The sequence below is a fragment of the Syngnathoides biaculeatus genome, chromosome 21 (genome assembly GCF_019802595.1).
Source record: "Syngnathoides biaculeatus isolate LvHL_M chromosome 21, ASM1980259v1, whole genome shotgun sequence".
NCBI lineage: Eukaryota > Metazoa > Chordata > Actinopteri > Syngnathiformes > Syngnathidae > Syngnathoides > Syngnathoides biaculeatus.
Genome location: NC_084660.1, coordinates 5,668,519 through 5,944,250, shown reverse-complemented (window position 1 = coordinate 5,944,250; position 275,732 = coordinate 5,668,519). Strand labels below are relative to the sequence as shown.

Here is a 275,732-nt window from a genome sequence, read left to right as displayed (position 1 = left end):
ACATTTCACGTTCAAAGTGTTGACGTTCGGGCTCCGCCTCCTAGCCTGGCGGCGGCGTTGATGAAGTTGGATCCCGAAGACGGCGAGAAGATGATGGAGTATTTCCAAACCCACGCGTTGCTCACCAGAGAGAAAGCCCGTAAGCCCCCCCCCGTCCCCTCCGCCCTTGCAGACTGAAAAAAAAAAAAAAGGATCGACGTTCGCACTTGTCGTCAGTCCTGCAGGCGTCGGTGCGCGAGCGGAAAAAGCTGCTGGTGGAAAACGGGAAACTGAAGAAGGACATCGAGCAGCTGAGGCGCGACCTCCGCGACAAACAGAGGAGACGCGTCGGTACGATCCCTGCCCGTCGTTGCCGCGGAAAGCCCCGTTCTCCTCTTCCTCTTTGTTTTGTCGCAGCTCCAGCCCTCCTCTCGTCCGGCAAACCTGCCGATGCGCCGCCTTCGCCCGCCCCCGCCGCGAGAAGAGCGGCCAAGAAAGGTGACGGCCGCCGCGACCGCCCGGTACCACGCGGTGGCTGACCGCGCTCCTTTCTTCGGTCCCGCAGCGCCCCCTCTCGAGGCGGCCCCCGCGGTCGACGTGTCGCGCCTCGACCTGAGAGTCGGCCGCGTCCTCGCCGTTCGGCGCCACCCCCTGGCGCCCGATCTGACCGTTCGAGACGTGGACGCCGGAGACAAGGCCCCCCGCGCGGTCGTCAGCAAGTGGCGGCCGGACGACGTAGTAACGCGTTCTTCTTCTTCTTCTTCTTTTTTTCCCCTCTTTCTTTCACCCCCGCTCACTCATTCTTTTCTGCCCACCAGCCGACGGGCTCGCTGGTCGTGTTGCTCTGCAGCGTCAAATCCTGCAAAGTGAAGGGCGTGGCTTCGCAGGCCCGCCTCTTGCGCTGCTTCCTGCCCGACGGTCCGGCCGAACTGCTGACCCCGCCGCCGGGCTCCGCCCCCGGAGACAGGGTCACCTTCCTCGACTACCCCGGTAAGCGCGGCGACGCTCCCGAACTTCCGTACCTTTAAAACTTAACACTTTGGCACTTTCCAATTTATTAAACACGTGTGTGTGTGTGTGTGTGTGTGTGTGCGTGCGCCCACCAGGGGAACCCCAACGGGAACTGCAGACCGAGCGGCGGGTCTGGGAGCACGTTCAACCGGGCCTGCGGGTGGACGCCCGCGGGGTGGCCAACTACGAGGGCTGCGGCTTCTGCGTGAAGGGGAAAGGCCTGTGCGGGGCGCCCACCCTCACCGACTGCTCCGTCGGATGCGCGTAGACCCCGAACCGCGTCCTTTATTTCTTTGTCGTCACTGTGAGACTCCGACAAAGACCGACGGCCGCCGAAAGAAAATGTCGGAGAGCTCCGCTCGTCGGCGTGATGCGTTTCATCCCGTTTCTTGTCAACGTAATATCCGCGTGAGCGTGACAATCGTTTCGTCGTCATGAAACGTTTCCAGCGAGTAAAAGACTCCAGTGACGATAAGTGTTAAATGTTTGTAAAGTTTGCCCTCACTTCCGAACAAAAGCTCGCAATCATATTTCTTATCCTCCTCATTGAAAACAAAAGTGTTTTCCTTTGACGCGTTCCTCGGTGAGCCCCGACCTTTGCACGGTTGCCGATTAGCCGCGTTCGCCGCAAACAAAGGACCGCTTACGTGTGAACGCGGTTTAACGGGGAACTTTGTTAGCCCGCCGATACTACCGGGCGCCCGCTCCCCCTCTGCCCGTGCCAAAGTCACCTCGTCCGATGCTCCATTTCCAGAGGTGGTTCAAACACACACGCAGATTAACTTGCCACACGAAGGCTTCTGGAAATTGCACCCAAGGATGAATCAGACTCCTGGAAGTCCTCAATTGTTTTCCGCTCACCTCCGTTGATTTCTCTTGACTTTCCCGTGCCCGATTACCTGCGCGTCAACGCGGATCGAAGGGATTAGCGTCGGCGTATCGTCGTAAATCACAATGTCGAGGCATTGCAAGCGTCTTTAACGTGACCAAAATATCAACAATAGTTGGAAAAACCATCATTTCGGATTTCAAAAGTCAGTCATAAATTTCACACGTCAATATAATGAGACCAAAAACCATTTTTAGCCTTTCGCAGTCAGAACGGCCCTCCGAGGGGAAACCGGAAGTACGACGTGGCCCGTGACGCAAACCAGTTTGACGGCCCCGATTTGGGGTTTCCGTGCGCTATCTCCAATTCCAGTTTCTTACTTTTACACGAGACGTCTACTTTGCACCACGCCGTTGTCCTTTTCCCCCGAGGGATGTGATGTGATCGCATTTCCTCACTTTTCAACCTGTTCACTCCCTCGACGGGACTTACTGTTGCTGCGACGGTTGCCGGGGCAACACGTGCCGTCTTCCTTCTCCTGCGGCTCCGCCGGCTGGACTGGGCGGGGCCTCTGTAAGGGGGGGGGGGGCAGCAGCTCCCCTCTCTGCACTCCAAGTCGCCCACGCCCCACGTGAGCTGCAAACGCGCACGCCCGCGGACGACCGTTCGAACCCTCGGGGCCGTCCGGATGGAGTTGAGCCGGACGCGCGCGTCCACGCCGCACGCCAGGGAGAGCACGCGCAGCTGGGCGTCCGCCTTGCCGTGCCAGACCGAACAAACCTCTTCAGGCTCGTGACCCCCGCCCCCCGCCTGTTCGCGGTCGCCGATACCACGTCGCCCCCCCCCCTCCCCCCCCAGGACCACCGATACGAGCGGGGCGAGTCTCATTTCCACATTGGGAGACAAGTTTCTGTCACATTGTTATTCTTGAACAGGAGACTCGAAAAGTTTCTCATCTCAAGTACCGCCTTCCAAAATTCGCTAAATACCGCAAACAAAATGTTATATCACACAGTTTGGACCTAATCTCCAATTAAAGTATGAATCCATTAAATATGCAATTCATCATTCTGCAAAGCGGGTTCCGAATAAGCCTGCATCGGGATATGCTGCTTCCAAATTGAGGAATTTTTTTTTTTGGACCAAAAATAGACATACACACGCAAATAAAATACAAAATGGACTCACAGCCGGTCATCATCACCGCTCGGGCCTTTAATGCCGTTGACTTCCGTGGCACTCGGAAACAAACGCGACGTTCGGAAAGAAGACGATGATGAGGATGAGGGTGATGCGGATCACGAGTTGAACCGGGTGACGGCGCTCCAGCCCGTGTGCAGGCGGATCCACTCAAAGTAGTGCGCCACCTGCAGACCGCAAAACGTCAGCCGGGAATCGGAGGCGGCGAGAGGATCGCGTGCCCGTAATCGGGAACGTCACGTCAAACTTGAGCAAAGGCCCCCCCCCCCCTTTTGTTGCGTATTTATGAAAAATGATCCTTTTGCCCGTTTCACCTCCCGCGGACGTCGTTTGGGATCACCTGAGTGTAAACGCCCGGGAAGCCCGGCTGGCCGCACTGGTCGCCCCAGCTGACGATGCCCCACAGGTAGGACACGCCCAGGTGGTCCTCGCACACCAGCGGGCCGCCGCTGTCCCCCTGGCACGAGTCCACGGCTCCCTCCAGGTCACCTTCGCGGGAGCGCAACTTTCAGAGGCGGGCGGGCGGGCGGACGCGACTGGCTGACACTGACCGGCGCACATCATCCCGGGTTTGAAGCGGTCTTTGTAGAACCGCCGGCAGTCGTCGATGAGGGACACTTTGGCCCACAGGAGAACTTGAGAAGCTTTTCCCACTGGAACGACAAAACGCGACTTCCCTCAGCGCAAATCTTCGACGTTTCTGCGGCCGTGTTTTGCCGTCGCGACCTTTTTTTTTTTTTTTTTTTTAAACTCCCACCGAAGCGCATCGACGGATTCCGGCCGACCTTTGACCGAGCCGCTCCAAAACCTTACATTTCTTCGCTTTAAGCCCGTGCGTTTCCCGTTATTCTTCTGCCGCGGCTTGAGGTCGCCCACAGATTCTCCGGTAAAAAACGAAATTCGTCGTCCGGGTCCTGAAGAGGTTAAACGCTTCTTTTTCCTCAAACGCTGCGTTCCGCTTACGTCCAATAGAACTCCAAAGTTCAACTTCTTTTCGTCGACGCGTACAATATTCGACATTCGTGTACGTGTAAAACCGAGACCAGCCTTTACGTTCGTTTCGGTGAACGGCGGCTCTGGCCTGCAAACTTTGCCGTGGGTGACGTTTGTCGTAAAACGCTAACCCGCGCGAGTCGCGGCCGCGCTCTTGGGGTCTGGGGTTTCACCTCACCGTGGTTCGATAGAGTCCTAAAGCTGCGTGACCGGATTCTGCTCTTCAATTTCTTTCATTCGTGTCATTCCGTTGCAACTTTTGAAACTCTTTCAGCCGACTTCATTCCGCCAGAAAGTTCCTGATTTGACGGTTCTGGAGCTCATTTACAATTTGGAACGCGCACTCACCCGCTGTCCGGCCCCAGCCCGAGATGCTGCAGGTGTGGTTGGCGTTGAAGAGTCGCTCGGACCAGGGGACGCAGGCGGGCTTCACGGCCGGGTTGTCCTCCATGCACTTTCCCCACTGCTCCGGGAGATCCTTGAGCCGCACCAGGGCGATGTCGTTCTCGTACGTGCGGCTGTCGAACCTGCGCCGCGACACCCGGGCTAGCGACGCTAGCTAGCTAGCGAGGCGGCGGCGGGGCCGGCGTTACCCGGGGTGGATGATGACTTCGCCGACTGGGATGATGTCGGTGGTGTCCTGAGGCCTCGACTTCTCCCAGATGGAAAACTTCACGCGGTACGCCGACGGGTGGGGCCTGACGCAGTGAGCCGCCGTGACGATCCAGCAGCCTCCGATGTAAGTCCCCCCGCAGTTCACCTTTCCGTTTTCCGACAGGCCCACCTGCCACTGGATCTGCGTCTGCGCGGGAACCGCCCGGCGTGTGACGCGCCGCCTCCTCCGCGCCCGACGCCGCGCCCACTCACCCGGTTGGCCGCCACGCCGCCGACCACTCTCCTGAAGCGCCTCGCTCGGTCCTTCACGCTGTCGTCGTAGGCGGCGGTCGCGTTGGGAACGCCGCACCGCAACCTGGACTCCAGATGGAGGCGGTCGGTGAGGATTTCTACGCGCGTCGGCGTCATCCGCGATCCGCCGTTCCCAAAAACACGAGGAAAATGTTGAGATTGGGTCCCTGCCGGCCGGGATCCAATCGGCTGCATTTACCGACCTTTCCTAGGAGAGACGTACTCTGGGAGCGGGAGAAGGGAACCGCGCAATCAGCGGTCAACGTGGCACAATCTTCTCAGCCGGATCTGCCTACCTGTGCTCTTTGACTCCGTCCCGGCCGCCTCTGCGCGACCGTACAAATTTTGGACTCAGAAACGGTCTCGTGGATTGTTTTATCGGTATCAAACGTCAAGACTCACTGCGCGTCGCCGCCTCGTCTTCTCCCGCCAAGCAGTCTATCTGTCCGTCCCCCTCCGCGTCGGGATGCAAGCACACGCCCGTGTCGCAGCGGAAAGCGCCGCCTCTGCAGCCTGGCGGCGAGGGCGCGGTGGAGAAAAATCACACGGCAGGATGCGCACGGGACGCTTACGTTTGCAGCACATCTCGTCGCTTTGGTCGCCGCAGTCGTCCGTCCCGTCGCAGGTCCGGTCGGCGGGCACGCGCTTGCCGCTGGCGCAGGCAAAGCCGCGCTCTGCCGGGTCCCGAGGGCGCGCCTCCGTCAGTCGCTGCGTCCCGGTAACTGGCGCGACGGCCCCTCGTACCTTCGGTCGCGTCGCTCTCGCGGTAGCAGGTCGCCGTGGCCACCTTCCCGTCGCCGACCCTCACGGCGTCGTGGATGACGCACTCGGCCGGCGACGTCTCGAAGCCCTGACAGCGGAGGCTGACGCAGCTGTCGGGAAAGCCCCGGCGTAGGGCCGTCGCTTCCAGCAGGCCGGCGGACGCGGCGCCGCTGCGGGGGTGGGGGGGTTGACACGAGGCCCGCGACACCGCCTTAGCCGTCGTACGCGAACAGTAGCCGTCGCGTTCTGAGGACGGGAATTGAGTCGTGTGTTTTCCGCTCACAGAGGGTGATGGAGACCCCTGCAGACCGCGTTGGCGCTCTCCATGTTCCACCGCTCGCCGCACACCAGCAGGTGCTTCCCGCCTTCGGGACTCGCGCCGTCCGGAACGAAGAGGGTGAGCGCGCCCGTGTCGGGATCCAGGGTGATGTTGAACTTGGGTCGCTGGTCTGCGGGAGGACAGGATTCGCCGACGGCGTGTTGAAAAACGCCACCTCCGCTCGACACGATTTTCAGAGCCGACCTGAGCAGGTTTCTCCGAAGTGGGACATGGTCGACCTCTGGAAGCGGCATGACATCGCCATGACCTGCGCGACCAGCACCGCTTGACCTTTGCGCCTTCGGCCCGAGCCGCCGAAAGAGAATTGCGCTCGGGAGGCGAGCTACCTGGCAGTAGGAACTGTAGCGGTAGCCGTCCTTCGCGCAAACGGGAGCCGAGCCCTCGGCGGGGCACAAATACGGCGGCTTGCAGGAGCAGCGTCCCTCGATGCATCGCTGCCACGGGGGGCAGAAGACCAGGTCGCAGGACGCGCGCGTGGGCCTGCCAGGCGCAAAAAAAAAAAAAAAAAAAAAAAAAAAAAGTCACCTGGGCGCACCTCCGAGGCGGACGGGAAGCGCCGCTTACTTTTTCAGGAGACACTCCTCCGGGCCCAGAAAGTCATCTGATCGACTCGGCGACGAGGCGATTTCCTGCAGAGACGTTGTCGCTCCGTTACAACAACGTCGCCCGACAATTTTTGTGGCGTTTTCAGCGAGTCGCGTCCTGTGAGATTCTTCAAAAACCACGTTCGCGTTAGCTGCTCTTCGTGGAGGATTAAAAAAAGAGACCTCACGACTGTTGTTCGCCTACGTGTCGTCGCTTAAAGGCCGCAAAGCTGCGACGTTGTTCTGTCGCGCGCGCGACCATTTCGTACCAAAGTCGAGGAAAAACGGAAACTCACCGTAACGGAGAAGAGGAGAAGCGGCAGGAGAAGACCCTCTTTCATCCTGACCCCAACGACAAACACTGACGGCCCCGCGCGATCCGCTGAACGAGCCTCTTGACGAGCTCACCCGTCAATGATTAGCTCGCCTGGACCCCGGCGCATCGATCCGGTCCGGAACGCAAATACTGCGCAACGCGACGAGGACGTCAAACAACGTACGAGAAATCTCGAGCGGATCGATACCTTGTTTTGCGTAGCTCCGCTTGGCTCGCGTCGGTCGAGCTTGCCGGTAAGGGTCGGAGGTCACGTTGAACAAACGAGTCGACGGTGCACTTTGAGTCCGTCTGCCGTGTTTGTGAATCCACGATAAGGGTTCCCGCTGGGGGCGCGAGTCACCCGGAAGGCCTCCGATTTCCGCGCGAGGTGGTTAAAAAAACGCCGCATACGTTTTAGCCGCAGTAACGATACGTACGACGGACTCGTCTCAACGTTGAATTCGGTCGTACTTTGGCATCCCGGCAGGGGGAGCCGACGAGCGGATCCAAAACTGCTCCCATGCAATCAACAACAACGACGACAAAAAAAAAAAAACCCAAAGAATCGTCTGAAATGCATTTATTTGTTTTTCAATTTCCCAAATGACAAAAGGACATGACTTGATGGAGTGCGTTTTGTACATTGACAAAATAACAACAAAAACAAAAGACCACTTGCCAAAACTAAAAAGCGTCGATCCGTATAAATAGAAAATTAAAGCCGCAAAACTTCGCATTGCGCAAACTCACACGTCACTTTGGATCACGTTGCAACATGCGATGGATACAAAAAAAAAAAAAAAAAAGACTTTACATTAGTGTTGGAGGCGACGAGCTTAGTTTGCTGACTCGTTTGGTTTAAAGCCGTTTGACTGCGGTGGGAGGGGGGGGGGGGGAGACACACAAAAAATAACAATTTCTATTCACAAAATCCCATGAAGGCAGTTTTGTGAAGAAAGAGGCACAAATAAGGAAAGTGACAGACCCGATTTTTTCACAATAATCAGCGTAATTCTCGTCTGGTCTAATATATATATGTAATCTCATCCATGAGGAAAAGTATTGTTTTCCCAAAGGGACAAAGTCCGCCCGTCACGTAAACATTCCGTTCGCCTGCCCGTGTTGCATCAGCCGTTGGCCGTTTGCCGTTTTGCCGAGTGTTTGTTTGTCTTTTTTGTTTTTCCTGCCGTGGTGACAAAAACGCGCGTCGGCGGGAGTGACGAACGTGCAAAGTCACTAAAGAGCGCGTTTGTTTCACGATAACAATAATACGAATATGAGTGTCGTGCGCAATCTTCAATTAAGAGGTAGGAAGGGGGGGGGGGCTTTCCTTACTTTCCCGTCACTCAAGCCGCAACCGCTGATTTTTCACGGCTAATCTTCACAAGAATCAAACTTAAGCAAAGGTAAACAAAAAAAAAAAAAATTACAAGAATAATAATCATAAAATAGCATCATAATCTGTTCAGGGATTTGTCAAAGCCGGTTCTTCCGGTTCCGTTTCAGGCACGGGTCAGGGCAGACGTGGCTGCTAAATTTCAAGTCACTTGGTTTCACCTTCATATCTTCAAACATTTCTCTTCGAGGCGCCGAAGAGGCAACTCGACCTCGGGCGCGGGAAAATATTATCGCCCGAATAAACCAAAGGCCGCACACCTCCGGCGGAGGCGGCGGCGGCCGTTAAGGGCTGGCGGCGGACCCGCTGCTTTTCAGGCTGTTGAGGGCGGCGTGAATGCGAAAGTGCAATCTGGACTCCATGGAGTAGTCCTTGTAGTTGCTCCTGGCGCGCGCGACAACGACATAACGTCAGACGCCCGGCCGAATACCCGCCCCGTTTGCGCGCGCCGGGGTACTCACTTGGCGTTTTCCATGTAGGCGGCGGCCTTGGCGTCGTCGCCCCGCTGACGGTAGAGGAGGCCCAGCTCGTAAAGCGTGAAGGGGACCAGGTAGTGATCGTAGCGGATGCGGTTTTCGCTGCGAGGGAGGGAAACACGGACGTTCGAATGTGAGGAGCGCGCGCGGGTCGCGGTCGGGCCGCTCGGCCGGCACCTGGACAGGACGTGCGTGAAGCAGAGCTCGGCTTGCAGCGGGCGCCCGGCGTGTTTCAGGCAAAGACCCTTCAGCATCTGCACCAGGCAGCCGTCGTCCACGTGGAACTCGGACGGCTCTGCGGCGCGCGCGGGAGGGGGGGTGGGTGTCAGCGTGAGGCGCGCCACCGCGAGGGGGCGCCGCGTCACTCACGGGAATCGCGGCGAAGTCGCTCCTCGGCCGCCTCGATGGTAACCAGCAGCGCTTCGGTGCAGTCGGCGCGCTTGCCCGCGATGGTGAAGCCGCTCCAGATGTACATCATTTCCTGGGTCGGACACGCAAAAGGCATGAACGCGGGCGGCGCCGCCTGACGTCGGAAGCCGCCGGCGTTAACTACCAGAGCGGGAAGCACCAGCGGCACGGGCGCGCGGGCCTTGTAGCGGCGAGATTTCCTGACCGCGAACTTCTCGGTGGGGATGGACTTTCCCGCCAGCCGCTGCTTGAGCCCCTCCACCTGCCTGCGCGCGCGTCCCGAAAACGCGCAACATTAATCGGACCCTCTAAAAATTGCCCGTAGGTGCGATTGCGAGTGCGGCTGTTTGTCTCCGCGTCGACCAGGAAAACGGACGGCCGGACGGATAACCGCGCTACTTTCCAGAGGTGCCGGCGCGCACCTGAAGAGCGCCACCACGTCTTCGCCCGTCTTCTTCACGTCCTCCGCCGACATCATACTGAGGATGGCGGCCTTCTGGTACACGTATATGGCCTGCGGGAAGACGGGACGGGTCAGCGCCGAGTGCCCGCGGGCGGCGGGGGGGGGGGGGGTCGCCGGACACCGCCGGGGATCACCTTGGACCAGCGGCTCTCGCGGCAAAGCAGCTCGGCGTAGCCGTACGCCTGCGGCCAATCCTGCCGGTACGAGTGGGTCCACATCAGCTCCCAGTAGCACAGGTGGTGGATCTGCTTCCACTCCTGCTGGCCGTTCACACACTCCCGGTAGCCCAAACACGCCTGCGACGCGGCAAACCCGACGACGCGCGTCAAAAGGGCCCCGCCAGCCCCCACCCCCCCCGCCCCCCGTCGCCGCGGCCCGGTCACCGACCTTCTCCAAGTTTCCGCGCAGCGCGGCCAGCCGGGCCGAGTAGAACTGGATGATGGCGCCCTGGAAGGAGCCCAGGCCGGATCAGCCGAAGGGGCGGGGGGGGGGGAGCGTACCGGCGGGAGGTCTTACTTTGGGGTACTTGTGAAGGTACGGCTCCAGCAGAGCTTCGGCTTCCGCCACGCTCCCCTCGCCGCTGCCTGGGGGCGCGTACGCGTCGGTTAATCCATTAGAGTTATTACACCTTTATTCACCCGGGACAAACGCACGCACCCAGCACCAGGGAGACGTATGTGTGGTAGAACAGCAGCGTCAGCGTGCACAAGATGGAGCGCAAACTGGAGCCGGTCGTTCCCTCTCGCAGCTGGGACAGGCCGAACTCCTGCGGGGGGAAAGTTTTAGCGTCGTCAACGCGCGCGCAAGCGCCAGCGTGCGCGCCGCCACCGCCGCGACCGCTTGCCCTGTTTCCGGAGAAGCCCATGAACTCCAGCAACCTCAGGATCCTCTGCGGGAGGAGGGACACCATCTGGCGGAAGGAATTCGCGTCGTCAAATGCGTCATTGTTTTTTTTTTTTTTTTTTTTTTTTTGGGGGGGGGGGGGGGGATTTTTCATCCAAATAAAGCTCCCGAAACCCACCAAGTTGAAGGAGCCGATGCCCAGCTTGACTCCGCCCTCGAACTGCCTGTGCGAGTCCGATTGGCTGCTCAGCTCGCGGGCGACATTTAGCACGTTGTGACAGTCCCTGAGGCGGGAAGTGACAGAAGAAGAAAAGGAAAAGTTTGAGTTTATAAAAAAAAATAAAATAAAGAATTTCTTCACAAATGAAAACGCCACACGAGCGCCGACTTGTAGATTTGGTAGCTGCTTCGGATTTTGATGCCTCCTTTGATGAAGCTGATCATGTTCTCGTCCTGCACGAAGGTCAGCGTGGCTTTCTGGAGCAGGCACTCGGCGTAGCACAGCTCGGCGTGCATCTCCTCTGGAAACGCAAACGGCGTCACCGGCTACGTCTCGGGTGTTTTTTGTTTTTTTTTTTGAGGCCGGTCGTACCTTCCTGGAGGTTGCGCTGCCTGCTGAGCAGACTGGACAGGGACCCCACCACCGAGTTCTTCTTGCGAAACCTGAGGGAAGGCGTGCAGACGCGAGCCTCACAAAGGGCGCCGAGCCCCCCCACCCCCCCTTACCTCTGACAGGTGCGCAGGGCCTCCTTGATGGTCGCCATGGCGATCTGGATGTCCCTGTGCTCGAAGGTCATGGCGGCCTGCATCACGAGGATGCTGCTGTAGCCCAACGCGTGGTACATGCTGTCCCGCCACCTGCGCGAACCCGCCGGGGAGTCACGACGGGGCGGAGGGCGGAGACGGCGGCGGACAAACGCTCACCAGGGCTTGAGGAGGTCCAGGGCCTCCGAGAACTTGTTGTTGAGGACCAGGTTGAGGGCGCACTGAGTCTCCTGGATGGCGGACCGCAGGTCCATCTGACAGGCGCTGCGGACGGGCACAAAAGCGGCAGGCGGTGAAAGAAGCGCACGCAAAAAAAAAAAAAACGAAAAAAAAACGTTGACGTGCCGCCAACTGCGCAAACTCACGCGGGAATGCGGTCGTAGGCATCCTCGAAGTGGTCCTGCCAAACACACACACACACACACACACACACACACACTTAAGACCCCGACCGCCCGAAGCAGAACCTCAAGGAACGCATTCAACGAGAGAACAAGACTCGGCCTTCACAATTTTGCCCGAGTCCGCCACATTCCCAAGATTCCGGACGCGGATGCCCAACCTGCAGCCTCGGCGCCATCCGCTTTTTCGCCGCACAAAACAACGGGACGTTTCTCACCAGACCGTGTCCGGTGTCTGGGACGGCATCACGTTACACAAGTGGAAAAATAACACCACGTCACCGCACGCGCCGAGACCGAGACCAGAAGCCGGCTGAAGGGAAAAAAAAAAACAAACAAAAAAAAAAACTCTTTCACACGATAGTTGGAGGAAGCTTTCGAACGACCTCAAAGTATTCGGCGGACGTGTCGCCGACACCTCCGGAAGTCGACCCCCTTCGGCACTACACCCGGGAAAGGCTGCGAACCAACACCCGAACACGCGTGTGGTGTTTTGTTTTGATGCGAGCTCGGCCGTCACCTCGTCTTCGGCGCAGGCCGCGTCCCCCATCGCGTCCGTCTCTCGCGTCGAGTCGCCGTTCGCCAGCTCGCCGCCTCCTTCGCTTCCGCGTACGTCACGCGCGAGGACGCGCCTCCCTCAGCCGCCGAAAAAAAAAAAATCGCTAAATTTAAAGTCTTCCGTCCGCGTTTGCCTTTGTTATGATTTTTTTTTTTTTTACTTCCAACTACATAACTGTCAAAGTACATATTTCCATGTCTATTAACTTGCAAGTGTTTTCCGGGAGGGGGGGGGGGGTGTCCGTCTCCGTAGCGACGCGCGTCCAGAGGTGAGAGGTCAAATGAGCGGGCCGGCTTCGCATCGGATAAAATGACAAAGACCGCATTGGAGCCTTTATTGATTTAACGGCACGTTGCGCGAGTCCACATTCGTTGCTCAAAACAAAACTAAAATAAAATAGAACAATAAGACCTTCCTGAACAAGATCGACGGGAATATATACACACACGGACACAAATCAAGACTTCAAAGTCTCCTTTCAGTTCAAGTTTCCGCGGGAATTGCGCGGACGCGGATCCAGTCGCGTCAGAGTCGCGCAGGTGACTTCCTCCTCCGAGTCGCCGGCTAGTCCGCTGCAAATAAAGACCGCGTCAGACGCGTCAGAGCTCATTTGGACGCAAAAGCCCATTCCCGAAGGCAAACCTGAAGGAGTGTCCCGTTTCCGGACTTGCTCTTCTCCGCCCGCCGCCGCCGCCACCTTCTTGCAGCGCTCCGCCTCCTCGCGCTCTTTCTCCTCGAGCAGCGAGCGCAAGAAGGCGGCGCTCACCACCTCTTCGCCTTCGCCGAGGAGGAAGGCGTTCTTGAAGCGGTTGTACAGCATGGCCGCCTTGTCCATGATGTCCTGGTTGGCGCGGTAGAAGCGCATCTGCGGGAAGACGCCTCAGCGTTTGTGCCGTTATTCAAACACCCGTGTCGACTATTCATTTTTTCCAAACTTGTCCCGATTGTGCTCGCGTCTGCCTCCGCCTACCTTCCTCAGAGTGGAGATGAGCTCGCTGTGCTTTTGGACGTGCTGCGACGTCACGTAGATGTCGCTGAGCTGATCCAAAGCCGCCAGGCACTTGGCAAAGTCCTGCCGCGACGAGACAAAAACCCAGACAACGCGTCAGGGCGCCCGCGCTCGTCCACCGGTCGACGTCGCCTTTGCTACTTCCGCGATGTTTACAGCCCCCCCCCAGTCACTACTCCGCACCCATTTCTAAACATTTATCTTCTTCTTTTCCTTTCGGCTTGTCCCGTTAGCCTATCTCCTGCATCTTCCTCTCTTAACACCCCAACTGCCCTCACGTCTTCCCTCACCACATCCATAAACCTTTTCTTTGGTCTTCCTCTCGCTCTTTTGCCTGGCACCTCCATCCTCAGCACCCTCCTACCGAAACCTCTCTCTCCGATCTCGTCTCCAGAACGTCCAACTTTGGCTGTCCCTCTAACGAGCTCATTTCTAATCCCATCCAACCCGCATCTTCAGTTCTGCCGCCTCCAGTTCCGCTTCCCGTCGTCTCTTCAGAGCCACCGTCTCTAATCCGTACGTCAACGGCCGGGCCTCACCCCTGTTTTGTAAACTTTGCCCTTCATCCTAGCGGAGACTCTTCTGTCACATAACACACCAGACACCTTCCGCCAGCCGTTTCTTCACTTCCTTACCGCACTCTCCGTTGCTCTGGATTGTTGACCCGAAATATTTCAAGTCGTCCACCCTCGCCATCTCTTCTCCCTGTAGCCTCGCTCTTCCCCCTCCGCTTTTCTCATTCACGCACATATATATTCTGTTTTACTTCGGCTAATCTTCGTTCCTCTCCTTTCCGGTGCGCGTCTCCATCTTTCTAATTGTTCCTCCGCCACGCTCCCTGCTTTCACCGCATGTCACAATAACATCTGCGAACATCGCGGTCCGAGGGGATTCCAGTCTAACCTCGTCTCGTCAGCCTAGCCGTTACCGCCGCGGACGGGAAGGGGCTCGGAGCTGATCCCCGGTGCACTCCCACTTCCACCTTAAATTCCTCTGTCCTCGCCGCTGTTCTGCTGCCCTCGTACGCGGCCTGTGCTATTTTAACGTACTTCTCTGCCGCGCCAGACTTACGCATGCAGTACCACAGTTCCTCTCTCGGTACTCTGTCCTAGGCCTTCTCTAGATCCACAAAGACGCAATGTAGCTCCTTCCGACCTTCTCTGTACTTTTCCACTAGCATCCTCGAGGCAAATAATGCATCCGTGGTACTCTTTCTAGGCGCGAAACCGTACTGTCGCTCGCAGATACTTACTTCTGTCCCGAGTCTAGCCTCCGCTACTCTTTCCCATAACTTCATTGTGCGGCTCGTCAACTTTATTCCTCTGTAGTTCCCGCAGCTCTGAACATCCCCTTTGTTCTTAAAAATGGGAACTACAACACTTTTCCTCCATTCTTCAGGCATCTTTTCGCCCGCTAGTATTCTGTCAAATAAGTTGTTCAAAAACTCCGCAGCCATCTCTCCAAATTGCTTCCATACCTCTCTACCGGTATGTCATCAGGACCGACTGCCTTTCCATTTTTCATCCTTTGTAGTGCCTTTCTGACTTCCCCCTTGGTAATCATTGCCACTTCCTGGTCCTTCACTCTTGCCTCTTCAACTCTTCCTTCTCTCTCATTTTCTTCATTCATCAAAGTATTCTTTCCATCTATTCAGCACACTACCGGCACCAGTCAACGCATTTCCATCTCTATCCTTAATCACCCTTACCTGCTGCGCATCCTTCCCGTCTCTATCCCTCTGTCGGGCCAACCTGTAGAGATCCTTTTCTCCTTCTTTCGTGTCCATGTCTTCATACGCCTCTTGTTTAGCCTTTGCCACCTCTACCTTTGCCCTACGTCGCATCTCGATGTACTCCTTTCGCCTTCTCCTCGGTCCTCCCGGTGTCCCGCTTCTTCTTCGCTAATCTCTTTCCTTGTATGACTCTTTGTATTTTGAGGTTGCCTGTCTCACCTCTTTCGAAAGGCCGCACAACATTCTTGCTTTCTCAGCTTCCACCACACGGTTCTCTGCTCTACCTTTGTCTCCTTAATCTTCCTAGCCACCACCAGAGTCATCCTACACACTACCATCCTATGCTGTCGAGCTACACTCTCCCCTACCGCTACTTTACAGTCAGGAACCTCCTTCAGATTACGTCGTCTGCACAAAATATAATCCATATGTTCCTCCCTCTTCTGGAAATAAGTGTTCACTACAGCCGTCTCCGTCCTTTTTGCAAAGTCCGCCACCACCTGTCCCCCAAACTTCCTTTCCTGGACGCCGTACTTACCCATCACTTCTCCGTCGCCCCCGTTTCCTTTACCGATATGCCCGTTACAATCTGCGCCCATCGCAACTCTCTCGCTGTCTGGGATGCTCAGAACTACTTCGTCGACTTCCTTCCGGAATTTCTCTTTCAACTCTAGCTCACATCCCACCTGTGGGGCGAAGCCGCTAACCACGTTCTACATAAACGCCGTCAATTTCAAATTTTAGTCTCGTCGCTCAATCTGATACTCTTTTTCACCTCCGAGACATTCTTCGCCAGCTCTTCCTTTAAAATAACCCCGACTCCGTTTCTCCGGGAACACAGCACCGCTGTGGTTCATATCGGTGGGGGTGGGGGTCTCGCCGTCATTGCCCTCGTGGGCATTGAAGTCGGCGGCCCCGGAGGGAGCGCTCCCTCGACGGACTGCAAAAAGGGTTCGGGGTACTCTGAACCCTTCTTCGGTGCGTAGACGCGACAGTCGGGACCCGTCCCCTCAGCCGAAGGCGGAGGGAGGCTACCCTCTCTCATCCGCCGGGATGAACCCCGACGTTACAGGCGCAGAGCTGGTGGGGGGGGGGGAATAAGTATACCCGCACCTGCTCGCCGAACAAAGTCCAACCCGTCTCCAGAGGATCGCCGGTCCCGACTTCTCAACCTCGCGCACCGGCTCGCGCTCCTTCCCGGCGTCCCCGCACCTCGCGTTGCGCTCGACCCCTACGGCCCCTCTCGCGAGGCGAGGGGGACCCGTGTTCCCCTCTCGGCCCGGGGCCGGCCGCTCCGGGCCGCGTAAACCGCCGAATCGATTTGCGACGCAAAGTCCGCGTCGACTCCGCTTTCGTGGCGGCTTACGATAACGCCGAGTCGCGCGCGCCCGTCTCAACCTCCTACCGGGTTGTCGCTCTTGAGCGAGATGCGGATGTCTCCGTGGATTCTGTGGAGGGTTGAATCGGTCACGGTAAGGTTCAAATTCTTCTTCTGCTGCTGCTGCTGGTTGTCGACCTCGCGAGGTTGTCTCCAGACGCAACCTTGCTTGTCCTCCGCGGCGGTCCTCCTCCCGCCGCTTTCCTTCTGCGCTTCATTTTCTTCCCGCTTCTCGCCCGTCGCGGTCTTGCCCGCCTTGGCGGGGTCCTTCTCCTTCAGCGTTTCGTCGCGGCGCTTTGTTGCAGCTTTCTCGTCGTCCGTCAAAACTCTCTCGGGCTTCCTCTCCTCCTCAGAGTTTCTGTCCGCGGTCCTCTGGATGCTCGTCGTCGTCGTCGCCGCCGCCGCCGCCCTCTTCTTCTCTACTTCCTCCTCCTCCTGCGGCGGTAGCGTGGCTCCGCCCATCATGGTCTTCACCTGAACCTTGGTGGTCGCTTTCACGATTTTTCCAATCAACTTCCTCGAGTCTTTCTTCTGAAGCTCCTCCAGACCGGCTTCCGCGCTCTCTCCCAATTTGCCGTCGCTTCGGTCGCCTGTCGCGGCGGTTGACGGGTTTTCTCCTCTGTCTTTCGCCACGGTTGCGCTTCCCGTCGCGTGCGGATTTTTATTCGCCGCGTTGGATTCTTTGACAATCTTTTGAACCCTGGTCCTCTTGGTCTTGGCCCTGACGGCGGACTTCCTGTCGGGACGAAAAGTATTTGCGTCACGCGCGGTCTTGGGGAGCGGGGGCGACTCGGGGCGTTCGTCTCACGTGATGCTCTTGTTCGCCGTTTCCCTCCGCTTGCCGCCCCTCGTCGACTTCAGGAGACCTCTCAGGGATTTCAGGACGCTCTCCTTCTTGGCCGCAAGCCGGAGCCGCCGCTGGGGAGAGATGCCGTTACCGGGTCGGAACGAGCGGGAAGAGCAAAATAACCACGACGAGCCTCACCTCCTCTTCCGCGTCTCTCCCTTCCTTGGCTCGGACGCCGTCTTTCGCCGCCTCATTGGCCGTCCTTCCTCCCGCGCTTGCGTCCTTCTCTTTCCTAGACCTCTTTTTCTCTCTCCTCTCCTCCGTCACCTCTTTTCCCTTTTCACCCTCATCCTTCCGGCTCTCTCTCCTCACCCTCTTCTTGGCGCCGGCTTGTCGAGCGTCCCCCGTAGTCGTCTTCGGTCCCTCCTCCTCGGCCGTCCGCCTTTTGCCCGGCGCTTTCCGTCCCTCTACTTTTCCCTCCTCCCCTCCTACCCGCTTGCTCTCCTCCTTTTCCTCTTCCCGTCGCTTCCTCTTCTCTCCGCGGCTCCGACTTGAATCCTCCCGCGTCGGCTCCGCCGTTCCTTCCTTGCTTACTTCCTGCTTGGTCTCCTCCCTTTCTTTCGTCATTTTGCCTCCTTGGCTAGATGCCGCCTCCGTCTTTTTGTTCTCAACTCCTTCCTGCTTGGCGGCTTCCTTTGTCTTACCCTTCCCTCCTCTGCTCGGCGCCGGCTCCCTCGTCGCGACCTCGGCCTTTCCTTCCGCCTCCGTTTCGCCTTTTTTCCTTTTCGCTCCTCGGCTTAGCGGCGACTCATCCGCCTTTCCTTCCTCGCCTCCTTTCTGCTCAGCGTCCTCCCTTTTGGATTCTTTTCCCTTCGTCCCGCCTCCTCCGCGAGACCGTTCCTCGCTCGTGACCTCGGTCTTTCCTTCCTCACGCTCTTCCGGCACAGTCTTCTCTCCTACCCCATCTTTTGTCTTCGTCTCAGCCGGCCCCGGTGCCGACTTCTCTCTTATCGCCTCCGTCACTCCTTCGTCCTCTCCCTTCTCCTCGGTCGTCTCTTTTCCCCCGAGGTTCCTCTTGCCCTTCCTTCCTTGAATAGGAGTCCAATCCCGCGTCACCGCCCCGCTCTTTCCTTCCTTGCTTCCAGCCTGCCCGGCCCCTTCCTTTTCACTTTCTTGTCCCTTCGTCTCGGCTCCTCCGCCGGACGTTGACTCGGTCGTTACCCCGGTCTTTCCTCCCTCACCTTCTCCCGCGTTCGCCTCCTCCTTTCTTCCTTTTGTTTTTAGTTTCTCTCCCCGTCTAGTTGTCGACTCCTCCGCCGGTACCGCCGCCTTTCCTTCCTCATTTTCCTTTTGCGCGGTCTTCTCTTTTTCCCCTTCCTTTCTCTCGCTATTCCTTCCTTGGATAAGAGTCGACTCCCGAGTCACCTCAGTCTTTCCTTCCCCGCCTCCCGACCGCTCCGTCTCTTCCTTTCCTGTACTCCGCGTCTTCTCTCTGTGAGGTAGTAACTCCGTCTTTCCTTCTCGCTTAGTCTCTTCCCTTTCCGGTTCCTTTCGCTTCCTCTTCCCTCCTCGGCCCGCCGTCTTTCCTTTCACCGTCGCATCCTCCTGTTTTGCTTCTCGTCTGTTCATTTCTTCTCCTCGCCTTGGCGTCGACTCCGCCTTTCTTTCCTCACCGCCTTCGTGCCGGGTCTCTTCCTTTTCGCCTTCTTTTCTCTTCGTCTCGCCTTTGCCGAGCGTCGACTCCGCGGTCGCCTTGCTCCTCCTTTCCGCCTCGGTCTCCTCCTTCTCTCCTCGGCTGGGTATCGACTCCGTCTTTCTTTCCTCGTCTCCTCCCCGACGGGTCTCTTCCTTCGCCCCTTCTTTCGTCTTCGTCTCGCCTCGACTAGGCGTCGACTCCGCCGTTACCTCGCGCCTTCCTTTCTCGCTTCCTTCCGCCTCGGTCTCCTCCTTTTCTCCTTTCGGCTCTGACCTCTCTCCTCGGCTGGGCGTCGACTCAATCTTTCGCTCCTCGCCTCCTTCCGGCCGCGTCTCCTCCTCTTTGCCCTCTTTTCTCTCCGTCTCGCCTTTGCCGAGCGTCGACTCCGCGGTCGCCTTGCTCCTTCTTTCCGCCTTGGTCTCCTCCTTTCCTCCTTCCGGCTTTGACTTCTCTCCTCGGCGGGGTATCCGCTCAGTCTTTCTTCCCTCGTCTCCTCCCCGACGGGTCTCTTCCTTCGCCCCTTCTTTCGTCTTCGTCTCGCCTTTACTAGGTGTCGACTCAGTCGTTGCCTCGCTCCTTCCTTTCTCGCTTCCTTCCGCCTCGACCTCCTCCTTTTCTCTTTTCGGCTTTGACCTCTCTCCTCGGCTGGGTGTCGACTCGATCCTTCGCTCCTCGCCTCCTTCCGGCCCCGTCTCCTCCTCTTTGCCTTCTTTTCTCTTCGCCTTGCCTTTCCCGAGTGTCGACTCCGCCGTTACTTTCCTCCTTCCTCCGTCGCTCCCTTCCGGCTCGGTCTCCTCCTTTACTCCTTGCGGCTTTGACCTCTCTCCTCGGCGGGGTATCGTCTCCGTCTTTCTAACCTCACCGCCTTCGCGCGGGGTCGCTTCCTTTTCTCCTTTTCTCTTCGTCTCCGCTTTATTCGCTGTCCATTGCGCCGTTACCTTCCTCCTTCCTTCCGGCTCGGTCTCCTCCTTTTCTCCTTTCGGCTCCGACCCCTCTCTTCGGGCGGATGTCGGCTCAATCCTTTGCTCGTCGCCTCCTTCCGGCCGCGTCTCCTCCCCTTTGCCTTCTTTTCTCTCCGTCTCGTCTTTGCCGAGCGTCGACCCCGCCGTGACCTTCCTCCTTCCTCCGTCGCCCCCTTCCGGCTCCGTCTCCTCCTTTTCTCCCCGGCTGGGTATCGACTCCGTCTTTCTATCCTCACCACCTTCCCGCGGGGTCCCTTCCTTTTCTGCTTTTCTCTTCGTCTCGGCTTCGCCGGGTGTCCGTTGCGCCGTTACCTTACGCCTTCCTTCCGGCTCGCTCTCCTCCTTTTCTGCTTTCCTCGTCGACTTCTCTCCTTGACCGGGTATCGGCTCCGTCCTCCTTTCTTCACTTCCGTCCCGCTGGGTCTCTTCCGTTTGGCCTTCTTTTCTCGTCGTCTTGCCTTTACTAGGCGTTGTCCCCGGCGTTACTTTACTCCTTCCTTCTAGGCTGGTCTCCTCCTTTTCTGCTTTCGCCTTCGACTTCTCTCCCGGGCTCGGTCTCGAGTCCGTGTTTCTTTCCTCGCCTCCTGCGTGCCGGGTCTCTTCCTTTTCTGCTTTTCTCTTCGCCTTGCCTTTACTAGGTGTTGACTCCGCCGTGATCCTACTCCTCCTTTGCTCACTTCCTTCCACTTTGGTCTCCCCCTTTTCGCCTTTTGCCTTTGACCTCCCTCTTTGGCTGGGTATTGACTCCTTCTTTCTTTCCTCGCCTCCTTCCTGACCGATCTCTTCCTTTTCGCCTTCTTTTCTCATCGTCTCGCCTTTGCCGAGTGTCGACTCCCCCGTTAACTTAATCCTTCCTCCCTCGTTTCCTTCCGGCTTCGCCTCCTCCTTTTCTCCTCTCGGCTTTGACTCCGTCTTTCTTTCCTCACCTCCTCCCTGCCGGGCCCCTTTCCTCTCCGTCTCGCCTTTGCCGAGCGTCGACTCCGCGGTCGCCTTGCTCCTCCTTTCCGCCTTGGTCTCCTCCTTTTCTCCTCCCCGCTTTGACTTCTCTCCTCGGCTGGGTATCGACTCCGTCTTTCTTTCCTCGTCTCCTTCCTGACGGGTCTCTTCCTTCGCCCCTTCTTTTGTGTCCGTCTCGCCTTCACTCGGTGTCGACTCCGTCGTTACCTCGCTCCTTCCTTCCGCCTCCGTCTCCTCCTTTTCTCCTTTCGGCTTTGACTTCACTCCTCGGCCGGGGATCGACTCCGTCTTTCTTTCCTCGCCTCCGTCCTGCCGGGCCTCCTCCTTTTCGCCTTCTTTTGTCTTCGTCTCGCCTTCACTAGGTGTTGACTCCGCCGTGACCTCGCGCCTTCCTTCCGCCTTGGTCTCCTCCGTCTGTCTTTCCTCGCCTCCGCCCTGCCGGGCCTCCTCCTTTTCGCCTTCTTTTGTCTTCGTCTCGCCTTTACTAGGTGTTGACTCCGCCGTGACCTTGCCCCTTCTTTCCGCCCTGGTCTCCTCAGTCTTTCTTTCCTCGCTTCCTTCCACCTTGGTCTCCTCCTTTTCTCCTTCCGGCTTGGACTTCTCTCCTTGGACAGCTGTCGACTCTGTCGGCACCTCGGTCGTTCCTTCCTCGCCTCCCGCCTTCCCGCTCTCCCCCTTTTCTCTCCCTTTTCTTTTCATCTTCGCTCCTCGGCTAGGCGTCCACTCCTCCGGCGTCACCTCCGTTGTTCCTTCCTGCTCGCTCTTCTCCTTTCCCCCGTCATCTCTCTTCCTCTTCCCTCCCCGTCTCGGTGTCGACTCGGCCGCCGCCTCTACCTTTCCTTCTTCGCCTCCCTTCTGTTTGGTCTCCTGCGTTTCTCCTTCATTTCTCTTCACTCTTCCGCTAGCTGTCGACGTCTTGGTCGTTGCCACCGCCTGCCGGTCCGCGTTTCTTCCGGGCCTTCGCGTAGGAGAAGGCCGGGCCTCCCGATCGGCTGTTTCGGAAGCGCCGGGTACGCCGCGAGATTCGGCAGACGAGTTTGCGGCGGCGGCAGCCGGGACGTCTTCCGCTTTCTTCAGCTTTCCGACTGGAATCTGCCACGGCGAAAAGAAACAGCCCGCTTTTATTCACGGCAGAATAGTCCCGTCGCTTGGAAGAAAAACGCTCGAAAACCTGGCGACGTAGAAATACACTCAATCTTTGGTTATTGGTGAATCGCCTACTCTCCAATCTCTCTTAACAACAACCCAACCGCACACCTTTCCCAGTACTTTTGAGCCCTTCCTCTCGGGATCAAAAACATCCCGATTCCCGTAAGAAATTTGGGCGTAAACCCACACGAAAACACTGACGTCTACAGTACCTCGCTCTCCTCTGCGCGCGCTTTCTTCGACCGCCCTCGTCTCTTCTTCGTCACCGGCATCGACGCGGGTGCGGAGACGCCGCCTTCTGGCGTGGAAGCTTCCTGTGAAGTTTGGAGGTCACCCGCCGGCGTCGGCGCAGACGGTCCGGACGGGAGCTCCGGCTTGCTCTGCGGCTCGCCCGCGGAGGCCGACTTGTCGGGGTGTGCGTCGCGAGGGGGACTGTCGGGGGCCTTGGCGGGGACGCATTTGACCACGCACGGCTTCAGCCGCAGCGTGCTCGCCGTCAGGTATGCGCCGCTTGCTGCCGTCTGCCCTTCTTCTGCCTGGCGGGAATAACGCGACGGAGACGGTTGAGAAGCCGTCGGGAATAACAGTCGACCCCTGCCGAATCGCCGTTCGCTCTCTGCAAACTCACCGAAATGCTAGGTTTTTTTTTTTTTTGTTGGTTTTCTAGCCTAACTCCGGCCTTTCCTGATAAGGAAAATTGGAACGCTCACCTGGAGTCTGGGGACCATTTTTAAAAGGTACGTTAAATTCATTACAACCATTTTTGAGTCGTTTTACATTTTTTTTTTTTTTACCCTCAGTTTGCTGTAACTCTACTTTTTTATACTTGCATTTATTTTACCTTGTTGCGTCTCGGTGGCTGAGAGTCAGGTCGGCGCTTTAAATGCAAAACTGTTCTAAACGGTGACAAAAATAAATTGCGGCTTGACAACCGCAACTATCGTTCCTATCTTAATTGGTCCCTTACCCCCGTGCGTAGCGAGGGTGGACTGTAAAACTATTCCCGTGTTCCTACCAACCTTTGGTGGGTCGCTCTTCTTTCGTGCCGCCGATTTACTCGGCCTCCCTCGTCTCCGTTTCGCCGGAGGCGCCCGATTCGCCGTCTGCGACGCCGAGCCGCCTTCGGCCGTGGAGACTTCCTGCGGAGTCTGGATTTTGACGTCGTTGTCCTCCGTTTGTATTTGAGCGGATGACCCGGACGAACATCTTCTCAGAGTTTTTGCGGCCTCCTCGCTCCTGGGCCGACCGTCAAATCCGCTCGACGCGCTCGCTGCCTGGCAGACATTCGCCGACTCGTTTGCGACGCTGACCGAACCGTGGGGCGTCTTGGCCGGGACGCATTTCACCACGCACGGCTTCAGGCGCAGCGTGCCGCCGGCGCACTTGGCTGCCACGGACGCATCTTTAACCTCGGAAGATGCTTTCACAAGCGCGGCGTTGGTGTCTGTGAATTTTCCTCTTGAGTTTTCAGGCAACGACGGCTTTGCGGGTATACTTTTGGCTTCGGCGGATGTTTTAGAAGCGTCGGTTGATTTCGCAAGTGTACTTTTGGCTGCAAACTGAGGAGACAAGTCAAAAAAAAAAAAAAAAAAAAAAAAAAAAAAGAATGAATACGAGTCACCGTGGAGGAAATGATTTCACATCCTGTTGAATTTTTAGGATCGCTCACGTACAAGGAAATTACCTTTTCTTCACGGTTAAATAGCATAAATGAAGACATCGGTGCTAAATCAATCCAAAAAAAAATTGGACCCTAGGATCTAACCCTACCCCTGCCTCCTGGAACGTGTTTGCTCACGACAGACTTATTCTATCTTTGGCCATCTGACGGAAGAACATTTATTTGTTTGGCCGTTATAACGTCGTGCAGACAGGAGAATGACTACGTTTTTAATCGCGACAACGTGGTCGGAATAGTGAGTCAGACGTCAATTTCCCTCAATTATGTATTTCTTGATCGTCTATCCATCCAAAGTCAAACTATTTGCCGTGACGTGTTTGACGTAGGCGTGACGACCGGGAGCGTGATAACGGGGAAAAAAAAAAAAAAATACACGTCATTTTCTATTTTGGCTGTCCCTCTAATGACTTCATTTCTAATCCTATCCGACCTGTTCACACCGAGCGACAACCTCAGCGTCTTCATTTCTGCTACCTCCGGTTCCGCTTCCTGTTGTTTCTTCAGTGCCGCCGTCTCTAATCCGTACACGACGGCCGGCCTCGCCGCCGTTTTATAAACTTTGCCCTTCGTCCTACCGGACACTCTTCTGTCACGTAGAACACCAGACACCTTCCGCCCAACCGTTCCACTACGCTTGGACCAGTTTCTTCACTTCCTTACCGCACTCTCCATTGCTCTGTATCGTTGACCCCAAGTATTTGAAGTCGTCCACCCACGATATATATATATATATATATATATACACACACACACACACACACACACACAAATAACACAACTAATGATAATAATACATAATCTGAAAGAATTATCATACGAGACGAGAGTACAGAAAGTACAGTCGACAGTGATGTAGAGTGACACTGACTTTGGATTTCTTTCCGACTCCGGGTGTATTCTGGATCTCCCACATGCCCTCGGTGAAGCCTTTGAAGCGTACGCTACCGCCGTACTTCATCTTGTTACCGGCGAAAGGGACGATGTTTTCCGGTGGGAGGTGACCTCTTAAGAAAAGTGGAGTCCGTCAGGTCGTTAGAAAAAAAAACAGACTGCGGCCGGTGCGGCGCGCGGGGAGGGATGTCGCCAGGCGACGTATACGTACATCTGATGGGTCCCGAAAAAGAAGACGGACACTCGTTTCTTTTGTGCCTCATCTGATTTACAGACCTGTGTAGAAAATGACGAGAAAAGAAATTAACACGAGATCGTGTCTCTCGGTGTGTGCCTAGGAGACCGAGTCCCAACCTCCTTTTAGGTGTAACAATGTCTTACGTAAGACAGAAATGCGAGATGTTTTTAGGGCATGCTTTGTCAAAGCTTTATTTTGGGGCTCGGGTTTGTTTTCTGATGAGTGCTCAACTTTTGTTCTTTTGTTTTTTTTTTCTCAAATGAGTGTGAGATAGGAATGGCATTTTTCACCTTGTTTATGTGTGTGTGTGTGTTTGTGTTACCCGAGCTGGCCAGTGAGGGAATCCCTTCATTTTGGCGAACACAAGGTCCCCTGCTTTGAACTGCTGACCCTGCTTGCCCGGCATCTTGCTGCGTCAATACTGCACAGTACAATTCCACATTATAGAAATTACTGAGGTGGTAAACGTCACGTTTATGCTTAGTACTAACATCCATATCATGTGTAACCAATATTTTCGTGCCACGCGCACGTGTATCTGTTTCGGTACCCCATATGATTACCCGTGCTCAACTTAAAAAAAATAAATAAAAATAAAATAAAGAAGACTTAAAGACGTTTAAGTACTATCTGACAATTGATTAAATTCAACGGAAGCGGAATTTAGAGAAAAGCATCATTAGCGGTAAGCTAGGACAACTGTTTTACCAGCATGCTAGCAAGGAAGCTAACCAGGAGCGACTCGCCTCTCTGCTATGATTTAAGAGTGTACTCGGAGTCGAATTGAGCCGTCCGACGCGTGGTAAGATAAATGAAATTTTAACTTACCGGCAACTATGATGGCTATCCGTATGACTAACTATTAATGCGGCAGGTTAAAAAAAAAAAATAATAACGCCTCCGCGACCCCGGAAGCTTATTGGTTACTATGTTACGTATCACGTGACACGGAGAGAGAGCGAGAAGCTCATTTCCTGTTTTATCTTCCCGCGTTCAGGGGTCAAAGTATAATACTTTGTAAAATGAGTATGATTACAAAATTATAAATTGAAATAACAAATTATAATACATTATGTGCATGATTGTTGAATCAAAATGTAGAAATATAATCATTATTAGCGTCATTATTATCGATCCGTGATAAAAGTCTGGTTTATTGTCAGAAAAGAAGAATATTATAACTTTATGACTCCAATGAGAATTTCATTTCGGAGAGAAGCGATATTAAATCCGTTTTGGTGAGTCTCTAGCGATATTTAAAGAAGAAAAAAATTATAACATCACCTTTCATTTGATTATGAAGCAACATTCAGGTTAATGTTGTAAATACAGTATAAATACGACACAAAAATGAAACGGTGACCAACTCCCTATCGTGCTATAATGTAATTTTTTTTACAGGTTCTCATCTACACCTGTCTGATTTTGAAAAAAAAAAAAAAAATTGGTCCATCTCTTCGGACGTTTTTTTTTTTTTTTTTACGGAAAAACCCGAGTTTGGCCGAGCTCAGGTGAGTCACGAAGGAGTCGGGGGAAAGGGCGGGGAAGGGGCGTGACCGGAAAAAGACGTCGCACCCACCGCAGTAGTGCGAAACCGCTGCGCCTTGAAGTCGAAACGGGACTCAAAGTTTGCCAAAGATCGAAAACATTCCCGTCCCGGGGAAGAATTCACTTTTTCTATCCCCATCCTCAGCGGTGAGTGTGTGTTTGTTCACTTTGGCTGTTTTTATGACGATCAAATGGCTTCGTTCCGTCCCAACAGGTGTACGTCTCATTTCCGGTCTGATCTTTCTCGAAGGACGCAAAATATTACATTTTCACGTTTTGACTATTTAAACCGCTCGTCGTGACCGCCGCCTTTATCGGGGCGAAAAGTCCAGTCAACACATTCGTGTCTGTTTCTTTCATTTCATGTTTTCTTTCATTGCAGTCTCCTACTTTGACATTTTTTGTTTTGCATATGTATATGTTGGGTTTTTTGTTTTTTTTTTTTTTAAATGGTCAAAATTGTGACGTGACACCCGTTGTTGCGGAATGGGGTTTAATTAGAGTCTCCTGACGTTGATTTTAGAGGCGTAAACAGGAAGCGACGCGGGACGTTGCGTTCAATGTCGGAACGGATTTTAATTTCAGTCTTTGTCATTTCAATTCTCAATTTTGCCGTTTAAAAAAAAAAATCCAATTCTCCCTCACCACGCACACACAAACGCTCCATAGTTGCGAGGAAAAAGTACGTGAACACACGGGAATTACCTTGATTTGTACATGAATTGGTTGTAAAATATGGACGGTTTGTCATTTAATTTAACGGTTTTCCAACCAGTGTCGAGCGAAAACGGCAAAAGATGTATTTCCCAAATATGTGCACATTTATTTTGGAGGACGGTGCAGGAAAATAAACGACTTCAATAGCACAAATCAGATCGCAAATAAAAGTTAAGAGACGGTTCTGAAAGATGAAATACAAATGTAGTGTTCTCGAAAAATTCAAAACAACTGAACAGTGCTGAAAATTTCATATACTGGATTTAAAAAACGAATAATTTTCAGATCGTCTAACACGTTTAATGCAGTATTTGTTTACCGCTAGAGGGAGCCCACGTATCACGACGCACACCAAGAATGAGCTCGCTCGTGACAAAATACAAAATACAGCCGTCTTAAACTAATATTACACAAACTTTGTTTATGTTTTCATTCGTAATGTGGTGTAAACAGACAGGAGGAATTTCGGAGCGTTCCTCTCGACCAAATCGTTTCAGTTCAGCGATATTTTTGAGATGTGACGTGAGGTGAAGATGACTTCTTAAGCGCAAGACGCGTCACCTGCTTGAGTTGAGGTCAGGACTCTGCTATTCTGTGGTTCATCTACTTCTGGGTCACGGTCCTGATGCGTCAGCCATCTTTTGTTGAGCTTCAATTGCAGATGGTCTTGTGTTCCGTCCATCCGCGATCTCCCGCTTTCCGGGTCGGGTCGCGGGGGAAGTAGCTTCGGCGGGGATACCGGGACTTCCCTTTCCCCGGCCACTTCTTCCTGGCGGGATCCCGAGCCAGCCGAGAGACGTAGTCTCTCCGGCGCGTATTGGGTCGTCCTCGGGGTCTCTTTCCGGTGGGACGTGCCCGGAACGTCTCACCGGGGATCTGAATCGGATGCCCCAGCCGCCTCATCCCCCTCCTCGAACCGTCACCTTATCGTGGTGGAGGTGTTTGTGTGTCTCGATCATCCTTGGAGCTAAGTTGTCTGGGGCTTCGTGCCCCTGGTAGGGTCGCCCGTGGCAAACAGGTCCTAGGTGAGGGACCGGACAAAGTACGACTCCAAAACCCCTACGGTGACTACAAAAAAAATGGATCTTGGTTTCCCTTGCCCGGACGCGGGTCACCGGGGGCCCGGAGGTGGGGCTCGAAGGCGACCGCCCGGTGGCCGGCCCTGCGCCCCTGGGGCTCGGCCGGGCGCACCCCGAAAGGGTAACGTGGGTCTCCCAAATGCGGGGACCTTGGCGATCCGTTCCCCGGCGACAGAAAGTAACTTGAGTTCTCCCGCAAAATGAGAATGAATTTTTCGTCCGTCATCTCGACGCGTCCGGTCCCCGAGGGAGCGAAGCGGCCCCCAACCGTGTGGTATTCTTCACCGTACTTCGCAGTTGAGGTGAGATTTCTCCACAGGTAGCATTGTGTGCTTTTTCCAAATGAGTCATGTTTAATTTTATCTGTGCACAGTGCCAGGAGTTACCCACTCACTGGCAGTGGAATCTTGTATGTATGAAAGTTTTTTTTGTTTTTAAATAAAAACAAATATTTGATTTTCAGGCACCGTCAAGGATCGCGGTGATTGGTTTTGGGACCGCGTTTTGAGCGCCATGGCGGCTTCGGGTCTGATCCCGGAAGACGACGACGGCGGCGTCCGCCCCCACGTGGAAGTCGGCGTGACTGCGGCCGCCCCCTCGTCGCCCGCTCGCCCCGACGGCGGCCCCGGTCGCCCGGCGTCCCCGCCCCCGGCCCACGCCCCCGACGGGAGGAGCAAGCGCGGCAAATTGAGCGGTCTTTTCCAGCAGAACCAGTTGGTCCAAACCCTGAGCGGAAGCCTCAAGCGCCACTGCGACTACGTCAAGATCTCGGTACCTGAGGAGCGCGCCGACCGCCTCCCCAAGGAGTGGTGGAAAACGGGCGTGGCCTTCCTTTACGCCGCTTTCAACTTGGTCTTCACCACCGTGGTCATCACCGTCGTGCACGAGAGGGTGCCCGACAAGTCGGTGAGCCCGCCGCTGCCCGACAAGTTCTTCGACTACGTGGGCCGCGTTCCCTGGGCCTTCACCGTGACCGAGGTCAACGGCCTGATCCTGGTGGGGCTCTGGCTTGTCCAGTGGCTCCTCCTCAAGCACAAGTAACCTCAAGAGTTGTTGTTTTGGGGTTTTTTGGTTTTTTTTTGTGGAAACCGTAAAGAACGTTACGCTTAGAAACGTGCCATCGGTTACAGTTAGAGGGGGGTCTAAAATGCTAAATGCTAAAAACGCAGTCCCGGGATGTCGGCCCAAGATCTAGGACACATCCGCTCGCGTCAGATTACGCAAATCAACAATTTTACGTGTTGGGCGTATTATCATTTGTTATCGTGTCGTTATATGTCTTCCTCAACAACGGTTTCTTTAGACCTTGTTTGTTCTTCCCGGATTATTAATCCACGCGTCTGTGTGCGAAGATGGCTCCCGTGACGTTTCAATTTGTCTCACGTCAGGGCCATCGTGGGGCGCCGCTGCTTCTTTCTCATCGGAACGCTCTACATGTACCGCTGCGTCACCATGTACGTCACCACCCTGCCCGTGCCGGGGAAACACATGGTGTGCGCGCCCAAGGTACGCAAACGCTCGCGCTCCCGGTCGGCGCGTTGTCGGCCCGTGTTGACGCGTGTTGTCGTGGAAACTTGCAGCTGTACGATGACTCGGCAGGGAAGATCTGGAGGATTGTGCGGCTCATCTCTGGAGGAGGTCTCGCACAACTACACGCGCACACACCTTTTCCTGTTTCTTCCGAACTGTGGTTAAGGGTGGGGGGGGGGGGTTACTGGTCGTAGAACTCGGAATAGTTTTCGCAGCGCTAGAAGAATAGAGAGGAAGAGCGATTGCCTACAGATGAATCGAAAACATGAAAATATCAGTGCTCCTAAAACAGACCCTTGCGGCACCCCTTTCGCGTAAATGATTTTCTAAATGTTTTTTTTTTTTTTTTTTAACCCATCAAATAATACCCATTACCGGTATGCCTTTAAATGACCCGTCATCTGGAGCCGCTTATCCTCACAAGGGTCACGGGCTTCCTAAAAAATCCACCAAAGTACAGTGCAGTCACAAAGTTATTTATTTATTTTTTTTGCGCATGCGCAGGCTTGTCTCTGACAGGCTCCCACATGATGTGCGGCGACTTCCTGTACAGCGGCCATACCGTTATGCTGACTCTGTCCTACCTCTTCATCAAAGAGTGTGAGTACCAGAATGGTGGCGTGGCTGGGTGTGTGTGTGTGGGTGAGGTGATCTAAACGTGACCCCCTCCCCACTCCCGGCGCTGGCAGATTCGCCTCGGTGGATGTGCTGGTACCAGTGGATCTGTTGGCTTCTCAGCGCCTCGGGCGTGCTCTGCATCCTGGTGGCGCACGAGCACTACAGCATCGACGTGCTGGTGGGCTACTTTGTCACCACCAGGCTCTTCTGGTGGTACCACACCATGGCCAACACGCACGTAAACGCAAACGCCCGCGTTGAAATATTTCCAAGTCGCCCGCGTGTCCCGTCTCACAAAAGTGTTCAACCGCGCTTCCCGCCAGGCTCTACGTCGGGCCCCCAACAACTTCCTGTCGCGTACCTGGTGGAACCCCGTGTTCAACTTCCTGGAGAGAAACGTCCAGACCACCGTACCCGTTGTCTTCTCGTGCCCGCTGCCGCTGCCGTCTTTGTGCCGGCAGCGATACCGGATTGTAGAGGGGGGGCGGGATGAGTGATTTTTGGGGGGGGGGCGTCGGACCGCAGCTTTGAATGCCGAAGCTCGCAAAGCTCACTGTGAACTCACATTTGGTCTTTTATGTATGTATGTATTTCTTTCGTCTTGTCCCGTCGTCTGTGCTTCATTAATTATTCTTATTATTTCTTCGTGCTATTTGTATTTTCTCACATGAGACTGCTGCCAAGTTGGCGTCATGAAGTCAAGTGTTGCGATTTTTCTACGCCGAAAACACTTTCCCGCATTCCCGGACCACATTGTAAATTGTCTTGCTATATATTTTGATTTGGTTGCTCAAGGGTACCAAACGTTTAAAAAAAAAAAAAAAAGCCCCAACCATACATAATCCAACATTGCAAAATATTATTATTTTGTGAAGAGAATGTGTACCGGGTGCTTCACGCGTAGTTTGACTCGAATAAAACAACAGAGATGTATGTCCTGTGGATCTTTTCTTCTAAAATTCCATCTTGTTTACAACGTCTTTCAATTTCTGAAGCTCCCCCCCCAAAAAAAATAGTTCAAGGCTATTCCCGGCAAACATTTTTTTTGGGGCACCGACAAGAACGGAATTGTTTGTAAAATAATCAAGGGTGAGAATTTTATGCGGATTTGCGGAAGTCAGATGAAATACTTTTCCACGAGCATCGTCGAAGCAAATGATAATCTTCTTGTGTACTTATTTCTCGAAATATAACTTGTAAGCGCAGTAGCCTATTTGATGGAAATTTCACATTTTTATGTCTGAAGTTTCGCAAAATTACTTATTTATATTTGAAGTTTTCAAAATATTATGATTGCCCTGTATTTACACTGTTGGAGGTAACCAGAGGTCACCATTTAACTTTTTTTTTTTTTTTTATAAAAAAAATTGTGCACCCCCCCCCCCAAGGGAGACATTTTCAGTATTTTTCAAAATTGGTCATTCTCATCCCTGAATAATAAATAGTCACAGTTGCGCTCATAGTCGTCCCTCCACAAGTGTTGCGTTTACGTCTGATTCAAAAACTGCTTTGACACACTCGCGCACTAAAAGGGACACCTGCCGTCAAAGCGTTGAGAGCCCCCCCCCCCCAAAAAAAAAAAAAAAAAACCACCCCCACCGCGGACTTTGTAGTCACGGAGCTAAACTTAGCCGCCATCATGGCCACGCAGATGCATCGCGGGCGGTTGTCAAACTGTTTGCTTTTTTTTTTGGGGGGGGGGGGGGGTTGTTTTGTTTGCGTCACTTTGTGAAGCGTCGTTTTGGGCGCTTGCGATTACGGTGGCCCAAGTGGCGAGCAGTTATGAAATATTCTTTTAAAAAAGGAGCTTCGAGCTGTTCGTTGCCACACTCGGCTGAAGTGAGAAAAAAAATGACGTGCCTGAAAAGTCCACTTGAGTACAGTAATAAAGTATTTGTACTTTATTCCTCCGCACAAGTGTGTGTGCGTGGGCGCCGTTGCGTTTACGGAAGGTAAACAACACGGTAAACAATCATCCTCGACGTGACAAATATTATTTTTTTTTTTTGCCAACTTGTGGTCGTCATGCCAATTGCGTTTGAGGGGGAGGAGTTACGTAACAGGTGTCAGGAGGTGAGCGTCGACGTGCAAATGAATGGAAGCGAAGTCCATCCGGAAAGCCAGGGAAGGAAAAGAACAACAGCAATCAAAAAAATAATAATGTGGTGCATATAAAGGGTCACTTTTTTTTTTTTTTTTTTTTTTTTCCAAGCTTCGTGGAAATAAACTCGTAGCCCCGTGGCCACTTTAACAAGCGCGTCGGTGTGTGTGCAAAGCGCGCAGCCTCGGCTTATCGGGGAAAAAAAAGGTGTTTCGCTGAGTGGGAATGCCTGGTAGAGCGTGTAGGCCAGGGTTGCCACGGCAACCATCTGCTGCTACGCTGGCGAGCGTTCGCCGGCGGCCCACACAGCGTGACATCCAGCAGCCCGCCGAGGCCGAGCCCGAGCCGAGCCTGAGCGGAGCGAGACCCTGAAAAGAAAAAAAAAAAAAAAAAAAAAAAACAACAACAACTGGCGGGGACGTTCTTCGCTCGTTCAAAGTCTTCGCCAATACCACGAGTACCTCGGACGCATGCAAGAACAGAATCGCGTCCGAAGAGCTTTTTCTTTCTTTCTGATGATTCCGCGAAGGGGTAAAACTGACGCAGTGTAGCGCCAACTACTGGCCAGGAGGAATGACTCACTTTTTTTTTCCTTTTCTCCTTGCTCCGAAATAAGGCCGATGTCGGTCAAACGAGATTCGAGCAAACAAAACATCCTCGTCAAGGTGAGACCTGGGTTGCGGTCTCGGTCCTCGCACCAGGGCCTTCAAACCTGCCTAATCTGGTTGACTAAAGAAATCTAAAAAGCGATCAAACCGCGCTACTGAATACCTACACTGAAAATATATTTGCTCCGAGGCTAAAATATGGGGCGGCGTGCGGCGCCCGAGCGACTCCGCTTCGCCGTCCCCGGGCCGAGTACTGCTCACTGGAAAAATCGGCGCGCTGGAACCGCCCGTTGAACGAGAGAGGCGGCCCCTTCCGAGCAGAACCAAAACCAAATAAATGATCTCCAAGTCAAAACGGCCCCGCGCGTAGGTCGCCCGGCCTTGCGGGGGCTTCTGGGAGATCGCGGGGCCGCTCGCCTTTCCTTCCTTTCCTTCCTGCGCTCGGCTTGATCTGCTTTTGCGTCGGTGGGAGCCATTTGCATTTTTTTTTTCTCCCTCTCACTCTCGTTTATCATAAAAAGATCTCACAGGCCCACGCACGCTTGGAGAGCGCACGATTCAAAGGGGTGCGGCGTCAGCGTTACAGTAGAAACATGGAGTCGCTCAACGTATTTGCGAGCGAGCAAGATGGCCGCGGGACATCTCCTTCAGCACAGGTGAGAGAGACAAGAAGAGAGAGAGAGAGAGAGAGAGAGAGAGAGAGAGAGAAGCACGCTGGGAAACCCACTGGTACAGTACTCGGTACCTGTTATTTTGCGATGACTTTTGACGTTTACTCCCCGGATTTTGGACGACGAGATCGCTACTCTGTACTCCTTACTTCCCACAGGAGGTTCCGACGGGGGATGTTGGCATTTTGAGAACTCCAAAAACTTTGCAGGAACTCAAATCTCGGCTGCCGATACGAAGCCAAAAATGCGACGACTTGGAACGTGAAAACAACGCGCTGCTGTACGTTCGGTGAAACCCGCTTGATCCGGTCAAGATGATGCGAAAATGTATTTTCCCGACTATGTTTAAGTTCCAAAACCTCAAACGCTAACTTTGAGTCCAACAGGTTTCGCGCCCCGACGGGGGTCGCGAACGCGGCCGGGCCCCCGGCTCGGTGGATAAGGCGGAACTCGTTCTGGGTCCCCATCGCTGCTTTTGCATCGGATCCAGATCCCGGACGGGGACCGGACCGGGCGGTGCTGGTCGGGATGCTGTGGAAACCCCCGCGCCAGACCCTCCACCCAATAGCATTCGGCACCGTTCAATATCCTGGGAGGGAAGAATTTTCTCAGTTCCTGGCGCCGGAGGTCCCGAAACTGGGATCTTGCACAATCCCGGGCGGCCCCCTTTTCAGCTTTCATCTTTCGTAAACATGCTTGAAATTCATTTGCAGGGATTACTTTTGAAAGGTAATCCTCTGATGTGGGCCAGGCGGAACACACGCGCACGCACACTTTCACCTGTTATGACACCGCTTGGCTTCGCATTGGTCCGAGCAGATGCGAGAGAGAGAGAGAGAGAGAGAGAGAGAGATAGTGGAGGGGGTGGGGGGGTGGGGGGCATTGTAAAGAACAACGTTCGCGTGCGGTCACGTGGCGCCTCCCAGGGCTTCAAATAGCCCGTCCAAGTGAGCCGGCAGCCAGATTCTGCTCCGACACAGGCGGGCGATCCGTGAGGCGAGTGCGATGACAAAGTGGGCGGTCAGATAACATGAAATTTATTGAGCTGCGTCTACGCATCCAAGCAGGCAAACGCAATATGCACGCGGACAGCGAGGAGCTCGGCGACTCTGTAAGTTTGGACCTGTTGACGTTGGTCGTCGTTGTGTGTGTGTCCGCTGCAATACAGTGAGGCCAAACCGGTTGATCTTTTGCCCTCGCGACGGTTTTGCACGGGGTTGTACCGGGATTTCAAGTCGCGCGTCTTGAGAGTAGTGCCGCGTTCTGCCGCTGCATGGCGGGCGGCGCTGAGGTCCGCCGGAGGCACGCGCGGCGGCGTTATCGAGACCCAGAAGAAGAGGCAGAGAAGGCCCCCCCCCCCCGGCTGAGCTTCGGTAGTCCTCATTGTCCGCCAAGATGGGGGGGTGTCGGTTAGCAAATGTGAGGGGAACGGGCGCTAATCGCTACTTTAAAAAGGCCCGGAAAGGCCGACGGTGTGGGTTCTGGGAAACGGGGTGCGGGGGGGGGGGGGGTCACTGCATGGTAAAAGGGAAGCCGACGAACGACTGGGTCGCTTCCTCCGTCTCGAAGTGCGGTTTCTGCTTCTCCCCGCAGAGGCACGTTCGGATACTGTTCCAGGACGGCGAGCGCAGCGCCGTAAGGACCCTGCAGTGGCGCGTGGGAGAGACGAGCCAGGCGCTGGCCCAGCTGTGCGCCGCCACCTTCGGCGTGTCCGACCCGCAGCAGTACGCCTTGTACTGGCGCAGCGGCGGCGAGATGCGGGCCCTGCCGCCTCAGGCCCGGCCCCAGGACCTGGCGGGCCACAGCGAGGGAGGCCCCTCCCTCTCCTACCTGAGGACCGACCACGACTTCAGCAAGATGCGGCGGCTCACCAGAGGTGGCGCCGTGGACCTCAGCGAGTCGGTGTGCGAGGAGTGAGGGGGAGCGGAGGAGGGAGAGGAGGCGGGAAGGAAGAGATGGATGTCCGCGGGGTGGGGGGGGGGGGGGAGAGACGTGGGTTGGAACTTGGCGCGCGAAACGGACCCGGAGCCGAACTGCGCCCGAGCGGAGGAGGCTTGCATTTGGGGACCCGCGACGTCATGGAAGACGCTCAAAGACCTTGATGCCAAAGTTTCCGCCGTTTGACTTTGGACCAGCGCGAGTCTGAAGTCGTCCGGTTGACGAAAAGCTCTTTGCTCAGTTTTACGAAATCCTCGGTGTCCCGCTTTAAGATCCGTGTACTATTATGCTCTCTGAGACAATTCGGCGCACTAGCGCAACGACTACACTGGTTACGGTTTTCCTTCCTTCAACTAGTGGAAACTAAATGATGTACTAGTACGCGCCAGTTTCACTACTGCCTTCCGCTACCGTGCGACATTCCTGCGCACATGCAAAAATGTTGGCATTCCCGGGCTCTGACATGTTGCTGGTGAGGCAAAACTCCTACTAGCGCGTGACACGCACCTAGCAGTCGGGGTCTAGTAATGGTAGTTCATTCGTCATTCAAAACATTACTAGTACTAATCGTGCACTGAATTTCTAGTGAAGCCAGAAGATACTAGTGCACGGCCCTCTCTAGGAAATGTGGCCCATCCATCTTTTTCTTTGTTTTTTTTGGTGTTTTTGCTGCTTTCCCAGCAATTGTGGTGACGTGTCTCTTTGCGCAACGCGACGAGGGAGGTTCTTCTTCTTCACTTTTGGATTCCAGAGACACACGACCCCCAAAGTCAGACAGCCACCCCCACGATGTTTACAATTCTCCATGGTAATAAGTTGAAACCCCGAGAAAACTTCACGTGATTTCTGAACCGGAAGGCCCTTTTGGAATCTTTTTAGTTTCTGCCTCAAAATCGGCATTCTTTGCGTCATCTTGAGAGGTTTACCTCCAATTAGAATATTCCGCGGCGAGCAGACGTCGGTTAGATTCCCCCCCCCCCCCCAAACAAATTTTAAAAATCACAAAGAGGTGAGTCGGCGAGTGGGGTGGGGGGGAAATGGCCGTTCGGTCCGGATCCGCAGTACCGCGCCAAAGACCGGATCCGTCCGACCGCCGTTTGAACCCCACGTCTTTGGTCGTCGGGCTTTCCGCGCCCACGACCATTACGTGTTTTGAATATAACTGCATGCTTTATTTATTTTTTTTAAAGGACATTTTAGTGAAAGGCTATTCGAATGTGGCGTGTGCATGTGTTTCCCGCGTGAGCTCGATATTCCTTTTCACTGTAAACGTGCCAGGTCAGTCGAGATAATTACGAGAATAAAAAAAAAAACAACTATTGTGTGGCTGTTTTTTTGTTGGGGGGGTGGGGGGGTTGAAGGTGGTGCCTATAGTCTGTTTATGATACGAGAGCAAGTAAAAATATTTGTTCGAATCTGTTCAGGCAGCGCGCGGTGGGGGCGTTTTTTGTTCCTCCTGCAGGTGACGTCACAACGACTGACAAAAACGGAATACGACGTCACCTTTTTTAATTTTAGCTATTAACTCAGACCCTTAATTTTTTTTTAAAAAGTGACTCATTTCAGTAAAATGACGATAGGTAAGTTAGTCAGTTGTTTTAGTTATTTAGTTATTTAAAATTACGAAATTCCAGCAGTATGCAACATTCTGTGCTTTTTTTGTTTTTGCCCCATCGATTGCAATTTTAAATAATATTTGTCAATACCTTATGAAATTGATGTCTTACAATTATTCTGCCGTGCGGGAAAATTGCAATAAAACAGTTATTTTGCATGCAATTAAATAGTTTATCCGCTAGATGGCACCAGAGACCGCGACATAATTTTAAACCATCGAGCGCTGCGGGAGGACTTTTTTTTTTAGTTCCGGTTAAAAACAAATATTTCTCCACAGTGCCTGCGAACTCTGAGTATGCAGATGATTACATTTTGTGAGTACATACTGTTATACTTTGTCTGAGTGGTCCTCATTGTTTTTTTGTGCGAAAAAACAACAACATTGCATGCATTTAAACTTTTTAAACACTAAACGGCGTCAGACGCCGCGACATAATTTTCAGGCCTCGGCTGCTGCAGGAGGGCTTCCGTTTTTCTTCCGGCTCCAAACTTTTATTTCACCGCAATACTTTAAAAGTCTTAGCACGCAGATAATTACATTATGTGAGCATCTATGGGTATATCTTGTGTGGGTTTTTATTTTCGAATTTTTTTCATTTTATTTTTTTTTGCCAAAAACGCATCCCAAGTTTTTTTTTTTTCATTTTTGGGAAAAAGCAGACGATAATGCGTTAAAAATGTTTTTTTTTTTTTTTTTTAAAAAAAAGCTTTTTCAGGTTTGCCCATTAGGAAAGCTAATTGAGAACAGTGTGGGGCCAAATGTTTACAGAAAACAGCTGCTTAAATAGGCACTTAGAAGGAATTAGGATAACATTTTTTGGGAGGTGTGGGGGGGGGGCGTGTGCAGGGGTTGGCAAGCGAGACAGGCGATCTCTTTGTTTTTGGAAGTGTTCGTTTAGTGTTCAACTTTGCGGCCCGCTCGAGGTTCTCTCGGGAGGCGTGGACCCGAGCGCCACGGTTAGTGTGGTCCCAGCAGCATTGGGCGGGGTAGGGGTGGGATGTACGAGCAAATCCACGAATTTATGAACAGTTTGTCAAGTTCCATGTTCCCGCAACAGCCCGGCAAGGAATTTTCAGGATAATCCGGATAGAAATGTGTGATTTGTGACCGTAGAGATATTTGCGACTTGTGACGAGACAACTTCCGATATTTTGACCCCCTCTTCAACATGATCAGATATTTTATCCTGCCGCATCCAAGACATTACGGTGCAATTTGATGACGATATTTTGTACAATGTCCATATTTCATGTTGGTGTTTTCATTTTTTTTTTTTTAATGTCAAAGGCATATTTTCATTTCCGTGTTAAAACAGACTTTCGTTGATTCTGTTCAAAGCGCCGTGTGGAACACTGGCGGCGAAAGTCGTCTTTTTGCAATCACGTCTCCGTTGGAAATAACAAACGAGCCCCCCCCCCCGCCTCCGAGGTGCCCCCTTCGCGGGGGCGCCGGGCGGCTGGCAAATTCCTGGCGCGCTCTTTCAACGCATGTGACAAGCAGCGCTTTTGACTCGTGGGCCGAACGGGACCGATCGAGCGGCTCTGTTTGGCCAAGGCCTCACGGCGAGACAACCAGGTTACTCACGTGGGGGGGGGGGGGGGGGGGTGTCTGACCTCTGAGGACCGTGTTTGGCTAGTAAAGCTACACACGCGCTCTACATACTGAAAATAAACTGCGGCACACGGGGAGAAGTAATCCACTTTTAAGCATTTCCAGTGGCTAAAAATAAAGCGGGCGACCCGGGAAAGGTGAAACTGATCCCACTTGGAACATGAGGATGTGGCTTAGCTCTCTCGCTGGCCTCAACTGGTCTCGATGTTTGGGGGCGTTGGAGGGTCAAAGTTCAAGACGGGAGCTTGGAAAAACAAGAACGGCGATTTGGGCCCGTTTTGAACGGCGGGGGGGGGGGGGGAGAATATACGAGCCCTTTGAGTTTTATCGCAAAGCTCGCGAATTATTAAAGCAGGTCGAGCTGACACACGACCACCTGCACGTGGGAGGGCCTCGTAAATTAAAAAAAAAAAAAAAAAACATTTCGCTTGAATTTCTGTGTGGAAAAAAAATGCCCTTATCGCCAACTGGACACAATATTAGGTACGTCTGGACCTTAACGCTTTTCTTTTAGCGATGCCAGAAAACGCAACAAGTTGACACAATCGTGTATTCTGGTAAAGTAGCGTGAGGGGAAAATTGGAAACCAAATTTCCCCTGACACAACTTTCATCCTTGGGTTCTCAGTTTTGGCATCTAGAAGCGGAAACTATCCTCGGTTATTTGCTGAAAAACTAGCCGAATCGCTCCTTATGTGCTCAGGTCAAAAATGGTGTCACCGCTTTGCCTCATGGGAGGGGGGGGGGGGAAGTAATTTGCTACCATCTTGTGACACACGTAAAACAAACTTTTCTTTGTGATCTTTTTTTAAAAAAAATATTATCTATTTTAACAACAAAATCAAAAACATCTCAAAGAAGTAGCCGTTTCTGTCGCTCATTTTGCCAGGAATAGGAGGCAGGTGGTGTGGCCGGAGGGGGGGGGGGGGGACGTGATTTGGACCTGTCAGTGCGGAAGTTCCGCAGCCCAGGAGCATGTTTCTTTAAGAGCCCCCCCCCCCGTTCCCCTTCCACCCTCCCCCCAGTTCTGGACGCACGACTGGCACCCAAGCGCAAATTTAGCGGCAACGTGTTCACAACCGGGAGCAACATATCTGGAAACGTGACATCACATGTCTCGCGACGCCGTTTCGGCTCCGAGCTGCGCTGAGTCACCCCACCCGGTCGCCACCCCCTCCCTCCCGCCTCCGCCCCTCTCCCACGCCCCCCCCCCCCGCCCTCCACGCTGTCCCACAAACACACGAGCGGAGCGAAAGGGAAGCGCTCGCTTGTCTCCGTTCGGTGCGCCAACGCCGAATTCGGGGAGAGATGACGGGGGGCCGCTGGGCCGCGACTGGACTGCTTCTGTTGGCTGTTTGGGTCAAGGTAAGGTTCGAGATACTTCCGCGGGTGCACGTCTGCAGTCGGTCGGGTCTTTCTCGTGACAAGTTGCTTTCAGCCTTGCAAAGTGGGGATCACCTCGATATAGACAGCGCACGCAATGGATAAAGCAAAAAAAAAAAATAAAATAAAATAAAAATAAAAAAAATAAAATCATAGTCACATTTGTAATTACGCTTAAAAGAAAAATTCGAGTTACGGCGCAAGAAGTGACCCAGAATATTCAGGAAAGTCGCAAGTTAAAGTATGAAAATACTGAAACATGATGATGGCTTTAGGTGCGCAATGGCGTGCCCCAGGGATAGTACCCTTTCAAAACGCGGGTGTCAAACTCAAGGCCGGGGGGCCAGCTTTGGCCCGCGGCGTGATTTTTTGTGGCCCGCGGAGGCGAGTCACGTGCGTCAAACTCCGTGATTCCTGGGCCGGAATTTCAAATTGTCATATCGTTTTTGATGACATTGAGATATTGTAAGCGTTTTTTTTTTTTGTCCGACCAAAGATCAGCAGTGCTTGAAAAACCATTCCAAAACCAATTCCAAAACCAGTTCATAGATTTGATGCGTAAATACAATAGTTGCAACTTCCCTCCGAGGGAACCCCGAACCACAATGTGGCCCGTGACAAAAAAATCAGTTTCTAAGGCCCAAAATAAATGGCCCGTGACAAAAAAATCAGTTTCTAAGGCCCAAAATAAACGGGTATATTTTGGGCCTTAGAACTGGTTCTGTAGATTGCACTTTGAGGGGACAGGAATGCTCCCCCACCCCATAATTCTCTTTTGTGACAGTGGCAGAGGGGGGGACAGCAAAAACATGACAAGCATGTGTGCGAGGGGAGCACGAGTCAGCGCAATCGCTGGGCACCGCGGCGACCCGTTCGCTTCACTTCAGACGGAGAGGATCGACAAGCTGTCCCGGGCCACGCTCGGGTCGGGGTCTCAGTGGGTCTATTCTGCCGAAGAAGAATGGCGCTCTATACTTGTGTGTTTGGGTCTTTGGAGGTCCTCCTCCGTGTGATTTGGGTGTGTGGGCCAAGTGGCCTGCGGCTCGGACCCGAAACGGAATAGACCTTCCTTTGTGGGGGGACGTAATGGCATACCTTAAGTCTCAGGGGTGTCGGACTCATTTTTGTCGCAGGCCAGATTGTCGTGACAGTCCCCCCCCCGACGACTGTGAAGGCATAGAAATCCTTAATGGCCTCATCGTATTTACACAGAACTAGTTTTGGAATCTGAAATCCAGGGTCGCGGGTTTTGTAACACAAAAATGCTTCAAATAGCTCAATGTTCTCATTTATAATATGTGACGCTTTGAAATTTTGGAACAGATTTTCACAAGAATCACGGACGTTGACGCGTGAGTTGCCTTGGCGGGCCACATAAAATCACGTGGCGGGCCGGACCTGGCCCCCGGGCCTCGTCTTTGACACCTGCGCCTGAAGTGATTCTCGGAGGGCTCTGGAGCCATTCCGGAAATCTACACGAAAAAAGAAATCGCCAACTGGCTTCTTCACGGCGACTGCGCAACATTTCAACAATTTCTCTTGGGTGTCCCGGTGCCGGCCGGGCCCGCCACAATTGCGTTTAATGATCCTGCTGGAATTTCACAAGGAAGCGAGTTCGCAAGCAGCAACAAATTGTTTTGTTGATTCAAGGAAATGGCCCCACTTAACGTTTGAACGCAGCCTCCCGCGGACAGACACGCAAAGTCGATGGCCGGGATCCAGTCGGGGGTGAAGTCTTGTAAATGGTCCCGAGTGAGCGGCAACATCTCGCGGTTGACCCAGCGCCCCCCTTCGCCCCCCCCCCCCCGCTCGATTGCGTGGTCACAAAAAACGCAGAGAATGTCCGTTTAGATTTTGACGGGGGGGGGGGGGGCTTTGTTGTGTGAAGGAGTGGGAAGCGAATTAATGCGGAGAACCACGGTCCCGGTCGGGCCATCTGGCCCCCGTGACGGACGGATGGATGGAGCAATATTTTGGAGTGCGTTAACAAGAACCGCTGTTTTCGGTTCCGCAACAAAAGCCTTCATTCTCATCTCATTGTTCCCATCTGGTCTTCATCTCTGGACCCGGCGGCTGCCGAGTGTGGCACCGCTGAAAAAAAAAAAAAAAAATGCGCGCGTGTGTAACGTCAAGCCGAATTCGAGCGGGACGGTACGGAACCTTTTTTTTTTTTTTGTTCCACAGTCTTGCCGAAGGTGCGCCAGGGGTGCCGCTGTTCCAAATCGGGATTGTATTGCGTCGTTATTACACGTTACAACATCTATCTTCATACGCTACAATGCTGCTTTTATTGATTTCAATTCGTTAAGACGGGGAGAGTCGATACACGAGTCGACGCAGTTATGAGCTCGCTAGCGGGAAAACAAATCAAACTTGATTTGGGACATTTGTGACATTTCATCTGGGAAAAGGGAGGTGTGCTGATTTTGGGGGGTAAAATAAAAAAAAAAAAATCAATACTCAAATGGTAAAAGTTGAGGAAGTTTCCTTTCATAGGGAGAATGCGTCCATCCATCCGTCGCCTGAGCCGCTTATCCTCGCAAGGGTTGCGGGATAAAACTCGCAAATGAAGATTTACTTAATACCGTGCATTGCCAAGGGGCCGCCAGTAGATGGCGACCTTACAGCAGAGGGGCCCGCATCCTGGTGTCCACGGTAGTGTGATTTGTGCAGGTGGTTGCCCCCCCTCCCCCCGCCCCCTCCATTCCCGTCATCTCTAGTTTCTCCTTCCTCTGGAGCCTCTTGTGAGCGTGCTTGGTTCTCACCATCCAGGCTCTGAAAAATGTTGCACTCCTCCATCTGCCTCCCGAGCGCTGTTGATTTATTCCCGTTTGTTTATCCCGCAGCGTCGTCATCTGCTCGGCATATTTTTCACGAGCGCATCGTCATCCCCTCGCACGTTGAGCTCCGCAAGGCCCGGCCGCGGGCTTGACCTCAGATCCCTTCGCGGGGCGGGACCTGCGGCGGGGGGAGTGCTTGGGATCGGCGCTAACGAGAGGGCAGGTCTCGACTCTGGCCCCGACTCCCCGTACCCAGCATCCCCCTGGGGTGACTTCTAATTAGAGGGGAGCGGAGGTAGGAGGTGTGTCTGCTCTTCAAGTGTTGAAAAGGTACTTGGGAGGGTTGTAAAAACTGGAGGAAGAGGCCCCGTTTGACACTTCAGAGGGCATGACGGGGGGAGGGGGGGATGATTGGATGAAAAGCTCAGTGTTGAAAGAGGCGCAAGATGAAGGGGAGGGTTTGTTTTCATTTCTGGGGGGGGGGGGGTAGCTCAATCTAGCGCTAGCAAGATTGTTTTCGCGTGACTGCTTGAGTAGCGCGTCGTGTCGCCAATAGAGGACGAATTTGTGACAGCGGCGGTGTCACAGGTGTTCTCCGATCTTTGTTCCTGATCCAGTTGTTCCCTAAACGGGTTGCCGCACGGATGGAGAAGCAACGGAAGGAAAGCAAGTTTGGCACCAGTTTGAACGGAGTGAGGAAGGGAAAGTTCGTCGTCTGACCCTTTTCGGTTTCCCAGATCCGACTCCGAAATGTGTCGGGAATGACAAAACCTGTTGGAGTGTGACGTCATCACCGGCCGACGATTTGGCCCTACCGTAGCCCTTTGACGCTAGCGCGCAGGTGTCAAAGCCAAGGCCCCCGGGGTCGGATCCGGCCTGCCGCGTGATTTTTTTGTTTTTGGGTGCCCCGAAAAGGCAAATCGTCTGTCAGCGTCCACGATTCTTGTGAAAGTCTGTCCCAACATGTTAATTTGTCACATATCATAAACGATAACTCTGCGATCTAAAAATCATAAACAACGTGACAAGTGACGGATAGCTTGAGCTGCTGTGGACGACGGTGTTAAATTCGATGTGCTACTCCGGGATCGCCTCCCTTCCTGTTGTTGACGAGAAGAAAAGAACACAAAACTGACCTATTTCATATTTTATTGACCTTAGTAATCTCTGCAAAGTCAAAAAATGTACGTGCCGTCCATGTTTTTCAGCATTTCGCCTAAATGTAACAACGCTCCATCCGGGGGCCAGTCTGTCATAACACAGAGTGGCAAACAATTGTTTAACGGTTATTTTGCCAGTGTAGGGAGGAAGGAATGTGTGATTTAATTCTGACTGACAAAGCAGGAATGTTTCCACTTGCAAAAAAAAAAAAAAAAAAAGTATTCGCAGCGCAATAGCTGCCCTGCGTGCGTCGTCCTGAACGTGTGTGTGTGTGCGCGTGCCAGTGTTTTTGATGAGTAGGAGTTGCGTTTCTGCAACAAGATGTAAATCGTTACATGATCGGCATTTTGCCAAGTTGTTGTAGTCAACGATATATGTATATTTTTATTATCTATCCATCAATCTTCTTCGGCTTATCTGAGGTCAGGAGATGGTGGCTGCGGGTGTGGGGTGGGACCCCCAGACTTCCCTTTCCCTATCCCGAGGCGTTCCCGCGCCGGCCGAGAGACGCGGGGCGTCCCCTGGGTCTCTTTTTGGTGGGACGTGCCCGGAACACCTCACCTGAGGTGGATCACCTCATCCGGCTCCTCTCGATGCGGAGGAGCAGCGACTCGACTCCCGGATGAACGGGCTTCTCGCCCGATCTGAAAAGGAGAAAGGAAACACATTTCTTGTGTCCGCGATCTTGTTCCTTCGGTCCTGACGCAAAGCTCTTGACCGTAGGTGAGGCGAACCTCGCCTTTCGACTGAAATTCTCCTTTATCACGACGGACCGTATCACTCCAGACGCTGCTCCTCACGAATAAGACCCCAAGATACTTGAAGTCCTCCGCTTCGGGCGGGATCTCATCCCCGACCCGGAGAGGGAACGCTACCGTTTTCGGACCGAGGACCACGGTCTCCGATTTGGAGGTGCCGATTTTCATCTCAGCGAACCGCTCCGGTGAGCGCTGGGCGATCGCAGCTCGGTGAAGCCAACAGAAGCGCGTCGTTCACAAAAGCAGAGATGCAATTCCGAGGTGACCGCACCTGACCCCCGCTAGGCGTCGGCTGTGCCGAGAAATTCTGTCCATAAATGTTATGAACACAATCAGACAGCCTCGGCAGAGTCGAACCATCGCTGGAACTTACGGCCGCCGACGCGAACCGAACTCGGACGCCGGATGTACTGGGACTAAAAAGCTCCTCGTAGCCCCGTCAGGGAGTCCTGCGCACCACGCCCCCGCAGTCCCCCGCACAAGACGCGGGCAAATTCCTTCTCCGAGTCCACAAAGCGGCCGATCTCCCGTGCAGCCTCGAGTCCTCTGCTGAGGGCGTTGGAGCTGGTCCGGTATTCCACGGCCAGACCGCTGTAGGCTAGGATCCTCCCGAATCGGAGATTTGACGTTCCGACTTGTCGTTGAACGTATCGTGATGGTATCGAGCTATATCGCCGCTATTTTATGTTCTTTATTTCCACGATATTAATGTGGTTTTGCACATAAAAAGCCAAAGAATTGTGTTTTCCTTGAGCTCGGCGCTAATATTCAACTGCCGTTACGTAATTGCAAGAAAAAGTGAGTGCAAAACATGTTAATTAGCAGCAAAATCCTGGCAGCCGGCAACGCGTAAATTTATCTGGCAGGCGGATTTTTGCACACACCAGTACCAGAATTTATGACTTTTTCCCCGACGCCAGCGAGTGCGCTACCTCGTTAATGAATAATGATTACCCGCTTGCTGTTAATATTGCGACACATGCTTGCAATTGCTGTGGCTAGTGCGCGGCGACTTTATTGCAGCGGGGTGGGGTGGGGGGGCGGGGGGTGTGTGAGTATTTTTCCGACAACCGCGCTTAAGCTTTCACGCGGCCCGTGCGGCTCGGCGATATACTGTACATGAAAGACCGCCTCTCACAAAATGTACAGTGAGGGTATGTTTTTTATTAAATCAAGGAAGGGATCACGTTTCTTGGTGGGTACGCGAGTTCTCCTTTGTTCGATGCCACCGCGCGTACTCGTGGCGCACCCGACAACCCGAGGACATTCTTACGTATTTTTCCATTTCTGGACGTTTTCAAGCGTGTGACACAAGCAGCGCGCAGATGTATTTATGTCCTATATCCTGGTTTCGTTTCATCATCCCGAGCCGCTCCCTTTTCCTGGAACTAATCGATTTCTGGTTTTCTGCGGCCCGCTGGTCGGACTCTCGGAACGGATGGCTGCCGCTTCTTTTGCGGGCACCGCGGAGTCGAAGAAAGGTCACAGAGAGCAAAATGATTTCCTCTTAGAGAGTGAAAAGGATAGGGATGTTATTTCCCCCCCCCCTCCCCCCCCCATTAACATTCCATGCCAGATTGTCAGGTTGAGGCGATATTGAAAGTCGTTGCTGTGCCCCCAGCGGCTTTGACTTGTGGACCCTCGGTGAACCTGCATGCCCAAATAACCTCGATGACGCAAGAGAATCAGAGCAGATCCAGCACTTGGGTCTCATCAGTTTCAGGCACACCCAGCTGCTGTCATCGTTCCCTCCATTTGTAAGGCCTTCTGTACTTCTGTCTTCGTGGAATGTGGACAAGGACAAGACTGATCTTTTCTTCGGTGGGATAGGTTCTGCCCTCGTCAAAAACTGTTGTCATAAACCGCGAGCGCGATGACCCGAAAAGCCAAAGTATGAACGCAAACACAGTGGCCGTTTCGGCACCCGCGATCGTCTTTCAATACGCCCTCCTAAACGTACTGCCGTGTCACGTCGACTCTATTGGAACTAAATCTAGACCGTTGTAGGGAGGGATTAGTCGGATCTTACCTCGTCAGAAACTTCAGCTTCCTTGATCGCGACTTCTTCATGTTGTCGGTCTATCGCCATTCTCAAACCTTTACCTGTACAGTTGCCAAACAAAGGACTCGGGGAAGTAGTCCCGTAAGACCACGGCCTTTTAAGTGGCGTCAGGTCAAGTTACAAGAGTCTGGCAACCACCATCGCTTCCTCCTTCCCACCTCGCGCGTCAAGATTAACGGTGTGCTCGGCACATCTGCACCTGCCCAAGGCATCACGTTTAAAGGGCGGGGAAGGGTCCTGCTGATTCTTGGTGAGAATTCGGGCGACGCGTCGAGGACATTCAATTTTATCTGTCATCCGAATCGCTTGGCACTTGGCACGTTTGTTCCAAACTCTGACCTTTTTTGAGTATTTTTCTCAAGCAGGACTTTCCCCGGATGTTTTCAGATATGACCGGTCGAGACCTTCACTCTGGTCCTCTAAGGTATTGTGTTTTTATAGTTTTGTTTTATAAATGTTGCTGTTTTTCTGGCGGGGAGTCACGTTTAAGCGGTTCTCCTTGTTCAAAACACCAACTGGCAGAAAGGATGTGGGCAAAAACTACACATCTGCTAGACAGAACTAGAGAGGATGGGGCAATGGACTCTCCGCCACCCAGTCTCTCGCAGACCCGCGGCTGTCGTGTCCTTGAGCAAGACACTAACACCCTGAAGTACTTTCCGGCTGCTTGAGTAGCCTCCTGGTCCAGTATGCGCTGCGATCAAGTCCACTGCTGTGATGAGTCAAATCCAGAGTGAGAAACCAACAAGAACAACGAGAAATCTTTGCAGATATGCGCGACAAATAATAATCATTATTTTTCTGTACATCTTAAGGGCGCCGCACTCCAACCGGTGAGCTCTTTCGTGAGTTTAACCCGTCTGTCTTTTTGACGGGGCGATGGCGGGGTTCGGACGGCCCGGGGATTCTTCAGCACGCTTGTTCTGTAGCTTCGCCAGACGTTGGCAAACCCTGCCAAACCATCGAGATGCGGTCCAGCTGTGCAAACACGGCCTTGTTGCTGAACACGCTCGCGTTTAAGAAATCCAATTATTTAGCTAGCCTGACGAGCATATATCGCACATATCCGGCCGCCGTGCTCAGAACACGAGCCGCTCGGCCGGCCGGAGCGAGCCCGACAAATACGCACCAGTGTTCTCGTCTACGTTTCTTGCGGTCGTTACGGCTTCCCCCCGACATGTTCGAGCTTGCCGCATTTTTTTGTCGTTGTTTTTACCCACTTTCCTTGAAAAGCAAAAGCTCAAAGTGACCGCGTCGAGTTGAGCGTGGCAGATTTTGCTGCCGGCTAAAGAAGTTTGGGAAAACTCGGCGGTAGAAATTTCTTGGCCCTGACGCGCTTTGAACAGATTGCATTTTCTCCTTCGTGGTCCTTGCTTGAAAGCGCCGCGATTTCATTTCCTGCGTTTGAGTGCGGTCGTGATCCGGGCCAAATGTTCTGTTCTTTGTCTAGTTCAAAGAAAACAACTGTCGCTGCATCGGTCTTCTGGGAGGTCTGGCATGGGCAGCTCGCACGTATTTGAAAAGGGAGTTCTGTGTTTGGGGAACCGCCGCGAAGACTTGCGTTGCGATGCCACGTTTCTTACGGCCTCAAAGGGATAAAATGAAATCGATCGATCGCAATTGAGCGTGTTCTCGACTGCGAGTAGTCGAGCGTGGTTCCTCGCTCAAGGTAACATTTTCAAAGTGGGACTTTATTAGCGTTATCTCTTAGGCCAGCATGAGTACCTCCTACTCGTGTGGTTCCCCATTTAAATGGAAACTTTTCACCTTCGAGTGTTGGACGTCACGAGCAAATTGTTGTCACAAGTCGCGGAACCTTGCGCCACCCGGCGGATCGATTGAAATCCCTCCAAAAATCTTTCATCGCCTCATCATATTTACATCCGGAATTTATGAAGTACGTTTGGAATCCCAAATCAAGGGTCATGTGTTTTTTTTTTTTTTTTTTTTTACAACCACCGTTCATGTTTGACAACCCAAAAATACAGTATATGTGACAATTTTCAATGTTGGTACAGATTTTCACAAGAATCGCAGAAGTTGACAGATGATTGGCCTTCGCGGGCCACACCAAAATCATTGAGTGGGCCGGATCTGTCCCCCGGGGCTCGAGTTTGACACCTGCGGTGTAGCGCGGTGCATTTTCGTGGTTACGGTAAGGAGGTTATCCGTGAAGCCTTGCTCATTTTTAATTTGGCGTTGGCGTTAGACACTAGAAAACGTGTGATTATTACATTTTGGCACTGAAGGAAAAAAAATGAAAACGCAATAATATTCCTCCAGCTTCTCAAACCTCCGAGAGCAGTTCAAAACATTACGTTTCGCTTAGGCAAACGCGTGCAACTCGGTGCTTTTATTTTTTAATTGAAATGATTTGCGGCAGTTGTTGCGCAATATCCGGGAACAGATGCCCTTGCAAGTTGTTGCATCATCACAGCGAATTGGCTCCACGGAATCGTCATTTGATTTGATCTTCATAGCTCAGATTTCCAAAGTCCTTCATCTCTGTCCTCTTATGTTCAAATGACTAACATTGAGAAATCCTGCTTGGCCAGAAGCGAAACGACGCATTCGCCAATCTGCTTTTGGACCCGAGGACAGATGGATCACTTGGGGAGGGGGAGGGGGACAAACCCGGGATTGTCAACCCTCGCTCGCTTGAGTTTCACATTCTTACGTAATCTCCCGGCTGCGTTACATGTTGCAATCGGCTAAATGCGGGCCCAAGGCCATCAATCACGGCTGGAGTCAGCAGTCGGGAAAACGAGTGGCTTTTTTTTTCTTCTTCTCTTTTTTCATCTTTAAGTGGGTGTGATGGAGGATGAATTCTGGGTGGACGTTCGCGCCGGAGTCCAAATGAAGCCTCCTGGCTGCGTCGTTGCGTCTCCCCGGTCTAAAGCGAGTAACCCGAAGAAATGTAATTAGCGTCCGTGAATCTATGACGCCTCTTTAATGACGAGGTAACGTTAGTCGCTCTAATTGTCGGTCCCATCTTTGAGCGGAAGCGCTCTCGGGAAATGACGATGCCTCCGCTGACATCACCGTGGGAACCTGTCAGGCTTCCCACTGCCGATGTGCACTTTGAGCACCGAAGGGGCCGGAGGTGTCAATTTCCTCTCCGAAAGCCCTTCCACCCAACCGTTTCTGGGACTCCGGCCGTTTTGGGTTTTCGATCGGGCGCTTATTAACTTTGCTGCCGTTTTGCGAGCTGTCGAAGCTCATTAAAAGCCTCCGCGTTAAATATTAAAGCGGGACAACCGCACCGCGTCTGGTGCGGAGATGAATGCGAGCGGTAAATCTATTTTGGTCATTTGACATTTTCCCTCAGTCCCTAATTTCTGTTTGCATTGTCCCGCCGTGTAATCGGCCCACGACCGCACAAGCGGTCGGCAGGTGGGCTCCGCCTCGGAGGAATTATGCAATTTGCTTACGTTACAACTCTCTTCTGGTCAAAATTTTCAGGTTGCAGTCAGTTTTTGCCGGGTCCGGCGCGATGAACCGTGATTTATAGGAAAGCAAGGGCACAGCCGCTATGAACATTAGAGCGTTCGCTCCCGGTCCCGAAAGACCAAGAGATAGTTGAAGAAAAAATGGCTGCCGACGGCTATTTATAAAAAAAAAAAAAAAAGATGGATGCTGTAACATTTGTAAGATGAGTTATCCAGGTCCATTTTTAACCCCTTGCCTGGATCTTCCCATCCGAGCTCCTCCCGAAGGTTTTTGATGAGTTTGAGGAATGGATCGTCACATTTGCTCTTGCAAAGTGGGATTCGTCGAAGGAAATTCTGGCATATGGATTTTGACGGATTTGAGGATTTGTAAGGCAATTAAAACAATCCATCAGGAAGCGGAGAACGTGATGAAAGCGCTGGTTCGGTTTCTTAGGAATCCTCTGCGAAACGGGGGAAATTGTAGCCAGGAGTGTTCGAGCCAAGACTCTGTCATGGCTTTTATGACTCCTCGCTGTCGCAAAATTTACAGAGTAGCTACAGGCGATTGTTAGCACGTAATAGTCCCGGCGTCGATGAGTCGAAAAATATCCTATTTGGACCGGGACCAGTCCTGGCAAAAGTCTTCAGATAAGAGAGAAAACGGTCCTTTTGTTTCCTCTGACTCGTCGAAGCTGGCACAATGTCAATGAAATAACATAAAACTGCCGTCGATTGACCCGGCGTGCTTCCCCGCACACCACTTTGAAAGAATCCTACCGGCCTCAGACGTTAATGACACGTTGACCCGGTTGTCGGCTTTACTTTCTTCACTTGCTCGATGTCACGCCGAAACAAATATTTTAGCCTGTGTCAATACCTGCTGGACGAGTGCCCGTTTTCTTAACCCCGTGTCAAGTTTTAGCCGATTCTCTTCCTCTCGACCGTTGCCACGTTCGTGACATCATGGGGCGGAGCTTCGGAACTGCGACGACGGTCTGTTCCGGGACTTGAGGGATTCCAGGGGTTGTTTATTTTCGATTGTCAGCTCGGGTGGAACGCTGGATCCTTCGGCCGAGGTTTCGTGTCGCACCAGTATTTTGATCAAGCGTTCTCATGTTGGTCATTTGCGTTCCCGCGCTACGGTCGGTCCATTAAATGCGCATTGATACGTTGTGCGGGGGTCTTTAAACTCTTGACACCAGTTGAGGAACTTGCAGTTGAGTCACGCTAGTCGCTTTTCTCACGTGTATAAAGTGGATTTTAGTGGTTTTCAAATCTGACTGGCATGCCTCCAACGGAGTCGTTTTGCCGGTGGCTAAGAGTCATCAGCATTCGGGGGTTTAATAGATTCGCCCCAAACATTCCTTACGCAAAATTCGATCCAGCCAAATAATTTTACCGCGGAACTTCTGAAATCCGGACTACTCGTGAGCCGACGGACGCAGACCAGACACCTGTGATGGTGTTTCAGGGGGTTTTGTTCATCAGGTGTCCCCGCGTCATTGATGGGTGTTTCTAATCCCCCGGAGAGCAGCTGCGGGCTCCCCGTTCTGGGGATCCTTGAGAATGCGGGTCCTACTGCGTTGCTAACGGGCCCTGTCCGACATTCCTCCCGCCTGTCCCCACCGCACGAGATTGGATACGAGCTTATGTTCGAATCCGTCACATCCTTCCCGCTTTTCGCCTGGCGAGAAGGACTGAAATGACTGCAAACGCGTGTGGAGATGCTCACGCCTGAACGGACTGTGCCAATGATTTTTGCCCGCGTGTGCATTTATCTTGTGGCGCCGTTGGCACACCGATGACGGAATCGCTTGTTTCCAGGTCGACTACGTGAGGGCCAACGACGGAGATGCAGTGTTCATCCGGGAGTTCGCCCTGATCCGACAGGAAAACCTCTCGGAGGACCTTGTCCACGAAACCAGCCAAAAACCCGAGGACCCGGTAAGCCATTTTTAATTCCACGTCGGGATGATTTGTGTACATTCCTTAATAATTCCTGCGGAAATGAAGCCGCGTCCCTTGGAAGCAAAAAACTGCCAATAAATCAAACGTGTTTACGCGTGGCAGGATTCTGCCTGCTAATTATGCGAATGGGACGCCTCGGTGCAGTCGCGGGCGGTTTGATATAAAACAGTGCGGCGGACGCAAATATGCGCTCGCAGTTCTGACTTCAACCGGCTGAATACGGTGAACCCGCGCTCGGACCGAGCCCCGCCGTGAATGGCGGAACTCTGCGAGCAACGGACGCCCGGGGTGTGCAGCGCAAGCCGGTCGGAACATTTTCTTTTCTGTACTTTATGGTGTCCTCTGTTTTTAAGTCAAACGAGTTAATTTTCTGTGAAAGACGCTGGTCGTGAGAAATTTTTGCGGGTTTGGATGGGCGAACAGATGAAAAGCAAATGAGACTTCTTAGGCCTCGTGTGTCACGCTAGCACGTCTTAAGACGAGGAGGCCCCAGACTCCCGGGAGCCATATTTGTGATTCCTTTCAGCACTCGCTTGGTCTGGGGCTCGGCGTTCCGTGTTGGATCTCGGTTCAATATTGAGCTTGATTTGCGGCCAAGATAAACGCGGCTTAATTAGCCGGCGCTCCAGGAGGCAGATCCCGGCCTCCGGTGAGTATTCGCTTTGACTTGAGTGAGTACGCCACCAGGGCTGTTTGGTGCGCGTTAAGGCCGACCTCGCCTCCACCCTTCACCTCGTCCCTCGAGAGGGGCGTGACACCTTTTCTCTCTCCTGTTTTTTTTCCCTCCCTCTCCGCATGCTGATCTACTCCCGCAGACTCGAGTAACCTCACAGGAGCGTAAAGAACGTCAACGTTCGGAGACAAATATCCAAAGTTCATCAAAGTGCGCAGGGATCTGGTGACTGAAATTTTGGTCGACTTGAATGAGGAAGCGTGAGGATTATGGGATAATTCCATCTTTTCCACTCTGGGGAAGTTTTCCCAGACAATTTGCTCCTGTTCTTCAAGCTCAAAACCTGTCACGTAAATGTCAGTTTAATTGAGCTCTTCCAAAGCCCACATTGGGAGTTCGGAGCGGGAGGAAACGCGTTGGTGATGGAACAAAAGAGGGGGGAAGGTGGTGACAGGACAAACCGTGTGGATTTCTCCTCAGCTGGCTACCGTCTCGACAATAAATACGTTCATCCTCTCGATAGGCGACTTTGAAGCGGCCCTCTGAAAGGCGATCCCTCGTTTAGGGTGGGCTTGTTTGGAGCTGTACTTGTTTGACGGATGAGCCTTGGCTCCCCACCAGCGCTGGCCTAGCTGTACGGAACCTTCAGCCTCCGTCATATTCCGTACGTGCGGCAACTCACAGGTTTGTGGAATAGTGACAGGTGCTCGCCTGGCAAAAATAACACCCAGAACCCTCCAGAAACATCTCTGGAAGCGACGCGAGGAGGCCCACTGATTGTTGTTCTTGGGCAACCAGGTTGTGGCAGTTCAGCGGTTGGAATACCAGTCGTTTGTCGTCAGTCTAGGGTGTAGGCGAAGGTGGTCGGGTCCTTGTACTGCCGCCTTTGATCCTGGTTTTACAAATTGCGACTTAGGTTCAGAAATAGTCGAGAAACAGCGAATTGGTCCGATGCAAGGTGTCGTGGTCAGGCAAGTGGTGAAAAAAGGGAGAGCAGTGAGTTCACTCACTCGGTGCCTTAGCGGCTGTGGTTAGCCTCTCTCAAACTTCTTCCAACCGTCCGTTTTCCGTACGGCTTATCCTCACCAGGGTCGGGGGCGAGCTGGAGCCGATCACAGCTGACTTGTGATGAGAAAAAAACTGTTGAAAGATTTGCACCAAAGGACAACAACTATCTCAAAAGACAGAAAACGACGCCATTAAAATGCCTCTCTGAGGACTGAGCTTGGATTTGCCTTTCTGCCATGTTTGCTTTGACCGACCCGTGTTTATTTACAAGATGCTGTTTGGACAGGAGGTGCCGAGCCTCGAATGCGCCGTCAAGCCACGCGGCGTTGGCTCTCTGGAGCGTTGTGTTTGTTCCGGCGACAGGAGCTCCCGGCAAACACGGCGCTCCGTACGACAGCCCCGAGCTCGATGCGGTCCCGCGCCATAGCGCTGTGGGTGCTGAGGTTGCCCTCCTGAGGTACGAGGCCTCAGCGCAGAACAAATGCGGGTCCGTGCGCAGCCGCGAGCAGGCCAGCTACTGCTGAACGGTGCCATACGAAATAGGTCAGCCGTCCTACTCCCCCCCCCGCTTCTTCACCACGTCAAGTCAAGCACACATTTGCCGGGTCAAGTGATTATTTCATGTCATTGTTTACATAGCAGGTCGCACCCGGTTCCGATGTTTATACTCCGCAATGTTCCGTGTGCATTTCCATAAACAGTTACGCTTGTACGAGCGGGGGAACAAAGAGGCCGATCCGAGGATTCTTGGATGTCCTTGGCTGTGCCTTGGCACTGCACACTCCAATGGACTCCGAAAGGAGGTGAATGTTACTTTAAGCCTCTCTTCATTCAACGTGTTGGGATGGTAACCGTGTTGTCTTTTTCACTTTTGCATTTTTTTCCCGTCCCGTTCAGCTGCTAGCTCGAGCGTAACGGAGAATCTGTTGCCCCCTTATGCCAGAACAGTTTTGTGGATCTGTTTTTTTTTTTTTTTTTTTTTTTTAAACTGCCAATGTAGTTCTGCTGGATATTTCTTGAAAATTACAGTTGGACAGAACCAGATTTGAAAGCGGAGTGAGTAAATAAGACAGGACAGGACCGTGGCAGTAAGCAAAACGAACAACACGAAGCAATATATGCAGACGACAATGACAAACGGGGATTGACTTTTATTTGCGGCGGCGGTGCTCCGCCCTGGGAGGGAAGAACAATACAATCCCGTCTTTTCCGGGAATTCCCCAAACACCTTGCCTGCTTTTGGACTTGAGTGGTTTTTTTTTCTTTATTTTTGGTTCCCTTCCAAGCCGACCTATTAGCTCTTCACCATCGATCACATCTGTCACTTTGAGAAACATTAAGAATCGCAGAAAGAGGGCAAGAGTGAGCTTCTGCACCAGTTGCTCCTCTTCGGCGCTCGGCTCAGACAGCTCGCCGTCACGGCCGGTGTACGCGACGGCGTTATCCCGGCTGTAATTTCCGGCCGCTGAAAGATTCCCCGCCACCCGCGGTGAGCGGAGATTAGGTTAATCGCTGGGCGACGCGCGTCCCCGAACGTGGGCTCCAACGGCTCGAGCGGTTGTGCACGGACCGACACGTAGTTGAGAATTCAGGGGTTTTCCAGTCCGCAAAGAAATCGTAGATACTCTAATCTTTAGTTTTGTTTGAACTGCAAGTGGCCGCAAGTCACGTGACCGGGAACATGTCATCGCACCCGTGAAGTAAGACCGAGGCCGTTTAGACGTCGGACCATGAACTGGATGTGAAAACGGTCTTGAAGCTGATCCGAGCGCGAATGAAGTGGATGGAAGGAACGTGGACCTGGAATTGAGGCTGGAGTTCAAACTACCTCACCGAGTGCACTTGAGTTCATCGAAGCGGATTGAGGGGGAACTGAGGCGAAGGGTCTCGCCTGAAAATGGATGTACGTTGTACGTTGACTGAACGCGTCAAGGGGTGGAAAATGATTTCTACTTGTGGGAATGTGCATCCTGTTGTGTTTTTCCCAACTTTCCAAATCACGATTCTCTCAATGTACGCGTGTTTGCGCGCAATGAGCGTTCCCCCCCACGAAAACACGAGCATTCTGTTGTGACGCCGCACGCGTCTGTGATTTACGATGTGAAATCCAAAAATATCTGACGGGATTCTCGGCCAAAGTCGGGCGAGCTATCCTTTTCGCAGTCTTTGCAATAATTGTGATAAGGAAGAGTTTGTTTGGACTGTAAAGTGTGGGGGGGGTCAATTATTTGCGGCGCCTGGGGTTTTCTCAGGTTGGACCACGAGCAAACCGTCAGCATTCCGCTGCAAATTCTCAGTGACCTCACTTGGGATAATGACAGGATGAAGGGCAACTCCTCAGAAAATGCTTCGTGCATGCTGTTCGACTTGAAAAGTGTCTGGCCTGTGGTCTTTTTTTTTAGGTTTCTCGTAGCTTTTAATCACTGCCACTAGGTGCCTCTGTTTAGCTGAAGGCTGCAGCATAAATGAGGCGTTGGGAGGCCTTTAAGAATCTTCTTGAAGTTAAAAATGAGACTTTCCTCGCCTTCTTTTGGTGTTTACTAGCCGAGCGGTCCGTTAGATCACGTCAGAATATTTAGACGGCGGTGAGGCTGAGGAACAGCAGTTTAAGGGGTCAGTTTTACACCGGGAGCGACTGGGATCGAGGCATTTTTTTCTGCCCCATTTTCATGTACAGAACTTTGTTGATATTTGAACTTTGCTGGAAGCTGCAGAGAGGTGGGGTAATTGTTTGCCTTGTTGAAAACTTCATTGCGCGTATATCAAAAGAATCTCGGTCAATTTATGGGTTTCACAAAGGAAATTTCGCACTTGAGGTTTCCAAAGATTCACCCCCCCCCTCCCCTTTAATCGTTGCCATATTTACAGGTCAGGTATAGGTCGCGACAAGGAACTGAACCGCCTTCTTGCGCTGCCTGTTATTGCGTCATTATCCAACCGAGGGACGCTCCAAAGGGTTCAAGCCTCACTTTGACCACTTTTATCACATTATTATCGCTTTCTGTGGATGTTCCAGAGCCAAAGACAACACACAATCCCTTCCCAACAATGAAGACCACATGTTACCAATGTGACGGAGTTTTCAGGTTGAAAACGGAAACCTTTCCGGCAGGTCACAGACGGCAAACCGGGGGCTTCGATGGTTGCTTTTGGATGCTTGCGGATCTGTTTCGTGTTCATGGATTCGTTCTCTGTATGCAGTCATTTTGTCCTGACTCTTATGCAATCGACACAAATTTGGGAACATACTTCCACCTTCTTGTCCGTGCAAATGGTGGCAAGGGTTCCACTGGAGTCCGGTATTTAACTGAATTTTGTTGCAGCGCGTATGCGCAACAGGCAGAGATCCAAAACGTGTCCCGCCACAGCGTGTTCATCACTTTATTCTTTTTACGCTTGTATTTTGATGTCCGTCGGGAACCCGCAACAACTGTTAGTCAAAGAAGAAAGTTTGCGGGAGGGTGTTGGATGTGAGCCCCTGCAAATGGAGTCGAGCGGTCTTCTGTCCTCTTGCAAAGTATTTTTGCGAATGCTGTCACAACGTTCATCGGTGTGAGGCACGGAAAGAGACCTTCGGCTTTATGGTACCACCTTGGAATTGAACCACGAGGGTCCAGTTTAACTGACACAGGAAAGTCCTCACCTTTGTTTCACGTTCCTACTTGGGTTCGAGGAGGTGGTCCGGGGGTTGTTGTGGCTGGACTAGGAACCTTGGACTGTTGTCCTGATAAATAAACTATAAACCGAGACCATGCTCTCTCTCACAAAGCTCTCCGACATGGTCTCAAGACGAGGCGGCCTGCCGTAAGGTTTTACCCCCCGGAAAACTTTCTACCTATGGCCTACATTCGAGAACTTTTCCCCACTTGAATAAACCAAAACCTGCAAAGAACCATCCCTTAACCTCAGTTGGCCATGCTCTATAATCTTCAAATATAAGCGCGGGAGCTACAAACCTGGTGGTTTCAAACGAGTCAAAAACAAAAACAAAACCGTCTTATGAGAAGCACTTCAAAGGTGTGTACAAATTTGCGGTTTTTGCTACTCACCTTCCATCTGTCCTAACTTGGGACTGGAGCTGAGGGAATTACATCTCTATTCCGGGTTTGGGCAAGCGTTGGGAAATGTGGTTGCAACTCAGCAGCGCGTCGTTAAAAAAACAAGAAAAAAAATCTATCCTGGTAAAACATTTGAAAGCAGTAGCCTGTTTTAACAATAATCGCAATATTCACGTTGTCCTGGTCGACCGCTGAAGTCGGCGATCTGGAGTTGTCATGGCAACAAGAGCCTCCTGGTCCAAAAGCCAGTGTAGGATTCAAATCATTTTCAACTTTTTTTTATTTGTTGGGCCAACGTTGTTGCAGTCTCGGTGTTACCCAAGTCCTGCGAATCCAGAGTTCTCATCTTCGGGACAATGTTGCGGTGGAGGATCGCTCCCAACGGGTTGTCAGTCGAACGCGTTCATTTCCTTCTTTGGCAGCGGCGGTTGTCAAGGCAAATGCCGAGGTTTATTTTCTGTACTTTCACACTTGCAAATATGAGAAGGCTTTCTTCCGAAAGCAAACATCGGGTTTAGAGCGCAAAAAGGGGTCAAGTGGATGTCCGTCGGTGGTGGAGTTGCTGTGTTTCAATTCTACAACCGTTTTGACTTGGAAGTGCGTGGAGAACCAAAGTGAATCGGATCACGTGCCGGCACGAGAGTTTTTCCCCATCATCCGTTAGTGGATTTATTTTTGTTGTTGTTGTCGCTTCGTGCCGAGTCTTAAACCGGAAAGCCGCTCAGTTTACGATCCGGTCGCCCCGCGCCAAGAGCTGTCCATCTAACGGGCGTTTTTTCCTCCGGAATCCTCCGTCCGCCTGGCCCGTTCCCCACCTCTTCATCCTCTGGTCCGAAAAGCGCCAGATGTTATGAAAGGCTCCATTCAAGTCGCTCGCAAGAATCACTCCTGACGGCTTTTGTGCGCAAACTTGTCACGTGATGTACGCGACGCTCACTGGCAGTCAAATATGCCTCTGCTTTATTTTTTTTTCCCCTTTCTAGTTGTAGTTTTTGGACATTCTTGACGCAAACTAGGTGGGCTTGTCCGGGGGGAAGCCCCCCCCCCCCCCAAAAAAAAGAAGGTGAAGCCAGGCACGAGCAAAGAGGAAGCAGACATTTGCGCGTTCCGAAGAATTAAGTCAGTCAGTTCGACATCATAATCCACGTAAACGTGTGAAGTTGCAACCGCTTTCCAACTCCTTGTTTGAGTTAGCACGCTTGACTGAAGCCCATTTATTGATTGGCTCCTGTGCCAGACTTGAGGACTACTCCCCCCCCCGCCCACCCCCCACCCCCCCAGCCCACTCCTCACATTGCACAGACAAATATACACTCCTCCCTCCCTCCCTTCTCTGAATATCCAACTTAGTCGTGAGGAGCACAGGCGCACAGAGAACGCTACAGTCGGACCGGACGCATAGATTGACCCGGAGAGGAGCACAAACTTCTTCTGCAGACCTGATGAAGTCATGGAGGGTTCAACAGCTTGCAAACTACTGCTGGTGACGGCTGTTCTTATCACGGTACCGTCGCATCTTTCTTCTCCTTCTCGTTTCCCGTTTGTTTTTCCGAGCCCAGGTCTGGATTCGTGCCGCGAAATGTCACATGACGTTGTTTGCCGCGTGGCGCGCGACTCCGGCGCGGCGCTCGCTTGCGCCGAGGTGTCCTTTCGGCTTTCCTGAAAAGTGGCCCTTCTTTCTCTTGAGGTCACGTCGCCCCCCACCCCCCTCCCCCCTCCCCGAGATGCGCAGGACAAGGGATTGAGCAGATGTGCAACGATCGAATGTCTCGCCAACCTGACAAGGCCATCCAGTGAGCGCGTTCAATAGGAGGTGTGCGAGTCGGTCGGGTTTCTCTTTCCCCGTCCAGGAAAATGTCCTCGCGCGCTGACAGGTGACTTGCATCGAATCTGTCCGTCAGTGAGCATCGGCGCTCTCGCTCATTTCCTCTTCTCTGCTTGATTGAGTACACGGGACGAGAGGCCACCTCTCTGTTTTTCTCATCGAGACGACGCGAATGTGCTCCGACGGATGAGACGGATTAGATGGCCGCCAAACGGACACGCGATCCGTTCGATTACGAGCTCCAAATCCCTGCGGGGCCTTGTATTATCCCGCTTGCGTTGAGAACAATAGCGGAGCCAGGAGCCAAAATGGCTTTGTCCTCCTCTCCCACCTCCGCCAGCCTCACTCGGCCTTCGGGTTGACTGCACAATACCCTGATTGCCTTTTAAAAGGAAGGACAATTAAGAGCCTGCCCGGCAAAGTCCGCTTAGTTACCGTAGATCCAAATATCGGAAGCACCGGCTCGCACGCAAAGTCACAAGTAACGGCGTCGCTTTGGCCGTCGGCAGAGTGTGCGGCCACTTCCAAAACTCTGTCCGCACTTTGAATAAGATGAACCTCGGTGCCTTCGCTTCGCCCATTTGAATTCTCTCGATCGGCAGAGCTCCCGGACGGCGCGCTCGGAAGAGGACGGGGACACCCTGTGGGACGCCTGGGGGCCGTGGAGCGAGTGTTCCCGGACCTGCGGGGGAGGAGCGTCGTATTCCCTCAGGCGGTGCCTCACTTCCAAGTAAGTCGCAAATGGAAAAAAAAAAAAACGAGATGCCGTGTTTAGAAAATGAAAGACCTTAATTGAGTTTTCGGTAAATGGAAACAACTCGTAAGCGCGTGTCGCCCGCAACACCTCTGAGGCAGAATTGTAGGCGTGTTCACATTTTTTACAGAAATGAATCATGTTGTCCTGATTAGTTCTGCTCTAGTGACAGACTTTGCTCACATCTGGGTCACGTACCACCAATGTACGGATCGGGTGTCGCGGCAAGGCTTAATCGAGTGCTGCTCCGTATGATTTATCGGATCGGCGGCTATTCCGATTCCAAATCAAGGACTACAAACATTTAACCGCGCGTTAGCTACCTAATCTCTGTCCATCCGGAGCAGGCTGAAATCAATCGGAAAAGAGGAATCGCTCGGATTCCGGATCACCACTCGAAACCGTAGCCTTACACACTTGTATTTCAAAGTTTGTTGTATTTCAATACCCGAGAGACAAATTTTACGTATTGGGACTACTATTTGGAGACCCAGTCAAATATTCAAAGAAACGGGGACCTTCTTTACGAGGCCGGTTGGGTAATTCCGAGGCCTCGTTTAGAATTCCTTACAAAACTCTTAATTAGACCGACGCCATTAAGCCCGATGTAGTTGTGGTCGTCCCTTTTTGGGGTAATCTTTTTTTTTTAATGCCTTGTGCTTGTGTCGAAGTAGTTTGGAGCCATTATCGCCTCATTTGAAAACCTGTCGCAACATGTTGCACGAAGCGGCTTCCGCAAGCTAGTCAGCTAACAATCGACCCCAAACCGAAGTATTATTTAGGAGTTGTAGGATTTTTCGCTGCTTCAGCTGTCCCATTATTGGCTCTGTCCCCCTTTTTCAAATAAGTTCTGAGACTTATCCCCTCCGACCACAGTGGCACAGTGTTGCCCTTGAAACGCGGTCACGTTATCCGGCCGCTTTTATGTTTTTGCGAGCTCGCCGCAGAATCCCGTGCTCTTGCGGCTCACCACGCGCGAGAAAAAGTGCCGAGCAAATGTCGAGCTAACCGCCCGCCGTCGAGTGCGCATGACTGGTGTGTATTGTGGTTCGCCTCATCGTTCACCGCCACCCAAAACCAGTTCACACAAGTGCTCCCACCTCTCTCCTCCTACAGGACTTGCGAAGGGCAGAATATCAAATATCGCACATGCAGTAATGTGGTAAGTTCAGCATCTTCATCCAGGACCGGTTCTTGAAGCGATCATGCATGCAAATAGCGTGAACCCCCTCTATAAGGATGGGAGCCCTGCCGTGATCAGCGAAAATCGACCAAGAATTGACGCCCTCTAAAGGGATTTGCAATTTGATACAATTTTCATTGAATTAAAATGGAGAGACCATCTAAAGAACACGCTAGCACAAGCTAGCACGATATTACCAATGGGCAAACACCCTCAAAAATGTCAATAATGCTGAACCATAACAATTGCGGGGGTTCACCGGAATGCAAAGCAACATGTAATTGCACTTGTACACCACGTTATCCTCAGGACTGCCCTCTGGACGCCGGAGACTTCCGGGCTCAACAGTGTTCGGCCCACGCGGACGTCCGCCACCAGGGCCAGTATCACGAGTGGCTGCCCGTCTACAATGACCCGGACAACCCGTGCGCCCTCAAGTGCAAATCTAAGGGCTCGGGGCTGCTGGTGGAGTTGGCGCCCAAGGTTCTCGACGGGACTCGGTGCTACACTGAGTCCTTAGACATGTGCATCAGTGGGCTGTGCCAGGTGGGAGCGAGACCTGCACTACTACAAAAGACACAATCTACGGCGCCCTGAAAAACCATCCGATATTCTCCTTCTTCTGGTCGCTCTTCGTTTGGAACGTGTCAAACTAACTTTCGACTAACTTTCTACTGCAAGTCTTTGTCCGTTTTGAAATGACGACCTTTTTATCAGACCAGGAGGGTGTGCGTGCGTTGCAGGTCGTGGGCTGCGATCACGAGTTGGGGAGTGGGGCCAAGGAGGACAACTGCGGCGTGTGCGGTGGCGACGGCTCCTCGTGCAGGCTGGTACGAGGGCAGTACAAATCCCAGCATTCCTCGGGAAAAAGTACGTCCAATGGCGACATTTCACTGCGTTGTCGCTCAGGTTGAAATGAGTCAATAAACATTCCCCTCCCCCCTCCCCCCTCCCCCCTTCTCAAGCCGTGGACACCGTTGTCGTCATCCCATTCAAGAGTCGACACGTGCGTCTTATCTTGAAAGGCCCGGATCACTTGTGTAAGTCTTGGTAGGTCCAGGGTGCTCTTCCATCCAAGTTAGCCAAATACTTCATCTGGATAGCGTCCAACGTATTGCTAGGCTGCACATCTTGAAGCGCGCGTCCGTCCATTGGCAAATATCGGGCATTTGGACCCAGCAGCCGAGGTTCCCATCGTCGCCAGACAAATCGAATCAGTTGCTCATCACGTGTTTAACCAACTGAATGTTTTGATTACAACTTGGCTTTCCCGAGCACTTTTTTCTGAACGTTTGGCACGCAAATTGGAACCATGTGTCGACGGACGTCGACCGCCGTTGGTTACCGCTCCATCCGGCGCTCGCCAATGTTTTCGTTGCCCTTAATGTACGCGGTGGGAAGCCACACGGCCGTGTCGGGCCCAGGGTTGAAGCGAGGTCAAGCCGTGTAAGGGCTCCAAACCTTCAAGTGCGTTTCCCGTCAGTTTGTTTCCAGCGTGCTCACAATTAGCTCGTAAAGAAAGCGCATTTGCCAAGGACGCAAAATCTCAGCGGAATCGAAGACCCTGACGATCGTACGCTTCTCCCTTCTTTAGATGTGGAGAGCAAGACTCTGCAAGGGGCGAAAGGCCAGCGCATCTTGGAGAAAACGGGCCAGTACCAACTGGAAAACACCACCTTGGACTACCAGAAACTGCCCGACAAGGAAGTGCTGAGAATTCCCGGCCCGCTCGGGGCCGATTTCACCGTACAAGTAAGCGCTGCCCGTCACTTCAGGTGCTTCAAATCTGGACGTGACAATAAAGGGGGATTATCGATTGCAGGCCTACATGGTCAGGTGTGGAAAATAGATCCTCAGTTCACGAATATTTTTCCGGCAGGTTCAGTTTGCAAGTGGACCCGATAGCGTCGTCCAGTACTTATTCTACCAACCCATCGTCCACCGGTGGAGGGAAACAGACTTCTTCCCTTGCTCTGTGACATGTGGTGGCGGTAAGGGAGGAAAACCTAACTCGACTCCTTTTGAGAACGGTCGTGAACGATCGCCGGGGGATTCATTCACGTGACGTCTTTTCGGACTGACACTTCACACGCTACAATGGGAGAAAGCGCTGTCTTTTTGCCATCTTTAACTCGGTGCGAAAGGGTCTATCGGAGCCTCTTTTCCTCGGCCCAGGGTACCAGCTGACGTCGGCGGAGTGCTTTGACCTGCGGAGCGGCCGAGTGGTGGTAGACCAGTATTGCCATTACTACCCCGAGAACGTCAAGCCAAAACCCAGACTCCAAGAGTGCAACATGGAGCCGTGCCTGGCCAGGTTAGAAAGCTTGATTTGTTTTTTTTGGGGGGAAGACACTGGAAAATCGCTTTAAAAGGTTTCAAAGTTTCTTGTCTTTCAGTGATGGCTACAAGCAGATTATGCCGTATGACCTCTACCACCCCCTGCCTCGGTACATCCCCCTCACATCTCTCGCAAAAATGACGACACAGAGTACAGTAAATGCATGCGCATTTCATTCTTTTGCCGTGTCAGGTGGGAGAGCAGCCCTTGGACCGCCTGCTCCACTTCCTGCGGCGGGGGCGTCCAGAGTCGCTCGGTTTCCTGTGTGGAGGAAGACATGCAGGGGACCGTCACGGTGACGGATGAATGGAAGTGCCTCTACGCCCCCAAGATGGCCGTCTTGCAGCCCTGCAGCGCCTTTGACTGCCCCACCTGGGTGGCCCAGGAGTGGTCACCTGTAAGTTTTTGAGGGTGGGGTCGCACCAAACTCGCCAGACAGTTTGTTTTTTTTTAGGTACTCTTGTCACGTCCAACCCCTGAACCCCCCCACCCCCCCACCCCCCTCAGTGCACCGTCACGTGCGGTCAGGGTCTGCGCTACAGGGTGGTGCTGTGCATTGATCACAGGGGGCTCCACGCGGGGGGATGCAACCCTGCGACCAAGCCCCACATCAAGGAAGAGTGCCTGGTGACCGTGCCCTGCTACAAAACCGTCGGTGGGTTTGGAGTCATGCGGGGAAAAGAGTTTTCAAATACCTGCGAACAGAGGCTTTTTCTTCCCCCTCTTTGGTGCTTCAGACACGCTCCCCGTGGAGGCCAAACCGCCGTGGCATAAGCAGGCCATCGAGCTGGACCAGGAGATCGTTGTAACCGAGGAGCCCGAGTGAGTGACCGAACTGACGGTCCGCATTTACGGCAAAACGGAACTCGGTGTTGACAGTTTCCCAAAGCTCCACGGTATTGCGGTTGCGGTTGCGGCGGCGGCGAGAGCCGGCGGCAGTTCTTAGTGTGCACCTGTTGTCCGCACCTGTCAAAACACCGCACGCGCCGTTTGGCGCCGGGTTCGGAAAAACGCCGTATGTTATTTATCGGCACATCTGGGCTGAATGAGCAGCGTGGATAAACTCAATTCAGAGTTGAAGGGGATTGGGTAGAGCCCAAGATGGATTTATTGGCACGTGTGTTGTGTTCTTTGTTCGCTTTGTCCCAAGTTAGATGTTTCGCGCTCCTTTTGCTCGGCCGAACACCCGCGTTGTCAGATCCCGCTCGTAAACGCGATGTACGGGGCCGCGCGAGGTGACGAAGAGGAAGCTGAAAGTGAGCCGGGTGGGGGCGGAGCACTTGGAACAGGTCCGCCCCCTCTGTCGCGAGCTACCCGCGTTGCCGCTGCACATCCGCAGATGTTGTCGATGTTTTTGTCTCGCATATCAATCGCGTGATAAAGTCTGCCCTCCGGAGACATTTGGAGTGCGGCCCGGCGCTTTGCACGACTTCCGCGAGCGAGCGCGTCGGCCAGTTCGAAACATCTGCGACTTTGACTCGTCTCTGAAGTGAGAAAGCTGCGAGCGAGGACAAAGAAGCGTGTCTTCCCACCCTGCAAATACACGCGTGTAATTTAGCCTCGTTCACAAGCCAACACTAATACCGTGTCTGCCGAGCATGTGGGACAAAATTACACCGACCAGTCCCGGATTGGATTTTCAAAGAAGGGAAAAAAAAAAAAAAAAAACCAACAACAACAACCCACCACTCAATTAAATATCTTCACGAAACGGAAATGTAATCGACGAGATTAGGAAGGAGCTTTTAGGCGGATATGGCAAACATGTGCTCACGGGAGACATCACGAAAACTCCCAAACATCTTTCCGTGGACGTCTCGGATCCGCTTGCGCTGAAGTTTTTTTGGGTAGACGATTCAACCGAGGCAAACGTTCGTCCTTCGCCGGGGATTCGGTTCACGGACGGCGGCCCGTTTAAACGTGAAATAGCGGGGAGCCTTCAAGGGATGACTTTGAAAGCAGCGTGATTGAACACCCCCCAAATCCTTTTTTGTGCGCACTCCTCGAGAGATTGGATTGACGGCGAGTGTGGCGGCTGAACGTTTGCCAACCTCTTCATGGTCTAGCCAGTCATGTGTCTGAATGACAAGCTTTTGATCCCAAGAACGGGCGGGACACAACTGATTTGGACTGGGTGGGAATTTAGATCGCTGTTACCGAGTAATGAATCGAGCTACCGTTAGCTCGCAAGTGACGTGTCGGAGACAGCTGGTCTGTATGATTCTCGTCTCTCGTTCCCAGCTTCATCCCCGGTCCTTGGCAGCCCTGCAGTAGAACGTGCGGCGTCGGGACCGAGCGGCGCACCGTCAAGTGCCAGGTCTTGCTCTCCTTCGCGCGGACTGTGGCCGACCTCCCGGACGACGAGTGCAAAGGCGTCAAGCCTGCGACGGACCGGGTTTGCTACCGGACTCCCTGCCGGAACCCGGAAGGCGACGACGACCGAGACGCGGAGAAGGGGGAGGACCGGGAGGAGGAGGGGCCGCACGAGTGGGAGTATGACGGGTTCACCGAGTGTTCCAAGAGCTGCGGAGGAGGTAGGAAACTTTCCCTGTGTCCGCCGTCGCTCACATGGACTGCCCGTGAACCGGAATCCTTTTTGTCACGTGCGTTTGGAGCTCAGGTGTGCAGGAGGCTGTGGTGATCTGCCTAAACAAGCAGACCAGGGAGGCGGCAGCGGACCAGAGTTGGTGCGCGAGCACCGGGAGGCCCCTGCCACTCCTGCAGGACTGCAGAACGCAGCCCTGCCCCCCGAGGTAAAAGCCTCAAGGCAACGGGTTGAAATATTTGGCACCGACGCGTTTGGTTTTCGCAGACTGTGCAATGACAGCTGGGATGTGGACGTCAATTGCCAAGAGCCCCTCTGCCTTCGTTCGTCTCACAGCTGCAAGTGTTTGACTGTGAGAAAACACGTCATGAATAGAATCCCATCGCATACCCGTGACATTATTTGAATAAATCAGACAGAGATGGATTGCCAACCATATCGCCGAGAATAGGAAATAACATTTGAATTTGAATGACTGACGGCGCCCGTTTGGCCTTCACGCCTTTCGCGGCGCTCCCTCTTGTCAGCAAACACGGAGGGAGGCCGGAAGCCGGGCTTCGCGGGCCTTGAAACGTGTTTTCAGGCACAACAAGGACCGTATTGGATGTGTTTCCTTTGGCCTTCCGCTCGCTCCCCGAGGCCTCCTCGTTAAGCGGTACTCTTTGGACAGTCCTCCCCTTGAGGAAACACAAGCATAACGTTAATGCCGAACGCCTGAACCGTGCTCCGTTCCCGATCCTCCTCGGGGGCTCGGACTAACAATGAATCATTTGGAAATGAAAACGTTTAAATTAGCATCAAATCGTGACGCGAAACTGGGATTAGTTCATCGGGTTCTTGATGTGAGGGTGAGAAAAATCAGAAGGAGGGCTCACATTGGAACCGGGTCAATGCATAACTTGGCATTATGGTCAATAATAAATATTGTTCACAGGTGGGAAGTGGGGGAGTGGAGCCAGTGCTCCGCTTCCTGCGGGGTCGGCCTGAGGTCCCGCACCGTGGCGTGCGTTCTCGGGCCGCCGTCTCAGGACAACAGCACCTCGGAGATTTTGCCAAATGAAAACTGCCGCGACCCAAAACCGAACCCCGTGCAGGCCTGCAACCGCTTTGACTGCCCTCCTGTGTGGGAGACGCCGGAATGGGGGCAGGTAAGACGACAAATGCGTAGCTCCAAGACGAGAAGACCACGTCACGCTTTCACGCTCGTGTCTCCGTCGCTGTCGCTGCAGTGCTCCGGTCCTTGTGGCGACGGAGTCGAAAGGAGGCCCGTTCTGTGTAAGCAGCGCTTGGCTGACGGGACAATCCTGGAGCTGCCGGACACGTTTTGTCCCTCAAAGATGCCACCAAACCAGCGGGCGTGTAGCGGAGAACAGCCGTGCCCACCTCAGTGGGTCACAAGTTGGTCCCAGGTAGGTCCAATCAATCCCACCAAGCGGTACTGATAGATTGTATTAATGAACCCCCATAAAAATGGCACCTTACGGTACGGAGTACCATTGAGTTCGAAGCTAAAGGTTGCATTTTTGCGCGTGGTCATCATGTGCAGTGCTCGGTGACCTGTGGAAATGGTATGCAGAGGCTTGAAGCACTCTGCGGGAAACAAGGGGAGGATGGACGATCTCGGACCGTCCATCCGAGCAATTGCTCCTCTCTAGCGCGACCCACCGGGATCCGACTGTGCTCTTTGAGGCTCTGCAAGAGTAAGCGACCGTCTTTGCGCTGTAGGTGGAAGATTGTCGAGAAAATAACTCAAGCAGTGTGTCTTTCGTCACAGATTCACCCAACCCCAGCCCTGCCATCCTCGCGCAGAGGAATGTGTACATCCAGTGGCGGACGACCAAAAAGGTCCATTTGGTGGTAGGCGGCGCTGCCTATCTGCTCCCTCGGACAAGTGTGGTCCTGCGCTGTCCGACCCGCCACATCCGAAAGGCAAATATCCGATGGCTGAAAGAAGGAAAGCCTCCGGGGAGTCTCCCGGGTCTGTCCGCGACTCCGATGGGATTAGTGAAGATCCAGCATGTTGGCAATTCTGACGGCGGGAGGTACACCTGCGTCGCAGGCCAAGCCGAGGAGCATTTAGACCTACGGGTGATCGGTGCCGAGCGGAGGTTGCACAGACCGCAGGCGGAGAGGGTACGGGAGCTGTCCCTCTTCCCTACCGGGTACGACCACGTTGTCCAACGCTTGCTGCAACTCAAGGCAGCAAAAAACAAGACCGCCTCGGAAGACCGGCGGGGCGCTTTGGATATCCCCGATGTTGTCGTTCTTGATAGCCAGAAGCTGGATGAGATCGACACCCTCAGAGGACAAGGGGAGGAAGTTATTGCTCTGTTGCTCAGCAAGCTGACCCCGTCCCACTACCAAACCAATGAGTCAACTCATCAAAACCCAGAAATGGATTCAGCCTCCGCCCAAGGGCCTCTTTTGCGTACACCAAAGACGAAAAGCTACTCAACCAGGTCCAGAAGCCCGGTGATCATCCAGAGCCCCCCGAAAACTGCGACGGTGTTGTCCTCCGATGTCACGGTGAGTATAGGCGCGCCGGTAGTGCTGCGGAAGCCCTACGCCAGTTTGGAAATCAAGTGTGAGTCTGTCGGTTCCCCGGAACCATCCCTCACCTGGACCAAAAATGGAAAACGGTTGCGCTACGACAGCAGGTATGACTTGACGAGTCGTGAACAAAATTGCAGGTGAGCTAAAGATTGAACTGAGTGGACATCTTTTGCGCTGGCAGAATCGACATATCGCCGGGCGGCTCGCTGAAGATTCGGTCCCCGAACCGGGCGGATGAGGGTCTGTACACCTGCACCGCAAGGAATCGACTCGGGACCTCGTCGCGCTCATCTTGGCTGCAGATTGCGGGTGAAAATCCACAACCCTGCTAAGTTTAAATAGCAAGTAACAGATCCTCCCGGGGGTTTGTTTTCAGGCGGTAGCGCTTTGTCTCCGTTTCCGACTCAAGCTCGGAAATTCTGGGAAGTCGCACTCGCGCAGTGTGGAGCAGAGTCATTTTTTTTTTTTTTACTGGGTCGCGGAGCAGCGGCTGGTCTGGCTTAGTCAGTGGTGGGGAATGTGCGGTGCGTGCCATAAGCGCAAGTCCCTCCAGAGCTTCACTATCCCAGCTCTCCTCGAGGCGTGACCACGCGCGACCTCTCTGGATTCCAATCAAAGTGACTGCGCCGCCGCTTTCCTCACGTTCTGGCGCTTTTCTCACCCATACGATAACAATTAGACGGCTCGGGGGGGGGGGTAGGTTTCAAAGAGGATAAGCTGCTGCGTTCAGAGTTATGAAGGATAACTAGGCTGTCACGGGACAAGCTATTCCATGTCCCCCCCCTCTTGATGAAGTCCCGTCAACTGTATTTTCAGCAGGCAGCGGAAGGAACTGCGTCCAAGCCGTCCGAGCCAGCGGCCCCGTCGTTTGCCCCGATCCGAGCGACGGCAGCATCCAGCCGGCTGCGAGCAGGTCGGCGGCGGAAATGCACCGTTTGGGTTTCGGAACGATTGGAGGACTCAGGAAAGTCTCTCCCGGCAGTTGGCGCGCGGACCCGTGGGCGCCGTGCTCGGCCAGCTGTGGCGGCGGCTCCCAGACCAGACGAGTGCGCTGCGTGGAGAGCGGGTCGAGGGAGGTGGCGCGCCAGCGCTGCGCCAGTGCGGGGCGGAGACCTTCGGATGCCAGGATATGTAACGTTCATCCCTGCGCCAGTTGGGCCACAAGCACCTGGGGGGTGGTAAGTCCACTCCTGTTATCCAAATATAATACCAAGTCACGGAGAAATTAAAGGGTGTGGTCCCTCACTTTGCGGTTCCGACCCAATTTCATTTTTTTTTTTTTTCATAAAATGGGACTTATACTCTGTTATGGTTAAAACCAGCACATCGGTTTGACACCCTCAAAATATAAACGCTGACCTGATCAAAGAAAGTGTACACGTTCTTCTTTGAGCAGGGAAATGGCTTTTTCTAGCATTTTCTATTCTCGAGAAATCAGATGAAGAACTGGGTCACCTGAAACTCTGGTTCCTGACTCAAAAGTGGAGAAAATGAGAGGACCACCTCCAGAAATGCTCGAATTTCACATTGAGATTCACTGATAAGCAATTACAAATCCATTCCGATCGATTCTCGGTTTTCCTGTCGTTCTTTTCGGATGTTTTAGTGTCACGGTCAATGCGCGGGGTCAAGTTCGGCAGCGCAGTACCGCCACGTTTTCTGCCGAGACAGAAACGGCACCGAGGTCCCTTCCGGGATGTGCGGCGGCCTCCGACGGTAAACAACAAACCGTCCGGTGGAATGTTTCCCTCCGCCGGGATTCACTTCTCCACTCCCTCGTGTTCCCATTCCAAGACCGAGCTCGGCGAGGAACTGCTCGGCGGACGCCTGCGCCCCGCAGTGGCGGGTCGGACCGTGGACGCAGTGCACCGCCACCTGCGGCCGACACGGCTTCCAGTCGCGCCGTGTGGTCTGCGCGCAGCGGAACGGCGGAAAGGCGGCGCGGGAGCGCCGCTGCGTGCGGAGGCCTCGTCCGCCCAGCTGGCAGCGCTGCAACACGGCACCCTGCGGGCGAGGTGAGCCGTTCGAACGTCGCCGCGCGAGTGTCCCGACAAGCGTAACGCCGCTTTGATGACCGCAGCCCGAGAGTGTCGAGACAGCACCAGGTACTGTGAGAAGGTGCGAGAGTTGGACCTGTGCATGCTGCCGCAGTTTAAGAGTCGCTGCTGCCACTCCTGCCTCGGCACCTGACGGACGAGGGGGAACGTCGGGCGCCGGGACCGTCGGCTTCGGGACCGCTTACCGGAGGATTGCATCACGCAACGGGCCTTTTCATACCGGACGTGATGTGATAACCACTGGAAAACTTTTGCGATACGTCTTCCCGGGCGACTCGTCTCGGCCAAAGGAAAAAACAAAAAACTCCAATTGAATAAGACAGGAGCTAGAACTGAATGTTGTGTGTGTGTGTGCGTGTGTGTGTGTTGGGGGGGGGGGATTCCTTCTGGGGTTGCACTCATGACTGAAGAAAAATAGGAGGGGGGGGGGGGACTTTTTGCACTCGAAATCAACTGAAGTCTGACCATGTTGATTTTTTTTTTTTTTCATTACATTGAACTATTTTGCCTGGTGATTTCCAAATGATTTCTCTAGATATGTATTTTAACCACTTTTTTTTTTTAACAATGCTTTTGCACATTTAGTCGTGACACGTCTCCTTAATTCCTTTGACTCTAATTCCTCCCTTTTGGCTCACGCGCGACACATTAGCGGAAAAGCTAGCACAACGTCGGAAAACAGCAAGATTGGAGCGTCCGCATTGCTGTCATTTTTCACTTTTCTTTTTTCGTACATATTTAATCATTTGTTATTTATTCAGCAAAATGGGCACTTTGTGATACTAGTGCAACACGTTTAAGAACGGGGCGACTACTTGGCTTTTAGTTGATGCTCAATTGTTTGATTTTATGAGAAGGAACTGTCGTCATATCATGTACACGCTTCATTTGTGTAGATATGTATTTTTTGCCTTATTTATTTCCATGAGTCTCCGTGTGTATAGTTTTGTAAATAAACAAGGTTGGGTTTTACATTTGAAGTCGCGTATTGACGATTGTTGTTTGATGTACATCTCGAGGGCGCCCCCCGTTGGTGACTTGATCTCAACTTTGTAAAAGAATAAAATGAAGCACATTCCTTTTACAACCCTGACGTTTTCGGTGTTTTTTTTTCTTAATAAAACAATAAAAAGAGGTAAATATTATGAAAGCGAATATACAATCCATCCGTCTTCTCTACAGTTGTGCCTCACGACGATTTGTTTATTGAAACGTTGCGGCTAGCTTACTTGGCTAACCTTTAATATATATATTTAATACGTCTACTGGATATGCTTCTAGCTTATTCAATTATTACTATCACAAAAATGTCACAGATATTGCAGCATTGACTTTTATTTTCATTGCATTTCTTACTGTTTCCTGCTGGCAAAAAAAAAAAGAAAGCTGTCAAAAGTGTCAAAAACTTAAAATTATGCTCCCACTACAATTTTTTTCATTTTAATCATTACTTGCGACCCCTGGCGTGTTTGTTTATTTCCCATTTTTATTTGATATGTACAATGGAATCTTGTTATCGCATTTGCGATGCATTTAAATAAAGATTTGTGACAAAAAAAGGGAACATGATGCTGGCGCGTACGTGTGACGTAATTTATGCGACGCCAGTTTTCCGTGAGTTCGATGAGTTCTCGACGATCCGTGCATCCTTCTTACTTTTGTTTTTCCGCGCTACGTTTTTTAAGGGGACTGAATCGCCCCTTCGGTCGCGCAAATTGTGCGCCATAGCATTTTAATGTGCGTTTTACGAATGCAAAGTTGTTGTTTTTAAATGACAAAGTCCGGAGTCTAACTCTGCATCAATCTTGGACGCTTGAGTGTTTGTCGGTTTGTTTGTTTGTTTGTTTCTCCTCACGTGGGCTCTGGAAGGGAAAGGGAAGGATGAACGATTCGACAACGGCAACAGGGGACGGAGGTCAGAGCAAAGAGACGGACAAGAAAAAAAGATCCCGGGTGAAGCAGCTGCTGGGCGAAGTGAAGAAACAAGTGGAGTTCTGGTTCGGAGACGTCAACCTGCACAAGGACCGCTTTCTGAAAAAGCTCATCGATGAGTCGGACGATGGCTGTGAGTCTCCTACACCTGACAATTCATCTCACTTCTTCTTCTTTGCTTGATCTTGTTTTTTTTTTTTTTTTAATTCCTGTTTTCGGGACTTCTCAGATGTGGACTTGTGCGTGTTGGCGAGTTTCAACCGCATGAAGAAGCTGACGAGCGACACGAAACTGATCGCCAGGGCTCTGAAGGATTCTTCCGTGGTGGAGGTGACCCACAGCGAGTGCTCAATGCGTTCATAATAGTCCGTTCATATCTCTCCCCCGTCATATTTCAGGTGAATCTAGAGGGCGATAAAGTGAGACGGCAGTTTCCCATTGGAGAGGTGCCGGTGGACGTGGACAGCCGCACAGTCTATGTGGTAAACACCCCCCCCCCTCGCCCCGCCCCCCAATCATAAATTAATTTCCTGGGTTGAAATGACCCAAGTTAATCCATCACATGGAGCAAAAACTATTCCAGTCGTGCGCTTGCCACAGTGTAAACAAGCCAAGCACACATTTTTCATGGTAACTCGACTGTTCTTAGGAGCTTCTGCCCAAGGATGTAAACCACAACTGGATCGAGAAGGTCTTCTCCAAATGCGGAAGTGTCGTCTACGCGAGCATCCCCAGATACAAATCCACCGGCGATTCAAAAGGGTTCGCCTTTGTGGAGTTTGAGAACCCCGAACAAGCAAATAAAGCCATCGAGGTGATTTGTTATTGTTAATAATAAGTGACCGATGTGCTTTATGAGGAGGGAAAACAAAAATTAAAAAAAAAATGTGCTCGCTCTTTTGCCATACAGATGCTCAATAATCCTCCTGAAGATGCTCCCAGGAAAGCGGGAATCTTCCCCAAGACCAGGAAGGGAAAGCCCATCCGGTTGAATGCGGACAATCCGCCTTCAGGTGGGATCCGCCTGCGCAGAAAGCGGCCGTTTCCGTTCGATTTGTTGCCATTGTGCGCGTTGCAGGGGGCGGTGGGGAGGAGGAGAAGAAAAAGCGCAAGAAGAAGAAAAAGAAGACGGTGGCCGAGGATGACAAAGCGGCGCCGACGGAAGCCGAGCCGTCGGACCGGCAGCAGCGGCAAAAGAAGAAGAAGCAGCAGCAGCAGCGCTCCGAGGCGGCGGGTAAAGTCTCTGAGAAAAAGAGACGCCGCTCGATTGCGGCGGACGAGTCGGAAACGGGGGTACCCTCCAAGGTCAGGAAGCTCGGGGACCCGGATGAAGACGTTCCCGAGAGCGCTAACGGTCCGTCCGCTCGGTAAATGTTTGGGGTGGGGCGGGGACGGAGAAATGACGCCATTGCGGGTGATGTGCAGAACCTCGCGTGGAGGGGGAATGCGGGAAAGAAAACCAAGAAGACTCGCTGGTCAAAGCCAAGAGGAAGAGGAAGAAGAAGCATAAAGAGAAGCTTAAAATTGCGGACGAGGTCATCCCGCTGCGGGTCTTGTCCAAGTACGTTGCGCTGCCTTGTCTCAGAAGTGCCCAGACGTGCAAGTTTCGCCACTTAAAAGCCGTCAATGGCTTCGTCTCGGTAGGAAAGCTTGGCTGGAGCTCAAGGAGGAGTACGTGAGGCTGCAAAAGCGCAGCATGGCGTCCCTGAAGAAGTGCATGACGCAGCTGGACGGCGACGAGCGGCGGCGCGACGACAGGAGTGAGTCGAGCGCCGCTCCGCCGCGTCGCCCGCGTACGCGCTTAGCGCTTAGGGGTTTTGCTTTTCTTCCAGTGGAACCAAGCGAGAAAGCCAACAGTCAGGGTCCGCAGTTCACCAGCGGCGTCATCGTGAAGATTACGGACAGCAAGGCGCTTCCGGGAAGGAAGGCGGTCAAAGTACGGATGAGGACACTTTGACAAAAGAGGCGGTTGTCATTGATGGCTCCATCCTCACATGGACACTTTCCTTTTCGCCGCAGGACGCTCTGGACAAGATCGCGCCCGTGGCGTACGTGGACCTGTTGGAAGGCGACGCCGAGGGTTACGTGCGCTTCAGGCGCCCGGAGGACGCGCGGGCCGTCGGCGACACAAAAGCGGAGTTGCAGAGGACGCACAGCTGGCGGCTGGAGATCCTCTCAGGTGGGCCTCGGGGGTCCGCCGCCTGCGGAGACTCATTTCAGGGGCAGACGCGCAGATCCTCGCGAGGAGACGACGTCTCGATGTGGTTCCCGAGGCCGACCGGGGGGAATCGAAATGTTTTTGATGTTTTCTGGACGAATTTGTTCTTCTCCGGTCTTGCCGCTGGTGGGGTTTGCTGGGGGGGGGGGGGGGGGGGTACGGTGCAGGCAAGCCACACGAGGTCGTTTCTCCGTTGTGTTGTTGTCAAAAGGTGACCACGAACAGAGGTACTGGCAGAAGATCCTCGTGGATCGGCAGGTCAAGCTGAACCGGCCCCGGGAGAAGAAGCGGGGCACAGAGAAGGTAAGGCGTCACCCCCCCGCCCCACCTCACTCGCGGGTCGCTTTCATCGAACGGCTACCGCAATCCTTCCTTTCAGCTCATATCCAAAGCGGAGAAGATCATCACGGCTCGGGCCAAGGAGGCCAACAAGCACATTCGGTTCCAGGAGGACTGACGGTTCCGGTTTGTGTGGCGAGAAACACCCTTGAAGAGAAAAAAATAACAACTTTTTTTGTTTGCACTGAATCACCGAGTTCGACTTTTGCTCCGCTTGTCGGCAAAAGATGTTTGTTGTGTAAATAGGATGAAGCTCGCCCGTTGAGTTTTTTTTTTTTTATGTTTGCAAGGTGGACTGTTGATAAAATGTGCAGGACTGAGATTTGAATGCGAGAAACCCTTTTCCATACTTGGTTTCTTCCCATTATTTTGTGAAAATGTTGGCGCTTGACCTTCAATTCTGAAATGGCCCACGTACTAGATTACGATATGCAGTGTTTTTTTTTTTTTTTTTTACTTGTCACTGTACAAAAACAAAACAAAACTATGAAATAGAGCCTCGTCGTGATCAACTGGTAGCGTTTGCATCTTGTGTCCAGCAGATGGCGACATTTTGCCCGAAAAACAAAAGCGACAACGGAAGACCGTTAATCGACATTAGCATCACGTGTGCCTCCGCGTTCTCGTGCTGATCGTTCGGCGTCATGCCCGGTGTGATGGTAATATTGGAGGGAGGGGGGTCGGCGGGGTAATTGTAAGTCCACACTTGGCTCATTTCTGACTTTAATTCGGACGGGTCTCGCCATGCGGGTCGAGAGGCTGCATTGACTGAGTGGACGGTGTCGGGGTGCCACGAGAGTTTGGGGGCGTGTTGTTGCCATAACGAGGGTGGGGGCGTGCCCACGCTGCCTTCGCTTTCACTGGCTCCTCTGCTGGCTCGCGTGCGTGTTGGGGTGCAACAAGTTTTCCCGGCGGCGAACCGCGAACGCGTCGTGATTGCGATGGAGAGAGGCGCATCCATGGACTGCAAGAAAGTGGCCACTCGGCGTCGGGCGGCTCTCGGCGCCATCCCCTCGCTGTGCTCCGTGGCGTCCGTCGCCTTCTGCGTGGTGCTCAGCATCCACGCCGCCGACGTGAGGCGCCGGCTGTCGGGATTGGAGCGCGGCGCCCCCGCGGACGACTTGGACGCGCTGATTGCGCAAAGAGTCGACGAGATGCTCGCCCAGGTGAGGTGCACTCTTGCGCATGCTCGTTGCTTGTCAATGAAGCCACGCCGACGTCACAATGTTTTAACGTGTCGTACCCCCTCCCAGCGTTCTTACGAGCAATTTGTCAAGATCCGGAGCGCCCGGCAAGCGTCACCTGAATGCAACTGCCCCCCAGGTAAGACAAAACATGGCGCTCACGTCTGAGAGAATGGAAGGTGGTGCGTTCAAGGACACGTACGGCGGATGTTGCCGATAGTTTGGCAGGACCGCCGTGACTGATGCGCACAGCTGAGACCGCGAGGCCTAAACATAGAGGTGCGGAGCGGCTGGCTCACTCGCGATGTTGTTGTGACGCGTGAGCTTCCCACTTTCCACCGCTAGATGGACTCATTTAGTCTCCCAGTTTTGTCCACCCCCCCCCCCACACACACACACACAAAAAATTGGTCTTCATTGCGGTTCTTGGAAATTGGGACTGAGCTGGCGACAGTCTCTCAAGTACACGGCGGAAGTGCGCTCCTGAACGCACCAGTTCAATTCGGGTGCGGATCCCAATCCAGGCTTCTTCGGTTTATTGTCATTTTCATTTTCTCAGCGCAGCGTTTGGCAGATTCCACAATCGGATCGCTCGCGCTCGGGTCGCTCTTGCGTCGCGTCGCGAGATTGCGACATCCTCCGGGCGCATCATCCGTGGACTGTTTTTAATCCGTCCTGGCCGAGAAGCGCGGATCACGCCCTGTTCTCCGACCGGAGGCCTTTTAATGCCAAGCGTGATTTAGCAAAGTGCGACTTAAGTTACACGCGTGCAAGTTTCAAGTCTTGGCCCTCAAGATTCAAACAAGTCCCACAAAAAGTCAAAGGCCGCAAAACCTGCATAAATTGATGATTAAAAAGTGGTCTGAGCATCTAAATTTCCAGAATCCAGTCCGCGTGAGCTAATAGCAACCATAATAAATTTTTCACATTTTAAAGAACGCAATGCAAACATGGACCGGCCGAGCCAGAGGCCTGACCTCAACCCCGTCGGGTTCCGTTCAGCGGCTATCCCAGGAATCTTGCGGAACTGCAAGAGTTTTGTCGGGAGTTTAAAAAAAAAAAAGGTTCCACGAGTCTGATCTGCAAGAGTTCTTGCTGCATGCAGGGTCAAGGGTCACCCAGTCATGCAATCCAAAGTCCCGGTGATGAAGTTGCGCTGGCTCCAGTTCTCCGTTTGACGGCTGGAAATAGCGGCGACGCGTTCCCCGCAGCTTTCAAAAGCGCGCCGCGCGTGTTCCCCGCTTTTTGCTTTTATGGCGCGTGCGGAACCGGAGGGCAAAACTCTGAATGGAGGGCCGGCAAACAAAAGAAAACAAACAAACAAAAACAAAGAGAGATCTGAGAGTGCTTCTTCTTCTTCTTCTTCTTCCGTAACCTGCGGGATTTTGTGTCCCGGTTGGGTTCACAGGCTGGCTGCTCGTGTGCGGTGAAATTCACGTCACGATATAAGTCGTGTGGAGAATTGCGACAATAAAGCGAAATGATGTATGTGCGACATGCTAAGTGAGCTGAGGAATTTCATTTCCTCCAAAAATAGTGCTTTGCCGCCATTTTGTCAAGGAACTGTCATTCAGACAAAGGTCTTTTGACCTTTTTTTGCGTCAAGGAACTATGTTGAAGTTCAGTGAGGAGTTTCATGTTCAATCTTTTTTTTTGTTTTGTTCTGTGACATCGTCAGTGCTGCATTCATGCGCCCTTCTCACACCCAGAAATACCAGCGCCCTCTGATGACTCTCTGTCTGGGTTGGGTGGATGGGTGGGGTTCAAACCCAGAACAAAAGCCATCTCACAGAACCCGCGTCTCATCATCTCAACCCACCAGTGCCCTTTGACACCTGACTGAGACCCCCCCCCCCACCCCAAGTTCCCACCACATGCCCACACTGCTATTCAGTGACCCTTGTGCACAATAGTCGCTTTATTGTTTTCATACGGGGAATTTCCCTGCATTAGCATTCACCGATTGGCAGCCGTATTGTTTTTTTTTTTCCTCATGTCGCTCAAACGATACTTTCATTTTGTGCTCCACGTATATCAACGCAAACTCGTCGCTTTACAAAATGCCTCGAAAGCCCCACGGGAATTTCAAATCCGACATGTACGGCGCCGCTCGGTAAATGTGCCCAAGGATGGAACTTAATGCGCTTCAGGATGCTGCCTGGCTGAACAGCACGTAGGCCTTCGGGTATCCGACGTGTCAGTCGGGTCATGTGGCTCGTTTTGGATGTTGTGTGCTTAGCGCACACGCATTCCAGCTCGGGGGTTTTTGCCCTTGGCGGGGGCTCCCGCTCCCCTCGCCGGCGAGCCCTGTCAGGAGCCGGCGGAGACGAGCGTGCGCCGACGTGTGAACCCGACGGATCTCGGCCTCGTCCGCCGGGTGTAAATATGGCCGCCGCCACGGCAGGTGTGACGGACGCGGCTTTCGGCCGCAGGCGACTCGTCCCGGAGGAGCCAATATTTGCGCTCGCTATCAAAGCCGGGGCCTGTTTGTGGGTGAATGCCGTCTTCCTGGGGGGAATCCTGATTGAAAGCAGGTATCCTGGTCTTATTGAGCACACTACAACGGGGCGCTCTAATGGGGATGAGCAGGGGGTCAAAGTTCGATTTGACTGAGGGAAGGCAGGAAGTTTTGCCGGATCTCCGATGCGATATGTTGTGGTATTTTACTCGTTTTTGCAAAAGCAAAATTACAATACAGTATTTGATCCCGTGTACAGTTTCCCTTTCTGAATGCGACCTGTATGTACACTGCACCCCCCCCCCCCCCACCTTTTTAAGAACTGCAGGCACTCTTTTCTCGGCAAGTGTGTGGAAAAACACTCGCAAGGCTTTGCCGGGATTCGGTCTGCTCGTTAAAACCGTCCGCTCGCCGGGCTGTTTTTCTATAAATTTGCTAAAGGGGGCGGGTGGGGGGGGGTGGGGGGGTCCGGTTGAAAGGTGAGAGCGCGCCGTCTTCCGAAAGCGAGACGGCCAATCCTCATCGTCAGCGGACGTCTTGAAGTAAACAAGCCGGCGGCGGCGAGTTCCTTTTTATAGCCCTCCCGACCGACTTCCTTCCGTCGCAGTCCTCCGAGAAGCCGAGGACGTCGGCGCGGCTCGCGAAGTGACGCTCCCGGAAACAACGCGGTCTCTGTTAGGCGTGGGGGGTGCTGAATGACACTTGGAAATAAGAATGTGCCAGAAGCTTGTGGCGGCGTGCGCGAGGCCAGATGTCCCACTGCGGCCTCTCGCAGTTTTTGCATTTGAAAGCTTCTTTTCAGAAGCCAAAAGCAGGAAGTTCGAGAACCCAACGGAGTCGGCTGCGTTCCGTTGCAGTCGCCGGCTCGCGCTTGACGATTTTGTCTGCGTTTTGCTTTCAGGAGTTTATCACCTATTTTAGGAGCATTTCCTCCCAAATGATGACATTTTATGACGCGTCAACACTGCGGTGGAGTTCTGGTTCGGCTCAAGGGCATAAAAGCGCTTTTGTTAGCGCTCGGCAAAAGTTCCAATTTCCTCACCAGCGCTCCACTTTTGGGTTGGCGCACGACGCCAACGAAGGGCACGTCAGTAGGACTTTTTTTTTTTTTTTTTTTTCCAGAATTTGGGGACACCGTTTTGGATCGAGTGATTGTTATCGTTAACAGCGGGTCTCACCTCATTGACCGTAATGGCGTTCAACAACAGTGAAGCAGGCTGCGGGGGCCGCAGACGGTGAATTAATCCCGAAAGACAGGTGCACATCTGCTCCACCTCCGCGAGGGGGGTTAGGAACTGATATATCAGTCGAGGCGAGAGTGTTGAAGATCTGCGCCGAGAAACAGAAAACAGATGACTCGGGCGAGACGAGGGCGGCGGTTTGAGTGCTGAAAGATCTCCTTCTGTTCTTTGTCGGTTTACCCTCCAGGGGTGTCAGCAGGTTATGGCTACCATATCCTGCCGGGTGCGCTTCAAATTTTGCTGTTTATGCGCAGACGCGTGGACCCCCTGAGGGCCGACAAGCAACGCTCCGGGCCTCTCAAAGTCACGGTTAAATGATTATCTTCCCCCTTCGGGTCGTCCGTCGGCGAAGTTGCTTTCGTCGTCGTCGTCGGCCGCGGGCCAGCGCCCGGAGTGCAGGGAAATGCTCGAGTGAAAGGACGGCGGGAAATCCAATCTAGTCCAGTTCCCGGAAGCGAGAAGCAGATCTAATTTTGCCGCTCAAACATGAAATGAAGCGTCAGCATACGAAAGAGGCTAGACGAGGTTTTAGCCGTGGTATCGGATTGACACATTTCAGCCGAGGCAACTCACAGCATTTGAATTCACAAAAATGTATTTAGCTTCTCTTTATCGGGACTGAGCCGGGGTGAAAAGTTTCCTGTCGTTCTTCAACATCGGGCATGTGTGTGACATGTTATTCAGACACTTGAGATGTCGGATGTTTGCCCGACTGTCGTGTCGGCCGGTGCCCGAAACGTTCCGAGGACTCCCTGGAGCTCTCGTATCCGTCGACACCTCGCCGAGCCCCCGAGGCTCTCGCGGAGATGCCGCGGATGGCGCGAGCTGACGTCGGCGGCGACGAACAAAAACCGGCGGCAGCGGCTACGTTCGGTTCTCGGTCGAGCGTTTGACCTCGGGGAACTTTGCTGGGACTTGGGAGGGAGCCTAGACGACAACACGCGGGACTAAAATAAAAACCGAGAGGAAACTTGAGATCCGGGCCCATCTGTTGTGACACTTAAACTACGAAGAGAGCTTGTAGGCAATTATGTCTGCTGGTACATTCATAAGGCCGATTTCTACTTGAACCTACTGCACTGGTCCAAATCCAGACTTTGGATTGACAATTTGTGCATGTAAGCTTTTCTCTTTTCATTGTTGAGATGACATGTGAGTGGAGATATTAGTCTTCTGGTGGTTTGGAATCCCCGAAAGGCAATCCCGGTGAACTCAACACTTTCAAATTAGTACTTTGATGACTGACTTCTCCGAGCCGGTGCCCACGCCACCATCTTGAAATGGCTTAAAACAAAACAAGGTCCAAAGGGATGCCAGCGTTTGTCTCGTCCCAAGTGTCATTGCGTGTAATGGCTGTGTTGTTTTGGCTCAATACTGCGCGCCGGTACGAAAAGTTGGACCGCCGCACACGCGAGTGTTAGCTGCAGGGACAGTCCAGCAGTTTCCCGCCTATGAGCCAAAACACACTTTGGTGCCCTGGGAGTGGTGGACGCCAACCGCTGGGGAACGTTTCCGCCGGTTTGAAGGCTTGCGGTGAAAGCTTTACAATGTGGGAAGTTACACAGCTTGCCGCTTTTGTGCTCGTATACAACGCGCGGTACCGTTTTCTAGCCTGGGAACTGCAGAGTGCAACCCGAGAGCTGACAACGAAGGTGTAAATGGCGGCAATCGGAAAGACTAACTGGGACCGCCAGATCCGTTTGTGGTGCGCAACTCTCCGAATGCGCCGATCTACCGGTTGGAAGTTTGGGGCAAGACTGAAATGGATCGACACGGAAAGGCCGTCATTGGGTGAACGGATCAGTCCGCGGGATCCGCTCACCCCAAACGATCTCGCAGAAAACGTGATCCGCGCCGCTTGCGCACACTCGGTCGCGACAACTCGGCTTGAATGAAAATAACTTGGCACGCTTCAACGCTTGTTTTCCCATCGGTTCAAAGAGAAACTCACTTCAGGAAAGCTTTCGCCAGGGAGGAACCGACAGCCGGGAACGCGTGCTCCGCAAAAACAGTAGCCCCGCGATTCCTCATCCCCCCCGTTTTAGCGGGCGGAATGGTACAGTCCGAGCTAAGCGGGATGCGATTATATTGGCTGCTAATCTGACCGTGTCGGCGGTCGCGGGAGGATTTCGACGGAGGGAAATGAAGCTAGCGCTGTCTGGAATACGTGATTGTCGCTTGAAACCAAGGCAGATTATTGACTTATCCCGTGGCCGTTTCAATCGGTGTCGACGACAACGGCAATAAAAAAAAAAAAAACCACAAAAGAAATAAAAATGGCGACTTGCAAAGTCCCGCGTGTGTGTAGTTACGAGATATTGCTGTCCTTTGTGCGCGCCGTGTAATTAATTTTTATTTTTTTTCATCGCACCATGAAATCCTCCCGCTAAGCGTGCAGCACTGTGCAAATATTGATATCCTGGATTATAGAATTAATCCCACGGGGAGCGCTTAAGAACACTGTAACAAGGTCGCGGCAATCTGGTCGCGTCCTCTCGTGCCGTCGTCGTCGGGACAGAAACTGGAGCAAAATTGACGTTTAAAAATCAAAACGCGCGGAATAATCCTGTTGAAACTGTAGGACCATGGACATCAAAGTTTTGGGTTTTTTTTGACGTTACAGCTGATTGCCCGCCCACATTTCCTGGCAGCTTGAGGTGTCCAAACTCAAACTGATGCCTTAGTTCCAAAAAATAAACAACTTTTCTGATGTGGGAAAACCCACTCAAGGGGGGGGGGGGGGCACTTAACAATTCAAATCCGGCTTCTGGTGCAAGCTAGCTAGCTAAGATTACACCCCAAAAATCCATCTTCTTTCCGAATATTGCACCGGTGGGGCTGCTTTAGAGCGCCTCGTTGTCGGCTGCGAGTGTGTGCGTGTCGCAAAGAGAGAGGGAAGAGCGAGGTGGGGGGGGGTGTTAATTTTCTGAAGTCAGACTTGACAGCTAGCCTGTGTACATGGACTTTGCGCTGGGATGGACAATTTAGAGTGCCTCGTTGTTGCCGTGTGGATAAGCCCCGAAACAGCCTGGAGGGATATACATTTGAGCCACATATTTTTTGCTTCTCAATCATAGTTCCGTGTCGGTATAAGAAAGATATGACGGCTTCCTCACATTTCCAACTCACGCAAAACACCATTTTCTTTTCTTCACGACGCGCTCGTTCATATTTGTATCACCATGGCAACACATTCACGCCAAAGGCCAGTGAAAGGCCGACACTGTCCGCGTTCCAATGATTCCGTCGCGCGAGGACGCGTTTGACGGCGTCATGTCCGTGAGGCAGCATGTTATGAGGGTTCACTATGGAGGGGCGGTTTAATCAGGGCCCCCACTTGTCCTTTTTATTGGCTCGGGTGGCAGGTCGTCTCATTTACACGTCCCCGAGGATGACGGATCCGGACAACTGTCACGTTTTTAGCCTCGCTCGCGGTGCGCGAATGCCGGCGGGGGCTTCGGTTCGAGCGCCGTCTGTGTTGTTGCGAAACCCGCTTGGCATCTCGGCGCCCTCGCCTCGCCTCTCCCCGTCTCTCTCGCAGTGCGAATCGCATCCCTCTTGTTGCTAGTGGCAACCCCGGACGACATCAGCGATCTGGAGCCAACTTTGCTTTGCGCTAGTTGGCTGTTGGGGATTGTCTGCGGCGCTTGTATAAACCGAGGCACGTGGCCCCCCACATACGACTGATAGATGATCCAACCTTGTCCTCTCGCTGAGGATTCAGTCGCCGTCATCTTTTTCAACATCACCCAAGCCGCAGAGAAACACTTGATTTACGAGCCGAAGGTTTGGCGGTCCTCCCGCTCTCGCCGCATCCGCGGCACCCGGCGCCGAGAGCGTCGGCGAGGATGTTCGGCGGCTGAGTCGGCCATCCTTCGCACCTGTTATTTAGAGGCCGCCGTAAAGCCCTTTTAATCGTCTACTCCATCAACTCCTTACGTAGCCGAATGCGGGGGGTGCATCGCTCAGCCGTCGCCGGGTGCCGCAGAGATGATATTAAAGTGGTCCATCATAGAGGAGCCGCCAGGACCTTTGTCTGATCTCTAACTGGATGGATGCTACCCAGAAGCATCACTCGATGGGTGTAGTAGATTCCGACTTGATTCAAAGCACTTGATGACTTGCAGAAGGGAAGGTTTGGAGACAGCCGTTTGTTACCGGTTCGGCTGCAGTCGTCAAGCTACCACTTGTGTGGCCTTCGCCGCCTTTCCCACTTCTGCAAAAACAAACGAGATGTCTCGTTGGCAAGTGGCGCCCTTGATCTGCTAAATAAACGGCAGCCGTTCGCACTTGTTATCCTCGTCTGGGAGGAATGCAAAGTTTTGAGTTTTTAGGGCAAGCGTTTCAAGTATTTGACTTCTTCCTCTTGCGCTCATTTGGCAGCTGACGCTTCAGAACCGAAATACCCCGGCTGTGACATGCGCCGAGGCTTTTATTCCGCTCAACTTTATCTGGATTGCTCGTTGCCACGCTTCTAACTTTTTTTTCCTGGAGCGCTGAGAGTGAAAATGAAGAGACTTTGCAGTTCCAAGCCTCTCGTTTGATTTGCTGCGTCCACCCAAGTTAGGTACCGTGCCTTGGACGACGGTGGCTAATTTTAGCCAGAGCAATTTGCGCCTCGTCTCGAGCTGTTCGTCACTTGTTTGTCGAGGACGTAGCATGAAGTTTTAATCGAGGCAAACAAAGAGACTCTCCAGGCTGTTTCTGAATAATTCCAGACCACAATAACAGAGCGTGAACTGGAGCGAACCGTTGCGGTGGCGTTCGTCAGAGTCACTTCCTGAAGCGTTTTCCTCATTAGTCGTTCTGCACGGGCTCCCAAATGATGCTTCAGGCCTTCGACTTCCGGGCTGCAAACAAAAAAAAAAGATTTCTGCGTGGCCCTGATTTATTATTATTATTATTTTTATTTTACAAATGGACCGACCAGGCCCGTGAGAGACATTTCTCGGGCTGGTGCGGCGCAAGCTAGCAACGTTTCAGCTCCCGCAAGTGACGGCGGCTGCTTGAGTTGGCGCAACGGTGATCGAAGGCCAGAATGCAAATCACGCCACGGCCTCGAGGCAGACGGCGCTCCAATTACCGGCTCTGTCGGCAAACTGTGATGAAAGCCCGTTTTTGTGTTCCAAAGGCATTCACCGAAGGAGGTCGGCGGCTTTATTTGACGCGAAAACAAGCGTACGCTGTTTCTGTTTTTGTCACCTTTTTGCCGCGTGTGGAGAGCCAGCTGGCCGCTATGATTGAATCCAGTCATGCTGTAAAGTGTCATAATTGAGCCCAGAGAAAAAAAAAATGATGTGACACAACTGAATCGCAGTCAACTAGTAGGCATGCCATTAAAGTTGGCATTTACTCGTCAGCATTTAGTGCGTTTTACAATCCTGGCAAGGTGCACAAAATGCTTTATTGTAAATGAGGGAAATGAGGCCAAAGTTAGCATTGCACCCTACAGCTCCGGGGGGGGGGGGGGGAAGGACGACTCCATAATGGATCCCAAGCATGGCGCGTGTACCCGTCAGAAACACAAACGCGGTTCTTGATGGTCGTCCTCGAAAATTGTTTGGCATGTTCAAATGAAAAGTGGAAACTTTTGTGTTTGTTTCCCCATCTTAATGCAACGGTAGCGTGCACTCCCTGGCCAAACGTGAATCTGAAGTCAAATCATACCTTAATTGACTAGTTTCACTTGGAGTTGCCCAAAGCGTCCCCTCCCCCCTCGTCCGACAAGGACGATTTGATGAAATCGAGTCATGCGGCGTGGCGCGAGGACTCGGTGACTCACGTGCCGGCGTAAATGAAGCCCGACGGGAGACGGGCTGGCGCAACGAGGCCAAGGTTAAAGCAAGCTTCCGTTCTCAACGCCGATCTTAAAATCGGACAGTACTTTTTAATCGGCCGACGTATTATCCCTTAATTTAATTCGGAATTGACAGATGAGTACATTTTGGTCATGCCTGAACTCTCCTCCTTGGGTGGTTTGGTGTTTGGTTCTTGAGACGGGTTCCCGAGCGCCGTTTCCCGCTGCAAAATACGGAACATGAAAACACGCACAGCGGGATGTGATCAGCGTGCGGAAGCGCGGGAGGGTCACAGGTCATCGCTCTCAAATAGCTCCTCGTCCGGGGGGGGGGGGGGTACGAGCATCCCGGCGGCTCGTGAGGCTTTGAAAAGGGACCCGTTTATTCTGGACCGGGGTCTCGGCGTGCCCCGCCGGATCGCAGTTGTCGCGTCAGGTGTCGGCTATTTTGGAAACGACGAAGGACGAGCTTACGAGCGCGGCGATCCCGCGGCGCGGAGGAAACGACAACATGAGCTCGTTTCACGTCTGGGAGATTAAACCGGAGAGTTCTGATCTCATCTCGGATGAACGGGTGAACTGAATTCGCTTATTTTCTCCGCTGGCAGAGGTAGAAATAGACTTCTTGAAGCCTCCGCTTTACATCTGCTCATAAGAATTTCATTTCATCTCTTCAAAGTGGGCTCAATTCTTGAGCTGCAGGCGAGTCCTCGTGGATTCTTCACTTTGAGATACGTGACGGGGACGTTTTTCATCGTTTAGGACCGATAACCTGCCAAACTTCACCCCCGCCGAGGTCAAATGTGAGCCAAAGGTTCATCAGAACTGGTTTATTTCCCTGTGGCCCCTCCCTATCTTGTATTTTTCTGGAGGGGGGGCTCATTAGCAGCAACTTTGATTTCCAGGCTGAGTCAGTCACGCAGAGAGCAAACGTTCAAAATTAAAAAGAGGGGGCTTTGTCGCCAGTGATGATTAGAGCAGGGCTGGCGTCCAAAGTTCTGAGCAGTGGAATGCTCGTTTTGCTGAGGGAAGACACTCCGCATTCCCCGGAGAAACGCTTGAAACGCACGCGGCGACGGCACGACGCTGCAACTGCTCGTCACATGTGGGGACTGAAAATTGGCCCGCCGATTCCAAAGTTGCCGTCTGTTTTTCGAACCGTCGAGTCCGTCTTTTTACCCAAAGATCGGGTTTAACTTCTCGCGCGTCTGTGACGGGCGAACGCGTCGCAGTATGTGAGCTAAGCCGCCATGTTGTTTGCCGGTCTCCGTCTCGTCTGGTCGAAACTCAATCTCACTTCAGACCTGCTGCCCGTCCCAAGAAAGAATGAAGGGCCTTGTTGCCGCTTTACTCTTGCAAATGACACACATCAGACACCAGCTGGGGAGCTGTTAACACCCGAGTAAGACCTGGTCCGACGGTGAACAGGTTGGGGATGGGATGGTTTTGGTGTCTCGCCGCATCGCCTGCAGAAGTTCACGCCTCTCAGTTGGCCCTCAGCCGGTATCGGATGTCTTCGCCAGACGCTGTAGGTTGCAAATTAGTCTCCAGGCCTGCTCCTGTAAGTCTACGGGCAGCATGTGTTTGGACTCCTTTGGGACCTGGGCTCACGCTAATGAAGCCCAGTTGGCAACATGCACCCGGTTTTTCTTTTCAGAGCATTGTTGTTATTTCCCATGTACGTTTATACTCTGTATTTCATTTGGAAGAATGTTCGTCACTTCCCTGCAAATAAATCCTCCGGTTCTTCGCACTCTTGTGCTGTGTGGTTCTGCGGTCTCGTAATGCTCCCCCCCCAAGCTTCAAAAGATGAAATGCTTACGGCGACCCAAAACCCCGACTCGATATAAAATACCGAGAGGTTGATTTAGCCGTTCACAAGATATGTTTGATATTCACATCGAAGAGGGGATGTGCAAATAAGGGAAAGAGTGCAAGACGCAGTACCGGTGAAGAATTTTTAAATCTTTTCTTCCCTTTACTCTCGCACTCGGTGGCGGTTTCTGGCATGCGCGACACGTGGGGGTGCACAAGGCGCCATTCAAGCTCGGACGGCCGCTGCTCGCGCTCGTCGTTTGGCGCGAGCGACGCGTGCGCCTTCACTGACGCGTCGTCGCCAATTATAGGTTTGAATTTCCATTTCAATTTGTGATGACAGGAGACACCGAAAACGTGATCGGTTAATAAATGCCGCGTCCTGTAAATCTCGGTATGCAATGGCGTGGGACGTTTGGAATTTCTTTGGACTCCCGAGTATTGATTGATTCGTTGATTTCCTTGGAGGCTCCCTCGGTCCTTTTGGCTGCTTCCATTGAGCGCGAGCGTCGTTTAAGACTCCTTCCAGTCCATTTTCTGGTGAATTCGTGACAGCTGACTGGAATTCTCGTTTTTATTCCTCTCGTATTTGGCTCCTTTGCACAAGCCACAAAATGTGACTTAGTTTGTACCGCGTCCAGTGGAGGAATCCCAAGAGTCTTTCAACTGAGGCGATTCTGCATAGTTGACATTTCTCATCACTCAAGTTAACTCGTTTGGAGTTCTCCTCAGTCAGGTTTTTTTTTTTTTCTTCTGACTCTGCATACACTGCACTCCCTTAACTTTTTTTTTTTTTTTTTTTTTTTAAATTCATGACTTTCAAGCCAAAGACCTGCTTTGCCAACCGTATTTCGAGCCCCGTTGCCACCTCTCAGCGCGCGTCTTGTTACGCATCAGTAGTCTGATTCAAAAAGGGCGACGCTCGCTTTGCCTCCCGTGTCGAGCGCACTCCCCCGGCCGGCGCTGCTTACTTGCTGAATCTTTGGCTCCGTTTTCCGCAACGCGGCAAGTTCTTTGTCAAGTCGCGACTCCAAATACTCCTGAAAATGGCAACGCGGGCCGTTGATTACATCAGAGGCATTCTGGAACTTAACATGGCTGCTAATTCAATGAATTGAATTTCAGTGTGTACTGGATTTTGGATCTGGACATTGTTGTTTAAGGTACTGCAATGCCTTGGCAATGAATTTCGGGGTTTGTTGTTTAATGGCAAAATGACGGGACTGCCTATTAGCTCTAAACATGGCATAAAGCTAAGAAGTCCGTCACAACCATCAGGATTAGCTTATCGTAACCCTCTCACCCATTTCAGGTCCTCGTTATCCTCTTTGCTAATCATCTGAAGAGCCCCCCCCCCCCCCTTTTACCTCTGTTTTCAATTTCTCTGACTTTCCAAGAGGCCGTTTGTTAATGATTTTTCGGCTCTTTCGTCCCCCCCAGCACACCCCCTTCCACTTTATTGTGCGCGGCACGCTTAACGGAGAGGTAAACAAACACTTATTTCCCCAGTAACAATATAACAGTGAGCCGTTGCATTGAGTTGACTTCAAATGATTACAAATCCCACCCAAAACCAACGTTTTTTTTTTTTTTTTTTTTGAAATTGGGACGCAGTAGTGAATTTGGTCCATTGCAAAAGCGTCTTCGTATTTTATGCAAATATATATTAAAAAAATCCATCCTGTTGTGAGGGTTTAATGTAATGCCATCTGACGCCGGGGACTTTTGATGAATGATTTTGGCGCGTTATTCCCGCCGCAAGAAAGGCTTATCTGTGAAAGGCTGAGACAAAACGCAGCAATTACCTCAGAAAATTGAAAATGTCAGGGCCTGATGAGCGTTTTCAAGCCCAGAAATGGGATTCTGGAAGACTTCCCAGCCTTTGATCAGGCGCACGGGTGTGTTATCGCTCAAGCAAGCATTGTCCGTTTGCGAAGTGCAGTTCATCAGAGGCGAGATTATGATAAAACTGGAATTCCTTGTACGTATTGCAGGTGAGCAGGGTCGAGAGGATGGAACTTGTTGATTTTAAAGGCTCTTGGTTTTAATAGAACGAGCAATTTCATTATTGTGGGAGCCGTAGCTTTGAATATATATTTTTAGCTAGAGGAGTAGTTCAGCGGATGGACTTTGTGTGCAGCCTTGACCCCCCCCCCCCCCCACTTCAGAGAGTTGCGAGCCCATGTCGAGGTCTCGCTTGCTTCCACGCAGCTGTCAGAACGCTTCCGTGGCCCCTGAAGTCAAGACAGCCCGTGACTTTTTTTTTTTTTTTGTCTGAAGCATCTCACCTCGCCGTCTTTGGCATTTCGGAAGCACCTGTCCCTGCGGCCCGAGCGTCAGTTGCCCGTTAGTGGCCCGGCCTGGAGAGATCCTTGAGGTAGTCCAGATGCCGCCGAGTTGGGTTCGGGCGGGTGGGCTGTATGTGAGATCGCAAAGCATTTTCAGGGACGAAGTGTCTACGTTAAGGCAAATGTCAGCTGTCGGGCTTTGTGAGGTGGCCTCGATCTGAAATACGACGAGGCGAAGCAGCTCTCAAATGGGCGTTGACGGAGTCTCTCCCACTTGTCTATTTTCAATTTTGACATTTTGACCCTGGTCTTCAAAGCGAAGAAGATGCATCCTTCTGGATCGCCCCTGAAAAAAATGAAAAAATCTCATCAATCGAGACACAGTCGCTCGTATCCCAGGGTGGTCAATTCACTGTTGGGGGGCGAACGTTGACTTAAGACGACGGGTTGCAGACCGGTGACGTAATTTCCGTAGCACCCTTTCCACTGCGGCCCCCCTCGCCCAAAAACCCAGCACGTGCGTGGTACCAACACGGCCTCGGCATTCCACGTAACCACCCTTACCGGCAGCTTCTGGTTTATTCGCCCTGCCTGCTTTTGCGATAACCCTTCACGCGTCCAATGTCATGTGACCAGCGTAACCACCGAGCCGTGCTCTCCGACAATGCGGCAACAACTGCGCCTTTGTGCACTTTGACATGGCTCGTACTGCTCCTCCGAAAGGAAAGAACACCACAGACAATCACTGAGGAGACTTGGGTCAATTTCCTTTAATACTGGTGAAAACCTCAAGGCTGATTCTGCATCATTGCTGTCTTTGTTGAGTCTCTGTTGTAAGCCAAACAATTTTGTGTTACATTGCGAGGAGTGAAAATCATTTCGAAGCGTACTGGAAAAGTTATGTGGTGTTTAAGCCAAGTAATTGGCCAATCTGAATCCTGATGACTAAGAATCCTGCTCCAAGTTCGATCCAGTAAAAGGTTGCGTGGAACACTATTGTTGCGGAATTACTGTAGTGTGACTGTAAATTGTGTGCGAGGATCATTTTCAAATGGTCTTCCGTGGCGGTGCTTTTTTGGCACACGGGGGTCCTACGAATCGAGGTTTTGGAAGCGGGGGGGGGGGGGATAAAGTTTAGCTTCCACAGCAAACACAAAACTTTTTGGGCTCTTCCAAAGCCCTGTGAGCATTCCAAGCCTTTCATGAAATCGGCCAAACATGACAAGTATGAAATGTAGTCGGGTTCGGGTTCCGCAACCTTTTGGGAGGTTTACTCCAAGAAAAAGACGACGTATCCTTTTCAGGTAGTTTCTGCAAAAAAAAAAAAAAAAAAAAAAACACACACCCGAATTCAATGTCAGATTTGTCGATGAGCACCCGCCGAACACACGGATGGGCATTTTTTTTTTTTTTTTTTTTGGATAAGCTGATCAGATCTGCAACAGTCCGGGACCAAACTGCTTGCGACTTCGAGTTGTGCAAATGGTGCAGTGTGGTGAGACCGCAGCAATGAGTGCACAAGTAAAGTATGATTATATAATATATTACCCGGCAGAAATGTGACAAGACAAAAAAAAAAAAAAAAATGACAGCACGTTGCAGTTGAATCGTAAGAAGAAGTAAATTGCAAAAGGGAAGAACCTGTTGGAATGTCTACCGGTTTTAGTGTGCATTGTTCGTTAGGAGCTGAAAGAGCTGGTGACCAGGATGGGGAGGGTCCAAGAGGATGGAGTTTTGAAGTCTTCCACGTCAGGTCCTGAGAGATTGCGATTCCCAGGAACCCGACGCCGTGAGGGGCAGCTGCGGCGAAGGATTCCTCCTGAAGTCCACTATCGTGTCTGCAGTCTTCAGCGCATTCAGTTCCAGGTTGTGTCGAGTGCACCGCAGCTCCAGCCTTTCCACTTCCTTGCCAGACGAGGCCGATGATTGCGGCGTCGTCTGCAAACTTCAGGAGTTCGACAGCCGAGTGCGTTGAGATGTGCAATCATTCGTGTAGAGAGGGAAGAGCAGCGGGGAGAGGACACAACCTTGGGGTGCCCCGGTGCTGATTGTGCATGTGGATTTTTCATCAATGTTTGCCAATGCCGAGTAACCAGATAGGGAAACATTGACGAGAACTAATACTTTACATGCCGTCTGTTTCTTGCAACAAAGATTGTCGTTTTGGATTAAAAAGACAATTTTCTCCACATCCCACAAGCTTTAAATTAGCCCATCTTACATCTTACAACACGGACCATGTGATCCAGCCGAATTACACGCAGAACGCGTTCGTGGCAATCATGATTGAGGGTTCGGTGCCGAGGTTAAGTTTTTCAAGCGGCACTTGCACTTGAAAGCGGCGCGCCGCTCGGGGCATAAAACACGACAAGTCGATAAGCGATCCTGATTGATTTTCCAAGGGACTCGCTCATCAGGGATGGCTCAGAGCGGAATCCGGACCGGAGCATCTTAACGTGGAGTACAGCGAATAACCGCACCGCCGCAAGTGAACGCCATTGACAAGATCTGACGGAACACGCCGATGCCATAAAACGGCGACTGTAATGTGAAGAGTCTGCCGGCGCTCCCCTCCAGCAGACCGGCAATCAGGGGAGGGAGAAAACCGGTTTCTGTCCTGTGTTCCGCGGTTCCGTATCAGAACTGTCTTCGCTGCCCTTGAAGTCATCATCTGTGGCCAAGGAAGCTTTTGGAGATCCATGAAGCAAAGGAGTTGGTGAAAGGTGGCACGCATCAGTGCCAGCGAGGCGGGCTGTTGTTTTGGAAGAACTCAGACCTCTTTGGGTCATTCCAACTGAGAAATCCCATTCGGACTCAAGGCTGTCACACCACGGACAAAATGACTTTGCTGGCAATCTCAATTCGCTCCAAACGTTGAGGTTTTGAGATCCTGGCTCTCGAGGCCTTCAGTCAGAGTCTCCAAAATGTGGCAAAGGTGTATTCTAAAAGGGTCTCGGCCTTAAAACCCTTTATTGGATCATTGATTTGGCACAAAAACTACCTCATCAGTTTTCCTCTTGGCTGCGACTATAACAAACGGCTGGCCTGAAACAAGTCTTTAAAAGTTACTTGTACTCCCTTTCTTCCAATTCTGTGCTTCCCCATTCGTACCTTGCTTTTGTTTTGGGAGTCCAAGGTTGGCGTGCAGTTTCCCCGCTTGCGTCACCGTTTAAATCTTGCGTGTCCGCTTGATTCGCGGGGGGAGCAGGATGGATTCAGAGCTTGATACGCTCTAAACTGGCTCATTACAGGCGACGTAAGAGGAGATGATTGCCCGTCTTAATTCGAACCGTTTGCGGATCTCTCGCTGCTGCTTTGATATTTTCGCGCTCGCTCGCGGTGGTTTGGTGTGGCTGGACCGCAGTGCCGGATGATGTGCCTCAAAAATCTGACACGCTTCTTAATGCAACGCTTGAAACCAACCCTTGAGGCTTCTTCGAAAGCAGTTCCGCTCATATAGAATTTGAGATTATGGAGTGAGGTCGCTTCCGTCCACGGCTGAGTTGTTGGCTTTTTTTTTTTTTTTTTTTTTTTTAATTTGGCGGCATCGTTTTTGGTTGTTCCTTTGGGATCAAAGCCTTAATAAGTCCAAGGTGTGTCGACAAAGAGCAGTGCCGGCATTTCTCCCTCCGGCCCGTCGGCCATCTGAAACTACAAACTCCGGATTATAAATCACCCCAAGAGGACGGGCCCTTGACCCTCGCCCCCTTGGCCCTGTTGACCTGGTCAGTTTGAGGAAAAACAGTGTGGCCAGGTGAACGCTCCCCCCAAAACAACTCGGAACCCTGATCAATCTTCTTCTTTGTCTTTCGGCTTGGCCCGTTAGGGGTCGCCGCAGCGTGTCATCTTTTTCCAACTGAGCCCATCTCATGCATCCTCTTCTCTCACAACCACTGTCCTTGTGTCCTCCCTCACAACATCCATCAACCTTTTCTTTGGTCTTCATGGCCGGCCTCACCACTGTTTTATAAACTTTGCCCCTCATCCTCGCGAAGACTCTTCTGTCACACAGAACCACAGACACCTTCCGCCAACTGTTCCGCTCACCTTGGACCACTTCCCTACCACACTCACCATTGCTCTGGATTGTTGACCCCAAGTATTTGAAGTCGCCCACCCTCGCTATCTCTTCTCCCTGGGGCTTCACTTTTCCTCCTCCGCCCCTCTCATTCACGCGCATATATTCTGTTTTACTTCGGCTAATCTTCATTCCTCCCCTTTCCGGTGCGTGCCTCCATCTTTCCAAGTGTTCCTCCGCCTGTTCCCTGCTTTCCCTGCAGATCACAATATCATCTGCGGACATCACGGTCTCAGGGGATTCCAGTTTAACCTCGTCTGTCAGCTTATCCGTTACTACCGCAAACAGGAAGGGGCTCAGCGCAGAACCCTGATGCAGTCCCACCTCCACCTTCAATTCTTCTGTCGCACCCACGGCACACCTCGCCGCTGTTCTGCTGCCCTCGTACATGTCCTGTACTATTCTACCATATTTCTCCGCCACAGCAGACTTGCGCATTGCAGTCCCACAGTTCCTCTCTCGGTACTCTGTCATAAACTTTCTTTAGGTCTACAAAAACACAATGAACCTTGATCAATCTCCTTTTTGTTATTTTGACACGTTCAATTGTGTTCTTTACAAGAACTGCATTTGTCATGTATGAGTCAGGTTTTTTTTTCTCTTCCCCCTTTTCCAAAACATCCCTGCAGCCAATACGCTTATGTGCAGTTCTGACTGCAGTGGCAATAATGTGGATAAAGATTTCTGTTCCTTGCTCTTGAGAGATTCTGAGACGGGGGGGGACTTTCAAAGGAAACGTGGGGAGAAGTTAGGAAAACAGCAGCCTTGTTCATTTGCTGGAATGCTTCCTCGGTCATGCTATTTCTGGTGCTTGGCTTGCACTTCTCCGCGCTTTTCGGTGTCTTCTTGATCACAAGCCCGTCTCTGAAAGTCCCAAGTCCAAAGATGATCTTATGATGGAGTCCCTGATGCCGACGAACGCTTCATTAGGTTTAGTTGACTTGCGTGGAGGAAGAGTTCATTTCCCCCGGGGGGGGGGGGGGTAAGGATTGTTCCGGGTTGGAAAAAAAAAAAAAAAAAAAGAATTGTGGAAGTTGGCTCTAAATGGTGTGAGTCTACTTTTACTGCTCAGTGAGGACACATTTCCACTCTGGATCTGTGAAAGGGAACCGTTGTTGTTTCTTTCTCTGCAGGTTCCCAACGTGATGCCGCTGATGAGCACGGAAACGGCTTCCGCTAAGTAATACCCGAGTAAAATTGAATCGTCACTTTGAATTAGCTCGCGTCGCTGCATCGGGCGCAAGCTTCCGTGTTTGCTTTTAAATTGTTCATCGCTTTGTCGCCGTCAACAAGACGGAGCACACGTGACATCGTCCGTGGCCGTCGCGCTTGCGTGTGCAAACTGCCCGGGGTCAAGTAAACGCCGGCGTCGCACCCCCAGGAGGGTCTGAGTGAACCCCTGCGGCGCGACTTTTTAAATGATTCACACCGGTCAAAAAGCCCTGAAAAATCTACGCGAAAATCTGCATGCAAATGCGGACTGAGGAACTTTCGTGTCGAAGCGAGTTCAGTCTTACGCTGATCCGAATTGCACATCTGGTAGCCACGTAAACAAACAAAAAAAAAAAACACCAAACTTGCAATTTGCATGTGGCTCTGCAAAAGTCTTTGAAATAGCACGATTTTAATTGGAGAGTATTCGGCAAACCAGTCTAGATCACGATGCCACTTGGCTACTGTATGAGGAGGCGGGATTTCCGTCCGTTACCTCGGGATCTCCGTCAAAAACTGCCCTTGAACCGTTCGGGGGCTCCTTGCGGTCCCTGCTTTTACGACTTCTGGGTCTCTTAAAACTTCCCGCCGCAGTCGGGCACAGATCCTCGCCGTCGTAGGGGTCAGCCAGCAGTCACGGCGCCCGCCGGCCACAGTCGTTGGCTTCCACGTTTTCGCCACGACATCCAATAGCCGCGCAAGTCTTAAACGCATAAAAAAAAAAAAGTGTTTTATTGAACTCCAGCGAGCGCGCCGGCCGCTTTACGCCACCCGCGCCCTGCGGAGGTGAACCCTTGACCACTGCAAGTATTTCAGCGCTCGAGCGCACGCGCGCCGAGATGGCATAAACATGTGCGTGCGAGTCTACATGATACCATGTCGCCATCGCTATGCTAGGTGCGGTATTCGGTGCGCATACCCTCGATGAGCTTCAAAGGCGCAACCAGGACGCTTGGCAGGCTCGAGTGTCCACAATATCTTAATATTCATGTCAATCTTTTTAAAGCTGCACTAACTGCTGTACATACTGCTGCTAATCCTCCTCGTGCGCCGGATGCAGTGGCGTGCCGACGGAGACGCGCGTGTTCAAATGTTTTACGTACGTTGTACGTGAACGCACCAGTTTTAAGGAAACGAACGAATCCGTCACTCATTGGTGCGGCTCGCTTGCGGTAACGAACGACAAATCCCGACAACGGGGGCCGGTGTCCCAAAACTTTTCTCCCTTTTTCTTGGCTCCCGGCTGCTCCTCCCTGTCATAACATTTTGTTCATCTGGCGTATTTGTAACCGCTCTCCGCGCATGGATTCCAAGATATAACAATCAAGAAGGAAAACTTTCATTGAGGAGCCACGCCAAGCCAAACTTATTATTGCTGCTTTTATTTTTAATACATGCTGAATAGCCCCAGCCGTGATTATCCAAGAGCAACATTGAGATGGCACGCACGTGTTGTTCATCCTGAAGCGTTTGACCGGGATGGCGGTCTGAAATGTACAACACGGCCAATCAACAGGCTCATTACCGCCCCCCCCCCCCTCCTCAACCCCCAAACACAATCATCTTGCGTTCCGCCATTACCTGTCTGGCAAGACTCTCAAGTATGTCAGCAATATTGCCAGAAGTAAGCGTATTGCGCTCTCAAGGACACCCCGGCCATGACTCTTCACACTGGAGGATGGGCGCCCGTCGCCCTTGAACGCCTCGCGGCAATCTTCTTTGTCTCCCCGAGCGATTTCTTCGCACTCGGTATCAGAAGCCAAATGATCCTGTATAGCGGTCAGAACTGAAAACTTTTGACCAAGATGTCACGATGAAGGTCTTGGAACATTGTCTTTTGTTAGCATCACACGGGATGCTATTCTCCAGGGATTAAAAACGCACGCAACAGCGGCTCGAAGAGATTAAACCGAATCACTCGTATTTGGGGAAAAGCGCTTTAATCCTCGTTCATCTGGGATGTAAAAAGGCTAACGGAAGTCACGTAATTAGCCATTGCATGATGGGACATTGTTGCTTTGGGACGCCGTCTCGTTGTCCCGCGTTCGACTGGTAAATGTCGAAATGTTACCGTGCGGGATTTTAAACGTTGATGATTTAGGAAGTTTCTTTAGACTTTGAATACTTGGAATCTGTTGCCAGGCAACAAAAAGCATCAGCGTCGAAGGCAGGCAATGTCCTCAGCTGACGGCTGCGTCTCGAGTTGCAATCTATTACCTCCTGTTTTTATACGCCGAGCTTTATTCGTTCTCACGCACTCCCGATTATGATCCTGGGTGAAAAACGGCCCTCCCACTTGCCAGACCTTGCAGTAAAAATTTACCAAAAATAAAAACCAGAGACTGCAGCTTCGGTTCTGATTGACCTGGATCCTCGATGGTCGCCAGGTTGAATCAATCCACCGGAGCGTGTTGCGGGATTTAATGGGAGACCTTCAAGTCTGTTTCGACCTAATCCTCCTGAAATCGTTGGACGGGCCGCGCAGGCGCGTTTTTGTCAGCTATGCGAGAAATGAGCGTGTCACTCAAGACGGCTCTGGAGCTGCGGGGGCGTCGTAAAAAGTCTGCCGACGTTCAACAAAGACTCGACGATAAATCTTCCTCCGAGATGGGCTGACAAACCTCCCATTGTTTTCTTTCAGTCATGACTGAGCTGGAGGATCGGGACCGAGGAAACCGTTTCTCGCGGGAGCTCCTTTACCGTGTAAAGTTTAGGATACACGCTGAGGTCACACTGGATTTATAGGATTGCACAGGAAAAACTAGGGGGGGGGGGGGGTCGGGAGGGGTTAATGCAGTGTGAGGTGCTGACACAGCAATACAAGAATTCAATATGTACTCTGCTCCTCGGACAAGGCCGTTTGAACTTTCCAGCGATGCCACCGATAGGCCAGTTTTGGCACAGCCCCCCATTTCGAAAATGAACAAAGCGCTTCCAGTGCGCGTCAAACCTGATTGATGCTTATGAGGCTTTGCGCCGGGACCCCCGACTTTGCTATTTTTGGCGCGAATGCTGAAGAAATGTCGGACCCCGAGGTTTGGAGCGGCCCGCTCGGCGTCGGCAAACGAGCTCCGGGTTTGTCCGCCGAGTCCGGCTGGGCTCGCCTGGCCTCAGTGTGGTTTCGTTGGGCGCAGAAGTGCGCCGTTATTATTTGTGACAACGATAACGATATGTTCCCGATTATGCGGACTCCGGATAATCACACATCCAGATCCGCTTAAATAACTTTGGGGTAAGCCTGATGGGCTCGTCAGTGTTCATCCAGAGCTGTGTTTTTTCTTGTTCTTTTCGTTTTGCACCGGCAACTAAACGATGAGAGGATCCGTTTCGCGAAAGGGGGTTCAGCTTTTTCCTCCCGAGGAAGCTGTTCCGTGACTGGGGGCCAAAAGACACGCGGCGAGGGTGTCTGGATCCTTTGAGTCTCGATTGTCACACTATCTGAAAAGCTATTTTCCCTGGTACCGATCAGGTTATTCTTTCATTTGCGTTGCGTACAGTCAAATATTTTCAAAGTTTTCGTTGGCCTACACCGGAGGACCACGCTGGTACACTTTGCGGCAATCTCGTCTTTCAGCGCCTAATCAGTCTTGAAATAGTGTGACTATGTGATGTTAGTCTGACAAAAAGAAAAGATCGCTCATTTGGTCTGGCCCGTCACGCTCACGTGCGGTGAAGGTTTTTCTCACGAGCGCGGCGGATCGCGCTCCTCCGAGTTCTTTCCGGCGTCATTTCAAAAACGGCGGCGACGGCCGAGGACGGGGAAGCGTTCAAAAAGCGTTCGGCGAGAGTGACTCAAGCGTGAGTCCCCCCGCGGTTACCCTGACATACTCCTGAACGGCGTCCAAAAGAGCGTGAAGACGCCAGGATCAAATTGAGGAGCGACTTTCGAAGGGGGAAGCAACTTAAGCGAGCCGTCCGCACCCCGGCAAGACGTCTGGAGGGACATAAATCAGTGCGCCTTCTCCTGTCAACGGGATGAAATGTTGGAGAGAAGCGAGCGCAGCCGAGGTCGAGTCGGGTCAGGTGGACTGACAGTTTCCCAGAAATTGGCTTTTTTTGTTGGCTTTTGTTTTTTTTTTTTTTACAAATGCCAAAGGTTTTTTGTTTTGTTTTGTTTGCCCACTTCTTTGCCAAGAATGCCAAACACAAAGTCCACCACGGTGAGAATTTTCTTCCTCGCTACCTGCGTTGACGACTGCACTCCCCATGATCCTGTCAGGTCCATTTCCCGGGAAGTGCAACGGAGTTGTAAAGTGCATCCCTCGGGGTTCTTGTGTCCTTCCCCTGAGCAAGTGCTTCACTTTTCATTTTGCAGCGCGTGTAAAACGCAGCCTTCGTCCTTTGGACCGCATCCGAGAGGCGGAAAAAAACCTTAGTTCTGAAGAAATAGTACGCCAAAAGGTGCCAGACGGGCAGCGGCACTCCGGCTTCTCGTTGCCTGGAAGCGAAAGCGCCCTCGTGCAAATCCGACCCAGGCAGGTCCGCAGCGCGTAAAAGCCGCCCAAGCGTGTAATTGTCTTATTTCTCCAGCGGGTTCCGAATAAACAAATTGTCTGGACTTGAGTGAAGGGGCCCGGTTGCAACCAGTCGCAAGGCACATAAAGACAAACAGCAGTCGCACTCACAATCAGACCTTGGAGCGACTTCGGGCCTCCGATGAATTTTGCGTGTTTTCGGCATAGCGGATAAGATAAGTCATAAAAACGTTTCCTTTTTCCTGTGTTGCAGGACATCCGGGGAAGCGAGGACGGCGAGGCCGCAACGGAGAAGCCGGTACGTCGCCGCGATCATTTGAGGGATGATTCGGGAGGACGTGGTTAATCCGCCGAGCATTTTACAAGCGTGTTAAAAGTTCAGTGGATGTCTTCGGAGGCCAGAGAGGTTCCGAGAGGTGTAATTAGTGGTTTCGGTGTTGCAATTTGGGGTCGCCATGGGAACGAACGGCTTTATTTAGCATCATCGTCGTTTGCTGGCAGCTTTTCCGTCGCTAATCACGGTACACAAACTCCATCGGGAGGAAACGCAAATGTCTAACGAGCGACACGTACGTTGTCTTTGCATTCAGACTTTCTTTTGTTTGTCTTTTTTTCAGGACCTCCTGTAAGTATGCCTGCTTTGCATCTTCCACTTCAAGACACAAAAGGTAAAAATGGGGGGGGGGGGAGAAGCTCCAAATTGTTTTATTTCAACGGATTTGGTCGCAAAATCCAAACTTGTCTCACTTCATTATCCATCCGGATGATGGCACATTTGCCCCCCCCCATGAACAGATGGAAAAGTTTCTTCAAAGATGAAGACAAATCCATATTTATCTAAACGGATGGCTCGCCGGAGCTCGGGGGGGGGGGGGACTTGCGCGTGTGTCGTTGCCGTTTATTTATGGTCCGCAGGCGAGTGTGATTGAATAGGCCTAATTCGCAGTTGCTGACTTAGCTGCAAAAGTCGTAAGTTAATCCTCGGAGCCTTTGCAGACGTTCGCTCCGGGTCCTGCAGGGAAGTAAGTGAGCCCAGGTGGTCTCGCCTCTCAGCCCCGCCGGCCCGAGTTCTGCGTGGATCTGACAAATAAAATCATACTATGAGATCATTCCCGAGCTGGCCGGGGCCCAAACGGTACCACTACACGAGGGCTTGGATTTTCCAGTCCCCCCTCCAACACCACGTGTGCATGGGTGCTTTTAAGGACGACTGAAATGATCAATTCGCGTGGAAAGATCCTGGATGTCTCTTATCAACGTTTCTGAGAAAAAGGCCAAGCTCTTATTTTAAAAAAAAAACAACAACATTTTGAGTTTCTTCCTTGACCCTTTCAAAGAGCAGCAGGTGCATTTTTCTACAGAGGTTTTTTTTTTGTTTGTTTGAAGCTCCCACTTGAACGATACCACCATCCATTATCTACCGATTTTCCGGGTCGGGTCGCGGGGGAAGTAGCTTCAGCAGGGCTACCCAGACTTCCCTTTTCCCCAGCCACTTCTTCCAGCTCTTCCGGAGGGATCTCGAGGCCTTCCCGAGCCATCTTAGCGACATTCTGTAGTCTCTCCAGCATGTCCTGGATCGTCCCCGGGGTCTCTTTCTGGTGGGACGTGCCGGGAACACCTCACCGGGGAGGCGTCCGGGAGGGATCCGAATCGGATGCCCCAGCCACCTCGTCTGGCTCCTCGACACTGAGCCCCTCCCTGATGACAGAGCTTCTCACCTTCTCTCAAAGGGAGAGGCCGGACACCCTGCGGAGGAAACTCATTTCGGCCGCTTGTATCTGGGATCTTGTTCTTTTGGTCACGACCCACAGCTCGTGCCCATAGGTGAGGGTAGGAACGTAAATCGAGTGCTAAACTGAGAACTTCGCCTTTGGACTTAGCTCCCTATTTAGCACAACGGACCGATACAAAGTCCGCATCGCTGCAGACGCCGCACCGATCCCTCCGTCGATCTCCCCCTCCATTCTTCCCACACTCGTGAACCAGACCCCAAGATACTTGAACGCCACCCTTTTCCGACTCGGATTCGGAGGTGCCGATTCTCATCCCGGCCGCTTCACACTCGGCTGCGAATCGCTCCGGTGAGAGCTGGAGACCGCGGCTTGATCTAGCCGACGGAACCGCATCATCTGCGAAGAGCAGAGATGCGATAGCACCGTTCCATAAAAAGTTCTTCAGAAGATCCAGTTGTCCCGGTTTTAATTACTCTTGTATCACGGCTTATTTACGACGCCTCGGGATTTGGGGATTTCAGGCTGACTTCTGACTGCGAGCGGGAAATTCTAATCTCCAACGCGTTAGCATATAAAAGACTCGCAACAAATCTCATTAGAAGTTTCCACAGTGTCTGGTTTCAACTCTCATAATGCAGTATACTGTCATTTTCTACTGGCTAATTGTGACAAACTGTGGATATGGGAACCAGATGCAATTCCAAACGGGTCGGTTGCTTTTCCAGTGTGGTTTCTCGAGCCCGGGCCTAACCTCTCCAGCCGCTTGCGGTCGTCCGCCTGTGCCCGTTCTCGTCTGATTACTTGCATGCGTGTCCTCCAATTGTTTAAAACAAAGTCTCCAGGGGCTCGTGTGCACCAGTAACAGATGGAGGTGTATAAATTCCATTTTGTTTTGTTTTGTTTTCACTGTACGGCTTGTAGCTCCGCTCCAACATTGAGCAGTTTCTCCGCTAATGATGCCCACAGCAGCCTTTTATATGCAAAACCGGAGCCCCGGCGCAGCCACAATAGATTTGCGTTCAGTGCATCCAGATGGGCCGTTTTTGTTTCGAAAATCATCGCAATTCAAGAAGATTGCACTTATTTTTCGCTGTGTGCGTGTGTGTGGAAAGGAATAGTTTGATACTCTGGGAAAGAAGCTAATTTGCCCTTTCTTGCCAAGAGGTAGACGAGAAAGAAGGTGGCTGGAGCTCAAATGGCTCCGTGCAAGATAGCCAGTAGCTGCTTAGACCCGTGGCATGAAGATTGGAAACAGGTGCCAACAGCCTCTGTTGTGTCGAAAAGCACATAAGCGCACACGCAAGAGCTTTTTTTTGGGGGAAAAAAAAAAGTCTTGAACGTTACATGGACAAATATACACCACACACCGCTTCTTGCATTTGTTTGGGGTTAGCTGCGTTCGCTTGTAATTCTTGTCCTGAAATGAATGCTGGGATGAGTTGTTTTTGTGGAGAAACGGTACTGGTGATATCTGTCGTGAAAATTTTCAATCTGTGGAGCGGCAAATTGACTTAATCCTCTTCGTTGCCTGAGGAACACAAGTATCTGCAGTACTTCCATCTGCGGCATGTTGCGCCTCAACCCAAGTAAGGTTTGCGGCCTTCGGTTTGGTTGTCACAGTTCGCCACCAGGTTGGTTTTGGGCCTCTCGTTTTGTTTTCCAGCTGGGGTCCATCTTGGGCATACTTTGGGAATGGGACCAAGGTCAGAACCATCGAAGACCGTGTTTATTTTCTAGCCCCACACTGCGGGAGTTTGTGTTTTCTCCGGGTCTTCACCGGAGATCTTTTCCAGCCCAAAGATGCGACCAGCTTCCCGGGACATCGCGACGAGAGTCCGCGAGTGGCTTTCCAAGATTCACGTCCTCGATCGTTTCCTGGACTTAACCGCGAGCTTGTTATTGCAACCGAAGGTCACCTTAGCATCGGGGAGTAATTAGCTCGGGCCAAAATTGGATATTGCCCTAAACCGTAAGCGTGGCGTCGACACGTCGTGAAAGAAAATCCTTTTTACAGATCATTCTTGGTGTTTGCCAGGCGCAGCGTTTGATGATGTTCCTGATGCTGTCAAGTGTCAGATACCTCCGATTGTTTCACTTGATGAAAATGTCACATGTTTTCAAGTCTTGCGCGGCCCCTCCCCCCTCAATCCTCCGATTGCTCTCAGCACTTAAAGACGGCTTTGTTTTACTTCCTGTGTACACACATGCTCCCTCAAGTAGTGGAGCCGCTCACGCCTGGAAAGACGAGGCCGTAAAAAGCCTCCAAAAAGGCTCCACGGTGAGCTGATTGGATCCATGTGCCGGCAGGCCACTTGGCCCGCAGCGTCCGAGAAGGATCCAAGCTTTTGTGTGATGGATGGGTTTTCTGGACCTGGCTACTCTAACCGGGTCGCTGCGATGAAAAGGACTACAAGGTCTGGGTCCTGCCAGGTTCCTGCGCGCCGTCCCGTTCCTGATGTTTCTGCATCTTGTCGAAGGGGGCGGCCAACGCCGCAAAGAATGATTTTTTTTTTTTTTTTTTTTTTTTTTTTTTTTTGCCCGTGTCCACGACAACTGCAGCAACACTGCTTTTGTGAGTGTGAAGGATTATTTGTCAGTGGAGGTTTGACAATCGGGATCGTGCCAATGAAAGGGTTCTGGTCTCTTGGCGGAGTAATACTTCACATTAGCCGACTTTTATGCAGCTGCTGCTTGGATTGTAGTTTGGATCAATAGTTTGGTCTTCCTCTGCATAAACGCTGTGTTACTTTCCAGCCACAAAATGATGAGTGGAGTACATTTTGCCTGGTGGGTACGCAAACGTTGTGATTGACAACATCGAGTCCCATCCACTGGTCCTTATAAAATCCTCTTTTCAACAGAATCTAAAGCACATCGAGTTCCCTGATAAGTGCTTTTAATATTTTGCAATGCAAATGAAAGCTGCACAGCCACGCTGCATGTCAAAATATTTTTCGGAGTCGTCGTCAAACCTGCCCGGATCTTTTCATTCGGCGTCATTTACACTCTGCCGGTAACCCGAAATGAAGGAAGTTACATTGTGCGCATAAAAATGTCGATCCTCTCCACGTTGCTTGTGGCTTTGGCCCCTGCTCACTTTCTGCCTTTCATATTTTCCTCCTTCCCTTTTTTTATTGATTTTTTTTTTCTTTTTTTTTTTAAAAACAACATCTTGTTCTGTCCAATGCAGGAGACGGTGGTCACGGTTTGGCTGCAAACAGACACTAGAATCTAGATTTGTATCTGGATAGGAAAGAAGCATCATAAGCATCCAAAGCGCAGTCAGACAATGTGCACACGGGAAATTCTGCGCCATATTTTCTCCTGGTCTTCCAGCAACAGGCACATGATGATGATGATGATAATGATGATGATGATGTCATGTGTGCACTTTTTTGGTTGATGGATGTGGTGAGGGAGGACATGAAGACTGTGGGTGTTGCTGAGGAAGATGCACGAGATACGCTCAGATGGGAAAAAGATGACTCGCTGTGGCGACCCCTGACGGGACAAGCCGAAAGGATAAGAAGGAGTTGTACTTGCATCGAGCTTTGTCGCGCGGCCAGGTGACGTGCAAACGACAAATAAGCCAAGGCAGGTGCAGCAAGAACGACTCGACGCGACTAATATGACAAATGGCCACAGGAAACGATGACTCTCGTTCTCTTGGCAGCGTGAAAACGCTGAAAAGTCTGGTTGGACTTCCGCCCCCGGACCGTCATACTTCTGTAAAATATCAATTTAAAATCCTTCTGGGGTGATTTTTTTTTTTTTTTTTTTAAATTTTTCATTTTGACTCGATGAGAAAGCGCAAGTTTGCAAAGCCGGCGTGTTTTAGAAGGGCAAACAGAAGCATCCAGAGTGGCGCACGCATATGCCGGGTGTAATTCTTTCAATTTCGGCTCCGGCTCGTAACGAGGCGTCGCACCCGCGTTTGCCGCGCGATTTCACATCGGCCAAATTGCGAAAAGCGACACGTTTTTCACGTATTGAACGGCCCGGTGCCTTCAGAAGTTTGATTGCTGTTTCCCAGTAGCAAATGTCAGATGCGTGACTTCAAGCCAAATACCGATTAGCCGTTGAGGCAAAAAAAAAAAAAAAAATCTGTTTCAATCCAGATGGAAATGAGAGTGCTTGGGGGGGGGGAATCAGGTATGTGTGTGCTTTATATAAGGAAAAAGCCTTTAGTTTGGAACCACAGACTTGACGACTAGTGTGCACCATTTTTTTTTTTTTTTTTTTAACATCACACAGTAAAAAGTTAAAGCTCGTGAAAGGCCCAATAATTCATCGCGCCTTCATCTCGCTCGCAGTCGACATGCGCCGAAGTGGGTGGTCAATTAGTCAGCTTGCTGTTCTTAAATCCTGCATGCGCTAACTCCTCCAATGTCAAATTTTCCAAAACCTCAAAGTGAGGAACCAGAGCAGCTGAATGTTGATGTTGCTACTTGAGTTATGATTATTATCGAACGCATTTACAGTGCCCCCCCTCCCACCCCCCCCCAGGTCAACCCAATCCACTTGGGGGCCAACCAGAGACAAAAAAAAAGAAATTCACGAGCCACAATATTTCCCCGATATGAAAACGTCAGAAATGTATTGTAATGTTGATTGTAATCAGTCGTTTTGTTGTGAAACATTTTTTTTTCTTTTCGCAGGGTCCTCCGGGTCCAAAGGGTGAAAAGGTATTTTCATTAATTTATTCAGCCGATGCTGTTGTTAGTTCTTGTCCACAATGTTTGTCCACCTTTATTCATTGATCCGCCAGACAGCACCTGATAAATGATGTTAAAATTCACCCGCCGTTGACAAATCCGCAGCGCTGAAAATGAGGAAACTGAGAGCCAGATGAAGGCCTTCAATGCGCCACGAAGCATTCCTCCACAAAACGGCGGCCGAGCCAGTATTATTGACCGCAGTGTGTGCAGGAGCTAAATGTTTGGCTTCAAAAGGCTAAAACCGACGCCCCTGGGTTTACTCGCCACGTGTAAACCCCTTAAACGCTAACTGGCCGTAGGCCTGCCGCTCATCAGTTTCTCAATGAAAACGGTCAAAATTAGAAAAAGCAATCTCCGACAAGAGACCGGACCTTGGCCTCTTTCGTGACTTGGTGCATTCTTGTGGTTAGCAATGATTGGCGAAACAGAAGCGAAGACGCGCGACGCCAGTCGGTGATGTTTGCCGGGCGTCCGGAATGCGCCGTTCGATATTGCTGCTTCTCCTGCGAACACGAAATGAGAAACAACCGCGCGCAGGCCTCCCACCCAAGACGTGTGCGGCAGGGCGGCCGCCGGTTTTTCGATGAATCTGGCTCCAATGAAGCGGAGGATTCCGGGAGCTATTTTGCTTCAGTCCTACAACTCTGTCCAGAACTGACACCTTGCTTGGTTGACTCTGGCCGAACGGGACCGGAGAAACATGGCAGCTACAAGGTGTTAAAGTCAGTAGCCGACGCATTTTCTAATCTGTCGCGTCTCCATTTAAGTCCAAACCGGCATCAAATCCCACCTGGCAACACTTCCACACGCCAGTCCTTGCCAAACCCCGTCCAACCACCCCTACTGCAACTTGTCTTTGTCTCGCATACCCGCCGCCCGTCACCATCTCTTATCATAACACACTCCACCGCAGTGAATACTTGCGGGCTCGCCTCATCAATGTGTTCGGAGTTAGTTCGCTGTTAGTCTTGGCTTTTTAATCAGAATTATTGAGCAGTGTGCGCTGGATTGAAAATTGTCTTTCGTCATCTTGCAGGGGGATCAAGGTGACCAGGGACCACGGGTACGTGACTCACGCCAACGACTGCTTCTCGCTCGGCAGAACTGTGGGTAACGGGCTTGGGATGCGTGAAATTCTTTGGATAGCGTGTGCCGGCGGCCTGGCCAAGTACAACAAGAACCAAAAGTCTGCTTATTTTAAAACCAAAATGGGGAGAAAACATACAGATGACCTTAAAAGACAAGAGGTCGTCCTCAGATCCAGATCTGTAATCATTCCCAGCTCCGTCGTTTGACATGTCTACCAAAGTCGAACCATTTGATAAGTAGCGTGGAATTGAAATATATGAAAGCTGTAAACGTATGCCGTCTTTGCCATTTTGCAGGAACTGCTTTTTTTTTTTTTTTTTTTCTTCTCCACGGTTGACAAATACTCATGTTACCCTAATGCTGCAAGAGACCAGAGGCTAGACCGTTTGAATTCAAGGTCCAAGATTAAGTTCCGATCATCAACCACTACCGGTACCGCTCTCAAGAACTCTTTGTTTGTCACTTCCTCGTGGGAATGCTTCTAATTGTATTTGATGGAGGTTTGCGTACAAGAGAACGCCACATCGGCTTGTCAATTGTCACAAGAAGCAGGCGTCTCCCAAGCGGATCGGGTTCCGATCCCTGACTGGCGCCCGCTCAGACGTCACCGATAACTCGGTCGGCTCTCCTCTGAGCCGCTCGCGCACGCACTGCAAAGCGTTACGTTTCATACGAGCGGGGAGTCTGTCCAAATGGCCTTCCCTGTGAAATTGAATTACGCCACGCGTCTTGCGTTACACGGCCGCAGTGACTCTCGTTTGATTTTTTTTTTTTTTTTTTTTACGTGTTTAGCCGTGCCCGCGCTAATAATTGTTATTGCTTTGGTCGATTTGAATGCGAAGCAGACCACTACAAAACAGTACAAAGGGAGGGAAACATTGTTCTCCAGACAAGCTGACCGACGTGAACCGGCTCCTTTCGGCTAGGATTTCACGGTTGCCCATAATTTGTACCCTTTTAACCTAGGAAATGGAGTCATCTGTCTCTCGCAGTTAAATGATTCATACCTCTGAGGGAGCAGCAGGGCTGACAGCACAGTAACAAGGACCAGCCAAAGCCTATTTGTCATCCAGAGTCAATAAATAAACTGTCCGCTTCCAGATACTATTTCATTAACGTTCAATTTCGCAGCCGCATTATTCTCAAATGGCTACAAACCAACATCCAGACGCGTACGAAGGACAACAAGAGTTATTATCCAAATCCCATTACCTCGCCAGAGTGGCTCATTGATTGTGCATGTTCGACGGGGGAACATTTTGGGGAAACAAGTCCTAACGGGACGAGGCCTGCCCGACCTCGCGTTTGTCTCGCTGTCGTGTAACGCGCAGGGTCTGAGTTCAGAGTCCGACGGAGACGCGTAAACACGACGCAGCCGGGTCGCACGAGAGTCAATCGTTTCAATTGTGAGGTCGCGTCACATGCGTCCCGAAGACCGAGAAACCGCACGTGGCCCATAGTCCCAACTGCCCATGTCAGCCCGGCCACGTGTTGAGCCCCATTGGTGAAAATCCGAGTTCCAAATCAACCAATAACGAAACGCGTTTGCCAGTTTCCCCCCCCCCCAAAAAAAAAAACGCGCGGCTAGGACGTGGCCACTAGCCTCGGATTCGGTCGGCAGCGGGACCATGCCTGCGAATCCTGTGAATGCGAAAAATTCTGTCCATTTACTCATTTGGCGCCCAGCGTTATGTCATTTCCAGTGTTCGCTTGAACCGGGCAGCGGATAAAAGTGGCGCATCGTATCAATGTCAAATCTGAGGCCATCGCATGCCTCCGACTCGGCTCTTAAATGTATTGAACCCATCTGTGCGCGTTGCCACTAATCCTGGCCACATATGGAGACAAGCCTTGCCGGCTGTAAGTGGGCTCGGGCCGGTTCTGGTGTGGTTAAAAAGATGCGTGTTCTGGCCGGGGTCCGATGCGGCAGCTGTTCCTGATTGTCCTTGGAGCTGCTTTTCCATCGACTCCACTGGAGGCACATCAGTGAATAACCAACATCCGTCTTTGGTTGTTGTTGTTGTTGTTTATTTTTTCAACAGGGACTCTGAACGGCTTGGACTTGTCCGTTGGCCTCGGTAGTGCAGGATCACCACAGATAGTAAATCTTTTGTTTTCTCTTGCAGAGGTCTGTTCCCTTTTTTTAAGGATTTGATACAAAATGAGACGGTCCACGCGAGCTGAACGACAAAATTCAGATCCGGCCTTTGCACAATCCCTCCAAATAATCATCTCTTGAGCATGGTGTATTCGCCTTGACCGTAATCCAGTATTCCACTTTTCGAGACGCTCGAGGTTGTCAATAAGATATTTGACTTCAATACCAGTTATGAGTAGTTGTGTGCCGTTGAAGCGTATTTCCAGCTGTGTTATTTCTGCTGGGGGGCCTCAGCGAAAGTCCTTGAAAGACCAGTGGCATCCAACCGGGCCACGCTTTTTGAATTATCTTGGCAAAACCGGGATGGTTGCACCGAAGACACGTTTGGATTGGCCACATTTGAACTCCGCTTCAAACGTATCGGAAGATAAAGCTAAAAATTAAATTAAAATAACTCGAACTTGCAACACAGCAGGCGCCATTTTCAAGAATAATAAAACGGAACCGTTACCGACGGACTGAAAAGTTGCCAAAACACACCTGCTCACAAAAGGGGGGTGATACGAGACCGTCCGAGAACCAGCTCTAGCACACCCTCAAGTGTAGCGGTCACTTTCTTATGCATAAACCTCAGCTTTACAGATGCCGGATCTGCTCTCGTGACCGTACAGAGCACGAGTGCTCCGAAAACCAAGGGAGAGGGTTTTGCAAGTCAACCTCGGTGAACTTTGAGTTCTAACAAAGCATGTGAACCCCAAATGATTGAAACATTGCTGGAGTGACATTAAAGTTTGTTTCCAGTTCTACGAACGCCAGCGTTTTCCCCCTTTCTTCACTTTTCATGAGCGGATCGTGTCTGACATGAGCATTGTTGACCGGGTAATTTGGGAAGCGTTGGCCCGAATTCCCTTGATGTCGGAACAACCCGACGTCTCAATTTACCACCGCGCTCGGATTCAAAGTCGATTGTGTGATAATCATGTCAACAACTGCCCCGTGTGTTTATAGCATGTGGCACAAACAACAGGGAATGATTACTTGGTGATTTTTATTGGAGCGCCACGGGACGCGATTTCATAAGTTTCTGAAAAGTTGCGCGTTTGTAATCCGATCCTGTGCTTTGAAGATGGGGTCTTCGCACTCTTTTTCATGTCAACGTGGCTGACTTTCTGTTCCATTTCAGACGGGTCTTAATGCCCTAGAGCCATCCGCTCTTTTGGGACCGTCACTTTTTGGCTTTCCCGAGTTGGGACGGGGTCTTCCGTTGTGTGTTTGAATCTCTTGAATGTGTGCGTTGTGCCGTGTGTACCCCTTTTAGGGATTGCCCGGTCCCCCCACGTTAGCCGCTTTGCACAGCAATCAGATCCTGACCGTGAAGGTTTGTCGGCGGCAGCGTCGCCCCCGCTGCACAGTGGCGTCCCTCCGCTGCACTGGCCACAACCGTAGCCATATTCGGCCCTCCGTTGTCACAACTTGGCTTCACCCGCAACGTCCACAGGTTGAAAGCATTGACGGCCTGCGCTCCACTAATATGCGGCCTTCTAGAGCAAGAGACAGAATCCCCAAACCAGGACGTGGTCTGGTTAGTGTTCATTGACGTTCAAAGAACAGGGGAAACGCCAAGGAAAACACCATGCTGGTGAACCTATGTGGCAAAGCGCTGTTTTTCAAGTTCACGCCAACGGTTCACCACAAATCCTTAAATCCATCAGCGTGGCAGTCTGCACTGTTTCAGCGAGCGCTAACGCCGCTTCCTGCCGGTGGACAGCGGCAACGAGGCGTTTGTGCATTGAGCAGCTCCTGGGGTTCCACTTTGCAGCAGGGACAATGACGATGGCGGCGTTTTCACAGAGACTGAGAAATTCCCCAATTGTCCACATATTTCGACTTGATTATAGCCTTGAGGCACCGAAAACAAAACAAAACAAAAAGGAGACTTTCTAATCATGCTGCCTCTTGTGGTCTAAAAGTGTGAAGTTCTCTTATCTGTGAAGATGTTCCGAAAAAGTTCAACATTTGTAGACCTTTGATTCAATCTTTTTCTGTTTTTTTGGTGCATTCACTTTCCGACCACTCCTCCTTCCTCTTCTTCTGGGATCTCCTCCTCCTCCTCTCGCCTCTGACCCGCTCGCCCGCTCAGATGGTCTTCCCTAAGATCAATCACGGCTTTCTTTCCGCTGACCAGCAGCTCATAAAGCGGCGCCTCATTAAGGTAGCGGCTGGCGTCACTTCTCTTTCTCTACTGGCATGTCGCATCTCTTGATTGTAAATCGTGTCCTTGCTTTTTAACCTGCAAGAGATGTCACGGTAGCCGTGTCGCTTTCATGACTGGATGCTTCTGTGTGACCTTTCAACTCTGTGATCCTGAATGCGTAGTGCACGGCGTGAAGTAGAAATTTCACCGCCGCCATCGCATTTAACTGCAGTAGCTTCAGTCTAAGTGCATATATTTTTTTTTTTTTTCCCATATTGCAACAGGCTGACGATGTCTTTTGTTTTCGCTGGGCAGGGAGATCAGGGGCAAGCCGGACCACCCGGGCCTCCCGGGCCCCCAGGTCCTCCTGGGCCGCGGGGGCCACCGGGGGACACGGGCAAGGATGGGCCGAGGGGCGTACCGGGCCTTCCGGTGAGTACTTAAATACATAAACGCTGTATACAGCTGAACAAACAACAATTCGGGTTCTACATTTGGCTTTGGTACGGCGAGGGATCCTGGTTAAAGTAAGCCGCTTCAAACGACGACAAAAGTTCTCTGCAGGAGAACCGACGGGGCAGTGTGTAGCCTCTTTATGGTTTTCAAATCAAATTTGTATGAATCAAATTTTCATTTGTAAGACAATTTCGGTATGGTAGCAGGAGTAATGACTTGAATGTGATTCAAAATTCATTTCTTACTGCCAGCAGAAAATGAATTGGGATTACAGTATTTTTGGAAAATATAGATCATGCTGCTCTTTTTTTTTTTTTTCTTTCTTTTTCTCTTTAAACCGTCGTCCAGGTTCTTTGCTCGTCATATTCAATTTGCCTCTCACCGTGCTGGGTGAGATTCTTTGTTCCAGCTCAAACTGCCCAAATGAAGGTTCGGCAGGCCCACCGTGATTGTGCGTCGTCCCACGAGGCCAGTTCCTTGTATAGATTTACATACACTTGGCCGTGTTCGGTCGGAGCGCAACATTTTCCGTGTCCACGTCACTAATTGATGCGCTCCCAGAACGGCCCGTCAATTACGCCGAGCCAAAGCCTTCCACGTGATCTTTATTGCGCTGGCAGTGGCGGTTCAGAGAAATGAAGTGTTGTTAGCCGCCTTTCTCCGGGTTGCGGATGATTCTCGTCAGCTACTCCAGTCCCAGTAGCAAAAGTTGGGTTTTCCAAGAAATTAAACCTTCGCGGGCTTATTTGTCCCGATCCGATTCAGGAGGGCAGTCTGGATTTTTCCTGTTGAATGCAAAAGAGGTAGATCTTCAAGCTTGACTTGGACACGATCCGAGACATTTATTTTTCCACATCATCTTGGGGGGAAAAAAAGTGGTGGTCAGTCAGGTCAAAAAAAACTAAAATTCATTGTCTTCTTGCCTTCAGGGTGAGCAAGGCAGTCCAGGAGAAACCGGACCCGTGGTAAGATAGCACCTTTCTAGAAGTAATAAATATTTGTGTGTAAATGTACTCACCTTGAATCACCATGAATCTAAAATACTATTTACACTATGGCTTGGTTGAGGTCCACTTTCTGGTGTCTGCCAAAATCGGGCGGCAAATCGGAACCGCTTTTGCTCTCGCAGGCGGCCACTGAAATCCAGTCGAGGTTTGAACGCTCCGCCTCACCCGCTTCCATCGCTGACATTTGGAAGTGGCCGAAAACGAGCGGCGGCCTCGCGACAATCCGATGGCGCTCCGTCATTATTTATTCCAGTGAGCGGTGACAGATGGCATTAAAGGCTCTGTCGAAATTAAGACGAAACGACGAGCTGTGGAAAAGTACACAGTTGACTGCGAAAGGAAGCGTACGACATGATCTTACCGGTTGAATTAAATCTACACGGTATTTACACAACCTTTTAATATTTACGATGGCAAAAATGAGTCACGGAGCGCGTTATGGTTCTACTACGAGAGGTTGGCGCCCTGAGACAGTGAATACGCATTTGATTGCGCTTTTGGCCGTAAAAAGAATGCACGAAGGAAAACTTGTGACGTCAGAAGTGCGGCGGAGGAGGATGCGGGAACCCGATGAGGAGGGATTCCGACGCTAGCGCCTAGCATCTTTTTTTCCCGCAGAGTCCAGAACAGAAAAGCTAGCGGGGACAATAGAAGGTGGAAAAATGGAAGGGTCTTAAGATGTGACACGCAAGATCTCCATCATGCCTTCACCCAGGACCGGTCCATGAAAAATCTGATATGCATGAAGAGAAAATAAGCACAAAATGATCCCCGGATGAAAAATGCGAACTTCTCTTGGACCTGGAGTGTCCACTTGACGCGCCCTCGCGTTTAAAGAGGCATGGAGGGGATTCCGGAGTTTTCCAGCAGCCTTCAAGGACATCTGGTGCTGGTTACAAGGATTAGAAGTTCTTGTGGGGCGGAGGTGGGAAGGAGAAGTGAAAAAAGGAGGGGCCACATTTCAGGATTTCAGGCCAAATTAGTCCTGCCGTAAGGAGTAAAAGAAAAGAACCTCTTCAGCTCCAGTCTTGTAATGTAACAGAATACAAATAGTTACTGGAACTAAGTAGACTTTCCACATCCGATATCCGTACAACAAAATGTTCGTCCAGCGTCACGGCCATGCTAGAGCCTGTCCCGGTCGACTCTGGGTCAAAGGCGGGGGGGGGGGTCACCCTGAACCGGTCGCCAGGACTCATAACAACCACACTGACATTCACACCAACAGGCAATTTCGAGTTTCCCAATTAACCTAGCATGCACGTTGTCGGGATGTGGGAGAAAAGCAGAGTTACCTGAAAAACACAGATTAGGCCAGATTTGAACCTGGGTCCCCAGAACTGTGAGGCAGAATACGCTGACCGTGCCACCCTCAACAAAGACACGATGGACGTAATAGATGGCGAACGCCGTCTGCGAGCTAACGCCCGTTAGACGAACAGGCCCTTTTCGGAATTCTGTTTTTATACACACACATGGTATTTTCATTTGAAACTTGTGGGAAAGCCGTATCTTGCGCACGGACAGTATCGCGGACGTTTGCGGCGTTCCGCCGGTCACTGCAAGATCTCCCTCTGTGTTCTTTCCGTTTCACGCAGCACGAGGTCAGCGCTCCTCCTTACATTCTGCTCACTCCGAAATGAGCCGCAACGTACCAGCGATCCACCTTCATTTTCCCCAACCCTGCAATGCGTAAACACAAGCGAGTTTCCCGTGTTTTGAATGCGACGCTGCTGCCAACTCGCCTCGCTGACGCTTTGTTTACACTTCGCGCAAAAGCTTTATGATTGAAATGTTCACCCTTTCAATCAAGCAAATGCCACCGTAAGCCCCCCTCCGCCCCCCGAGTACTGCGGTGAACACGCTGTTATGCTAACCTACAGCGCCGTTAGTCAAACACAGGGCAAGTCCGTACGGTTCTAAAAAGAGCAGTCCAGGAAGTGTAAAAATCCCTTCACGCATCAACTGAAAACCAAACTGCAGAGATTTTATAATGGGAACAGAGTCTTCAACTTCCAGAAGTTCACATTCCGGCTTTATTCATTTTTTTTTTTTTTTTTCGTACTTTCCCAAGATGTGTCTCTTTCCCTCTTTGTGTGTTGTTTCCGCCCCCAAATCAAAGTGGAAAAAGCCACCCCGTTCCCGATTGCTTCCCTTTTTATCCGTGTTTGTCATACTTAGCGTTTGGAACAAACGCACTGTGCTGATCCTGAGTTTGGCAGGAACAAAAGGGACCAGGATTACCAGGGAGCTCTTGACTCCCCCCTGCTCCGTCCCCCTCCTCCGGTAGCCCCTGAGTGTTCTCAGTTGGAGCCAAGCTAATTAGTGATCGGGCGAGTGGCGCAGACACTCACGTAGCTAGCGGCTCGTAAAGATATTCACCGAGCTTGGCCGAGGACCGATTCACAAAGGCAAGCGGAGGGAAGTCCTTTTCGAGTGATCATCAAAACCGCTCACTGAGGGTTTTGTCCTGAAAGTTGCGGATATGGACTCGTAGTCAAGGCTGGGAACGTCGGAACGTTAAAACACGACGTCACTTTCGTAAAACAAAGCAACTGCGGTTGATTCTCGACTGGAGTAAAAGATGGAGTCCTGGATTCATCTAGTCCTGGTCCAGAACGGTGCCAGTATTCGTGTTGTGATGAGTTTCCGGGGTTCTTCTACACAGCCTTAGATTTTGAAGCCGTGATACTGACTAGAATGCCTCACGCATGCGTACTCCTATCCACTTGAACGTCAGGTGAACAGAAAACCTCCCACGGAAACATCTGTCAACCACCGCTCACACCCAGATACTCACGCAGACTGACTGACCTCACACACCAGCCCACCAGGTCTAACCCCTTAAAGTAATATTTCCCAAGGCATCCATTCTATAATTTGATCATCTGTAACTGTCGCTATGGTGCAAATGCTTCAGATACTTGTCAAGTACACGAGTGGCCAGTATTTTGGTAATTTGGGAGCGTCCAACGCTGCTGACATAGATGATTCATATTCAGAGGAACAAGTTTATGGACGTATGAAGTCAACTATATCAGGCGTGGGTCAGGAACCCCCGCGATAAACGAGGGTTGGCTCGTCATGACTTCTCTTGTGCAACTCTGTTTCCAGGGACCTGAGGGACCTCCAGGACTCAAGGTGACGTACCTTTTTTTTTTTTTTTTTTTAAATGTATTTGCAGCCTTAGCGTCTCAAATAATGCACAATTTTGGCATGCGCAGGAAGCCTCTGTCTACGTAGTCTTGAATAGACGTGTTAAGGGTTGTAGCTCTACCGATACGGGCCGAGGGTCCGTTGATGTGAGGAGCAGATGTCGGCCGTATCCCGCCATCAGGTAGCCTGCCAGTGTTTGTTCAGCGTAACCCAATCAGACGCTTCCTGTCTGCGCTGTCATGCGCGGGCAGGGCCTCAAGGCCGCCAAAGATGTGTGTGCGCGCGGGGGGGGGGGCCAAATGTCAACGATGACACGCTAGCGTGTTAATGATTGCTGAGCCCCCCCCCCCCCCCAGCCCCCCCTCCCCTCTGAGGTTCACTCAATTAGGTTTTGTCGTCGGGCCGTGTTTAGTAGCTTTCGAGGGGCCGTTCAGGTGCGCCGAGGCGACGACGGCACGTCATTTCCCAGTCGCCTAATTCCAAGCAGTTTTTGAGGATTTACAATCAAAACAGACGTTGCCAAGGCTGGCAGCGTGAGCCGTTTCTTTATTGCCTTTAATAAAAGACTTTCAATGGTCGGCGAATGCAAACATTTGTCTCGTTGCTTAATGCTTTCTGCGGTGCAATTAGAAATGTGCCTGAAGGCTTTTGTAATTCCTTTGCCAGGGTTCGCTGGGGCCTCCTGGTACTCCAGGCGTTGACGGACTGAAGGTGAGGCGATTCCAGCAAAAACACATTTCGTCCCGGCGGTTGTTGATGGTCCTTTTGGCTTTTGATGTATTTTATTTTTTTTTAAATTGGAGTTCTCATTTGAGGAAAAACATCTTTTGTGTATCTCGTTTTCATGAAATCTCATCGCGTCATCAAGAATACGAGCGCTTTCGCGGCGTCGGTCGAAAATAAAACGGCGAGGCAAAAATTCCGACCCCAATCGTCGATTGAGGAACGTGGCGCGGATTTCCGAATCGACGGGGTCGAGTCGGTCCCCGGTGGGCAAATAAAGCTGATGCAGCGCCTTGTGTTCCTGTTGTGCTGTCCGTAGGGGGATCTTGGCGTCCCGGGACTGGACGGCATCCCCGGAGCCAAGGTCTGGTGCACACGTACCCCGTGTCATCATGCCATTTCTATTGTTTTATTTTGATTTTTTTTGCTTCCTCCATATTTCTTCCTTCTTCAACTTACCTCTCAATGCTTTATTTCCGCCTTCTTTTCAGAATGAATATCTTATTTTTTTTCTCTGCATGCGTGTAGATGAAATGATTTGTATTGAGAAATGCGTTTGTCACCGTTTATGACCAAGGGGGGGGGGGAGATGTGATCCGCTTTCTTTCTGGGGGGGGCAAAATGCTCCCCCCCCCCCAACACAAGAGTCCTAATCCAATATGAATTGAGCCCACTCGATAGAATCTGAGCCACTGCCGCGACGGTTAATAACCCTCTGCTTTCTTTCCCAACAGGGTGAAATGGGAGAGCAAGGTGAAAAGGTAAGCGGGTGGTCCAGATCCAGGCGTTATGACTGTGAAATCATGAAAATCTCTCACCGCCCCATGAAATTTATGAACTAGTTTTGGAATCAGAACTGTCTTTTCAACGATTGTTGATGCTCGGGAATACAAAAATGCTTGCAAATATCGCAACGTTGTCATTTATGGTCAATTTTGATGCGGATTTGAACAAAAATCATGGAAGTCGATACACACGATTTGTCTTGGAGGGCCACGGGAAATCATGCGGCGGCCGGGATCTGGCCCCCGGGCCTTGAGTTTGACCCCTGTCAATAAGTTTTGACGCACATTCAAAGGCAAAAACTGACATCACCTGAAGTTTTGGAACCTTCTGTGAACCATTCAATAGACGAAGTGTTCATCAATGTGCCCCCCCCCCCCCCCCCCCCAGCCCATGTTCAGTTTTATTTGCGACGCGCTACAAATAACACAGAACACTCTGGAAGTTTAGTTCCATCTCCCTTGAACAATTTTTTTTTTCTTTGACATTTAATTGCAGGGCGATATGGGTGAGGAAGGACCAAAAGGCGAAATTGGGGAGAAGGTACGTGCATTTCAGTCTCTTTCTTAAACGGAGAACATCGTTCTGACGGAACGGCGGTTTTCGCGCGAGGGCCGAATCCCGGAAGCTGACGCGCGGCCGGGGGTGTTTGTCAAAAGTGAACGCCACTCTGCAACTGCAGGGGGCGCCTGAGGGGAAAAAACGTCCGGTGGCAGGGCGATTCTCAGGAAATCCAGATTTAGGTGTCCAGCACGAGGAGTTTTGGACACTCCGGTTGCCTCAGATTGGCTTTTCATGCAAGATCTGCTCTGGTTTACTGTAACACGGGAAATTTTCATATCGCTTACTAATTACATTTTTTTTCCCTTCTAATGCAATCAAATGAACTTTGTGGTGATTGATGAAAATTAAAATAAACCCAAAATTCCCAGCAGGGTGCTACCGTGATTATTGCAGATCCTTTTCACAAGTCTTGAGTGTTTTCATCCACCCTGCAATATTTTTTTTTTTTTTGTTCAGCAGTCTATTTATTGTCTCACCAGCATGCGTAGAAACGGTCTGTAAGATCTTCAAAAAGATGAAATATTAGATGCCATCCCTTTGTCTGTTTATTTCTCTTGCTGACAGCGGCTGCTCTGAAACCCAAATCTGACTGCGCTCCGAACGCCGCCGTCAATTTAACGCCACTCGGCTCCGATTGTCGCGCAGTAGCAGTACAGTCGGAATACGAAAGGGGCCAGCAGAATCCGGTCGCGCTTTTTGCACGGCGCGAGGAGCCGAAAATGCAGTCGGGAAGAACGCGGGGCAAAGTATTGGATTGCGAGGAAATATTTGTCATTGTCAAAGCGAGGGCCCGATTCATCAGCCGCGATGTGCGCGCTGCGTGTTTTTCGGGGGCCGTAAGATGAGGGCACGCGGCGATGCCAAAGTTAACAATAGGCAGCGTGCATGGAGGGGGGAAAATAGCGGCGACGCTCTTCGGAGAGAGCGAAACCGCAGAGAATGAGGTCTTGGGGGAACTTTTCACGTTTACAAAGGGGGGTTTGTTTGGACGGGGTTGGATGGAGGTTGTGTGTGTGTAGGGGGGGGTCGGACGGGACCCGGAGGAGTTGGCAAATGACAAGATGATAGATACACACCTTCGCTTGGAAGCGCTGATGATGGCGTTCACTATGAATGTTGAATGTTTTTTTTTTTTTTTTTTTTGGGGGGGGGGGACTGTCGTCAAATATTAGCCGCCCATATCGTTTTCGAAAGCAGTCGTCGACTCTCAGACGCGCGAGCGCCGCAGTTCGGCGGCGAAGCTTGATTGTCAAGTGTAAAAAAAAAAATAATAATAATAATAATAAGTTTGGAGGTTTGAGCAAGCGGCGAGCCATATGGTTGATGCAGTACTGCACCTTCCTGAGTCCGGTCTCGAAACGGTTTGAATACTTCCAATTATGTGGCTTTGAGCCTCCCTGAAACTCCTTCAGTGCCATTGACGCCTATAGAAGTCAAACATCCATTTTAATTGGGGATTGTTCTCCAGACCTTTACATCTGCCGCAGACGCCGCGTTATCTGTTTGGGTGAACACGCAATTCGACTGCCGTGATTTGGTATCTCGAGTATACTCTTCAGCGTAATACTGGACTCGTACGGAGCGGGTTCTGTCCTCAGTCGCGGGAGCCTCCCCCGTCCCAGACATCCTCGCTGAGGCAAATAGCTGGAAAATTGCCCTATTTCGCTAGCAGCAGTTGCGCTTTTTATCTTCAACTTGCAATCGTCAGCGTGGGTGCCTGTAAATTGGAGCTGGGGCGACGCGGTTTAATCGCAGGATATCGCCACAGTAGGCTAATTGGCCCGGGCGGGACATTTCAGCCGGCTGTGCCACACGCAGTCGCGGTTTCGGGTCCGGGCTCTTGCGGCTTGGAGTGAGACATTTCTGAAATGAGGAATCCCGACACAATGCGTCCACATAAATTGCGCAAGGAGGCTCCACGGCGACGCTAACGGCAGCTGTTCGTCGGCACGCTTGTGAAGTGCTAAGTGCATCTTCTGAAAATTGTTCTCAGATGCGGCTTTTGTGGCATTTCAGAATAAAAGCAAAATTTGCCCGCTGCTACAAAAGGTAGCATTTTGACAAAAGGGTTTTCAATATCAGTTGATTTTTTTTGTTTTTGTTTGTTTGTTTGTTTAAAGTTAGTCAATATCTGTAATGTGACATTTTAAACACGAGACACAGAAATGTTCCTTTCTCGGCCTGTGGGTTTCCTGTTCCTGAGGTCGTCCCCTCCAAACGATCCTCACGGCTTCCGCGCAAAACCTTTCGGCTGCAATTCCGAGGCGAAGGCGCCGAGAGCGTCCTTGCGCAATTGAAGCGGTAAAGTCCCATTAAAAAGCTTGAAGCACCGCGGAGGGGTTTGCTCGGCGGCGTCTGAGCGCCATGTGGAGGAAAAACCACAGACTTTATAGCAAAACCGACTCTGCAAAACGCACACATACGGCGACCGCACATCATCAGACTCGGTGTTTTGTCTGCAAGGTGGCACACGGGAGAGGTCTGGCTTCTTCATGTCTGCAAGAAGCGGAAAGCCCTTTGAATATTTATTCTATATCCTGCAAGAGTGCCGAGTTGTTTATCCTCACTGGTAAAACAATTGAGCGCATTAGTAGAAGGGCCAGGCCAGTCTTACATCACGTGTTTGGCGTTAAGATCTTGACTAGAATAGCTTTGTATTCGTATCAATCGATTTTTCTCATAAAAAAAGTTTTTGGGTTTTCTTAAATTGCAGGGAGATGCAGGCTCCTCTGCAGCAGGCATCAAGGTAACCACGCTCGGGAAAAAGTCTTTGTGGAGAGTTGAAACACGACGCTACATCGTAATCGATTCTGTTCCAGGGCGAACCCGGAGAGCCCGGAAGAAGCGGACACAAGGTAACGGCGGGATTTGGTGCACACGACGCTAAAAAACACAAAGCAAACGCCACGTTGACAGCCCTCTAAATCACCGAGCGGCAAACCGAATTGGGTTTCCGTGCCGGCGGACGTCCGACCGCTAGAAACAGCAAGGGCGCGTGTTGCGCAAGATCAAATAGCTCGGGATCGAGTTTGGACCAAAGGATTCCGATCTGAGTCGGCCGTCTGTCGAAAGGGCAGAATGACGGCCCAAGTCCGCGGGGAGGTCCACCGAGCGGGATCCGACGCCTGACTTTTTGGGCCGTAGAGCAACGCGGCGCTCTCACTTTTCATTTTGTTTGGCCGGTCGCGGAATCCTCGCGGCTGTACCAAAAATGTCTGACTTCGTACCGAAATATGTAACGTGACTCGCGTCAAAGCGGGAAGCGTGCACGCAGCAGGTTCTTCCAATGGCGCACGATACCGCAGCGCTTGAATAACGCTCCCCTTTTGTGGTCTGAGACAAACGCCAGCGCTTTTAGCAACCGCTCTCATCCTCTTAGCGCGCAATTTACAGCCGCTGCAATTGTGCTGACGCGCTGACAAACGATTCTCCCCGACGCGTGAAATGATCGTCCCGCAATCGACGCCGCAGTCGTCCGGGAGCGCCGGAGATGCCGCGGAAAAAAAGGGGCTTCCGTTTATTCGTTTTGACGGCGCTTTCATTTGCCACAGTATAAATTTACAGCCGTCGAGGTGGTTCCCCCGAGAGTCGTTCCGGCTGATCGCTCTCGCGCTCGGCCGCTCATTAAATATGGGCCTTTTAATGGAGTGATGGCTCATTCCCGAGAGAGTCAGAGACGTTGTTTGATAAGTCTTGAGGGCCTCACCCTGGGATCCAATTGTCGGCGCATTATTCAAAGTCCTCAGCTCGTCCGGCAACCTGGAAAAGCGCGCCGGCCGACACTCCGAATGACGCAAACGTCACGAGTGCCCTTGCCACCTTTGCGGCGTGCGATCCGTTAACGGTTCCCGACAAAGATCAGGTCGCGGCTTTGGGTGACTTAACACACTAATCCCTGAAGACGGCATGGTTTTGTACGCAAGTGCATGCGCGCCAGCTTTCCGCTGACGACGGACGACAAGGCGCGACGACTCGGTAGTCACAGGAGACGAGATGTGAGAGGAGCGTAAAAATACATCCTCAAATTAAAAAAAAAAGAAGGGAAAAGTGACTCATCGCTTTATTGAATCTAAGACAAAAATAATATGAGGCTCAGATCAAAAAATAGGAATTGCCGGCGTGAAGCCGCGAGCCAATTCCTGCCCACGGCCTTTCTCCGTGAATTCTCGCCCGTTTTCCTCTCCTGACAATATTTGCGAGGGCAAGCGTTGTCATGTTTGTAATGCAGTACAATCGACATGGCACCCTAAAACCTGGACAGGAGGTTCTGGATTCCGGTTCTGTCACATGCGCTTGACGAGTCGTGGCGCCGAACAACGAACTTGTCTGACATTACGACAGTAAATAAGTGAGGAGTCACATTTTCTTTCAACTTTTCCACTTTTGAACATTGGAAGAAGGCGCAAGGCTTCCCGGAGCGCCTCGTAGCTTAGCTTGCCTGTAACGTGTCCCAACTCTTCCTGTGTAGGGAGAGCCAGGACTTCCAGGGCTGCCTGGACTCCCAGGGATTAAGGTAAATGCTCCGTTCTTTCCATCCGCCTTCCATCTGCTTCAGCCCACCAGAACCAAAACTCACTATTATGTCGCCAACAAAAGGCGCTAGCGTCGCTCTTTTGTCCTTGTCATCGGAGCGCGATTGAGTTCTGGGCAACTTTGCCTGATCCGGAGCCAGTTGAACTCTTTGCCGTGGGAACAGACAACATTTTTGTCTGAGTTCTTCAGTCCTGTTATCTTAAGGCAATTGTGACCGTTTCGTGGCGCGTTATATATTTTCTGTTCGTAGGACCTCGTTCGCTGCGTGGGCTGTGGTTTACGTTTTTGTTGAATTAGAGTTCCTGTCTTTTAAATGCATTGACATTTCTTTGAAACTGGTAATTACTAATTGCTTTGGTTTTGGTAGGATCTGGTTTTAAGCAGAAAACCAAGGTTTGACAACCCTAGAAGCAATTGCAACAGAATTGCTTCTAGGTTTGTGAAGCTTTGATTGTCCAGAAGATTCCTCGATCCACTGACCACAAGCCTTAGTTCTGCATTTCTGTGTTGGTTCTGGATTCCTCGTTCAACGGCGTGAAGTCACAGGTCGTAAATCGACCGCTGTCTGTACCGCCATCTCAGACTTACGTGAGAAGATCCGTGAACGGGTTGTCGTATCGTCCGGTTGAGTCCGCCCGGGTTCTTCATGTATTGAAAGAGGGGGGGGGGGGGGGGGGGGGGGATTGCTTGCCTGCAATGCACTGAATGCAAAAATGGTGACTCTGCCTTTTTTATGCTTGGTCAAGCCTAATATCTCATGTTTTACTTATTATTTTTTTTTTTTTTTTTTTACTTAAGAGAGTTGAATGCTTAATGGATCTAACAGCATTTCGCTAACGTAGCACTCACCGACTTCTGAACTTGCGCTCTGGCTGCCGTCGTGCATCGTGCGCCGGCCTTTGCGTGAGGCTTTTTCTGGTGCGGGTCCGGGAGGGCGCAGATGGTTTAGCGATCCGTCGGCATCGAGGTCCCTTGAATATCAAACGGAGCGTCGCACCTCATCGCTTTGACTCGCTCCTCGTAAGTCTAGTATGAGAACTTGGTCTTTGTCCTGATGACTTTCCAAACGGGGGTCAGTACCGTCGGCCCGCTTTGCGGCGAACGTTTGTCGGTGCATCTTGAACTCAAACGTGACTCTCGCTTACGAAGTTGGTCATATTTTGTTGTGTATCTTGAATGTAGGGAGAGCCAGGATTCCTTGGTCCCCAGGGAGAGCCAGGTCTGCCAGGCCTTCCAGGAACTAAGGTGGGTGGGCTCCACTTTGTATAAGAACTCGGGTTACATCACACATTGATGCCTTCTTGATCCCTTACAACTGGAGTGTCCAAACTACGGCCCGTGGGGTGTTTACAACGTGTCGGCATTGACCAAAAATAACATTTGACACGGTCTCTGGTGCTTTTAAAAAAATAAAGTGCGGGTGGCAGTTTTTCCCCAAATATACTGACGCCCGGAGATACAATTTTAATTCATTTTAATTTTAATTTCGCGTTTCTCAAATCATCCTTTCCCATCGGAATGAGTAGAAATGTAATTAATTCCTTCCGGCTCACCTAAAAACAACGACTTAATGAAAATTTAAAGAAATACATTTTAGAAAACACCCAGTGGGATCGTTACATAACATACAAACGTGAAAAATGTAAGCACAACTGTGCCACAACTTGATGGCTCATTTCTGCCACCAACTGTTTTTGTCCTTGCGTTCACAAAGAAACCAATTTGAATTGAAGGTGGCGAGTGAAAGACACGTTTGCCTTCCATCTTGCTCCCATCAGGCAGGAGGCTACAGAGCATCTGATGCAGGACCACCAGGCTGAGGACCAGCTTTCCTGTTTTGTTTATATTTCACAAATCTTGAGATTTATTGGGATCTCTCGAGATTTTCTAAATGGCCCTCGCGTCCTTCCATTTTTCCGTGTGCGGCCTTTTGGCGGAAAAAAAAACGTTTGCACACCTTGCACGCCCCCTTGCTTCCGAAATGTCAGTGAGAATGGCGTCGACGTGTGCTTTCCTTTGAGCCGTGACATTAGCACACTGAGAAGCCTGCTGTGATGCTCGACAGACACACGCTGGCGGGTATTTGTGTGTTCTCGTCAGGGCATCCATAATGCACCTTTGGATTGGATCGCGGATTAGCCCCCACACCGCCAGCGAGGGGGTTAAAACGGGTTTTATATGACGCTTTACTTGATGTGTGCTCACAACGGCGAGTCAGGGCTTTATTTTTGCTTTTTTCGGGTGTGTTTGAAAAACTGTTTAGGTTGCCGGTCAGTTGAAGGAAGATGACGGCTCGATCCAAATGTCTTCCGGTTGCACCACACCGCCACCTATTGTCTGTCTCTGCTCACTTCACTCCGCTGCAAATTCAGGCCTGGAGGGAAGGGGGGCAGGGATGCAGATGATGATGATGATGATGATGAGCGGCGGCGCTGCTGCTGCTGCTGATGACAAATGACGCCCTTTCGGGATTCAATTTCTGTTGTTTGTGTGTTAAGGGCGAGAGAGGCGAGCACGGAGCGCCCGGAAAAGGCGAGCGAGGCGAAGTTGGACCGGTCGGGGCAAAGGTGTGTCATTCTCATTTGCCCCCCCCCCACCCCCTCCAGAGACTTTTTAATACATCTTTTCGGTGTTCTGTCTGCTTGTCCATCAATGGTACCCTTTGTCGACATTGGTTCTTCCTGAAAACACGGGTCCGGTTCCGATTGAAAATACTAATTATGATGTCAGCCGACTGCTGCCCAAAGCATTGAAACCGAAGTTCAGATCTTATCGTTCTCCCGGGAGTTTTGCGTCACGTAAACTCGGTGGAAATGAGCGGGCCCTTGTTTATGTCTGGATCGGACCCTGCGAGTAGCTTTAATAAACGCCAGCCTGAGCTCGGATGACCCGCAGATGGGGGGGGACGGCCCGGCACCCCCAAAATGTAAAACCTCATCTTGAACGGTGACAGACTTCAAATAAACAGTCGGTTCTTTTCACGAAAGCTAACAGTTTGAAATCCACCCATGTTCTTTTTTTTGTTTTGAAGTTTGCAATCATACACAATACTATTTTTTGAAAACTGCTGTCGGATAAAAGCTACCTGTGTGAAATTATGACGATTCAAAGGATATGCAAACGGAAGGGATGAGGTAAGGTTGCCAGCGCGCTAAGCTAACTTGGGCCGAGCAGCCTCAATGTAACCGATACGGCTTGTATTTGGGTTCCAACATAAGACTTGTTAAATTTCCTAAAGTCCTCGCATACCTCGTTGTACCCGCTGTTTGCCGTACACGTTCTGAAGTTACACGCGTTCGATGTTTCTTCAACAGCGCGATTTGATCGCAAACGCTACTCGCTGTTAGCCAGCTAAGCTAAGGTGGTTTGTGCCTATACGCGAGTTGAAATTGGTATAAGTAATTACTCGGTACTCACGGTCCTCGTTGTATACGAAACGTAGGTTTTGCAGGTCGTGTAAGTACTCACTATTGATGTTTACCTCCTCAGCAAATATTTGATTACATAAGTTACTTAATGTTCCCGAGCTAGGCTAGGCTAGGCCGCGCAGCTCCAACGGGAAGAAATACGGCTCCAATTTGGGTACCAAGATCATATAGATGATGATTTTAGTCCACTGAAGTCGTCACCAGGGGCTTCCCACGTCGAGCACTCACAAGCATTCGGTCCAAATTCAGCAGGATTTAGTATTGAACGGTCGCGCAGGTCGGAGCTTCTTCGATTTGTTGTCATCAGTTCGGGGACCGGAAGCCAACTCAACTGCTCACCATAATAACCCCCCCCCCCCCCCAGCCCCAAAATCAACTTCCAAAACAAGAACAGCATCACATTAACGCTGCATGCTGTTTACGAGCTAGCGCTAGCTCGACCTTTTTACGCTATCAAAAATGAGTTCCCAAAGCGAACGGATTGACAAAACCTGCGTTGAAGTACTTGGATTTTGTTACTCGCCACCACTGTTGGTCTTGTCCAAGTAATTGGCACGAGTGTATTTGTCAGGGTTCGCAAGGAGAGGCTGGCACCCCCGGTCCCAAAGGGTCAAAGGTAAGCGACGCTTTCATTCCTTCCCATCAGCAGTTAATGTTTTCAAATCTGTTTTCGCCGCCATTTTGTTTGTAAGGTCAAATGTATTCTCTCCATCCTGGATTAGGGTGAAACCGGAGATAAAGGAGACTATGGGCCCGCGGGGCCAAAGGTGAGAGGTCATCTTCCAGTGCCGCGCGACGTATCAAATATTTGCGGTTAGCATGTTTTTTTTTTTTGTTTGTTTTTAATATCTATGCTGAAAAATGAATGTCCCAAATGTCCGCCATGTACAGGGCCCGTCTGGGCAAAAAGGAGACCCGGGGGCCACCGAAATCATCGACTATAATGGGAATATTCAGGAAGCGTTACAGGTCAGACAATGAATATTTGTGTATTTGAATGATATTCGCGCATGGGCGACTCCCTTTTTGCGTCTGACGTTATCGTTTGAAAACATTACCGTTAGGGTGTGTCTGTGCAAAAGGCCAAATATGCTGACAAAAAGGTTTGTATGTCTCTCCTTTTCTCATTCCACTCGTTTGGTGGGCTGCAGAGGATTACCACTGTTACTGTGACGGTAATTATCATTAATAGGCTCTGTGTGTACTAAGAATTGTCATCATTGTTTGTTTTTGGAAAAAAATGCATGAGCACAATCCTAACTTTGGTTTCCCCTGTCGTATCCCCCCCCACCCCACCCCCTGATTTGTGGTCTTAACAATGAATGACACCGTGTATGTATTTCTACATTAAATTCAACATCCCAGGGGAAAAAAAAGTGATGGTATCATTCCCTGTCGAAGTCAATCTATTGAGCAATGACGAGAACGATATGTTTCCGCATTTATGAGGCCTCATGGTGGTGCTGTTTTCTCTTTGGTCATTGTTTGTCATGCTATTTTTAACAACAGCTCGGAGAAAATCAAGTTAAGCGTTGCTCTTTACCTGAAGTTGTTCACGTTGTCGTGCGTGTGCGCACTAGCCGTTCGTTCGCCTGAGTTGGTATTTGTGTATTTATTTCACAAACCTCTGACTGTGGTTCGTGTGTGAAAACGGCGCCGCTCGGGTCATGTTCCCTACTTCGCGAAGTAACCTTTGAGGACTTGGCAAATGTGGGACTTGAAATGGTACAGTCAGGTCATTTCTGCCACATTATAGTAAAATAATAGTAACAGAGATGTACAACTGCACTAAACAGTCATAAAAAAAAATCCACGAGTTACTGAATCCACGATAAGTGAACCGTGATGTATTGAGGGATTATTTTATTATTTTTTTTTTTTTAATGATTGATTACTCACACAGCCCTCGTTGATGTTCCCCGAATGAGCATTAATGAGCGATCGTCAGCATCGGCATGTTCAGCACAAAACGCAACCTCTCATCAAAATATGGTGCCGTTTCGCGGCACCTTGACTTCTGTTCCGGCTAACATCTTTTTGGTCATCCTTGGCATGTGTTCAGTTCTTCTCTTCTCTTCCCAAATCATCGTGCCACGTAACACGGCTTTGCGATTTCTCACGGGTTCACCCGATTGTGTCACTGTGGACGTTGACGCCTTTGCTCTTGCGCAGGGCCCGCCGGGTCCTCCCGGCCCTGTGGGACCGCACGGAATCAAGGTACGTGTCGGACATCTTCCAATGAATGCTAATTGGCGTACGGGTGCAAAAAGCGATGACGCGTCCTCTTTCCGATCCGGCAGGGGGACCGCGGTTTGCCTGGCCTCCCGGGACTTGACGGCGAACGTGTAAGATGACGTCTCGGTCGTTGCGTGAAACCGTTCAAGACGGGACGAGCGTTTTTCTTTTTCTCATCTGAGCTCGTTCTTTGTCAGGGCTACAAGGGTTCCAAAGGAGACATGGGAATGCCCGGAGCGTCGGGAGACAAAGGAGCAACCGGTTTACCTGGTTTACCTGTAAGAACGTAATCCCGTTTGTAAACGTGAAGACGTGCGACTTCACAGAGTTTGTTTTTGGTACTTAGGGTGTGAATGGGGTGAAAGGAGACAAGGGAGATTCGGGTCTCCCCGGTCCACAAGGTTCTTCAGTAAGTTTCGTGATCCGCTCAGTTTTTGGTCATGTTAAAGCCCTCATGCGGCAACGTTGTTTATCTCTTTAGATTATTGGCCCTCCAGGGGCGCCAGGACCTCATGGGCCCCCGGGACCTATGGTAAGTCTCAACACCAAACAAACAGAAGCTTTTTAGTAGTGCACACTGTTCAGGAACCGAGCCTTGCTGCAAATAGCCAAAATCTGCAAGTGACTGGCGCTCAAGTCCCCCCCAAATTGTGTAATTGTGTAATAGACTGTAGACGCCTCAAAACGGCGGTAAAGCACTTTCGGATTAGACAGAGCTAAGGCCTGACTAAATGGCGCACTTTACCTTGCTTCAACGGAGGCCCAAACATGGCACCAGATGGCGCTAAACTAAAGAAAACTTCTTCCTTCTTTTGTCATCCAGGGACCCCACGGTTTCCCAGGACCGAAGGTATCTCACAAGCCCTTTGGACCCGCTCACTTGAGCCGCGTCCCCGGACGCGACTCTCGTTTTGGCACGCGACGGTACAGCTACATCGACGAAACCTTCTTTGTTTGATACAGGGGGAGCCTGGTTTGCACGGTACCAAGGGGGCGCGTGGGGAACCAGGCCATAAGGGGGACCGAGGACCCTTGGGTCTCCCTGTAAGTACAACAAATCCCGCTTTTTCGTTCGCTCGTTGTGCACTCGAGTAAGTCTTGGTATGTGTTGATATAGTTCTGGTTTGTGTGTGAAGATGTGCTGTCATTCATTTGCCAACTTCCCAGTAACCCAGCGTGTAATCTCGAAGTTTACCTTGCCATCAGAATGTGCAGTAATAACAGTCTTCATCTGGTACTAATCCCGCCTTGTCCATGTCACTCATACGTCCGTAACCACACAGGGAGCCTCCGGTCTGGACGGCAAGCCCGGGATTAGGGTGAGTGACCAAGAGGCTTCGACCACCCCAAAAACCGCTGCTGTCCTCTCATCCGGACCCAGTCTCGCCCCACCCCCCCCCCCCACCCCACACTTTCTGCTTTCCACCCGTGAAGAAAGACCCAAGCTCTCGCTCAGTGATACCTTGACTTCTGAGTGGCCCATCAAAATTTCGAGCGAGCGTCCGAGGCGCCATCAAACGGGTTTGCGGACGTTCGCGGCCGCGCTTGGCGCCGATTAGTCAGTCCTGGACTTGTATGCTTGAGCATATTAGCGTTTGAATTCGGTTACAAACTTGGATGTGGAACAAATGGAACTCTTAAGTCAAGGTAGCGCTTGCATCATCCAAACACACGAAACGCTGTCAGCACGAACACACACTAAGTTCAACGGTGCATGTGTACGTTTTTGCCTAGAATGTTTTGGGAATTCCTTTTTTGGGACGGAGCGCCCTTGATTTTGAGTAACCGCGGCGACGCTTCTCTCATTGCAGGGCACCGACGGACCCGCGGGTCCAGCTGGTCCGGCCGGCCCGAAGGGGGACAGAGTAAGAAGCGCCTCCCCGCGCTCGGATCCGTTTTAAAGCCCCGGACTGATTTTTGTTGTCGTTGGCGGATTAGGGCGAGCGAGGGGCGGCGGGGGACCCTGGACCGAGGGGGCCCTACGGATTGCCTGTGAGTTTGCCACGTATGTAACATGGAGTGCGATTCCCTCGCAGGGTTCTGACCCACGTCGTTGCTTCCTTGCAGGGAGCAGCGGGGACACCGGGCTTGGATGTAAGTCTCGTGAGAAATGAGTTCTGCCTATCGGCGCCGTTGTCATTCCTAAATCGTCCCATCAGCATCCATTCGCTTATTTTCAGAGGATTTTTCATCTTTACATTTCATCTGTCAGTATGTACAACGTAAAAAAAAAAAAAATACGTAGTTCCCTATTTGGTGTCGAACAGCTACTCCCAGAAAGTTTGAAGATTTCCTAGCGCCTCGGATCCCGATCCCCTCGAAAGTGAGCAGGGTCCCTGCTCTGACCCCCGAACGTGTTTTGTTGTTGTTGTTCATTTTCCTTTTTGTTTTGTCGCCATTAATCCCGTTGCCATCTTCCAGGGGTTGCCAGGTTTGACAGGAGAGAAAGGCGACGTTGGGGAAAGAGGAGAGAAGGTAGATGTAGAAGTCCTGCGCGGACTGTAACGCGAGACTGGTGTCAATGGACGGGACTCGTTTTCTTGATCCCAATCGGGACGGGCGCTCACTCGGTCAGCCCTTTCATATTCATATTCATATTCATAGCGAGGTCCATCCATTGACAGCAGCCTCTCGGCGGCCACCTTTGACTGTCACCACGCAACTTCACCCCCTCTGCCGTCACCTCCAAAATGTCTCTCATCCTGCCTTGCTCGCACTAACAGAAAAGCGCCTGCCGGTCCTCAAACCGTCAACTGAACCGACTTCCCTCACTCACCTGAAAATTCACAGAAACGAGAAGGGCGATAACGTGTGTGGTGTGCGTCATTCCCCCCCCCTTTTTTTTTTTTTTTTTTTTTTGGAGTGTGCAGCAGATAACCCGCGTTGAGGTGTGGTCGAGCGAGTAATGCATGATTCGGGTGTTTGTCGTGGATTTGAAGAATGATGCAGGCGCCCTCCCTGCTGCTCTTTCTCATCCTTTGTGCCCTTCGGCGGCCGCAAAAGGCCGTCGGCTTCCCTCCCTCTGACCGTAATAGTTCCCTTTTTCCTTTTTTTTCCCCGAGAAATCAATCTAACCACCCGCCCCCACCCCCACCTCCCTCTCGGCCTTCTTTAATCGCTCTCCCATTTTTCCTAATCTCGCTGTTCCGCGGAAATGATTTTTTTTTTTTTTAACGTGACCAAATGGTTGTATTTCACAGGGGGAGAAGGGAAAGAAGGGAAAAAAAGGGCCTAAGGGCGAGAAAGGAGAACAGGGTGCCCCCGGATTAGATGCACCCTGCCCATTGGTATGTCCCAACTGTGAGCTGGAAGTCACCTCCCAGCCGCTTAGGGCGGTCTCCCCGGACACCGGACAAGGAGGGGTGCCTCGTGGCCACACCGCCGCCCGGCTAGCAGCCCCAAACATCGCAAATATCCCCGAAACTGAACTCAAGGCTGAATTTGTGGCGTCGGCAAGGTCACGAGGTCGCCGCTCCTTGACGCGCGGTTAAAAAAAAAAAAAAGCGGGCCGGTCAAAATCGGTCCGCGTCTTTTCCCAGTAACACTCCGAGGTCATCTTTGCAAACAGGGATTCCGGGGATTTAAGGGTGAAAAGGGGGAGCCAGGGCAGCCAGGTCTGGACGGGCTGGATGCCCCGTGCCAATTGGTACAGTATTCCTCTCTTTCCTCCAGCACTCACCCTTCTGCATGCCACTCACGTTCGGCCACGCATGCGGCAGCCTTTCTCCTTCCGGTTTCCCCCCCCCCCGCACACGTACACCACACCCACTGCACCCGACTAACTTCTTGACTGCACGCGGCCTTTTTCAAACAATACCAAGTCCGTTGCGACCCGCACAAAATCCCGATGAGCTCGCATCAAGTCCCTTTAACGCACCCCCCTCTTTCCAAGCCCCCCATTCAGAATCCCAAATCCCATTTTCTTGTAGCTCCTCCCTCCAAGTTCCCCGCTAACGATACGCTAACCGACTTCTCCACTGACGCGTGAACCCCCCCCAGCTCCCCCCGTGCTCCTCCAGCGCTACGATTAACTCGTTCCCTCCTCTTCTTGTACCAATTGGGCCAGACCGTCACAAAGGAAATTTGACCCAATGTTACGTGAACTTTGTCATATTCCACGTGCGCTTTATTGGACGTCAAAACAACGACAACATTGGACTCGCAAACAACGACGCATGCTACAGTATTTCATTTTTGTTGTGTATTATTTGCGTGCATGACAGACTGAATCGATTAAACCCCGAAGGACGGGTATCACCCGAAATGAAATTGTATGCGCTCCTGCCAAAATATCTACACACCTGTTTTTTGTGTCGCCAAAAACGAGACCTCGTGAAATGGTTTGCAAACAATTTGACATTCGGCCAGGGGTGTGTAGACTTTTGATATCATCTGGTTGAACGTTGCGCGTTTATAGTTATGCCTTGGGAAAAAAAAAAAAAATAGATCCACCCGTCGCCATTTTGAACATGTGCTTGTTTGTTTGCGGGCGGCCCCCCCGGTTCCGGTTCGGTCTACATTGTGCGTTTGTGGTGTCCCGCAGGGTCCCGACGGCTTGCCGATGCCTGGCTGCTGGCAGAAGGTAAGAGACTTTTATTTTTTTGTGTGTGTGTGTTTTGCATGATCGTTTTGTCCCCACCCCCACAAAAAAAAATAATAATTCATGTGGTTTTCTCTTTTTTTTTTTGTTTTTGTTTTTTTTCTTGCAGTGATCACGCTAACCTGAAACGCATGGAGTTTGTAAATAATGCTTTTTTTGGGAGGTATTTATAGTTTTTTTTTTTTTTTTAAATGGTGTTTAAAAAGACAAGAAAAAAAATCTGTGTATGAAGATGCCAAACCAACCCTGACAGCAAAAGAAACCCTGGGATGCTTCACACCCCCTAAAACTGCTTCTACTCACATCACCGCCTGGGGGTAAAACAAAAAACAAAACAAAACAAAACCTGCGTGGGCCGCCCTCACATCCACTTTGTTTGTGCGTGCGTGCGTGTGTGTGTGTGTGTGTTCGTTTCCGAGGTCGCGGCGGAACTTTACTGCGTCCTCGACCGGCTGGGGCGCCGCAGGGCTCTGGCCTCAGCCCACCGGGACTCGGAGACAGGAAGCGGGGGCAAACACGGACTGGTCCCCCTGAGCTCGTTTTACGTTGTCATTCGTTTCCTCGCAAAAAGCATGTTTATATGTCTTGTGCGCACTGTTTTGGCTTCTGCGGAGGAAAAACTAACGACAACAAAAAGAGTGAGAAATGTGATGATGATTATTATTATTATTATTTTTTTTTTTTTTTACATTTCCACTTTTCCTAAATCTTCCCAAGGGAGTAACGCCATGGCTGGTGGCCTGAAAAGTCCCGAAAGTGTAAGATGTTTGTGGCTTGAAGGCGCCCCCCCGTGCCCGCGGGAGGCGATGATGGGCGCCGCCCGCCGGGTCCGCCCGCTGTGTCCGCCGGGTACGGGGTGCCCACACCTCCTTTCGTTGGCTGCACTGATAAAGAGTCCACAAAGGGTTTTAGTTGGGACGGGTGACACACACCCGGAAGGACGGTTTCCGTGGCGACGGTTGAGGATCTACTGAGGGTGTTTTTGGATTTTGTGTTTTTTAACGTCGGCGATCTCGCAAGCGACCCGAGATGTGCGCATGTTTGCCTGTCGGCTGCTTCTTCTATCCATCACAAAATATGAATATGTATTTCGAGCAAATTTTTGCAAGTCTTGGGGGAGAAAAAAAGATAATCATCATTGGAGAATATTTCCAGTCGATGGGCTGAAATCGGAGGATTTGGACAATTTTTCAACAATGGCTCTGGATGATTAATCGATAAACAAAACACTCGTCGACGTTTTTAATTGGTCGATCATCAAAGTACTTGATTGATTTGAGAATTGGTGGCAGCACTCTGAGGTCAAAGTGCATCGATAGAAAAGAAAAATAATTGCCATGATGTTTGCTTTTCTCGTTGTTTTCTTTTTTTGGGGGGCGTATCATCGCCTTTGGTGCCTGAAGCTTTGATTCATTCCTTTATAGTCAATTTTTTTTCAATTGTGTGTGTTTTTTTTTTATTATTATTTCATGCTACTTTGGAGTGTCACTTCACTGCATGCACATTTGAACGTATTAAAAATGTTAGCGCCCGCCCCCCCCCCCCCCACGCCGCCATTTTTGTGCATTATGTTTCTTTAGTCGCTGCTACGCGAAGTGGTTTACCTCCCAAATATGCAGAAGGAACATTTCTTTGTTTATGGTTGCCGCCGATTTGTTGCATTTCTAATTTGATGATATAATTTATTTTTATATAATTTCTTGGATTGCTTGGATATTTTTTTTTTGTTTTAATCCAAGCGGCATTCCTCTGCGTTTCTTGGGCGTCGCCGTGACGACACAGATACATGCTCCGGCTTTTATTTCGGCGGCCAATGTGATGCGTTTTTTTTTCACTTTTTTTTTTTTTTGCGTCGAATGTAGTTTGGTCTCCATCCATATTTTGTGTCTGATTTGATATTTACGTGCTGTCGCGATGTGTCCTTGTTTGACAAAAGTGCAATTTTATGATGACCGTTTGTGTGGAATGCTGCTGGAACGTCATATTTGAGTAATTTTTGTGTCTCCCTTTTTGGTCCAGTTGTGCGCCCCATTTTGAATAAACCACTTTTGTGTGTGTGTGTGTGGGGGGGGGGGGTTGACAAATATTACAAAAGTGAACTTTCATATACTTCTCCAGTTCAAATGCTGTCCATTCATCTCGTGTGTGCGTTCCCACAAATAATGACTATTAATGTATTTTTAGTGTTCCTCTTTGGTTTTGGGATGGTTGTCCGCACATATATTGCAGCTATTTTTTATTTTAATTTTTTTTAAATTCAGTTTTCGTTCACGTTTTCCTTCCTGGTATTGATTTTGACAAACAACGTGTAGAAATGTCATTGTTTGATTGGAAACATATATGTACTATTTTTTTGATTGTTTTTGGAGTTTCTAGTTTCTGTTCAGCATTTGTATTATTTTTATATGTATATACATTTTTTTTTACTCATTTGACATTTCTTTCAAAAAAAATTGTTGAAACTCAGCTGACTGTCCTGTTGGAGCCAAATAAACGCAGTCTTTCAAACGCATTTTTTTAAAATTATGTATGTATATTTTTTAATGTTTTGGGGGAAACTGGAAAAATATGTAAAGTCGACACTAGATGGCAACAGAGAGGCGCGGCAACGAGTATCCTCTGTGCCCTCACATGGGCGGTGCGAATCGTCACGCATAGGCACCCCCCCCACCCCCCACCCTTTAAAAAAAAAAAACAAAAAACTGCGTGGAATACTCCTCCCGTGGCACACTTCCACAATGTGCGCAGACAAGTTAGAGAAGTTGACCAAGACGGAAACGATTGACCTGAGGCGAAAGCTCATTGGGTAGGAAACAAGTGTGTGTGTGATCATTTCGGCCTACTATTACTTTTTATTTCTTTTTAATTTTTCTGATTGTCTTCTTTTCTTGCTGACTCTTTGGCAGGCCGTCCTGTAAAATCTTCTTTGGACATGACCCCATCAAGATGGTGCGCGCCAGGGGTCAGTACATGTATGACGAGAATGGTCAGCGCTACCTGGACTGCATCAACAACGTGGCGCACGGTAACAATCGTCGTCATTGCCGTGAAAACTCTGGCTTGAACTGTTTCTAGTTGCAATGTGAAGTGCAGTGGAGGAAAGTTGCTGAAAGAGAGAACTATGTGGGACTGAATTGCGGTGAGAGAGCGTTACACCCTTTCAGCTTTCCTGGTGGCAACGCCGCAAAAATCTTAAACAATTGAGCAGCTTCATTTGAATCAGTGCTTTAGAGCGCCTCGTTGCCTGCCACGAGTACTCGCACCTCACGCAGCGAAAGGCCGAGGATAAACCTGGAACGACAGCCAGTGGATGGGTCGTGACTTCACGCTGGCACGGCTTCTTTAGAGCGCTTCGTTGTTGCCAAAGCATCTTTGGTTGCCGTAGCAATATTTAATTGACAGCTGTCCGCCGGGTGGGGCGTGTTTTGCTTGTTTAGAAGGTACGTTTTCTTTTCCACTTGACTTTTTCTTTTGAGGTCAAATGCATAGCGGACGCGTTAAAAGTGTACCCGGGTTGCACTCGCGCCCCACCGAGCCCGTCTCACCCGTTTTTTTTTTTTTCCGTTTTGTTTGTTCCCCGCCACCACCGCCCCAACCCCTGCCAGTGGGTCACTGCCACCCGGACGTGGTTTCGGCGGGCGCGCGTCAGATGCAGACGCTGAACACCAACTCTCGTTTCCTGCACGACAACCTGGTGCTGTACGCCCAGCGGCTGCAGGCCACCCTGCCCGCCGACCTCTCCGTCTTCTACTTCGTCAACTCTGGGTACGTGCCGCAGCGCGCGTTGCAGGGACGGGGAAGGAGAAAACCCGCTCCTGCGCGGGTTTTCAACTTGGCGCCGGCACAATCGACTTGTGGCCGCGCCGCATTCCGCCAAACTCGTCCGACGTGGAAACCTTTTGGCCCGCGAATAAGAAGACAAAAAAAGAGAAACTCCCCGACTGAGGCGAGCGCTGCGGTTTCAATTTTCGGAACCTGTCCCGGAATTTGCAATTCCGAAACCCGCAATTTTTATTCAGTCAAACGGCGAATTCTCCCGACGACGACCCGATAAAAACACTCGGAGGCGGATACCGGTGAGCTTAAAGTCCGGGAACACGAAAAGAAGTTCGAAGTCGTCATCCGGGTGCCCGTTCCGACCTTGACTTGGGCGAGCCGCGCGTCACAAGGCACTGATTACGTGTCAATAAGTAACTGCGCTGAGGATCACCCATATTTCACGCGAGTTCATTTTTACCCCCCCTGCCCTTATTCCGAACTTACTTACTTCGAGTGCAGTCTCCAAACTCAACTCTCACTTGTCGATTTGTAAAATATGCGTCGTCGTTGAAATTGTGAGCCGGTCCAGTCGGGTCCAGAGCGAGCGGGCGGGCGAGCGTGTGTGTTTAATGGTGACTCAGTAACCCGACGGGTGACTTGACTCCCACTGACCTTTGACCCCTCAACTTCAGATCGGAGGCCAACGACCTGGCGCTCCGCCTCGCCCGGCAGTACTCGGGCAGCCAGCATGTAGTCACCCTGGACAAGTGAGTGTCCCTGAAATGGGCGTGACGCCCCCCCCCCCCACCGCTTACAACCTGTTTTTTTGTGGTCGGTCGCAGCGCCTATCACGGCCACGTGACATCGCTCATCGAAATCAGCCCCTACAAGTGGCGTGACGCGCCGAACGCGCAGCTGAGTCCATTTGTCCACGTGGTGAGTGCTGTTAAAATCCCGTCACTCGACCGGCCCCGCGGCCCCGCCGAAGGGTCCCACTTGCCTGGCATTTACCGCAAAGTTCATCTGCTTCAGTCAGATTTTTTTTTTTTTTTTGGGGGGGGGGGATCCGGTCAGGCCCCGAGCCCGGACGTGTACAGGGGGCGGTACAGACGCGACCACCCGGATCCCGGAAAAGCCTACGCCGACCAAGTCCGAGACATCATAGAGCAAGTGCAAACGCAAGGAGGCAAGGTACGGAACCCTGAGAGCGTGTTTGGCTTAAATTGAATATACAGATCTGGAACGTGAATAATACATCGGAACCTAAGTACGGCCCGGTCTTAAAACGAGACCCGACATCAGGATTTGCAAATTTTGCATGCAGACAGGTTGACGCTCCGGCGTGTTTTGCTGTCTTTGCCGCAGATTGCCGCTTTTATTGCGGAGTCGTTGCAGAGTTGCGGCGGGCAGGTGATCCCCCCCGCTGGCTACTTTCAGCAAGTGGCCGAGTACGTGCTCATCACACGGAACTGCCTGCCCCCGGTGTTTTTTGCGGTTCACTAACCCCCCCCCCCCTCAACCCTGCACCTCCCACAGGCACGTCCACAATGCAGGGGGACTCTTCATCGCCGACGAAGTGCAGGTGGGCTTCGGCCGGGTGGGGACCCACTTCTGGGGCTTCCAGCTTCAGGGCGACGACTTTGTCCCCGACATCGTCACCATGGGCAAATCCATGGGCAACGGGCACCCCGTGTCGTGCGTGGTCACCAAAAGGGAGGTGGCCGAGGCCTTCGCGACTTCCGGGATGGAGTATTTCAACACGGTAAGAACCGCCGATTCGCACGGACACCGGGGTCTGGAACCGGGGGGTGGGGGGTCCACATCTGGTGCGAGAGATAAATGAAGTCCTGGAACGGAGCTTTTTGGACACACCTCCCATTACCCCAATATCTAATATCTCAGTTCCAGGAACGGTTGCGTTTGTGCAGGGGTTCTTCATGATGTGACTCTTAAAACAGTCTTTGGTCTTCGCATGGAAAATGGGCCAGTTCGGAGGCAACACCGTGTCGTGCGCCATCGGCCTGGCCGTCCTGGACGTGATCGCCAAGGAAGATCTGCAGGGTCGGGCTCTGCGAGTCGGGGAGTACCTCGTGTCCCTGCTGGAGAAGCAAAAGTCGAAGCACCCTCTGATCGGCGACATCAGGTATCGCGGCGGCTGAGTGCCGAAGACGGCGGCGGGTCTCCGGGTGACCTCCGGTGTGACCGCCCGCAGGGGTCGCGGCATGTTTGTGGGCGTGGAACTGGTGAGGGACCCGTCCAAGCTGACGCCCGCTACGGCGGAGGCCCAAGAAGTCATCTATCGGTAAGAGACTCCATCCGCACTCGCTCAGCAGAGCCGGGAAAGCCTCGAACCTTTTCCCGGGCCAGGTTGAAGGAGGAGCGCGTCCTGCTGAGCGCCGACGGGCCGCACCGCAACGTGCTCAAGTTCAAGCCCCCGCTGTCCTTCGGCGCCGACGACGCCGACTTCGTGGTGGACAAAATCGACGCCGTACTCACCGGTGCGACACGGGAAGTCCCTCGCGTCACCTCACCGGCGCGAGCCGACTCACAAATTGGGACTTGTGGTTGTCTTGAACAGAGATCGAAGCCGCCACGGGTTTGAACGTGCGCAACGGAGAGAAAGATGTCAACTGAGGAAAGGTAAAGGCAGCTCGATGGAATATCATTTCAAATTTTTCTTGCCACCTTTTGATGGGTAACAGCTGATTAAGTATTTCAAATACACGATTAAATTCTCATCTTTACCATCACCGAGCCAAAGATGTTGACAATTACCCGGATTAACAACCTTTGCTGCTACGATATTGTATATTGCATAGTTATCGTAATACCGGTGATAAAAGTGACTAATATTTCTTGTCTGATTGCTTGAAGCTGCCGTCAGATGAAGCCGCTTTTCATAATTAGCGCGCGGTCGACATTTGACGACATCGTGGGAGGAAGCACGCCAGCGGCAACAAGTCAAATATTTACTAAATATGAGGATATTTGCTCACATATACAGTACATATATATATACATATATATATATTTTTTTTTTTTTGTTTGCTTTAAGACTTGACTAAGCTTGCAGCATAAAATATGCAAGCTAATATGTGCAACGTCCTTATTTCTCGGTGCTGAATGAAATGATTCTAACAGGATGTTTTTGCGTGTAATGCTGGGGGGGGGGATAAAATGGAAGTATTTGACACTATTTAATTCACGTGGGTGTACGAATCGTGCAATATGTCGTCGCAATTGTGAGTGCCTTCTGTCTTTCCCGCAATGAAGCGAAGGAAAGCCAAAATAACGGAAGTCATTAAATGCAGCATTGAGCAAACTTGTCGTCCTATTGGGAGGTTTTTTTTTTGTTTGTTTTGAGTTTTTCCAACAATTCACCACCACTCCGAGAGCTTCTGAAAATTCTTTTATTTCAGGATTGGGTCACAAAAAAAAAAAAAAAAAAGTCAACTGGCTAGTAGGAAAAAGAAAAGGGAGTGGGGGGGGGGGAATCCCACTTCACTTGAGTTGGTGGTTGTTTCTCTCTCTCGGGTTTTCGGCAGCAACGTGTTCAAGTCCACCGTGAATCCTCACGATGCGTCATTGTGACGACGGTCCGCGCTGGAGCGCGGCGGCGGGGTACGTTCACCCCATGAGGTAACCGCTGGGAAGAAGGACCCAAAAATGAAGCGAGCCGGACGAGGACGGCGGCCGAAAACGACGACGCGGGAGACTTACGGCAGCTTCATGCGCATGAACACCCGGGCCATGAAGAAGCTGAGGATGACGCTGACGAAGCCGATGAAGAGTAGCAGGAAGCGGTTGAGCTTGGGGATGTTGGGCGCGTTGGAGCGGTCCAGGATGATGAAGCCCAGGCCTCCCATGGTGAACAGGAAACTGGAAGCCAGGCCCTCCATGATGTACTGGCCGTTGACCCTGCGGGACGCCGCGAGCGCCCATTAGCCGTTAGCCTCGTTTGCGGGCATTTCCGCCCGGGCGGACGCGTTCACCTGTACGCCAGGAACGCCACCGGCCGCTGGTGTCCGTGCTCGTCCGTCATCGAGCCCACGCTGGGCGGCTCCACGATCACGTCGTAAATGATCCCTGGAACGAAAATAAAGCCGTTTTGGAGTGCTGCTCCGATATTTGCTCAGAACAGAACAGAAAAATTTTTAAAAAAAGTGTAATGTTTTCTAATATGGGGAAAACATATGAATTAAAGTTTGCAATTGTGCAGCTTCTTTCTGGTGTTCATCCCTGAGCCCTTCCTCGTCATTTTTTTTTAGCTTTTGTAGCGCATTGTTTTGTTTTGGGCACCAGAAAAAAAAGTGGTTTTTTTTTTTTACCCGTAAAGGTCAAGTAGAAAGAGAATTTGAAACACGGGTGGACAATTTATCACCAATCTATAAAATGCACACACCTTAAAACAATGTTGATATAAGACGGTTATAATTCTGCGCCGGTAGTGACGTCATTAGCGGCGCGCCGTAGTAAGATAACTCAAAACACTTTTGTCCCCGTTTTCACTTAAGATTTAACTAGCTGTGCACTTTTATATGAGGATATCAACATGGTGAAGGAATATAAATTTTAGTCGCTACCTAACGCGTTGTTATTGCTCCAATTGGCGGCTAATGCTAACAAGCTTTGCTTCACGATCGTTGTTTTTTTCTTCTCCCCTCTCAACGTTTTGTGGCACAAACACACGCTTGGCGACGCTAAAAAGTCTCTCCTCGTCGTTTTTCAACCTATTTAACGCGATGCCACCCGTGTCGTTGCTCGTCATTTGGCATCCCCGCTAGCCTGCTAGCATGTAGCTTCGCCATTTACCTCCGGTGATGAGAAAGTAGGACACGATGACCAGCGCGTACACGCTCATGGCCGACGGCATGTGCAGCCAGGACGGCTTCTTTAGCTTCACGTTGGGGCATTCGAGCACGGTGAACGGGATGCTGTATAAAGTCTCCATCGTGGGGGGCCAACAAGACACTTGCGCGGTTATCGTTCCACTCGCCGCCTCCCCACTTTTTCGTCCTGTCCACACAACCATTTGGCTGACGTGTCCCGGAAGCAAAGTAAGTGACGTTTATTTTTGCAATCAAATTGACCACTTGGGTGTTCATACGTGATGTTTGTTCGTTTTTATAGAATGTTTTACGTTATGTTGAATGCACTTTTTTTAATGAGACAAAATTAGATTTTAAAATTAGACGTCTTGGCGACTTCCCCTCAGTTCTACGAGGTGCCAGCAGGTGGCGCCATAGTAATGTTTTAAATGTGACATAAAGGACGAATTTTTCAGAATATTCAAAATCAGTACCCACGCCCTTTCTACATTTCAGTAACCAGGAATTTCTGACATAGAAAAACGTTTCCAATGACCCCCTCAAAATTACTACCACACATGACCCCAAATACTATTTTTTGTTTGTTTACACCCAATATTTTTAATAGAAACCAAGTAAAATTTGCGTATGCACCCATCGTTGCCAAATTTTAACCTTATAACGCAAGCACGGATGTCACATTTAGGTGCGACGTCGCAACCATGACACGGTAATATTTCTTTTTCCACAAATTGATAATCACGCGACAATTGCCCACAAACTTTTTTTTTATACCAAATACAACCTAAAAAAAAAAAACATTTTAATCCAGTAGTAAGCAAATGAAACAATGGAAAAATCACCATAGACGTATAACAACTTCAGTTCACAATTTAAAAGACTTCCAGACACTTTATCGATATTTTTTTTTTAGTTTTTATTGTGGGAATACAAATACATTTTACTTTGACTTCTGGCTCTGTGCTTGTGCCTTGAGCACCTTGACGACGATCTTCTGCTCCTCGATCAGGAAAGCACGCTTGATCCTACAAACAAACAAAAAAAACTTGTAGATGCAACACAATTGACATTATTATTATTTTTTCTTCTACTTACCTGTCACGCACACACTTGGCACACATCGAGCCTCCATAAGCGCGACTGACGTGCTTCTTGGTCTTGGAGAGCCTCATGAGAACCTGAGGCCTCACAGCCCGGATCTGGTTGGTTAAAAAAAAAAAAAAAAAAACACATCCAAATTACATATTCTGGTGATTCCCTGCATCTTTCTTGGAGGGGGGTGTTTTCACTTACTCCACGCAGCCTTCCTGGGCAGATGCCACATGCCGACTTGGGGGCTTTGCCAACCTTCTTCGTGTAAAGGTACACGATGCGGTTGCCGGGCGTCCGGGACCTGCAAGCAACAGGCTTCGTTATAGAACCGGTCTTCAAAACAGTGGTGCACGGTAGAGGGGGGGGGCACCTACAGCCTGGTCTTGTTGGACGCGGTGTTGTAGGACAGCCTACGTCGGTAAGTCAGACGCTGCACCATCTTCAAACTGGCTGGGGGAAAACAACACAGCCGCGTTACTTCGTGGGAGCCAAGCGGCAAACGTGCTAACAGGGCGACAGCTACCCACGTTAGTTAATATATTATAAACAACTACAGCGGCCTCATTTGGAACGAGGGCAGATGCGAATTCGAACCCGACTTAAGTTTCCTCTAGCTAGCTTGTTTGTATATCAAGCGCTCAGCCAGCGGCCTCACGAAGTGGAACCATCCTTCCGAATACTTACAAACCGATGAGCAGAAAAATGATCACACAAACAAGGCGATTGCCATACTTTTAATATACTCGTTTGTTGGAATTGAATGAAAACACAAATGCGCAGCGGATGAAGATGGATTTGTAAACTACGAATTATCAGAATTTCCATGGCGGCCATACCTGCTGTCGCCGTAACCGGAAGAGAAAGGATGATGCAGGATGTGGAAGATTTGAAAGTGCCTCTTGTTGCCCTGCCGCCTACTGGTGGGGGGGCACTAACTGCACATGTTATTCTTTTGCTTAATCAAAGATAAACACAACAAAAGTACTCGTACTTGGTGGGAAAGTACAGATTCCTATGTACATATTTCTAAGTTTCTCAGTATTGTTATTTAATTTCTTCTTCTTTTCCTCTCGGCTTGTCCCGTTATGTGTCTCCACGGCGTGTCATCTTTTTCCATCCAAGCCTATCTCGTGCATCTTCCTCTCTAACACGCAATTTTAAAATCTAATTTTTATTTCATTTCAAATTGTAAAAAAAAAAACCGCAAACGGAGATTCGTGGCGAGCACAAGTTTGCTTTATTTGCTTCCCATTTAGTTCTACTTCCGGGTCACAACTGGCTCATGCTGACCAAGAGTAAAAGGAGAATTTATCCTCGAACTATCTAATTGGGTCAACAAATGCGACGAAAGGCTTCGATTTAATCTCAACTTGTTGGTTGACAAGCAGAAAACAAACATTTATTGACGTAGGCGAGTGGCAAGATTGGCGTAGGGAAGTTTTATCTTGCCTCATTTGGGCCACTTCCTGTTCTGTTCTACTTCCGAGTGACGACTGTTTGTGTTGAAATGTTTCTTGTGCTGAGAGACTGCAAAAACACGGAGTCTGCCCTCTAATTATCAACCGGAGGTAAGTGTTGCGGCGACAAGGCTTTGAGCTCAATTCAGATTGCTTGTTGAGAAGCAGAAAGCCAAATTTTCTAGCCTACTTTCAGTGTCGAGAACTGACATTGAGGGTTGAAACGTGTCGCGGTAGTGCCACAAAATGGAGGCATTCAGTCGTAGTTGATTTGAGCTTTTGTCCCAATGCAGCGTTATGACCGAGTCTCGCAATCCAGGGATGTCGTCCCTTGCCGCGGCCGCCCGTGTGCAACCATCCGAGAGCCCCTGCGCCGTCGACATTATAGACCCGGTGGAGTACACCCTCCGGAAGCGGCTGCCGCGCAAACTCCCCAAGAGGCGAAACGACGTGTACGTCAATATGAAGACCGACTTCCGGGCGCAGCTCGCCCGTTGCCAGAAGCTGCTGGACGGCGGCGGCCACCGGGAGATCTGCGTGCACGGCCTGGGCCTGGCCATCAACCGGGCGATCAACATCGCGCTGCAGTTGCAGGCCAACAGCCAGGGGGCGCTGCAGCTGGCCGCCAACACCTCCACGGTTGAGCTGGTGGACGACCTGGAGCCCGAAGACCCCGACGAGGCCGCCGAGCCCATGACGCGCACGCGAAACAACTCGGCCATCCACATCAAGGTTTTCTACCCCAACCCGCAGTGAGCCACCAAGAAGCCTTCTTTGGTTATTTATTTGGAGCACTGAACTGATGCTTTTGCAAGCCCTGAGAGCATTGCTTGCTTCTCACATGCACCGTTTATTGTTTATTTACATCGACCGTGCAATTTTTCATGTTCCAGCTCGTTGTTGCGTTAAATGTCCACTGGGTGTCAGTAGTTGATAAACCTCACGTAACGCCGCACTTCAGTCCAAAACATTTCCCAGTGGTAGTCTTCATTTGTAACCTACAAATAAAATCAGCGGTAAGACAAACCAGCAGTTATGTGACATTTATTTCAATCCGCCGTATGAGCATGTTGAGTCGCAAGCTCTGCGGTGATTACAAAGAAGGACAGAACACTTTTTTTTTTTTCCCTAATTTCTTTATCCAAGAATAATGTTTTTGTCTTTAAATAGCAACTTATACAGTGATTGGACTCGTAACGTGAAAACAGGAAGGGAGAACATGTTCAAACATCCTCAAAAGCTTCTTGCACTTGCGCAACAAAGTTAAAAAAAACAAACAAAAAATGTTGATGGGACTGGAAAAGTTGAATATCCATTTTGTCCAAATGACGCAGATTTCCGAGGCAAGATTGCTTTCACGCTCGTCCGAGACTGTTAGCTCGCAGGATGTTTTTGTTTCTTTTAGCGGGCTATCGCTGTGCAGACTCGAGTTGATTTTGTTTTTATGGACAGATAATGACAGAAGCGCTTCACAGTTCTCATGTCCTCCTGATTGACCTCCGGCTTGCCCCGTTCACCGCATCCTCTCTTTGGAAACGTGACCACGCAAAGCAAACAGTGGCTTTTCACAAACATCGGCGAACAAGTAGAAAATCTGTATAAATATTATGCAATGTTTACAAACGAGAAAAAAAAAAAAGAAATGCAAAAATATAAAATACTAGACAGAAGTCAGGGCTCAGCAAGGTCCTGTTTTGGTTTGGTAATCGGTATTACTCGGGGTCCCGTTCTGGATTTCAACTCTCTGGGAAGAGACAAACGCACCCACGTGCAGTCCTGACCTGCACACTCACCAAAGCGGTGACACACAAAAGTGCTTGCTCCAAAAGTCCCATTTTGGTCAGCATGTCCAAGTGACAATTCAAGGTGCGATTCCCTCCAGCTGTGACTTATTTAAAAAAAAAAAAAAAAAGATAATGGTTGTGGTTTGTTTGTTTTTTTTTTTTTTTTTTGTGTTTGTTTTTCCTTTTCATTCCACACCACTTCCAGCAGCTAGCAAGTAGGTCATCGTAGGGGGAGGCCTTTCTCTCGCCTTGCAAGCACAAGGCGACTCGAGCCTGGAGTGGGAGACGGGGTGGGGGGGGGTGGGGGCCCCATCAGCTGACCTCTTGCTGACAGGCCGGCGCGTCTGTGAGAAGGAGTTGCACTTTCCCTCGCAGGAAGTTGACGTGCGCTTGGAGCAAGTCCGCCGCGGCGGACGCGCGCCATGTGCTCTCCAGGCCCGCCGAGCTCGCTGGGGGTGTGTATTCCTGAATCATGGAGCCAAAAATGTGAGTTGAAGTCTCCCTACAGCTGTAGTTCGCAGTGTTTTTTTTTTTTTTTTTTTTTTACATCAAGTGTCGCCTGATTAAAATACTGAGCTTTCAGAGTACCACAATTACAACCTACGTTCAATTACAGTAGAGAAGTAGGCCCAAGTGTTCATCCGGCAGAAATGTTTTTTGGTTCCCAGCACGGGCGTTGACAGAATTAAAATCGTAATTCAAAGGCTGTTTTATATAACTGCAATCAGTTGTAACACAATGCAGAGTATGAAGTTAAAGATTACCAAACTGTATTGAAGCTGTGATTCTTTTATTTAGCACCAGAAAGAGCAATGCACCACGCGTGGTTTACCAGAAATATGACGTGGGAAACTCCTGACTCAAGATGTTGGATTGTGCTTGTGGGAATTGTGGATTTCCCGTTTGTGCCGCGCAAGGCGTGATTTTGGCGTCTGTATCTCGTGACGTCCCGACTCACCGGAATGTTGAGGCTGCGCAGCACGGCGTTGATGCTGAGCACGTTGCTCAGCAAGTTGTCGACGTGGCCGTGCAAGGCCGCGTTGGTGACGGAGTTGCGCAGCACGCTGAGGGCCTGCTGCAGAAGCCACAAGCCGCACTGCACTTCCTGGGCTTTCTCCGCGGCCTGCTCAAAACACAAGTTCCACGCGGAGTACAGGTAAGCGAGTTGGGAAGAAAGAACAACGAGCATCGTCATCGTGTATCGCTTACATTTTTCCTATCCCAGACGTCAAAATCGACTCTGGTTTGGGGAATGCTGACAGACTGGGACAGGGTGCATCCATCCCGGCATGACTTCTGAGGAGACAAGCGCGGGCTTGACGCAACGCTGTAACCGTGAACCCTCGCCCACCCCGTACGCCATCACCCTGGGCCTCACCATGGCGGCTTCTGCGTCTTGCGCTTCCTTGATGAAATGGTTCAGGACCCTCAGGTCGCAGATGGGCCTCAGCGGGGATGGCAGGCTTGGGCAGGTCCACTCCAACACCATCAACAGCAAGGCAAGTAGTCCTGGAACCAAATTCTCAGTTGAGACGCTTCCAGAGAGACTAAACATTTATTTCATACCGCAGGGGACGATGGTGGCATCGAGCTCAACTCACTGCATGGTAAGCAGCCATTTGGAAAAAATATATTCTTCAATAAAAAAAAAAAGAGGCTTCCAACGATAAAATTCCACCTTAAATGCCTTTCAGTGCGATAGCTCGACGCTAATGCTAAATAACATTGATGTCGCAGTGCTGTCATCCGCTGGAAACGAACTGAAATCGCACAGTGAAGCAAACGCGTAGAATGGAAAATATCCGAGTCATCGGTCATACATTCTTTATCCTCGACAGAGAACAACTAATATCCGTGCCGTACTGATGATCTCAGGAGTTTTTACATCTAATTGAACGGTATAACATGCTGCCTGGGGTTGATCCAGGAACACCAGAAAGAAGTATTATGGAGTGCTATTTTACTGAAAATGGATGATGTGGAATAATGGTATTTCTGTTCTATTCATTGGGGAAATTATGATTTCAGTTCTTCGCTACACAGAAAGGGATAAAATATCTTTCCAGTAAAAAGCATTCCTGCAGTTTTTTTTTTTGTTTTTTTTTTTTTGCTCCAGACCATTTCGGTAAGAACTAAGCTGATTTCCACGAAATGGGACAATTTTATTACAGATAAATTTTTGAGTGTGACGCTAATTGCTGATCCTAATAAGAATAATTTAACCTTTGGCAGCGGTCTGAGCGACTTCTGCTCGTTCGTCATGAGCCGTGATCTTGGAACTCTTGCCGTTTGTATCGATGCAAAAGAAAACTGTTCTCCCGGTCTCCTCACGCCTCGCAAACATTCGAGGCCGGTTCATCGGGTGTGCCTGGCAAAATGAGAGCGGGTCTACTGTTGCGTTGTCATGTGGGCACGCCGCAACGGCCCTGGTGCACCTCGAGCTGAATGCGCTCTTTCACTGCAGCCCCAATGTGACGCAGGCCGGGATGTTACAGAGAATCGTTTGAACGGAGGCGAGATGGAGTTTCTCCAAAATTGGGGCACAATTTGCCTCCAGTACCTACGGCGGGTGCACCTCGTCAGCGCCAACACGAGACGCCACAGGAGTCTTTGCGGGCCGATCTTTCCAATTCAAACTCATTCGGGGATGTCTGCCCGAAAGCTTTTTCCAGAAAGTTTCAAGCATGAAACGGTCAAATCTCTGCGTCGGAAGGAAGCGGTCCAATCCCGCTCCTTAAAAAGTGATGAATTCGCTTTCTTGACCGTAGACTGTGGTGCCAGCGATTGTGTGCAAATCATTAGCCTCCTTTTGTAAACACAAGTGTGTGTGACTCCACCGTTAGGATTAACTTTGACCTCCTGCACCTTCACCGTTGCCTACGTGAGAATGCGTGGACCTGCACTATCGCCCCGGAGGAAGAATTTGTCAGCACAGAGATGGTGGACAAGCCACGTCTGCCAACAAATCTATTTCGAACTGAACCCGCGCCGCCCATAAGTGGCTTAGGACCGACGGTCGCGTGCGTGCCAGGGGTGCTAGCTTGCGCGTGGGATGTTCTGGCGCGGCACCTTCACCCACAGATGCCATTTTAAGGAGCTCCATCGAGGATGGCGACCCGGGAGGCGTGGCGTCACGTCCTCCTCGGCAGAGCTCGAATCCCGAGCGTGACCTCTGCACCCCCTGAGTACGTGACAACTTAGCGAAAATCTGCACGATCAGCATACACGTTCGGTGCAAGTGACCCCAGTCTGTCACTGGAAGTCTGCATACATTGAAATCTCCTTTGCAATCGTCCACTCTTTGGTCATGAAGTATTGGCAGAAATACCTGTCAAGTTTTTAAGCCTCTCGGGACAAAGGTGCAGAGGGTCTATACATGATCCTTGAGGCCCTCCGAATGTTTATTTCCATTTCCAGTATCTGCAGCCAAAAGAAAGGTCTTTCCACTTTTTTTTTTTTTTTTTTTGCAGACCACTTTGTCAGGAAGAATTATGTTTATATCGAATATTAGAAGCAATGGAAAGTATCCTCCGGTCAACATCACAAAAGAGTCTCAAAGGGCCTCAAAGGCCCGGAGTTTACAAAGATTGACGACTTCCCATGATCTATAGCCCCCAGTTGGCCAAGAAAAAAAAAAACAAAAAAAAAAAAACTCAAAACCGGATTTGAGGATAAAGAGGAACTCTTGAAACGAGAGCGCAGACATCGGGCTCCCGCTTTGGGGATGGCGCGGCTGCAGTCCTTGCAGAGTGGGGCAACATTTATCACATGTACAGAGCTGTACAATGTTCACCGAGACTTGAGGAATGCCGCACAAATCAATCCAATCGGTCAGCATTCGATATTTGGACTGCCTGTGGAATCTGCTGCATCGCGTTTGGCGTCACAGTCCACTGCTCAGCCCTTTCTGCCGTTGCTCATAATTTACACAAAAAATGACCGCAAAGTTTAAGAATGAGGAAAAGGACCGTGCAAGTTAAATGAGACCAGTGAGAGTGGACTCCTGCAAAGTTTTGGACCGGTGATCCCGTTTTTCAAGCATGAATGACTGACTGTCCAAATCCTCCACCCGCTATGTCAGTGTTCCATATTTACGCACACGCGCGGGTCACATTTTTCTTTTCTATTCTTTTCTTTTCTTTTCCTTTTGTTTTTTTTTTTTTTTTTTTTGGCAAGGCACATGTCGGCACCAGATCGGGCAACGTGACGAGGAAGGTCCCTTACCTCTACCGGTGTTCTGCAACATTCGCACACGGCTGCCTCATCTTTCAACAACATTCCAGCAAATGCGTATCAACGAAGCCGGTGGCCAGAAAAGTCGGCTCCCGGGGAAGAAAGCTGCGAAAGAACGAGACCCCCTCCCTCCCCCGGCCGACTGCATGTGCATCACCGCTTGGCTTTGGCTAAAGCTTTTTATGTGCCTCACCACCACCACCACCCCACCCGCCGGCGCCGCCAGCGCCCTCCCAAAGGCGCAGCCTGGGCGAGGACGCGCGTCTCCTTCTGACGCGCTCGACTGCGAAACGTACAAATCGACTGCGTGGAGTGGGGTGGGGGGGGGAGGAAGAAAAATCTGCCCTCACTCACCGGGAAAGTCCATGGCGGTGTCCGCATTGCTCCGGAGGCTCTTTTGAGGATCCACGACATTTATCCGGTAGGTGTTTCTAAAAACTGATCCTTTTTGGTTTTTTTTTAATAATTGATGCCCAGGGGGATAAGGTTGCATTGTCCGCTGCTCCCAAAACTGTTTCTGTCATTGTTGTCCCAATGAAGAATGGGTTCCAAAAAGGTAAATAGTGGCTCGCAAAAAAGTTGCGGAGACTTCCCATCCATTGTTTGGATGCTTTTTTATTTTTCAAATGATCGGGGAGGAGGAGGAGGTGAGGGGTCGAGGGCGGCGGTTGCAGTGGAAAATATTCATATAACATTGTCTGGAGAGCAGACTGGAACCTCGATGGCACCTTTTTAAATTGGACCTTTCAATAGCCATGTCACGAGCTGAGGTACAAAAGTCTGTTCCAAATGGACCCGGATCCGTTTTGCTGTACCAGCTTTCCATGTACAGGTCCAAGTCCAGGTGTGTTCCGAAAAAAAGCAAAATGTCTGCGTATGAGCGTCAATTGAGTTTGACTGGTTTGGTGGGTCGTGACAAGGATCTCAATTGCATTTTTGCCATTTTAGACTATTTAAAAAGGCATCTGTAGAGCGTTGGCCTCACAGTTCTGAGGACCCGGGTTCGATCCCGGACCCGCCTGCCTGGATTTTCTCAGGGCGCTCCGGTTTCCTCCCACATCCCAAAAACATGCATTCATTCGAGACTCTAAATTGCCTGTAGGTGTGATTGTGAGTCCGACATTTGTTTATCTCTGCGACCAGTTCAGGGTGTACCCCGCCTCCTTGCCGGGATAGGCTCCAAGCCGCTCCTGCGACCCTCGTGAGGATAAGCGGCTAAGAAAATGCAGGGCTGGCTGGAAAGATTATTAAAACTGAAAGCTAATTAATTTTCCGCTGCAGGGAAGAGGGAAGGGATTCCAGGAATCCTGTCCAATGCGGCCTTGCGAGTGTGAGCGAGGCAGTGTTTCTAAAATAAGCGAGACATGATATAGCTTCCCTTGTGATATGATGACACAAATGGCCCTCAGTCGGACACAAGAGACACGGTGGCATCGGGCGGTTTATTGGCCGCCTGCTTTTACTGGAGTCACGGGAACAGTGAAGAACATTGCGGATCGCTTGCACGAGAGTCAAATGCACACATGGGGTCGGCACGCCAATGTAAAACATCCTCACCGAGTCCCGGCGGGAGCTATTAAAAGGCATAGACCCTTCCTGGAAGTTTCCCTCTGTGCGGCCCATAGGTTCCTGTTTAATGTGGGAGTCGTGCGAGGGGAGGGGTATGGATGTGGGATATCATTCTGCATTGTCATAGTTACGCAAGTTCCCGACATGACGCGGGCATCTCGCGTTCACCGTTCACGGAGGCCACGCTGAGTCAGTGAGCGGACACCCGCCTGGGTACACTCGCCAACGATGGCAAATGCTCACTTTTGATCGACTCGTCGTTCCTCGCGTGGGTCGAGAGCGACGCCGTGCCACGCTTGGTTTCGCACGTTTCAAATATTTCGCCGAGTTTATATAGCTACACGAGGGGATAGTAAGTTCTCGGTCTGATGCGCTTCAATTTAAACAAAAACATCGATAGGGGCGGGCCCGAGATTCCCAATCGCCCATAAATCCATCCAGAGCATGCCTTCAAATTCCCGTCCTTCCACATGACAACCGCCGGCTTTAAAGCGCAACGTCTGCTGCGTGAAAGTTAAAGAGACGTTGTTGACCGATTGTTGCAGTGTTTGCTCTCGCGGCGAGCTGTTTGCTTATGTCTGAGCCAGCATGAGAGCGTGGGGGAACGGAGACGAGGTACGTGCTGCAGGCCATGCTTCATGATCAGAGGGATCGGGGTGGGAGGTGACTGTGGGGGTTTTCGGTCTTTCTGTGCTGGAGTGGGTGGCGGGGGGGGGGGGTTGTCATTATGACAGTTAAACCCGGCAACGATAGAATTTCAGTCTGTTAAGGCTAAACCTGATGGCTTTATGAGCGACTTCAAAGGCCACATCCGGTCCAGCGTCGCCGTACGTGTGCGTCTCCTTTTCTCGTCCACGTTTGTGGGCTTGCGGCCAGATACGTCTCCTCTCTGGCACCACACAAGACAGGAAGCTGACATAAAAGAATAGGGGGGTAGGGGCCGGGGCGAGCGGGGGTTAATGTGAGGAACGGCGGAGCCGAGGTAGGAGACACCGACTGGGGGGCCGGAATTCCTTGTTTTTCGCCTTGCGTGCGTCTACGGTGACAGGAATACGGTGACCTTATTGTGATCCTGCGGCAATGACTTGACTGACTGGATGGGGGGGGGGGGGGGGGGGGACCAGGCCACAGAGATTGAAGTGCTGCTGAACGGATCGTGAATGTGAATTGTCAACAACCACCGGTCACTTTAGATTGAGCAGGCTGGTCGACTGGACCTTGAAGTCAACGAATTGTGTGTTTTTGGCTTCTTGTCTTCCAGATGGGCAGCAGAAGACTTTCAAAGACCGGTGGAGCAGCAAAATGTCTGGCCAATAAGAAGAAACAGTCTCCATACAGTACATCCGTGCGAGTCCCAGAGTACGAAAACAAGATGGTCACTGACGAAAACGGTGGTCAGCCTTGATAGGTTCAGCTATTCTGATCACAGCCAGTTTTAAAACATTCATACCAGTCGGAGCACAGAACAGGAGGTGAGGAATGAGGGCATCGGCGCCAAGGCGAAGCACCATCTTCAATCATGCGCGGACAAGAACTTGAGTCCTCGAGCATTGATGTTAGTTACTCGAGGACTTGTTCCAGAATCTCATCTGCTCCTTTGCCTGTCGCAGTTCCCCTTGTTGCAATCGACCGTAAACCTTTGCTTTGTTTTGCTTTCAGTCTGCCTGTCACGTTGTTGTGGTTTTTCCATCTTGAAGAGATGTTCTTCCCTTTGTTCTCCTTTCTGACGACAGCAGTTTGTCTCTGAAGGAAGTCTACGTTAGTTTCAAGATATGCTTTGTCTACGTTTTCCTCGGCCGATTGAAGTCTCTCCCTTGTTATTTGGGTGTTTCTTGCAAATGTTGTCCTCTTCAGAAGCCACCTGCAAATCACTTCTTTCATCTGAAACCCTCTGATCCTCACTTGCACGAATCTTTCGGTCTCTGGAACATAGAAAATGCTTACATTTATTTACCTTAGCCACGACATCCCTTTTTTTTTTTTTTTTTTTTTTTTTACAACGCTCTTGCGCAAGAGAGGTTCACTGAAGAGAAATGTGCGCAGGGATCCCGCTGTACGACGGAAGTTTATCAAATGTCAAATTCTCCAGTCACACACACGATGTGACCAGTATTGTTCCCATCACTGGGCTGACTATTGACAAAACTATGACAGAGATTCAATTCCCATGTGCACATAATGAAACCTCCTATTTAACGTCAATAGAGCCGGGCGCCAAATAACAAACAAAACACGATTTGATAACCCGGGCCCGAGCTTTTATCTGAAAGCCGAGGCAAACGTGGCAATGATTGACTTGGATCCTTCGAATGACCAATCCGAAGGAGGAATATCCCCCCAAACCACAATAAAAAAAAAAACAAACAAACAAACAAAAAAAAACTTGCTTTGAATTATTACCACATGCATTTCTGCTTTATATGTTATCAACAGGGGGGCACGGTGGGTCAGCTGGTAAAGCGTTGGCCTCACAGTTCTGAGGACCCCGGTTCGATCCCGGACCCGCCTGTGTGGAGTTTGCATGTTCTCCCCGTGCCTGTGTGGGTTTTCTCCGGGTGGGCGCTCCGGTTTCCTCCCACATCCCAAAACCACGAAACACTAATTGGACACTCTAAATTGCCCAAAGGTGTGATTGTGAGTGAGACTGTTGTCTGCCTCCTTGTGCCCTGCAATTGGCTGGCAACCCGTTTGGGGTGTACCCTGCCTCCTGCCGGGATAGGATCCAGCACGCCCCGTGAACCTAGTGAGGATAAGCGGAAAAGAAAATGGATGGATATTATCAGCTATGAACGCATACACAGAATCACAGTAAATATCCATTTAAAGTCATTCATGCTCCAATAATATTAAATAGCAGTAAGTAGCTTTTTTTTTTTTTTTTTTTGGAAATTGCGTGGCTTATTTTCATGTCTTGTGAGACTATTTTGTCGAGCTTACACGACGTGCAACGAAGCCCAACTGCAAACGAGCACCTTAGATTGATTTTGAGGATTTCATTCTTCCTGACAGCAACACGTTGAAAGAGTTTCCTTAATGCCATAACATCACACCATTTACTACTGTGTCCGCAGGAATACTTTCAAAATTAAAGTGGTCTTGACATTGCTCCATGAGGAACTCCCACTTCATTGGAGAAGTTATATTGCTCCCGACTAGACACAAGCAGATGCAATACAGTGCATAAAACACATGGTTATCTTTTTTTTAACAGTATTTTTTGGCACACCTCTTATTTTGTAATCGAAGAGTATACTTTTAATGGTATCATTTTTTTGGGGAGAGCGGGGGGGGGGGGGGGGTGAAGCAATTGAGCAGGAAGTTGATGAGTGACTTTCTCCTCCACGAATCCAGGCATGGCTATGAACTAAAGTGCAGAGGGGGCGCCCCACTGGGCTCTTGGTGCACTTCTGCCCCCTGCTGGATAGCTAGAGAACTGCCCGGAGAACTGCAATCACCTGTTCAGGTGTGCTTTTTATTTTTTAAAAGTGAATGATGCGTTCACTGACTGACTCAACATGGGGTAACGTCCGTTAAACAAACAAACAAAAAAAACATCAATCGAAGTCTCTTCAATCCTGTCCTATCCTTAAAAAAGGGCTGCAGCTTTCAGTGTAAATACAATAAAATAGAAGAGGGATTTTAAATGAAAATATTAATTGATGAGAACAAAACAGTTGTAACAGCTTTTTTTGTTTTGTTTTATCTTTCTAAATAATATTCTTTGAATGACTAACCTTGGTTTGTTGACGTGAAATTTCGCAAGAGTAATCATCAAATTCATAAATACTTGTTTAGTTTTGTTGCTATCATGGCTAAAAAAAAACGTTTTTTTTTTTTGTCGTTGACAATAAAAGTGAAACAATTCCGTTTTTTTTATCAACGTGACGTCATTTCGGGCCCAGTTTTCTGCCGGAACTTTGCTGGAAGCCACACGGACGGTTCAAGTGGTTGCACCATAACAGGAAGTCAATGCCATGTTTTGCCATCTGCACGTCAGCGACTCAAGCACGGTCGGGTAATGTAATTTAAAAGGATGGACCAAAGTGATTTCACGTCGGGAGGCGACACGGGGATTGACTGGGGTGGAACCGCCGCTGGAAACGCAAATTTCTTGGCGACGGCGAGACCTCTTTTGACCGGCGTCCACACGGGGCTGCCTCTTCCCGCGGCCGAGCCCCTGCGGACGACCCTCGCCGAAGGAGAGTACGAGTACTTCCATTATGGCTGCGATGGACAAGATGACAGAGGGTGGGGGTGCGGATACCGCACCATCCAGACTATGGCTTCCTGGCTGGGCCGCAATGTGGATAATGATCCTCGACTCCATAACAGACCACCGCCGAGAATCCCAGAGATCCAACAAGCCTTGGTGTCCATGATGGACAAGCCCAGCTGGTTTCTGGGTTCCAAGGAGTGGATCGGGACATTTGAAGCCTCTCTGGTCCTATCTTATTTTTACGATGTTCCTTGTAGGTTGGTGCACGTCAGAAGTGGAAGAGGCGAGCTGGAGAAGGTCGCCGTGGAGGAGCTCCATCAGCACTTTGAGAAAGGCGGATGTCCTGCCATGATGGGCGGGGACGAGGACAACTCGTCCAAGGGGATCGTGGGGGTGTGCACCGCTGCCACCGGGAGCTACCTGTTGATCGTCGACCCCCACTACTACGGTGGTCATCTGGAGAAGGGCGAGGCACAAACAAGAGGATGGGCAGCGTGGAAAAGTTTGGCGTCTTTCAATTGGTCTTCCTTTTATAATCTCTGTTTGCCACAGACTGATGGCAAAACAAAAGAAAAAAAAAAAAGGCACTTCTGATGTCGTGACCTCCTAATCATGGAAGCTAACATTGCTTTTGTCAGTTGTCTTGTTCAGCTGGACTCCAAATGCAAGGTTGAAAAGATAGTTGACATGAAGAAATGCCATATAAACTTAATAAAAAGAAAGCACTCGTTTGGCTCCCGTGTTTAATGACCTGTCGTTAAAGATTTAAAACTGTTTCATGCAGAAAATCCACCCCCCCCCTTCCAAACATTGTTAACAAACGTGTAAATCTGTGTTCGTGAAGCACTTCTGCTTGGCCAAAATAATCATTTTGCATTATAAAACCAAAATTGAAGGCACAATGTTGTTCACCAGTCCCCTCTATTGGCCAAAATTTGTACTAATTATTTAAAAATACTATTAGCACCATGGAGTTTGCACTTTTTCTTTATCCAGATATAATTGACCTGAAAGAAAGAAGCCGTCGTTTTTTTTTTTTTTTTTTTTTTAATAAATTAAACTGACCCAATGATGTAGTTGGTGCATTTTGTCAGAAACAACTTCGTTGTCTGCTACACTGAACAAAAGAGAGGAACTTTGAATTTGCTTAATTTGGAGATGAGTATCGGTAGCACATTATTAAAACGACTAAAAATGACGTTTTTTTTCTGTAGAAGAGGGGTAAATTCTGTTTTAACACATTTTAATCATGTGCAACCGTTGCTCTTCTCCAAATTAAGCAAATTCAAATGACTCGTTTTTTTCCGTCCAAAAGAATGATTCAAGAGTTGAATGAGTGCAGTGGTTTTTTTTATACACTTTTTTTTGTACCTCAGTGCAGACTGTAAGTTCTTTAGTCACCTGGACGTAGAAACAACAGATTTGGAGAAGCAGCAAGATGTTCCCCAGCCATGTTTTTATTGAAAGAATTTTGACATGCTTACAAGAATATTTCTGTACTTTTGCAGAGTATTTGATTTCCTTACAAGTACTTTTATCTTCTTACCTGACCTGCTACCTTTATGTCAAATTGTACAGAAGGTATCTGCTGGACATACTAAAGTGAAAGAAAGTAAAGTAAAGTGAAGAAGAAGATCAAGCAACATATTAATATGTAAGTGCACGATTTGACGTTATTGACCCGAGGGGTGATTCAAAGAGTTGAATCACTACTACTACGTGCGTACCCTCTATTTTCTACTCTTTTTTTTTTAAAAAAAAAAGTTTTATTTGTGTATTTTACATAAGCATGTGTACTTGTACTATTTTTTTTTTTTAATTTTTTTTTTTTTCATTTTTCGCCATCTCTGGTTGGCTCGCCGCTCTTCAGTATGCGGTCACGTGGTATAACACGGACGGCCATGTTTCCGAAACACAAACAACAAGACTAGCAAAGCAGCATCCACTTCATACAACACACACACACGTACACCGATGCGACCGTTGGAGGACGGCGAGGAAGAACAAAACACACGGCGTTGACCAACGGAGCACGGCTTCCCGGGATTGTGTCGATTGAATGCGTTCGCGAGCAGCGCTTGGAGCGAGCAATGCGTGCCGGAGCTCGGCTGTAGGCGACGCGGCCCGTTCTGGTGGTTGGACTTCGACACAAGCGAAGGTAAAGCGCTGCCCGGGTGGTGGTTCCTCTTGGCTAAGCTAGCGGGCTCGTAAAAGTTAGCCGTCGCGGGTGACTTTTATTTTGCTTTATTTAAGACACTCGACACGCTTTTGTTTTTTTTTTTTTTGTTTTTTTTTTTTGCTCCTTTCTCGGGCTCGCCGTTGGACTTTGCGCCATTGCCGAGCGAGTAGTGGAGGAGTAGGCCCCGGAGTCACTCCGCCCCCCTTTCCGCCATCACAGCTCGCTGGTGTCATTTGAACCTCCCGAGGCCTCCTCGGCGGTCGACGACGAGCAAATGCGCGAGCTTCGGCGCTGCCCGTTTTCTCCGTACCCCGCGCGAATGGGATTAAAACGTTGCAGTCGATGTGGTTGTTTTCGACCGAGTTAAAACATTAAAATAATTTTTAAAAAATGTGTCCCAGACCCAACAATGTGGATTGCTTGCGTCCGCGCGAGGATGCTATTGCTAGCTGTTTATTTTTCCTCAATAATTGGAACATTTTCAGCCCCCCCCCTTTTTTTTTTTACTAGAACAGTGAGGCGCACTGGGGAGGTAATTTGGCTTTTAACGCCATGTTATGCACTCAAAAGTACTTTCTCGATCAAACACGAGTCAAAAGAAATGCCATGTCGGAAGGAGAATAATAGCGAGATGTAAAATCTCTCTCTCTCTCTTTTTAAAAATATAATGTTCCTGTTAAAACTGCAGGGGTGATTTCCAATATTTTGAACCGCTCGTAGAGTCCACCGACAAAATATTAAGACACGTCACTGTGCAACAATTTTAATATTGAATAAATATGTGTTAGGGCTGCAACTAACGACGATTATTTTGGGGGATTTATTTGACAAAAAAAAAAAAAAATCCACGTGTGTGGAATTATATATAATTGTTTTTGAAAGGACTTGACAATACCGGAACTTCACAAACAATTCTAATATAACAATTATGAATCACTTACTGGTTCAGTCAGAAAATAAGGAAAAATTGTGTAGGTGACTAAATGGTTTCTTTTAATTCAATGTGAAGATGATCAGTTTGCTTTCATTATGTCAGAAATGCTGGTTAGCATCTTTTTCACCCAATAACTCAAAAAGCAATAAACAACCATATGGAAGAAAGTGAAAAATAAGTTTTTTTTTTTTTTTTAAACATTAGAACTTGAGTTGTTATTAACAGACTAATGTCATACTTTTTCATCAATGGATAGTGTTGGACACTCCCCGCAGGGGTCTATTTTTAAGTGTTGTAAAAAGCTTCAAAAGTTCCACAGTAAAATGTTTAATAATGCCCCAAATGCATTCTTTTAAAATTTCTAAAAACTCACGATTTTGGAGATGTGACACACGATAATAAGTCATAACAGTGGTGTTCTCACGATCACAAATGGAAAACAAAACGTGAATACGTTGTATTAAAATGACCATCACAAAATGTCCGCTGGCTTGAAATCATGCAATTGTGCATTAAAGAAAAGATGCAAAAAAAAAAAAAAGTGCTTATTGTAGTTTGGATGAAGTGGAGCGTGTTTGATTTGTATTTTGCTGCCATTGCTTTTTTTATAATTTTTTTTTTAAAGAAAGTAGCTGCATGAAGAGAACTGCAGTGTTGCCTTGCAATTTCAATAAATGTTTTTTTTTCTGTGTGACACGCACGATTTTAGCGCTCTCCAGGATGTAGTTTGCTCTTTATTCAGGAAATGAACACAAGTACAGTACAGCCTCGGTTCTTGACCATAATCAGTTCCAGAAGGCGGTTTGAGAAGTGATTTGTTCGAAAACTGAATCGATAGTTCCCACTACAATGAATGGAAAAAGAAATGATGCGTCCCAAGCCTAAAAAAATGGGCTTTCTAAAATGATTTTTTTTTTTAGCTTTTTCTGATAATAAACTGCATAGTAGAAATACACGTATGGTTTTAATACTTTACATATTAATATGTATGTATAGTTTTCTGGCTAATGCAATGTAATTATTCAACAGCTGTCTTTAAAGTTCTACATGACTGCAATATAAAGGTTAAGAAAATTTCATATCTGGGTTTTTTTTTTTTGTTGTTGTCCCCCCCCCCCAGTGGCGCAGTGAAAAGAAGACAGGAAGTTACGGCATTACCTGCAGGGTCTCCGCCAGTCCACATTTTAGTCGGAGCAAGCGAGAAAGGCGCCAAAAAAAGGGAAGGGAAGGAAAGGAGGGAGCGAAGAAAGGAGGAGTGCGGGTCGCGTCTGCTCTCGGCAGCTGTTCCAGCAGCTTGTTATTATTGTTCAAATTTTTTTGTTGTTGTTGTCCTCGGCTGTGACTTTTCAAATATTCCTGTTTGTTTTTTTTTTTTTTTGACAAACTGGTTCAGGTTTTGACCTTAAATGTGAGATCTAACTGCTGTAAAAAGTAAACCACAAAAAGATAAGTGAGAGTGCAGGAGAGAGTGTTGGGAAAAACTACTCTCAATTACTATAATTTTTTTTTTTTTTTCCATTGATGATTTCCAAAGTTCCTTTTTTTTTTCCTTCAATGTTTTACAACCTTAATGGGCTGTGAGTAGCAGGAGCTTCCATTCTCCAACCTTTCATCGAAGCCTTTTCTTTACGGAGAACGGACTGATAACCTGGTACCCCTCAAGCACCAACAACTGGCAGCTATTCTTGTGGATGTTTTTTTTTTTTTGGGGGGGGGGTATTTTTTTGGTTGATTTTTGAGGAGGGGGCGCCCTGTGACCACAATTTTAAGCACCACTCGGCCTTCTAGTCACCCAAGCCTAACTTAACCTAACCAGCTCAAGCCTCGTCCTGCCTGCTCCGACATCTCTGGACAGGGTAAGCTCGTACGTACCGGAGAAATAACAAAAACCATCAGCAGTTTTTGCTCACTAAGAATGCATTTGCCCCCCAGATACTCGCTTCTGTGTGGACGTGAGGAATATGACTGCTGAGACTCTCAACTTCGGCCCAGAATGGTGAGAAAATGCGCCGCTTGACGACGCCTTTGCACTCGACATCGAAAAAATTAACGGTTCGTCAATCCAAAAGGAGTCTCATCATCTGAGATGCCGCCTTGGTGTCTTTTTGCGCTTTAAAGAGAGAACAAGGGCTGCTTTTGTCAATCCCAGAGGACGTTCAAGTTGAATTCCGGATTGATTTGAAATCATGATTTGGGGCCTGGTCGGTGGATGTTTGCGTAGCGATAAATGCGAGGTGTAGCCCGCCATTTGGTCACACCATTTCTAACAGGCCGCGAATGTTCCTGGTTTACGGCCAGACGGGGAGAATATTTTTCTCTCTCTCTCTCTCTCTCTCTCTCTCTCTCTCTCTCTCTCTCTGAACATCTGCAACTGCTTGGTACTCACTCTGGTCCCCATTCTATATATACAGTATATAAATATGCCACTGTCGTCGTTATTTAAGGGGAGGGGGGGGGGATGAAATTAAATGACTTTTTAATGTCTGAGAAACAAAATTCCATGAACTCAACCCGCATTGTTTGCACGCACCCCCCCCCCCACCAATGGGCTCCCCTGCATTCTCCCTACTGGCGAGGTTTTTTCTCGCTCCTTAGCGCTCCCGCTAACACCCGCCTCCTCTCCCGAGGTACATATGGTTTAGATGTGAGCCTGTGAGTCAATAACGCTCCTCTGAGAGAGGCAAGTGAATGGAGCCATTGTTCGGCTCACAGCTTTGGAAGCGGGCCCGCCTTGGCACGGCTTCGTGTTTTTTTTTTTTTTTTTTTTTGTCAAATTAGCTACTTTATAAGAAGCCGACTCCATTCAGTCTGGGCACGACAGTTGATTTGTTACAGACTTGGAAGTCAGCAAAGGTTGGAGTTCGGTGCATGCCATTCGATATGTTTTTATTTTTTGGCGGGGGGTTATTAAGATGAAAAGGATTGCAGTTACATAATATAGATTTCCCTTGTGCGCACAGCAGAAGTTGGAAGAAAAAAAAAATCAGAGAGTTAGGGATCAGTGAAAAATTCAGTTGAAGGTGTGTATGCTGATATTAAGATGCGGTTATCTCACCCAGGCTCCGTGCACTGTCCAGTGGGGGGAGTGTGACGTCCCCCCCTCCCTCCCCCGCCATGCCAAAGTACAAGCTGGCCGACTACCGCTACGGCCGAGAGGAGATGTTAGCACTTTATATCAAAGACAACAAGGTTGGTTGCGTCGCACAGAGCCGCGTCAACGGCACTGCGCCGCCGATGCTACGGGCAGCCTGCTTTTCATTGGTTAGAGGCTGGCGTGTTCCCTGAAGGCTCCGTTGTTTATCGTAGGTCCCGGAGGACATGCAGGATAAGGAATTTGCTGCTATTCTGCAAGATGAGCCCATGCAGCCGCTGGCACTGGTGCCTCTCACTGAGGAGGAGCAGGTCAGCCTCTCGACACAAACCACAGCAACACGCCCAGGTGAGCCTTTCCATTGGCTGGCATTCCTCACATTCCCCCCCCCCCCTCACCCCCGCAGAGGAACTTCTCCATGTCCGTGAACAGCGTGGCTGTACTGCGGCTCATGGGAAAGGGGGTGGGCGGAGCCGCCCCGGCCGGCGCGGCCCGAGGACGCGCCGCCGCGCGAGGCAGCAGAGGTACGGAAAAGTAGAGAATGACTTGAGAGAAAACAAAGCACTCTTTATAACTACATTAGCACAGCGATCAAAATTACAAATGGCAGAAACTGCAGTGGCTGTACGGCGGTGCTCTGTTCCTCCTCTTTCTTCACCATTTTGGATGAGGTCACTTCCTTTTGGCTCCCTTTATCCGGCCACACATGCCGCCGTGTGTGTTTGTGTGCGCGCAGGCCGGGGCCGCGGGGAAGGTGGATTCTACCAAAGAAGTATTGAAGATGCTGAGGTTGGTTTCGGTCGAAGCTCCAGAGAGATACATCGTAGCCAGAGCTGGGACGACCGGTAAGGAAGTCAGCAGGCACGCAAAGATTGATGTTTGAATGTGATGCGTTTATGAGTATTTATGAATTTTTCACCCCCCTATTAATGTGCCTTTGCCTTGGTTTTGTTTTTTTTTTTTTTTTTTTTTTTTTTTTCGTTTTGTCCCCCCCGGCCCCTGGCATGTTTGACGACCACTCCAGAGGTGAGCGTCGATTTGAGAAGCCGCTGCGACGGGAAGGGGGTCGTCCCGGCTTTGAGGAGTCCGCGGGCTCCGGGGGCTCCGGGAGGAAGGAGTACACAAGGGCTGACAGCGATAACTGGCGCACCCTTCGGGAAGAGCAGGAGGGGGAGGAGGCCGAGCCGGGAAGCAATTGGAGAGTCGCTGGACCCCGCAGGGATGGTATGAGAAAGAAAAACACTTTTTATTTTGAATCGTACATGCTCGTTTTTTGTTCCTTAAGTGGAACAAGTTTTAAACTCGAGCTTCTTGAGGCTCACGAGCAGGCGCTTTGTCAGATGGCGGTCCCCGTTCAGCAGGCTGGCGGGATCACGGCGGTCCAAGTGAGAGTCGTCGTCGCAAGTTCGATTTTGACTTCGGCGGCTCAGAGAACCCGAGCGGCGGCCGCCGGCGCGCCGGCAGCGAGGGGCCGGAAGACGACAGGGACGGCCTGCCTGAGTGGTGCATGGACGAGGAGGATGGCGGAATGGGAACGTTTGACTCCTCAGGCGCGTTCATGCCTATGAAGGTGAGGCTCTGCCAATGGACTGCGTGCCTTTTTCAATTCATTTTCTGAAGGGCCAGGACAATGTTGTCGTCTCTAAACATACTCTTCAAACTATTCATCTCTCCCAGAAGGGTGGCAAGGAGACAATCCTGGAGGAGGAGTTGGACTTCAAGGGCATTGAAAAAGAGGAAGAAGAGGGGAGTGTTCCTGATGTGGAGAAGAGCAGCAGTGATGGAGACAAAGACAAGGGTTCAAAGCTTCATTCCAGTGGTCCGCTGCACGGATTAGCTGCACCTCGTTGCTTGGATTTCAATCGCCGCTCATGACTTTTATTCCCTTTCCCCACAGAGAGTAAAGAAGCCACGTCAGCTGCGGTCGACGGGGAAGCAAAGGCGGCGGCGCCTTCTTCCTCCCCTTCTGCCCAGTGCGCCCCTCCAGCCGTGGAGTCCCAGCAAAGCAGCAGTGGGCCAACAGTGGAGAGCACGCAACTGAGCATCAGCCACCCTTTAAAGGATAGTAGCCCAGCAAATGAAGGTACGCGGCCGTTGTATCGCTTGACTTTTGTTGCGCGTGCTGCCTCGCTCATCCAATCTCAGCCCGGTGACAGTGGCTGACGTTGACATTTTTGGATCCATGTCCAATATGTATAGCCGCACCTACTGAATAACTTGACTGAAACAGCCGCTCCACCTGTTGAACTGTTAAAAAAGAAAAAGTGAGGCCCAGTAGTTTTATGTGTGGGTCCGACGTGGCTCTGGTTTTAGGAACCAAGACCCAGGTGAGCCCAAACACTGCCTCCTCTTCAGCGCTGCCTCCACCGCCGCCATCTTCTGCTGCTCCCCTCCTCCCCCAGTCTGGGGTAGGAGACATTGAGGATGATGAGGGCATGAAACACCTGCAACAGGTATGTTTTCTCAACTGCGCATAATCGGGGGGGGGGGGGGACCCCAAAAAGTTTGAACGCACATATTTTGTGTGTACCTATTTAGGAGGCAGAGAAGATGGTGGCGTCGCTGCAAGACACCTCTTTGGAAGAAGAGTGTTTTACGCAGGCGCTGCAACAGCAGCAGCAGCAGGAAAGCAGGAACACCGCAGCCGCTCTCCCTCTGTCGCACGAGGCCGCCATGAAGTGGTTCTATAAGGACCCACAGGGAGAGATTCAGGGTATTCTTTATGATTTGGACCGATTTGGTATGTAATAGTAACATGATAAATGATCTCGCTGTATCTGCCCCCCCTCCCACCCAAAAACCAGGTCCATTTACTACCGTGGAGATGTGCGAGTGGTTCCAAGCTGGCTACTTTACCATGACCCTCCTGGTCAAGCGGGGCTGCGACGAGGGCTTCCAACCCCTGGGCGAAGTCATCAAGATGTGGGGCCGTGTGCCTTTCGCCCCGGGGCCCTCCCCGCCGCCCCTGCTGGTGAGACAGCCACCACCAACGCAGCGCCCACAGCCCACCCGGGGGCCCGCCGGGACTGTGAGTCAGAGCTCGGCCAACGTAGACGATGGGAAGGGGTGGATGCAGAAGGGAGGGAGGATGGATAGACAGGCAATGGTAATAGATTTTCACTTTCTAAGGATTCACTGATGTCTGTGCATGCAGAAAAGACGCGTTCATCAGTGTTTGTGGTTCGAGATTTTGTCTTTTTTGTGTGTGTGTGTGTGTGTGTGTATTTGTCAAAGCATGCTACTAACAGTCGTCTGCCTCCCTCTCAGGGAAACTTGGACCAGGAGCGCCTGAAAAAACAGCAGGAGCTGGCAGCTCTTTATCAGCAGCTCCAACAGCAGCAGTTATTCCAGCTCATTAACCGGTGTGCAACCCCCCCCACCACCACCGACCTACTACGCGGGAACGCTTGCGCGCCGGTTTGCGTTTGTCGCTCATTCTTTGCCTTGCGTATTGTAGGTGCAGTGAGCAGGGTATGATTCCTTCGATGAACAGGTCGATGTCAGTGCCAGATACAGGGTCCATGTGGGACATGCATACCTCAGCTTCACAGCCGTCAGGTGCGGTCTCATCTGCGAGCAGGGGAAAAATGTAATAAAAAAAAAACAAATGGCGACGATGCCGTGCTTCAATATGCCCTTCTTGTTACGTCCACGTAGGTGGTGAAGCCAGTCTTTGGGATCTAACAATGAATCCTTCTACTCAGGGTCCAACTCTGGAACAGCTTCAAAAGGTTTGTTGTGATTTCTGTTTTTATTGGGACAGAGTTTTTAATGTATTCCATCCAGCTGCAGCAGGAGCGGCGAGACGCTGAACTCAGGGCGAAGCGAGAGGAGGAGGAGCAACGGAAGCGGAGGGAGGAGAAAAGGAGGCAACAGGAGGCACAAAAGCGAAGGGAGGATGAGGAGCTTTACAGACGCAAGCAGGTGAGAAGAAAGATTCGATGAGCACTGTCCACTTTTTAAAACAATTTTTTGGGGTTTACTGCGTTAACACATTTGCTGTGTGTTCCTTGTCGTCAGGAGCTGATCATGAAGCTACTGCAGCAGCCCCCCCAGCAGCAGGGGCCGGTGGCAGGCGGCTCCGGCTGGAGCGGGGCTTCTTCCTCCGGGCTCTGCAAAACGGGCAAGTCCCAAACTCTCTCTCTGCTGGAGATGCAGCAGGAGACCGAAAGGCTCCTGAAGCAGCAGCAGCAGCAACAGCGAGCCCAGCAGCAGAGGGAGCGGGTAGGAACCCGAAGCCATCATCCCGTTTCGATTTTTATGCATAGTTCTCTGTGTACCTAACCGACGAAACGGAACGCTGAAGTTTTTTTTGTGCTGTGTGAAGCTCAAGACTTGAGACAAAAAAAAAAAAAGGGGGGGGGCAGGGGTGCTGGTTCCATCTGTGAAGCAAGTCAAGGGCAGACAGAAAAAAGGGGCAAATATTTGAGCAGTGGATTGGGCATAATCGATTAATCAATGAATCAACGGAACTTTATGTTCTTTACTCTCTCGTACTATTCGCAGCACTCTGGCATGTCGATGGGGGGATCGTCCATGGGAAGTCAGTGGGTGGACGGCGTGGGCATCTGGGGAGGACCCGGAGGCATGGATGGAAAAGGCGGAAGCGGCGGGATGGGCATGTGGGAAGAGGCCGTCAAGAACCAGGCCGGCCTTCGGGGCAACGGCGGCAACAACCTGGGCTTAAAGAACAGCCGCAGCAGCCCTTCACTCAGGTTGTATGTTGCGCTCGTGACGCCTTTGTCGCCGCGGGGTCCGACTTGGGTCGCTGCGGTTCTAAGCCGCGTCTGTGGCGCGCCCCCCCCCAGCGAGCAGTACATGATGCGCCGGAAGCGGACGGATGAGGAGGAGAATCTGCTGAAGCTGTTGCAGGGCATGAAGCCCCAGGACGGCTTCACCACCTGGTGCGAGCAGATGCTGCACGCGCTCAACACCTCTGCCAGCAACTCCTCTTCTCTGGATGGTGAGGACCCCCCCCCCCCCCCCCCCACCCCCCACTCCACTCCCACCCCGTTACTCTCTCGGCCATTTATTTGTTTAACGTTCTGGTCATGTCACCACAGTTGCTACAATTGTGGCCTACCTGAAGGAGGTGGAGTCTCCCTACGCAGTGTCGGAGTTCATCCGGTCCTACCTGGGGGACACGGTGGAAGCCAAAGAGTTCGCCAAACAGTTTCTGGAGCGACGTGCCAAACAGAAAGCCAACCAACAGAGACAGCAGCAGCAGGTAAACCTGGGCAACGCCGGCAAGCAACAACTCAAATTTTGTTTGCACGCGTGAAATGCGTTTGGGCCTTCTGATTTCAGCTATCGAAGGAAGTGGCTGGGCTGAACTCGATGCGAGGCATGAACGCGAGCGCCCTGCAGTCCATGTTCCAGGCCGGCCACATGGGCAAGACTGGTCTCTATGACAACCCAGGAGGGAAAATGAAAAAGAAACAGCCCATGATGCTGCACTCTGATCCCAGCATCTTAGGTACGTCGCCGCACGCCTGCCCTTTTCCCGACTTCTTTCCGGCATGTCGCTCTCAAAATGGGGCCTGGGGATACTTTGAGAGTGCGTTAGCAAAAAAATGATTTACAATGAACTGTCAGATCATTTAAAAAAAAAAAAAATAAATAATAAAATAGGGCATACAAACAAATAGTGACCACAAATTAATAATGAACCAATTCCTTTTTTTTTTTTTTAAACAATAGTTTTCAGATTATTAAAAGCTCTACAATTGCGACCTATTATCATATGAGTCAGATGTCCCTGGATGAGTCATAGTAGTAGTAGTAGTAGTCCTGACAATATTTTTAGCCCCCAATTTTTTTTTTTTTTGTTTGAGTATTTTTTTCCCCATAATTTAAAAAAAAAAAATTCCAAGTATTTTCTTTAATTTCCTAATATCATTGCCGGTAAAGCGTTGCCCTCACAGTTCTGAGGTCCTGGGTTCAATCCCGGCCCTACTTGTGTGGAGTTGGCATGTTCTCCCCGTGCCTACGTGGGTTTTCTCCAGGCACTCCGGTTTCCTCCCACGTTCCAAAAACTTGCGACATTAATCGGACACTCTAAATTGTCCCGAGACGTGATTGTGAGTGCGGCTGTTTGTCTCGATGTGCCCTGCGATCGGCTGGCAATCAGTTCAGGGTGTACCCCGCCTCCTGCCTGTTGACAGCTGGGATAGGCTCCGGCCACTCCCCATGTGACCCTCGTGAGGATAAGGGCCAAAGAAAATGGATGGATGGATGACTTTGTTGCAAAAATGCACTAGTTAGGGTTTTTTTTTTTTTCTTGGAAAAAAGAGCTTCATTCTCATAACAAAATGGATTTGCAGGATATTGGCTTTTATTCTCAGAAAAAGGCAATTGAAATTCAAATGGCATTTGCAGGTATGTACGTATGTATGTCTGACCTTTTTAATTTTTTGACAAATTGTGAGCTCCCCCTATTTCGTCTCAGTATTTTTCCCCTGGACAAAAAAGCCGCTCCCCCCTTTTTGGTAGGGGGAAGCTCGTGGAATTTGACCCTTGATTCCTGCTTCCCTGTGCCCCCCCCCCTTCCCTTCCCTCCCCTCTCCTGCCTGCAGGCTACTCATTCCACAGTACAGCAGAGTGTTTGAGCCTGAATGAGATGGAGATGGTGGAGGATTACTGATGTGACGCAGCGCAGCAGCAATAGCTACCTGAGGCCTTCTTGTCTTTTTTTAATCAGACAAACCTGATGACGAATGTGCACTGCTAGGGGGACCCGGGGGAGGGACTGTAAGCAGGGGGGGGCGGCCGGAGAGGGCGGTCGGAGGTGGTCGTGGGGGGGTTGCGGGTGCCGCTCCTCTCACGGTTGGGACAAAAAAAAGTAGGGGGGGGGGGGCTCCCTGCTGCACCACTTGAGCAGGGGCAACAGGGGGGCGGGGTGTGCGTTTCAAAGAAACATGGGTATCCTCTGGCACTCAACATTTTAAGCACCTTATACTGAACTAATGCACTTTATCGAGATGGGATTTGAATATTTCTTTTCATCTGTATTTTTGTGTGTGCGTGTGTTTGTGTGAGTGCTCAGAATCAGTGTGCATCACAACTGGAAGTGTTAACACGGGCGTTTTTTGTTTTTTTTTTTTTGGGGTGGGTGGGTGGGCGGTAGAGGGTGAGCGTTTCAAAGTCAGGGGGACCTTTAAGTTGAGAGCAAATCCTTTTCTCGAAAGACAAACACTGTTGATATTTCTGTTGTGGATTTTTTTTTTACATTTATATAAAAAAAAGTAAAGCTATCGAAAAACGGATTATAAAAACTTGAAGATTTGCACTTGCCTAGAAAGAAAATCCTAAAAAAAAAGAGAGAGAAGGGGGTGAGTCATAAAAGTTGATGTTTGTGTGAATGACTAAAGTGTGATTGGTTGATTCTTGTCAGTTAATATACCAGTGTGCACAGTTTTTTTTTTTTTTTTTTTTAAAAAGTTGCTTACCAAGATGCGTGAGACAAAAGTGGCCATTCTTGATTTGTTCTGTTGTTCGGTTTAATTTGTACTATCACGTTCGTGTGCGCGTGCGTTTTAGTTCGAGAGAGGGCAATTGCACAACACATCCTTTCTCTTAGCAGCTTTTTATCCCCCACCTGAGTGATGACCTCCCTCGGTTGTGTTTGAATGAATGGGGGGAGGGGAGGGGAGGGGGGGTGGATTGAGACGTCGATTGCGGGCTTGTGTGTGATTGTTTATTTGCTGTTGAAAGAAATGAGTCCACACGACAGGTACTCATTTTGAAAAGTGTGCTTTTTTGTGTGTGTGTGTGTGTTTGTATGAATGCACATTTGTGCCTAAGAACTTGGATCGGGTGCGTGGCCATTGAGACATTAACTCTTTTTCGGAGTGAGTGTGACGTGTGTCAGTGCTCAGCACAGTGGATGTCTAGTGTGTGTGTTTTTTTTTTTTTTTTTAAATATGTATCATGTTTTGTAGTTTGGTCTTGGGGTGATCAGTCGGACGGACAGTGGGGTGCGATCAAGTTGCCTTTTTGTCAGCTCTCGAACTTGTGAATGAAACGTGTCGAGGTCTTGACTCTTGAGGAAAAAAAAAAAAAGATTACATCATCCTAACGGTGCATGTAATTTAGCATTGTTACCTGTTCGTTGTTGCAATTTTGAGAATGACGAGTTTTCTTTCTTTATGAGAAATATATACGAATATATACATTATATACAAAGTTGAAAAAAGTATTTGGACTAAGATAATGAGCACTTGGGGCTGCTATTTGTTTTTGTTTTTCTTCTTACGTTGTGATACAGTTTTTGTTTAATTCTCGCCATGTGAAGTGTATTTCTTAAGAAAATATTGAATGTATTCCAAAAAATGACAACAAACCCGTGCTGATATATATTTTTCCCCCCCTCAGAAGATTTCAAAAGTGGAAACAATACAAGAAAGCTTCAGAGGTTGTTTTTTGTTTGTTTGTTTTTAAATGTTTATTTTAGTACACAGTGGAGGGAAAAAAAACTGTTAATAGATACAGTTGAACACACTGCCTCTACAATCCTGATCGTACAAATGGTGACTAAGAATTAAAAGGACGATTTCTATTCCATACTGGAGCTTTGGTTTACAAACCACATGGATATCAGTGGGTGCACCCCCCCCCATGTCTTTCTCTTTTTGATTCCCATGTAAAATGGGCGGGGTTTGCAAGTGCGCTTCTGCCATTATGGACATTGAGTGCTGTTCTTGAGGAATAATGGACAATATCGCTGCCTAAACTGGAGCTTTTTGGGGGGGGGGGCTGCGGCGCAGAGTGCGAGGGAAAAACCGAAGGATCGGCCTCCATTGTTTCCCCACGTATACATATATTTGTTTTGTGGAATGAAGCGCAGGGCGATACCAATCGGAGACGGAAGTCAAGAGGCAAAAGGCGTCCCGGGCTCGGTCCTCGCCAGCACTCACCCTGCCCGAACCAACTCACCTATGCACTTTTGTTCATTTCAAGCTGTGAGGTACCTTTTTTTTTGGGGGGGGGGGAGGAGGGGGGGAGACGGGAGCACAACGGGAGGATGGTGGCATCACTGAAAAGAAATTCCCAAACTGAACTGAAAGACTGGAGCCTCCTGTACATACTATTTTTCTATCACCTTTCAGAGTAGATTCTAACTGGCTGATGAAGGAAATCTCATGACACGCCATCTATGTCGGAGTTAATTTTTTTTTTTTTTTTTTTGAGAACAAAGACATTTTGGGACTTTTTTTTTGTTTGTTTGTTTTTAAACCTTGGAGTCAGCCAAGCGGAAAGAAGGTTGCAGCTCCCAAAGTCGGAACATTTTGGCGGTGGTAAGACAAAAACACGATGGATCACTGTTTTTTTTTTGTGTGTTTTTACGCCGCCATGTGCTCATCTCCCGTTCTTCTCTTCCCGCAGGACTTGGCCTCCGTGCTCTTTCTTGTCAACCAGATGAAGCCGACCCGGGAGAACTCGAAACCTTGGCGCGGCTTTCCCGGACGGACCAAACGAGACGTGAGGACGGCGGCGTCCCGTCTGTGAGCCGCGACCGTCGTCAACCCACCCCGGACAGGCTGCTCCGGATGAACCCGCTACCAGCAGGACCTGTTTGGATGGCAAGGACAAAAAGAAAAAGCCGCTTTGGCTTCCATTAGGTAAAAAGCCACCATGAAGCCCTCGCAGCTGCGGATTTGGGTGGACTGAAGACTTGTATTAAGAAAAAACGAGAAAAAAAAAAAAGACTTGACATGTCAACACTTGCCCGGTGTCACAAATTTTACAGTCCAAAAGGGGTGGAAGAGTTAAAAGTAGGGCTTTGTAAATCATGTATATTTGTATGCTGTTATTGGGTTTTTTTTTGAGGGGGGGGGGTTAATTCCCCTCCTTCCTTCATGACTTTTGCTTTAATCCCCCAGTTCAACATGCCTTAAAAAAAAAAAAAAAAAAAAAAACAACTAAAAAACAAACTGTACAGTCACGTTCCGAATGGCTTTCACTGACAATGTTCCAGAATTTGAGTTGGACAAATTGCACAGCAACGCTTTTTGTGCCAGGCTTTCTGGTTATCAGCAGAGCAGCAAGCTTTTCTTGTCTCATATATGTATATACTTTTTTTTTTTTTTTTTTGGGCTGGTGGTTGGCTTTTTGGGGGGAGGGGGTGGGGGTGTTCACAGTTTTTGGTTTTCTTTCAGTGAAGATTAGTGTTTAGATGCGGGTTTGGTGTGGACTGAAAAAAGGGTTGAAGTCTGTATTGTTTGGAGCTGAGCTGATAGAGCGCGAGATGAATCATAATTGTTGCCATGTGACCAAATAGCAATGAGCAACGTGCAAATGTTTCAGCCAAATTGAATCAGATCATCCTCAAATTCAATTTTTTTTTTCTAGTTTTGGGGGATTATAATTTAAGTGTGTATTTCTTTTTATCACTCTTACATGCGTGGTTTTTGTATTTGATCCATTACATAGAGCAAAGTGTGTTTTGGTGACCCAATTTGACCCCCAGGTGACACCAAATGGGCAGCAAATCCAGAATAATCGCGCTTCAAAGATTTATTTATTTTTTTTTTTATCCATTTCCAGTGATTTTTCAGAGCTAGTTTGAAAACAGCATTGTAGATTGGTTGTCGGGGGTAACTTCTACTACATGGGATACTTGTCGGCAAAAAGGTTTGAAATGCAAACTTTTCAGTCCTTCAGTCGGTCGGGTAAAAAGGATTTTATTTAATTTAAAAAAAAAAAAAAAGAGCGGCACAGTGTTTGTCTCAAAATTGTCGCAGTACGACTCGCTGCACTGTCAATTTTTATTGCTACATTAACGCTAACAATTAAGCGTAAGATCGAAAGGTTCGATTTGGCTAGGAAACATTTGTCCCTCGCGTATTTTACAATCAGCTCAGCTCCCCTTTGCTTAAATCTTTTGAAAGTTGTTGCAGAACCTTTACTTTTGGGTGGAAGAATGAGAAACTGAAAGATGTGTAAATAGTTTGGTTTTGTTTGAAGAACAAAATAAATACTAGCAGTTAGCGACCGACTTGGCGCAGTTCACTTATTCGTGCAAAATAAATAAATAAATCGCTTGCTCGGAAATCACGCGCACCAGGTCTGTCTCGCGGGACTTGGCGGACACATGGCTGCCTGGTCGTTGCAGATTTTAAATGAAAGAAAACACCCGAAATAAAAGAGCTGCGTGTTTCGAGAAAGTAAATGTCCGCAACACAAGCTTAACTGCACTCCCGCTACCTCAGCCGGGAAGGTGAATTCAGTCCGCGTTTTACGAAACTAAGCCAGGGAAGAGTCGCGAGTCGGGTAAGTGTTAGCACGCTAACGTGACGTACACTTGTTTTGTTATTGTATATGATGTAAAATATCAGTTATGTATCAGAATAACACAGACTGGGCCTTGCACGGGAACGGGTGGGGTTTGAGTGGCCCTCGTAGGAATATGAGCATTTTATACAGTGGTGTATTAACATTTTTGGACACTGATAGCAATCGGCGCGCAGTTCACACGTCATTGTTCTCGCACAAATATGACGTGTTTGTTTACGCGTGTGTGTATAGTGAGCAAATTAAATACACTTTTATTTTTAAAACCTGAATCAATGTCGGTTTCTGGGATGAACGGAATATGTTGGGGGTGACTGTGTTTTACCCAGAGATTCGCGGAGTTGATGTGGCTAAAACTATTTAAGATAGGTTAGGTAGTACATGATTTCATTTTAAAAAAAAACTTATCTCCCGCATTAGGCTAAGCAAGTTCTAAGACGTTGTGTGTCTTCCTTTAAAATCTCATTATTTTTTTTTTAACAATTATAGAAGAGCAGTGTATTAACGTAGCGAGTGAGTGAGTTTATTTGAATAAGTCCTAAAAAAGAAGACTAGACACGGAAGTATGAGTGATCTCCAGCACTGTTGTGGTCTTGTTCTGGGGACTTGCCATTCGTGTGGTTTTCTCTTGGTTCACAGGCCCGTGGACGCTGTGATGTCCTCGCCCGCCAGCATATTTAGCAAGCCACACTGCATGAAGAAAGCCGAACGGAGCCACGCGGTGTCGACAGCCCACCGCCGGGCATGAGCAAAGGCGCGGCTGACCCGAGTACGGGGCCTGAAAGTCCGGTGATGGAGGGGCAGGACCCCAAGTCGCCCGCAACCCTCGCTACTGTCAAAAGTCCCTGGTTGGGTGAGGAGGATCAGGGGTCGGGCGGGGACCTCCAACCTCCTGACCTGCACGAAGATGACCCAGCACAAGCGGACGTGGAGCAGGGAGAACAAAGTAGCGTGCGCTTTTCCTCGCTGTTTTACACCTCTTTGGACCCATCTTATTTTCCGCTCATAGGAACAAGAGACCCCCCAGGTGCCGAAGACACGGGTGATGGAGCAGAGATGGCTGAGCGCGCTGAGGAGGATCCTCAGTGCCAGCGGAGCGCTGATGGCGGCCACGATGGAGAGATGCAAACAGAAGAGAACCCCCACGACTCTGCAGACAGTCCGGATGAAGGACAGCAGTAAGTTGAGTCAACTTGCATGTATGAATTTATATGAACATGATTCTCAATTTTTGTTAAATGTTTTTTTTTTCTTCACACCTGCCTGCAGCCTGGCCTTAGACTTTTCCCAGCGCCCCCAGGTCCTGACTAGTTCCTGGAGCGAATATGCCAGTTTCACGGAAAATTACCTCAAAGGTTGCAAATGGTATTTAAAAAAAAAAAAAAAGCCGAGGGCCAAGTGCGCGTTTAGAAAGCGACGGCTCCCGAAACCAGAGCGACATTTCTCTCTGTTCTCAGGGCCCCGGACGGCTCGTGTATCCTGAGCAACAGCGCGGACAACGTGCTCCGCGTCTACAACCTCCCTCCAGAGATTTACACGTACAACTGGGACGCGCTAGCCGAGATGGTGAGCGGTGCATCGGTTTTGTCCGAACGGCCTTTTTTTTTTTTTTTTTCCCCCACTGTGTCCTAGCGCTATGTGGTGTGCCAAAGAACTGCCAGCTACCTACATTTGACTTGTTGTTTGACTTTATTGGATTTCACTGAAAACATTTTTACGTCTGAAGTTTGGCAAAATGTTTTTGCCTGTTTGGACTCATATTTTTAAGTTTACAAAATATGATGATTGCCCTGTATTTACACTGTTAGAAGTAACCGGAGATCACCATTAGACAGTGTGTTCATTGTTTTTAGAAGTCCTCTGCCTCCCCCATCAGGTGAGAGTTGGTCTTGCAGCTTGGAGGAACCCAGTTCTTAAGTTATGCTTGTGTAATTGATGAATATTATGATCTTTATCCAGGCAGAATTGTCGATCGTTTTTTTCATTAGACATTTAAGTATAAACTGAGCTGCCGACTGACCCCCCCCCCCCCCTGGCTGTGTTTGCCAGAGTCCGGTCCTCAGGATGGCTGAAGGAGACACAGTCTACGACTACTGCTGGTACCCCAAAATGAACTCGCTGGAACCCCACTTGTGCTTGTGAGTGCTTGCACCGCAGAAGTCGTTTTTTTTTGTGCGCTCCTCGTGTGGATGGGCGCACTTGGCGAAAGGAGCAGTTTTGGTTGACTATAGGCCCGTATATGAAACCTGAAAACTTTTTTTTTTTTTGTTTTCTTTTTTTCGGTGCACGAATGATGTTCTTTCTGGGTATTGACGGCACCTTGAGGGTCTTGCCCTTTCCTGACATCCCTTGGAGATGATCAATCATTTAAGTGAGGGAAGGAGAGTGTGGCAATGAGTTCTGGCCAATTTATCTTTGTGTACACACACACACACACACACACTCTCCCAAGGCCAGTTTTGGCTGGGTGGTATAAAAAATGCGGGGTTAGGGTTCAGGGTCTGCGCAAGGCCGTTTTGATCGGAGGGGTCCTGTGGGTCAAAGACGCTCCTGCAAGCGGTTGAAAATATTTTCTCCTCTCATCACTCTTCTATGACGTCTCACGATGATGTGCAGGGAAGCCTCGCATATTCCAGCTTCGCAATCCGTCTGTCCGTAAATAGTTTTTGTGTTAGCCAGTTAGCCAGGCCGTAGCCGTGTCTAATAGAAGGAAAAGTGCTTTGCAGCCATCTTGTGGCATCTTTGAGGAATTACAAAAATTTATCGGGTGGCTTTTAACTTTTTGTGATTTTATTTATTTATTTATTTTTTTTTTTTACAGCAAAGGGTCAAACTGTTCTCCGTTTTTTTTTTTTCCAGAAGATGTTTTGAACGCCTCGAGCCCCCGTCATGGCTGAAAATTCTGAGCATTGCTCCAGGCGAACAGCAGCAGCGAGCGGCGCGATTATAATTGGCCACTTCCCGCCTCTGGGATAAAGCGGCGCTGTCGCAGCTAATTTGCGTTGCTCTAATTAAGCGGCAGTGATGTTTGGAGCGTTGCGTGATTACGTTCAGGTGGTTGTGATGAATACATGAATTTGCCCCCCCCCCCCCCACTACTCAGACATGAATTTCTTTTAAATAGGGAACCTCATTTACTGCCAGCCGTCCCAGTTAACGCGGACGTTTGACTTCTAAAGGCCGTCAACGGCAGCAAACGCGTAGTGTGAAATTCCGGAATATGATTTAAATGTGTCGTCCACAGTTTTGCGAGCAGTAGCCGCGACAACCCGATCCACGTGTGGGACGCTTTCCACGGCGAGGTGCGGGCCAGCTTCCGGCCTTACAACCACCTGGACGAACTGACGGCCGCCCACTCGCTCTGCTTCTCCCCCGACGGCTCGCAGCTCTACTGCGGCTTCGACAAAACCGTCAGGGTCTTCTACACGGAGCGGCCCGGCAGGGACTGCGAGGAGCGGCCCACCGCAGGTCGGCCATCGCTCGCGCATGCGGGGGATGTAAGGTCAAATGAAATTTTTTTTTTTTTTCATGGCGGGAGTTCCAAAAAGGCATATATGTCACAATGTTGTTTTGTGGTGAAAGAACGGATGGGTCCATACCGGCTGGCGTTATTTTCGTGAATAACGTCCTAAAAATCATCCGTTTCACGACACTTGACCTTTAATGTGTTTTTGAAACGATGTCCCCCTTGAAGCGAAGAAGCAGAGCGGCCAGAGCGGCATCATCTCCTGCTTGGACTTCAGCCCGTGCCAGTCCCTCTACGCCTGCGGCTCGTACTCTCGCTGCGCCGGCCTCTACTCGTGCCAGGATGGCACCCTGCTTGGGCTGCTGCCCGCCCGCCACCGCGGCGGCCTCACCCACCTGCTCTTCTCGCCCGACGGCTACCACCTGTACACAGGTGGCCGGAAGGTACGCTGCAAACACTAAAAATCAAGACATTATCCAGCATTTAAAAAAAAAAATAAAAATAAATAAATAATACCATGAAATTATCAGTCTACGACAGCAGATTCGGGGAACAGAGTTGCGGGGGGTGGGGGGGGGGATGATGACATCAAAGTCAAATATGAGCGAGAGCGTGTCCTGGATTAGATTAACGATGAAACACACACACGCATTGGTCATATTTTTGTTTTTTTTTTTGTGAAGGATCCAGAGATCCTGTGCTGGGACATTCGAGAGCCCGGTCAGGTCGTGTTCTCCCTTGCGAGGAACGTGGCGACCAATCAGCGCATCTACTTTGACCTCGACCCGTGAGTTTTCATCCGGCCCGCCCCACCGTCACGCGCCCACCTACGGGCGCCGTTCCATTGCGTATTTCTGCCCCGCCAGGTCGGGCAGGTACTTGCTGAGTGGCGGCACGGAGGGGGCGGTGACGGTGTGGGACTGCCAAGCCCCCGCAGGCGCCGACGAGGTACTGCGGCCGCAGCTCAGTTTCCAGGCCCACTGGGACTGCGCCAACGGAGTCAGGTATTTTGCACGACACTTTTAAAACCCAAATTTTGTAGGAATAATACATGAAGTACATGCATTCATATTTTCATCAAATTCTTATTCCAAATTGCACAGAGAAAACAATTGATAAAATTCACAATTTTATTTGATTTTTTTTTGACTGGAAAATTACAATGTAATCTTGAATGAGTTCCTCAAACATATCCGAACTGATTTTCTGTAAATTTATGATTTTAATTTAAAAAAGGGTTTTCATTGAAAATATGCAACTTTACGATTGTAAAATAAGGATATGTGATGTGTGTACGTGTTTAGCATATTTAAGTATTCAGAGTTTTATTAAAAGAAATAAGTCTCATTTTTCACCGGTATTATTTGTAATAATTTATATCAATCTCCTTGGCGTGCAGCGTCCATCCCTTCATGCCGCTCGTGGCCACGTCCAGCGGCCAGCGGCAGTTCCCATGGCCCAGCGACGGCGAGGGCGACTCTTCGTCCTCCGACGCCGAGGCCGAGGGAGCCGACGAGGCCGCGACCTCTTCCGTGGCCAACCGCGGCGACAACGGGCTGAGCCTGTGGTGGGCCGGACCGTGCGGACCCCCCGCCGACGAGCAGGGTGACGCGGTTTCAAACATGCAGAGTTGAACCGGACACTTCACAAGGGTACGCTCGCGTGGCAAAACCGCCGACTGGTTCCTTTTCTCCAGCAAGGATGCAAAAGGTGGACAGATGGCCCAGAAGTGTTAAATTAAAAAAAACAAAAACAAAAAAAAAACACGTTTTCTTTTGTATGTCGTGCTAGCATCCGATTATTCCTTTTTATTTTTTTTAAAAATGACTTGGACCTTCTTTTTATTAACTTTAGCATCTCCACACGTAACCCGACTGAAATAAAAGAATGAAATCCACTTTCAAATTTTGCTTCACAGGCTGTCGAGAACATTCCAAAGCAACAGGGGGCGCTATAACGTTGTTAAAGAAGAACATTTGGAGCCAGATGAGTTGACCTTACCGCGACCTAATGACTTAATTCTCAACTTTAATATCAGATATGCGATTGTCCCGGACATATGCAACTTTTCTCAGTTGAATATCGAAAACATCTGTTTTTTGATTTGTGGATTGAGAATTCAACACACGCATTTATCCATTTTCACCAATCTCACGGGGGCCGCCACGCCGGGCAACGTCGCCCTCTGCTGCCGGTTGCGTTACGAACTTCAGGTGAAGAAAGCGGCCTTTCCCCTCTCGTATGTGCTGCGATAGATTGCGGAACTCCGGGAGCGACGACGCGCCGATTTGAACAAGACTCGAGCAAGTTTAGGTTCCGAATAATCGTTTGGCGCTTTGGCCCCAAACATCAGCGAGCAGGCTCGTCGCGCCCGACTCGAAAGGAATTAAAGGGCTTCGCTGTGATGAGCTCCTCGTCCCCCGCATCCAAAAGGCGTCTGTCGACCTTTGCCTCAGAAATGTGAAGCAACCACTCGATGCGTTCACCTTTTGCCCGACGCGTGATCGGCGAGGTTCTCCGAAGCCATTCTGCGGCGGCCTGTTGCTTGGCAACAGTCACCGCCGCCTCAGGGGAGGATAGTAGCTACAAAGCCAGCGGGGTGGGGGGCAGAAAAACGACGGCAAGTGGAATCAAGGAGAAATCGCTCAGCACGCTCACTGGCCACAAAATTAGGGACCCCGATCGAGAGCCAGCGAACGACGACCACGACGTTCGAGTCCCAGCTTGAAAGCCGAAGAAAACATCCAATTCGTCACTTGGTAGATTTTTCTTGACACTGAAAAATGAAGCTGCAAACTTTTTTTTCCCCCCTCCAAATATATTTGTTAACTCAAGGATGTCACAGGTTTTTTTTTGTGGGGGATCTCTCTTGTAGTTGCTGGTATGCAGTGTGTGTGTGTGTGTGTGTGTGAGATCAAACGCAGAGACAGGAACAGACCGATACTGAAGGATAAAGACGTGCAACTGAGATCTTTCAGCTACGAGGCGGGTGAGGATGCCGTGTGATGACACACACACACACACATTCGCGTAGCAATCGGAGTATGAATTTCATTCTTATCACGGTCCCTCCACCCCCCCTTGAGCTCTTTGTGTTGATGCACCCACCTTGCCATCGATGAGAACCAGCAGGAGGCATTTCCTTTTTATTTTTTTTTTTTTGGGGGGGGGGGTGGTTTTGTGCACCAGGTACAACTGCAGTCACAGTCTCCGTGCGCACTTTTGTCCACACGGGGGCAGTAGAATCCTTATTTTGAGAGCTTTGCCATGTAACCCTGAGCGGGTTCAGCCGGGTGCATCGACGACCAACACGCGTCGCCCCCCCCCCCAAGCACGTTTGCATATCTCTCTTCTTGTTCATTTGTATGCACGAAGAAGTTCATTTCACATTTTATTTTTAGTCCCATATTTATGTATATATAGATGGGGAGAGAGATGACAAGAGAGAACTAAAAAAAAAAAAAAAAAAACGTTTGGGTGTGTTTTGAGGATTTGTGGCGGGGGGGGGGGGGCGCTCTTGCACTTCCAACGTGGATCAATGCTTCTCGGGTCTTTTTTTAAATTTTAATTATTATTTTTAAGGAGAATAAAACTCATAGTAGCCCAGAGGTTTGAATCAGTATTTTTTTTATTTTTTTTTCAACCTATTGTGTTTTGTCGTGCCTGCCAGTCTCCGACGGGGGTATATTCCTCCCATGTCCTGCGTCTACGCCCCCCCCCCCCCCTCCCTTTTCCCCTGCTTGGTTCTGGTGTTCCGGCCCTGGTCTTGGTGGTTCTGCCAGTACGCGGCGAGCCTCCGTGCAGGTCGGACCGGTGTCGGGATTGTGACGTCGTAGTGTTTGTTTTCGCCAGGCAGACGGACCGGATCACACGCGCACAGATGTTGGACCCAGGCTCGCGTTTTGGTCTTTATCATTCCTATTAAAACACTTTCCAAGTCTCCCCCCCCCCTGCAAAGTGTGGATGTTTTTTTTTTTTTTTTAATATATATAAATACAACTCTTGAAATAGACTCCCCCCTCTATCTACGAAATTTGGATTCTTCTCCCCCCTTTTTTTTTTTTTTTTTTTGACTTCCAAGCGAAATCAGCTCTAAATTGAGCATTTGTGGATTTACAAGCGGTCTTTGCGTGGGGATTTGTGATGTGCACCGGCTAGACTGGACAAATCTGCCTTTGTGAGCGCGGAGATGTGGAATTAAATCTCCTTGCAATTTTTTTTTTTTTTTTATTATTTTCAAACAAAGAAAGGCAGTATATGTATATATTGGTCGCATGGTGGACAGGAGCAAGGTAATGGGAGAGGGTGCACACACAACAAGGGAGCGTTGTTCGGAACCGAGACAATTGAGGCACAAGAAGACCTTCATTTGACAACATTGGATTCGCCGGAGGTTCAGTTTCGTGTTCGCTATTTTGAAACAAAATTCTGCTTCAGGAGCACTGATGGCACTTTAGTGTGGAAGTCATGGAATTGCAGCAGAAATAACCAAGAAAGTTTATTTTTTTTTTTTTTTTTTTTCTTCCTCCCCCATTGATTTTATCCATGAGGTTCTGACTCAGCAGATCATCTCCAGTTTTGGAACTTTTTTTTTTTTTTTGTAATTTTTTTTTTTTTTTTTTTGTAATTATCTTTTAGCAGCGGCACTTGTGGTACCGAACTTGGAGATGGCACGTCCATGGAGTGTGAATGGATTGTGGGTCGTGCTGGTGTTTGTACTGGATTTACTGGGAACCACAGCCAGCAATATGGAGCCCATCTACTGGAATTCGCTCAATGAGAGGTAAGCACACAAGCTGTGATGTATTTTTTTTGGTCCAACAATGATCCATATGGCGTTCCGTACATTTTTTGGGAGTCAAATAGCTTCTCTTTTGTCAATTCTTTAAAGTTTACTTTTTTTTAGAGGAGATCAGAGGTTTCAAAGTCTTTTTTTTAAAAGTCATGCTTTCTGTGTATATCGCATCAATTTGTTTAAAAAAAATCATTGTAATATTACAGATGACTGTTTTGGGAGAGATTTGTATTTAAAAAAAAAAAAAAAAAAAAAAACCCAGAGTGGACACAGTGAATGTGCATTAATGGGCCAGATCTGGCCCCTGGGCTTTGAGTTTGACACCGGCGGGGACAGGAATAGAGAAAGTCCTTTTGGGCCAATGTCACCGTTTAAAATTTCACGTTTATCCGTCCCAAGTTGCGCACGGGCAGAAGCGTCGAGGGTTCAGAAATGGACCCCCGGCCGTGTTAACGAGAGATGTTTTGTCTGGGGGGAGGAAACGTTGAAATTCCTTTTTTTTTTTTGTTGTTTTTTTTTTAAATGCAACAAGTCGGCGGCAGAAGTAAAAAATGTCAAATTTAACGCACTGTGTTGATTATTGAGGGTTATAACATGGTTGCGTCAGGAAGGGCATCCGGCGTAAAAATTGTGCCAAACATATATATGCGTTCATCTGAGATGACACGCTGTGGCGACCCCGAAAGGGACAAGCCGAAAGAAACTTGCTTGTATAACATGGTTGTAGCTTCTCGGTGTGTGAAATAAACGATTGAATGGAGATAAAGGTGGAGATGGAGGGGGGGGGGGAGATATAGGGGGCGTTTTAGCATTTACTCCACTATATTGGGGCCTGCCCCCCCCCCCACGATTCGTGAATGTACGGCAGCTGCTCACAGCACCTGCACAGTCGAAGGGCATCACCGGGTGCTTTTGTCGGAGGTGGTTCTGATCACTTGACCCGAGAAACGGGGGCTCTCGGTGAGTTGCGAGGCCGGGCTGAAGGAAGAAAGAAGCGAGATCTGGGACTTTGGCTGAAATCCGAGTGAATGAATGCATCCGAGAACATGGCTGTCGGGCTCTCGTCGCCGTGCCACCGATTCACATTTTAAAAAAAAAAAAAAAAAAAAAAAAAAAAAATATTGAGGCCGTATGCCGGAGTCCCGCTTTCTCTTCCCGTGTGGGATGCAACAGTGTTCTGGACTGCGGGATCCCCCCCCCCCCGCAACCTCCCACTGTGGAGCCAGGCGTGAAACCTCTAATGAGGGTTTTTTTTGTTGTCAGCAGTGGGTGGATTCAGCCCACAGGGTTGGACGGGGGTGTGGGGTCATTTCTGCTGAAGCTAACAGCTAGCAAGCTCCGAGGGCCTTTCCAGGTGCCGCTGTGCTATTGTTCCGCCATGGAGTCCCGCGTAAAGTGACCCGGACGGCAATTAGCGGGGGCGGCGGGGCTTTGACGCCGCAACTTTTGAGTCATCGGCAAACGGGGGTTGCTCATATATGCAAAGTACAAAGCCGGTTGTACGCCATTGTGTGCCTGCACAAAGCGTCGCATTCTTACTTAATCAGCTTAGTGTGTCCTTCACTTTATTTAATTTTTGCACACATCCGCGCACTTTGCGCTTCTCCCTTTCTACATATTTGGTGTCTATTCTGAAATCCTTTACGGAGCATTCGTTTTCTGACGTCTTTTCAGTTTTACTCCCTTTCTGCTCCGTACTTTGGCTAAATCGATGTCACTTTACAAGACGAACACGCGAGAGAGAAAAGATGGAAATAAGAGTACGAAAGATGACCAAAATACTCGGGGAATCTGGAAAAAAACACATCCAAGTCGGTTCTAGATATTTTTTATTACTCTGCCCGCGTGGTTAGCAGAAGCTAACGTTTTGATTGCGTGAAAGTGGAGCCGACGCAAGCTAGCTCTAAGATTTCAACACATTCTTGCGCTCAAAAAATTCAGAGCCAAACGGCCGAGAAAAATATTTAAATGAAAGTGATTTTTTTTTTTTCCGGCTATCGTTAGCTAATTCATGATTTTTTGTTGTTGTCGTCGTTCACCGGGTCAGCGTTAGCGAAGCCACCATTCGGTAACGAAGCTAGCGTTTTGGTCGGAGAGCAGTTGAGCCAACGCTAGGTAGTGCTCAAATTCAACGTGTTTTGGTTCTCCCAAAAATCTCTGTAGTATGGAAAAAAAAAAATGAAATCAGGAGAAGATTTTTCGTTATTTGTCGTCAAGCCATCGTTTTGCTAACAAAGCTGGTATTTTGATAGCATGAAAGTTCAGCCAAAGCTAGCGAGGATTTCAGTAAAGTAAACAATGTGACGTTATTAACATTGTGCTATATAATTAACAGTGACAATCCATTTTTACTTTTGTATTTGCACATTTTCTGTCTGTACTTCTTCCATTGATTTATTTTTTTTTCGTACAAGTATCTGTACTTGTATTTAAGTACATCTCTTTCCTCCCTCGTGTCGGCGTAGCAAACGGAATGTCACGTTGTTAACCTCCAGATCTCCTGACGCCCCCCCCCCCCCCACGCCTCCCACTTCAAAGCTCACTCTGCCCACCTGCAGAACCCCCCACCCCCTCCTGAACCCACACCGGCCTTCGATTGCTTTTTATTTAATTTTTTTTTTTAGGACAGGAAAAATTGTGATTGTGAAGTTGACGGTTGAAATCTTTGCTCCATCGCTGAGTCCAACATGGAGTCTGCTGGGGGCAGCACTAGGTGGTCTCCTCACTTGCCTTGTAACACAAGGATCCCTTCTTGTCGAGACGCTAGCTTTAGGTTTCTAATCCCACCCCCCCCCCCCTCCTGCTTCCAGTTTCTCAATAATTCATTAATCGCCGGCTAATTGGCTCCGGATAAAAGAGAAGCTAACTAGGCTAAGTGTTTCTACTACAAACGAATAAAAATGAGAGTGAAGAGTATTTAGTCTTTTTTTTTTTTTTATCTAAATGACAATCAAAAGGTCACAAAAGCATATTTTCGATGTATTAGACAGCTCAGAATCTCCCGTGTGCGTCCTGGACTGCATTAAATACACGACTAAGCTAAAAAAAAGAACTCCCCAATATAGCTGCAGCCGGAATGATAAACGGTGATATCCAGAAATGACATAGCCGAATAGAATAATAAAAAAATAATAATAAAAAATTGTCACACACCGCATCATTTGATTGCTTGTTGTGCCTCGCCTTCTGCACCTGGCCACCTGGAGGCAGTACATTGAGAGGTCCTAGCTCCTCTCACGACCCATCAGTGCGGCACTAATATCAGTCGTTCTCCGAAGAGGATAAACGATATTTGACTGTGAGTGCCAAAAAAAAAAAAAATGTTCCGATGATGGCTTTTACCTAAAAGAAAGTTCTAAATCAGCTTTACATGGCAGACGGGATTTGTACCCACCCCCATCAGTCGGGTCCACGATTGGACTCCGACCCAAAACGGGTGTGGAATATTTAGAGGTGCTGTATGCGCGTCACACCAGTCGGCTCGGAGAAAAGATAGAAAGGGGCGGACGTGCGGTCGGCCGGTTCTGCTCGGTTCAGATGGAGCGGACAGACAGAGTGACTGATTGTTTTCGGGTCAGAACCGCAGCGAGCTGCTTCCTGCCCGCATGCGGCCGAGTAAAACCTCGCAGTCCTCATCGCTGACACCTCCTGTCACATTCAGCCGCGGGAGGTCCAGCCTGGTGAAATCCGGTAAGCTTTTAAAAGAACTTTTTGGGCAGAACCGAGCACTTTGATCAACTCGGCGTGAAGCCCTCAGAGAACTGTCAGCTCTGTGGTTCCTCCGATAAGTTGGAGGAAAGTTTAAAAGCTTTAAATAACAGCAAAACCACGTGTAATGTACTCTGATTTATAAAAGGGAGAGGAGTTGTTGCCATGGCGACCCATAATTTGTGCTAGCGGTCTGTAATAGACCTTTTCACCGTGACTGACGTGTCTTGCGTTTGGCCGAGCCAGAGAAATTGAGAAAGCTGCGGAAATTTAGCTTTAGGAGTTCGGATGTATAAATTTATTTGAGCGGGCTGCTGTAGCGTTAGCGTGCGAGGAGCAAAGGTCGTCATGCCAACGTGCTCATGAGCTAGTTTACCTCACAGCCCTTCTCCACCCTCATGAGCACTGCAGGCTTTGTACGCGCCCCTCAAAGGCCCGCGTGTGTACTTGCGCGTGCGTGCAGTTGTAATTAGCGCTTAAAAAGAGCCCGGCCCATCTGGTTTTGGTGTTAACCCACCGTTGTTGCGCCGCGACCTCGGAAAAACTCACGCTCCATTTCCTGTACTAAATATAACTTGAATGGGACTCGTCATAAATGTGATATTACGTTTTGGGAGGGCTTTTTTTTTTTTTTTTTTTTTTTAAATGCAGCGGAGCTGAGAAAAGCGACGACTTTTTAACCGAGATCAGATGTCGGTGACAGAAGAGCCAATGTTTTTTTTCTTTATTGTTTTTTTTATTGAGTAACTTGACAAGTTTACAGGACGGCTTTTCTTTAACTAATCCGATTTCCCCAAAAGATATCTGCAAAATAAGCTCAGTATTTTATTCCTTATATTTTTATATTTTCTTCCTCCGCTACTTTTACAGAAATTCCTTTCTTTCGGCTCCCTTTCTCTCTTTTTTTTTTTTTTTCTTTTCTCCCCTGCTGAAGAAGGCCGTTGCAAAGGGTCAGAGTGGGCGGGGCCATCAAAGGCCTCCTTCTTTGGTGTTGGAGTTGATGGATGCGCGGCGCCGTGTGACCCGCTTTGTCCGATCTGCGCTCCACGCATCGCCCCGGTTCGGTATTCTGTGATTCCAGACCAAATGTATCCCAGAGTACCTTTTATCTCGGAACGGGGGAAAGAACTTTCCTGAACTTTTCCTGCGGTCTTTTCCATTATTTTTAATATAGATTTAAAAGAAGAAAAAAAAAAAGATATGATTGATTGCTGAAGCGGCCCGGTCGCTCGTTTCCCATTTTTCTAATCAAACAACGGCGACCTTTCCCGAGCGGTCGTTTGGAGTGCTCGTCAGGCGTGTGTCGTGCGTGGGTGTGAGGACTTGCAATACGAGTCTGCGTGGGCTGCTTGTGTACACTGGGGAAGAGTAGTAACCCCCCCCCGGCCCTCATCTCCCCCACCTACATGTTTGCTCTCTCCCCCGCTCTACTCTGCCGCTGTCATTATTGCCGCCTTTATTTGCAAAACAAGGCAGACAAAGGCGGTTTGGGGTGTGAAACAACAGAAAGCGGCCCGTACCACTTGACCCCATCGAGCGGGTGATGAGGTGATGCCGAGTTGGGGGAGGGGCGAGGGGGTGGGGTTGTAAAACTCGGGGAGTGATAATCCCTTCAGTAATGGTCGAGCCCCCCCCCCCCCCCCCATGCTATCACAGAAGTGCATGGCTGTCAATCATTCAACAAAACTGTCCGTAAGGGGATTAGGGACCACTGGACAGTCCCCCCCCCCCCGACCCCAGTAGTTTTTTTATTCCTTCATTCCATCTCTGCTTCATTTACGTCCATATTTTTCATTTCCTGCTTGTAAAACTCTTGCTCCATTCTCCCGCACGGAAAAAATATCCATCCATCCATCCATCCATCCATCCATTATCCACCACTTTTCCAGTTGGGTTGCGGGGGAAGTAGCTAGTAGTACCCAGACTTCCCTTTCCCCAGCCACTTCTTCCAGCTCTTCCGGAGGGATCCCGAGGCGTTCCCAAAACAGCCGAGAGACATTAGTCTCTCCAGCATGTCCTGGGTTGTCCTCAGGGTCTCTTTCCGGTGGGACGTGCCCAGAACACCTCACCAGGGAGGCGTCCGGGAGGGATCCGAATCGGATGCCCCAGCCGCCTCGTCTGGCTCCTCGACACTGAGCCCCTCCCGGATGACCGAGCTTCTCACCCTGTCTCTAAGGGAGAGCCTGGACGCCCTGCGGAGGAAACTCATTACAGCCGCTTGTATCCGGGAATTTATTCTTTTGCTCACGACCCACAGCTCGTGCCTATAGGTGAGGGTAGGACCGTAGATCGACTGGTAAACAATATCCCATTCCACAAAGTCGTTATTCCTCTCCCCGACTATCTCGGCCATCTCTGTTGGGTTTAGCGCGTGTTAAACCTGAACGTACTCGAACCGGTTGCTCAGGCTGCGCGCCGACGGTTGTTTATTTCTTTTTGCATCTCGTTTGCCTCAATCTGACCGGTTTGACCAGTCGTAGGACGGCGTCGGATATTTCGTCAGCGATCTCGCGAATAACCTCGCCGCTTTCATCCCGTTGTCGTTGAGGTTTGATGACACAATTTTTCAAGACCGTAAACCGGCCATAAACAACGGCAGAGCACGAACAAACAATCGAAGAAACCAGTCGGAACCTCCGAAATGTGAGGCGGATGTCCGAAAAGGTCGACGCAACGGTGTTATGTCGGTACTGTCGTGTGGAATCGGAATTGGAATCAGCTTTATCGGCCAAGTATGAAACAACAACAACAACAACAACACGAGGAATTTGTCTCCGGTCGTTGGATTTTTGCGTGACCCTGCTAATAGTGATGTCGTGTTTCAGCCCATGTCCCTTTGGAAGGCTGGTAATGGTTTTGGTTTTGAAAGGGTCCAAAAGATACACCCATGGGTACTGGTGTCCGTCTCTCGTCGTCTCCCCCCCCCCCCCCCCCTCGTCCTCCCTTTCAAAGCCTGTCGTCATTTCTTTGAATGCACACTTGCGGGCCGGCATCCACTCCTATAACTCCGGCATACAGCCCGGGGAATAATAGAAGCCGGGAATACTGAGATAAAGCGTCAAAGTGAGGAATAAAAAAGGATAAAGCAAGCTGAGAGGGATCTGGGGACTTCATATTATTAATTTACTTGGAGAAAGGGGCGGGGTGGGGGTGGGGGATTTTTCCCACCCTCCTGTTTGTTTTTTTTTTTTTTTTTTACTGTTCCTTCCATAGTGGGATACAATGGAGTGATCGGAGAGGGGGCACAGAGAGGTAGATAATCCATCCTGTGCCACAAAACTGCGGGTTTAACCGTTTCGCAGCCGTCTTTCGGGTTTCTTCGCATAATCTTCGTCCATCGCTTCTCCGCGGGCCTCGGCGCTAATCCGCCAGCGTGGCTTCCAGACCTGTAGGCTGGAAGAAACCTGCGCTTAGCCCTCCGCGTGCGCGCGAATTGAAAAAGAAGCGACGACTATTTTGCGGCAACCAAACGTCGCGGCGGTTTGTGTGGTGGTGGAAGTATTCATTTCAAGTCCTGATATGTACCTTTTTCTCATAAAATGAGTAACTTCATGAATTCATCAGAGGGGAAACAAACTGATGGTAGCCATGCTAGGTAGCTACTTAGCCACCTTGCTAGCAAGTCTATTGAAGTCTTTATTTCACCGATCGTAGACCGAAATATCATAGCTGGTTGCAAAGTTTTATTTAAAAACAACTAAAAGAACTACTAAATGAACATGAGCTTTAATGTGTGGAAGAGTGAAGGGGTGGTGCTTTTTTTTTTAAATATGAAGTATTGTTCTCTAGCGGCTAATCTTCGAAAGCACGTTTCGCAAACCCTTCCTCCGACGGGCCGACGGGTCCGAAAAGTTCCCAAAGGTGACGACAAATATATCTTTGCTGAGCAATTTATGACGACGACATACACTGACAAGCAGAACAATGGAATGTTATTCCACAAATTGACAGAAGGTCAAATGAATCGTGTATCAACAACAAAATCATAATTTTAGAACAGAGGTGTCAAACTCATGGCCCGGGGGGCCAGATGGTGGCCAGCCAGATCATTTTATGTGGCCCGCGAAGGCAAATGTCAACTTGTGATTCTTGTTCAAATCTGTACCAAAATTTCCAATTGTCATATTATAATTCATATTTTTTTTTATAACTTTTTAACGTTACCAAACATCAACAATAGTTGAAAAACACGTTCCCCTTGATTTCTAATTCCAAAAGTAATTCATACATTTAACGTGTCAATATGATGAGGCAATATACTATTTTTATACTCCTATTTTATGGTTTCTGCCACGAGGAAAATGCGTCAGTCGTTTTTCCTCGTCAAACATGCGCTTTGGCTCGATCGAGTTCGGGTGACGCCGGCCCGCCATCGACGGCGTCGGTGCTTACGACCGGGCCCACGCGGGAGTGACATCACATGCCAGCCCATGACGCCGCGTTTGCGCTTGGCAGCGTGCGCTCCTGTTGAAATTGGCCTCGTACCCCCCACCGTCCCCCCCCCCCCCCCCTCATCTGGCACGGGAAGAAGGGAGGGCGTCCCGCGGCGAGGGATTACGCCGCTGCTTCCACCCGCGCTCGGATGCGCACACGTACACACACAAAGTCACGCATACACGCGCTCGTCTTGTCGGCGTGTCTCGGAGAAATGCAAAAGCGCTTTTTTTTTTTTGTTTTTGATTTTTTCCGCCTGTGCACACGCGAGCTGGCTGGCAGTGTCGGAGATGATCTGACTTTGTGCGGGAGCTTTGGACACTTTGCCTAACGCAGGGGTTCTCAAACTTTTTTTTGGGGGGGGGGGATGGACGGACATTTTTCCAAGGAGCACCTCATCATAAAGAAAAAAAATCAGCTTTATTCATGTAGCGATATCAGATTTATGTGATACTTTATAATAATATCAGCGCTTTTATTGGCTCAAGCTATGTGGGGAGGAGTAATTGATTTATTTTGTTTTATTAGCGCGCCGTTACACATGTGTATTTTTTTCAGTGATACGGCATGTAGTGATTTATCGCAAAGTGTTTCCATAAATGTGTGCGGCGCATAGTGTCTTTGTTCTGTGGGGGTGGGCGGGTGCACACGAGGGGCCGAGGTGGGAGGGGGGGGGGGCGCCCCCCCCCCCGGCCCTGCCCACTTTACCAACTTGATTGAAAGGTGTGTCTGGCCTTTAACCTCTCTTGTGGTCGGTCTGCACACGCACACACTTTTGCACAGCGGGCGAGTGTGGAAACCCAATTGTCTCTTTTCTTACCTTTTTTTAAAAAAAAAAAAAAAAAAAAAACAGCCAATTACAGCCCTCGTCATGCTCCTCTTACCCTCCACCCCCGTTAACGAGCGATATCGTTCGCGTCACTCGACCTAGATACTTCACGGATTTCATTTATTGCGTGTGGGTTGTCGAATAAATGACTGTTTACTGTACAAATGCATTGAGCAAAATCGCAGAAGATATTCAACCCGTAAGTTAACCCCCGTCCCGATCTTGTTTCTGCTTTTCGCGACGCGCCGCTGAGCGGCGAGTGAACGCCGCGGCTAAATCCCCGGCGCAGCCCAGATGCGTCCCGCCGCGCGCGCAGAATGAATAATGTCCAGCCATTGAGTGCCGTAAATTATTCAGAGGCTTCATGCGTGGAAACATTATAATTCCATGTTGAGTGTGAATTAGCCTCCGTTTTGCCCTCGGGCGCATTTCTCACTCGACCTCAAGGCCTCATGGGAGATTAAAAGTGGCAAACGCCATTGAAGACGGGCCTCCGCTTTTAATCCCGGCCGTGTCGAGCGGCCAACGGCACCTGAACTGTTCGACTGTGTGGTGTCCGTGAATGAAATGACAACGCTGTGCCCAAATAGCAGATGTCATGTCACGTGACCCACATCCGGTGTGGAACGCGATCACAATATGCCGGCGTTCTCGGTCTTTTGGTTTTCTGGCCATTCACGCACACAACGTGCGCTAACAACTTTGACCCTGCTAGCTTAGAGTCACCATAGGAATACAGCCTGAAAAGGGCAAGTTGTATCTAGCGACTCATATCTAAGGTTTGTGCACTCGCGGCTGACAACGAGGCACTCGGAAGCAGCCACGCCAGTAGTCAGTGCCGTGAACAGGGGCTTAAAACTACCCGACTCTATTCCGCAGAGTTTGGAAATATAGTTTCATCGCTATAGCGCCTCAACCGAGGATGAAAGGATTCTTTCTTTTGCATGTAATGTACTCAAATCAAACCAAGCCAAACCTTATTTTGGAAAAATGTAAATAAAAAAATGCAAAGGATGAGTTTCCCGTCTCCACACGATGCTCCTCTGCTTCTTCTTGAGTTTTGGACTCGCAGTGAGCCGGCAAAGGAAGTGCGTTAAGGAGTGCGTCATCTCGCGAGGAACTTTGAACTCTCGTGATAAGGGTGCGCCGGGAGGACAGACGTGTCAAAGAAAAAAACAAATCAAAAGTTAGAGGAATGTGGCCCGGGCTTAACCCGCAATTAGGGGGCTATGAATACTAACTGGGCCGCGACGTCGCCGACTGCCGCACGATGCCGTTTGACCGCTGACTGTGCACGCAATCGGGGGGGCTTCCGCCTCTCATTGGCGCTTTGGGCAAACAGATGACGCCACGTCGGCCAATCGGTTGGCGGACGAGGGTGCGTGCTGAGGGCGCGTCGCCCGGCCCCCCTCGCCCCCCGCCCCCCGCCCCCCACCCCACTCGACCCCTCCTCCCCGCATTTGTGAGGGTTAATCTGCTTTGTGTGCCCGCACGCAGCATCAGCACTCGAGCGAGGCCCGTGACCTCTCGCACCCGACGGCGGGGATGGGCCGGCAGAGGCTTTCTTTCACGCCGAGGAGTTTTCCCACCGTTGCGTGGAGTCACCGTACGAAAATTGCGACTTCAGCATTGACATAAAGTCTCTCGTTTGAGATATTAAGATAGTTTTGCTGAAAATAAGTACAGTAATAAATTACTTTTTTCTCGTTTTCAAAACCCAATTGAGGTTTACTGTAAAATTTTGCTAGCTTAGTGCTAAGACACAGTGTAAAACACCACAGATGTGCTAAGAAAACTAGCGTTGGTATTTTGCTGTTTCAGATATTACGTGTAGATGGACATATATTCTTTTATTGTCTGTGGAAAGGAAATATTATTTGTGTAGCTTACTGAGCAGTTCTGAAAAGGTGTATACAGATGTATTTTCAAGGGATCCGCTGGTGTGGAGATGTTAGCAGGAAGGCAACGTGACCTCGCGGGAGAGCCTGTCAAACAATAAACCAGGGGCTAAAACTGTATTTCAACACTCCTTTTTTTTTTTTTTTTTAAATTTCCTCTCCATAATTTGGGCAGCGACAGTCTTTTCATCCATATTTGACCGTGTGTTTGGGTTTTCGTGCTTTTTTTTTCGGCGCTCGGGAGCCCCAGCGGTTGAGAACGAACACATCCGCACATTCCTCCCCAGCCTCGCCGGCTGTCTATTTATTCCTCGATTCATCCGATTCATTTATTTATTTTACGCGGCACCATCCTAATGCAAATAGGGTTTGGGCGCTCCCTGGCGAACTGGGGCGCGGCACGGGACCCGCAGTGTGTGTGTGTGTGTGTGGGAACCAGTGAGTAATAGAGCCAAAGTCCTTATCTGTCACCAGAGAGCTCCGTGGCTCTCTCTCAGCTGTCAATCATCCAACCCTGGAGACAAACAGTCAGCTTCAAACAGAGGCAGAGAGGATTGCGGGGGAGGTGTTGAGGATGAGGGGATGAAGGGGGGGAGGGGCTGTTTTTGGGTGGCAGGTGGATGAGGCGCGTTGAGGCGCACGGTCAAAAGACGCTTCCGCGGGACCGACGGACTTGCGGGGCCCTCCGGGAATTAGACTCGCCCCCAATCGCTCTCAAGCACGGGTGACTTTTTCCACGCCGCTCTTTAGGAGCAAAAGTGGGTGAGAAGTGGCTGAAGCGCACTCCCACGCACGCGTGCGCGTTCTGACACCCATAGCGCCTCTTCAGTATCTTGACAGGAGTGGATGGTGGTTTTCATGACCAGAAAGCTGCTTTTGATCGTTCCTCCGCGGCGCCTTGAATTCAACTTTTATCCGTTTTGTGACCGAGCTGGAAAGTGGCGGAATGAAAGTGTCCCCTTGTTAATCGCTTCCCTCTCGCTGAATCAAGTCTGCTCGCGCGCGGGGATGAGGATGGAGTAGTTCATTTTGGGAGAGGTGGCAGAGTGGGGGCGGGGGCACCGGAAGCCATCATGACAGATTTTAACTCGTTCACTGCCAGCACTTCTGAAAGCGGTTCCAGCGGTTTGAGAGACCACGGAATGGGTTCTGTGAGAATACGTGCACCGAACCCACCTAAAGGAAAGAGTTGACTGTCTTTGGTTTTGGTTTGGAGGTCGTGTGGCGGCGGGGTGGGGGTTGGTACAGGCAGCCGAGAGTTTCAAGCCCAAATGGCTTCAAGATGCCGGAGTCCAACTCGCATGGGAAAGAATGCAAACACAATCGTTGGCTTGCATTTTATTAGGTATACTGTACCTAATGAAGTGGACTTTGAATGCGAGATTTGGATTTTTTTGTTTTTAATTAATGCACAGTGACACCTTGACCTCCACGTGCCCCAAGTTACCAGTTTTTGCCGTTGCTTGATCGGTTTTAAACTTGTAGGCGCGCGTGTTTCTTCTAACTTCCAAGTCCGAAGTGCTCTTTTGGTTTTTTTTTGCGAGTTTACTTTGCGCAGCTGCATCGCACTTTAGGTTCAAGTCGACGTCCCGCCCGCGAGTCTCCCGGCGCATATTTGGTGGTCCCGTGGGACCGCCGGTGGATTACAGCGCCCCCCCCCCCCCCGCGGCATCCTTAGCTAAAGTTTCAAACTCTTTGGACCCTGTGGCCTCTGAAGGGCAGACACACACACACGCATTGGTAGGATCAACACCTCACCTCACTCCTCGCCACCAGGTCGATGCCTATTGGACGGTTCCTGTGTGTGTGTGTGTGTTGTCGTGGGCGCGCCCCATCCCAGGGTGACCTAATTAAATTAGCGAGGTGGTCTGCCTGAACAAGCTAAAACTCAAAGACTCTTCACACGCCAGCTGCCGCCATCCATTTAAGTGTGCATGTGTGTGTGATCCTCAGCTCCATACTTCAACTGGGAAAACCTCAGTGGGGCTTTTAAGTGTGTGTGTGTGTGTGTGAGAATGACTACACACACACACACACACACAGACACACACACACACACACACACATATGTCAGGACCTGCAGTGGTCCATCCACACACACCTCCACTAAAGCGCCTTAATGGGGACCAATCCAGTCTTGTATAAATCATCCCAAGGAAAAAAAAAAAAAAAAAAAAAGCAGATGTGAGCAAAGTGAAGCTGTTCTGAGGTTCCAGGGGGGGGGGGGGGGGGTCAGACGACGTGCAGCTTCACTTCCAGGTGACTCGTGATGCGCCGCGTCCACCCGGTTGCTGACTCGCAGTTCGCTTCCAGACGTGTGGCTGACGTGGGCGGATGTAAAAAAAAAAAAAAAAACCAAAAAAAATGGCACTCCTATAGTGCTTGAACTGTGGTTCGGTTACTGAGAGGAAGAGAGGAAATAAATAGTTCTTGTAGATTAAGGTGAACTGTTGTTGGGGGGGGGGGGCGGTTTGGAACCTCCAACTTCCGAACTGTGTCCTGAAAGATCTCGTTAACACTTTTTTTTTTCCCGAGCTGCCTTCCTCAATCAGTCGTCGCTGTTGACTTATTCTCATCGTATTTTTTATCTCCCCCCCGCCCCCCTCCGGCTACAATTTTAAGAGACGGAGCAATGCGGTGTGGCGGGGGAGGTTGTGAGGAGATGCCGATCACGGAGCGTCTGTGGCGGCGAGAGTCACAAAGAAGCTGCGAAAAAAAAAAAAAAAAAAAAAAAAAAACAAAGTTCTGAGCTGCAGACGCCGGAGCGGAAACATGAAAAACACACGGCAAAAAAAAAAAAAAAAAATTAAGTCAGGAAGAGGAGGAATGCAAATGAGGATGATGATGGCAACGTCAAAGCAAGACAGGAGGAGGAGGGGGAAAAAAAAAAAAAAAAGTTCCTCCTGACCCGAATATGGCTGCCGACACGAAGAAGTCCTCCTCCATACTTTGCTTAGTTAGCTTGACGCCGCTTCAGCTTAATGCGATGCGCTCATCTCCCGCATTGTGTCCGACGCCGCGCGCTCGGCTCAGCGGGAGCACCGCGACATTGGAGATGAAGGCCGTGAGGTGCACGATGCGTGTGTGTGTGTGTGTGTGTACTTGCGCTCTTTGCAAATGTCAAGGCATCCAGCGTGGCTCCAACCTGCAACCGCGCTGTGATTTTTACTGGATGTGACACAGACGCTTGCAGCATTCCCAACTGCCTCCAGAAAGAGAAATGTGTGTGTGTGTGATGACAAGGGCACAGTTACCTTCAAAGTCCCACGGTGCTACCAAGCTATTTATTTTATGACTATTATTATCATTATGTTGAAGTACGGAGGAGTTCAAGTGTCTCGGGGTCTTGTTCACGAGCGAGGGAAGAGCGGAGCGGGACATCGTCAGACGGATCGGTGCGGCGTCCGCGGTGACGGGGATTTTGTATCGGTCCGTTGTGGTGAAGAGGGAGCTAAGCTCTCAATTGACCCGTCGATCCTTGTTCCTACCCTCGCCTATGGGCACGAGTTGTGGGTCGTGACCGAAAGAACAAGATCCCGAAATGAGTTTCCTCCGCAGGGAGTCCGGGCTCTTCCTTAGAGAAGGGGTGAGAAGCTCGGTCATCAGGGAGGGGCTCAGTGTCGAGGAGCCAGGTGAGGTGGCTGGGGCATTTGATTCGGATGCCTCCCGGACGCCTCCCTGGCATGTCCCACCGGAAAGAGACCCCGAGGACGACCCAGGACACGCTGGAGAGACTATGTCTCTCGGCTGGCTCGGGAACTCCTCGGGATCCCTCCTGGGAAGTCTGGGTATGCCCGCTGAAGCCACGACCCGACCCGGAAAATGGATGGACGTACACCGCTTGCTCGCTTGACTCGGAAAGCAGTGCTGGACGCTGTTCGGAAGGGAGGCAACAAGTCGCAAATTTCAGCGCAAATGAGAGGACGGTCCCTAAAGTTAGCATAAACAAAGTAGCGTAGCAAAAGTCCGGGAATTCTCAAAGTTGGAGAAATCTTTGTTTTAGTCACTTCCATCATCACCCCACCACATATTTTAGTGGGTCTTGAAAGGTCAGTCAAAAATATTTGGGACTGTCATGCCCTCGCGTGTAGAGCTTACAAGATACTTCAAATGAGCAGTGAGTTTCCAGTGAAGGTTTTCAATTTTCAAACACGGCTTCTGTATCCAGCACGCCACCTCCCGTCTCTCTCTCTCTCGCTCTTGCTCTGCTGGCCCGCACGCCCGCCCGCCACATGGAAGCTGTTAACGCCGCTGTCGTTGCTCACGCTCACCGCAAACATTCCTGAGGGCTTTGCAGCGCTGGCTGACTTTGCGGCAACCTCTCGCGCCTCTCCGCTTGTCGGCGCAGCGTTGGCCGGCCCGGGTCGCACGTAGCCCACCGCGCCCCGAGTCAAAACGGACCGGAACGTCTCCGCTGGCGGTCAGGGAGAGACAATTTCAGTGGTGCGAGTGAAGAAACGGTTGCGCGGCAATAAACAAACGAGAAGGCGCATTCGGATGCTAACTTTTTACGACCACGGCGGAGGCCCAGACGCTCAAGTCGCAGACTGGCAAACGGGGAGCCAGTTGAGATTATGAAGATGGCGGAAACAATGTCGGGCTGCCTCGAACGGCGGCCATTTTCGATCCCTGAGCTCCGTTACTGATAGGTGGACGACATTATGTTTCTAACCGCATTTATTAAAGACACGACCGACAGCACATCAAGCCCAGACTGAGTATTTGGCTTGTCCTTGATCTTTTACGCTACGTGACAGAAATCGCGAAGGAGGAGCACTTACCTGTATGCTAGCACGTAATGTCGGCCTTCTGAAAAGAGTATCGATTAAGCTTGTTAGCTTAGCTCGGCGACACGTCAGCACAATGGAGGTTGAGGCCGGGGAGCGGGATAGCAGCGTCGGGCAATCGTCCACAAAGCCAAATCTCCGCGAAGCACAGAGCCGCAGAACGTCCGAAGTCTTTCGTCGGAAGCGTTTGACGACGCCCCCGCTTACGCAGCCGGACTTCTGTACCGAATCGAGAGGCTATAAAGAGAGCGCCGACTCGCAACTCTGGAAAAAGCGTCGGCGAATTGGTGAGAATTTTTGAAAAAAAGTCGGAAAAAGGCTCTCTGATAGTTAACAAGTCCTCTCTTGTGTACTCGAGTCCCGAGACTCCCGTTAGGTAGAGAGGTGAAATGGCGGCGCGCGGTGGTGTACCTGCACCTCGCGTGCATATTTTGTATTGGTATTGTTGTTTCATAATGCAAAATGCATTTTCAGGACGATGGTGAGGACTACCAGTGAGTTCACTTTTTACATCATGTTGTACATACATTGTGAACGTAATAGTGTCTTAAAATCACTTAAAGACACTTTTTTTTTTACTGGTCAAACAGTGCATACGTGGTCAAATGGTTTCAGGCAGCCCGAATATGCTTTTCATATTATTATTATTTTTTTTTTTTTTTGCGTCGACGGATAGTTCTGCTTGACTTAGCTGAGTCAGCTTTTTTTTCCCCCCTCCACGAGCTGAATACATTTCTATGGGATTACTCAAATAATTGATGGCGTGATCGGTAGAATAATCAGGAACAGTCAGTCAGTCCCCGACCCGGCTGCTGGAAACACGCTAGAAACAAATATTCAAGATGCTAGCTAGACAACAAAAGAGAAAATAATGACTGGAATATCCCCGCTGACGTTTTTTTTTATGTCTGTGCTGATATTTTTGCCTCTGGCGTAAATTGGACGTCGCCGCTAACGGACACGCTCGTTCCGCGGTGGCAACGTTCTGAGCGATCTGGGCCAGCCCCTCGCCCTCAACTCTCATCCATTTCCACGGCAATTCTCTCGTCGCCGCCGCTCCGAATGTTGGTCCATCCCACTCAAGCGGCACTTGCGCTCTCCTTCTCCGGGCGGTATATGCTTCTTTAATGAAGACACTAATAACCGTTATGGATATTTAAAGCCGCTTGTCCGACCCGGGCGCTAATGGACAGTGGGCTGTCCGTCTGGACTAAAAAGACATTACTGTCATGGATTATTCAAATGGGGGGGGGGGGGGGAGTTTCGTGGCTCTAATTGTTTGTTTGTTTGCAACATATAGCTTTTTATTCCGATTTTTTTTGTAGTAGTAGTAATAATCGCTAGCATGCTAATGCTAAGCGTTTTGCAAAGGTTATTTTTGTTTAAAACTCTGTATACGGTTTTCAAATGCATGTTAGTTGTTAAAAAAGGAACAAAAATATATTTATATAGGGGGAGGGGGGTGACCCCGTGTACGCAAAATGTCTGTGCATCGATTTCTGAAAAGATTTCATTGTGGCGCTGCTAATATATAAACAATACATCAGACTGGCCCCGTGCGAGAGTTTAATGGACTGTTACTTGCCTTCGTTCGCCGCAGTCAGGTTACAAAAAAAAAAAAACCACACACACACACACATTTGTGGAGGAATAACCACTGTTGTGTCAAAGAAGGAGGAATTGAATCCGTGTTCCTATGTATTACATATTCCCGAGCATCTGTTCCCCATTACACTTCTGATTGCTGCAGCAAAACATTGGAAAAATGCTAGCAGCTGCTCCTCGCTTCGTGTCTTCAGCGCCGAAGCTTGGAATAATATTTCTCCTCCAAGACGCCATCTTTCCCTCTTCTTCACCCTTCAACGTAGACGTCTTGTTGTTGTTATCGTTATTATTATTATTATTATTATTCCGGGAGATGGACAGACGTGTCGGGAAGTTCGTTTAGGATGTTTTGCCGTGTTTCAAAATGACGCATCAATCAGACGGTGCTCCGGCAAATCCCCCCTCCCCCCACCAAAAAAAAAAAGGGGTGACAAATTATTTGGTTTTTAAAATTTGTTTTTGTGATCTAACATCTTAAGAATGCCGATGTTTTGATGTTTTCTCTCGTTTGTTTAATTTCTAATTCCCGAACGGACGTTGTACATAAATGACTCATTTTTCATGAAGCCCATTGCTTGTCTGACACCCCCCCCCCCCCAACAATCCCCTGCTGCGTGTTTGACATTATGTGTACATTGTGTGTCTGAAATTACACCATGAGATTAGAGTGGACAGCTTTATACGGACGGGACGCCATAAATCTCAGCCGCCGCGAGAAAAGGGCGGCGTGATCTTTTATTGTTCCCTAATAGAAGCCCATTTTGTTAGCTCCGCCTCCCCCGCCAAGCTCCACGCATTCAAGGACAGTCAAGGTTGACGTGATCGATTTATTTATGATGCACGTCTATTTACTCAAATGTGTAAAAATATTTTGTGTCCCCCCCCCCCCCCACTAGAAAAAATGTTTCAGGCTAGAAAAGAAAAGAAAACAAAACCCCACCTTTTCTCCCCCACACCACCCCGCCCCTTTCCGAAAACTCCATCAGTGTCACCTCTGTCCCCCCCCCCCCCTTCACCCATCCCCACCAACCCGTCCTAGCGCACCACGTTTCAAAGTGCGGCCACATGAATGGCTCCTTTGTCGACGGCAAAAGCGAGACGCGGAGTGAAAGGAAGCCCGGATGTCGACCCGCGAGGCCCGCTCGGATTCTGGAAAGTTGCGACCTGGGAAGTGAAAACACAAATAGTAGGATGTAATCGCCCCCCCAAAATGGTGATGTTTCCCGTGACCGTGGCGTCGCAAGTGCCTCAACGTAGCTTAACATTTGTGGAGAAATTGTTCAACTTTTCGGGAGCGTAATCTTTTCCCTGAAAAGCTTTAATTGTGCGAATCCCAGCGCTGCCGCAGCGTCGTCACCGCAATCTTTTGTGACAGATGTGAAGCGCGTGCTTTGTGATGGTGTATATTTAATGCGCGAGGCGGCACTACAGAGAGAATGGGAGACGACTCCGGGCTCCCGTCGGCGTTGTCGTCTGTCAGCGCACGACGGCCGGGCGGAGGGCACGCGCGCCGACGACTTTTGACGGCTTTATTTGGTCCGCCTCCGTCTTTTAACGCAAAGTCACCACGTTGTCGAATGTTCGACGCATCTGACGGCGTTGTCTGTCCGAGAATCTGACCTGATGACTCCCACCCACCCCTCCCGCCCGTGCCTTGCAGGTTTCGAGACGATAAGGGCTACGTCCTTTACCCTCAGATCGGCGACCGGCTGGACCTGATCTGCCCTCCGCTCGACACGGCGCGCTCCACGCCCGAGTACGAGTTCTACAAGCTGTACCTGGTGGCGTCGCGGGAGCAGGCGGACCGCTGCGAGGTGACGGGGCCGCCCAACATCGTGCTGACGTGCGACGAGCCCACGCGGGAACGGCGCTTCACCATCAAGTTCCAGGAGTTCTCGCCCAACCTGTGGGGCCACGAGTTCAAAAGCCTGCACGACTACTACATCATCGGTGAGTGCGGCGCAAAGTGGTTTGTTTTGCTCGCCCCGACTGTGTTTCTTTACCGCTCTGATGGTCGTTAAGATTGGGAGTAAATCGCATCTGCGCTTAACCTTCAAGTTTCAAGTTGCCGGGGCGAAACTCAAAACAAGTCACTCGTCGGTTTTACAAAGTCGTACAGTCGTTCTCAGTCCCGTTTTTCGTCTCCTCCCTTTGCGTCGGCCTTTGGACTTTCTCGTTTTCCCCCGACCTCGTCAGAAATCGAACCCTTGGATCCAAATGTAATTAATCTTTTAATTTTTATGTTCACCCACTCCTTCCTGGACAATTGCGCCATGTTTTTGTGGTTCGATAAGGTCCGGCGGTGTTTTCGCGCATTTGTTTTTCGGGCCTCTCCGGTACCTGCCGATGAGGTCATCAAGGCAAGTCTGGGCCCGGCGCGGCTGTGCGGAATGGAATGTTCCGAAAACTGAAGGGGGGGGGGCATTGTTTTATTCTGTTTTATTTTCACACACAATGCAAAAAAAAAAACACCCCAGGAGTGAAAGTGAGTTGTTTGGTTCTCTCCTCCCACGCAGCTCGCAGGCGGGATGCACTCAGGTGCGCCCATGCGATGTCTGTTCACTGCCTCTCATCTGCGGCGAGAAATGCAAATAAATAAATAAAACCAAATAAATACATAAAGAGAGGGTGGGGGGGGGGGAGAGGAGGACGAGGATGTCCTCGCTCCGCTTTGCGTCGGGTTCCGCGTTTCACCGCGATGGGATGAAAAATAACATTTCTTCCGAAAGTAAATACCCCCCAAGACACACATTGAGACTTATTCAAATATATCTATTTTTTTAACATTGTAAATGTTGAAATGCGATTGAATTGAATAGATTTGTCGGGACAATTTATTATTATTATCATCTTTTTTTTTTTATCTTTTTTTGATTTATCAGCTTCTATATTTGAAAGCATGTCCCCTCTGATATGGGGGGGAAATCATTTCAAAGCTTGTTTTGCATCAGGAGAAATAAAGCAAATCCCACAAGGGGGAAGAAAAACAAAAGCAAAATTTGCTTTGAATAAAGTCATTTTATTTTTGCCTTTTTTTTCTATAAAGCAAAGGGAACAATGGATGAGGAGGGGGGGGTAAAAAAAAGAATAAAAAAAATAGCAATTTCATGTGAAGGCCTTATCGCTCAGCCTTAGTGTGTGATTTAAAAAAAAAATCCTTTCCTTACTTGATTTGGTCTCCCCGTGAGCAGGCCAGACACTTTTATCGCCTCGAACAACCCCCCCCCCCCACCCAAACGCTTGTTGCTCAGACTGATCGATCGGCAGCTTTAGCCTAATCAATGGAGTCCGGAGGTCACACACGTGCAAGTGAAAGTAGGGAGACGGCAGAGTAGCTTGGAAGCGCGTAGCATCTGGCGCTGATAACTTATTGATAACGATACGCGAGCTTTAATTGGGACGGCTCTGAATGAGCGGCGCCGACGGTGGCCCGTTTAATGGCGCCGCCACGTCGTTAATAACCGACTCATCAAATGGCGCGTTTAGGGGGCCTTTGCGACTTCAAGATGGCCGCACGAGAGCGATGACGTGGCTGGCCGCTTCCGTGCCTTAAACAATCTCCCCGGATCAAAGGTCTTACAGCCGCGAGGGAGGCGTTAAAACAAACGATAAGATGACGAAGCAGTTTAATCGGCGGGAATTCATCCGCGTATTCCAGCGGTCCGTTTTGAACACAACCCAAGCTTACGCAAATGTATCAAATTTACGTACCGTAATTTCCGGCCTATAAGCCGCGACTTGTTTCCACACGCTTTCAACCCCGCGGTTCTCGCGGCGATGCAAGGGGGCACACGAGCGGAAAAGGTTAAGAGTGAGTCCGGTGGAATATATGTGCCGAGGAAGTGACTTTTACCGGCCCGGCCCTGTTCGCGCTGCGCTTGCGTGTTACCGCCGCGTCTCAGTGATTTTTAACCAGTGTGTTTTTTTTTTTGTTTTTTTTTTAACTAGCCCTGTTAGCGCGACGGCGCTAGCCTTAAACTCTTTGTGGCTTTTACACGGCTGCTACCAAATAGTATTTGGCGCCCTCCCCCCGTATAGCAATACATTTCCAAAGGTGTGCAGCTGCTAATTCTGATCCAATCAGGGGATTCCAAAATTGGCACTGAACATTGTACTGTAGATGTGCGCGGCACACGAAAAGCGGTTTAACAACGTTCAACTCCCGAGCGCACGATTGCGTGGTCATCACTGACAAGTACTAATGGCTTCATTTACAAATCGAGCGGCGGCGGTGGGGATTCTCATCTAATGACTTTGTTTTGGAAGGTCACTAATGTATTACAGATGCCACCGCCGAGTAATCAGATTACTCGAATCCCATTAAAAGCCGTTCTTTTCTTTCCTGCACCCGAGGGACGGGGGGGGGGGGAAATTGATTAGTCATACTCACTGATGGATGTTTTCATTCATAACATGAGGTCAGAGTTGATGCGAGCCTGTGTCCCCCCCCCTCTCTCTCTCTCTCTCTCTCTCTCAAAACTGGAAGTGTCACAGAAAGGCATCCAAATTTTCACGCCTCAAATGCGTCATGTGAACTTTGCCGTTCAGCTCCGTTTTGAAACAACAGCCCCCAAAAACAAATACATAAAAATAAAAAATGACAGGAACTGAATTAGTGTGATGATTAGACCGGCGTCTAAACAAACAAACAAAAAAAAAAAACGTCTTAGTACTTCGAAAGGATTCAAACGTGACACACTCGTGTATGCAAACACACGTCACGGAAGAATGATGGCCACCTCACAGTCAACATACATTTGACCTTGTGCGTGTGTGTGTGTCTGTGTGCGATTTCCCTCACACACGCACTTCACCAGTGCTAACGAATGCGCACTCACACCGGTGCACACGGGGACGGGGGGGGGACTTCTCTGATTATATGCACGCGCACATTTGTCGCTGTAAGCATCCTCAGAAATGGCTCCGAAAGTTTGGCGACTCGTCGTGGCGAGCAGGTCACGCGCCGCGGGACTGCCGCGGTGTTGTTGCATGCTGAGACAGATGGCGTGTGTGTGTGTGCGCGCCCAGGTTTTGTTGAGATGCGCACGAATACAGACACCCCCCCCCCCCAGCCCCCAGCCCCCGCCCCCTTGGCCCGCGTGGGCGCGAGCGAGCGACCAAAGGACTCCCAGCCTGGCTTTTATGCAGCGGGACCCCCGGGGCTTCGCGGAGAGCCCGGTGGCCGCATCCGCAACAGACTTCAAATGGAAAAACAGAATAGCGAGCGGACTCTAAAAGGTGTTTGTTTGTTAAGTCATTAATTGCGAGCGAGCGCACGCGTCCGCGTGGTCAAATTGTTCCGACGTTGCGGCGCGGGCAGACGGCGTCGTCAAAGTGTTCAATAATGCAGGGCTTGCGCGCTGGTTTATTTATTGAGGCAAAGCTGAAATAAATGACACAACAGCGGCGGCGGATCCGGTTTGGAGCGATGGGGGGGCGAAGGTGAGCGGCAGATGAAGGGTTGCAAAGGTGGGGGGTGGCGGTGGCGGTGGAGGGGGGGATGCGACTCCCACAGACAAAAGAGGAGACGATGCGGCGGGAGGAAATCTGCAGTGCGCCGTCAATGAACTGCGGCCGCCGCCTCCGCTCAGGTGCGCGTTTGTGCGCCGGATGACGGAATCCGGGGAGTCCCGAGAATTATTTAGCTCGCGGGTGTCAAACTCATTCTTCTCACGGGCCACATTGTTGTGCCGGTTTCGCCTCAGAGGGTCCGCCGTGACTGGGAAACAAAAATATTTAGTCATCTCATCATATCTACATCATCAATTTATGAGTTTTGGAATCAGAAATCGAGGGTGACGTGTTTTTCAACTATTCACGTTTGGTAGCGCAAAAATGCTTGTAATATCTCGACTTTATCGTTTACGATAAATGACGACTTGAAAATTTGGTACAGATTCTTAGAAGAATCGTGGAAAATGACACTGTAGATTTGGCTTCGCGGGCCACGTCAAATATCACGCGGCGCCCCCCGCCCCGCCCCCGTGCCTCGAGTTTGACACCTGTGATACAGCCGGCGGATATTTGATTGGAGCTGCCGACGCTCAAGTGCAAGGAGCAAACGACGGAATTCTACCGATGCGCATATTTGACGTCCTCTAAAACCGCAGAACATGTCCAGGTTCTACTTTTTACAACCCAAATGAAACTTGAGCTCCTTTGCAGCGATGATGATGAAAATAGAAGCTGATTGATTTCAGCAGCCTTTGCCCAGGCGTCTTCCGAAAACTGGCTCGCGAGCACGTTTTGCGGCGCCTCTCTCGGGCGCCGTAACTCGTTCATCTCCACGGACGAATCCAAGCTCCCTCCCGACGGCTCGGCTCCGCACTCGAACTCGCCGGGCCGGAAAAACGTTTATTGAAATTTCAAGGCCGCGTCTCTTCGTCGCCGACGACAAATATTGCCGCGGCAGTGGAGAGCGTTTTCGTCCTGGACCTCTGCAAATCTCAGTATTTTATTTTATTTTATTTTATTTTATTTTATTTTATTTTATTTTGTGTGTGTGTGTGTGTGGGGGGGGTGGATATAACGTGACAACTCTGAAATGTTTTAGTGGGTGAAAGCAGCTCGGCCTGGGGTAAGATGAATAAAAGAAGTGACACAGCGAGAGAAGGAGAGAAACAGAGAGAGAGAGAGAGAGAGAGAGAGAGGGATTATTTTGATGAGAAAAACAGAGAGGAGGAGAGGAAGGCGAGAGAAAAGATGCAAGGGGAAAAAAAAGTGTGGCGAGTGTAAATAAGAGAAAGTGACAGATCGCCGGGCTGATTTAGGTCACCAATCAGAGGCCAGCTACTGTCTGTTGCGTGTGTGTGTGTGTGCGTGTACGTTAGTTTGGGGGGAGGGGAGGGGGGGGGTTGATTACACGCGAGAGTGTGAATATGTCTCCCCCTGCAAAAGGTCACACACACTTACACACGAAAGAATCCCCCTCTTAATTGGATCGGGCCTGGTTAACATTGTGTGATTCATTTAACCTCCGTGCACTGTCTTGCCCCCCCCCCCCCACACACACACATATCTCACCGCTAAAATAGACAAAAGCGCGATTGTGTGCGACCGGTCTTCTGCTAAGCAACCAAATTTGTGTGTTTGTGTGTGTTTGGAGGCAGGGGGTGTTAAAAACAAGCGCACCTCACCGGATGACCTCTGTCACTTATATGGCACTCGATCACGCAAAGATCCTTTACTAACAAAGATGGCTTACTTGAATGTATTGAAACTATTTTCCACTTGCCCCGCCTCCTGCCGGGATAGGCTCCGGCGCTCCCCGTGACCGTCGTGAGGATAAGCGGCGAAGAAAATGGATATTTTCCACGTATTATCTTTTAAATTAAAAAAAAAATAGTTCAAATTTACAGTCTTGAGGCGACATCACGTCACACGGCACCCGCAGAATGGTGGAAAATGGCGAAGTATCGCATAAACCGGTCGGACAGTTCGCGATTAAAAAAGAAATAAAAATGCCGGGGCCGGACCGCTAATCTGGATTTGTGAAGAAAGGGGGGGGGAGAAACGCGATTTTACGACACGGGAAGGTCCGCTTGGCTGCAAATCCTTTTGAGTCGCCATTTAAGCGTCCTAATTGCTTCCAAAACGACACAAAGGACGTGATTAGCAGTGCGGCGTTTGTGTACGGGCGAGAGCTTCATTAGCTGTTGACTCGCTCGCCGCTAATCTCCATTGTTGTTTTGTACTTTTGGCTACGTTTCGCCCCGAGTCGTCGCGTCGCCAAGGTCACGACCCTCACGGCTCGCACCTCATTGGCCGAAATATCTCATTAGCCGCTACTGTTAGCGACGATTGTTTGTTGTTGTTTTTTTTCCCCCGCACGTGATGATTCAGAGCAAAATACGGGAGGAGTTTATCTGCTGTACTGGATGATGATCCAAATTAGAGGCCTTTGGTGGTGGTGGGGGCTCACTAGCGCTCAAATATTCTGAAAAGATGCCAAATTAATCCCCTTGGCTCCCCCTTCGGGGAATTTTCGCTCGTAATACCGCACATCTGCTCTTGTTCTATCCACTTATTATATATTGATGAAGTCGAGGGTGGGTAATTGAATAGCGTCACGGTGGAGGCGTGGGGGGGGGGGGGGGGGTGCGTTGGTGGGAACCCCGGTCCCGTTTCGCCACTCGGACCTCAAGTGGATCGAGGCGAGGGAGGTGGAGCTAGCTAGCTCGCTAAGCGAGCGGGTTGGCTCGCCACCCACGTGTTTGTGTGTGTTCGTAGCCCAACCCCCCCCCCCCCAAAAAAAAAAAAAAAAAAAACGGCAGCTCACCAACCGTCTTAATTTATGCAATTAAGAAGCTAATTAGAGTAATTAATTCAGCCAGGCCGAGGCCTCGGCTGGCCCCCATTCACCGCGTCGGCGCCGCCGTAATCCTCGGCACGCACCCTCATTATGAGCGGCGTCTTTGTGCGCTGGCGCGGACGCCGTTAGAGAAGTCGGGTGAGCGGAGGAAAAAAAAAAAAAAAAGGGGGGGGGTTAAATAAAAGCGAGACATTGGGCGCGGCCTAATGAGCGAAAACAGTGCGCTAATTCAGCCGCAGCGCCCCCCACAGCTTTCCTGGAGGTGCTGCGGGGAGGAGAAACGGGCCCAGTTGTGGCCATTTTTTTTCTTTTTTCTTTTTTTTTTTTTTTTTTGCAGAGAATGGCGGCTCTGTTTTATCGCTTTATCCTTTTATTTATTTCCTTCGGTCGCGTCCCGCCTTGCTTTTCGCTTCGGGCAGGTCCCGTTTTGGGATGATTTGAATCTTTAATAAAGATTGAAGTCCTGTTTTTTTATTTATCTTTTTTTATTCTACTTTACAATGTAAAAAACAAAACAAAAAAGAAAAAAGCCAAACAGCGCGGTTTGTTATTCTTCCATGATTGATACCCGTGTACGAGCGTGTCTCGCCGGCCTTTTGTTATTTTTGGAGCGCAATTAGGGAAACGCGTGATGAAGTCCAGATCGGCGCGGCGGACGCGCAGCTCTTCCAACTACTTGGAGTAATTCAAGAGGTTTGGATGAAATAAAACCACCTGGAGACCAATTATCATGTTGTTTATGCAAGGATATGCAATGCTCACGTACATTTACATTTTTTTTTCTTTTTTCCTTTTCTGGAAATGACCAAACGCGGGCCTCGCGCGTCGCATCGGTCCTGGTCCTCCCGATTTCCGCCAAACGAGCCGGCATTTGTCAGCCACTCAAAGGCAGATATCTCCCATCTGTCATGTTTTGGCAGGCTGCGCAAACACGGCTTCCAAAAGACCGGCGAGTAACATTCTCCAAGGCGTTTTGATCCTCCGGGGTTGGGGGGGCGCTCTGCTGTTTTTCACTTGACCTTGTTGGACGAACTCGCTCAGGTGGTCAAGTGATGAAATCTCACTCGCGGCGTCGGTAATTGCCGGGCTCGTTTCCGCGAGGTCCCCGGGTTTCGGCTGGCGCAAAAGGAGGCTTTGAGGTTGCGATGCTTTGTAGTTCTTGAACACACCTCGGAATTGAACCTGGAAAAGGAGTCAATTGTAAATATTCCCATCTCAAATCATCTTTTCCTTTTGATTTGAATGTAAAATGAATCTCATGCGTAAAGAGGATCAAACAGGGTTTGGCCACCAGGGGGCAGCATAAGAGGGACATATTGTGCATTTGACACATTTCACACCCTCACAGCTCATCGGTTCGGCACTGATATTCACCGTTCGGCACGGAGGATAAAGATTATATGACTGCGCGCTGTTACGTTCTCGATCTGCATTCGCTCCTGCGCCGATTGCGTTCAGTCCGTGACTCGAAAGGGTTACGGCACGTTCATTTCGAGGCTAAGCGGTTGTTTCCGACGAACAAAATGTCAATTGGCAAAGTCAAAGCGGCGGAAATCAGCTCGTATCTCGCGACGCCGCTGCAGATTTGATGCGGGAACGGTTCGGGGCGGGGGGGGGGGGGGACGCAGACAAACCTGCTGACGTGCAGACGCAGTTCTGGAAACCGAGGACAGACTGACGCGTCAGTGGCGCAAAGACAACAGACAGATTGCCGTGTAGCTTGAACACACAGTTCGGAGCAGCCGGCTTTAATCGCGGAGGAGCTAAACAAACACGACTGTCATCACCCCCCCCCCCTTTTTCTTTTACCGTTACACACACACACACACACGCAGACGCAAACGTACGGAGATGGTATATAATTGCGCGATGCCTTCCGCCGTCCGTCATCCTGCCCTTCATATTCCGCCCTCCTTCTTTCCACTTTCTTTCTCTCCGATCTCTCCCTGCAGCGGTATGCAGGCACACATGTCAAGATGCATTATTGCGGCTGGCTGCCTCTCATGTATGTGTGTGAGAGAGAGAGAGAGAGAAAGTGTGTGTGTGCGCGCACATGCTTTCCTCCTTTTGGAAACAATAATAACGGCAGGCGGGGGAGAGCTGGAGGGGGGTAGCCAGCAAGAGAAAGCAGACTGGACTGTTGGAGATTACCAAAGCATCTTCGAATTGTACCGCATGTGTAACAACAAGGACACGCACACAGTAGGAAGACATTTCATGGTTTTGGTGCGCGTCGTCCCTCCCGCATTTTCCGAAAAACACGCACATTAGCTTCGCCGAACTTTGCCGATCGTCCCGGAGTCCGAACGCTCGTTGGTCTCTGCGGGCTGCGATCAGGGGCGTCCGGCCCAAAGTCCGCCGGGATCGACTCGGTCTCGCCCGAGCACAGTCGCTTCGGAGGACCGACGGAATTCTAAGCGTTAGCCGCGGCGCGGTGGCCATTTTTTTTTTTTTTTTTTGCTCCAATTTGAGAGAAGCTCGGGGTGTTTTGTTAAAGGGGTCACCTTTCGCGTCAGCGCGGGGAAGGCCGAAGCCAACAGCAGGTGTTGCTTTGGGAGGTCCAGCGTGGCAAAGTCATCTTTGCTTTTGCAGGGTTTTGTGACTTTTACAGCATCGGTGTGGAAAGTGTTTTTTTTTTGTTTTTTTTAGAAGCAAAACCGTTTCACGCGTTTCCTCCACCGCTAGCGAACTTTTGAGGTTGAGGTTGTGTCGTACTGTCGAAGCCTGAAACGAGCCAAAGGTCCCACATACTACAGTACAACGTGAGGATCCCGAGTCGAAAAAGAATAAGACCTGCACTTAACGCGTCCGTTATCAATGGGGGGGGGGGGAGAAAAAAAAATCAGCTTTCGGCTAAACCGCAGGTGTCAAACATGAGGCCCGTGGGCCAGATCTGGCCCGCCAGGTGATTTCATGTGGCCCGTCTCAAAATCTGTGATTCTTGTGGAAATGTGTCCCAAAATTTCTAATTGTCATATTGAGACGCTTATAAGCATTTTTGTGTGACCAAACCTGAACAAAACCCTTGATTTCTGATTCCAAGAGTAGTTAATAAATTCCATGTGTAAATATGATGAGGTGATGAAGGATTTCTATGGTTTCAACAGTCTTAACGGCGCTCATGGGAGGAGACCGTAACGACAATGCGGCCCGCGGCAAAAATGAGTTTGACACGCCTGATCTAAAAGATAAATTACTCATTTCTGAAACTGTTTATCTCTACAATATTAAAAAAGAATAACTAAAACTGTGGTGTTTTGACTGAAGAGAGAACAGATGAATATTTCAATTGATTTCAATGGGATTTTTAAATTGAGGGTCCACGGAACAAATTCAATTCTTAAGACTGAAAATTTCAAGTTGATAGGGTTGTCAAACTCATTTTTTACATGGGCCAGGTCTAAGTGATGGTTTACAGTAAATGTGCAATTAATATATCACACACACAGACCCAAAAAAAAGATTGCTACACAACCATGCCTCAGTTCTCCACCTCAATCCGTTCCAGAAAACGGTTTGAGAAGTGATTTGTTTGAAAACCGAATCAATGTTTCCCATTACAATGAATAGAAAAAGAAATAATGCGTTCCAAGCCTTAAAAATGAGGCTTTTTAAAACATTTTTTTAGCTTTTCTTGATCATAAACTGCATAGTAGAAATACTTGTAAAGTTTAAATACTTGATATAATAAAAAAAATGAAGAAATGTATTTATTTTTTTTCCTGAAAATATATGCTTTAATAGTAGAGTACACTACGCTAACGCGTATCTGTAGCGACTGGGCCCCTAGCCTTGTAAACTTTTTTTATTAACAAAAATGCAGAACAACTTTAAACGAGCAACTTTCGTTGGAGCCGTGGTCGGGGGTTAGTACGGTCGTCCTCGACAAGAAGGATAACAACGGTCACTGCACAGAGGCTGCGTGATACAGAATAACAATATTTGAAATCAGAAGCACGTGTAAAGTTCTGACGTGGATTGTTAACAAAAATGTTTCCGATCGACAAAAGTGAAGACGTCATTTTAGCAAGAAACACCAAGTCGCCCCGTTTGATTTGCTTTCGTGGGCCACATAAATGGATGTGCCGGGCCCGCTGTGGCCCCCGGGCCGCGAGTTTGACACCGATGTTCAAAATTTTTCTACGCCGTAAACGGCCGTTCGGACTTCTTTCACCGCAGCAACGAACATTTTGTCGAGTGAATATGTATTCCAAAATGTGTCGTATCCGTTTTTGCGCCGGATCGCACTGGATTGTGTCCCTAATAAAGTGCCATCGTTTGTTCCGTCATTTTCTCCTCCCCCCCCCCCCAATCCTCAATCCCTTCCGCGTCCCGTCATCTTAATTTAGAAGCTCGCCCCCTTCTTCCCGCTTTCTTTCCCTTTTCCCTCCAGATGCACGTCACAGATCGTTCCCTCCCTTCAGACCGCCGACCCACTTCCCAAAGAAGCGGACTTTTTGTCCTTCACCTGGATCGGCGCGCGCTCCAAAGATCCGCCTTTTATTTACTCAATTTCATCGGCCAGAACGTCGAGTCTTGACAGCATGGGAATGTTTGTTTGTTTGTTGTTGTTATTTTTTTCCTTCCCCGATAAATGCAAAATAGGATCAGCGGGGTTTTCGCTCAAAGGTCCCTCATCCCGCGTCGTGCTTGAGCATTTTTGTGGGCCTGACGCCAACGCTGTAAGCCAGCAATGACAGACAATGTCACAGTGGAGGATTCTGTGTGTGTGTGTGTGTGTGCGGTGAAGAGTCTGACAAGTGACGGGGGGGTCGGGGTGGGGGGGTGGGGGTGGATGTGAAGCCTGCAGATGGGTGTCGCTGTCTCCCGTTTTTTTTTTTTTCCTCCCCCCCTCGCTGCGCTCGAGTGACATCGCAGTACATCAAGAGAGGACGTTTGTTTATGGAGAGGCAGGAACAATCGAACCCCCCCCCCACCAACCCCCCCCTCCCCGTGTCGATTAATGCCTTAAATACAAGCAGAATGTGACGCCCGTGCGTGTGTGTGTATTTATAGTATATATTCCATAAACGTGTACGATAGGGGCAGCCCTCACAGTTCTGAGGTCCCGGGTTCAATCCCGCCTGTGTGGCGTTTGCACGTTTTCTCGGGGCTCTCCGGTTCCCGTGCAACGTTCATTGGACGCTCTAAATTGCCCCTAGGTGTGATCGCGAGTGCGATTGTGGCGTTTGTCCCCATGTGCCACGCGATTGGGCGGCGACCAGTTCAGGGTCGTGACCCCGCCTCCTTCCGGCCGGGGTCGGCTCCGGCGCTCCCCCGCGACGCCTTGTGAGGATAAGCGGCTTAGAAAACGGATGACTGGATGGGGTGTAGGATAGGTTGTTTGTTTGTTGATCCCCAACCTGTTAATTCAATCCCAGCAAAAATACACATTTGACATGGATATCCGTCAATGGCAGTGAACGTGTCAAATGGCTGCCAATGATAAATGACTGGACTGATGGATTGATGCAATTCAGTAGCCTCAAAATTTGACGTAGCTTCCTTGTTGGACAGAAAAATCATTCATATTTATATTATTTTAATTTTTTTTTTAATTTTTTTTTTTTTTTTACACTTTTAGTGATGGATTCAGCCCGGCAAAATCAATCTAAAATTAAAAAAAATAACTTCTCGGGCAATCTTTTTTTTTTTTTTTTTTTTTTTTGTGCTGACTAACAAAATCCATGCAAGACGTTTCGGTGTCTTGTTTGCATTTTCCAAGATGTCCGTCGTTTGAATATCTTTCCTCCCGGGCGCGATCCTATAACACACGCGTCTCGGACTTCCTGCCGGATTTCCACGATGGATTTAGATCCTGCCGTGTAGGAACGAGCGGATTCTTGGAGCGGCTTGGGAATAAAGTGGGGGGGGGGGGGGACAAGTATGAGACGTTGAGGAAGAAGAGCTTGACCCATTTCTTCAAGGCCTTCAGTCTCTTTGGCTGAAGTAACGGAGGACTGTCGTGTGTGGAGTGGAACGCACAACATACAACGTGAAGTCGCCGACCTCAGCGGGGGCCCACCGAGTCGGGGGATCGCCGCGACGGGTCACCGAAATCAGCGTTTTAAAGCGCTTCACTTTGAAGGTGGCGCGTTTTGTCGCACACGATCGAGGAGGCGCCCCGCTGCCCCCCGGGGACGGGAACGCTGACCCAGTTGTGCGGAACATTGCTCGCGACTGTCCTACATGGCTGCCGCCCCGGCGGCGTTGCGTCACCCGGCGAGCCGCTCGCGTTTTATTTGGCGGCGTGAGCTGCGTTTTGTCCGTCTGGGATTCGCCGATGAGTTCAGTCAGGGAGGAGTTAAAAAAAAAGGCGCTGAACAGGGTGACAAATGGAAAGACAGTCGGACCCGATGGCATACCGGTGGAGGTATGGGAGCGATTTGGTGAGGTGGCAGTGGATACGATAGAATACTCGCGGGAGAGAAGATGCCGGAAGAACGGAGGAAAAGTCTGCGAGTCCCCATTTTTAAGAACAAAAGCCGATGTTCAGAACCGTAAAGGTGATGAGCCGCAGAATGAAGTTTTGGGAAAGAGTAGCGGAGGCTCGACTCAGGACGAAAGGGAGTATCCGTCTGGTTCCACGCCTAGAAAGAGTAGCACGGATGCACTGCTTGCCTTGCGGAGGAAGGTCAGAAGGAGCTACATTGTGTTTTTGGAGACCGGGAGAAAGTCTAGGACAGAGTACCAAGAGAGGTTAGAACTGTGGGACTGCATGCGCAAGTCCGGCGTGGCGGAAAAATCTGCTAGAACACTGCAGGACATGGATGAGGACAGCAGAACAGCGGTGAGATGTGCCGTGGGTGCGTGAGAAGAATTTCAGGTGGAGGTGGGATGCATCAGGGATCCGCGCCGAGCCCCTTCCTGTTTGCGGTCGTCATGGATAGGCTGACGGACGAGGTTAGAAAGATGGAGGCACGCACTGGAAAGGAGAGGAATGAAGTTGAAGGGCAAAGTCTGTAAAACAGTGGTGGTGTTATTATTTGAACGCAACACAAGTAGACAGGCAATATAACGACACTAACGGGCACATTTTCTTTATCCTCCGCACAAAACGTCGACGAACCTGTTTCGATATTTTGCATACCGCATAAACTCTGTACTTTCGACTTTATAACTATGATAGAAGTAAAATCGGAATTATTATGATTATTATTTTTAATTTGGATTTGTTACAGTACACTATTAGCTCTTTGACAACCTGGTCTCAGGAACACATTTGAAAACATCTGTGACCTTTTGCGCTCACACTTGAATCAGCAGCCGCCGCGGAGCGCACACACACACACACACACACAACACAACGCACACACACACAACACATGCACACGCACACTTTGGCAGCTCAAGCTGGGCCATCTCGTGTATTGTGACACGGATTTAGTTCAAGACAAACAACAGCGTGACTGAAACAAGCAGCGTAGGGGGCCTCCAACGGTGCTTTTTACTCGGCGGCCCTGAACTAACCATTCGCATCCAGGCATGCGTGTCCGACCGCGGGTTCCTCACATCGGCGCTGACTTTTTTTCTTTTTTTTTTCTTCCCTTTTTCTTTTTGACGTGTCGAGCGCGCATAAAAGTTCACGGGGCGGACGATTGGCGCGACGCCTCCGTCGCTTTTCCGTTCGCGTCACGTGGGATCGAACGCACATGTACCGTAACTCCCGGCCTACGGAGCCCGCCCGGTTATAAGCCTCACCCAGTACATTTGTAAAGGAAATACCATTTGGTACATACATAGACCGCAGCCGTGTAAAAGCCGCAAGTGCCCACTTTTAAACGAGATATTTACAAAGAAGGACGGTACACAGAGATGTTAACGCTAGCACCGCCGAGCTAACGCTAACCCTAGCACCGCCGCGCTAACAGGGCCGATTTAAAAAAAAAAAAACATACTGGTAAAAATTACCGAGACACGGGAGTAACACGCTAGCGCAGCGCTAACAGGGCCGGACCGGTAAAAGTCACTTCCTCGGCACATATATTCCACCGGTCTCACTCTTACTTTTTCCGCTCGAGTGCTCCCTTGGGGCCGTGAGAAAAAAAATGCACAAACCGCAACGGTTGAAAGCGTGTGAAAAAGGTGGCGGCTTTTAGGCCAGAAATGATGGTATGTGCTTTGTTGTGACGAAAGCAATGTTCGTGAGAAAAGGAAACTTCAGCTTGCGTATCAGAGGTAGAATGCAAGATAAAAATAGTCATTTTCAATAATTTTCTGTTCTGCCATATGGAGACGATTCCGTTTCAATCCAAATTCCGTTTCCCCACAAGCTAATAGCTTATGATGGCTTCATTAATGCTCATAAAGCCTCAGCAGATTTCTGAAAAGGCTTCTCGACACTTTTTATTTTATTTTTTTTTATTTTTGAAGGGAGGGTGGGAACGGGCGGTTCAGGAGCGAGATATTTATGCTCTTCATCATCGCCCTGACACACATGGCGCTCTGGAGAGAGAGCAAAACAAATTTAAACAGGAAGGCAACTGTAAATTCCACCCGAGCGCAAGCGCACACGCAGACGCCATCCACTCGAGAAAGCTAACTCGGCTGCGCGAAAGGCGGCGCCGCGCGGAAGGGGAACGTTCTTCGCAGACGCGTGCGCGCGCACACAAGTGCGCCGGGAACTCGCGAAAATTCGCAGCGGCTCGGCAGGGGTGGCGACGCGGGGAGGCGAGTGGGCCCAACGGACCGAACCCGGGAGGGGGAGGACAACCCAATAGAGGCAGGCTAAAAGCACCACGGCGGGAGCAAAAGACAGACTCCCTTGTTATTAAACTTGATTCACAAAGCATAATGCCGGCTGAGGAACATTGAATGCAGCATTCATGTGGTATGATGTAAATAGATCACACTGTGCAGTTTGCGTGCCAGCGCAACAGAGGCTCTCCACGCTTTGCTTTTTTTTTTTTTTTTTGGGGCGCGTTGCCAAACGGCCGGCGGGGACGCGACGTTTGTCGGCGAAGGATCGCGTCGTGCAAAAGTGAGATTTGAATTCAGCGGGGTTCCATTGATGCGGGACTGATCCCGTCACCGTTGCGTTTCCTTTCCCCGGCGTCCCGGTGTGATGAAGGCAGATTTGACTCATTTGGATTTTGTGACACATCCTTTCTCTTCTCGGTCCGCTGGCGTTTCACAACCCCCCCATCACTGCTCATCATCGTCTCAATTACTCATCCCTCCTTCGTCTGTCTTCTTCCTTCCCCGCTTTTCCCTTTTCATCTCGTCCCAAATCACAGCCATGGGCGGCCATCTCTTTTCTCATTTGAGCCCATTACTCGTCGCTGACCGCCACAAAGGCCCCGAGATGGGCCGGGAAGTCGGGCCGTAAGCTTTGTGGGCCGCATTTGAGTTCCGGTTTGAAATCGGTCGACATCATAAGCGCTCTTGTCACCGCGGTATCGGCGACACCTTGTCGCGGCCGATTTCCTCCGGCGGCCCGCGGCCTTCTCGCCCCCCCCCCCCCCTCCGTGCCCACTCCCCTTCTTGCCTTCCCTTCAAATGTCGGGGAACATTAGTCTCAAGGTGGCCGAGGTTGCGCCGACGGGTCCGTTTAGCCGTCGATTCCCGTTTTGACGATATCACCTGTATCGGCTCCCCCGCTTGGAATTGCGGAACGTTGTTATTTACACCTTAGCGACATCCCCGCGTTCCTTTTTGGACCTGAGAAAATGTATTTTGGCACCCCCCCCCCCCCCGCATTATCCCTTGAGTCTTTTTTTTTTTTTTTTAAAGCTGGAAATGCACTCTTGTCGCCTCGTTTGGAAAAGTATGCTTTATGCGTTGACCCCGTCTCACCTCTTTCCAATCCGCCCTCGCGCTTTCACACTTTTGCATTATGCAGAAATAGCGGGAAGGAGGTGTGAGAAGTCAACTTGCATCTTCTTCGCACCTCCTCCTCCCCCCCCCTCACTTCTCCTTCCTACTTTCCTTCCTTCCTCCAAGCGAGCTGACCGCCCGTGTCAGGGCGCACGTCGTTTTTCCAAATGCAGTGAAGAAAATAAGTATTTGAACACCCTGCTGTCGTGCAAGTTCTCCCACATAGAAATCATGTGTAAAGGATAAACTATGGAATTGATTGTTATCATTATGGTATATGATTGACAGGTTTCAACAATCACGCCCTCGTTTTACATCTTGGCAATTTCTTTCAAATTTTGGCAGCGTTGTTGCCAATGTTTATTTTTACTTTTATAGGAATTTAAAGTTGTATATACTTGGGTGACCGCCCAAAGTTGTCCACCCCTAAATACCTGTTTGAGTTTTTTTTTTTTTTTTTTTTTTTTTTTTTTTTTTAACTCCGCCGGTACCGCAGCTTTCTATTTGGTCCTCATAAAGAGATTTCTGTCTCGGGGTCTTTTAACGGACGGCAATTACCCCTTCTAAATCCCAATTTAAGGCCAAATTGCCGGCCACAAACCCAGTATTAATCCGGCGCGTCCCGGCCGAACGGGAGTCGCGGCGCCGCGAACGCGCCGGAGTCCGAGCGACGCCGGCGGGCTCGTTAATGGATGCCAGCGAGCGGCTTAAAATGAGGACTTATTAAAGTGCTCGTCGCCTTTCTAGTTTGACATTTCCAAAGTTTCGAGTCTGGCTTTTAAATTGCCGCTTCTGCAAATGTCACTTGTCGGCTCCCCAGATGGTTTGACGATAGGAGCAGAATTTATTGTTTGGAATAGGGAGACATTGTGCGCCGTGAATGGATGTGCACGCTATGTTATATACATATGTGTGTGTGTGTTCTGCCGCTAACCGCCATGATGTCATTGTATCCTCGCAGCTACGTCGGACGGGACGCGCCAAGGTCTGGACAGCATGCGGGGAGGAGTTTGTGCCACGCAGGGCATGAAGGTGGTCCTGAAAGTGGGGCAGAGTGAGTCCTCTTTTGCCATTTCCCCACTCTCGTTTGCGTTTCTCGCCGACTCGCAAAAGAAAATACCGGATCGCCGTCTTCTTCTCGTTTCCGCCGCTCACACCGCACACAGACGCACACTGGCGTGGTTGTGGCTGGCTCCTCTCAGCGACGATATTAGAAGTTGTTAAGCGGCGCGAACAGTGGAGAAAGCGTAGGATCGCTCGGCTCTAATGAGGCCCGTTGACTCTCCTCGTACTTGCGTTTTAACTGCTTGCCCCCCCCCCTTTCCCGTACAGCTGTACATTGCACGCGCAAACATGCCCACGACCCAGGAGAGATTTTGTGCCATCTTAATGCAGCCCGTACGCGTTATTGTTTTTTGTTTTGTTTTTTTTTTCCTCTTCCGCAGCGCTCCGCTCTGTGAAATTCTTTGCCCGAGTCCTCCGTCTGCTTGCTCTCCATCTTATCGCCCGGGCAGCTGAAAGGTCACGACCGCGTTGTTTGTGGTCTCTCGACACGCACACGCGCGCGCACCCGACGTCGGCGCATTGACTTATTTCGCCGGCCATCTATCTCGCCTGCTCCCTGTCACACTCGCGAGCGGCACATTATTGATCCTGGCAGGCGCCTCCGCCCTCAACGTGTGTTTGTCGGGGTTCGTATTTGTCACTTTATGCCCAGTAAACTTTTGCCGTCCGCAGGGGGGGTCGGGGCCCGGCCCCAAACTCTTGAGTAATTGATTCCCCCGCCCACCCCCAGCCTAGACCCGCCTATATTAATACTGTGGATTAAAATACCTTCATACGCAAGTTTAATGCATTAACCTGTCGGATTTGTGCATTGTGGCTTCTTATCGCGCGTAATTTCACAATTTGTGGAGTTTTGAGCGTGTGCTGCGAATTCGAAATGCTACCTCTCCCAAAAACTGAAAAAGCAAAATTCATAAAATCGCATATTACAAGGAGTGAAATATACACTGTGTACAGTAAGACTGTGTGAGTTTTAAGACAATAGAAAGAGTTTATAAGGAGCGTGGAGAAAATTAACATTACTCAGGAGAGCCTCATACAGCTTTAAAATATGGATATATATATAGCGTTATTCCTGGCCTACAGAGCGCACCTGTTTATAAGCCTCACTCAGTACATTTGTAAAGGAAAATATCATTTGGTACATACATACGCTGCAGCCATGTAAAAGCCGCAAGTGCCCACATTGAAACACGAGAAAGACGATGTACGGAGAGTTTAACGCTAGCGTCGCCACGCTAACGCTGATGCTAGCGACGCCGTGCCACGCTAACAGGGCTGGTTTAAAAAAAAAAAAAAAAAAAAAAACAGAGTGGTAAAAATCACTGAGACACGGCGGTTAGCACAGCGCTAAGAGGGCCGGACCGGTAAAAGTCACGTCCTCGGCACATAAAATCCACCGGTCTCACGCTTAACTTTTCCGCTTAAGTGCCCCCCTGCGGCCGTTAGGGAAAAAAAAAATGCACAAATTAGCCGCATCACCGCATAAACCGCAGGGTTGAAAGCGTGTGAAAAAAGTTGTGGTTTATAGGCCGGAAATTACGGTAATCCCCCAAATATGTGGGTACTATTTAGTACAGTAAATTCCACCCATTGGGAGGGTGGCCCTGAAAACTAACCCATGCGATAAACGATGGCTGCGATTATATTTATACCTTTATACGCAATCAAAAATATCTTAATAGGTTCCTTTCAAGATTTTATGACTGCTTGCGAGCAAGCAAAAGCAAATGTCGGATTTGAGAATTGTCTGCGGGTTTTCCGACCGACGGATTGAGAAAATGCATCTTTTCCATCGAGTATAGTCTGGACTCCAAATGCACTACTTTTAAGAAATTTTTTTTCTTTTTTTAAGTAACCAAGTCAAATTTTCGTATTTTGGCAGCAGATAATTTTTATTTTTGTAGTGAATTTGAATTACATAATGAATTTTCTATTGATATATTTTTTAAAGTAAGGAATATGCTCTTCATTTCATTCGTTTCTGTTCTCGCCGTGCACTTGAATCACATGACGTGACTGACAGCGTGGCAGATGGGCCGACTCGGCGAGAGCGTCGACGACGTCGTCGATGTTGCGGCTTTGCTGCGAAGGCTTTTCATAACCACCTCTTGATCTGACACAATAAGTTCAGTTTGGCAACACAATGGGTCCGAGCGCAGGAGTTCTGATCGATAACGCCCCCTCCCCCCCCCCCTCCTTTTCACAGGTCCTTACGGGCTGCCCCCCAAGAAGGAGCCAGCGGGACGTTCCACCAACAGGAACTCAGGTAAGCGAGCACAGCAAATGGAAATGACCCGCAAGATGGATGCAGGGAATAAGCAGAGCCTTGTCGATGTGGGATAACAACAAAAAGCAGCAGGGGGATGGAGGGGGGGGGGGGGTTAAGAGGGTTGGGGGACAGATGGAGGATGTGCAGCGGCGACATCTGCGGATCTCTCTATTTAATTCCATATATTTTCTCTCCATCCTTCCTCGCTTCCTGGCCCCTCTGAGCTAAGTGCCGCAGGCGGGTAGTGGATGGCTAATAGCTACAATGGGCAAAGGACAAAAAAGAAAAAAAGATAGATAGATGGAGAGCAAGAGAGGGAAGAGGGAGGAAGAACGGAGGGGGGGAGGCAAGGAGCCACGGCGAGACCAGAGGCAACATTTGAGAGAGTTATTACTGTCATTAGATGCTGCAGTCTGGATGGGGAAGAGGGTGGCAAGAGGGACGGTGCTGGCGGGGGGAGGGGGGGGGGCTATCAGGGAGGGGTGATGGAGCAGGCGGAAGCGTGAGCCACATGAGGTGGAGCGAGGCGGGAATTTGTAAAAAGGCAATGAAGATGAGATTCGGTCCCGCGCTCTGAAAAACAATCGAGGACGGCCTCGCGTCGCGTTCGGTGACCTTGCGTGGTCACTTTATTAGGGACGCACACATTCCGTTCCGGTCAAACCGATTCGAAAACCGTCGAGGAACCGGACAAAGGCGTGTTTCAGCTTCCGCCCGGAACCATTTTTTTGCATGGAAACTCGCGTTCCACAGGGACTTTTACTGCCGACGGACCCGGCGTTGGGCCAGTGATAAACTTTGCCAAAAACTGAAAAAGCAGCCTCTTTAAGTGATGATCAAGACGCTGTTAGATGTATCATATAACATATAACACGAAAGTATGAGTTATCATCTTTTTCTGCGTGTCCAAAAATGCTCATCACGAGCATGCTAATGCTTAGCATTTAGCTGTCGAAAATTCTGGACACCAAATTTATGCCATAACCTCAAGATTGAATTCCATCCCTCATAAATGAACAATAAAATACACGTTAATTTCACAAAAAAAAAAAAAAAAATCTTCATGGAAGGGTGGTTAAAATTTGATTAGTCGATCAATTCCAAAAAGATTCAATCCTGACGGTGCTGGTTTTGACCTCATTACATTCCGCGAGCCTCCCCAAAAACATCTTTTAATCAGACTTTGCGAAATTTCTGTATGCCGGATGGAAGGCCGGGCTTATAATTATGTTCCTGCCTTGACCTTTCATATCTGAACCCCTTTGAAATTGGCATTATTCCCTGTGATCCGCGCACAAAGAGCTCACGTTTTTTTTTTTTTTTTTTTTTGGAAGGGGGGGGGGGCGAGTGCAGGATGAAAAAAAAAAAAGAGAGAACGGAAAATAGGTGTCGAGGTGACGGAAGAGGGTTTATAATGCAGAGAGCCAGTGAAAGGTGACAGTCATAATGGAGATGGAGAATGAGGGATGTCAGTTAATGGAGAGAGGAAGAAAGCCGGCAGAGACGAGCATTAGCGCTTTGCTCGCCCTCAGTCCAGCACAACGGGGCGCTCGTGCGTGCGCGAGCGTGTGCTCGGTGCAAGGTAGGTCATTACAGCGCCGATAAAGCCAAGAATGAGAGAGGATGTGTGTGGGGGGGGGGGGGGGGGGGCACGCGTGCCAAGAATAACGTCCCGCCAATCACGGGGCGCTTTGTGCCGGAGCGACGTGCGGTCGCGACCTTAAGCGGGGCTCGCCGCTTTGCAAACGCGCCTGCCGCTTGACGTGCGGCGACACGCGCGCACCTGCGTTGCCCTCCTTCGTTGAGGTCGTCGCTTCGTGGGGCTGCTCGGTGGACGCAGAACCCGACTGTGTCCGCGCGAGTGTGGTCGAGCCCCGTAACGGAGCGGTACCGCTAAGTCAACACTGTCGTCGGGCTGTGTGTTACCTCCATTGCACGCTGCGGCTGTGCCGCCACCTCAATGTCAGGGTGTTGAAAAGCGGTCCGGTCCAGAGTCTGCTTATTTTGCTAGCCTTCAATTACCCCACCCTCAAAAAAAATCTGAAAAATGCTGATTTTCGATGCGGCTGTCCCGCGACCGAGCTCGTTAATCCGTTTGCCAGGATATCAAAAGAAGTTTAAACGTACGGGACTGAAGCGGCGTCTGTTTTCTTCCAGGGAACTCGACCCATTCGAGAGGACCCAACACCTTCGGAGGAGGCGAAGGCGGCGGGGAGAACGGGCCGCTGCAGCCGTCCAACATCGCCCTGATAGCCGGCGCGGCCGGCGGTTCCGCGTTCCTGCTGCTCGTCACCGCCGTCATCTGCGTGGTCTGCTACAGGCGGCGGCACGCCAAGCACTCGGACACCCACCACCCGCCGCTGTCGCTGTCGTCGCTCACCAGCCCCAAGCGGGGCGGCGGCGCCGGCGGCGTGGGCAGCTCCAACAACAACGGCTCCGAGCCCAGCGACATCATCATCCCCCTGAGGACGTCGGACTCCGCCTACTGCCCGCACTACGAGAAGGTGAGCGGCGACTACGGACACCCCGTCTACATTGTGCAGGAAATGCCGCCGCAGAGCCCGGCCAACATCTACTACAAAGTATGAAAACTGCACTCTCCGGCCGAGACCCCCAGAATCCCTCCGAGCCCTGCCCCCAGCGAGTCCCAAAGTCCCCGCCGAGCCCTCCCCCACCTCTGCCCGCCGCCGTCACCTTTCGCACCCTCTCACCAGCCACAAAAAATCAACCGTGGCCAAACCCCACCGTCACACTTAAAGGTGTGCGCGAGGGTCCGCCAGCCCACTGGACACACATCCCGGAACCTCCTCGAGGAGATTCCCAGAATGCACCTGGGAGTTCGCGAACGTGGCTTTTGGACCTTCTGAGAGCAAAAAGGACTATATTTAAAAAAAAAAAAAGAAACCAATCAACCAGTGAAAGCCCAGACAGTGCTGAGGAACTCCTAGTTGCCTAGAACCTAGCAGAACCCGCACCTCCCTCCACAGTACCATCAGCCAATCAAAGACGCCCCCCCCCCTCTTTGCCGCCGACACCTTCGGGATTTCTCAGAGCAAATAAAGAGGACTGGGGCGGGGGCGAGGGGGGGGGGACTCTCGGAGTCGGCCCGATCCGAAAAGTCAGGGTGGAGGTCAGCCGACCCGACCCGGGGGCCCGAGAAGGCCTCTGAGCTGTCGGGGCCGCGAGCTCTTGTATATTTTAATAAAGTGTGCGTGCGCGTGTTAAGTATGTGTGCGCGCGTGACTGTGGTCTTTAGACTTGTCTTAAAAATACCAAAACACAAAAATAGTGAGCGGATATCACAAAACAAAAACGACAACAACAAGAAGAAAAAAAAATCCAAACCAGTGAGATTTTTCTATGGCCATCAACCCTTATAGATGATATATATATATATATATATAAATATAAATATCTAGTAAATAGATGTTTTTTTTTCATTTATTTTCTATTTTACCAGCTAAAACCACACCTCTGTTGCTAGCCCTTTTTTTCTATTCTTCACAACTTACCGTGGCGCAATATGCCTTTTATATTCATTTAATCCCTTTTTATTTTTTATTTGTCGTCAACCCCCCCGCCCCCTTCGTCATTAACACCCCCCCAAGGTGTTTGTATATTTTTATAGCTTCTCGTTTGACGCTTGTAGTGTTAAAGTTTAGACTTCGTTTGTGGAAGTGTTGAAGGTAGAGCCATCGATGATCGTTTTTTTTTTTTTTTAATTCAATTTTTTTTTTAATCCTTTGTGTGGAAAGAAGAGAGGTGAGGGCAAAAAGAGAGAGAGAAAGAGAGGCTGGGAGGAGGACAAAGCGAAGCAAAGGACTGTGAGGAAGTTGCGCACGAACGATTTAAAAAAAAGAGAGAAAAAAAAAAAGGAGGACTGATGACGAAGGATCCGAATGGACGGGATGAGGAGCAGCGGCCTCGGCGTCAAAATGTGTTCCGGAGTTGGACTCATGCATCTCGATCTCAAACACACACATGCGCACACACATTGTGTTACATTTTTCGTGTACACACATACACACGTATACACACGCGCCTGTTAATGACTGCTACACTGATTGCATTAAAACACACACACACACACACCCCACCCGACAATTAGTTAAAAGTTTGTGCGTACATCGAGTGCCGCCAAATACACACACACACACACACACACACACACACACACACACCACACAGAAAAAGGCAAGCTAGTCGCTAGTCGCTATTTTGTTCACGTGCTTAGCGGTAAAAGTTGTTTTGTGTTGCTCAGACACGTTTGTGGCTTTTGTGTGAAGTTGGTTGACAAGTGGCATACACACACACGCACACGCACACATGCGTACACACACTGCAGTTTTTTTTTTTTGTGTGTGTGTGTGTGATCCTTCCTTAACTGTATTTTGTATCAGTACCTAACATCATCTACAATATGTATTAAGATGTGCTTTAATTGTCACATATGCCCATGTTTTGTTTTTTTTTTTTTGGTTTTTTTTTTTTGTAGCCTGGTTGCTTCCAGCCTATGTTTGACGGTTTTAAAATTGTGTTTTAAAAGAGGACACGTGGGTAGTAATGGCGGGGTCGGTGTGTGTGTGTGTGTATGTGGGGGAGGGGGGATTGGGGGGGGGCGCTTTTGTACAACTCCAAACTCGTTTTGTTGTTTTTAATGTGCAGCGTTGCCGTCTTTTGTCGATTTCGAACACGCAGAGAGAGTAGCGCACACGCCCCGCCGAGGCCTCGGCGCCGACCTGTGCACGTAGTTGTGATTTGTACAAAAAAAAAAAAAAAAAAGTGGGTCAGGAGTTGAGGGGGGGAGAGGATTTCCCCCCCCCCCCACTTTCGGACTGCCGAGTTTTTTCATGTTTTCACGTGGATTTCAACATCTCACTGTTTGTGTTTGACTTCTGGGGGAGTGCTAGCTGTAATGGAACCATGAAGTGGGGGGGGGGGGCGACTTGGCATACCCGTCATCGGCTGGTAAAAGTGTGTGTGTGTGTGTTTGTGCCACCATGCAGCCCCTCAAATGTGACCCATTGTATTTAGGGGGCACCTTTGCGTGAGGTGTGCCCCCCCCCCACCACCACCACCACCAACCCGAACCCCCGATGCTCCCCCCCCCCCTCCACCCACACACACACACACCTCTGAAGAGAGGAAAAGATGACTACATTCCTGCTTTTGAGAGAGAGAGATAAAAAAAAAAAGAAACAGTTGAATAAAAAACAAAACAAATGTTTAAGCACCACTTTGGACCGTGATGTGAGATTCATTATTGTGTTTGTTGCTTTGTTCCATTCGTGGCCCTGCGCATCAGAGCCCCCCCCCCCCCCCCCCCATCTTATCGGTACCATAGATTCCTCTCAGCGGGGTTCCTTTGAATGGGTCTCTTAATAGCATTACACACAAGCACTCCCTCGAATGTTATCAACAACTTACCAAACTTGGCTTCGTTAGTGTTGCCTGGCAACCTATTGACAGACCTGATTTCATTCCCCGTCTCCCCAGCTTTTACCCCTTCCTCCCCCCCCCCCGCTCCGTCCATCGGTTGCTGTAGTAACCATTAGCGTCCCTTGAGCGTTTCCTCATTTAACACCGGGGGTGGGCTCGAGGGTGACCGCTTTGATCGATGTTGTGCGCGGACGCGGTCGCCACACTAGCCATCTCCCGGTTGTCGGACCCGCTTCGCGAGGATGAGGATGCGGGCAACATCCCTTGGCCAGTTGCCGTGGCAACCGGGTGTTTGCATCCCCCATATTTTCAGATTGCAGGATCTTCGACAAAGTTTGCACAGTGCAATTTTTTTTTTTAAAAAAGGTCCACAGAGAAGACAAAAGCTTTCTAAAAAAAAATAAAAACCCCACATATTTTTGGGTTGGCATTTTTGCGGCAAAAAAGTTTTCATCGCAACATGACAGCCATTTTTGTGGCGTGCACCATGAACTCACACACACGTAGGATTTCACATTACACGCATTATTGATAATACGATGACATCTTCAACAAGAAAAGATAGTTTTAACTTTTTTTTTTTTTTTTAAAGAAACGAGTCGTGTCTCTTGAACGCAGCTGGAGTTCCCCAAATCCGATGGACGTAAACGCTTCCTTGCATATCACGTGGCACTACACTCGCTCCTAATTGGCCGAATCAGACGCATACGGCTTGTCAATGTCGCACCTGTGCTCCTGTGTTGGTAAATAATCCTTTTGATTAATGACTTATTTTTATGTTCCCCCCCCCCCTAACCAAAGCGATGTTATTTCAGCAACGCGTCACTTACAAAACACCAATAAAGCATTTCGAACGCGGACGACGTTTTTTTCCGAGCAAGCTCAGCTTCAATTCAACGAACGAAGAGCGGTGAGTCTTAATTTTTGTGTACGCGTTGAAAGTCGAATCCCTTGCTGTCATTTATTTTAGTCGAGTTTTATGTTCCACAAAGTGAAGACATGAGGTCAAATAGTAGGAATACCTGGGAAATATGACGGTTAATTAAGGTACCAACGCAGGTTTCCGTTTATGTTATGCTGACATGTAAATATTACTTGACTTATTAGCGAATATCATCAATAAATAAAGATAAATGTAGTGTGTGGCTATGATATTTCAACCACTAGCCTAATTCATACTTCCTTCTCAAAGTCTGCTTCAAAACATACAATTATGAGCCTATGTCTTTGACGTCACCGCAGGCCCAGGATTCCCTTGTCCGCCATGTTGTGTGTCAAATGGATATTTTCCCATTGACTTCCTTTGATATTTTCTAACAACAAAGCATTTATGAGCCGTCCTGCGTGTATCGAGTACGACGACAGCTGTAAAATTCAGGTAGCGTGGAAACTACGACCAATGGCCCGATTTCGAACCTTTTTCCTTTTTGTATTTTTTTTTTTTTCCTGTCCTCCTAGTCGTGAAAAGTTCCGCGAGCCTTTGCCTAAGAGGTTTAATAACACTTGACTTCACTTCGCCCCCATCTCGGTGATGCTTTGTCGCAATCAGATGCGGAAGGAAAACAAAAGAGTGGCAATTCGCTTGACTGTAGCAGCAAATCAATGCTAATCGCGTCCCTGGAATGGCGCCGCCGCCGTCCGTTTAATCCAGTGCTGCAAAATTCCCCTCAAAGAGGAACTAATGCTACTCTAATGGCTGTTAAACCATAATGAGCCCTTGCTTGGTTCTTTGCATCGGAGGTCCTGCTCGGACTGCCGCGGTCGCCTTATCATTACATGCTCATCATTACCGCCGCTAATCTGTTCTGCTCCCTGCATACGCGCATGAATATTAATGCCACTCCATCGTGATAGCGACGTATACGCGCACCTGCGGATTTTGCGCGCACACGCGTCGTTCTCAGCGCGCGTTCCCAGTCGCTCCCCGGAAAGTGAGCGGTTTTAAGCGAGATCGAGAGCGGGGGGTTGTTCCCGCCAAATCAGAAAGGCTCCCGCAAAGAGGCCGCGTCTCGGTCCAGTCCAGCACGACAAATGAAAACAATGGAGTTGCCACGGTGATGTCTAAAAGTCAAAGACCAACGGGTGTGGAGGCAAGAGAGAAAAGTCATCCGCCATCTTATTCATGCGCTCCGTCCGTGTTTATACACACCAGGGCCTTTTGGGATTCTTGTTTCCGAGATACTTTACCCATAATCCTTTAGGGCAGCCATATTTTCAGCAACACCCCCCCCCCTCCCCCACCTGATGAAGTTTACCGAAGATGCTCGAGAGTTTCACGCTTGAAACTTTTCTTAGAAACGTTCCCCGACGCGCGGCGATGCCGGTTCGGAGTGGTGGAGTTGAATTCTTTTTAAGCGGTGCCAGATGATGTTGGTTATGGTAAAAATTATTCTTTAATCATTTGGGGGGAGGGGGGGGTGGATTTCACGGGTACGGGTGCCAGACTCTGCGGATTAGTCTTAACAGCTGAAGCATGCCATTTGCCGTTGTGATCGCAGATGATGAAGCGCCTTTTGTGGATGAGCGCCGCCGTCTTCGTCTGCTTTCTGCGTCCTCTCCGGCTCGTTTGTGCGTTGTCGCTCTTTGCTAACGGTAAGAAAGAAAATAAGCGGCTCGCTTCATCAGACGGCTTTTTGCGGAGTCCCCCGTGTGTCCTGCTCACAGGGGGGGGGGGGGGGAAAGAGAAACAACGCGAGCGCTTTTGATGGAAACGTGTTTCCAATGTGTTTAGGTGGCGCTAATGATCAATGAGAGTACTGTGCGGGGGGGGGGGGCAGTGGTCATTTTCATCACGGGATTTGATGCAGGTCGCACGTATTAAACACGTCAACACTGCGGAACGAGATGAGAGGTTGCGTGGCAATTTTTTTTCCCTCCTCGTGCATTTCAAAGTTGGGGACGGATTCCCACCTGCACGCATTCCCGCCACCAAATTGTGTCATGAGAGCCTTTCCTTTAAACGGCAAGTTCAAAGCGCATTCCGCTCAAAGGGAATCTGATTGAATTTTCACTCCCAGGGAGGGCGAGCGTGACCCGCGCGAGGGCCACGCCCTCTTTGAGCGCTCAGAGAGGTCGACGGCTCGCCGCTTTTCACTCCGCCGAGAAGGATTTCACAGCGCTTCGGGCTGCGGCCGGCCACGGTTAGCCCAACCAGGTCACGGCGGCGCATGCATTTGAGTCAGTTTTCAAGTCGCTCGCCGCTCGAGCCGAACGACTTGTGTAATCGTTCCGAGAATTGCATGTTGCGCATTTACAACACCTGCATAGCCTCCGCGAGCTTCATGCTAACGTACAACAGGAAACAACCACAGGGACATGGGCTAACAATTAGCATCTACGTGGAAACTGGTATCAACTGGAACTACAAGGCAGCAAATGTAGCAAGATGATAGAACAATACACGCCGGCATATTTTCTTTATCCTCTGCGAAGAGTGACTAATAACCTGCCGAGCTGAGAGAGGGCTTGACTGTTTTTTTTCGTTCACGTTGTTTGTCATCAAACATGCAAAACGGGAGTCTGAGAAAAACCGTTCCTTCCCCCACCGCGCACACGTCGAAAGTCTTAACTGCGAGCGCCCCCTAAAAGTGGCGCCTCGGCAGAAAGGCAGGAAAGTAAATGAGTCCCCCTCCGTCTCCCTCTTTTCTATCCCTTTATTGAGGCAGCTGCACCCTTTGACCTCTACGCTTGTGGAATGTGTGTGTGTGAGGGAGAAGTAGGGGGTAGCCGAGTTGGTGAGTTTGGGCGATGGCGGCTGTGGAAGGAGAAAGGATGGCTGGACGGAGGAGGGAGGGCGAGTACAAAAGCTGTCAGGACGCAACAATGAGCGTGGAGAATGGTGTGTGTCCAGAGAGGCACTGAGCCGTGTTAGTGTGCGAACTGGGCAGGGAGAGGGCACGCATTGGAGAGACGGGAGGAAAAAAATGAAAAAAAAAAAAAAAAAACCAGGAAGGAGGGGGAATACGAGGAAGAGGAGGAGGGGAAAAAAGGTGAAAGAGGCACGCAGGAGGGTATTTGTCTCGCAAGACTCCTAAATACCGAACTTCCGTTGCCAAAGGAAACTGAATACAAGACCTCGTATTGGCGTGAGTGTATGTAAATGTGTTTGTGGCCCGCATACCGAAAGAGGGCCCGGTTCCTGTACCGGTGGCGATGTTTCGGGTTTACATTCACTCACTCGTCATGAGGTTGCTTTGTGCGAGAGAGTGTGGGTGTGTGTATAAATGCTTCCCCGGTAGAGTTCCGCAAGTGTTTTGGTCGCGCCGTAAACATTGCGAAGTGTCTCAAAAGTGACGGCGGCGAAAATTAGGGAACGTCACCACCGCACAAACGGATGTACGCACATGCGCTGATTGTACACATGCGCGTTTCCTGAAGCATTTAATGCACGGACATAACCGCGTCGAAAACAAGTGCGGGAGTTGAGCACTTGCGGAAAATACATACCGTAATTCCCGGCCGACAGAGCGCACCCAGTACATTTGTAAAGGAAATAGTATTTGGTACAATCATACGCCGCAGCTGTGTACAAGCCGCAAGTACGCACATTGAAACAAAAAAAAGACGGTACACAGAGTTCAATGCTAGCCGGTTTAAAAAAAAAAAACATACCGGTAAAAATCACTGAGACACTGCAGTAACATGCTGCTGCAGCGCTAACAGGGCCGGACCGGTAAAAGGCACTTCCTCGGCACATATATTCCACCGGTCTCACGCTTACCTTTTCCGCTCGAGTGCCCCCCCCCCTCCCTAGAAAAACACCCGCACAAATTAGCATAAACCACTGGGCTGAAAGCGTGTGGGGAAGAAAGTCGCAGCTTATACGCCGGAAATTACTGGACTCGCGCGACTGTTAGCTTGCGCGCGCACAATACTTATTCAATCGTGAACTACAGAACGGTCGTGTCGTCGCCATCGGTGTATTGAGCGACACTCCCGGCGCGCTCGTCAACAACATAAGCCGCCCACCGCGACGTTTGCTTCCGCTACGTTGGCGGCGCAGCTGGAATTGTAACGCCGTCGAACCTATGCGTGTGTTTGTGTGTGTGTGTGTGTGCGGGTGTTTAAAGGCTTTGTTGCGGGTCTTGTTTTATTTTGTCCTCTGTGGGGGCACGGTAGAGGGAATTTCATTATGCAAATTTGCAGTCTCTGCTGATGAGCATGGCCTCGGGCTCGTGGTGCGCGCACGCACACACGCACGCATTCAGACACATATGCCAACAAACACGCGTAACTGCGCCACACAGACAGTCACGCGTGTCCTGATGTGTTTGCGGTCCCAACAAAGGGAATGTGTGCGTTTGTGAGGAACTTGTGATAGTTTGCACACCCCGTGCCCGAATTGGCACGTGCACAAGCGGGTGCACAATTTCTGTCGCCGCGATTGATACAGTGACATCAAGAAAACGTGCGCATGTGCCTGCTAAAGGTCAGAATACACATAAACGCGCGCACACACAATCTTTCTCATTGATACACAAAAGCAGAGCGAGCCCTACCCCATGTGGATGTGACCCAATGACCCCGCTGTCGTACACAGGGCCCATCTGCTACAGAGAAGCTCAGAGGGAGGGTACAGGGAGGGGGGCAGGAGGTGCGGGGGGGACGGGGGGGGGGGGCAGTGCAGCAAAAGTTAGAATAGAAGAAGAATAGGTTTTCACGGTCCATTTTGAGTCAGGACCTGGGGACAGATGTGCTTTTTGGGGAGAGGCGCGCTCGGCAACATGTCTGCCTTTTAGCGGGGGGGGGGGGGGGGGGGGAGGGGCCTCGTCTTTCCGCTGCCTCTCGTCTCCGTTCCAACCCCGGTGCCCTCTCAGGCCTCGACACGGTAAATAAAGCCAATAGTCATGGAAGCGGGCTGACTACTGTCCTGAATGTGGAACAGATGAGGGACAGAAGGGGAACAAAGACGTGGTGCGGGGGGGAGGGGGGGGGGTAGAAGAGCACTCGGGTTGTGGTGTAACGTGTAATGTAAGCAGCCGTTTGGCCGGTACTGAACAAGTCCTCAAAAGATGAGGCTTCAAGCTGGTTTTCTGCCACTCCCACTTGTTCGCCGACTGAAAGCCTTTTGCCGGGCGAGCCCAACGCTAACGCTAAATGGCATCTGCGTTGCAGTGGGAGCGAATTGTAGGGCAACGGATTGAGACAGACGTAACAGCGCTCAGTCTTGTATTCTTTATCCTCTGCGAAGAACGACTCGCATTAGCGCCGCACCGACGAGCAATCTACCTGTCGAGCTGCCGTCGCGGCGCACCGGCCATTCAATTGACGCAGTGCGCCTAATTCTTTGTAATCCGTTTGAATGATGTCTTTATTGTATGATCTTTGTATTTGCGGCTGCTCTTCACACCTCATCTGGATCCTGTACGTTTCACGCGTCGACGTTGGCCGCCAGTCCGGCACCACTTCCCCCTCACTGACCGCAGCTGTCTGAAAAACAGCCCGTAAAATCAGCCGTAAAATTTTATTCCCCCCCCCCCCGCGCAGTGCGTTCCATCATTTTACCGTCCGGCTGTATTTTTCGCAGATTAATACCTCGTTTCATGCCCGCCAGATAACTGTTTGTCTTTTTTTTTGGAGGAGGGGGGGGGGGTGAAAAGTGGGAAGACTGGGAATTTACATGCACACGAACTAAATGTTTGTGAGCTTGTGTATTACTGGATCGCGCAATAAAATAGCTATAATATTGGAAATTTTGAGCACAATACGCCCACCCCATGCAGCTCTAGTGTTGGCTGTCATTAGATTGCGCCGGCGTCCCCGACGACGTGGTGCGCGCACTTTTATCGTGTCTTTAAAAGGCTTCGTCTGTCGCGTGTAAGTACATGCAAAGCAGGTTTGCCTGACAGATGACTTGTATTTCTATTAACATATTTCAACGCCGGGGCTCTTAAGTAGCCTCCGCACTGAACGCTGATGGAAGTTGATGTGCTCAACAAAGGATTTAAATTAGAACTGCGCCTATAAATCTATTGAGCGCCCCCCGATTTTTTTATTTTTATTTTTATTTTTTTGCAACGAACTCCCGTCAAGCCCCCCCCACCCCCCACCCCCCATTGTAAGCAGGCGCTTATTTCCCATTAGCAGCAAGTTTCCGCGCATTCGTCAGACTCTGAAGTCGATTAGCCGTGACCCCGCGCGGCGCAATTAGACAGAGTGACGGGAGCGGAGTCGTGTAGTCACCACACCCCGAGTACGTCGCACGTTATATTTCCTGCAGGCGTAATCCTTCTACAACACATCTCATTTCCTCTCGGCCTCCAGCTACAAGAGCGCTGCTAATTGTGGGCCGGGGGGGGGGGGGGGGGGGGTGGGGGGTGTGCGGCCTGCACCGTGTGTGCTTTCAAGACTTTTTTTTTTTTTTTTTTTTGTTTTTTTCCTCTTCTTTACAAGTACGTTTGATATACGTGGCGCAGAGACGGGGTTTCAAGTACCGTGCCAGTCCGCTCGGCGCCACCGGGGCGTCCCGACCTCGGTGGAAGTGCGCCGTTGGTCTCGATGTGTCCGCCGGTGCGCAAAAGACAGGAAAAGAGCGGAAAGGAAGTATTCTCAAAAACAGAAAGCGGAGTCGATTGAAAGATTTTACAGGTGTGAAGATCAAAGTGAGAACTGACATGCTCATTTGCGGCGCGAGAGTGTTCGTCTCTAACGTTGACTAGATTAGAATTTCATTTTTTTTGCCACAAAATGCCAATTATGACTACACCCATGCGTTAGAGTGCCTCATCATCAGCCCCGAGTGTGCGCACGTCATCTGTGAGGAGGGTGGAAAATTTAGCTTCGGGTGCGGGGGCAGGTTAAAAATATGTTAAAGGTCGTGACCTCGGGCACCGCAAATACACACATAAACAAACACAAGGTGACCTCGAAAAGTCGCGCTCGTACATCTGACGTTCCTTCCGAGCCCTTTCCAGAAACAGTTGTGGATATTAAATATTGAGCGTTGCTCAAAAGACATTAGAAAGCGTTTGCACGTGCGCACGTCGCAAGACGACCGATTTAATTAAGCACGGTGTGAATAATTCAGTTTGAGCCTGTGGACTGAAGATAATTGTCATGATCGGGATGATCATTTTTTGGGGGGGGCGGCTTGGAGGTCTCCCCCCCCCCCCCCATAATTTTTTGCAATTGTATTAAAACGTCAATATCCCTCCCAATAGCGCAGGAGCAGTCAGGCCACTGCATGCACGGCGAAGGGCTTCCACTTAAGAGCGTTTTCAAAATGGTGTCAGCGGTGGTCCGTGACCTTGGCCGTTGTTCGCGGACGCCGGCCCCCGGCGGAGCTATCAAAGCTCTCGGCGCTCACTCGGGCTGATCAATAATATATAATGTGATTACAGCTGTCCTCCGCCGTGTGGCTTCCATCAAGTTCTGATTAGCCCGTGATTGCCTCTTCTTCAGCGGACATATGGAATCAGCGGTCTATTCGCAGTGGCTGGATAATCATTGATGAATGCGCGTGAGTGGTAATTGTCTGCCATTGTTGGCCGGGGATTTTTTAGTTTATTTATTTATTTATGTATTGCAAATGGTTCCAATTTAACATCATTTCTGAAGATGATTGTAAGTCTGTTATTCTTCACGCGAGAGTTTTGTGGGGGAAATTGGAATGACGCAGGCGCCGGCAGATACATTTTGATCGCTTTTGGATGTGTTGCGGTCTTCATTTCAATGCTTGTCTTTTTTTTTTTTTTTTTGTGCGATCATCAGCATCGATTTGGTTGCGTGCCCTGCTAGCTCGAGTTCATATTGCCACCCACAAAGTCACTGATTCTACAGTTCGCGGCCACTTTATTAGGAACATCTGCACCGCAGTGTTGCGCGGTTGAATATGTATCCACCACTCCCTTCAGAGTTCCTGACATCCATCTTTTCGTCGAGCCTTGGCGCATGTAGGGTGTCTCCTTCTGTTTTTTTTTTTTTTTTTTGGAGGTGGGGGGTGGGGGGAGTCCATCTGTGAGGCTGAACATGGCACACATGCGCACAGATTGCCCCAGTCTGTGCGTATTGGAAAGTGTAACTCCGAACCGTCTCATGTGTCCCCTAAGCATCGGGCGTAGATCAATAAATGACTTTGGTGGGCCCCCCCCCCCCACACCCCCTTTACATCCGCCCACCACGTGCAGGTAAAAAGACGCGTAGTCGTCTTGCACGCTAATGCATCCAATTGTGGCGCAGCTCATTTAGGCCAAGCTGTCAATCATAAAAAGCAGGGACGGGTCCAGTCTGGCTCGGTCTATGTAGGACGTTGGTTGGGTGTGGTGGGGATGGGGGGGGGGGCTGAATGAGATATTTTGAGCTTCCATCTGGCATGCGAGATGAGGAACTCTTACTTCCCGTTTTTTGATTATCCACTCTGTTAAATGTCATGTAAAAAAAAATATGAGCAGGTGGACTTCGCGTCAATCATCCCGCATTTGATAAATAATCCATTTCCACGGTTTGGTTTTCCAGCGTAGCTAATTTGGGTTGGAGGTCACACAGGCGGACACTCGGATGATGTCACCGCCCATTGTGAGGGCAAACCTCCCACTGTTTGAATATTAGGGTAACCGCTGTGCTCAAGGGCACTTTGACGTCCCATGCGGGAGGGAGCCGATGGCGGTTTTTTATCATCCGGAAATGTTTCCGACGCGCTCCCGCTAATGAGAGCCGTCGTTGCGCTCCCACCTGCCCACCTCCTCGACCGGCTCGAGGCCACGCGTTTCTGGTTGAAGTGTTGTCGTCATTTTTAATATTTTTGACGCACACGTGAGCTGTCAAACTCTCCGTCGCCGGAGTTGAGGCTGTCCACGCGGAGCCCGTCCACCTGCGCACGCCAAGAAAGACCTCCCGGCGACGTCATGCCCAACTCCCACGCCGGCCGTCACTCACGCCGTGGCCCCGCCCCTCCCTCGCGGCATCCCACGCAGACGCCGGCCACCGCCACGTGCCGGCTAACCTCCCGAAGGAGGTGCGCGTCGTCGGCCCCGGTGTAATTGACTTCCTGGCGGACTTGTCTGGGTGGACGTGGTGCGTGCCGGGGCCGCGTGGGCGTGGGAGCGTGCGGAGGACGTCGTCAAGGCCGGCGAGTGTCATCTTTGTCGACACATTCTCAGAAGCGCTGGCCCACATTTCCAATCTGAATTCGAATATTTCTTTCATGAAATTCCGAGCAGTCGGCTCTTCTCGTGTTTTTATGCTGCTTAGTACATAAAAGTGCTCCCCCTAATCCGCATCTTCAGCTATATTAACTCTTTCGCGTTCAAATTTGTCATCTGGTGACCGCCTGCCCGACTGCACCGCTGTTAATTTCCCTCCTCCCAGCATTAATTAGCAGTTCATAAATAAAGGAATAAATTAAGGAAAGGGGCGGAAGGCGCGGCGCTGCCATCGGAAAAAATCATTTCTCACTCCGACACACACTTTCCGGGGGGAGGAGTAAGGGAATAAGGATTTAATTTGCTTCAAGAGCTGATGCTGCGACGTTTTGAATGGTGACGCATTCCGATTGGTTGGCGTGCACTCTGGAGAGCTTTAATTGCCGTTTGTGGTTCAAAAAAAAAAAAAAGGTACATTTTGTCTGCAGTTGGGCGCGATGCATTTACAGCACTGAAGTTTTGCCAGCCTCTGGAGCGTTAGCGCTCCAACTGGAAGCTGTAAGATTTATGCGCGCGTGTCGCCGTGCAGTTGCGCGCTGACCTCGACGGCGAGGTTGAGTCTCACGCGGTGCAAACGCGATACTCGCAAACTGTTCTCACGTCGCACGTCTCAACTTTACAGCAGTCAAACCGGAGCCTGTACTTTTTAAACACACGTGCATGTTTATCGCTGCGTTTTTTTTTTTTTTTTTTTTTGCATCCTCCGACTCCCGGGAGTTTTATTCGCCGTTTCCTGATTAGAGTTATGCCAGACTTCAGGGAGCTCCAGTGCACTTAATGGACCTTAAGATAGTCCTCTGGGCTCTGCGGGATAAGATACGGCTGATATTGGTGTTTAACATTGTTTACAGTGATAGATCGTGTACGCGGCTTGGAGTCAATAAGCTATGATAGCACCAGGAGGATATTTAGCGGAGAAATGATCTGCTATCAGCACTATTTTTTTTTTTTTTAATATGCAAACGTTAATTTCCCTCGCCGGTCCTTAGACTTTCCAATAAAACCACAATTGGCCCAGACCACACGCTCGGCGAGCCACTTGGGCTCGAGAACCTTTTGGGTTTGCGCGCCGGCTGGCAGTTTTATTTGCAGCGATCCACGGGCTGCTTCTCGACGACTCTCCCCGTCGGTTTTACATATTGCGTGAAAAAAGTAAGCTTTGAGTGCCAGGATGTGAGGTCATTCTTTAGTTTTCAGATCCATGATTCATTTTTTGAAAACCTGCAAAGAGATTATTTGTTATTACTAAACTGTGGCGATGTGGGCTTTGGGATCCAACACAATTGCAATATGCAGTTAGCTAGCTAGCTACGCCGGCATCTTTCCCGTCACCATTTTCGAATGCCTCGTCGTCAGCTGCGAGTGCATGCATGTCATGGGGAGAGGTAATTTTCATGTTATTTTTTTTCTACATAAATGTCGACATGACAGACAGGAGTTTGGCGGTGGTAACTTTAGAGTGCCTCGTTGTCCGCTGCGAGTGCATGCATGTCATGGAGAGACGGTGAAAGAGTGAGGTCAATTTTTATTTTAGTTTTTTCCACATAAATGTCAACATGACAGACGGGAGTTTGGCGGTGGTAACTTTAGAGTGGCTCATTGTCCGCTGCGAGTGCATGCATGTCATGGAGAGGCGGTGAAAGAGTGAGGTCAATTTTTATTTTAGTCTTTCATCATTTCTTAAATGTCAACATGACAGATAGGAGTTTGGTGGTGGCGGCTTTAGAGTGCCTCATTGTCGCGGGTCACCCCAATGCAATATAATCCAGCTCCCAGAATATTTTCAAGGCTCAAGCATGGTGCTAAATAAACTAGCATCCATTTTTCCAGGTGGTAGTCGTGCTGTTCGATTGACAGTTTCAGTCGCATGGGGCGTGGCTTCGGCATGCACACCATTATGAACCCTTATTTTCTATACTTTATTTTGTTATTGTGTGTGTGTGTAATCATATTTACGAGGTTTATAACAAAAATGTTCTCCGCGGTGTGTAAAACAGAGAAAACAGTCCTGCCTCGCAACGTGTTCCGAGCGGTCTCGTTCCGATTGTCCCGATGGTGTCCTTGACCGAGATTGTTCCCCGCGAGGAGTGCTTTTATTTATTAAGGGCGCCGCCCCGCGGGCTGGCACGGCTCCAAACGGATGACCACCGGCTGCCCCCGACACACACGTCCAAACACGGACACAAAGGGATGCGGCTGTGCGCACCCACCTACTCGATAAAACGTGATCACGTGAGCGCACACCCACTGGCTAATCGCTGGATTCACGCGCGGGCCACTTGCTGTATTTATGGGTGTAAACACAACTGCACACACTGCAGCAGTTATCTAACACCCACAAAGACACAAACACTGGGGCAGACTCACAAAAGCGTCCCGGGTGCGCACACGGGCCAATTTGCCGTATTTCTTCTATTCAGTGTATCCCGTCCAGCTGTCAGCAGGCTGTCAGCGTGTTGTGTCGCCAGGCGAGGGGGCCCCGCCCTCTCGCCGACAATAAAACACGCCTTTAAAATGTCACCGGCTCCCCAAAGAGCCCGGGTAGAGGCAACTAATCGATTCGCATTAGTTGTTCAATTGACTTTGGCTTGAACTTAACTCTCGCACTCATCCTTTTGCCTCCCCTCCTTTTCCCCTTTTTCTCCCTTCTCGTGTCCTTTATTTTTCGTTTGCCCTCCTCACCTTTCATCTCTTTTTGCCGTCACTCGTTTCCTTCCCGCGGCAATACGGCGGGCGAGCCGCACGAGCCGTCGCCCGGCCAATTTTTTTTTTTTTTTCCCAGGCCGACTTGTCCTTTGCTCTCAAACTGAATTTTCGGTTGCACGTCGTGTATTTCAAATAACTACGCAACTTTTGCCTCCACGTTTAGCTGCCTCAAAGGCTACGCTACAGACGGGCTTACACCCAATCGTATATTCCAAAACACTTCACGTCATCTGAAAGTGCATATCAATCTCTAAAATGACGTGAAAATAACGGCAACTTTCTTTGCTCTTTACTCTGAAGAAGAATCTAGTCATGTGAATGAAAATTGTTTACAAATTAGATGATTTGGGTTTCACGTTGGGTTCTCTGTGCTGAGCTCGAAATGAAGCGGCGGGGGGGGGGGGGGGGGGGGGAGGGAGACGAAATCCGACTCGGTTTAGGAAAAGAAACTGCAGGATTCCCTGAACGGCGGAAATTTGACCTTGGCTTCAAAGGGAGTGGTTGGCTGTGTGCTGTAGAAACAGTTTGTTTGCGGAGAGGAAATTGACATCTTATTTACTGCCTCTCCACTGACATATCTACCATATATATTATATCGTTTTGTCGCACAACTTCACAGGGAATCAGCTGTAATAGCTGCAGGTTAGTGTTGAAATTCACGCTTGTTGTTGGTTAGTCACTCGGCATTCTCGCTGTGTTGTGCGGAAACGCCGTCGTCGCGTTGACTTTGGCCGCTCGACGGCTCACTGAGTCGTCTTGCCTCGCCGATTTGGGCCCCGCGGTGTTTTTCTAGACGCCGCTTGACACTCGGGACCCCCCGCTTCATTGGCTCGGGTCAGAGGGGAGGAAAGTGGAGAATACCAGAGAGGGCGAAGGTCAGGCCCTGTGTGAAAAGGAGTCCTCTGTTAATATGGCCGATCGGCCCCCTGCAAACAAATATCGCGGCCTCTCATGAAGACCACATCTGGATCTTGGACCCATTTTAGGGCAAATGAACGTTAGCATCAGGCACGCACCTCAGGAGCAAAGTAGCGCCACGCGTGGCGAGAAAACGTGCAGGTCTGCAGCTAGCAGGACGACGTTAGCAGCGACAAGTGTTCAGCAGATGGGACATTTTTTTTTTTTTCCCTTCCCCTTCTCCCTCACCGTTTCCTTTTTAGAACTCCGCAACTCCTAATTAGCACTTTGGAGCGTGTGCAGGCTGTCCACGTGTGCATATTTTGTACGCACACTGCTTTATTTTGACTGACTGTGTGGGTGTGAGCTGCAATAAAAGTCCAACTAAGGGCGCCACATGGGAGCGTTTATCTGGCGACAGACCCCTTCTGTCTAATTAGTGTTTTTTTTGTTTTGTTTTTTTAAAAAAAAAAAACAACTCTTCGTGACGTACGTTCGTGTTGTCGTCCATTTGTGTTGTTTTGGCATTGTGCGCTTTTAAAGGCCAAGCGAGTCGATCTTGACTAGCATCAGCTAACGGCAGTTTGCAGAGCTGGTCAAAGCACAGACGCTTGCTTAAAATTTGAAAAGTTTGAACCCAACTTTGGGACTTCATTTAAAAATCCAAATGACAGAGATGAAGTGAAAAGTGTCTGAGGTCCCGAAAGGTGCCTGATAACCCGCCACCTCCCTTGGACCCGATGCCAGCGAGTAATCCGAACAGGAAATTACGCCGGAACGCGAGGGTTTATGGGTACGCGGCGACGGGCGATTTGGCGCTCGCGGCGCATCAGACAAAAACAACATTGGGCGGATTGCGCTTTTCTAATATGCAATATGCAATTGTCCAATCTATATCGCAATGAGGACTTAATTGGGAAAAAAAACGATGTGTTTTATCAGTTTTTTTTTTTCTCTTCATTTTCAACCACGTCTTTGGAAGAAAAACAAAACGAAACGATGATATCCCTGACGTACCGACTGAAAGCGCCGCATCAACTCACGGGTTAGTGTGTGTTTTGTCCCGCCGGAGCTTTCATCTAAGCCTTGACATTTTCCCCGCAATATTGCAGCGTTGAGCCACCTTTAGGATTCCGTAAGTCAAGCTAACACCAGAGACCCGTATGTGCGTGCGGATCCTCTCGCATTATTACTCTCTAGTGTGTGTGTGTGTGTGTGTGTGTGTGTGTGTTTGTGCGCGTATGAGTGTGTGTGTGTGTGTGTGTCATGCATCATCCCCCTGTCGCACGTTAGCCCCTCTCACGCTGGCTCTTGTCATTTTTTTTTCCCCCTCATCACGCTGCCTGTTGTATGACAAGCGTACGCCAGTGTTATACACTATATCCGCATTTGTTATGATCATAGCACCCCCCCCCCACCTCCTGCCCTTTTGGCCGTTGCAATCACAAAGAAGAAGACAAATGAATATTCCCTGATAAAAGGTGCTGAGAATTTGCGATCCTGTGCGAAGATGTTTTCAAAATCTTTTTTTGCTGAAAAAATGAATTGATTTATTGATTAATTGGGCAAAATGAGGTTGACGGTTCATCTGGCGCCGCAGCTTATCAATTGATAACTATTTTTTTTGTGTGTGCACGTTCTTGCCCGGGGATTTAGTATCTATTATGTAACAACGGCACGGCCTCTTTCGCCAACCAAACACGTCAGACAGAGTAAAAGTCATTAAAATGTATGCGTGATGTAATGCATGCACACTTTGCTATCTCCCTGCCTTGCGCCAGTAAATAGTACATAACACGGTTGCGTGCGCGCGACTCGGAACAAGGGGGGGGGGGGGGGAGAAAAAATTTGCGATCTCTCGCTCACTTCCTCCATCGACCATCCGAAGCTTCCTGATCTTGGATCTCGACTAAATCTTCTCGCCGCGCCTAAATACGTTCGCATACCTTGAGCCAAGGACGCTCGGCGGCGCATGTATTTTGCAGGGGTTGTGATGTATAATGTAGAGCAGCCACGCTAGGTTGCAGCGTACGTTGCCGCCGTGTTTTGCGGGCGCTCATTAATATGCAAGAGGAACGACTGAAGCGACTAATGGCTGCGGACCCCCCACCCCCCCCACCCCCCCGTACCCCTCCCCACACTTATTTGTAAGTGTAACTTTATTTGTCGTTGTTTCTTTTGTTGTCAAACAACTCGTGCGCTTGTGTTTTATCTACACACATTTTATCAACCGAACGCAGGGGCCTGTCGGCTGTTTTTATAGGAAACGGTTTGAACGGTAAAACCGGATCGCGATGATGGGCCCGGATATTGCAGGCTAGTCGGTGGAGTCGGTCACGTTTGGGGGGCAAAAAGTCTGCTTATTTTTTTTTGTGCGAACAGGAACATAGTTATGACATCAAAGTATCTTACCAACAAGGATATTATTTCCCCTCTCACCCCGCCCCCGCTAAGTCTGGTTTCGGGCCGGGGTCATAACTTTCTGCTCCTTATCTGGTGTCGTTCGTCTCCACGGCAACGCCTGGGCGAGGAGGATGTCACCAGCTGGTTTTCTGCGTACAAAGATGAAGGACGACCGCCGCGCCGCACAATTAATCCTCGTCTGATTAGCAAATGGACAACGCCATATCTGTTGATTTCAATGTAAAAGGTCATATTTAAGCAAAAAAAAAAACCAAACAAACAAACATGAAAGTAGAATAAAAGTAAAGTAGTCTTCAAGACCTCGTCTCATAAGTCAAAACAAAAGGGCGCGTTTCCAAGTGCTGTGCGGTCTCGTCGCAAACGTGAACGAGGGCGAAAGGACTTCAAGATGGCCGTCCGTGGTGCAAGAGTCCGAGATAGATGGGGGGGGCGGGTGGGGGGCCCATTAGTTAGCGCTATTAGCAACGGCATGCTGGGTTGTTGCTCCGTGTTTGGGTTTGTGTGTGCCTTTAAAAGCGACGACAACAACACGGAAATTATGCAGATGTGGCGCCCGTCGACATTTTTGGCTCATTCGCTGCCATCGACGGACGTCGAATTCAAATGTCCACGTTCACGTGGAGGACTTGCGAGGCTCGCGCAACACGCGGTGCCATTTTTTTTTTTTTTTTTTCTAATTTCGGCACGAGCAGATGGAGCTTCCACTTTGGAGATGAAATTCAAATTGATCTCGGCGGTCAGCGTAGGTGCGCCTCAATTTTTCCGGTCCGAATTCCGGAATTAATTTGCCTAATTGGTGAGCGGCGCCCCTGGGGGGAAACTACGAATGTTCCGTGAAATTGCTTCCTTGTCCAAAAAATTGATGAACGAAAATAAAATATTGTCGAGAATAATAATAAGCAAGCCTTTTCTGACACTTTTCATACACAAAAATAGATAAAAAGTATTGGGACATGTGCCAAACGTGACAGAATATGGACCTCTTTGCTGCGAGTCCTGCTTCCGCTCGGCTTTGGGCAAGGCAATGGGAGTGTGTCTCGACTGATGTGACGGGCCATGTTTGGCCAGAACCGAGCCGACACGGATTGCGAGCGAGGCAACGGAGAGAAAGGTGAGGAACAAAGAAAGCGGCACTGTCTTCATGCTCCTTTCGGCAGGGCAGCTCAGCCAGGGCAGCTCATCGTTTCCCTCTTGTGGCTGGACGCCGTACTGCGTGTGTGTGTGTGTGTGTGTGTGTGTAAGTGTAAGTGTGTAAGTGTAAAAAATTCAACCGTCGGCGCCTGTCCGGCCCGTTGTGACGAAAAGGGTGAAGCGAAGGTCGCCAGAAAAAGGGGAGGTCAGCGTCTCGGCGACTCCAAAAGAAAAAGACGGTCGCGAGAGTTGTTTCGGCAAGTCGAGTCACAGAAGTTGCCACGTAAACCAGACGTCGCCCGTGTCGAAACGAGACGGCGTCGCACATCATAATTAAGTTTGGCTGGGGCCAAACAGGAAGCGGCGCTCCCCGTTTGGGCCCGTGCAGGTTCTGCAGACCTTCATTTTCAGTTTATATTTACCAGTGAGTGGTCGTGGTTGCCCCGCCCTGTGCTTTTTAATTGCTTACCGCTGAAAGAGTAATTGCTCCATTTTGCGTCATTTATTCCCAAAATAGACAGATTTACACCCCTAGAACAATCCCAAATTTTAAACGCAGTAGCTCATAATTTTGTCATGTAAATTCATGCATTGTTGTAAATTTAGTGTCCGCGGAACCGTTTTAGCCGTGTTAACACAAATGTCTGTTTGTCTGTCTGCACTGGTGTTATTTTCTCTGTACAGTAGTTAAGTGACGCAAAATATTGTAGGAATAGTTTTTACATCCATATTTCATCGAGGATAAATAAAACAGAGGACAAATTGGTTTTCAGATGAAAATTTAGAGATTTTTTTTTTTTTTGCTTCTGTTTTCCAATTTATTATCAGGAAAAGCAAAAACAAATGCTTTAAAAAGCCACATTTTTTTAAGCTTGGAACACATTATTTCTTTTTCCATTCATTGTAATGGGAAACATCGATTCGGTTTTCGAACAATTCACTTTTCGAACCGTTTTCTTGAACGGATTGCGGTCGAGAACCGAGGCATCGCTGTATATGTAATATGGGAATCGTCCCATTATCTGTTTGTGTTGCTGCACCATTTCTGTTCAAATATGCGTTCCTTGAAAGGCTTCTAAAACGGATAAATAATAATGTGATCAACTCTATGAAGACAAGACAAGATGTCGGGCTCCATCAGGCGTGCGTGCGACACCTACAAAATATCACACAAGTACGTCGGCGGCCGGCTGTCGACGGAGGGGACACAGCTGGGTTCTCGGTGGTGAGTTGGCGGACTGCAAATAAGATGAGCCACGCAATCGGGGGGAGGGAAAACAAGTACGGCGGCTAGGTGAAGGGAAAACAGCAAAGCGCTTGTTTAGCATCGTTTTATTGAGCCCAAGCACATATTTTACACGAGAAAAAAAAAAAACAAAACACTCTAATCAAAATAAATCTCTGCGTTCCCTTTATGGGGTAGAAGTGAAATTTTCCACGTCACGACACGGTTAACGTGCTTGGAATCGCGGGTTTGGAGGGCGGACCAGTTGCCGAAACGAGCAATGTTTTTGCGTTTCATTCACGGCGCCCTTAACCTCTCGTCCTCGATGCGTTTGTCCTCATCAGATTCGCGTTTTGGAGGGCTCAAGGGAGCAGCGTCATCTCCTGCCGCAGGGGGCGCCGGGCCGGGGTCTTGACCGGGCAGTAAAAAAACAAGCTCGCTCGCGGTTACATAAACACCCACGGAGACGACACAATAAAGCAACTTTAGTGCGTTTGCACGGGGGAGGAGGGAGCGCCGGCGTCATAAAAGAAAACGCCGCAGTAAAAGTCGATCTCTGTCTGATGTCATCGCATCAGCTCGTGAAGGAAGGTGGATTGCAACAGTTAAATGGCCATTGCGCAGTGCTGTTATTTGTTTCTTGCAGAGAAGAATGTCAGTATTATTGTCTCCGTGGGTTGCTGCACCATTTTAGTTCGCTGTTGCGTAAAGCGTTATTTCAGAATCAGAATCGGCATTCATGCCCAAGTGAGACCTAAAGCCTAATTGTTTAATTGTCTTTGCTTGGTTTGAGAGTAATCTTCAAGTGGGAGGGCCAATCATACGACGTTAAGTTTGAAATTTGCGCCCACAAGTGAGAGCAAAAAATAAAATAAATTGGCCGAACAACAACTTGTATCTTTGAGCCTTGACGTGGAATCACTTGTATCTCAAGCCGCCACTGTATTTGTCACGTTCCCCAAATTAAATTTTCTATGACTTGATTCCACAGATGTCCCTCTTTTCATTTTAGTCTCACATTCAACTTCACGACTTCATCTCGGCCACATTTCAGCTCTCCTCCGACGCATTCGCGCGGACGTTCCGGTTACTCGGTCACTTCGCGGCGTCATTACGTCGTCTTTATTCTTTGATCAACCAACTAGGGGTCTGTCCGTCAAAAAGAAATTGTCATGACGTAAACAAAGGAATTAATATGGAAAAAAAAAATGCCGTGCGACAATAGATGAAGACTGGCGTTCTTGCATCAAGGCTGCAGAGCACCCCATCGGACACGTGTTGCACGAGCGTTAAAAGGCCCGAGCGAAAAAATGTACACGCAGCGCCGTGGCCTTTAAAATGTCTCCAGTTTGTCATTTAGTGATGAGAACGTGCACTGAATGGGGTCGCGACTCAACTGGAATACTGAGGAGGAGGAGGAGGAGGAGGAGGAGGAGGAGGAGGGAGGCCAGACGAGAGAAGGCAGATATGAGAAAGACATGAGGGGGAATGACTGTTAAATAAAAGAATGTTCAACTGATGTGATTGTACTTTTAAGTACAGTACATGCTATCGCTAACTAGCATGTATTACCGTAGCACCGTTACAACCCCTGAAGCAATGAAGTGAACACAAATGGTGCGGCAATACATCGAGACAGAGTGTAACTTCACAGTCGTTCTTTATTCTCTGCAAACGACGCCTTATGTTAGTGCCGTACTGCTGAGCTGAGAGGAGTTCAGTGAAGTCAATCAGTCTTTTATACTGCACAAAGGTGGATAAGATGGCTCAAAACGGGGATAGGTGAATTTGACTAGTGAACCATGAATACACTAATTTGATTCAGTCATGCCGTTTGAGTCAGGCAAAAAAAAAACAAAAAAACGACAACTTTCAGTATGACCAAAAATCTGTGCAATTTTTTTTTTTTTTGACAAAGTCCTCCTTGCACAACACGCAACATGTTTGTCTCGCGTCCATGCGGGCACACGCTGAAACCTGACAGAACGCACCCCCAGCTGGACTCTGATGAGGGCATCGGACCTGCTGTGCCAACGGGGGCTTATTTCCATACAAATCAGTGCCAAGCGGTCCACGCGCACACTGACACATGGGTGCAGGACATCGCAGTCATCTGCCCTTTACACACACGCAACACAAACACACACAAGTAGAGATCAAGGTGAAAGCAACAAATAAAAGAGTGAAAAGTTACGTGTAAAATCTGGCCGCAGCATTCATTTGACTTAAACGATCTTCTGCCTGCGCTTCTTCTCACTTGCTGCCATCCAAGGTGCTTTATTAGAGATTTTTTTTCAATCTTTTTTTTTTATAATTGTTAATTGCATAACGGTACCCAAAAGTTACAGTTCAGTCCAAAGGCGGGGCACTAAGTTCGTGGTTTGGTTCCCGTTGAGTGAAGGGAAATGCAAAAGTGACTTTTAGGAAAGTGCCAGCATCCAAAGCTCGTCTCCTTAGCAACGTCAAAAGTTTATTTCGAAGTAGAACATGAAATGAAGAGTTTGTTTTCAAAACGAGACGTAGGCATTTTTTTTTTTTTCAGATTTACGAAACTCGCGCCAAAATTATCCAGCTCCGAATGGATAATTTTGGCGCGAGTTTCGTAAATCTGAAAAAAAATGCCTATGTCTCGTTTTGAAAAGAAACTCTTCAAATATTTCTTGCTGTGTTACATATTTAGCCGCTGTCCCGCATGAAGGACAGGGGGGATAGGAGCGGGAAGAGGCGATGAAAAGGCAGTGGGTGGGTGGGGGTGGGGGGGGGGGCTCGAGGGCGGCGTGAAGTTTGAGGAGGGGGGGGGGGGGGTTGGCGAACAAATAATCCCCTCTGAAAGGTCGACGTGTTTTTCTTCTTCCCGCACGGAAAGGAAAGCGGTGCGGGTTTTTGTTTGGGGGGGGGGGGGGTCGGAGACGGAGGCCGGCAACAGAGGGAGGAAAAATGGCAAAAGATTTATTTGGTGGAGCGGGAGCAGCACTTAAGAATTCTCCATCATTGCCACAGCGACCCGTCACCTGGCAACCGGATACACAATGGCTGCGGTTGCCGTGGCAACAGCTCTCTCTCTTTCTCTCTCAGCGAGCGGGAGAAGCGAGACAGCGAAGGAGTGAGGAGGTGAGACAGGTAGACAGATGGAGTGACAGGGGGAGGAGAGCAAGATGGAGGGCAGGAGGTGAGAGGCAGCCGCCCGACGAGGAGGTGTGAAGACAAAAGGAGGCACATTGCACCTCAACAGGTGCGGCCAAATGAGCGCAAAAGCAGCATGCGAAATGCAACCAGCCATGAATGCGGCGCCATATGCGACCCTGCGCCGGGGAATGGCGGCCATCTTTCTCATTTTTATCTTTTGTTTTCCTTTGACGCAACCCGAATGATCCCACTCGACGTGAGGTGGAGGCGCCGATTCTCCGTTCGCTGTTCACGAACTTGCCCGTTCAGGGTTTGTCTTGCCAAGTCTGCGGTAAAATGGGCAGTAATCGGTGCCAAGGAAGTACAGTACACTCAAGTGCTACATATCTGGAGAAGCAGGCTATTGAGGTGGGGGCGGAGCTAATGGTAACCTGGGTTGGAAGTGGAAGTGATGGGGAGTCGGAGCCCAACGTGTATTTCCTGTCCGTTTTTCAAAATAAAAATCAAAAAATCTGGAAGTGGTTGTTTATAAGGGGAAGGTAAAATGAGATGGAAAAGTGGTTTGAAATCATAAATTGCTGAAATTCGTAGTACCGGCATTCTTACACATTTTTTTGGACCTGTCAATTTCTGTGGATTTTCGCTCTTAAGTGTAGTACCTGCAACTCAGCAATATTACCTTTCGTAAGGGCAGAATTACCATTATTATTATTATTATTTTATTTTTTTTTTTTTTAAATACTATTTGGAGACAAGCCTGCGAGGTACTGCACAGAGTGTTCTGCTCGGTAGAACTTATTTTGCGGTGATTCACAAGTGCATCTGATGTGACAGCTGACGCTGCATATTCATGGCCTTGACGCCCGCGCGCGCAGTGACGCAAACGGGGCGAACGCCGTACATTGTACGGATTCGGTGAGGTTAAGTGTCGGGATGCGGCTAGAACCCGCTTCCGCGGTTCTGGGAAGACGTCTCGCGAGAGTTTGCCTGGATTCGTCGGAATTGAAATTTGGGTGAAGAATAAGGATTTAAGCAGAGGTGCAAAAAAATTTTTTGTGTAATGTCATATGCAGTTGAAAAAAAAAAAAGTCATAACCAAAACGCTAAAAATCACTTTAAGTCGCTAATTTACATTTTTCCTTCTTCAAGGAAGCAATGACTGACTCAAATGTATCGAACTTCAATCTTTTTATCCGTTTCGGTCCAAACGAGACCCAAGACTTTCAATCTTGAGGCGACAAAATGCCGCGCGGCAACGCTTCTCAAGTGTTCGAGAGCGGGAATAGATTTGTCCCTCGGGTTATTTTCAATACTTTGAATGAGTTATTAACGCGTGGAGACGGATGGATAAATTTTTTTGAAATCTCTTCAATTGACCGTATTTTGGACGTACACCTTTCCGGAGATTGGCACTGGCGTGGATCGCCGGTTCATCAATCGATTGAGTCACATGGGCGAAAACGCCTGATTGACAGCCACTCGCCGCTCCTAATTAGTCCACCTGTAATTTGATGTGTGCGCGTGAGCGTCGATTTTAGTCGTTAACGCCTCTGATAAGACTTATTGAAGCCGTAGGGCTCAACATTGCGGGAATGTTTGGCAAGTTGCGTCTGAGTTTGTATTTCTGTGTTTTTGTGTGTACTGTAATACTGCCCGTAAACCCATTAGCCCCAGGTTAAGTGATTTACAGACCCCCCTCCCCCCCCCCACCTGAAATCTCATCCCCGCTCAGCCTATCTGTACCCGCTTATCGGGAAGATTACACACAATTGCATCCGCGCACCTCCGTCCGACCAGGTTTGTCAAAAAATAAAATAAAATAAACAAACAACAACGCACGTCACAAACGCAATGCGAGATTCTCATTAGGAGGTGTCGCATTTTGGGGGACAAACACAATGGAGGTGTTTCATCTGTGCTGTGTTTGTTCTCATTCTTCAGTCTCTTTGATTGTCTTCATCCAAATATGCGCCGCGTGTGCGTGTGTCCTTGCGTGCGTGTCTGCGTGTGTTTTATAAAAAAAAAAAAAAAATCCATAGCCACTTTCTCGCACAAAGCCTATTTATTTCACAGGGACAATGAGTGTGTGTGTGTGTGTGTGTGGGGGGGGGGGGAACCCATAGCAGAAGAGCTGCAGCGGCTCCACTCGCGTTATGATGGCGGGGCCGCGTCGTTGCTACGACGACAAGCGGGGAGGTGGAGGGGCTCGTTCGGCAGAGATGTCATTTTCTCCCCGCCGCCAGCAAATCGGACGTGTCAGCCGGCGACGCGACGCGTTTGTCGCGTCCGTGTTTTATCGGAGAAGATGGAGGACGGAGATATTGCGAGAGAAGACTCTGTTAGCTTTTATGAGAGCGCGCGTTACCCCCGCGTGGACAAAAGCTCGGGAGGCGCCTCTTAATTAATTCATTAATCACTCAGTTGGGCGAGATGAACTGGAATTGGGGAGCATCGCGTTGGAAGTTTTCCCACTTCCAAAGTTTCTTCCGTTGTGACGCTTAGCACAGGGACGCTTTACCCGAGCGGCTTTTGTTTGACCTTGAAACGAGGAAACGACAAAAAAAAGCGGCGAGTAAAAGAAGTAAAACGTCAAAAATCCTGTCAAGTATTTCCCCGCTGACAAAAGAAACGCCCGCCGGCTGCTCTTGTACGCCACGTCGACGTATATTTCAAAATGTCAATATATTGTGCCGAGCGCTTGCAGGGTGTTATTTTGTGCGCTCACGCTATCTTCTGGCCATCAGTCACCGCGCTATCATCGAGGGAGTCTAAAATCAATGCGTCTTTAGTCTTTTGACGCAATCAATGGCAGAAATGATTCATGACGCCAATCGGTAGCAGGAAAACCTGGCTTAAAGCGACGAACGTTTTGGACCCACCGGCTCCGTTCTTGTCCAGATGGGATTGACACGGCTCCGGGACAATTTCCCATCACGTGGGGCCTCACGGATTCAGACGGAGGCGCTTTGTGACGAAACGTCTGTAGAACCGAACAACTTGGCCAGGAACCAGGCTCCGTTCCGGGTTGTTTGGACCGGCCTGTCGCGACCCGCCGCCGTCTCTACCGCACGCCGACTTCGCCTGCGGGAGCTCGGGGGCGGGGGTGTCAATCGGCGATGTCACGAGAAGACTGAAACGGTGCCTCCAGGTGTGTAAACGCGGGAAGCGATCCAGATCACGTCACGGTGAGGTGGTTGCCGGTGCCGGCGATCGTTCCTCCAAAGGTTTGGGCTTAGATCTGCCAGATGTCAGTCATTAAAACGTCAATGCTTCCGATGTCTTCACGTCGGAATTTTTTTGGGCTGAGAGATACCGCACAGAAATAGTACTACGGGTGTATGTGGCGATCTTTTTGGATGGGTTTTTGTTACAATCGGCGGTGGTGGAACCTCGGTTTTGTGATTAATCCCTTCCAGAAAGTCTGATTAAAACCCAAAGCTGTATTTCCCAGAGGAGATAATCTAATTCCAATCAGTCGCTTTCAAAATGCGACGACAAATTTATTGTATCGAGAAATAAATGCGGTCCTACAGTGCGTTTGTGACCAACTGGCATCCGTGCGAGGACGGGTCTCGTCCAGATGGCGTCCGCAGAGACGGGGCCGACATCTCGCAACGAGTCGGTGTCGAGTCACGGCCGTCGGAGGCGGATTGAAGACAACGATGGCGTCGACGAGGGTGCGAGCGGGGAGGCGACGGGAGCGGCCGGATCCAGCTGCTTAAAACCCCGTCCAAAGTATTGTCTCCAGATGGGCGCTCGCGATGGCCCAGCGCTCTCCTGTTGCTTCTGGAGATGAATTGACGGCTGCTCTACTACTAGCTGGCTGTTTCTTTCTTTTTTTTCTTTTTTTTTTTTTATTGCCTTCCAAGAGAGCAGAGCAGAACCGGAGTCTGGCAGAACAAAAAGGAACCCTCGGCTAAATATTCCCGCTCGGCTCTGCGGGGATCGCGAGCGAGCATGACGGGCGAGCGGCACTATTTGATGCCATTGTCTCATATGAGGGCTCTTGGCTTTGTTTTAGCACGTGTCTTTTTCTGTCTTTGGACACGCTAAAAGGAGCCAAATTCAATCGTATCCCCCCGCTGAAAAACAAAATAGCCTCAGCGGAAGCATTTATTATTATTGCCCCCCCCCCCCCACCCCACGATGTTAAAGGACATCAACGTTTGACGACGTCAAAGCAGACAAAGCCAAATGTTCCAATTGGGATTTGTCAGCCGGCCAACGTTTCATTTGAATACGCTGCCACTTGTGATTATTGCAGCGTCGAACGGATCTCCTTGACCAAATCCGTCGTGGAATCCGAGCGGCGGGGCTGGCGTCTTCTTGTTCGGGAAGACTTTGGGAAGTTCTAAAATGCACTCAGCGCTACTTTTTTTTTTTTTTTTTTTTTTAACTCAAAGCTCCTCGTCGCATGTTCGGCTTCTAATAATAGCAGGCCCCAGCTGCACTGCAAGCGAGACGGCAAGTCAACCTGCGAGCTTCCCCGCCGCGCGCATCCCGAATGCGCCCGGCGCTGATGTGAAACACGTGTGACGCAAAGTTGGTGAGCGAGTCATCGCCTAAACTGCCGTAATAAACCCTGCGGAGAGGCGTCCTTGCCGTAATCCAGTTGTGCACTTCGACTGGCTTTTATTATTCATGGAAAAAGTCCCCCCCCAACCCCAACCCCAACCCCCCCCCCCCCCTCCATTTTTAAGGTAATTTATTTTGGTCATTGCCTGCGCGTTTCATTGGCCTCTGGGGCTTTTCTGCGGATGTCTTTATTGACATTGATTTTGGGACGTCTCCATCGAGCTTGACTGGCGCAAATCTGCGCTTATTCACACGCTGTGACGCTGTAATGACACAAGTCGGAGAAAAAACACGGCGGCTGATAGCCAATCCGAGCTCGTAATTGCGTTTCGAGGCACCTCATTTTGGGTTATTTGTGGCGACAAACGATAAAAGATGAAAATGGGCCTTTCGCCGTCATCTTACCGCAAACGACTTCATCGAAATTTGCCAAGTCACATGCTGGCTCGTTGCCTGCCGCCCTTCCTTGGGAAAGTAATCCCTCTCTTCAAAGTCAAGCGTGCACCCGGGAAGCACGCGGTCAGAATTGTAAATAAATCATCCAGTTGGGCCCAGACGTTCCAGCAAGGAGGAACACACACACACGTAGCGTGGGATGATTGGCGCGTCGTCGCATCGAGGAGGCCGGCCGATGAACGCGACTCTGCGATCTAATGAAGTGTGTTTATCAGCCGGCCATCGGTGCTTAACAGCCAGCGAAGGCTCGGCGGGCTGAAAACGGAGTAAACACAACGTGGGAATGGGAACGAAGCGACAAAAACCAACGACAAGCCGCGGGAAAGGCAGTGGAAATGCGGGGGAATGGGGGGGGGGTGTCAGGATATCTCTTTACATCCCACGAAAGCGTATCCCCTCCGTCAGTTGTTCGCGGCGCTACGAGTTGCACCAAAGGTCGTTTCGACTTTTTTTTTTCAATTTTATTTTTTTCATTTTTTAGCCCAAACGAGCGCAGACGCCATAAATCACATTCACGTCCGTCAACGGCAGCACGCGTCAAATAACACGGCCACGACCAGGGACCCCCATTCGTAAATACGCTGTCTGTTTGTGTATGTCAGGGGAAAAATATTAAAAAATAATGGAGTCAAGGGCAATAAAAAACGAAATACACATGACAAATGGTGGAAATACTTCACCGACTTGACGACTTTTGGGAAGGTTGAAGCGTAAAAGTAGGCGATTGCAATATTTCGCTTTGCAAAAAGCCACCGCTAATATTTTTTTCATGTTTTGAAAGCGTGTCTTGTGTTTGTTTTTTAACCTTTCATTCCGAAGTCGTGTCCGCAGTCCTTCGTGGATCTTGGAAGGGTACAATTGGCCAAAAGTTTTTGGGGAAAAACGGTCAACCCTGTTTGTTCCGGGGTGGTTTTTATTTAAACGCCAAAAATGTCCAACCGAAGCATATAATTTCCCAGAAAGCGAGTCTGCTGGCTTAATGCTAAAATGTAACGCAAAATCCAGAAACTGCTACTTAAACACACATGGAGCCGCAACCCATATAAACATACAACTATTCTCATCGACAAATATTTATGGGAAAAAGTATTACCGTAATTTCCGGCCTACGAGCCGCGGCTTTTTTCACACGCTTTCAACCTGCGGTTTATACGGTGATGCGGCTAATTTGTGCATTTTTTTTCCTCTAAAGGGGGCACTTGAGCGGAAAAGGTACGAATGAGACCGGCGGAATATATCAGCCGAGGAAGTGACTTTTACCGGCCCCTGTTTGCGCTAGCGTTAGCACGGCGCTAGCGTTAAACTCCTTCTGTGTACCGTCTTCCTTTGTAAATATCTCGTGTTTCAGTGCTGGCACATGCGGCTTTTACGCAGCTGCGGCGTTTGGATGTACCAAACGGTATTTCCTTTACAAAGGTGCGCGCTGTAGGCCGGGAGTTACGGTAATTCAGCTAAGACGGCATTGATTTGTGCGCGCAATTTGTAAATTGCGTTTTTCAATCGCAGGTTTTAAGAGAATCGTTTCCAACTTCTGGTCTCTGTATTGTTGGACTTTATTTCGTACACATATTAGTATACAGATTTTTGTACATAGAGCATGAAAAAAAACAAAAAACACTGTGGTCCCCCTCCCTCCCCCGTGGCCTCGTATTAAAGGCTTTGTCCCCCCGCACTATAGCACTGATTCGGGCGGGCAAATAAGTGCGAGCTCTGATGAGGTCGTTTATACGATGCATGAATGCAGACACAATGCGGAATGATTGCTAATCACAAGCACCGAGGGACAAGCGGGCGTGCACAGCGGCGGCCAAAAGCGGTGATTGGACCTCGGACAAAAAAAAAAACAAAACGGTAATAACGGGAGGCACGCATGTGGTCGCGCACGCGAGCTAGCTAGCGCGCACCCCGCGGCTCAGGCCTCAAACGGCTTCCAATCAGCTGCAGCCGTGATGAGATGAGAGGACCTCACCTCGTTCTCAAAACAAGTCAAATCACTTTAAGGACACAAGTTAGCGCTGACCTCCCCCGGCCGAGACTCATTTTGAGACGGTTTTCGCTTCGAGGTTGCCGCCGCAATTTTGGGTCTTTCGGCGCCGGGTGCATTTTTTTCGTCTTTGCGCGCACACACAGAGACACCCCCGCAACGCCGTACACTCCCACCTCTGTAAATTACCCAACATTGCAGGTGGGAGAGACTCCATTACCGAGTTGAACTCTCACCCCGCCTTGGCCGCCAGGCCAGAGAGGTGTGTGTGTGTGTGTGTGTGTGTGTGTGTGTGTGTGTGTGTGCGTGTGTGTGTGTACACACAGTAGCTTCAGACTGGCGGTTCCAAAATTGGAATATGATATATTATACCCTTGTATAACGTTCCAGACTCTCATAAAGCATCAACCAAAAAAAAAAAAAAAATAGCCTCCTCTCTCAGCTTCTCAGTACAGCAGTAATACACTATTGGTCATTCTTTACAGTGGATAAAGAATATATGCCTTAATTTTTTTTTTTACTGCTTGATAGTACGCAGATTTACTTCTGTGGCGTTTAGGGGCACAAACGATATTCACGCCAAGATGGATTTACACGACAAATCCCAAAATATCGCCTCACGGGAACACCGCGTTTGCGTTCAAATCTGTGAACGGGTTCATGGTGCAGCTGGGAAACTGGGGGACTGTTTTTGTCAGTATTAAGAGTTTACGTTGGCAAAAAAAAAAAAAAAAAATATGTTGCAGGTGTAAGCAGGCAGAAGCCACCGACATTCTTTTACATTCAAGTTTCAGACATGATGAGAGGAAAAAAAAATAAACACGAAAAGGTAAAAGGGAGGACGCGCAGTGATAGGTTTAAAGGCACAAATCCATATTTTTGCAACGCGAGCCTTTAACAAAACAGACGAGGGTGTCGGCGGCCGCCGAAGGTGTGTGACAAGTCGGAAAAGGGGAAGCCAGAATAAGAAGGACTCGTTTATTTGCTTGGCTCGGACTGGAAGACGAAAATACAAAAACCGGGAAATCGTACGTTTCCCGTTGAATCGGAAAAGCAGCCGCGGGCCCAAATGCGTGACGTGCCAAAGCGGCCTTTTTCGTCCATACACAAAATCCATTTTGACGTTCTGCTCCTTTAATCTGTTTAACATGCTCAAACTATTGTATATTGTTTTATACGCGATGCTGTGCCTTGAGATACGAGTGCCACAACACGATATCGGCTGTCATGTGACTTTTATTTTTTGTTTCCTGTGCTGCAACCGGTTGCAGTCCAGTCAAACTTAACATTAAATAAGAGAATTCCAAATTTAAAACAACCACCAAACAATTTAAAGACTCACTAAAAGTAGCTGCGAAACTCCTCTAAGTTTGTGTCAATGATTGTCGTTGGACTGCCCCCTGGTGACCGGGAGGACTCACAATTGCTCAATCGCGACGCGCAAATGGAATTCTGTTGAAGCGTGCGATTGCCGTGTGTTTTTTGCAAGGTGCGTATTTTCAAGTGCTCGTTGGGAAAAACATCTCTTTTTTTTTTTTTTTTAATTAGGATTAACGCCATTTCCGTTCGTTTGCTCGTCGCTGAACAGATGAAACTCGTATCTCAACGCACCACGAGATTTATTTTAAATGAATAAATTAGATGGCAGGGTTGCAGCCTCTTCCTTCATTTTGCCTTTTGCACCCAAGCAGGAGGCGCAAACCCCCCCCCCCCCCACGCTGCTTTCCTAACGCGGCCTGCCAAGGTCTGCGCGCGGAGAAGGCTTTCCTCTGTTGCGCGTACAAAGGACCGCGAACGGCAAGCGGCGGAGGGGGCGCATCCATAATGCATTCGGCTTCCGTGCGCGCGCCGTCGTACGTTTGACGAGGCCACGAGCGCTCCTCCAATCGGCGGTCGGAAAAATAGACTTTGTAAAAACAAAGGAACGGAATCATTATCTTAGTTTGTCACGGATGAAACTGTTTGTGCGTCGTTATTTTATGCCCCAATCGAAATCATTGCGCTGCTCCTTCCGGTGTTCCCCCCCTTGGCCACGAGGAGGCAGTATAACAGACACAAGCGAAGAAGTTGCCCCCGCCTCCGCGTGGTCTCGATTTTTATCCGTTGTCATTTCTCGGAGGTGTCGGATCGGAGCGAGAGTTTGTTTCCAGCCACATTCTCCCTACTTTTCACCCGCGCTATCTGTATTCCTCGGTGTGCGCGTGTTGACATTTTGGCAGAGTGGCCGGCCGCAGTAATTTCCCCGCAGACCGTCTGCTATCTGGCCGCTCCTCCGCCGCCGCTCTATCGTTCCATCGGGGCTCGCCTATACGAGACCCCCGAACGGCCGGCCGCCTCCATTTTGTCAACATGACCTCAGTGCGGCTCGTCCGCCGTCGTCCGGGGGTCCTTCGGTCGCTCTCCCCGCCTCGCTTGGAACCGAACGGATCCATTTTTGCCTGCGTTTGACCTTTGCTCGAAGGGAATTATGACTGCTGGCTTTTATCGCATTAAAATGATAATCGTACTTTGACTGAAGACCACGGGGTTTTCGGAGTCACGAGCGGTCTATTTTTAACGAAATCTGACGAAATGAAAACCCTTGCAAGGAGCGTTTGATGTGTGGGGGAGGGGGGGGGGTAAATTCAAATACGAGCTCTCTGCTTCTTTGTGTGGATACCAGGCACTGGTGCCACGCTGCCAACGCAGATGCCAACTTTCGTGTGTACGTAAGCGGTGGCTGCGATGCACACTCGAGCGTTTGCGTGTTTGGCGATCAAACGGCGAGACTAGCACACAGGCCTGCGCACGCTGCCAATGTGTACTGTAAACAACCGTGCACAAGGCATTTTTGATTTATTGATTTTTTTTTAATTTTTTTTTTTTTTTTGCCCGATTAATGCCATGCTCCATACAAATCGTGGTTTTGGATGGTTTTTAAACATGAAATGTAGATGTGTGCTCCCTCTACCTTTTCAGCCTGAAGCTAATTGCATTTAGCTTGCGGCCTCTCCGTCACCTCGCACGTCACGTGACTCGAGTGGCCCTCCATCGCCTCCAGCATTCGTTGCGCCTCGTGGCGCGCAGCATTTTTTTTTTCGAGTGCGCGAGCCCACTTGAAGTCACGCTTAGTTTGAGCGCCAGCACCAGTCGGTGCCTGCTAGGAGAATTATTATAAAACAAATAACTGTCATTGTCGAGGTCTGTCGGCGGTGAAAATGTTTGATTCCCAAGGGTTACGCCGTCTTTATGATCGGGGGCCGGAAGCCGAGCGTTTTATAGGTGCCGTAACAGGCTTGGACGGTGATCGGGATGCTGTTGAGTGCGCGTCTGGCCCCCCTAAATCCGTCACGCCGGGTGACGCGAACCGAAGGGCCGAGCGCGGCTCCAAAGTCGATCTTGATGAGCCGTGGCGCTCTCTCCACTCCATTTCATTTCATTCCTCCGGTCTCGCGAGCACATATGAAAAGGCGTATATTATTTTTGCGGCCAGCCAGGGAGGGCTAGCTCAAAGCGAGCTGCTTTTATGAGCCCGCCTTCCGGCGACAGGTGGTCGGGCTTTAATGAGGGAGAAGGCCAAAGGCTGCGGCTGAGACGGAGGCAGGGACGCCAAAGGTGAGACGGATTTCGTGCTCGTCTGCGTTTTGCTTTCGCTGGATGTTGCTGCATTTGGACTTAAGTCCTTTTGTTTGTGTGAAAAAGTGCACAGCTACATACGGGGGCTCGAGTCCTAGCATAATAAGCTAATTACTCCTTTCCTACCTTAGCTAGAGGTCAATTAAAAGCTCTCGCAAATCGTAAATAAATCTAATATACCCGCATGCGAGCCGCCTACTGGAAGCAAACCAATGTGAATTGATGGTGGCCAGTTTGCTGGAAATAACTTTTTTTTTTTTTAAAGAAAATCGTCATGGCCGTTGTATCGCAAAACGCCAACGTATCCCGATCAAACGGCAAAGTTGGCAACGGCTCCTCAGTATGAAAAGAAAAGCTCTTTAGCTCAAATGCATCGTAATTTCTCGAAAACAAATGTGGAAAATCTACCGTAATTTCTCGAGTATAATGCGCACCCCCAAAGTTGACCTAAAAAAAAAAAAAAAAAAAAATCTGGATAACCCTTCTACCAATGTACAATGCGCACCACCAATTTGCCGCTAGCCATATGCTCAGAATATTAGCTATTAGCTTTTTGTCCATCAAAGGCAGCATGTTTTTGTTTGTATCGAAGTTTTGTTTTGTTTTTTTTTTTTCAATTACGTTTGCTCGTGTCTGTGACTCCGACGCGCGGGTTAACATAATAGCTGGTACGGAAATGACCGCGAGCTCGAATCTCCCAGGTAATTGCCGTGTTTACAGGGCAAAAAAAAAAAAAAAATGCGCGCGTTGCATCCAGGTGGGCGGCGGCGTGCGGACGGTTGACAGTTGACTGTGACAAATGATGTCTCCATTCTCTCCACACTGGCGGAAAGATGAGAGAGCAAAGGATCAACATGTGCGTTTGTGCCTGTGATTTACGGGAAGTGTGAGGGTGGATGGCGACGAACTAACACGCACGCATGCACACGCACACAAGTACTTGAGCCAGTTTAGGGTGCAGTGGAGTGCGTTTTGGTGCTGAGATGTGAGCGGTGCGAGCTGACAAGCATGACAAGTGATGTCTCTATCCAGCTGTTTTCGAGGATGTTGTACTCTTTACGCGTGTGTGTGTGTGTGTGTGTGTTCCCGGGTCGTACCGGCCCCAGGCGTTTTGGACCGGCTTTAAACTGGGGCGGTATGGAAAGTGAGTCGTGGTTACAATTCACACCCCAGGAATGTCTGAGCTTCTGACTCCTCTTCTGGGAATTTCCTTCCCTCGCTGGCTCTCTCACACTTGATTATCTTTCGCCTCCATCACCCCCGAGGTGACATGCCAGAAAAAAAAAAAAAAGGGGGGGGGGGAGCCACGTTACACACCTGGTTTGCTTTTGGGAAGGGAAACATGAGAGAGAGAAATATGGAAAGTTTAGAGGCGGTCACTTGATCCCACTGGTGGGATACTTTCGATTTATAGTCCCTTTTCCCACCATTTTATGAGGTTGTGTATATGTTTGTGTGTGTGTGTGTGTGTGTGTGTGTGTATAACATCCGCCGCAGTTTTGTGTGTTGATATCAGTACCTGATATCTCAACTCGGGCCAGAAAAAGGGAATTCTCTGTGGTCCGGCGACCAAGGACTTCCATTTGTTCTATCAACACCAATATTTTCGCAAATCAAATCGTTTTTCTCCATTGAACTGAATTGAAATGCCATTAATCTGTTCAGATGATCAAAATACAGAATTGTATTGGATTTAAAAAAAATTCAAATATTCAATTAATGTGTATCTATTTGATTTAGTCGCTTTGGAACACTCGAGACCGGCCTTGGTCTCGAGGCTGCATTTTCAAGGTCTTGTCTCTCGCTCTACTCACAAAAGTCTGGGCCTTGGACTGGCCGGACACGGAATTTTCCATCAAGAGAAGCGCTGCTCTGCTGTTCTTCAACATTAAAGAGACAATCCTCTTTAACTGTTCATATATTCTTCCAAATCATTTCGATGTCAGACCCGATCGCAACTGGATTCTTTCAGTTGAGTTTAGAAGGTGTTTGGGTTCTCATCCAATCAGGCTTCATCATTTCATACAAACAAGACTTCGTGAGGACAGACGAGCCTAACTTTTTTTTGTTTCTGGTCTTGGTCTTGTAATGATCTCGACTTATCTTGCTCTTGTCTCTGCCTTGGCTTGTCTCTGTCTTGACTCGTCTAGCAAAAAGTCTCGGTCTCCACTTGGTGCCAGTCAGTTCTGGATCGAGCCAAGTCCTGGACGTGCAACAGTTGGCAATTTGTTTTTTTGCCCAGCATGATGTCTTGTTTATATGATGCTGTGCGAGTACTGCCATAGTCGGAAGTGTGTGTGGATGGAGTGCAAAAATGTTTTGACGGTTTTATGAATTGCAAGAACCAAAGCACAACGAGGTGTTACTCCAATTTTTCCTGATCGATTTGGGTGGTAAGGGAGGTTTTGGGTCGCAACACAAAGAGGGGAACCGTAACCAAATGATTGCTTGTAAAGTGAAAAACCCGCATGGTACAGTCCCCCACTGTTACACAGCAATAAAACCCCTTTTTTTGTTTTTTTAAGGCACCAGAATAAAAATGGAATGTGAGCGATTTAATGGTGATTCTTAAATGGCTGTTTTTAAAAATGGGGACCGTTTGAGCGGGACCTTGCATCTGAGCACGCCGGGCCTGCATTGATGTTGAGTGCTCCAGTCGGATCGTCGCGTTTTCTTTGTGCCGATAAGTGGCTGGGCCTTGGGCACTTGTATTTTAATTAGCATCGGGCTTTACAAACAGGGAATTGCACGCAATATCTGTCCTCCTCCTGAATGGTTCGCAGAAAGCGAAAGAAAAGGGCAAACTGGCCGGGGGGAGCGCCAAGTTCAGGGAAGGGAACGGCTCGAAAATGGCATTTTCGAGATTCAACATAGATGGAGGAGTTGCACACTTCTTTGCTACTACCTAACGACTATATAATACGATGTCCAGTAGACCCTCACATTCTTGTGATTCGGCGCCGCACCTGCACTGTTTTTATGTTTGTTTTATGTATTGGGGGCGGTGGGGGGGGGGGGGGGGGGTTGACAATTATATGTTCCAAACACGCTTCGTGGCAATGCATCCTGGCTTTTTAAGTTATGCCCAGAACCGCCGGAACCGATGTTTTACACGAGCACGGTTGGGCCACTGATAAACTTTGCCAAAAAAAAAAACAGACGAGCGTCTCTCTGTGGTTTTAAACACACTCTCAGATGTGCCACGTACAAAAAAAAAAAAAACAAAGTATGAGTGAGAAGAAAATGGTAATTGTTCCGGTGTGACGCTAACCGTGAGTGACGACCGTTTCGAAAAGGCTGATTTTGTTGTCTCAAATTCTGTCCAGAGTTCATACCGGATATTGAGTTGAAGGTCAAAAGTTCAGCCCTCAGAAATGAGAATAAAATGCAGGTTTTGAGTACCGGATAAAGTATCTGTCGGACAAACTGCATCACGCGGGCACCAGATGTGGAATAACATTTTCGAACATCACCAGAAAATAGCCAGCGCTGTGAAATTGGGAGTGATTTATTTATTCTAACAAAGCCAAATTCTTTCTTTGAGCGTTCCCCCCCCCCCCCCCACACACACACACTTTTATTCCCTCGCCTGCTTGGAGTGCCTTGAGGATGGACGGAGGGCACCAAAAGAAGGCTTGAAGAGGGCGGAATTGAAAGCAAGTGCAGCTGAAATGGGGGGGGGGACAAGAAAAAAAAAAAAAGAGCGCTTTTATGGTTTGACCAACATGAAATGGACGGAGAGGGAGATAGGAGGGGGGGGGGGATAGAGGAGCAAAGGATGCTGGGAGGACTAAGGTGGTCTATAAATGGGGATTGTGGTCTACGTGCGTCGCCCCCACCACCTCCAAAAGCGCTTGTTATCTCTATTAGCACCTGCTGGGCTAACGAGGGCCCCCCCGCTCCCCGTTGCCAAGACAACGCTTTGCCACCCTTCGCTCATTCTTTCTTCTTCCGCGCGCGCACACACACGGCGACTACCTTCAATCTCAATCCTCCCTCCCCACCGCCGCCTAACCTCAAAATAACGAAAGTCGAGATAAGAACAGGTGGAAAGGGGAATGCTGACCACGTGAAGTGAACGCGTATTGGAAAGCACTTTTGAGCGACCTGCTGCGCGTATCCGTTAATGTGTGTCTGTATATATATATATATATATATATATATATATATATATATATATATTAAATGATGATTGTTGTTGGAAATTGTAGTTCTACATTTGTTTTCCACGATTATTATTCCTAGCATGTGGCTCGCGGCTCCAGTGCGGCGCAGGAATCAGCCGACGCATCTTTAATTAAAATTGCTCACTTGGATCTGCTATCATAACATTGAATCAGGTGGTCTGAAGCTTTATTTGTGGAAATGATATCAAAAGAGCCACTCGACAAGTGGAACTCAAGGCCAATCTTGAACTGCGTTGTCGTTTTTTTTTTTTTTTTTTTTTCCGCCGAGCATCTTGCGCTTTGTCTTTTACCCTAAGTATTAATAGTAACTGCTTGATGATGCGCTTGCGACCCCCACCACCCCCCAAAAAAAAAGTAATTAAGATCGTCCATGCTAGCGCACCTCTCAGTAATTAAACTGGCGGATGAAAAAGATGGCTGAGCTCACTGTTTAGTTGAATCTTCTTCTTTTCCTTTTGGCTTGTCCCGTTAGGGGTCGCCACAGCGTGTCATCTTTTGCCATCTTAGCCTATCTCCTGCATCTTCCTCTCTTAACACCCCAACTGCCCTCACGTCTTCCCTCACCACATCCATAAACCTTCTCTTTGGTCTTCCTCTCGCTCTTTTGCCTGGGAGCTCCATCCTCAGCATCCTTCTACCAATATACTCACTCTCTCGCCTCTGAACATGTCCAAACCATCGAAGTCTGCTGTCTCGAATTTTGTCTCCAAAACATCCAACTTTGGCTGTCCCTCGAATGAGCTCATTTCTAATCCTATCCGACCTGGTCACTCCGAGCGAGAACCTCAACATCTTCATTTCTGCCACCTCCAGTTCAGCTTCCTGTTGTTTCTTCAGTGCCACCGTCTCTAATCCGTACATCACGGCCGGCCTCAGCACTGTTTTATAGACTTTGCCCTCTCATCCTAGCGAAGACTCTTCTGTCACATAACACACCAGACACCTTCCGCCAACTGTTCCACCCAGCTTGGACCCGGTTTCTTCACTTCCTTACCACACCCTCCATTGCTCTGTATTGTTGACCCCAAGCATTTGAAGTCGTCCACCCTCGCCATCTCTTCTCCCTGGAGCTTCACTCTTCCTCCTCCGCCCCTCTCGTTCACGCACATATTTTCTGTTTGACTTCGGCTAATCTTCATTCCTCTCTTCCTCCATCTTTCTAAATGTTCCTCCGCCTGTTCCCTGCTTTCACTGCAGAGATCACAATATCATCTGCGAACATCGCGGTCCGAGGGGATTCCAGTCTAACCTCGTCTTGTCAGCCTAGCCGTTACCGCCGCAAACTGGAAGGGGCTCAGAGCTGATCCCTGATGCAGTCCCACCTCCACCTTCAATTCCTCTGTCACACCTAAGGCACACCTCACCATTGTTCTGCTGCCATCATACATGTCCTGTACTATTTTAACATACTTCTCTGCCACTCCAGACTTACGCATGCAGTACCACAGTTCCTCTCTCGGTACTCTGTCCTAGGCCTTCTCTAGATCCACAAAGACGCAATGTAGCTCCTTCCGACCTTCTCTGTACTTTTGCACGAGCATCCTCAAGGCAAATAATGCATCTGTGGTACTCTTTCTAGGCATCACTGTTTAGTTGAATAAAAAACAAAAAGGTCTGGAAAAAAGCACTTGTGTTGGACCTAAAATGGAGGCTATAAAAAAATGCCTTAAATGTCAAGTAACTGCACTCCAATGTCCACGTCCTTAATCTTCCCCCGCCCCTCCTCCTGATCCTCAGCCTTGATTTCTGGCTGCCAGACGAGATGGAGAGAGAAGATGAGCGGCGGCGGCGGCGGCGGCCAAATGACAGGGTGCTCGGACACATTGGAGCTTTTCAGCCGTTTGTGTCGGCGCACTTGCGAGAAATGGATTCAAAATGGAGTGGGGCGCGGGGGGGGGGGGGGGGTAACAAATAAGCCGTAAAAGAAATTTAAAAAAACAAATACAGTTGAAAAGCCACTGTTGAATTGTGAGGTGTTTTTGTCGCCGCGGGTCTTTCAGCGGGCGGTGAATGTTTTCCAAACGCTCGAACGGGTTCCGTCTGACGTGATCTCGGCCCGGCGAGGCGACGAGAACGACTATTAGGGTTGAAGTTGTTTGATGCGGGTCAGTCTCGGTTCAGAATGCGACGGACCCGCTTTGGACGGCGCGTTTGTGTTTCCGGGAATGGACTTAAATATCCAACTCCTGATTGTGTATTTTTCCAGCAGCTGCTGCTGCCGTTGTTTTTGCTGTCTGCGGTGGTTGTTGTCGCGCACAGTAATACTTTATTTTGGGTTTTTTTTGTTTTTTTTTTTTGTAAAGGGCCAGCTGGACACTGGACCAGTGGCCCTGTGTCCACAGATAGGCCCGAGATGGATGCCCGCTGCTCTTTTGTGGCGGCGGAGAGAAAAGAAAAGAGAGTCTTGCCTCCGCCTCTTTCCTTTTCTAACATTTGATGTCGGCAAACATTTTGCTCTTTCTGCCGCTGTGATTTGTGACGACAGGGCCGCGATCGGCGAGGAGGCGACGGCGGCGAAGGGGACAAAAAGAGGGGACGAGAGTACACAAGGGGAGGGGGGACACGCAGATGGACTGCTGCAAACACTGCAGAGCTCATTAATGGAAATGAGTCAAATCTATACCCAGAAATTGTAACTTTTTTAAGTGACGTGCAAACATACAAACTGTCAACTCCATTTGCCAATTTTGAGAATTTCGAAACCAGGGAATGAGCCGAATGCTGGCAAAATTTGAAAAAAAGTGTAAACGAACAAGCAAACACAACTCGGGCGAGCGAGAGTAGCGGGGACCGAAAAACGTCGTCCTCCATGACGTCGCTAATGATGCCTGCATTGTGACACTGCAGCGTGAGAGCAGGCAGCGGCGTGTGCGAGCGCGACGCGGTGCAAATTTCGGGAGGGTTGGGGAAGAGTGAGTGGCAGTTGAGCGCAGGGAGCGGTGATGACATACACCGCGGCGCCATCTGCCACGTCTGTGAGTTAGCGGTGTTGAAATGTAGGTTTTCTTTGTTTTTCTTTGGATGAGCCCTTAAAACTCCAAATGAGGTGATAAACGTTACTCGTCGAGCAGAAATGTTGCTAAATCTGCCTTGCTTTAGATCCGATTACTCGATCGACATTTCGGCTGCTACGCAGGTAATTGCCGCCCCTGCCCCGCTGATAGAAAGTCTGAGATGACAAAGATCTACCTTTGCTAAACGGATTAGCATTAGCACGTGAACAAATCCCTTATTGGTTAAAAAAAAACAAAAACTGAAGTAATATCTAATAGTGTCTTTAAAAATGCTCCTCTGTCGTTTTTGGCAAAGTTTATCAACGGGCCAGCAATGCGTCCATCTGCAATAAATGTCCCCGTTAACATTGGTTCCGGGCGGAACCTCCTTTTTTTGTTAGCATGCTGAGCTATTTTTGAAGTAAAAACAAAGGTAAGGAATAGCACGCACAGCTATGTTTTCGAGCGTAGGCAGTAAAAATAAGTGACGGATATCGGAAAAAAATCAACTGTTGTCAAATGCAACAGCGTCAAGCTTCACTTAATTCCGTACAAAACACAAACCCACCTGAGAAAAATAATATCTTCAAATTAATCTTCTCCCTGCACGCCTGGGTGAGCGCGGCGGTTTTTGCGGCCGGCCACAATCGACGCGGAGGATCTGCTTGGGGGGGGGGGGAGCAGCTTGTTTGATTTGAATTTTGAACCCCCCCCCCCACCCCCACCACCACCACCATCTCCTACCTCGCTTATTATGTTTTACGCGATTTAATCAATTATTCATGGCCTGCATGGACGAACAGCCGAGATGCACAACAAACACTTCAAGAGCGCTCCAGGAGTGACGCACCGCTGCTCCTCCGCAAACCGGAGCAGAAGAGGGCCCCCGCTTAGGTCCGCGAGTGTCTCCCGAGGACCCTCGTGGAGGTGGGGTGGACCGAGGCAGGCTGGAGCTGCGAGTAGATGAGAAGTGGGCACTTGGACGGAGGGAAGAGGGAGAGTGAGGTGAAAGGAAGGCAGGCGGCAGAGGGCAAACAAAGTTGAAGCGTCTGCGATCAATAACGCGAGATTGTGGGCAAGAGAGAATCACTTTTTTTTTTTTTTTTTTTTGTTTTTTTTGTACGTACGTGTGTGTGTGTGTGTGTGCGAAGAGACGTCATCCATTGAGCTCTCATATTGGACCTCCCGAGTGCTAACACTGTCTGGCTTCATGAAAGACAGCAAAAAGGGCCCAAAGACAAATAAGAGAGGGGTGAAATAAAAGTTAGGGGGGTTAGGGGGGCAAAAAAAAAAAAAAATCAAATGACCTTCTCTGAGTTTCATCTCACTAATGGTTATTTACCTTGTCGGGAAAGGGCTTCACTTTCTCACAGGGGAGAAGAGCAAAAAAAAAAGGAGAAAGAATAAGGAAATATATCAGTCATGTCCGTTTCCCTGGCGACACCTGCTCTCCCCGTATCCTTCGCGGAGGTTCGGCCCCGCATGAGGCGAGGGGGGGAGTGGATGAAGGCGGGGGTGGGGGGCGGAGAAAAAAAAAAATTACATCAATATTTGTTCCCTCGCACTGAATCAGATACATAACATTCTCTTCCCCCGAAAAGTCCAGTTTTGTGGAGGGTTTGTAAAAGAAGGGGGTGGGGGGGGGTGGGAAGAAAAAGGTGAGCGAGAGGATGACTTCACCACCCTGAGAAGAGAGGACAAGTAGACTTTTCCCACAGAGTAACTTTTGATGTACGACGGAGGACTAGACGCACCCGAAAACTGCGAAATGGAAATTGGCAGACGCGACGCTTCCACTTTGGAGTTAGCGCTGCCAAGGGAAAAGGCTAACGAACTTGGATTGAAACCCCCCCCCCCCCCTCACCCCGATTGACAACCTCGCACGTTGGCGCTCGGTCGTCGATTGGGTTAACGCGCAACGCGCCGCGACCGCCTCCGGGCTGTGTGGCATTTAAGTTTTACGTGTCAGCACCGATGACGGCGGCTAATTGATTGGCCGGAGAACGCTTCCGAGCGGCGACCATCTGCTTTGGCGCAAATCCATCGAGCGTGCACTCCGGCCGTCGGGCATTGAACGGGAGGTCGGGTGGGGGGGGGGGGGGGCGCACGCTGGTCATCGAGTGGCGCGCAGCGGGAGCACCTCGGCCTCGTACCAGCTTTAATTACGCGTGTGCGCTCACGCCGGGCGAGGATTTGGGCAGTGGTATTGAAGCACAGTTGGTTTTGTCATTGAAATGAATAGAAATGCTGTTAATCCGTTGTAGCGTTGTTGTTGTTGTCATGTGTATTCAAATGAGGAAAAAATAGCAATTTATCATATTGTACTGTTTGCGGTATGCCTGCTTTGGCCACCCGGGGTCAGTATAAATCAGACAGATGGATATCCTGTTCATTGAAACGTTTTAACACCTCACAGCTCATCAGTACGGCACTACTGTGTGTTTTCATGTTTGCGGGAGAATTAAAAGTAGAACCCCCAAAAAATATCTATTTTCATACGGTATCACTACTTTGCGGATATTCACCTCGACAGTGCTGTCCACTTTTGTCAGCTTTCTCCAATCGCCATCAAAGACGCGGATAGTCGCAAGTAGCGAGTAGCTCTGGCGCCACCAAAGGTGTTTGATTGGCAGATTAGAAATTGCAGTAATTTAACAGCTCCCGCTAAAAACTTAATCATGGCCGTGTCTCAAAACGGCAGCGGCGGTTCGAGTGGCAGCTCAGAACGCGCTGCTTATTTGGCATCAGAATACTTGTTGCGCGGGATTTGTCACTTCAAAGCACTTTGTAATCCTCGCCCAAATTTTCTCCGAACAAATTTGTCTCGGGTGTAATCTGGAAAAACGGAGCAGTTTCCTGAAGGGCTGATAAATTCCTCGTTTGGATCTGCTTCTCATTTGCCCCTTTTTTTGATTTCCCTGGATTCCTCCGTGCGCCCCGGCACTTCCTGTCTGGGTTTCAGTGCAAACGCACGCAAGGGTTTACGTTAGCTGCATCTGGTAATCCCTGGGATTAAAATGCACGCGTCGATTAAATATACCAAACCCAGATGTTTATTTTATTTTTTTTTTCTCCTTCCCAAAACCATCTGCGATCCAAAGGGTCGGCCTCCCCAAACAAAATCCACGACCAGAAGAATCATTGAGAGCTGAGCGGGGGCTGATGAGAATTTTTGAAGTGACATAGAATATAATCAATAAATAATAAAGTTGACACATGTTGTCCCGCTAAAATTGTTTCCAAAGTCTCGCAAAGCTGCTTGTCGTCACCCCACCCCACCCCACCCCACTCCACTCCCGATGTGTCGGCGCCGAGCATGTCAATCTTGACGTGAACGCTTTGTGGCATTGACTTTGGCCTCGGGCGACCGACGGTCGACACACTCGGGTCGAGTCGGGCCACCTCTCGGTGTTCTCGGATTATGCGCCCGCTTATCTTTTTGGACAAGTTTGTAACCTTGACAATGGAAGCGCTTGCGCTCGTCACCCCTGGCTTCAAAACAACGCGCTCGGGCGCGGGGGGGGGGGGCGGGGCTCTCATTTCGACGCCGCATCCCTGCCAACATTTGACCTTTTTCAAAGCCGCGAATACCTTTATTTTATTTATTTTTTATTTTTTCGCGCGCTCCTTCCTCTGCTTGACACGCTCTTTTTTTGCCGAAGGATATGAATTGCAGATGGCGAAGAGATTTTTGGAGTTTGCCATTTTACATTTGTCCCCCCTCCCCCCCCAAAGTGTTGCTGGTCGTTTTGAAAACTTTATTTTGTAACCTGCGGCTGGCAGAAAGAGAAAGCAGACTTTTTCCGCTCGCCCCCGTGAGTCGGTCTTCCTTCTTTGCCACGCCTCTGTGAGACGTGCCAGACATTCCCAAAATCTGTTGAGTTGTTTGAGGAGTTGTGCGCATTCATATGTGCATATTTGTGCCAGTGTCGCAGCTAATGAGAAAGTATTGGTACCAAGAGTCACACACAGAATGTAGATAATTTTGTCACATAGGCAAAATGACCTGTTCGTCCCTCGCTGGCATTTTAAAATCTTTTTTTTTTTTTTTGGGGGGGGGGGGGGGGGCTGTGCCTTTTAAAGAGATTTGCACGCCAGCGGGCGACCATGTGATTCCAATCTCTGTAATACACCGATAGACGTCTTCCCTGAAAGACTAAGTTTGACTTCACATTGCCGAAGACGCCGGATAGAAAGCAATCACGTCGTGTGTGTGGGTGTGGGTGGGGTGGGGGGTGGGGGGTGGGGGGGCTAGTCCTTCACAAAACCCAATAACGTGTTTATTAGTGTTCTGCGAGGAGAGAACCGAATCTCACAACAGCCGAGTTTGTATGCTAATTTGTCGCAAAGTAATAATCCGTCTCCTCCTGGCAGCCTTTTCCGCTAAAGAGCTTCGCTTAAAAACAAACAAGCGGTGGTGGACATGTTGGGGGGGGGGGGGTGCTTTATCGACTTTTGGGTTTTAGAAAAAACATGCGGCGTAACCTTTCGCTAAAGGCGCGAAACCCGGAGGTAAACATTTGTGTAGAATTAAGGATCGTTTTTTTTTTTTTTTTGAATACCAGTTCACGTCATTGCGGATGCGCTTTGAATCGATCGGATTCGAACGATTCTGATTCCATTGTCGATATTGCTCATCAATCATTTGACCACATTTTATCCTCCTTGTTTTTTGGCGACATTACGACAATAAAGACCTCCCGGAATGTTTTATGTTTTGTGATTGGCGCACTCATTAGAGAGCTTGTGTGTGTGTGTTTTGAAATAAGTGGAACATGCCCATCGGGGTACAATTGCTGGGCGGTCCCCGGTTCATAGGTGACCGTTGTAGCCCATCTGGTTGAGAAGAAACTGTTAGGCGTATCTATAATTAGTCTCTCCAAGCATATGGGGCCTGATACAATGTCGGGGTTCTGATCTGTCACACGACACCTTCCTCGTGACAGATGGATGTACTCCATCTTTCGCGTCTCGCAGGGTCCCGACCTTGTGAGATCAGGCCGGTCCACCGAGAAGGGAAAATATGGGCCAGCCACCCCCCCCCCCCCCCCCAATACTGAACATCTACCTCTGGTGTTACACCACTCGCGCAATTTCTCGAAACATTTGAAACCCCTGAGGACATCTTGAGAACGTGTCTTGGCATGTGGAAATTGAGCAGAGGTTTTGTGGGATTTTGCTAGTTTTTGCAACCGCGATGCGAATCGTCGAGCGTTAGCTCGAAATGCTAAAAAAAAAAAAAAAAAAAAATTGAATTTGTCAGTGAACTCAAACATTGATGACTTTTTTTCCTTTTCTTCTACTATCCCAGATAGAACGCAGTCATTATTTCTTATTCGGAGCGCAGTTAATCCAAATCTTGCAGCAACTTAGCGCCTAGTGAGCAGTCGCTGTGACACCTTTTCTTCCAGCACCCGAAAACAATTGCACCTAATTTCTCCCAAAAGCGGCGTGAAAAACAAACGACGAGTGTAGGTTGCGGCGACGTGACAGCCGTCGTCCGTGTAAATAAATGTCGGGAAAAGCTCGGTTAAAAATAAATGTCACGCCGAGGAAAGAAAACAAAACAAAAATGGGTCAAGATCAAGAAAAGGCGGCGATGGTGAGGAAGAACAAATATATTTATTCCCCCCCCCCCCTGTTCTCTCCGGAAAAAACAACTTTGCTCCGCCGTGTGAAGCGGCGCAGCGAGCTGATTAGACGCGTCAAAGACACCTACGCCGCGTTGCCGGCAAAAGTCACGTAAAATGAAAATCCTTTTAATTGGATTAACGTATTATTAGATAAATGCCACTCGGCGGCCTCCCGTTACATAGTTTAAACCTTACAGTAACATTCCATCGCAAGTGCACTTTCCGATTAGACGTAATTAAAAATGATAGTAAATATTATCTAATCAGGGTGCTCGGGCTCTAATTGGCTTTTTAAAAAAAAAATGGCATCAACCCACATGTTGGTGCAAGACTTCTCGGAATTTCCGTCTTGTGTCAAGTCCCCCGCGATTGGAAAATCTGAGAGGAGCAAACCCACGTGTTTGCCGAAATGAAGCTCCTCAACGCACTCCGACCCTTCAACGTAGCGACTTGGCACCAAAATGCCACACGATGGGCGCCAAATTGCAACTCACTTCAACGTAGTTCCTGGGCGGCATTATGCCATAAGATGGGTCCTTTTATTGCTTTCACTCGGGCAAATTGGCCAATAACAAGGCACCGTTTCCCAGAAAACAAATCAGCTAATAAGCTAATGTGACTGTATTTTTCCTTTTCATCTGGTTTATGATTTTTTTTGGGGGGGGGAGGGGCTGACGCCAGCCAGCATCAGACCGATCAATACGGCATCAGCAATCTTCACCTGTGATCGCCCCCCCCCAGTCCCCCCCCCACCCTTATCAAGAAAGATTAGCTTCCTCACACCACACACACTTTCCCCATTTGCTTTGCACCGACTCGTTTTAACACACACACACACGCACACCTTCGTCTGTCGGCACATAAATGAAGATATGAGCACTTGGGCCTCTCCAAGCTGTGCTGCTTAATCGCAGCCTGGAATCTCGACGTGGTTGCTCACATCCTGATGGACGGCGACGCAAATTCACAAACAGACAAAACTTACGCGGCGCTTTGGATTGCGCAGACAGATGTACCGAAGTAGATTTTTCAGGTATGTATTTAGCGGGGTTTTGAGGGGGGGAACTCAATTTTAATCTGAAACGGCGAAACAAATCAGTTGTTGTTTTAAAACGAAGCTAGCACGAGACATTTTGCTTGGCAGTGAGATGCCACCAGATGGTGCTAAAGAAATATTGTTATTCCGGCTATTCCTGTTTTTTTTTTTTTTTTTCCCGGCAAAAAAAAAAAAAGGTTTCAAATTTGGGAATGATTTTTGTTGCTCGTTGGCGCAGTCTTGGTAGCATAAACGGTTTGATGGTTCCACACGGTTGCTTTTACATGAGGCGTTAAATTGGCAGGGACGGCGGTTCCGCTCTGGAACCAAGTAGCTAAAGAGCTGGACCGTCTGCCTCAGTTTCCGACATGACAAAGTGCCCTCCCGCACCCCATCAGAGAGGGCCCGCCACAGCCGCCGCTTCCATCTGCACAGATCAGTTAATGACTGGCAAGCTTTAATTAGCACACAGTCGACAATTAATGCAACAGAGGGGGAAATTTCATTTCCAGTCACATCCTCTGATTAGAAAGTGCTGCAACAATATCGCTGCATATCATTTGCCCGTAATTGGCCAAACCTCCTGGCATTTCCATTTGTGTTGGGGAGGCTGTTCCTTATATATGTTTGTTATTCCCTACCTCTCGTCCGTTTGGCTTTTGGCGTGAGTAGAAGTGCGTCACTGTCGCAGAAATCCCTGTTATTACAAAGGTATGTGCAGGGCATCGTGTTGTTCGTGATTAAAGGGGAAATCAGTGCTTGCATGAACAGTGTTTCCAATAGTCACAATGTGACGTCAAATCCTCTCTCATTTAATAGTGTTTCGAGAAGATTTTTCCGATTTTTCAGGGGCGCCGCCGTCTTCGCGAGTCACATGATCTACGTGGGCGTATGTGACGTGTACCGTGCCGTTCCAAACGCCCGATGACACGATTGCATCCGCCTGAAAGCTCGGCTCGCGGCCCGCCCCCGGAGCTCGCTCGTCAGACGCCGCGTCATTCCCGTCCGGAGAACCATCCGAATAGTCAACGCTAATTCCAGCCACAGGTTCAAATCTGTACGGAAGTATTCCTCCGTCTTCCCGATCAACCGATATTGCTATTTCTTCATCCGGTGAGGATAAATCCGAGAAATCAGCGCCGGGCATAATGGTGGCCCGTGTAATCGAGCGTTTGGAACGGCACGGTACAAGTCACATATGCCCACGTACATCATGTGACTCGCGAAAATGGCAGCGCCCCTGAAAATTCGCAGTTGTCCACAAAAATCTTCTCAAAGCACGATTAAATGAGAGAGGATTTAGCGTCACATTGTCAAAACAGGGTACTGATTACATGACCCATTGGATACACTGTTCATGCAAAGCACTGGATTTCTCCTTTAAGCAACAGATTGAAGACAAATGTTGCAGAAGTCACACATTCTCTCTCTCTCTCTCTCTCTCTCTCTCTCTCTCTGTGAAGAACAACCGATATTAATGCCGCACCGATGAGCTCGGAGGCGTCGCAGGGTCTCGGTGAACGAGGCACCACCTTACTGCACTGTAAAATGTCTTTTTCCCGCAGATTCTCACCTATAGCTGGTGACTTTGGAACGTAAATACTGTACACCATCAAGCTTTGTTTCGCATTGTTATCATCTGTGCCAAACAGAGGGCACCAGATGTGCTGATGAAATGTTTACACGTTTTGGCTGCGAGAAAAATGTCCACGTTCGCAGATGATTTCGCACGACACCAGCACCCACGTAAGCCCCCCCGACTGCGTGACTAATGTCCCAGTTGCAGCCAAGTTCAACAGCGAAGTGAGGACGAAACTAATCAGCAGTCCCGCTCACGCGTCGTTATTGTCGTCGGCATACCAATAAACGGGGCGCCGTCGTTTTCACGCCGCCGATCCGCGGGCTCCGGCGCGAGTCTCCTTTGGCGCGTTTATTGCACCCGTGGGTGCCATATCAGCGGTGGGGTGTTTATGTTCACAACAAGATGAAATGGGGGGGGGGGGGTAATTGACATACTCGTACGTCTGGAACGGGGTTTTATCACGGGGTCGTTTTGGAGACGGTATCATGTGGCACGGTGAGTTTTTGTCAAAAGTTGCGTTGTCCCGGTAGGGATCCCTGACGTGTGCCGTGCTTTTGTCTTGTCCTAATTGACATTTTGCTTGTTGACGGTTGCAGGCGTTCAACGTTAGCCTCTTGCTAATCACTTTTCCCCCCCAGCCCGTGTTTATCATGGATTTTCCATGTCTGATTATATCCCCCCCCCCCCCTTTTTTTTTAGTCTCCGTCCTCTGGAGTAATCACATTGATGGCCAACAGTGCTGATAATTAATTATGCTCGCCACCAAAATTAAGGTGAGCACCGGGGACGGGAGGAGGAGCGCTGCGCTCGTGCCAAATGGTCCATGCGTGGAGGGGCGGGGAGCGAGGGTGGGGGGGGGGGCTGGAGTTTACCGAGGACTTCTTGGGGGGGGGGGAGAAAGGGTGCCAGATGGGAAGCGGAACAAAGGGAAGAAAATGAAGAGAAGGAGGAAGGCGAGGGGTGAAAAACAGAACAACCGAGAGGTGACGTTTGGAACCGGGATCTGTCGGGCAATCAGCATTTCTCAGGAATACCGGATCACAAGACGTGCAGGCAATGGTAAAATATGAGCGCGTGCGCGCTGCGGCACAGATGGGATCCTGGTGCCCGACATATGGATCCCACAAAGAAAACACGAGATGATATTATTCAATCTGTTACCGCTTACGCGGCCTCCATCCGGCCCACGAAGAAACCAGCGGTAAATTAAATCAATTACGCCGCGTAAGCACCGGTGCGGTCCAGTCGGGGAGAGCTGAGTCACGCTGGCCTCACGTGCGGCCATTTTAGCCAAGTTCCCCCCCCCCCCCCCAAAAAAAAAAAAAATTATCACACCACAAGTGAGCACTGCATAGTATTACCTTCAAACATGTATCACGAATTAAGAATCCGATCTCTGATTTGGCCTAACGGGGTCACTTCTGACGCGGTTTTTGCCGCGTACGTCGTGAGCGGTGACGAGAGCGCCGCACTTGCGACGCGCCTCCTTTGCGGTCTCCCTCGCCGTCTCCCTCCGTCTTGTG

At 50.0% G+C, this 275,732-nt stretch overlaps 16 protein-coding genes and 1 pseudogene across 49 annotated transcripts in view; 12 read left to right on the top strand and 5 right to left on the bottom strand.

The window, feature by feature from the left end:
- The window catches only part of LOC133494902 (aminoacyl tRNA synthase complex-interacting multifunctional protein 1-like), a 14,700-nt pseudogene extending 13,140 nt beyond the window's left edge, over window positions 1-1,560 (top strand).
- A 1,451-nt stretch (window positions 1,561-3,011) lies between these two features.
- On the bottom strand, window positions 3,012-12,327 carry LOC133494677 (tetratricopeptide repeat protein 39B-like). 8 transcript variants are annotated; one of them, XM_061808708.1, is made up of 33 exons: window positions 12,193-12,327; window positions 11,834-11,985; window positions 11,637-11,671; window positions 11,431-11,535; window positions 11,233-11,364; window positions 11,099-11,169; window positions 10,895-11,027; window positions 10,685-10,790; window positions 10,508-10,573; window positions 10,321-10,429; window positions 10,180-10,247; window positions 10,051-10,110; window positions 9,798-9,959; window positions 9,600-9,714; window positions 9,346-9,462; window positions 9,162-9,273; window positions 8,970-9,087; window positions 8,778-8,894; window positions 6,585-6,649; window positions 6,347-6,500; window positions 6,204-6,267; window positions 5,964-6,129; window positions 5,663-5,850; window positions 5,491-5,592; window positions 5,321-5,431; window positions 5,215-5,244; window positions 5,122-5,142; window positions 4,880-5,016; window positions 4,606-4,814; window positions 4,361-4,539; window positions 3,571-3,672; window positions 3,360-3,508; window positions 3,012-3,186 (listed from the first exon to the last, which is right to left on the bottom strand). In XM_061808708.1, the coding sequence occupies exons 2-33, from the start codon at window positions 11,849-11,851 to the stop codon at window positions 3,118-3,120; spliced, it is 3,390 nt and encodes a 1,129-aa protein (XP_061664692.1). In that variant the 5' UTR covers window positions 11,852-11,985; window positions 12,193-12,327; the 3' UTR covers window positions 3,012-3,117. The 8 variants fall into 8 exon arrangements, with proteins under 8 accessions (XP_061664692.1, XP_061664693.1, XP_061664690.1 ...); XM_061808709.1 differs by having other exon boundaries at window positions 12,091-12,286; XM_061808706.1 differs by lacking the exon at window positions 11,834-11,985 and having other exon boundaries at window positions 12,193-12,308.
- Window positions 12,328-12,536: 209 nt separating this feature from the next.
- On the bottom strand, window positions 12,537-25,699 carry LOC133494411 (microtubule-associated protein futsch-like). Of its 3 annotated transcripts, none has more exons than XM_061808222.1 (12): window positions 25,540-25,699; window positions 25,034-25,132; window positions 24,685-24,749; window positions 24,451-24,586; window positions 22,921-23,460; window positions 22,114-22,437; window positions 17,336-21,844; window positions 17,159-17,268; window positions 16,378-17,086; window positions 13,202-13,303; window positions 12,874-13,096; window positions 12,537-12,803 (listed from the first exon to the last, which is right to left on the bottom strand). In XM_061808222.1, exons 2-12 carry the CDS (start codon window positions 25,115-25,117, stop codon window positions 12,796-12,798), a joined length of 6,810 nt encoding a protein of 2,269 aa, XP_061664206.1. In that variant the 5' UTR covers window positions 25,118-25,132; window positions 25,540-25,699; the 3' UTR covers window positions 12,537-12,795. The 3 variants fall into 3 exon arrangements, with proteins under 3 accessions (XP_061664206.1, XP_061664207.1, XP_061664208.1); XM_061808223.1 differs by having other exon boundaries at window positions 17,159-17,241; XM_061808224.1 differs by lacking the exon at window positions 22,114-22,437.
- A 524-nt stretch (window positions 25,700-26,223) lies between these two features.
- LOC133494412 (phosphatidylcholine:ceramide cholinephosphotransferase 2-like) lies at window positions 26,224-31,136 on the top strand. 2 transcript variants are annotated; one of them, XM_061808225.1, is made up of 7 exons: window positions 26,224-26,406; window positions 28,519-29,092; window positions 29,444-29,561; window positions 29,636-29,693; window positions 30,090-30,185; window positions 30,275-30,441; window positions 30,527-31,136. In XM_061808225.1, the coding sequence occupies exons 2-7, from the start codon at window positions 28,569-28,571 to the stop codon at window positions 30,698-30,700; spliced, it is 1,137 nt and encodes a 378-aa protein (XP_061664209.1). In that variant the 5' UTR covers window positions 26,224-26,406; window positions 28,519-28,568; the 3' UTR covers window positions 30,701-31,136. The 2 variants fall into 2 exon arrangements, with proteins under 2 accessions (XP_061664209.1, XP_061664210.1); XM_061808226.1 differs by lacking the exon at window positions 26,224-26,406 and having other exon boundaries at window positions 28,830-28,961.
- An 8,819-nt stretch (window positions 31,137-39,955) lies between these two features.
- adamtsl3 (ADAMTS-like 3) lies at window positions 39,956-72,373 on the top strand. 4 transcript variants are annotated; one of them, XM_061808198.1, is made up of 26 exons: window positions 39,956-40,114; window positions 52,149-52,268; window positions 60,459-60,586; window positions 61,727-61,772; window positions 62,103-62,339; window positions 62,537-62,663; window positions 62,759-62,833; window positions 63,388-63,545; window positions 63,673-63,784; window positions 63,969-64,107; window positions 64,190-64,240; window positions 64,324-64,528; window positions 64,639-64,786; window positions 64,869-64,953; window positions 66,373-66,665; window positions 66,752-66,884; window positions 67,611-67,824; window positions 67,906-68,085; window positions 68,223-68,376; window positions 68,451-69,333; window positions 69,411-69,538; window positions 70,049-70,142; window positions 70,212-70,407; window positions 70,836-70,945; window positions 71,024-71,244; window positions 71,310-72,373. In XM_061808198.1, exons 1-26 carry the CDS (start codon window positions 40,058-40,060, stop codon window positions 71,417-71,419), a joined length of 4,404 nt encoding a protein of 1,467 aa, XP_061664182.1. In that variant the 5' UTR covers window positions 39,956-40,057; the 3' UTR covers window positions 71,420-72,373. The 4 variants fall into 4 exon arrangements, with proteins under 4 accessions (XP_061664182.1, XP_061664181.1, XP_061664178.1 ...); XM_061808197.1 differs by having other exon boundaries at window positions 70,046-70,142; XM_061808194.1 differs by having other exon boundaries at window positions 70,046-70,407.
- A 478-nt stretch (window positions 72,374-72,851) lies between these two features.
- Window positions 72,852-76,194, top strand: larp7 (La ribonucleoprotein 7, transcriptional regulator). 2 transcript variants are annotated; one of them, XM_061808201.1, is made up of 12 exons: window positions 72,853-73,351; window positions 73,448-73,548; window positions 73,617-73,700; window positions 73,868-74,032; window positions 74,129-74,231; window positions 74,297-74,572; window positions 74,644-74,779; window positions 74,863-74,978; window positions 75,051-75,154; window positions 75,238-75,397; window positions 75,648-75,739; window positions 75,816-76,190. In XM_061808201.1, the coding sequence occupies exons 1-12, from the start codon at window positions 73,168-73,170 to the stop codon at window positions 75,891-75,893; spliced, it is 1,599 nt and encodes a 532-aa protein (XP_061664185.1). In that variant the 5' UTR covers window positions 72,853-73,167; the 3' UTR covers window positions 75,894-76,190. The 2 variants fall into 2 exon arrangements, with proteins under 2 accessions (XP_061664184.1, XP_061664185.1); XM_061808200.1 differs by having other exon boundaries at window positions 72,852-73,351; window positions 74,863-75,154; window positions 75,816-76,194.
- Window positions 76,195-76,375: 181 nt separating this feature from the next.
- On the top strand, window positions 76,376-136,215 carry LOC133494405 (collagen alpha-1(XXV) chain). Of its 4 annotated transcripts, XM_061808203.1 has the most exons (38): window positions 76,376-76,941; window positions 77,029-77,098; window positions 100,577-100,621; window positions 100,941-100,948; window positions 106,715-106,741; window positions 107,811-107,837; window positions 112,102-112,173; window positions 112,471-112,587; window positions 113,541-113,576; window positions 116,733-116,759; window positions 117,441-117,485; window positions 117,817-117,861; window positions 118,232-118,258; window positions 118,779-118,823; window positions 121,558-121,590; window positions 121,664-121,699; window positions 123,313-123,357; window positions 124,560-124,622; window positions 125,876-125,944; window positions 127,377-127,421; window positions 127,528-127,572; window positions 127,697-127,774; window positions 127,957-127,980; window positions 128,978-129,022; window positions 129,106-129,150; window positions 129,238-129,318; window positions 129,387-129,449; window positions 129,522-129,572; window positions 129,864-129,890; window positions 130,004-130,084; window positions 130,324-130,359; window positions 130,852-130,905; window positions 130,979-131,032; window positions 131,108-131,134; window positions 131,462-131,515; window positions 132,609-132,686; window positions 133,584-133,622; window positions 133,750-136,210. In XM_061808203.1, the coding sequence occupies exons 1-38, from the start codon at window positions 76,717-76,719 to the stop codon at window positions 133,750-133,752; spliced, it is 1,992 nt and encodes a 663-aa protein (XP_061664187.1). In that variant the 5' UTR covers window positions 76,376-76,716; the 3' UTR covers window positions 133,753-136,210. The 4 variants fall into 4 exon arrangements, 2 of the variants coding, with proteins under 2 accessions (XP_061664187.1, XP_061664186.1); XM_061808202.1 differs by lacking the exons at window positions 76,376-76,941; window positions 77,029-77,098; window positions 100,577-100,621; ... (1 more) ...; window positions 106,715-106,741; window positions 132,609-132,686 and adding an exon at window positions 132,241-132,327 and having other exon boundaries at window positions 107,809-107,837; window positions 108,830-112,173; window positions 133,750-136,209; XR_009793296.1 differs by lacking the exons at window positions 76,376-76,941; window positions 77,029-77,098; window positions 100,577-100,621; ... (1 more) ...; window positions 106,715-106,741; window positions 132,609-132,686 and adding an exon at window positions 132,241-132,327 and having other exon boundaries at window positions 107,815-112,173; window positions 133,750-133,803; window positions 134,358-136,215.
- A 380-nt stretch (window positions 136,216-136,595) lies between these two features.
- etnppl (ethanolamine-phosphate phospho-lyase) lies at window positions 136,596-140,360 on the top strand. Of its 6 annotated transcripts, XM_061808647.1 has the most exons (12): window positions 136,596-136,665; window positions 137,246-137,405; window positions 138,092-138,166; window positions 138,242-138,335; window positions 138,474-138,590; window positions 138,765-138,847; window positions 138,936-139,161; window positions 139,388-139,542; window positions 139,612-139,701; window positions 139,767-139,897; window positions 139,978-140,039; window positions 140,274-140,348. In XM_061808647.1, exons 1-11 carry the CDS (start codon window positions 136,611-136,613, stop codon window positions 140,031-140,033), a joined length of 1,242 nt encoding a protein of 413 aa, XP_061664631.1. In that variant the 5' UTR covers window positions 136,596-136,610; the 3' UTR covers window positions 140,034-140,039; window positions 140,274-140,348. The 6 variants fall into 6 exon arrangements, with proteins under 6 accessions (XP_061664631.1, XP_061664632.1, XP_061664633.1 ...); XM_061808646.1 differs by lacking the exon at window positions 136,596-136,665 and having other exon boundaries at window positions 136,904-137,405; XM_061808648.1 differs by lacking the exon at window positions 140,274-140,348 and having other exon boundaries at window positions 139,767-140,192.
- A 473-nt stretch (window positions 140,361-140,833) lies between these two features.
- ostc (oligosaccharyltransferase complex subunit) lies at window positions 140,834-142,431 on the bottom strand. Its single transcript, XM_061808536.1, has 4 exons — window positions 142,212-142,431; window positions 141,392-141,485; window positions 141,120-141,317; window positions 140,834-141,045 (listed from the first exon to the last, which is right to left on the bottom strand). The coding sequence occupies exons 1-4, from the start codon at window positions 142,429-142,431 to the stop codon at window positions 141,027-141,029; spliced, it is 531 nt and encodes a 176-aa protein (XP_061664520.1). The 3' UTR covers window positions 140,834-141,026.
- pop7 (POP7 homolog, ribonuclease P/MRP subunit) lies at window positions 142,316-145,803 on the top strand. Of its 4 annotated transcripts, none has more exons than XM_061808538.1 (2): window positions 142,316-142,456; window positions 145,071-145,803. In XM_061808538.1, exon 2 carries the CDS (start codon window positions 145,075-145,077, stop codon window positions 145,531-145,533), a length of 459 nt encoding a protein of 152 aa, XP_061664522.1. In that variant the 5' UTR covers window positions 142,316-142,456; window positions 145,071-145,074; the 3' UTR covers window positions 145,534-145,803. The 4 variants fall into 4 exon arrangements, with proteins under 4 accessions (XP_061664522.1, XP_061664524.1, XP_061664523.1 ...); XM_061808540.1 differs by having other exon boundaries at window positions 142,323-142,456; window positions 145,097-145,803; XM_061808539.1 differs by lacking the exon at window positions 142,316-142,456 and adding an exon at window positions 144,479-144,888 and having other exon boundaries at window positions 145,097-145,803.
- On the bottom strand, window positions 143,128-144,296 carry rpl34 (ribosomal protein L34). The gene is made up of 5 exons (XM_061808542.1): window positions 144,157-144,296; window positions 143,695-143,770; window positions 143,522-143,621; window positions 143,324-143,427; window positions 143,128-143,253 (listed from the first exon to the last, which is right to left on the bottom strand). Exons 2-5 carry the CDS (start codon window positions 143,757-143,759, stop codon window positions 143,169-143,171), a joined length of 354 nt encoding a protein of 117 aa, XP_061664526.1. The 5' UTR covers window positions 143,760-143,770; window positions 144,157-144,296; the 3' UTR covers window positions 143,128-143,168.
- Window positions 145,804-145,893: 90 nt separating the features above from the next.
- epoa (erythropoietin a) lies at window positions 145,894-150,922 on the bottom strand. 3 transcript variants are annotated; one of them, XM_061808534.1, is made up of 5 exons: window positions 150,786-150,922; window positions 147,940-148,070; window positions 147,771-147,857; window positions 147,520-147,684; window positions 145,894-147,026 (listed from the first exon to the last, which is right to left on the bottom strand). In XM_061808534.1, the coding sequence occupies exons 1-5, from the start codon at window positions 150,805-150,807 to the stop codon at window positions 146,874-146,876; spliced, it is 558 nt and encodes a 185-aa protein (XP_061664518.1). In that variant the 5' UTR covers window positions 150,808-150,922; the 3' UTR covers window positions 145,894-146,873. The 3 variants fall into 3 exon arrangements, with proteins under 3 accessions (XP_061664518.1, XP_061664517.1, XP_061664519.1); XM_061808533.1 differs by lacking the exon at window positions 145,894-147,026 and having other exon boundaries at window positions 147,058-147,684; XM_061808535.1 differs by lacking the exons at window positions 145,894-147,026; window positions 150,786-150,922 and adding an exon at window positions 149,122-149,177 and having other exon boundaries at window positions 147,058-147,684.
- Window positions 150,923-156,259: 5,337 nt separating this feature from the next.
- Window positions 156,260-157,307, top strand: ufsp1 (UFM1-specific peptidase 1 (non-functional)). Its single transcript, XM_061808530.1, has one exon. It carries the CDS (start codon window positions 156,397-156,399, stop codon window positions 157,171-157,173), a length of 777 nt encoding a protein of 258 aa, XP_061664514.1. The 5' UTR covers window positions 156,260-156,396; the 3' UTR covers window positions 157,174-157,307.
- A 3,520-nt stretch (window positions 157,308-160,827) lies between these two features.
- On the top strand, window positions 160,828-169,544 carry gigyf1a (GRB10 interacting GYF protein 1a). Of its 3 annotated transcripts, none has more exons than XM_061808945.1 (23): window positions 160,828-161,548; window positions 161,625-161,688; window positions 162,752-162,881; window positions 162,999-163,094; window positions 163,190-163,307; window positions 163,520-163,628; window positions 163,808-164,007; window positions 164,124-164,353; window positions 164,461-164,602; window positions 164,681-164,866; window positions 165,097-165,236; window positions 165,322-165,496; window positions 165,588-165,811; window positions 166,051-166,145; window positions 166,241-166,341; window positions 166,441-166,514; window positions 166,570-166,707; window positions 166,804-167,007; window positions 167,290-167,498; window positions 167,592-167,746; window positions 167,847-168,010; window positions 168,091-168,259; window positions 169,359-169,544. In XM_061808945.1, exons 2-23 carry the CDS (start codon window positions 161,654-161,656, stop codon window positions 169,424-169,426), a joined length of 3,162 nt encoding a protein of 1,053 aa, XP_061664929.1. In that variant the 5' UTR covers window positions 160,828-161,548; window positions 161,625-161,653; the 3' UTR covers window positions 169,427-169,544. The 3 variants fall into 3 exon arrangements, with proteins under 3 accessions (XP_061664929.1, XP_061664928.1, XP_061664927.1); XM_061808944.1 differs by having other exon boundaries at window positions 165,588-165,889; XM_061808943.1 differs by having other exon boundaries at window positions 165,588-165,889; window positions 167,290-167,501.
- A 362-nt stretch (window positions 169,545-169,906) lies between these two features.
- wrap53 (WD repeat containing, antisense to TP53) lies at window positions 169,907-179,427 on the top strand. 3 transcript variants are annotated; one of them, XM_061808496.1, is made up of 12 exons: window positions 169,907-172,079; window positions 172,168-173,415; window positions 174,715-175,021; window positions 175,085-175,253; window positions 175,345-175,440; window positions 175,533-175,641; window positions 176,125-176,213; window positions 177,320-177,543; window positions 177,770-177,984; window positions 178,225-178,328; window positions 178,408-178,545; window positions 178,941-179,427. In XM_061808496.1, exons 3-12 carry the CDS (start codon window positions 174,820-174,822, stop codon window positions 179,173-179,175), a joined length of 1,581 nt encoding a protein of 526 aa, XP_061664480.1. In that variant the 5' UTR covers window positions 169,907-172,079; window positions 172,168-173,415; window positions 174,715-174,819; the 3' UTR covers window positions 179,176-179,427. The 3 variants fall into 3 exon arrangements, with proteins under 3 accessions (XP_061664480.1, XP_061664479.1, XP_061664481.1); XM_061808495.1 differs by lacking the exons at window positions 169,907-172,079; window positions 172,168-173,415 and adding an exon at window positions 173,821-174,054; XM_061808497.1 differs by lacking the exons at window positions 169,907-172,079; window positions 172,168-173,415 and adding an exon at window positions 174,175-174,638.
- A 589-nt stretch (window positions 179,428-180,016) lies between these two features.
- Window positions 180,017-226,290, top strand: efnb3b (ephrin-B3b). 3 transcript variants are annotated; one of them, XM_061808498.1, is made up of 6 exons: window positions 180,017-180,530; window positions 182,180-182,324; window positions 201,258-201,547; window positions 218,686-218,778; window positions 220,999-221,058; window positions 223,219-226,290. In XM_061808498.1, the coding sequence occupies exons 1-6, from the start codon at window positions 180,425-180,427 to the stop codon at window positions 223,647-223,649; spliced, it is 1,125 nt and encodes a 374-aa protein (XP_061664482.1). In that variant the 5' UTR covers window positions 180,017-180,424; the 3' UTR covers window positions 223,650-226,290. The 3 variants fall into 3 exon arrangements, with proteins under 3 accessions (XP_061664482.1, XP_061664484.1, XP_061664485.1); XM_061808500.1 differs by lacking the exon at window positions 180,017-180,530 and adding an exon at window positions 181,323-181,446; XM_061808501.1 differs by lacking the exon at window positions 180,017-180,530 and having other exon boundaries at window positions 182,174-182,324.
- Window positions 226,291-258,749: 32,459 nt separating this feature from the next.
- Window positions 258,750-275,732, top strand: part of LOC133494420 (tudor domain-containing protein 5-like) — a 70,867-nt gene continuing 53,884 nt past the window's right edge. The window contains exon 1 of the mRNA XM_061808238.1: window positions 258,750-258,757. The gene's annotated coding sequence lies outside the window, so the exon portion shown is untranslated. The remainder of the gene's footprint in view (window positions 258,758-275,732) is intronic.

Coding starts and splice junctions, on each gene's coding strand:
- LOC133494412 (XM_061808225.1), top strand. CDS start 28,569: ATGGCGGCTTCGGGTCTGATCCCGGAAGACGACGACGGCGGCGTCCGC. Junction 29,093..29,443: donor TGGCTCCTCCTCAAGCACAA/GTAACCTCAAGA, acceptor GTCTCACGTCAG/GGCCATCGTGGGGCGCCGCT. Junction 29,694..30,089: donor GCGGCTCATCTCTGGAGGAG/GTCTCGCACAAC, acceptor GCGCATGCGCAG/GCTTGTCTCTGACAGGCTCC.
- ostc (XM_061808536.1), bottom strand. CDS start 142,431: ATGGTTGTGTGGACAGGACGAAAAAGTGGGGAGGCGGCGAGTGGAACG. Junction 141,486..142,211: donor CTACTTTCTCATCACCGGAG/GTAAATGGCGAA, acceptor TTTTCGTTCCAG/GGATCATTTACGACGTGATC. Junction 141,318..141,391: donor GTGGCGTTCCTGGCGTACAG/GTGAACGCGTCC, acceptor GGCGTCCCGCAG/GGTCAACGGCCAGTACATCA.
- rpl34 (XM_061808542.1), bottom strand. CDS start 143,759: ATGGTGCAGCGTCTGACTTACCGACGTAGGCTGTCCTACAACACCGCG. Junction 143,428..143,521: donor GCCCAGGAAGGCTGCGTGGA/GTAAGTGAAAAC, acceptor TTAACCAACCAG/ATCCGGGCTGTGAGGCCTCA. Junction 143,254..143,323: donor GCCAAGTGTGTGCGTGACAG/GTAAGTAGAAGA, acceptor GTTTGTTTGTAG/GATCAAGCGTGCTTTCCTGA.
- LOC133494411 (XM_061808222.1), bottom strand. CDS start 25,117: ATGCCGGGCAAGCAGGGTCAGCAGTTCAAAGCAGGGGACCTTGTGTTC. Junction 23,461..24,450: donor GAGTCGGAAAGAAATCCAAA/GTCAGTGTCACT, acceptor TTGTCTCCTCAG/TTTGCAGCCAAAAGTACACT. Junction 13,097..13,201: donor TCATCTCCACTCTGAGGAAG/GTAGGCGGAGGC, acceptor GTCTTCCCGCAG/ATGCGCTTCTACCGCGCCAA.
- pop7 (XM_061808538.1), top strand. CDS start 145,075: ATGACCGAGTCTCGCAATCCAGGGATGTCGTCCCTTGCCGCGGCCGCC.
- wrap53 (XM_061808496.1), top strand. CDS start 174,820: ATGAGCAAAGGCGCGGCTGACCCGAGTACGGGGCCTGAAAGTCCGGTG. Junction 175,022..175,084: donor CGTGGAGCAGGGAGAACAAA/GTAGCGTGCGCT, acceptor TTCCGCTCATAG/GAACAAGAGACCCCCCAGGT. Junction 177,544..177,769: donor CGAGGAGCGGCCCACCGCAG/GTCGGCCATCGC, acceptor TCCCCCTTGAAG/CGAAGAAGCAGAGCGGCCAG.
- gigyf1a (XM_061808943.1), top strand. CDS start 161,654: ATGACTGCTGAGACTCTCAACTTCGGCCCAGAATG. Junction 161,689..162,751: donor CTCAACTTCGGCCCAGAATG/GTGAGAAAATGC, acceptor TATCTCACCCAG/GCTCCGTGCACTGTCCAGTG. Junction 166,146..166,240: donor TTATTCCAGCTCATTAACCG/GTGTGCAACCCC, acceptor TGCGTATTGTAG/GTGCAGTGAGCAGGGTATGA.
- larp7 (XM_061808200.1), top strand. CDS start 73,168: ATGAACGATTCGACAACGGCAACAGGGGACGGAGGTCAGAGCAAAGAG. Junction 73,549..73,616: donor AGGATTCTTCCGTGGTGGAG/GTGACCCACAGC, acceptor GTCATATTTCAG/GTGAATCTAGAGGGCGATAA. Junction 74,232..74,296: donor TGCGGACAATCCGCCTTCAG/GTGGGATCCGCC, acceptor TGCGCGTTGCAG/GGGGCGGTGGGGAGGAGGAG.
- LOC133494677 (XM_061808706.1), bottom strand. CDS start 12,222: ATGGGGGACGCGGCCTGCGCCGAAGACGAG. Junction 9,274..9,345: donor CGCTGGTGCTTCCCGCTCTG/GTAGTTAACGCC, acceptor TGTCCGACCCAG/GAAATGATGTACATCTGGAG. Junction 5,017..5,121: donor GTACGTCTCTCCTAGGAAAG/GTCGGTAAATGC, acceptor CGACGCGCGTAG/AAATCCTCACCGACCGCCTC.
- etnppl (XM_061808645.1), top strand. CDS start 137,122: ATGCATAGCGGACGCGTTAAAAGTGTACCCGGGTTGCACTCGCGCCCC. Junction 138,336..138,473: donor TGAGTCCATTTGTCCACGTG/GTGAGTGCTGTT, acceptor GGATCCGGTCAG/GCCCCGAGCCCGGACGTGTA. Junction 139,702..139,766: donor GCCCAAGAAGTCATCTATCG/GTAAGAGACTCC, acceptor TTCCCGGGCCAG/GTTGAAGGAGGAGCGCGTCC.
- efnb3b (XM_061808498.1), top strand. CDS start 180,425: ATGCAGTGTGTGTGTGTGTGTGTGTGTGAGATCAAACGCAGAGACAGG. Junction 180,531..182,179: donor ATCTTTCAGCTACGAGGCGG/GTGAGGATGCCG, acceptor ATTATCTTTTAG/CAGCGGCACTTGTGGTACCG. Junction 221,059..223,218: donor TTCCACCAACAGGAACTCAG/GTAAGCGAGCAC, acceptor GTTTTCTTCCAG/GGAACTCGACCCATTCGAGA.
- LOC133494405 (XM_061808203.1), top strand. CDS start 76,717: ATGGAGAGAGGCGCATCCATGGACTGCAAGAAAGTGGCCACTCGGCGT. Junction 76,942..77,028: donor TCGACGAGATGCTCGCCCAG/GTGAGGTGCACT, acceptor ACCCCCTCCCAG/CGTTCTTACGAGCAATTTGT. Junction 129,319..129,386: donor CCGGTTTACCTGGTTTACCT/GTAAGAACGTAA, acceptor TTTGGTACTTAG/GGTGTGAATGGGGTGAAAGG.
- ufsp1 (XM_061808530.1), top strand. CDS start 156,397: ATGGACCAAAGTGATTTCACGTCGGGAGGCGACACGGGGATTGACTGG.
- adamtsl3 (XM_061808194.1), top strand. CDS start 40,058: ATGACGGGGGGCCGCTGGGCCGCGACTGGACTGCTTCTGTTGGCTGTT. Junction 61,773..62,102: donor ATCGCACATGCAGTAATGTG/GTAAGTTCAGCA, acceptor CGTTATCCTCAG/GACTGCCCTCTGGACGCCGG. Junction 64,241..64,323: donor CTCTACCACCCCCTGCCTCG/GTACATCCCCCT, acceptor TTGCCGTGTCAG/GTGGGAGAGCAGCCCTTGGA.
- epoa (XM_061808533.1), bottom strand. CDS start 150,807: ATGTTGCAGAACACCGGTAGAG. Junction 148,071..150,785: donor GTTGCAGAACACCGGTAGAG/GTAAGGGACCTT, acceptor ATTTGGTTCCAG/GACTACTTGCCTTGCTGTTG. Junction 147,685..147,770: donor ACGTCTGGGATAGGAAAAAT/GTAAGCGATACA, acceptor TGTTTTGAGCAG/GCCGCGGAGAAAGCCCAGGA.